Source organism: Schistocerca gregaria, chromosome 6 (assembly GCF_023897955.1).
Source record: "Schistocerca gregaria isolate iqSchGreg1 chromosome 6, iqSchGreg1.2, whole genome shotgun sequence".
Classification (NCBI taxonomy): Eukaryota; Metazoa; Arthropoda; class Insecta; order Orthoptera; family Acrididae; genus Schistocerca; species Schistocerca gregaria.
Genome location: NC_064925.1, coordinates 201,157,399 through 201,445,756, shown reverse-complemented (window position 1 = coordinate 201,445,756; position 288,358 = coordinate 201,157,399). Strand labels below are relative to the sequence as shown.

At 42.3% G+C, this 288,358-nt stretch overlaps 1 pseudogene; it reads right to left on the bottom strand.

The window, feature by feature from the left end:
- Window positions 1-77,800: 77,800 nt before the first annotated feature.
- LOC126279299 (5S ribosomal RNA) lies at window positions 77,801-77,919 on the bottom strand (annotated as a pseudogene).
- Window positions 77,920-288,358: the final 210,439 nt, after the last annotated feature.

Below are 288,358 nucleotides of genomic sequence, written 5' to 3'. Positions count from 1 at the left end.
TCTGCCAACGGCCTTGTCAAAGAGGGCGGAGGAGAGGATAGAGGTGCAGGGCACCCTCTTGTCCTAGGGGTGAAAAATTGCCCCTAAAGGCGAAAGAATCAACAATGATCAACGACATGGAGATGCAAAAGGCAATGGAAACCACTGCATTAAAGACACGTAACGTGTATCCACAGGACTTGTGGCCTGTAGTTGAAGAAGTGTCCTAATGACGATCTCTCCATTGGCAAAAGATTCTGGAATAGTCCCTCATTCGGATCTCCGGGAGGGGACTGCCAAGGGGGAGGTTACCATGAGAAAAAGATTGAATAATCAACGAAAGGATAATGTTCTACGAGTCGGGGCGTAGAATGTCAGAAGCTTGAACGTAGTTGGGAAACTAGAAAATCTGAAAAGGGAAATGAAAAGACTCAATCTAGATATAGAAGGGGTCAGTGAAGTGGGAAACTAGAAAATCTGAAAAGGGAAATGAAAAGGCTCAATCTAGATATAAAAGGGGTCAGTGAAGGAAGACAAGGATTTCTGGTCAAATGAGTATCGGGTAATATCAACAGCAGCAGAAAATGGTATAACATGTGTAGGATACGTTATGAATAGGAAGGTAGGGCAGAGGGTGTGTTACTGTGAACAGTTCAGTGACCGGGTTGTTCTAATCAGAATCGACAGCAGACCAACACCGACAACGATACTTCAGTTATACATGCCGACGTCGCAAGCTGAAGATGAACAGATAGAGAAAGTGTATGAGGATATTGAAAGGGTAATGCAGTATGTAAAGGGGGACGAAAATCTAATAGTCATGGGCGACTGGAATGCAGTTGTAGGGGAAGGAGTAGAAGAAAAGGTTACAGGAGAATACGGGCTTGGGACAAGGAATGAAAGAGGAGAAAGACTAAATGAGTTCTGTAACAAGTTTCAGCTAGTAATAGCGAATACCCTGTTCAAGAATCACAAGAGGAGAAGGTATACTTGGAAAAGGCCGGGAGATACGGGAAGATTTCAATTAGATTACATCATGGTCAGACAGAGATTCCAAAATCAGATACTGGATTGTAAGGCGTACCCAGGAGCAGATAAAGACTCAGATCACAATATAGTAGTGATGAAGAGTAGGCTGAAGTTCAAGACATTAGTCAGGAAAAATCAATACGCAAAGAAGTGGGATACGGAAGTTCTAAGGAATGACGAGATACGTTTGAAGTTCTCTAACGCTATTGATACAGCAATAAGGATTAGCGCAGTAGGCAGCACAGTTGAAGAGGGATGGACATCTCTAAAAAGGGCCATCACAGAAGTTGGGAAGGAAAACATAGGTACCAAGAAGGTAGCTGCGAAGAAACTATGGGTAACAGAAGAAATACTTTAGTTGATTGATGAAAGGAGGAAGTACAAACATGTTCCGGGAAAATCAGGAATACAGAAATACAAGTCGCTGAGGAATGAAATAAATAGGAAGTGCAGGGAAGTTAAGACGAAATGGCTGCAGGAAAAATGTGAAGACATCGAAAAAGATATGATTGTCGGAAGGACAGACTCAGCATACAGGAAAGTCAAAACAACCTTTGGTGACATTAAAAGCAACGGTGGTAACATTAAGAGTGCAATGGGAATTACACTGTTAAATGCAGAGGAGAGAGCAGATAGGTGGAAAGAATACATTGAAAGCCTCTATGAGGGTGAAGATTTGTCTGATGCGATAGAAGAAGAAACAGGAGTCGATTTAGAAGAGATAGGGGATCCAGTATTGGAATCGGAATTTAAAAGAGCTTTGGAGGTCTTACGCTCAAATAAGGCAGAAGGGATAGATAACATTCCATCAGAATTTCTAAAATCATTAGGGGAAGTGGCAACAATACGACTTTCGGAAAAGCATCATCCACTCAATACCGAAGACGGCAAGAGCTGACAAGTGCGAGAATTATCGCACAATCAGCTTAACAGCTGATGCATCGAAGCTGCTTACAAGAATAACATACAGAAGAATGGAAAAGAAAATTTATAATGCGCTAGGTGACGATCAGTTTGGCTTTAGGAAAAGTAAAGGCACGAGAGAGGCAATTCTGACGTTACGGCTAATAATGGAAGCAAGGCTAAAGAAAAATCAAGACACGTTCATAGGATTTGTCGACCTGGAAAAAGCGTTCGACAATATAAAATGATGCAAGCTGTTCGAGATTCTGAAAGAAGTAGGGGTAAACTATAGGGAGAGACGGGTCATATACAATATGTACAACAACCAATAGGGAATAATAAGAGTGGACCATCAAGAACGAAGTACTCGTATTAAGAAGGGTGTAAGACAAGGCTGTAGCCTTTCGCCCCTACTCTTCAATCTGTACATCGAGGAAGCAATGATGGAAATAAAAGAAAGGTTCAGGAGTGGAATTAAAATACAAGGTGAAAGGATATCAATGATACGATTCGCTGATGACATTGCTATCGTGAGTGAAAGTGAAGAAGAATTAAATGATCTGCTGAACGGAATGAACAGTCTAATGAGTACACAGTATGGTTTGAGAGTAAATCGGAGAAAGACGAAGGTAATGAGAAGTAGTAGAAATGAGAACAGCGAGAAACTTAACATCAGGATTGATGGTCACGAAGTCAATGAAGTTAAGGAATTCTGCTACCTAGGCAGTAAAATAACCAATGACGGACGGAACAAGGAGGACATCAAAAGCAGACTCGCTATGGCAAAAAAGGCATTTCTGGCCAAGAGAAGTCTACTAATATCAATTACCGGCCTTAATTTGAGGAAGAAATTTCTGAGAATGTACGTCTGGAGTACAGCATTGTATGGTAGTGAAACATGGACTATGGGAAAACCGGAACAGAAGAGAATCGAAGCATTTGAGATGTGGTGCTATAGATGAATGTTGAAAATTAGGTGGACTGATAAGGTAAGGAATGAGGAGGTTCTACGCCGAATCGGAGAGGAATGTGAAAAACACTGATAAGGAGAAGGGACAGGATGATAGGACATCTGCTAAGACATGAGGGAATGACTTCCATGGTACTAGAGGGAGCTGTAGAGGGCAAAAACTGTAGAGGAAGATAGAGATTGGAATACGTCAAGCAAATAATTGAGGACGTAGGTTGCAAGTGCTACTCTGAGCTGAAGAGGTTAGCACATGAAAGGAATTCGTGGCGGGCCGCATCAAACCAGTCAGTAGACTGATGCAAAAAAAAAAAAAAAAAAAAAAAAAAAAAAAAAAAAAAAAAAAAAAAAAAACGGAATGTTCCGAAAATGGCAATGAAAACAAAATACTGTTGGCAAGTTGCTTCCGATGAGCAAGAAAACACGAAGTCTTGCTTAATTCTACTAATCTTTTCCCCACTCCATTTCGCTTGACGCGAAGAATTATTGCGTTTTCAGTTACTTCCATAAAAGACGACGATTTCACGTCTTTCGTGGAGCGATCGTGCAACGTGTCACATTTTTCCGACGTTACGGTCACCTCAGACGCTGCGAGCATAATATCAGTGCAATATTACAGCATCCTTAAAGCAAAGTGCACGAAGTAGTCCGGAATCTATCTTTCTTTCTTTCTGTCACTGGTGCCATGTCCCGCACTGACGCAGGTTCGGCATTGTTAGGAACGGATTTAGCAAGGTTAGGATGAAGGGGTGGCTGGATGCCCATCCTTTAGTCCAGTGGCGTGAATACGATGATTTGTGGCGAATTTTTCATTTACGACTTGGTAGCATGGTGCCCGGACGTTGGAGGGAAGAAAAGGCTGGTGGATGTGGCGCCAAGCCGTGGGCCACCGCGTGGACGGATGTCTCAGTTCGATATTGTTGCTGGATATGGAACGAAGGAGTGGGGTGTCAAGAATTTCCAGCAAGCTGCGCGTAAGGGAGGTGCCCCCGTGCCACTGCTTGTGCATGGTGGACATGTACAACGAAGCCGCGCGGAGTCGCACATTGACAAGGCCGAGGCTCCCCGCTCGCGGGGGAAGGGTGAGCGTGTCGTAGCGGACTTTAAAGAGCGTACCGGCCGTAAGGAAGTATCCAAAGGCAGCCTGGAGGCTGCGGGAGGACCTGTGCAATGTGGACCATTCTGGACGCCATATGTTGACTGAGGAGTTGGACACGTTGTAAAGAATCGAGTCGTCGGAGAAGATTTTTGTCGCACCCGTCGTGCGGATAGTTTGGAGTGCACGTCGAAAATTGATGGCAGCGGGGCGACGCACGGTGGAGGTGAAAATGATACCAAGGTATCGTAATTCTTGTACACACGGGAGAGGTGCTAAGTCGTCGTGTTAGAGGCCGCGTCCAATGGGCATCGCCGCGGATTTAGCCACATTCATGTTACTGCCCGCTGCAGTGCCGTACGTTGATATCAAATCAAGTACCGTCTGTGTTTCACTCCGTGAGCGGATCAAGAGGAGGAGGTCGTCCGCATACGCACGACATCAAAAACTGTGCTGTCGCAAAGTGAGAGCAGAAAGGTGGCTCGTCAGACTCCCGATGAGTGGCTCCAGGCTTAGAGTAGGGTCGAAAATGGGCAGCCTTGCCGTGCGGAACGCCGGATCGCCACTGGTCCCGCCACACGGCCATTAACCTGAATCAGCGATTCGGCGGTGCCGTACAGGCGGCGGATCACGTCGATAAAGGCTGGTGGAAAGCCCATGCTGTTCATCACTGAGAACAGAAAAGTATGCCGCACTTTGTCGAATGCGCTGTCAAAATCAATGGCAACTACTGCGGCGCGGAGTCTGCACGCCGCTGCCAGTGCAATTAAATCGCGACATTCTCCTGTGGCCGTTTGTATATTAACTGAGCCGCCCGGAGTTGTCTGTTCCGGGGATAGAATGCTAGGCAGGACCTTGCGGCATCGCGTTGCCAATAGGTATGCAAAAATTTTAGAATCTGCGTTAAGCAGAGTCAGGGGACGGTAATGTGCTATCGTCACACCTGGTGTCGGTTTGTCGATAGGTATAATAATTCCCGTGACGAAGGACGGCGGTACGGCGTTTCCCATCGTCAGCAGTTCATGAAACATCGTTGTCCACCGTGACGCCACTAGTGTGAAGAAGGTGCGATGAAATTCTATCGGCTACCCGACGACACCAGGTGACTTATTCAGAGCACCTTTTTTGATTGCATCGTGAATTTCTTCACGCGTAATGGGCTCCATCAGCTCGTCCGCTCCGTCGCTGGTGAGGGTGCGAGTTACGTGTGGTAACACAGATTCCTCAGCGTGGTTGTTGGTAGTCTCCTCCTAGTACATTGTGCGGTGGTGGTCGACAAAGGCACTGACGATTTCGGCCTGGCAAGTGACGTGCTGGCCGCGACAGGTGGTGATCTCTGTGATGAGTTGTTGTCGTCGATGTTACGTATCGGAGGCGATATGATGCATGGTCAGATGTTCTTGTTCCGCCGAATCTTGACATCGGGTTCCCACCAGAGCCCCCTGCAGTCTTCGGCGAGTCAAAGTTACAATTTGCGCCTTAATCCTGCTGCGTTCCCTCTAGGTGTCGGGGGTGGGCGGTTGGGCGTCCAGGTCGCGGAGAACGGCGTAGAAATAGTCGGTAGTGTGCCGGCGCCACATAGCAACTTCCTTTCCATACTGAATCAAAGTACGTCAAATGGCAGGTTTGGCACATTCTAGCCACCAGGTCAAGGTCGTGCAGTATTTAGGTAAGCGACGTTCAAAGGTGGCCCATGTCGCGGTAACACGTTGAAGACATTTGGGATCATGAAGATGGAAGGTGTTTAGCTTCCACGGTGCACGACTGCTCCAGACCACTTCCTTGGGGAAGAGAATGTTGCAGATGTAGGCACAGTGGTCGGAAAAGGCCAGGGGCCAAAGTTCTGCACCTTGGACTGCAGGTGTCAGTTCCCGAGAGACGTAAATTCTATCAAGGCGGCTCGCGGAGTGACTCGTCTGGTAAGTGTGTCCAGGTGCGTCGCCTTGCTGAACTTCCCAAGTGTCGCGGAGCAACAGATCTCGGACGACAAGACGCAGTTGTTGACAGGTGTTATAGTGGGGCACTTGATCTTTAGGGTGCAAGACACAATTAAAATCACCCCCAAGCAAGTAATGGTCGCAGCGTCCAAGAAACAAAGGAGCGATATCTTCTGAATAGAAGAGGGCCCTGTCGCGTCTGCGGGTGGAGCCTGACGGAGCGTAAATGTTGACGATACGCGTCCCCATGACGGTGACGGCCATGCCTCTGGCAGATGGAAGGTATGTGATATCGGCCACTGGAATGCCTTCTCTGGCGTAGATGTCTACGCCGCGTCCCAGGTGGTCACCAGGAGAAGTGTTATATCCCCCCTCGTCTGGAAGTGTGGCCAAGTGTACTTCCTGTAGTAGTGCGATATTGACGTCCGACGCCCATATCATATCTCGTAGCAGTTGAAGTTTCAATGGTGAGCTAATGGTGTTAGTGTTGATCGTCGCTATTCGGTAGGTTTGGAGCCGTACCCCGCCATGGAGGGGAACTCCACCGGCGGATGATGAAGAGGGGCGAGGCAACGGCGAGTCGTGCCGTACGCCACCTGACGGCGTTATCAGCGGCGTAACGATGCTTCCGTCTGGGGTAACTCCGTCCCCTACGTGTGGCCCGAGTCCTCATCGACGTCCTCACTCCACACTATTGAAGGGGTTGTTGTTGTGATGGTCGTACGTTCCACTTAGGTCGCAGGGGCGGAGGACGTCTCGGTGGCAGTCGCATCGGTGGAGTCCATTGGTTCTGGAGCACCTGAGCGAGGCAGTAGAGTAGGCATCGACACATCCAGAGTCGGCGTCATGTTGTCGTCATTCGTATAGTCGTGTAGGTTCTCCGAGGCCTCGTCGGGTCGGACGGCCTCTGGAGCATAAGGGGAGGTTATACGTCTCGTTCCGAGAGCGTACGGCGTCTCCTCTTGCGCATCTTAGGTGAACGTTGTTTGCGGGTTCGTCCCTCCGTGTCGGAAGACGGAAGGGAGTCGCGTCGCTCTGAGAGGAACGTCAAATGAAGGGGCGTCCATATGTTCAGGCGGGTGGGTGTCGGAAGTCGTCGCTGTTGGTAGTGGCGCCGGAGCAGCGTCAGGCTTTGAGCGCGACGTGTCGGCCCCGGCGGTATGCGTAGCAGCTGGAAGCGTCACCGGTACGTGGTCCAATGGGCGGTCCGGTGGGAGGAGAAGAGAGCGCCGATGCGTAGGTGAGCGGTAAAACTGTCGTCGGAGACGGAGGTGCCACGGTAGCGGCTGGCAATTGTGTGATTCGTCTCTGAAGACACTCAGATCTGAGGTGGCCTTCTTTGCCGCACCCGGAACATGTCTTGGGTTGGCCGTCGTATATGACAACCGCGCGACACCCGCTAATTTGCAGGTAAGATGGCACGTGGATGGCATGGTGATCTGCCGTACACCGTTAAGAACGGGGTACGTTTGGAATTGCGCCCAGCGTTCGGCAGTGTGGTCATGTACAGTGCCATAGTGGCGGAAAGCCGCGGTAACGTCTTCCGCCGGAAGCTCGAACGGGAGCTCGAAAACTCGTATGGTGCGCATTCCTAAGCTGGCATGGTCGACAGTGGCCGCTCCGACATTGCCGTCGGCGTGGCAAAAGCGTAAACCATGGTTGGTGTCACGAAGTATTCTTTCACATACCGCGTCATTGACGACTTTGACGTGCACAGTACTGCTTAATATGGACAAATGTAAGCCCAAGATGTCGGAAGCTGGGATCTTAGCAACTTCGCGTAGGAAGCGTTCCACTTCCAAGGCCTTTGGTCGTGTGTAGTCGTTGCAGAAGTTGAATCCTAAAGTTGATTTTCGAAAACGGTTGGCCATGGTTCTAGTGCACGTAAGCGACACGTAGGTGACGGCCGCTGAAATGTAAACAACAGCGAGCGCGCGCGCTCCGCAGGCGGAAACAACAACACGTGCGCACTGCACGGCGGCGAAAGCCGGACTGCCACTCAGCTATCGAGGCGGACTCCCAGATATGTGGCTGGCTCGAAGACTTCGTAAGTAATAGAAGCCAGTATGTTGTCCTCGATGGCTAGTGTTTGTCGGAGACTTGTGTAACATCAGGAGTGCACAGGGAAGTGTGATAGGAACGTTGCTATTTTCTATATGCATAAATGATCTGGCAGACGGTCTGGACAGTAATTTGCGGCTGTTCGCTGATGATACTGTGGTGCACAGGAAGGTGTCGAAGATAAGTAACTGTGGGTTGATAAAAGATGACCTAGACAAATTTTCTAGTTGATGTAATGGGTGACACTTGGCTCTTAATTTAGAAAAATGCAAGTTAACGCAGATGAGTAGGGAAAACAAACCGGTAAGGTTCGGATGCCGAATTAGTAGTGTCCTGCCTGACACAGTCACGCCGCTTAAATATCTGGGCGTAACGTTGCAAAGTGATACGAAATGGAACAAGCATTTGAGGTTTGAGGTAGGGGAGGTGAATGGCAGACTTTGGCTTATTAGGAGAATTTTAGGAAAGTATGGTTCATATGCAAAGGATACCGGGTATAGGACGTTAATACGGCTATTCTTGAGTACTGCTTGAGTGTTTGCAATCCGCACCACGTCGGATTAAAAGAAGATATGGAAGTAATTCAGAGGCGAGCTGCAAGATTTGCTACAGGTAGGTTCAGTCAGCATGCGAGTGTTACGGATGTGCTTCGGGAGCTCAAGTGGGAAGTTGACATTCATTTCGATTAACACTATGGATAAAGTTTAAAGAACCGGCATTTGTAGCTGACTGCAGAAAGATTTGGTTTTCACGACAGATACAAAACTAAAGTAACAACACCTTCAATACCATTCAGTCTAAATATGACTTCCTTCACAAAAAGAATTACAGTGTGACTCCTGGAGAGAAAATCATATTACACTGCGAAGAGTACACAGAGCTTCAGCAATATTCCGATACACCGGTTTAATCTGTTAGGAATGTGTTCTGTGATATGACTTTTTATCTGTTCGAAAGGAGACAAAATATCTCGGTCTGCCTGAAAATTGTACATATAGAGGGGCTTTTGTTGTTGTCTCCTATTGTTTCATGTTTATCACGGATCTAAATTGAAAGGTAGACAAGCACGAGTTAATATTCCATTTTCGCAATTGAACAGATATTGGGAACAATACAGTTAATTGATTTTCTAACAATAACAAAAGCGAGGGCCGTACTGCTGGTCGACAAGGGCAAAAAGCAGTCCCTGGTTCTGTTGTCTTGTTTGTTATTACTGTCTGTGGAAAACAGCTTTCACTTATGATGTTTTTCTTCACGTATTTGGTATTTCTGGTATCGTCAGTGAAACATTACTGTTAGGAAGATGCAGACAATGTTTGTGAATTTGTATTCTGACGTATAAAGAAATGTGTCGGTTTACGTCATTTCACGTCCAATGACATTTAGCAGAAAACCAATTAGGATTATTGTGTAAATAACTAGCTGTTTGCACAACAGTCAGGTGCTTGTCCACGCTTCTCCTTAAAAGTTTCGATATCTGCGAAGGAACATTCTGGTCAAACTATATTGTGTTGTCTGTAATTCTTTTACAGACTATCAGGTGTGTGCGATACAGAGTTTGCTTCGAGATTCTTGTCTCCATGATTCGAATAACTAGCTCTTTCCATTTGATGTTACTCCGTAATTTTTTTCTGTCCATATGTAGTGACGTATGTTCGTAAGAGTTCTGATTTTACCGGCTACTGATATGAGGAACTTAATTCCGAATGTCTGCATTTTTTGTGCAAAATGTCACAGTGTGATACGTAAACACGTCTGTGAGAGTGTATAGACCCTTCATAGCCCATTAGTAAGAAAGCCACACCAAGGCCTTCCAAGTTGCTGCTGTAGCCGGCAGAGGGTTGGGTCTACTGCTTCATCCCCTTCCATTAGCTGGAAGAAGCAGAAGCGGTATTTCTCTACAGAGCTGATCGTCTTCTCTGGTTATTTCTGATGATCCTACTGTTAAACAATTCATGTGAGCATTGGCTGTTAACATGTCAAATTTAGTGTGCTCACATAGACTGTGTGAGAAGAAAATGGAAAATGTGAACATACTATACAAACATCTGCAGCATGCATAACATTGAAATACATTATCAGACTTCGAAAGCCAGCTGTATGCTACGTACTAATACCTGAAAATCCTCTACTTAATAACGTTTTTCATTAAAGGTTCTCGTTCCTGTGTGAAGGCCCACTACATCAAATAACATGATCTGCATTGTGTATCACTGGTAATTTATTTCCGCTAACAAAACACATGGAAAGTGAACATGTAGAAACAACAGCACAAAAACGAGAAAAATGAAAAATAACCGTCTCAGATACAACACATGCACCTTTCCTTTGTATAAATAACATAATCCGCATAAAAAGAAACAGAAACCTGTGTGTTAGAAAATAAAGGCGCCAAAATTTCAGATTATGGTTGGACGAATAGAACAGCTATAAACTTAGGTCAGGCCTTGATCGTTTTTGGTATTTAGGCGCTGAAATTTTTTTATGTCTTAGTTGTTATGTAGTAAATAATTGTGAACCACTTGCTTGTTTAAAAATAATTGAAGGTGAGGATAATGAAGACTTTGAAAGGAATATTTATGTATATCGGACAAGGATAAACTGTTTGGATAAAAAATAGATGAAATCAAGGAGACATCTAAGGAACAAACGTCTGAATTGCAGCTTTTGTTTATGGATAGTGAACTCTTACTTTCTAAGGAATCAAGAAAGGTGAAACACTGAGTGTAGGTTGAACATCAAACTACATAGTGTACGTTATGCAAAACTATATCCTGTTCCTTTGGTTATAAGGAAAGCTGTAGCTCGGATCTTAATAGTATTGGGGAGCTTGGGTTAGTAGAACAATACTTACAACAACTCTTTAATATGTCAAAAAAAGATGAGGGAATCAGAGTTAGAAGACTTAACTCTATTACAGAAAGAGAATATGACAAATTTGAAAGTAATTGTAGGTTTCAGTCATGTAAAATACATGATCCGACTTAAACTACTTTTTTATTTGTTGGAAATTGCTGCTGAAGTTGTGTGATTTCTTTTGGATTGGATATATCAATGTCTATATTCGTTCATGCTTTGGATAGGGCCTAAGAAAAAATATAGGTACTAAAATATTGGTATACGCAGATGAAATATTACTTGCTGCTAAAAGTTACAATGAAAACTATGAGATATTGAGACAAATTTTACAGGTTCCATACAAAGAAGACAAGACCTTACATATGAAAAGAAATTATATTTTTGTGTTGATCATCAGTAAAATTAATAGGAAAGATGCAGAGAAACTGGAAGCCATAAACGAGTTCCATAATTCACATAATAGAAAACTGTTCTAGGTATTTCTTAGGTAATGTGGTTTCTACCAGAAATTTGTATCTAACCAGTCATTCAATAACGCCACTTTGAATGGACTGTTACAGGATGAAATATATGTTTGGACAGAGAAATGTCTAGTAGGACTCGAAGAGATGAAGTTAACACTAATCGAAAATAACACTCGATATCATTTACCTTCAGATAAATCTTTTTGCCTGGTGAAGGTTGCATTGTGAGCACTTTAAGGTCTCAATTGCTCCAGTTAGACAACAAGAGCACTGTGCGATCACTTTTTCCAGAAGCACCTTAAGAAAGTGTGAAACGAGTTGTAGCATATCAGAGAGGGACGTATTAGCTATTGTATGGGTATTCTCTAAGTTTTACAGCTATCAGTAGAAAACGCACACTTGTTCATAGTAGACGTACTCAGTTGATACTACATCCACAACAAACTGATTTCCAGATAAAATGTGTAACAGAAGAACAAAATATGGCGCCAGACACTTTTTCAACAGTACCAACTGCTACGAAAACACCTGGAGACTTGGAAAATACTATTAACTTACCCAAGAATCCATCTCTTTACATATGCAGTGTTCTGCTAAAATCGCAATGCTAAGAAAACAACCACATGTATAATGATTATATGGGGATCGCAACAATGCACGCCCAGAGGACGTAGAGGTGCAGGTTATCACTATATGTAGAACTTTGAGAAAGTTCGAATCATTGAGATGAGGGAGAAGGGAGCGTCGAACCAACATACCCCACCGACTGTTGGCTCCTGTGTGATGAATGCAGAACCAATGGTGACGAGATTGTCTCAGGACAACAGAATGGCAAGAATAGGCGTGGTCTTTCGAGTCAGATACCATGAGAATATCGCAGAATTTGACTTGCTCCAACAGACGGATGACAACAGCAGGAATTTGGGCAGAGGTTACAGGCAGAGAGCAACAACGAACCATCAAGAACAGACTATTAGGAGTCGGGTTGAGATCTCGAGCTGCCTTGCCCAATTTATCATTGATGCCATACCATAGACAGTAGAGACATAAGTGATACAGAGCTAGAATCAACTGGGACATTGAGTGGCAATCTTTGGCGTTCAGCGATGAGTCTTGTTTATATCTGTGGTGTTTAGATTGACGCCAGTGTGTCCCTACATGACCTGGTGAAAGATCACAAGAGACATGCCTCTCGAAACCCATGCCTGCCCACCTCCTCTAATCGTGAAAAAAGTATGATTTGGGTATTGTTGAAGGAATGCTGAATGATTGGCCGACGTGCCATGAATGATAAACCTTGTTGTCACAGCCTTAATCTCCAGTGTGAGGTGTGGCAGCGGTAAGTACAGTCACTGACGTCGCTCATTGCCAATGTGCTTGATTCTGGAGTCATAAGAATTGAATAATGAGAGAAAGAGGTTGGAACAGAACGTCTATGGGTGCAGTCGTTTATTTAAGGACGTCTGGTGAAAAGGACATGAAGATCAGAAGTACGGAAAATGAGATATTTCAATTGTAATTAAGCACTGAAATCAGAATTCATGCCAGCGAGCACAGGACGAAGGTAAACCATTGTCGCGAGGTGGGGCGACAGACCGCCCACGGGTGGCAAGTCATGATGGCGTTTGAAAATTTTCAGGAGACTATCAGAAGAATATGAAGGACTGAAACATAGAGTTAGACGCAATTTGCGGGGCATATACCTCTTGGCAACAAGCATTAGAACGAGTCCAAAGTCTGGATGACCAGAGAATGAAAAGGAGTCCACTCAAAAGGCACATTTTATGAAAGTAATGATGAAGGAAGAATTATTTCAGATAGCGTTGTGCAAGAGCTTTCACTGGAGGAACAAAAGTAGGGCATTACAATTTTAATGGAAAATTGTTAGTAAAGGTCCCCGAAGTCCAAAAGCTTATACGTGGGGGTGACAGACTATTGCTTAGGGGAGAACGCACCTGGGATTGGCTAAGGTGGGACGTATGTCAGAGTTACATCATAATTTTTGTATTTATTCATCTGATGCAAAGTATGAATATGTACTTTCACAATGGCAGTCCTTTTAATTGGTTCTTCAAAGCACATTTCGATGGTGACAGTATCTACAGACTTAGACGGAGACACGATTGATTGACTGAACAGAGCTTATGGCACATCATACGTCACCACCCAACCAAATGTCGGTAAGTTAGACGATGTTAATTATCTACTGTCGCTGATGACCGTGTGGTTGTGACCGTGAGGTTAGAGTGTCTTTGTGTCTAGGAGAAATCGTGTGGCTTATTGCCTGCAGATCTAAAACATTTTGGCACTTCTTCTCTAAGTCCAGTGTAGCAGAGCTTCACGGTGATTGTAATAATATGTAGTAGTAGCTAGTTCGATAGGGCGGCATCGTTATGTCACTCAGAATTAGTTTGAGTCGAGTAAGCTCCTTGTATACTGATGAGTGCTTTGAATAAAGGGTCACAATAATATACTTCATTTTATCAGATCACTTCGCTTTTTTCATTAATGGTGCACTGACCACTTCCAGAGAGTTTTTGTATTCATACAAAGTTCAAGCATGTTTCAAGTACCGGAGTGAAATCTAAGAACAACAGCATCATACGCACGAAGCGGCCGCGCGGGTTCAGGCTACATGTCAGGGATTGCGCAGCCCCTCCCGTAGGAGGTTCGAGTCCTCCCTCGGGTACGGGTGTGTTGTTGTTCTTCGCATCAGTTAGTTTAAGTAGTGCGTAAGTCTAGGGACCGATAGCCTCAGCAGTTTGGTCCCTTAGGAATTCACACACATTTGAACATTTTTTTGAACAGCATCTTAGTAAAGATGGTAGCTTAAAAGATTGAGTATGTGCGGCTGGACTTCAAGTACACAGCAACAGAAAGTAGGTCTATGTGGTAACTAAGCCACGCACCCCGTTACTCCTCCAATTACAGTGCCAGGTAATTTGTTATACATTACGTTGCAGAATAGAGTAACAACAGATCGCATTCTTTTGGTGTAAACCGACGCATGTAAAACGCTAGATTAATTTATCTGTGGGATGTTTTATTCGGAGTAGCATCAAACTGCTAAACTCTATTAAATATTCATAACTGAGGGGAAGTCAATCATGTTCCAAGTGTGCATATACTTGAATGTTATAAATCCCATATATATCGTTCAAATAGAAAGCCTGGCAAACCATAAATTGGCAATGACGCTCCAATGACAAAAATAGTGGGACTCAAAGATAGAATAGTAACACACGATTAATTTACACCCGTAGTGACGATAAACTCAATTCATTTAAATTTACTGACGAGGAGAGTAAAGCAGCAGTCACAAACCGATTTCCTAGAAGCTTCGCTCAGTGGAAGAGCCAAAACAAGCAGACACATCTCTCGGCTTGTCTACAGATACTCGACCATTTCTGATATAACGACGGTGATAGTTTTGAGGTGTTTTATGAGCCCTCGAGCGAGTAAGTGGTTCAGTCAAAGGGGCGCCACGGTGTCTGTTGTCGCGGCTTCACACTTTTGCGCCCCGTGTGCGAAACCCTATTAATGTTTTTATTTCTGTTTTTCGTTTCTCTACCCATGTCCGCAGAAGATTACTGCACGAATGCTTTCGAGTGTGAACTGAAATCTCGTTGTCCTTATTTTCTTACTAATAGTTAGTCTGGTAAATGAATAAAAAAAAGAAACAGTAAATGAACGAAAAAATCATTTTAAATTTATTTCGGTGAAATTACTGTAGTATATCTTGATTCGTAATCAGTTGCAAGCTCCATTTTTCGGAAAAGTGATCCGTTATGCATCGTTTGCCAGGAAATTATTGCCACTGCATGACATCTTCAGAAGTGTTTTTTCCCCGAGTGAGATTTATACGAAGAACTGTCGCTGTGGCAGACCTCCCTTTGTGCGATGTTCGTGGTGTTACGAATTTCTGTGTTTAGAATGTTTCTGCGATCGTTATAATCAAGGGAATGCACAAAATGATCCAGAAGAATAAACATAAAAATAAAATATAATAAATAAGAGGCGGTATAAGAATGAAATACAGGAATGTGAGAAATTAAAAAGATTGTAATCCCTGGAAACACCCCACACATACACTACTGGCCATTAAAATTGCAACACCAAGAGGAAATGCAGATGATAAACGGGTATTCATTGGACAAATATATTATACTAGAACTGACATATGACTACATTTTTACGCAATTTGGGTCCATAGATCCTGAGAAATAAGTACCCAGAACAACCACCTCTGGCCATAATAACGGCCTAGATATGCCTGGGCATTGAGTCAAACAGAGCTTGGATGGCGTGTACAGGTACAGCTGCCCATGCGGCTTCAACACGATACCACAGTTCATCAAGAGTAGTGACTGGCGTATTGTAACGAGCTAGTTGCTCGGCCACCAATGACCAGACGTTTTCAATTGGTGAGAGATCTGGAGAATGTGCTAGCCAAGTCAGCAGTCGAACATTTTCTGTATCCAGAAAGGCCCGTACAAGACCTGCAACATGTGGTCATGCATTATCCTATTGAAATGTAGGGTTTCGCAGGGATCGAATGAAGGGTAGAGCCACGGTCGTAACACATCAGAAATGTAACGTCCACTGTTAAAAGTGCCGTCAATGCGAAGAAGAGGTGACCGAGACGTGTAACCAATGGCAAACCATACCATCAGGCCGTGTGATACGCCAGTATGGCGATGACGAATACACGCTTCCAATGTGCTGTCACCACAATGTCGCCAAACACTGATGCGACCATCATGATGCTGTAAACAGAACCTGGATTCATACAATAAAATGTCGTTTAGCCATTCGGGTAACCAGGTTCGTCGTTGAGTACACCATCGAAAGTGCTCCTTTCTGTGATGCAGCGTCAACGGTAACCACAGCCATGGTCTCCGAGCTGATAGTCCATGCTGCTGCAAACGTCGTCGAACTGTTCGTGCAGATGGTTGTTGTCTTGAAAACGTCCCCATTTGTTGACTCAGGGATCGAGACGTGGCTGGACGATCCGTTACAGTCATGCGGATAAGATGCCTGTTATCTCGAGTCCTAGTGATACGAGGCCTTTGGGATCCAGCACAGCGATCCTTATTAGCCTCCTGAACCCACAAATTCCATATTCTGCTAACAGTCATAGGATCTCGACTAACGCGAGCAGCAAAGTCGCGGTACGATAAATCGCAATCGCGATAGGCTACAATCCGACCTTTATCAAAGTCGGAAATGTGATGGTACGCATTTCTCTTCCTTACACGAGGCATTACAATAACGTTTCACCAGGCAACGCTGGTCAACTGCTTATTGTGTATGAGAAATAGGTTGGAAACTTTCCTCATGTCAGAACGCTGTAGGTGTCGCCAGCTGCGCCAACCTTGTGTGAATGCGCACAGCATCTTCTTCCTGCCGGTTAAATTTCACGTCTGTAGCACGTCATCTTCGTGGTGTAGCAATTTTAATGGCCAGTAGTCTATATAATAAATGTATATGACCTATTGTGAAACTCAGTTGTAATTTTAGAATTGATACAGGGTGCGACAAATAAAGTGGCCCGGACAATGTGGTTATGATTGGACGTGAATGTGTGCCTATAGCCACACCCTCTGACGCATTTATCACCAGCAAAAAGTGGCATGGAACGCTTAGTCCGCAAATGACGTCAGACTTTGAATAAGTCAGAATCATTCCGAAACGTGCCCGCACACCAGAAAATGCGGCTGCAGTTCGCCGTAAAATGCCTCAGAGTTCTACCAAATCAACCCGACGCCTGTTGTAGCAAGAGACCGGCATGTCACGTAGATCATGCGGATGAATACACCACCTGGGCCTGCACATACATCCTATTCAGTGTCTGTCAAATGGTTCAAATGGCCCTGAACACTATGGGACTTAACATCTGAGGTCATCAGCCCCTAGACTTAGAACTACTTAAACTTAACGAATCTAAGGACAGCACACACATCCATGCCCGAGGCAGGATTCGCACCTGCGACCGTAGCAGCCGCGCGGTTCCGGACTGAAGCGCCTAGAACCGCTCTGCTACAGCGGCCGGACAGTGTCTGTCGTGCATGCATTAAATCAGCAGAAGCTCCTCACGGCCTCCCAGTTCTGTGGAGGCTGTTCACTGATATAACAATGAATGACTTGGACATGGATCTGCTCTTTATGTCTCATGAAGCCTGGTGTCACTTGAGTGGTTATGTCAACTCTCGGAATCACAGATTCTGCTCGGTGGAGAACCGCATAACTTTCACGGAAACCAATACATTATCAAAAGGTTGGGGTTGGATGTGCAGTGTCTGCACGTCGTATTATTGGACCCATCTTCTTTCATCACGCCCTGACTTCGGAGCGTTGCACTGCCAAATTTTGAAACCATTTGTGGCAGCATTAACGGGCGAGGAAAAGAGCTACAGTCACTTCCAGCAGGATGGAGTAACTGCCCATACAGCCGGCCGAACCTCGGAGCATAATTACACACTCTTCACGCCTGTCAGGGTTGTTAGCAGAGGTCAGTCCTGTCGCCACTCTAGATTTCTACCCAGGTCACCTGATCTGTTAGTGTGCGATTACTTTGTGAGGGGAGTCTTGAAGTCTAAGGCGTATCGTAACAACCATTATAGTCTTCAAGAACTGTAGCAGAACATTTCGAATGAGACTGCAGCAAAGCCAGCAGTCCAGCTACGATAAACCTTGAGCAATTTGCTAACCATGGTCCAAAAGTGCCCAGAGATAAATGGTGGTCACTTTCAACATCTCATAAATTTCGATAACATTCTCTTTGGAGTGTGCGACCTGATGCTATATTTAAGCTAAAATCAGCAGCAGAGATCTCGATAATATTTCTGTATTTACCGGTTTCGGCTTTTGTTAAAACCCTCTTCAGAACTTTTGACTCCCTATGGCTGGTGTTGGCGGCTCCTCGGTTTTCTCGTGATACTATGATCGTACAACCTAAACTTCAACATTGCTATAGTCAAGTCAGTACTGTATTTCATTTCTTCTGGTGGCTTTCTTTGTACCGTGGAACTCTTTTTCTCTGTTCCACTTTTATTTTCTCACCCTGTATAATGCCCGAACTTGACAAGAAACTTTCTTGTAGTAATCCTCCACCGACATGAGTAGATAAACGAAAAAAAATAAAATAAAATCAGTTATCGAGTTTCTAACACGGGATGCAAAAGTAAGAGACCACGACACTGGTTACTGTGCCGCGAGTTGGATTGAGCGTATCGACAGTTAAAAGACTTAACTACGTTGAAAAAACTAAACTACGTTGAAAACATTGACAGTTTTTCTCAGAAACGATCAAGTACCTACGGATAAGCCGAAAGACGTGTTCGTTTATTTTATCTCCTCTTTCACTCAGCAAAAGTTCTGGGTTGGGTGGCTGATTTGGGGAAGGGGACCAAACAGTGACGTTATCGGTCCCATCGCGTTAAGATAGGATGTGGAAGGAAGTCGGGCGTGCCCTTTGAAAGCAACCATCCCGGAGTTTGCCTGAATCGATTTAGGAAAACCACGGGAAACCTAAATCAGCATAACCGGACGCAGGTTTTAACCGTCGTCCTCCCTAATGCGAGTCCGGTGTGCTAACTACTGAGCCACCTCGCTCGATAAAGTGCAGCGAAATAGGGTTATGGCACCTGCCGTGTTTTCCTTGTGAGGTGACTCTCACTTTTTTGTGACTGGGAGCATAAGAGTCATAGTTCATAATTCCGCTTGTTGATGGCGATGGAAACTGTATTTGGCACGCAGTTTGAAAGTTCAAGAGTTTGTTGGAGAATACATCGGTAAAATTCACCACATGTGATGAAATTGAAGTACATCAATTTTATTGTGTACATAGTTCCGCATAGTCAGCGCGTACACAACTTTCCCACTAGAGCGCGGCCCGCTAAGCACAACAGCGCAGGCGCAGCACTCGTCCGTCTCCGCACTACGAGATGGCGCTGTCTTAGAGACGGACCAAATTCTACTTCCGCCGATCCGCGTATTAATATGTAACGCTGCCAATGAGATTGCTGCTAACGTAGAACCTTTTCTCCTCGCGGATCACACTCGCGCAGTGATATCTGAACGCTCGAGGTATTATAACGAGTGTACAGACCTCCGATTAGTCAGTCTGCATCATTCTGCATTAGTCTGCATTTGTCTGTACCAGCCTATAGTCAAGTTTCAGTCTGTATCTAATAAGATTACCATATTCCTGTACATAGCCATGAAGAGAAATGTATAGACACTTTTTCAGGTATCAGAGATATGCGAGAATAAGATTAACGTACCAAGGTCAAAGGAACTTCAGATTGTCAGTTGTAAACAGCATCCAGAATCAAGTTTTGGAATGTCTGTGCTATTTATTATTTTAATAAATGTGTGTGAAAATTAATCAAGTTCTGTTTAAAGTTGGTCACCGTCAATCTGCTACTCTAAGTGTGCAAGTGGCATTTCTATCGTCTGACCTAACGGCAGAAGATAAACACGCCACGATAATACCACGAGACATATTGCTGACACTAGACTACTTCGTTAGAGCGACAAGTCAAATAATCTGATGGTGTGAGTACTGAAGGTCTCACAGTACGCACACCACAATTTTACTGAGTGGAGTTACATACAAAAGAAGGAAAAAATACTTTTTAATGAAATAGTGTGAATTGCATCAGTACCAGATTACATCCCTTTTATAGCTCAGATTAGATGTGTCCAATGGCAAGAGAAGGAACCAGAACGTAGTGGCCTTCTAGCAGTAATTGAATAAAGCAGTTGCGGACGGAGGAGGTGTTCTGTATCTGCGCCGAAACAACACACCACCAGCAATGTCTTCCACCTTTGCCCTTGCTTCAGACCTGCCGAATGATGGCAGGAACAGTGTCTGGGAGATGTAAGGTCTGATGAGGGACAAAAGTGATATTTGGTGTTTCGTTCGTTGATAAAATCAGAGAGATGGCGCTTCCTCTCCGTTACAACTTTCTCGGAGTGGCCCGTCCCGGCTCCGGAAGAGCTGCGCCAACTCTGATGGAAATCGATAGCTCTCCGCTCACTCCACTCCGTTCCTTTCCTCCGGAGATGCGGCGCTGGCGGTCGTGGCGCCGATGCCTCCCGTGGTGCCCGGCATCTGTGCAGACGCTAACAGCCGCGTCTGTGCTGGGGGTCTCGCGAAGGGCCGCAATTACTACAGCCGGTGGAATTATGAGCGGTTTCGAGTTTATACATCATTATCACTAAATGTACAGTTTTCATAGGTGATGAGCTGAAGCGAAATATTACTCGGAGCTAATATGTGTAAAACTTTTAATCCCTTCAAAAATGTGCAAAATTTCTTATTGAGGCATTCACAAATTCGGAAAAAAGAGTGTTTCTTAACAGATTTAATTACATTTTCGCAATCCCCCAAAACAGTAATTAGATTTGTCAGCGGTACCCAAACTTTCTAAAACCAATATTCAAGATAGGTAGTAGGAGTAATCCACTAAATTACAGGCCCATATCGTTAACGTCGATATGCAGCAGGATTTTAGAACATATATTGTGTTCGATCGTAACGAATTACCTCGAAGAAAACGGTCTATTGACACACAGCCAACATGGGTTTAGAAAACGTCGTTCTTGTGAAACACAACTAGCTCTTTATCCACCTGAAGTGCTGAGTGCTACTGACAAGGGCTTTCAGATCGAATCCGTATTTTTGGATTTCCGGAAGGCTTTTGACACCGTACCACACAAGCGGCTCGTAGTGAAATTGCGTGCTTATGGAACATCGTCTCAGTGATATTACTGGATCTGTGATTTCCTGTCAGAGATGTCACAGTTCGTTGTAATTGACGGAAAGTCATCGAGTAAAACAGAAGTGATTTCAGGCTTTCCCCAAGGTAGTGTTATAGGCCCTTTGCTGTCCCTTATCTATGTAAACGATATGGGAAATAATCTGAGCAACCGTCTTCGGTTTTTTGCAGATGACGCTGTCGTCTATCTACTAATAAAGTCATCAAAATATCAAAACAAACTGCAAAACGATTTAGAAGAAATATCGAAATGGTGCGAAAAGTGGCGGTTGACCTTAAATAACGAAAAGTGTGAGGTCATCTACATGAGTGCTAAAAAGAACGCTTTAAACTTCGGTGACACGATAAATCAGTCTAATCTAAAAGGCGTAAATTAAACTAAATACCTAGGAATTACAATTACGAACAATTTAAATTGGAAGGAACACATAGAAAATGTTGTGGGGAAGGCTAACCAAAGGCTGCGTTTCATTGGTAAGACACAGAAAATGTAACAGACCTACTAGGGAGACCGCCTGCACTACGCCTGTCCGTTCTCCTTTAGAATACTGTTGCGCGGTGTGGGATCCTTACCGGATAGGACTGACTGAGTACATCGAAAAAGTTCAAAGAAAGGCAGCACGTTTTGTATTATCGCGAAATATGGGAGAGAGTGTCACAGAAATGATGGACATCATTAAAAGAAAGGCGTTTTTCGTTGCGACGGAATCTTCTCACGAAATTCCAATCACCAACTTTCTCCTCTGAATGTGGAAATATTTTGTTGACACCGAATTACATAGGGAGGAACGATCACAAGGATAAAATAAGGATCATCAGATCTCGTACGGAAAGATATAGGTGTTAATTCTTTCCGCGCGCTATACGAGATTGGAATAATAGAGAATTGTGAAGGTGGTTCGATGAACCCTCTGCCAGGCACTTAAATATGGTTTGCAGAGTATCCATGTAGATGAAGTGCAATCAGATATGAACTGGTTACAGTCCCCCCCCCCCTCGCCCCCCTACCCCATATAAACATTTATCTCCTAACTAGGTTTTCAAGACGAAAAGAATATCCTTTGATTACTCTTCTTTTCAAGATTACGAAAGATTAATGATATTTAGTTTTTATAGATGTTTTATTGAACCATGAATTAATAAAAAAGTGACACAGTTGATACTGCTTTTTTATAGAATGTTGAAGTAATTTTCAGTACATTGCAAGTGCTACCTAAAATACCTTCTCGAAAATGAAACCTAACTATCCCCATGGGGGGCAGGCGCGTATTACAAGTTCCTCTGGGCCACTCCTCTCCCTAGCGACACTTACTCCACCCTCATTTTCCACCCCAATTTTAAATCATCTAAGCTAAAATATGTGCATTGTGCTTGTTGTTTTAACTCGCTTTATTACACGACTCCTTGTTCTGAACTGGCTGCAAATGGGAAGCCATCACATTTCCAATGCAGTAATAATAAGGTTAGTTAATAATAATACTCTAAGACAAAAAAAGGACGCACCAAGGAAGAATTACCTGAATGAGACGGAAATCGGTAGATATGATGTACAAGTACAGATAAACATATGATTACAATTTCGGAAAAATTATATGATCTATTCAAGACAAAGAGCTTAATAAATTGCGCAAGTCAATAACAGGGTGGGCACGTCTGCCCCTTACGCAAGCAGTCATTCGGCTTGGCATTGATTGATAGAGTTATTGGGTGTACTCCTGTGAGATTCGTTCCAAATTATGTCCAATTGGCGCCTTAGATCGTCGAAATATCGAGCTAATTGGAGGGCCCTGTCCATAGTGCTCCAAGCGTTCTCAGTTGGGGAGAGATCCGGGGACCTTGCTGGCAATGGTTTGGCAAGCACGAAGAGAAGCAGTAGAAACTCTCGCCGTGCGCTGGATGGCATTATCTTGCTGAAATTTAAACCCAGGATGGCTTGCTATGAAGGGCAACACAACGGTGCAGAGTATGAGTGTCGCGAATGACGACGAAAGGGCCGTGCTACGGACAGAAGTGGTACCCCATATTATCACTCCTGGATGACGGGCCTTAATGTGGAGAGAGTCAGTTTGGTATCCCCCTCTGTCTTGGGCGTCTCCGGACAAGTCTTCGCTGGTCGTCGGGGCTTAGTGCGAAACGGGATATACACTCCTGGAAATGGAAAAAAGAACACATTGACACCGGTGTGTCAGACCCACCATACTTGCTCCGGACACTGCGAGAGGGCTGTACAAGCAATGATCACACGCACGGCATAGCGGACACACCAGGAACCGCGGTGTTGGCCGTCGAATGGCGCTAGCTGCGCAGCATTTGTGCACCGCCGCCGTCAGTGTCAGCCAGTTTGCCGTGGCATACGGAGCTCCATCGCAGTCTTTAACACTGGTAGCATGCCGCGACAGCGTGGACGTGAACCGTATGTGCAGTTGACGGACTTTGAGCGAGGGCGTATAGTGGGCATGCGGGAGGCCGGATGGACGTACCGCCGAATTGCCCAACACGTGGGGCGTGAGGTCTCCACAGTACATCGATGTTGTCGCCAGTGGTCGGCGGAAGGTGCACATGCCCGTCGACCTGGGACCGGACCGCAGCGACGCACGGATGCACGCCAAGACCGTAGGATCCTACGCAGTGCCGTAAGGGACCGCACCGCCACTTCCCAGAAAATTAGGGACACTGTTGCTCCTGGGGTATCGGCGAGGACCATTCGCAACCGTCTCCATGAAGCTGGGCTACGGTCCCGCAGGGTTAGGCCGTCTTCCGCTCACGCCCCAACATCGTGCAGCCCGCCTACAGTGGTGTCGCGACAGGCGTGAATGGAGGGACGAATGGAGACGTGTCGTCTTCAGCGATGAGAGTCGCTTCTGCCTTGGTGCCAATGATGGTCGTATGCGTGTTTGGCGCCGTGCAGGTGAGCGCCACAATCAGGACTGCATACGACCAAGGCACACAGGGCCAACACCCGGCATCATGGTGTGGGGAGCGATCTCCTACACTGGCCGTACACCTCTGGTGATCGTCGAGGGGACACTGAATAGTGCACGGTACATCCAAACCGTCATCGAAGCCATCGTTCTACCATTCCTAGACCGGCAAGGGAACTTGCTGTTCCAACAGGACAATGCACGTCCGCATGTATCCCGTGCCACCCAGCGTGCTCTAGAAGGTGTAAGTCAACTACCCTGGCCAGCAAGATCTCCGGATCTGTCCCCCATTGAGCATGTTTGGGACTGGATGAAGCGTCTTCTCACGCGGTCTGCACGTCCAGCAAGAACGCTGGTCCAACTGAGGCGCCAGGTGGAAATTATTTTTATCTTAGTCATATTATTATACTGATTATAGTATAAAAGAACTCCGTCTTCAGGCCACGAGTGGCCTATCGGGACCATCTGCCGCCGTGTCGTCGTCAGTGGAGGATGCGGATAGGAGGGGGTATGGGGTCAGCACACCACTCTCCCGGTCGTTATGACGCTATTCTTGACTGAAGACGCTACTATCGGTCGAGTAACTCCTCAATTGGCATCACGAGGCTGAGTGGCCCAAAAAATGGCAACAACGCATGGCGGCCTGGATGGTCACCCATCCAAGTGCCGACCACGTCCGACAGCGCTTCGGTGATTTCACGGGAACCGGTGTATCCACTGCGGCAAGGCCGTTGCCGATAGTAATATAACTAATAATAATATTTTTTATTACTATTCATCATAACAATAATAATACCGTGTAGGTACTACAGTGGTGTGCTAGCCATCACATCATTTTTGTTGTGTTGTCAATTAGTTTACTTATTGTTGTGAAGCGAATGATAAAACAATTTCTGGTCTATAACCCGCAGTAGGAATATTTGTCAGACATTTTAATATATGTTACGTATGCGTCTCAATTTTGCTGTGATAGGTGCCTGGTAGGAAATAGACAGTATGTGTTAGTGAATGTACCATGTTAGCAACTTATTGTTTGTACATTTATTTCACAAGCTGTCTTCACTACTTTGTATCACAAACTAGTGCTAGTACTCGAACGAACGATACAATTATTACTAACTCATGTAATCAGTATTACGGTATTACGACGCATTGACAATAGTAAGAATTTAAAAAGATCGTTACTATTGTTAACGTGTCTTAAGACTATAGTACTGATTGCATAAGGTAGTAATAATTGTATTCTTCTTTCGAGTACTAGCATTAGTACGTGGTACAAAGTAGTGCAGAACTAAGTTTCATGACTGAAACATAATTGAACCTTTTTGGTTTTACTTCACAGAAATTTTAATTTTGCCCCTTGCGAAATACTGATTTATGTAGAACAGGAGAAACCTAAATTGGTATGGTCTGATGTGGATTACTGTTCCACTTCCCCAGAATGCGATGTTGTTGTTTTCAAAAAATGATTAAAATGGCTCTGAGCACCATGGGACTTAACATTTGAGGTCATCAGTCTCCTAGAACCTAGAACTACTTAAACCTAACTAACCTAAGGACATCACACACATCCTTGCCCGAGGCAGGATTCGAACTTGCGACTGTAGCAGCAGCGCGATTCAGGACTCAAGCGCCTAGAACCGCTCGTCCACAGCTGCCGGATGATGTCGTTGTTTTCCTCACTAAGCCATCTATTTCGGTGGTTTTCAGATGTCTGAGTAGCACATACGGTTGTTCAGAGAGGAAGATAATAATACTCACAACTTGATCGAATGCCACAAAAATTCAATGGACTGTGATGTGAAAATTTCAATGGCAATCGAAAGTCATTGCCGCGATCGATCTGTCAATTATGGATGTAATTTTCCATAGCTGACTCCAACGGTGAACATTATTAATAGAATTTGTCGGTGGATAGTCACAGAGAAAATTGCAGGATCGACCGACAGCTGTATTGTTGAAGTGTAGGTATATGCGCTAACTTTAAAAACTGGTAGGCTGAGTTTTAAACTAACGGAATTCGGACACATTTTCAAAGATACTTTTCGTAAAACGGAAGAAAATAGAAGGCGGAAATTCTGAATTCGGTCTTCCGAAGATGTTTCACCTCGGAAGTACCTAACACAGCCCTTCCTTTCAGTCGTCGTACAAATGTCGAAATGGCAGATATTGAGATAACTACAATTGATTAGTAGTGTAAAGGCATCAGAACCAGATTAGATATCTGTAAGATTCTACAAAGATTATGTGAAAGCACTTGCTCCCTTTCTAGCGGCAGTTTATCGTAGATCGCTGGAACAACGAAGAGTACCTAGCTGCTGGAGAAAACCGCAGGGCCATAGTACAGATGCACACAATTACAGATCTAAATCGTTGACGTAAACCTGTTGTAGAATTTTTCGACATGTTTTATGCTCAATAATTATGAAGTTTTTGCAGAACGAAAATCTTCTCTGTAAAAATCAACATGGATTCCGCACACACATATCTTTCGAAACTCAGCTCGCTCTTTTCCTGCATGAGATCCATAGCAGTCGACAACAGCGCTCAGGTTGATGCCGAGTTCCTTTAGAGAGAGAAAAAAAAGACGAGCTTATCGAGCATCAGATCAGATTGGCAACTGGATTCTAGACTTCCTTGCAGGTAGAACTCAACAATTCAGGGTACAAAAGCGACAGATGTAAAGTGAATTTCCGGAGAACCCCAAGGAAGTGTGACAGGACCGTTACTGTTACAATGTATAAAAAAATGTAGTAGAAAGCATCGGATGATGCTTGAGACTGTTTGCAGATGATGCTGTTGTCAGTATGATATTAGCAACTCCAGAAGACGGTAGTGATTAGCAGAACTACCTGCAGAGGTCGTGCAGCTTCTACTAGTAGACACTGAACGTAAATAAATGTAACTTATTGTACATACACTGGAGAAGAAAGAAACTACCGTACAACTACTCTATCGATGAGAAACTTTTGGAACGGCATCTGCCGTAAAATATGTAGGAGTAACTATACAGTGCGATCATAAATGAAATGAACAGAAAAAACAAAATTCTAGGAAAAGCAGATGCCAGACTGAGATTCATAGGAGGAATCTTAAAGAAATGTAAGACATCCACGAAGGAGGTGACTTGTAAGGCGATCGTTCAACAGATTCTTGAGTATTGTTCATAAAAATATGATCCTTAGCAGGTGGGACTGATAGAAGGGATAGAGAAGATCCAACGGAAGAGAGTCGCGTTTCGTCAGGGCTCGATAGCGTCAGTCGGCGCGAGAGCGTTACGGAGATCAACGAACCCCACCAGACGTTACAAGAGAGGCGCTGTACATCACTGAGACATTTACCCCTGAAATTTGGAGGGAGCACTTTCCGGAAAGAGTCGGTCAATATATTACTTCTTCCCACATACATCTCGTCTGATGAGTACGACGAGAAGATCCAAGAAATTAAAGCCAATAGAGAGGCTTACCAACAATTATTCTTGGCTGGCTCGGAGCACTATGGGACTTAACATCTGAGGTCATCAGTCCCCTAGAACTTAGAACTACTTAAATCTAACAAACCTAAGGACATCACACACATCCATGCCCGAGGCAGGATTCGAACTTGCGACCGTAGCAGTCGCGCGATTCCTGACTGAAGAGTCTAGATTTGCTCGGCCACACCGGCCGGCACAATTATTCTTCCCACGCGCCATTCGCAATGGAGTGGAGTAGAGGGTAGGGGAATCAATTAGTAATAACAGAAATGTTCTCCGTCGCACACCGTTAGGTGGCTTGCGGAGTGTGGAGGTAATTGATAATACTGACCATTGATTTCTTTCTCATCCATGTTGAGGTAGAATTTTAAGCTGTACCTTCCGACCTGTTCAACGTTATGTTAGTCTACATTTCTGGATACAGGTTCCGAGTAAATGATAATCGAAAATTAATGTTCGCAAATTATTTGTGACTAAATGACTGACATTGTTGGAGTGCTGAAGCGTTTTACTGACAAGGTGCGGTTGGAGGTGATTCGCCTTCCAACTTTCTTTCTTATGACTGTTATTACTGTAATGTAACTTCGTAGAAGTCCAGTGAACTTGTGCTTCGTTTCTAATACGGCTGTTGATGGAACCTTGAACTCCTATTTTGGTTCTTCTTATACTGCCTGCGAACTTGTATGCCAAGAGTTACACTTTCTTTTACTTGCTTACTTCATCTGAGATTCTTTCTTATCACCATACTGTCTTACGTGCGTTTGAACGTTAATGAAGTTTATCATACAAATGACGCAGTTAATGGTTCGCGAGGGCAAACTGCATCGAAGTGGGGACGAGAGTTCCCTACACACCTGTGGCCATGTTTATGTTCATGTGACATCACGACGTCGCTTAAAACCAATATTTATTGATCGAATACATGTAATGCAGCCACTTTTTGTGATGGAGAAGTTCGCTGGCCTCCACAATCACCGCACATGACACCCTGTGATTTTTGGCGTGTATACTATAGCAAAATTAACACCAGTGACTTGAAAGACTCGGCAGCTGTGGAAGAGCGGTTCTAGGCGCTTCAGTCTGAAACCGCGCGACCGCTACGGTCGCAGGTTCGAATCCTGCCTCGGGCATGGATGTGTGTGACGTCCTAAGGTTAGTTAGGTTTGAGTAGTTCTAAGTTCTAGGGGACCGATAACCTCAGATGTTAAGTCCCATAGTGCTCAGAGCCATTTGAGCCATTTGAACTTGAAAGATCGATTACGAGAAGTGATATAAATCTCCTGTTAAATGTATGTCGGGCTTTGTTTACGTGCTATTATTAATCTTTAGTTTCTATGTGTTAGATATGATTGCGAACAAGTTGAGTCTGATACGTAAAATTATGGGAACCTTCATTTAAATGCGCATTTTATGACCAGGTACGTATGTACCATTTGCGTGGCACATAATTTTAATGAAGCATACTAAGACTATCAGAGGTCCATCAACGCTACTTTGAAATACATTTAATGTTGATTTTTTTCTCTCTCGAACATCCGCTGCCCGGTATAGCGTAATGGATTCCCAGAAAACGTGAACATTCCTACCTGCACAGCTCGGCGCGGGCGAACAGTGGGACTATGGAATGAAATTCAAGCGAGTCTAAAAAGAGGAAGGAGGCGCCGGCTGCTGCTGTTGCAGAAATCTCCTTCATGCGGACGGTGGTGTTTCGTCGCAGCTGCGAGACGCGAGTGGCGGTGTTGATTGTTTGCGCTCCTCTCCACGTCTTCCGCTAATGTAATGAGGCGCTCCGCTGGAAGCCGGTGCCGTTCAAAGACAACACCGCTGCGCATCGAATTCTCCTTTTGGACGGATGAGGGCTGGCGACTAAACAACTTGAAGGGACGGCAGGACTGCCTGCGCTCTGCAAAGAGGCGGCAGCCGGCACCCGGCACCGACGCAGAACCGGAAGGCGGAGCAGTAAAGAACGTCGCAGCTACAAAGCACTGGGCACGGGGTACCGGCATTCAGATCTTTCTTTTACTCGAGAGAGTCTTGTATAAATAGTCACTTTTATTATGTTAATTACACTAAGTACAACACTTTTAAAAACGTCATCATGACAAATCGTTTCAACAGCCCTCGTCTCCGCGCCCTTATTGATGTTTACTTCTCGGCGTTGTTATTACGCAGTACTGACAAGATCGACATTACCTATTTAGATCTACTTTGGTGGTATCAAATTTCACTCACTCTTCATGTTTTGTCCAATGATAGCAACTGTAGTGTCCTGCGGTCGGCAGGGAAGGACTAACGATCAAGTTTGAACACACTCTGTTTAACTAAAACGCCTTCTTGGCGTGCACTAATTTCCAAACACAAGAACAACAGAAATCCAACAGTTTCTGTGGTGAAAAAAACCATATAAGAGTACAAGACAATAGGAAAAAATAATTACCAAAACTCTACGCCACAAAATTACAAGTGGCGTTACGCCCAACAAGATACAACTTTCTACTGAAGGCTACGGCGAATGTCTACTAGGCTAGACCTGGTGTAGGTATCGGCAGGAGCTGTCATAGCTGCTGAGCTGACTCGGCTGTCGTGCTTATAACACCGATTCGGTGGAGTGCTACACGTAGTCACTTAGTTCCAGGTGGTAGATCTCTGGTACATGGCTTTTCACGAAGTAGTGCTGTGTTTATGCGGAAATTCTGTTGACGTTTACATCCAATGGCGTGTTCTTGAAGGAAGGTCGGCGGATCACCCAGCTTGTTTGTTGTGCGGGCCCTCTAACTGATAAGGGGCCACAACGACTGCACCTATGACTGCAGCTTTAATAAGGAATGCTAAGAAAGATAGGAAGATATTTTCGCTGTGCAAGAGTGACAGGATATAAATTCCAGACTATCTTGAGAGCTCGTTTCTCAGGATGGGGCAGGATAAGGTTATGATAGCAATGGGACTGTAATCAGTTGCTCTCGGCTGCACAGCAAATATGTAAACTTTATATAAGAAATTAAAATTTTAAAACAATCTCTTAAAAAGCACAATTGACTGTATGATGGCTGAAGGCCTTATCACCAAACAAATTCCACAATTTTTGGACCGAAGGCCACCAACAATAACCTCAAACCACAAATGCCTGAAGGCCTGAATTAGAAGAACAATTCCAAATAGCACATATTAACCAGAATGAGAGTTTTCACTCTGCAGCGGAGTGTGCGCTGATATGAAACTTCCTGGCAGATTAAAACTGTGTGCCCGACCGAGACTCGAACTCGGGACCTTTGCCTTTCGCGGGCAAGTGCTCTACCAACTGAGCTACCCAAGCACGACTCACGCCTCGTCCTCACAGCTTTACTTCTACCAGTATCTCGCCTCCTACCTTCCAAACTTTACAGAAGCTCTCCTGCAAACCTTGCAAAACTAGCACTCCTGAAAGAAAGGATATTGCGGAGACATGGCTTAGCCACAGCCTGGGGGATGTTTCCAGAATGGGATTTTTCACTCTGCAGCGGAGTGCAGACCACTTGCCCGCGAAAGGGTCCCGAGATCGAGTCTCGGTCCGGCACACAGTTTTAATCTGCCAGGAAGTTTCATATCAGCGCACACTCCGCTGCAGAGTGAAAATCTCATTCTGGAAACATCCCCCAGGCTGTGGCTAAGCCATGTCTCCGAAATATCTTTTCTTTCAGGAGTGCTAGTTTTGCAAGGTTTGCAGGAGAGCTTCTGTAAAGTTTGGAAGGTAGGAGGCGAGATACTCTTAGAAGTAAAACTGTGAGGACGGGGCGTGAGTCGTGCTTGGGTAGCTCAGTTGGTAGAGCATTTGCCCGCGATAGACAAAGGTCCCGAGTTCGAGTCTCTGTCCGGCACACAGTTTTAATCTGCCAGGAAGTAGCACATATTAAGATTGATTAGCGACTCCATGGAGTTCTGTGTGCGCAACGAACATGTATGTTAAATTTCAAATAACAAACGGCTGAAGCCCTGAATTAGACGATAGGAACCATTGCTCTTAAGACTAGTTTGATTAAAAAAACTTACTGTAACATGGCTGAAGTCCCGGGTTCGATCCCCGGCGGGGTCAGAGATTTTCTCTGCCTCGTGATGACTCGGTGTTGTGTGCTGTCCTTAGGTTAGTTAGGTTTAAGTAATTCTAAGTTCTAGAGAACTGATGACCATAGATGTTAAGTCCCATAGTGCTCAGAGCCATTTGAACCATATGAACCATGGCTGAAGGCCTTATCACCAAAGAAGTGTAATTATTGCTCGACTGAAGGCCACACCAACAATAATTAGAAAATTACAAATATCCTTAAAACAAACATCACACTCTAAGGAATCAGGACAAGCGGTTTTCAGCAAGTGTGCCAAGGGCCGGCCTGGAAAGGTAACTGAAACATAAGGTGACACAGGCAGCCAAGAGCTGTACTCACGTAACAGGATGGCAACACAAACTAGGGGCACCTTAAGCGCCGACCTACCGACTGACCAGACCGCCTAACGTCCGATCACCAGTGCAATGATGGAATGTTCTCAGGGAAGGGCAAAGAGACAGACAGCACCACCTCTTCAGAATACACCGAAGTCCGCAGGAAACACTAGAACCAAGGTAGACCTCGTAAAACAGAATGCACAGTACAATACAAGAGGCTGTCGAACTACACGATGTGTCGGACAGCATCAACACGCTGAGGATATGCTGCTGGAAAAGTACGCTAACCTCCAGGGCAGTTGTGTATTCAAATGGGTGTAAAACCTTACAGGACTTAACTGCTAAGGTCATCAGTCCTTAAGCTTACTCACTACTTAACCTAAATTATCCTAAGGACAAACTCACACACCCATGCCCGAAGGAGGACTGGAACCTCCGCTGGGATCAGCCACACAGTACAGGAGTGCAGCACCCTAGACCGCTCGGCTAATCCCGCGCTGCCCAGGCCAGGTAACTGAGGCGTTAGCGGTCACAAGGCAGAAAATACCGCTGGTTGCACTTCAGTAATAAGGATAATATTAAAATCAATGGTGAATAACAAATAGAGAAAGACGGCTGCAATATTTCACCACCTCGAAACAGCGTTTTGCTGCCAGGCTCAGCAGCCCTGGGAGCAGGAACCCACCGACCAAAGGCGAGTCTCGCAAGAGTCGAGGTTGCACTAGCAGTTCACTCTTCGCTCAACTTAAACGTCCAGGGTCCGGTGTCCAACGACGTCGCCGCTCTCGCAGCTACCCCTCCTCGATCCGGCAGTGGCAGCACGCCGTCAGCGGCCCCAGCTTGCCCGTCGCGCTGCACATACCTGCTCGCTGCTGCGCCTCTAATCGACCTGATGTCCGTTCGCAACTCCTCACCAAATCCAGTACGCAGACAGCATTAAAATAACTGCTCATTCAAACCACGAGACACACACGGATCCTGGAAAACAATTCCACCAACAACTCACAATACTAAAACCAGTCACTGTAAAACAAAACGGATGAATTATAAGTTGGCACAAATACAGAGAAGCCAGAAGCGGTCGTAAGACCAAATGCACGTCGTCCACTGCGACGACCGACCGAACGACCAACCAACGGTCGTCCCCGCTCAAGTCAGGCACCGGAAAGGTCCCAGTACAAATCATCTGCTGACCACTTATTGCCATAACGTCATCCGACGGGTGGAGACGCGCGCGCACACACACACACACACACACACACACACACACACACACACACACACACACACACAGGTGAAACATGTTTTTTGATCGCGTATGTCATTTATGGAAACCCAGAATCTACTCTGTAGGAATCAACATGGATTCCGGAAACAGCGATCGTGTGAGACCGAACTCGCTTTATTTGTTCGTGAGACCCATAAACTATGAGATACTATGAGATACAGGCTCCCAGGTAGATGCCATTTTCCTTCACTTCCGGAAGGCTTTCGATGCAGTTCCGCACTGTCGCCTGATAAACAGAGTAAGAGCCTACGGAATATCTGACCAGCTGTGTGGCTGGATTGAAGAGCTTTTAGCAAACAGAACCAGTATGTTGTTCTCAATGGAGAGACGTCTACAGACGTTAAAGTAACCTCTGGCGTACCACAGGGGAGTGTTATGGGACCATTGCTTTTCACAACACATACAAATGACCTAGTAGGTGGTGTCGGAAGTTCCATGCAGCTTTTCGCGAATGATGCTGTAGTATACAGAGAAGTTGCAGCATTAGAAAATTGCAGAGAAATGCAGGAAGATCTGCAGCGGATAGGCACTTGGTTCAGGGAGTGGCAACTGACTCTTAAAACAGACAAGTGTAATGAATTGCGAATACATAGAAAGAAGGATCCTTTATTGTATGATTATATGATAGCGGAACAAACTCTGGTAGCAGTTACTTCTGTAAATATCTGAGAGTATGCGCACGGGACGATTTGAAGTGGAATGATCATATAAAATTAATTGTTGGTAAGGCGGGTGCCAGGTTGAGATTCATTGGGAGAGTCCTTAGAAAATGTAATCCATCAACAAGGAGGTGCCTTTCAAAACACTCGTTCGGCCTATACTTGAGTATTGCCCACCAGTGTGGGATCCGTACCAGGTCGGGTTGACAGAGGATATAGAGAAGATCCAAAGAAGACCGGCGCGTTTCGTCACAGGGTTATTTGGTAACCATGATAGCGTTACGGAGACGTTTAGCAAACTCAAGTGGCAGACTTTGCAAGAGAGGCGCTCTGCATCGCGGTGTAGCTTGCTGTCAAGGTTTCGAGAGGGTGCGTTTCTGGATGAGGTATCGAATATATTGCTTCCTCTGCTTATACGTCCCGAGGAGATCACGAATGCAAAATTAGAGAGATTCGAGCGCTCACGGAAGGCTTTCCGGCAGTCGTTCTTCCCGCGAACCATACGCGAGTGGAGCAGGAAAGGGAGGTAATGACAGTGGCACGTAAAGTGCCCTTCGCCACACACTGTTGGGTGGCTTGCGGAGTATAAATGTAGATGTAGATGAAAGTTGCACTACTCCAATATCACGGCACGTTCAACTAAAACTCGCTGAATCCGGTCCTTGGCGTGGTCGTGCACTCTCGTGACCTCATCATTCCGTCGGGCAGTGAATGTGTGTCACCAACGGTCGCACGAGTTCTCGCTGTCCGGCCCTCACTGCTGCTCCGTCCCAACTCAACTCCCTCGACACACGACGACCCGGAAATACTAGAGGCAGCTCCAAAGATGGTACAGCAACACGCGCAACGATAAGCGCTGCTGCTGCCACTCACGGAGGGACAAGGCGAGCAAAGTCGTGGCGTCAGTGAACACACTAAGAAAACGAGACGCCACTATCACCACTACAAGATGCCAAGCTATGAATGGCATCAACGCGAGCCGCGTACGTCTCATATCTGGGTAGTCAGCATCAAACATTTATTGTTGAGGACAAGTATGTGGAGCACAAATCGAAAAAAAGGTCAAAAGCATCGTTCAGTGTTTTCAGTGAGGTCTTAAAGGGTGGGTAAGGTCCACCTTGCTGTAATAGCCGTTTTAGAAAACGGCTGAGTAAACAAGGCGGCCGCGGTGGCCGTGCGGTTCTGGCGCTGCAGTCCGGAACCGCGGGGCTGCTACGGTCGCAGGTTCGAATCCTGCTTCGGGCATGGGTGTGTGTCATGTCCTTAGGTTGGTTACGTTTCAGTAGTTCTAAGTTCTAGGGGACTTATGACCTAAGATGTTGAGTCCCATAGAGCTCAGAGCAATTTGAACCATTTTTGAGTAAACAAAAAGACATTCATCTCAAATTCAACAGAAATCAAAACTTAGCTGACAGACAGAGATGAAAGAAGCGAAAATGAGCAATGAGAGAAGTGTTCAATAACTTTGAAAGGGAAAGTTTGTGAACTGATCTGAGTAAAAAATCCTACGACCTTTTGGCCTTACCTGAAATCAGTAAGCTGATCGAACAATTCATTCACTCAGACACCACACCGGCACCGAAACGGAAGATAATGAAGAGAAATCTGAAATACCGAATATGGTCTCCCGAAAACGTTCCACCACGGAACACCGTAACACAGTGCCTCTTTTCAGTCATCATACAAACTTCGGAATGGCTGATTTTGGAATAATCGAACACGGAACAGAAAAATAACTTCAGTCGCTCAGCAGTGGAAATACATCAGGACTGTATGAGATACCTGTAAGATTCTACAAAGATTATGCAAAAGACTTGCTCCCCTTCTAGCACCAGTTTATCGTAGATCGCTGGAACAACGAAGGCTGCCTAGCGATTGGAAAAAAGCGGAGGTCATTCCCGTTTTCACGAAGGCCTGCAGGACAGATGCACTCAATTATAGCCCTAAATTGTTGACGTAAATCTGTTGCAGAATTATGGAACATATTTTGTGCTCAAGAAATGCGACATTTTTGGAGAACAAAATCTCCTCTATTAAAACCAATATGAATTCTGCAAACAGAGTCTTGCGAAACTTAGCTCGCTCCATTCCTCCATGCGATCCCACGCGCTGTAGACGACGGCACTCAGCTTGACTCTAGTAAGGCATCTGACACAGTCCTGCACTGGCGTTTAGTGAGAAAAGCACGAGATTATCGAGTATCGGACTTGATTTGCTATGGAATTCAAGACTCGGTTGCAGACAGAACGCAACAGGTTGCTCTTTACGGAAGAAAATCGACAGATGTAAAGGTAATATCCGAAGTACCCCAAGGAAGTGTGGAAGGACTCTTACAGTTTACAACAGGGCTGCACAACTCAAAAGTATTCTCGTGTCAATCAAAAAGTAGACACTAAAGGGGGGGCACAGTAAACTTCTTGATATTAGTATTTTGTACGTTTCTCATCCTTTGATTTACTCCTTTCTCTGCCTCGGGCATGGATGTGTGTGATGTCCTTAGGTTAGTTAGTTTTAATTACACTCCTGGAAATGGAAAAAAGAACACATTTACACCGGTGTGTCAGACCCACCATACTTGCTCCGGACACTGCGAGAGGGCTGTACAAGCAATGATCACACGCACGGCACAGCGGACACACCAGGAATCGCGGTGTTGGCCGTCGAATGGCGCTAGCTGCGCAGCATTTGTGCACCGCCGCCATCAGTGTCAGCCAGTTTGCCGTGGCATACGGAGCTCCATCGCAGTCTTTAACACTGGTAGCATGCCGCGACAGCGTGGACGTGAACCGTATGTGCAGTTGACGGACTTTGAGCGAGGGCGTATAGTGGGCATGCGGGAGGCCGGGTGGACGTACCGCCGAATTGCTCAACACGTGGGGCGTGAGGTCTCCACAGTACATCGATGTTGTCGCCAGTGGTCGGCGGAAGGTGCACGTGCCCGTCGACCTGGGACCGGACCGCAGCGACGCACGGATGCACGCCAAGACCGTAGGATCCTATGCAGTGCCGTAGGGGACCGCACCGCCACTTCCCAGCAAATTAGGGACACTGTTGCTCCTGGGGTATCGGCGAGGACCATTCGCAACCGTCTGCATGAAGCTGGGCTACGGTCCCGCACACCGTTAGGCCGTCTTCCGCTCACGCCCCAACATCGTGAAGCCTGCCTCCAGTGGTGTCGCGACAGGCGTGAATGGAGGGACTAATGGAGACGTGTCGTCTTCAGCGATGAGAGTCGCTTCTGCCTTGGTGCCAATGATGGTCGTATGCGTGTTTGGCGCCGTGCAGGTGAGCGCCACAATCAGGACTGCATACGACCGAGGCACACAGGGCCAACACCCGGCATCATGGTGTGGGGAGCGATCTCCTACACTGGCCGTACACCTCTGGTGGTCGTCGAGGGGACACTGAATAGTGCACGGTACATCCAAACCGTCATCGAACCCATCGTTCTACCATTCCTAGACCGGCAAGGGAACTTGCTGTTCCAACAGGACAATGCACGTCCGCATATATCCCGTGCCACCCAACGTGCTCTGGAAGGTGTAAGTCAACTATCCTGGCCAGCAAGATCTCCGGATCTGTCCCCCATTGAGCATGTTTGGGACTGGATGAAGCGTCGTCTCACGCTGTCTGGACGTCCAGCACGAACGCTGGTCCAACTGAGGCGCCAGGTGGAAATGGCATGGCAAGCCGTTCCACAGGACTACATCCAGCATCTCTACGATCGTCTCCATGGGAGAATAGGAGCCTGCATTGCTGCGAAAGGTGGATATACACTGTACTAGTGCCGACATTGTGCATGCTCTGTTGTCTGTGTCTATGTGCCTGTGGTTCTGTCAGTGTGATCATGTGATGCATCTGACCCCAGGAATGTGTCAATAAAGTTTCCCCTTCCTGGGACAATGAATTCACGGTGTTCTTATTTCAATTTCCAGGAGTGTAGTTCTAAGTTCTAGGCGACTCTGCTCATGTTACAAAATAGGAAGTAAACATCAAACTTTATGAAATTTGTAGCGAAGTAGAAATAAAAGAGATTTGGTTGAAGTAAAATGTTTGATATTACGGTCCATATTCATTTTATACTGAAACGCCAAAGAAACTGGTATAGGCATGCGTATTCAATACAGAGATATGTAAACAGGCAGAATACGGCGTTGCGTTCGGGTACGCCCATATAAGACAACGAAAGTCTGGTGCAGTTGTTAGATTGGTTGCTGCTCTTACAACGGCAGGGTATCAAGACTTAAGTGAGTCTGAACATGGTGTTATAGTCGGCGCACGAGAGATGGGACACAGTATCTCCGAGGTACGATGAAATGGGGATTTTCACGTACGATCATTTCATGAATGCACCGCGAAAATCAGGAATCCGGTAAAACATCAAATCTCCGACATCGCCGCAGCCGGAAAAAATCCTGCAGGAACGGGAACATCGAGGACTGAAGCGAATCGTTCAACGTGCAGAAGTGCATCCCTTGCGCGAATTGCTCCATAATTCAATGCTGGGTCATCAACAAGTGTCAGCGTGCGAACCATTCAACGAGAAATCCGTTTTGTGTCATTTGTGCCCTTGGTGACTGCACGACACAAAGCTTTACGCCTCTCCTGCGCCCGTAAATGCCGACAATGGACTGCCAATTCGACACCCCAGATGTCCAGAATTGATACAGAGTGCCTCCAGGAACACTCTTCTGAGTTTAAACGCTACGGCTGGCCACCAAACTCCCCATACATAAACATTATTGAGCATATGTGGCATACCTTCCAACGTGGTGTTACGGATTTATGGACAGTCCTGCAGGATTCATGGTGTCAGTTCCCTCCCGCAATACTTCAGAGATCAGTCAAGTCCATGCCACGTCGTGGTGTAGCACTTCTGGGTGCTGGCGGGTGCCCTACACGATATTAGGCAGGTGTACCAATTTCTTTGGCTCTTCAGGATATCTCTTCTTTGAGTGTTCTGACTGGTTTGATGCTGCCCGCCACGATTTCTCAACTTCTGCGAATCACTCCACCACGCTGTAGCACCTATATCCAACCCCCGCATTTACTTATTTGTATTATGGCCGCTGTCTTTCTCCCACTAACTTTGCCTTCTAGGGTTCTCCCCACTACTGTGCAAGCCATTTTCAGATGATTCAGTTGCTGAACAAAGGAAACTTGATGGTCATATCAAATAGAACTTTAAATTACCTCCAGTATGTTGGCATACAGCCGGTTGTAGGTATAAAACACCGTCAGAAATTGCATTAGACGCTTCCTCCGAAAATTATTTTGAACAATTAGTTCAGGAGCACAATGAAATGTAAATGGTTGTGAGAACATGCTTGATGGCTCAAATGGTTCAAATGGCTCTGAGCACTATGGGACTCAACTGCTGTGGTCATTAGTCCCCTAGAACTTAGAAATACTTAAACCTAACTAACCTAAAGACATCACATACATCCATGCCCGAGGCAGGATTCGAACCTGCGATCGTAGCAGTCGCACGGTTCCGGACTGCGCGCCTAGAACCGCGAGACCACCGCGGCCGGCAGAACATGCTTGACCTCTTAGCAATAAATAATAGGGAGCGTCATGATGGATACAAGGAGTAATGAACACAAGGTCATCGTAACGAGACTGACCACCGCAACGTTCAAATCCACCAAAAATAAACGCTATATCAGATAAAAATTTGGTTGATGCTTTCCTAAAAGACAGTCTCCACTCCTTCAAAACTAAACTAACTATGTAATTATAGACCATATGTGGCTTGAATTCAAAGAAATAATTTCGGTGGCAGTTGAGAAATATATACCATATAAATTAATAAGAGATGTCTTGATCCCCCACCTTACACAAAACAGATCAGAATACTGTTGCAGAAGCAACCAAAAAAACATGCCAATTTTAAAGGAACGCAAAATCCACAAGACTGATAAAGTTTTAGAAACACTCCAAATTTAGCAAAATCTTCTGTGCGAGATAGTTTTAATAGTTTCCACAACGAAATTCTTTCTCGAAGTCTGGTAGAAAATCCAAAGATATTCTGGTTGTATGTAGGGTACCCCAGCAGCAAGACGCATCAATATCTTCATTGCTCGATAGCAATGGTAATGTTACTGATGATAGTGAAGCTAAAGCAAAGTTACTAAACATGGTTTCGCGCAGAACTCTAATCAAGAACAGCTCCCAACACCAGTGACTTAGAAGTAGGTATTCTCTTTGTAGCGAAGCAGCTTAAATATATTAATGAACGCAAGTCTTCCAGTCCAGGCAGGGTACCAGTTAAGTTCGTTTCAGAGTATGCTGATACAGAGGTCCCATGCTTAAAATTATATACAATCGGTCACTAGATGAAACATCTGGAAGTTCACAGGTCACATTAAGAAAGGAAAAAGATGTAATCCGCTTAATTACAGGCATATATTACCAACGTCGATTTGCCGTAGGATTTTGGAACACATAATGTGTTATAGCATTATGAATAACCTCGAACACAACTGGCTCTTTATTCGCACTAAGTGATGAGTGACGGGATCGCAAATTTGTACTACATTTCTCGGTTTCCGAAAGGCTTTTGACACCGTTCCTTGCGAGCGAGTACTAGTCAAATTACGTGCCCTTGGAGCATATTTTCAGTTGTGTGATTGGGTTTATGACGTCCTGTCTGAAAGGCTACAGTGCACAGTAATCGACGAAATATCATCGAGTGAAACAGAAGTTATAACTGGCGTTCCCGACGGAAGCGTTATAGTCTCTCTACTATTCCTTCAATACATAATAAACGATTTAGTAGACAAACTGAGCCTTCTTAGATTGTTTGCAAATGATACTGTTTCTTACCATCTACTGAAGTCATCAGAAGATGAAAACCAATAATTGCAAAATGACTTAGACACGATATGTTTACAGTGCGAAAAGTGGCAATTGTCTCGCAACGATAAAAGTGTGAGATCATCCACATGAGCTCTATAAAGATCCATTATATTTCGGTTAGACGATAAATCACACATATGTAAAGTCTGTCAATTTAATTAAATAGTTAGAATTACAATCACAAACAACTTAAATTCGAATGATTACAATGTCGTGGGGAAGGCAAATAAAAGGCTGCATTTTATTGGTGCAGGAGATCTACTAAAGAGACTACATACACTAAGCTTGTTCGTCCTCAGCTAGAGTACTGCTGTGCCTTATGGGATCCGTACCAGATGAGATTGATGAAGGACATCGAAAAATTTCAAAGAAGGGCAGCTCGTTTTTTGTCATGGATTTGGCAAATCAGTTGCTGTGAAAGTGATCAAAACAAAGTCGTTTGTGGCGAGATCTTTTCACGAAATTTCAATCACCACCTTTCTCCTCTGAATGCCAATCTACTTAATTGTTGACAATCTACATAGGGAGAGATAATCGTCGTAATAAATAAGAGGAATCAGAGCTTGTGTGTGTCAGGTGACCATTTTTTCGGAACGTATATAGTATCATGATGCAAAAGCCCATTCAATTATAACAATTAATTGACACCGGGAAATGCGATATGTAACAATACTAGCTATTGTCAGTAGCTGCCTAATATAATTTGCTTTTCATTTGCTCTTTTATTCGAATCTGCATGCTTTATGTAAATGAGAGGAAGTTCAAAGCTGATTGGTATGAGGTAACAGTTCTGTGGAGTTACGTACTCCATCACCCTAGAAATAATTCTCGGAACGGAGTGCTATGGTGAGATCGAGCAGCAGTATGTCATAACTTCAAGCTTCATTTGGAAGACCTGCATTTAGATTCAAAGACAAGTTTGCTTTCAACTCCAAACACTTGTTTAACTCATTCCCTTCTGGAGCACTAGCTGTCTTTTCTACTAACATTACGGCAAGAACGATACAACTTCACAGCTATAATTGTTTCACTGACGCAATTATAAAAATCTTCCACAGACTCTTTTATCAGACGTGCTGAGGTTTTACTAGAACAATATCATCATTGGTGATGAAACGCTTTCTTTCACAGATTAAATCGAATTAATTGTGATTTTTGTTTCAGTTGACGGTCGTTTAATTCCTAATTCCTTACTTCGGATGGTGTTTGATTAACGTATGTGAGATACAGAGCCTATTTCGACACGTCCAACTTTGAGTTACACTAGTATAAGTTAAAGACAGATTTAAGTGTTCGAAAGAGAAATGGTAAATAAATAGTCCAAAGGTGGTTCGAAGAGCCCTCTGCCAGGAACTTAAGCGTGAATTGCACAGCAGTCTTGTAGATGTAAATGTCTTAACTTGTGTCCTATGACTACTGCTAGTTTATGTTTTCCCATATTAAGTTCCCCACCTAAACCACGGAGCACCTCCTTGTTTTTCATCTTTTCACTTAAATTGCAGCAACCTTCTGTAACACCACATGTCAGTCATTTAGATCCTCCTCTTTCCCTCTTTCCTTTCAGTCTAGTGTTCACTTTCATACGATGTTGTGTTCCAACGTTCATTCCCAGAAACTTTTTCCTGAACTTAAGCCGGGCGCTGTGGCCGAGCGGTTGTAGGCGCTTCAGTCCGGAACCGCGCGACCGCTACGGTCGCAGGTTCGACTCCTGCCTCGGGCATGGATGTGTGTGATGTCCTTAGGTTAGTTAGGTTTAAGTAGTTCTAAGTCTAGGGGACTGATGACCTCAAGATGTTAAGTCCCATAGTGCTCAGTGCAATTTGAACCATTTGAACCTTTTATTAACGCCTATGTTTGATTCTAATGGACACTTTTGCGAAGAGTGCTGTATTTACTGCTGCTAGTTTGCTTCGTTTGTCATGCGTTATTTTATTTCCAATTTAGCAACATTCGTCAATCTTTACTTAATCTACAACGTGCCCTTCAATTTTTGTTTATCGCTAAATTCATCTCTGTTGCTACTCATTCCCTTGAACAGATCTTGTAATTTTTCGTCATTTTGCTATGGATAGCATTGCCTTAGCTGTATTTTATCTGATTTTCACTATGCTTGTATCTATTTCCCAAGAATTTCAAACATCTTTTCTTACTTTATGTTACCAGACGCTTTTTCCAGATCGACAAATCCTGTGACGATGTCTTCATTTTTCGCTACTCTTACTTCCACGATCCAATACAATTCAGAATTATCCCTTTGGTGCCCTTACCTATCCTAAAGTTGACTGATCGCCATCCAGCGGATCCCTACATTTACTCTCCATTCCTCCACACTATTTGTGTCGGCAATTTGAACACATGAGCTGTTAAGTTGATTGTGCGTGAGTTCTCGTGTTTATTTGCATTAGCTATATTAGGAGTTCTATGAATGATGTTCTTCCGAAAGTCCGATAATTTGCATTCAGCGTCGAAGATTCTATACACTAACCAGAATTCTGCTTTTGCTGCCAAATCCGCCAATGATTTCATATCCTTCCATGACACTACATATCAAATTAATCTTTTTTCCGGTTTTACACTATCTAAGACACTCTTCCACACAATCTTATATTTTAGATGTACGTAATCTGAAATTTCTCTCTCAAATTAAGACCTGCGTTTGATACTAGTACACTTCTTTTGGATAGGAATGTTTTCTTTGCCTGTGTTACTTACTTCGTAAGTTCTGCTGGCTTCCTTCATTGTCACTCCAAATTCTGATACAAAGTTAGTCGTTAATCTAATTTTTACTGCTCTTTAATACTTTCGTCTCTTTTTGGGTTATTCTAAGTACTGTTCATTGGATTCAACAGGTACAAAAATGTAGCTTCACTTTCGTAGAAGATAGCAACATCATTGGGGTATGTTATCGTTGACCTCCTTTTACCCTGAATTTTAATATCTCTTCAGAGACTTTCTTTTATGTCCTTCTTTACTTCTTAGATATATGAGTACACGTTGAACAGTAACGGAAACTAAATGCATTCCTGTCTTGCACCCATTTTTAAGACTAGCAATTCTCTCCTGGTCTTCCATTGTTGCTGTTCCCTATTGTTTCTTGTACATTCTGCATACTATCCGTCCTTCCCTTTTGCGTATAGTTGCTTTTCTGAGAATTTCAAACACCTTGCACTATTTTACGTTATCGAACGCTTATTCTGGTTTGTCAGATCATATGAAAGTTGCCTGCATTATTAAGCGCAACCTGACAACTCTTATTGGTGCATTTACCTTTCTTAAAGCCAAACTGAAAGCTTCTAACAAATGATCAATCGTCTTATCCATATTTCCGTACTTTATTCTTATTAGCAACTTGGATGCTAATCTGATAAGCTGGTTGGAAAACAGGTCTCGTATTTATCTGCCTTTGGTATCTTCGGGAATGTGTGGATCATATTCTGTCGAAAAAGACTCATGCCGCGCGGGAATAGCGGTCTGAAGCGCTGCAGTTATGGACTGTGCGGCTGGTCCCGGCGGAGGTTAGAGTCCTCCCTCGAGCATGGGTGTGTGTGTTTGTCCTTAGGATAATTTAGATTAAGTTGTATGTAAGTTTAGGGACTGATGACCTTAGCAGTTAAGTCCCATAAGATTTCACCCATATTTGAACACTTTTTCTGAAGAATCATAGATTCTTCAGACGATTTGTCCTAATCATTTGACTGCCTCTTCTTCCAGAGATGTTAGAAAGTTTGAAGAAAGTTTATCTATGCTTCCTGGATTGTTGGATCGCAAGTCTTCTAAAACTCCTACAAACTCTGACAGATACTGAATCACATATGTGTTCCAAATCATTACCCCTTTGGGTTTCTATCAGCCAGCAGACAGTTCCTTCCCCTCAATTTATTCTTTCAAATTTTACGCTCTTTCACAGGCGTTTAACAGAGGAATATCACTCGCACTCTTAAAGTTGACACTTTCGCTTTTCATTACTCCGAAATCAATTTTATCTTTCATAAATCCTCCAGTGTTCATCTACTTTCCGTTTTCTTCACATTTTTCCTTCAACCATTTCATTTCAGTTTCCGCAAATTTCCTTTTGATTTCATTGCTAAGTGACTTATGTTGCTGTACTATTTTGCTTAACATTGTTGTATTTACTTCTTTAGTTCCTCTACTGAAATATTTCTCCTGTTGCCCATGATTTAATCGTTGTTACCTTGGTAGATATGTATGTGGAACTTATTCGTGTACCTTTTCAGACATATCCGTTCCTCCTCCTGAACTACCTACTGTGGTTTTCAGTATCTGAGCACCACAGCTTCATAGAACGAGGAACATATTTCATACCTGCGTACTCTTGACAATAAAATATATGGTTTGGGATTGTACACTCCTGGAAATAGAAAAAAGAACACATTGACACCGGTGTGTCAGACCCACCATACTTGCTCCGGATACTGCGAGAGGGCTGTACAAGCAGTGATCACACGCACGGCACAGCGGACACACCAGGAACCGCGGTGTTGGCCGTCGAATGGCGCTAGCTGCGAAGCATTTGTGCAGCGCCGCCGTCAGTGTCAGCCAGTTTGCCGTGGCATACGGAGCTCCATCGCAGTCTTTAACACTGGTAGCATGCCGCGACAGCGTGGACGTGAACCGTATGTGCAGTTGACGGACTTTGAGCGAGGGCGTATAGTGGGCATGCGGGAGGCCGGGTGGACGTACCGCCGAATTGCTCAACACGTGGGGCGTGGGGTCTCCACAGTACATCGATGTTGTCGCCAGTGGTCGGCGGAAGGTGCACGTGCCCGTCGACCTGGGACCGGACCGCAGCGACGCACGGATGCACGCCAAGACCGTAGGATCCTACGCAGTGCCGTAGGGGACCGCACCGCCACTTCCCAGCAAATTAGGGACACTGTTGCTCCTGGGGTATCGGCGAGGACCATTCACAACCGTCTCCATGAAGCTGGGCTACGGTCCCGCACACCGTTAGGCCGTCTTCCGCTCACGCCCCAACATCGTGCAGCCCGCCTCCAGTGGTTTCGCGACAAGCGTGAATGGAGGGACGAATGGAGACGTGTCGTCTTCAGCGATGAGAGTCGCTTCTGCCTTGGTGCCAATGATGGTCGTATGCGTGTTTGGCGCCGTGCAGGTGAGCGCCTCAATCAGGACTGCATACGACCGAGGCACACAGGGCCAACACCCGGCATCATGGTGTGGGGAGCGATCTCCTACACTGGCCGTACACCTCTGGTGAGCGTCGAGGGGACACTGAATAGTGCACGGTACATCCAAACCGTCATCGAACCCATCCTTCTACCATTCGTAGACCGACAAGGGAACTTGCTGTTCCAACAGGACAATGCACGTCCGCATGTATCCCGTGCCACCCAGCGTGCTCTAGAAGGTGTAAGTCAACTACCCTGGCCAGCAAGATCTCCGGAATTGTCCGCCGTTGAGCATGTTTGGGACTGGATGAAGCGTCGTCTCACGCGGTCTGCACGTCCAGCACGAACGCTGGTCCAACTGAGGCGCCAGGTGGAAATGGCATGGCAAGCCGTTCCACAGGACTACATCCAGCATCTCTACGATCGTCTCCATGGGAGAATAGCAGCCTGCATTGCTGCGAAAGGTGGATATACATTGTACTAGTGCCGACATTGTGCATGCTCTGTTGTCTGTGTCTATGTGCCTGTGGTTCTGTCAGTGGGATCATGTGATGTATCTGACCCCAGGAATGTGTCAATAAAGTTTCCCCTTCCTGGGACAATGAATTCACGGTGTTCTTATTTCAATTTCCAGGAGTGTATATCCCACCATGGTGTAATCCAGCTAGTATTTTTAACTGTCCAAATTAATTCTTTGTTCAAGAGCGCCTCTTGGTATTGTGATTTTCGAATAATGTATTGCTGACTTTGCACGTCATGTATGTTATTTTAATTCTCTAACAGCTTCATGAAGACAGATCGTCTACAGGTTCTGAGGTACGTGCCAGTTTGTTTTGTAAACGCTGTAGTTCCTTCAAGTGGGTGTTTAGCACGTTGTTCTAAATCTCGCGCGTACAATCTATCAGAGACTGTAGTGTTGTTTGGCGTACCCATGGTTCACGTTGTATCTTATAACGGCGGTTTTTGGTTTGTTAGCAGGTGTAGAGCGTTGAGAGCTTTGAATTAGATTCTGTGCGTATATTGCGCACGCTGTTTCAGCATCGTATGCCGGGCGAGCTGCCGTTATTAAATCGTTCACAATATTTGGTGTTTGTGTTCTGTGTGGTGTTAAGCATACACATCTAGGGTCGACAAGAGCCAGTATAAGAAATTTCTAATGAATCTAAGAAAGTGTAGACCTTGTTATCAATGATATTTTTGTTATTACTCAATTCAAAAACGCAATGCCTATATTGTAACAAACATGTCACAACAAAAGAAATTGTCTAGCACTATTGATTCTAATCTGGATCTCGTCATAATCAGGCTTCGTGAACGAATTTGACTGACCTCATTTTATTTGTTGGGTCCACTGACTTCGTTTCAATGAATTTAATTCAACTGACCCCAATTCAATTGGTAATTCGACAGCTACAAGCTTTAAATCTCAGTACCATGTCAGGCTACCCAAGTGAACATCAGTTTCACTTAACATGAACCGAGCGTGGCGGCGGAGTGGTTAGAACACTGGACTCGCATTTGGGAGGACGACTGTTCAACCCCGCGTCCGGCCATCATGATTTAGGTTTTCCATGATTTCCCTAAATAGCTTCAGGAAAATGCCGCGATGGTTCCTTTGAAATGGGCACGGCTGACTTTCCTCCCCATCCTTCCGTAATACGATGAGACCGATGACCTCTTTGTTTGGTCTCCTCCCCAAAACAACACAACCCAACCCCAAATTAACATGCGATCCGTCGAAGATTAATGAAAAATTAATATCCGTGTCAATTCGCGAGACCACGATCAAGTTCCTATTCCATTATTGTCCACTTGTCGAGTTATTGTTCTAAACGGGTTCTTGGTCCGTTACTTTGTTGGAGACGCGATCAAAAACTATGATCTCCACCCAGCACCAGTACCGTTCATTTGTTCACTTGACATTCTGATGATAGTCGTCTGCTTGCGGTTTCACCATGTCAAGCAATGCAAAGATTCTACATATTTAAGCTTTGAGAACAGTCTTACATTGTTGCTTCCCCTATCGGACTAATACTTTCCTTTACCCTTAGGGTCTCGTATGAGAAAGATTGAAAGGAAACGACGAGATTTGTCAACACATAATAGATACAAACTTTTACCAACATTCCATGACTTCATACTGGTCAGACAGAGTTTACTATCTATCAGATCAACAGGAAATACATTAATGTAGAACCTAATGCTTTTGCTATGCAATGCGTCTTGAAGCAGTTAACCCCGAGGTGGTCCATAACTCCACCCATGAATATAAAACGACTAAACAGATATTCCAGTGAATCTGTTTTCTTTCTTTTTCGTTTTGGGTCATCAGTCCTCCACTGCCGTGTCCTTGGCAGTCGCCTCCACCACGACCACCGTCTACGCATCGATAGGGCTAAGGGAAAGGAGTGCCGTGTACAGCTCGTGCCTAATAACCCAGGACACTCGCTACACAGTACTCCCCTGCAGGTTGCCGTCCCGGCAGAAGCGTGCAACTGGCGCAGCTCAACCACTGCAGTAACTCAGTAACTTCTGCAGTAACCAGGACGCTACGATCACCTTACGCAGCCGGCACCATCTCGCACCCGCTAACACACATGACACCGGCTACTTCCTGGTATCGATGCGCCGGGCAGCCTTTGTAGGAGCGCCGCACCCATCCCTCCATCCATCGGAGTGGCCGCGCGGTTAGAGGCGCCATGTCACGGACTGCTCGGCCCCTCCCGCCGGAGGTTCGAGTCCTCCTTCGGGCATGGGTGTGTGTGTGTTGTTCTTAGCATAGTTTAGTTTAAGTTGGTTTAAGTAGTGTGTAAGTCTAGGGACCGATGACCTCTGCAGTTTGGTCCCTTAAGAACTCACACACATTTGAATTTTTTCCCTTTTCTAGACAACGGGATCCGCGCCGATATTTATCCCTCCTACCAACTTTAACCCTTGCTCACCTATCCCACTCTGCATCAGGATCTCTCCTTTTCCCTCTCCATCCATCCCTATCCTTTTCCTCTCGTACCATTTGGACCACTACCACACCCACACACCATACTCCTCCTCACACTATGTCTTTTCCCAACATCTGTATTCCTACTATCTGTTGCACCTCCTACCTATCATTTCCATGGTTTGCCCACCTAAGACACCCCCTCTTTCTACGTACACCCCTCAGCCTCTGTGGAACATACTCTTTCATCCCACAATACTTTTTACCAGGTGCAGTTTCTTCAGTTGTTAAGTGAAAGTGCAGTGCTCTAGTGTTTTTCATAGAAGAATATCATCACAATACATTTTTCTTTTTTAAATTGTTTATATTTTTCGTCCTTTTAGCTGTCCCTCACTAATATTCTTAATTTAAGACGAAACTATTCCTCGATTCTTTTTCCTCTCATATTTGTTATACCTTTAAGTATGCTCTTGGCAGATGAGCGGAGTACTGTACCGTTGACAGCCCACCCCAGTCCACATGGGGCGAGCAGGATGAAATCATAACAAAGAAAAAAAAGTAAGACCACTGTCTGCAGTTCACTGACAATCTGACGTCGACCGTGAATCCAGGTCTGACACTGTGTCTAATTCCGAGTGAATGATGAGTCTCCGATACAGCACTACAGGACGCACACGACGTCAGAGCGACCGTCGCTTGTGACCGCGACTGATTCCGACTTTGCTGAGTAATCTGTGGTGTCATACTGTCTCCTTTCTATCGTACCTTCGTAGAACTGTATTCAATGAGTGACATTTCTCTAATTGATCAGGAGATCTCTCATGTCCCTTGCATTGAGAATCTATTTTCTGTTGTTCACGTTTTCTTGTTTGCTTTCTTGTAGAAGTTAATTTCTATTGTGAAATGCTAGTTGACATCTTCTTTCTCGCGTGCAGCATCCCCTATCGAGGTACTTTATCTACTATTTTCTCTCCTACCTCAATTTCGTCATTATTTTGTGTTGTATTACAATCTCTGCCTTCCCTCTGCCGTCTACGTCACCCCCCCCCCCCCTTCTCCCCCCTATTACCATGTAAGCTGTACCTCGATATGCCCTAGCATTCTGTCTCTTCTTCTGGTTGATTTTTAACACAGTTTCCTTTCCACGGCAGTTCTGTGAATTAACTTCCTCATTTCTAGTTTTTTAGTTTCAGTCGTGCCATGAATTACGGTTAGAGGGACATGTCCATCTTTGACATACCAGCTGGTTGCACAAAGGTCGCCAGAAGCGGAGAGTCGATCGGGAGCGCACCCACGCTGGAGCTGCGAGCAGCCTCAGCGGAGACCTGGGGAGTATGCAGTGAGCGAGCGAGGAAACACAGCAACAGGCGAGCGCCAGTCAGCTGGATAAGACGGAGCGGTAAGATTGCGCGGCCGGTAGTGGTCTGCTCTAGCAGCGACTTATCAACACGAGCATCAATTCCTGTTCCAGGAGAACAGATAGTGTCTGGCGTCTCGACTCCACTCAGATATTAGCTGTGGTGTGCGCTCTTGGAAGCGGGCAACAAGAAGAGCGTTGTGCCGGTCATGTTCGGTGAAAAACTTCTGTTGTACAGGCGCCTGTGTCGGGCTCTGTTTCAGCTTAAGTTGTACTAGTTATTGTACATGGTGTTTAAAAAAACACATATTCCATATTATATTACCAATACTATTGATTACTGCAGCACGGTTCGGTTATTAGAGGAACGAATACATTGTCTACACTCATCAGTTGTTCGTTGTCTTCTGGTTTGCTTCTCACACGTTGCAAAAGGGCTGCTCCAAAGCAGAAATAGTTTTTTGTTCTCTAGTATGCGAAGTGCAGGTCTGTGATTACAATGCAAAGACGTTTGAGGTACCGAACTAATTCTCCGAATGGATGGAACATTCGTAGATAGTATAGAGATTCTGTAAACACAGGGTGTGTATGTAAAGGAAAGAGTCGTGGTCGCCCTCTTGTTCCTGAGGAATATATCGCACGAATTCAAATCGCTTTCCGACGTAGCCCTACAAAATCAAGTCGTCATGCCAGTTGGGAGTTAGAACTGCCTGTAACAACGATTTGGCATGTTTTGAGACGTCGGTTGGTTATGAAGCCGCACAAGCTACAACTATTTTCGGCTCTACATCGTGACTACCAACGATAAAGTGTGGTGTTTACTGACGAGTTGCAGAATGTATTGACAATGATAACACTTTCACACAACGCATCGTATTCAGTGATGAAGCGACTTTTCACCTGAGTTGAAAACTTAAAAAAAAAAAGCAATGTTCGAATTTGGGGCCTACAAAAGTCACAGGCACACATTTAGCATGCACGAAATACGTAGAAAGTCAATGTGATTTTTTGCGGTATCCACTCATCTGCCTACTGCACATTCTTCTTTGATGGAAACATGGTTAACGGTGAGCAGTATCTTGCTTTGCTACAAAACTCGTTGTTTCCGAGGCTGAATGAGGACAACTTCATTTTTCAACAAGAAGGGGTACCCCATCATTTGAGTCTCCAAGTGCGCGAATATCTGAATGAAACTCCGCCGAGCCGTTCGATTGGTCGTTACACTGCCGGTGACTTAGTACTTCTCAGCTGACCTCCATTGGCACCGGATTCGACTTCCTGTGACTTCTTCCTGTGGGGCATTATTAAGCACAAAGTTTTATGCACCAACACTATCACAGAATCTAGAACAGTAGAAGAACCTGTGCTATAACATCAATGACAATGGACATGGTTACCCGTGTATGAAGAAATTCGAATATGAAAGTGACATTGTGGGTCTCGCTGGTGGTGGACATACTGAACACGCTGTGGTCGAGCGGTTCTAGGCGCTTCAGTCTGGAACCATGCGGCTGCTACGGTCGCAGGTTCGTATCCTGCAGCGGGCATGGATGTGTGTGATGTCCTTAGGTTAGTTAGGTTTAAGAAGTTCTAAGTCTAGGGGACCCATGACCTCAGATGTGAAGTCCTATAGTGCTTAGAGCTATTTGAACCATTAGAACATACTGAACATCTGTAATCTAATTTTGAGAGGGTCTTTAATATATGCCCCAAGTTTCATGCATGTATGTCTTATAGTTTAATAAATATATGCGTTCAAAATTCGTATATATATATATATATATATATATATATATATATATATATATATATATATATATATATATATATGTTTATTTATTTATTTATTTATTTGAGACAGCCTGTATTGTAATAAAGGCCGGGCCGCTGCAAGGGCTAGTGTTGTTAGCTGGAGTAACTGGCAGTTGGAGGGGATTAAAGGTGGCCCTTATATTATTGTCAGTTGTGCTTAACTGTTTTACCTTCCTGACTTCCTGATTCTGGTCTTTGTTGAATTACTGGTCTGATTTATTTTTACCTATGGCCATGATTGTATAGCCAGCTTCAGTCTGCCTCAATTATTTGTTTACTACATCTCATGTTCATTAGATACAAGCATACTAGTTTTAGAGCTTGGTGCTTCGGCTCTAGCTGGTTTAATTTTAGATTGCTTGTCATTCCTTCGAGCTGGTATGGTTATTGGTGTGGTTGTTTATTGTTATGTGCCCTCCTTGTTATTGGAAAGCTAAAATTATTTCGAAGGGCAGGAATTTTACCGTTTGGCATGTTATGCTAGATGTTAAGTTGATAAGTAATTTTAGACTGAGTGTATTCATTTTCCTTTTGTGTTAATCTTACTCATGCGATCTCATTTACTGAAGTGTTAATAAATGTGTTCAAAACTTATGAAGTATTCACGACCTCACAACCCAGCCACTTGCAACGCCCACCACATCCTGAGCCACACAGGCCGTTTCAGTTTCAGCACCTTCATCTTTCCTGAGTTTTCCACGGTCCAGGATTCTCGTTTCGAGATACATTATCAGTAATTTTTGTATTAAATAAAGGCTTGTAATTGAAAATAGTAGACTTCTTTTGGTGGATAGTGGCCTCTCTAACTGATAGGTGATGTGTCGTATGTCATCTATCGCACGTTAGTTTGCTTCCAAGGATGCAGAATTACCCCACCTCTCTGATGCCAAGTTTACCGCTTCTGCTGCTTCTTCATATTGTCGTCTTTATCTGGTTTACAGTCTCTTAAGATTCTGTGATCACTAGATTGGTCATCCCATTCGACAGATCCTGTACTTCTTCCTCAGTTTTACAGACGTCATCAACTCGTAACATCGTTGATACCCCTTGCCATGAATTTTATTCACACTTTTGAACTTTTCTTGGCTCTTCATTGCTTCTTCGGTACACAGGTCGAACAGTAGAGGAGAAAGTCTACATATCTCTGCGCCCCTTATACACTAGGCCTGAAATGTCATTGACTGGAGTAGAATTATCTTAAGTGATGAGTTCCATTCTAACAGAGTCCCGATCACCAGCGCAGACGTATCTGGAGACTCCCCGCATAGCATTGCCATACCAACCCACTGTCGCCTGTCATACAATACAACAATTATACACTCATACTCATAAATTAAGGATAATTGGAGAATGTGGTGCCACACAACGTGGCACTACACAAAACTGGCGCTAATAGCACAGGCACAGAGGGAACACACACGTCACAGATCTGTAAGTCCACAATATTGGTGATAAGTTGAGAAAACCGTTCCGAAACACATGTGCTACAAAACGCCACTGTTTCCATCGCATGTACCCCGACATCAATATCGGATATGATCACCATGCACACGTACACTGGCCGCACAACGGGTTACCATACTTTGGATCAGGTGATCGAGCAGCTGCTGGGGATAGTCTCCCATTCTTGCACCAGTGCCTGTCGGAGCTCCTGAAGTGTGTAGGGGCTTGACGACGTTCAGCCATACGTCGACCGAGGCATCCCAGACGTGCTGGATGTGGTTTAGGTCTGGAGAACAGGCAGGCCACTCCATTCACCTGATATCTTCTGTTTCAAGGTACTCGTAAATAATGGAAACGTGCGCTATCATCCATCAGGAGGAAGGTGGGACCAATGCACCCCTGTAAAGGCGGACATACTGGTGCAAAATGACGTCCCGATACACCTGACCTGTTACAGTTGGTCTGTCGAAGACATGCAGGGTTGTACGTGCACCAATCATAATCCTACCCACACCATCAAACCACGACCTCCATACAGGTCCCTTTTAAGGACATTAAGGGGTTGGTATCTGGTTCCTGGTTCACGCCAGAACTCGTACTCTGACATGCACCTACACACCTCTGCGTATGTGGACTGCTGCCAGCGCCACCGTGCGACGGCCGCAGGTCAAATGCACCTCGTGTTCATACTCCGAGTTGATTTAAACCCGCAAATCGCCCATCAGATCGTTGTCTCACCATGTACCCGCATTATCCTTAATTTATGAGCACGAGTGTAGTTTTCGTGTCTACTGACTGGTCTACAGAAACACAGGTTAGTTTTATCGTTTTGCTTGCACAAGTATTCACTTATTTCTTACATAACGTTAAAAATGGTTCAAATGGCTCTGAGCACTATGGAACTAAACTTCTGAGGTCATCAGTCCCCTAGAACTTAGAACTACTTAAACCTAACTAACCTAAGGACATCACACACATCCATGCCTGAGGCAGAATTCGAACCTGCCTCCGTAGCGGTCACGCGGTTCCAGACTGTAAATAACGTTAAATTAATAGTTTGCAACATCGCTGAGTTAGTCTTTTCATAAGTAGGAAATAAAATCATAAAAAAGTATAGCTATATTTTTTTTACTTAGGTGCAATATATGGGACCGGCCGGTGTGGTCGTGCGGTTCTAGGCGCTTCAGTCTGGAACCGCGTGACCGCTACAGTCGCAGGTTCGAATCCTGCCTCGGGCATGGATGTGTGTGATGTCCTTGGGTTTGTTAAGTTTAAGTAGTTCTAAGTTCTAGGGGACTGATGACCATAGCTGTTAAGTCCCATAGTGCTCAGAGCCATTTGAACCATTTGCAATATATGGTATTTTGTCCATACGATCTGATTAACTTAGAACTATAGCTAGAATTACGCTCAGGTCTCACTTTTATGTGCTGGACGTAGGGAAAAGATACGGACGTTCCATTCTTCCTTACGTTGACTCTGCCACCATTGTTATTCGCCGCAAAGTACTTCCTGCACATGCTCAGTACGATAGGCAGCGCTCATCCATCTGCAGCTGGGCATTCCTGTTTCCATTCAAGCACCTGAGGGTAACATTTCCTAGACCTTTCGTATATGGAAACCAATTTACCCACCACTGTTAAGTCGTTTCTATCTGGTCCCGGCGGTCATAGTTAAGTGGCACTCAGATAACGCCCTACAATCAGGAGTGTCGGTCTGAGGTGCCATTCTTTCATAGCAGGTTCAAAATGGCTCTGAGCACTATGGGACTTAACAGCTACGGTCATCAGTCCCCTAGGACGTAGAACTACTTAAACCTCACTAACCTAAGGACATCACACAACACCCAGCCATCACGAGGCAGAGAAAATCCCTGACCCCACTGGGAATCGAACCCGGGAACCCGGACGTGGGAAGGGAGAATGCCACCGCACGACCACGAGTTGCGGGCTTTTCATAGCAGGACCCCTTTGGTTGTCATTCGCAGCACCCTTACAACAAAGCGTTTCGTCGACGACATTCCATGCCCCGTTTGTTGCTGTCCATGGCAAAGCCATCTTGGGCATACATTTCAGCAACATAATGCCCCCGCGCACACTTCGATTCTACTGTTTGTCTTCCTTCTTGCCAAACCATAGCTTGGTACAATTGAAAACGTATGGAGTATTATGGGCACGGTAGCCAAACAGCTTGGGAATTTGACGATCTGACGCGCCAGTCAGGAGACCATCAAATAGCTCCATCAACCAATGCCAAGCCGAATAGCCACTTGTATAATGGCTGTTTAGGCTTTTTTATTGGTAACGCCGCTGCCACATAGCGCTCTGTATGAAAATCACTGGCTGTGCCTTGTGCAGTCTGTGGCTGGTTGGCATTGTTGTAATACTCGCCATTGTAGTGTTGGGCAGCTGGATGTGAACAGCGCCCAGCGTTGCACAGTTGGAGGTGAGCCGCCAGCAGTGGTGGACGTGGGGAGAGAGATGGCGGAGTTTTGAAATTTGTAAGAATTGGTGTCCCGAACTGATATATATTTTATGACTAGTAAGGTACATTGTTTGTTCTGTATTAAAATCTTTCATTTGCTAACTACGCCTATCAGTAGTTAGTGCCTTCAGTAGTTTGAATCTTTTATTTAGCTGGCAGTAGTGGCGCCCGCTGTATTGCAGTAGCTTGAGTAATGAAGATTTTTGTGAGGTAAGTGATTTGTGAAACGTATAGGTTAGTGTTAGTCAGGGCCATTCTTTCATAGGGATTTTTGAAAGTCAGATTGCGTTGCGCCAAAAATATTGTGTTTCAGTTTAAGCACAGTCTTGTATAATTTTTCTAAGGGGACGTTTCATATGGCGACCCTGCCAGGATACCTCACTGGAATCTTCTGATTTTTTTCTTGTAGTTTGTGTAGTTAGTGTAGCCTTTGTTTATTGCTAGCACGTAATCATAGAGAGAATTTCCTTTGTAGTTGCAGTCTTTCATTGTTGTACAGTAAAACAGTTGTGGCATGCATGTAGACTTGCACAAAGTATTTCGCAGCTTTGCTTGCAATTAACTAGATATTATTTTCAGTGCTATGTTAATGTGTTCTCTTATTATTGCTCTTCAAATTGTGCTTTTATGTGTTATCCTGTGAAATATTGTGACAATAATGGCGTGTGAAAAACGTAACACTAGGCTTCAAAGTAAACTGAGAAATAATAGTGACGACGAGCGTCGCTTAGCAGCACCACTGTGTAGTGAATTAACAGACATTTGAAGTAGTAATTTGGTAATTGTGCATAGGGAAATGGAGCGGGCGGCAAATAATGGTGTAGACAATGAAACAAGTAGTAAACAGGGAACAATTATCGATCGATCAGTCGGCAACAGCTCGCCTCAGGAATCCGAAATGACAGAACACAATATTGCAAATACTGTAGACTTAGGTTATGGGTCCTCACCGTTTTCTCAAATGAGTCAAGACACATTTTCTGCCTGTCAAAATGTAAATGTTGCCGGTGAAAATGCACTGCCAAAAGCATAGAAAAACAGATTCCAGACACTAATACATTATTATTGCAATTAATGCAACAAATGGAACAAAATCAGAAACAAATGGGACAAAATCTTCAAAAGTTAGACACAATGGAACAAAATCTTCAAAAGTTAGACACAATGGAAAAAAATCAGAGACAAACACAGCAACAGTTGGACACAATGGAACAAAATCTTCGGAAGTTAGACACCACACTTGAACACGTGAAGATTTAACTACTGAGTTACATAACATTGAATCGAAATGTCAAAAAATCTGTAATGACGTAAAAACACAAATTTGTGAGCATTTTCAACCTATTTTTTCGCGGCATGAAAACGCATTACAGAATCACGAAGCAGCCATAAAAGAACTGCAAACAATTGTTCATGAAAATCATGAGACCTTGCAAGCTAAAATTGACTCAGTTGCATCTACCGATTCGGTTACGCAACTTGCAAAAACTCAAGAAAACTTAAAGGACACAGTAGATACTCTGAAAATTGGTTCAGAAAGACACATGGAGGACATTAGTTCATTATCAGAGAAAGTAGTTGAACTTTCGGATCAGCTAAATAATTTATCTACAAAGGTAGATGATAATCTGAATGACACAAAACCGGTAGTCTTTAATGACACAGAAGAGTTCGAACAAATTAGGAAATTCAAACAAAATCAAAATCAAATTAATACGCGACACCAAAGAGAAATCCGAGAAGTACAAGATCAACTGACACAGGTAATACAAGAATTACGTATTTCAGAGGACTCTCGCACACCAATACGGGAAGAGGGACATAAAAATACGGAACCGCCACAAAATAATAACACAGGGCACTTTGGAGATTCTGAAAGAAATTGGCAGAGTACACCGAATTTTGAGATGGAACCGCCAAAACGACGTAACAATGACCGACATACAACCCGCCGACACGATGATTTTGACTATAAGCTGTTCATTACTACACGTAAATTCAAAATGTTCAGGAATTCTGGCAACGACATTCATCCACAAGCGTGGCTTCATCAATTCTCTCATTGTCCCCCACCCCCCCCCAACTGGTCATTAGAGCACAGATTAGAATTTATGTGTGACTATTTAGAGAATGAACCAGCTGTAAGAATGCGGTCGGTCATTCACGATTGCCACAGTGAAGGAGAATTTTATCACGCCTTCCTCTCAGCATATTGGTCTCAAGCCACACAAGACCGAGTAAAACATGGCATCATAATGATGAAAAATTTCGAACAATCTGAATTTTCAAGTCTTGTGAAATATTTTGAAGACATGTTACATAAGAATCAGTATCTTTCAAACCCATACAGCCCGTCAGAACTCATCCGCATTTGCTTAATCAAATTGCCTGAACATTTACGGCATATTATTTTGGCAGGCCATTGCAAAGACGACATTGAAGCTTTTCAGGGACTCTTACAAGAATTAGAAATTGACACTGACAATCGCGGAACGCGAAAACAGGAACACAACAATTACAGGTCACATCCATCGCAATTCCGCGATGAAAGAAATAATAACTGGACACGACAAGGCTATTCTCACAACACAAACCGTGACCAAAACAGACACCACCCATATGACAACCGTTGGCAGAGTAGTAATAATTACAGGGAAAGATCACCTCTCCGCAGTAGTGACTATCACAGAGACAATAAGAGAAACAGAAAATATGGGAGCCAAAATAATTATTATCAAGGGAGACAGAATAACTTAAGACGCAACGGTTACGATTCAGAGAGAAATTCTCCACCACGTGACCGACAAGAAAGAAACTATGGAAACTACCGACATGACGACAGACGATATGATCGTAACGACAGACCTGAATTGCAGCAGAACTGGCGGAATTCAAACAGAGCAGGGCCTTCTCGTCAAGGTGAATTTGTAGAAGTTAGGTCTCCAAATCCCACTAACGACCCACGCCAACAAACAGATAGCAGACAATGACTCGCACCGCAGGCAGCCACGTGCGCCGGCTGGCTCACAGAAAAATAACATAGGCGCTAACCTTGAGAAAAACTCCAGTATTCTTTACCGACGTTTACCGCATGATAATTGCGTTCAAGTTGAAACTCTGAGTACTATGAAGAGTAAAGGATTGTACTACATTTCACATGTAAAACCGTTTATTGAAAGATAATCTGCTTTTTAACTTTGTCTTTGCCATAAAACATTTCACTTCACATTTCTAGTATGCTTTGTCACACTGAGAAACTGTTAACATGCAACAATGTTTTGAAGTTAACTATACAGTCTAGAAACTAGGGAACATTTTTAAACGGAAATTACGAATGCATTGTTATAGTGGACAGACGACACATTGTTGTTATTTGTACATTCTTGCTTGTTAGTTGCACGATTACGTAACGACTATAAGGCTTACATAGTTAGAACATTTACCAGTACTGCTCATGAGATTTTAATGCAACATTTTGGTTTACTTGAAAAGACATTCTTTATTTGAAGTACTTTCTGTGAGATTAAAGATGACTTAGCGTTTGGTTTCTTTGATAGATACACGATTATATCACGACGCTACTAATGTGTGACACAATTTACATTGTGCTTTTGCGGTGTATCTGTTTTATATCTGCACAGTTTTTTTAAATTATTCTGGAAAGTAAAACATGTTTTAGTGGTAACTTTTGTGGTATAGCTACAATTAGACAGCCTTTTCCATAGCACAGCAATATGTTACAGCATAGTACTGTCTTCATCACTGCAATAAGCGTAATAACTAAGATATTTATACGCAAAGCAATTCACTTCCTTTATTACGAGGTAAGTACATTGACTTCAGCAGAACTTTGCTTACAGAGGACGATAACTACGACACTTCCACATAATTATCTTACAACAAGACGCACAGTTTATCGCTACAGTACACGTATTTGAGTGATTAATTTTGTACTTAAAACATTTATTTTTAAAGATATTTGAAGTACAATGATACAAAGGTTTTCTGTGATACATTTCATTCCATTGCTGTAATCTGTAACACCTGAGGATATAATCACATTAATCCTCAGGGGGGTACACGCTTACTTTGTGTATCATGTGTTTGGCAAGCACAAGGAGCCCTAGCTAATATGGTATTTGCTTATACAACTTTACACATCGGTACCATATTTCTCTAACACATAAATTACACAGCTATCTGATCATTTAACTGAAAGACAAAAATTTTTTTTATTACGTCAGTGACACATGTTTACGCAATCACACAGTTGGATAATTTCACACTTATGAAATTCTATTTTGTCTGTACTTTGTGAAATGTTCATATTTTTTCGGAACCATTGTGATACTATGAGAGCTTTGAATGATATATTTGGTATGGGATCACGATTTTTAAAGTACGTTTGAGGTAGATGACACTTTTGACATGAGCAGAGAATTTTTTTTTTTAGGCTTTGAAATTATTGCAGAAAGCTATGACATTTTTGAGATTTGACTGAGGTGTTATGATGTTATTATTACGACGACGATGTGAATTATGCTGTTGAGGTATGTTTAAGCTGATGCTATATGAGTTATTTGGTTATGCAACGTATCTGTTATGATGACATATTGAAGAAGTGTCGACGAATATACATATGTGTAATAAGGTAAGGAATAATGAGTAGTGGTTAGGGACTCTGGTTTGTGAAAAAGGATGTTGGAAACCGAGAATCGTACTTTAAGAGTTATAAAATGTGTGTATATGCGTGAATGTATCACTATGCTGTCGAAAATTTTTGAACACTATTATTTTTAAATGTTTTTATTTCTACAGATTTGTAACGCAAATTCTTGACCTGTGAATTTTTTTATATGAGACTGCCACTGTAGCGGAAACTGGTGTCGTAAATATTTCGGTAAGAAACTTAAGTGACCACCTGCACGTAATGCATCGTGGGCACGAAGCTGGGCGACAGCCACCAGGAAACAAGCCATTAGTGTGTGCCTTTCAGAGGCACAAGAAAAAAAAGGGAGGCCATTATCCTCGCTATTGAAATTCCTTTGCAGAAAGCGTCTCAAAAATGACACGCTCATTACTTGGAAAAGATACTTATTTACTTCTGCACACCTGATAATGACAAGCGTCTTTCTACGAGAGTTGAGAGAATTTGTACTAACTTATGAAATGTCACATGACTATTGAATGATATTTTTATGCTTTGCCTTTCATAGTTGCTTATTTCATTTGATATCTGGTTTCCAGCTGTGTTGCAGCATTGGTTTTATAAAATAAAATTAAATGCATTTGCTAATGTGAACACTTTCTGTCAACAGATCTATTAAATAATTATTTCATGATCCACATTCTTCGAAAAAGGAGCTCTTGGAATGGAAAGAGCAATAAGAAGCGACTAATAACAGTAACTGTATATATAATTTTCTTTTCAAGTACTTGGTAATTTATTGTAGCATTAGTTTTTGTGGTGCACCACTTTAATTGCATAGACATTAAGATTGTCCTTATCTGCATTGTTGTCTTTAGTGTACTATTTTTTCTGCTTGTGGGTTTGTCATGTTTAGGTATAAGTTATTACATTTATTGCTGCTTGCTTTGGTTACTTGCACTTTTTTGTCCTTGTTGTTTGTGTTAATTGTTTTGTGCTGCTGCATTGCGTCGTCCCTTAGTTTAGCATCTGAGCTCAGTAGACTTAACATAGCTTAAGAAGGGGTAGACTATATAAGAAACTAACTATGATGAATTGGAAGACAAGCATTGAGAACCTATAAGAAAATGGTTTGGCCGAAAAAAAGTAGTGTACAGTGGAGAAAAACTATTTTTGAAAGAGGATGTGTACAGAAGACAGAAAGCAGGTTTAGATAGGACTTTTTGGGAATAATGATGAACTAAGGCAGATCTCTATGCAAAATACTCCAGTAAAACAAGCCCTGTCCTTTCCTTTCGTATTATCCCTCTGTGTGTTTATGTACCCTTGTGTATTTGTCTTTTTCCTGTCTTTATGTGTTTAGCTAATAAGATTTATGTCGTAGAATTTTTCAAATACTATGTTATTTTCTTTGTAAATAGGTTCAGACATTATTTATTGTGTTTTGTTTTAATGCTCATGTGTGAAGTTAATGTTTCAAAAGTTATTCTGATCTTTTATGTATGTACTTATGTCGTAATTTTTGTAACACTGACGTATTTGCTATTTCGATTCTTTTGTAAAGCCTGTACTACTGCAAATGTTATCTGTATTGTTATGTTCTTTAATGATATATTTTTTACCTTTGTTATTGTATTCTTATGTTATAAAATTGTAATTGACACCAGTTCATCAAATTAAGTAACTTGTAAATTACATTTCACTGCACACGTTTCTGTTGGTCGTAGTATATGGACAATATGTGAGAAGTAGGGACTGATAGTGTTTGCACGTGTGTAAATAATTCAGTAAGGGACTGGATAACAGCATTGATGGTTGAAAGGACATTTCAAAAAATTTGTGAGTGCACAAGTGGTGGTTTATGGACTTGCTATATTCTCCGCAAGACTCTTCGATGGTGATTGTGCACCTGCACAGTCGCAACACATGGCTGCTAGCCATCTCTACAAGGACTGCAGTGGGTCTGCACCTCTGGTGGCCCACCAGTACCATAATCTCTACAAGGACTGAAGTGGGTCTACACCTTTGATGACTCACCAATACCATTATTTCTACAAGGACTGCACTGGGTCTGCACCTCTGGTGGCCCACCAATACCGTAATCTCTACCACGACTACAATGGGTCTACTCTGTGACGACCTACCTACCAATATTCTTTAAGACTTCGACTGACTCTGCTGTGGGTTTGCTCTGTTGTGGCCCATTACCTGTCTGCATGTCAAGAGTCAGCACTGTCTTTCGTTGGAAGGACAACACTACTTCTTCAAGACTGCTTAGAAATCCACTACTTCCAAGTGCAATTTCTTTTATTGCTCAGACTTTGAAAAAAACACTGAAATTTTACTTTGATGAATGATCAGGACTGTCTTTATGGACTGTGAGAAAATTTTAGCTTTCGACCAACATTGTATCGATAAGTGTGTGCATTTCATTTCTTTGTTATTGTAATTATGAAAAAAAAATTTCAAATCTGTATTGGCCACTGCCCAAAACAATTTGTAAATTTTTTTATGGGGAGCATGGGGGCTATGTAAGTAGGCTGTTTAGGTTTTTTTATTGATAACGCCGCCGCCACACAGCGCTCTGTATGAAAATCACTGGCTGTGCCATGTGCAGTCTGTGGCTGGTTGGCATTGTTGTAATACTCGCCATTGTAGTGTTGGGCGGCTGGATGTGAACAGCGCCTAGGGTTGCGCAGTTGGAGGTGAGCCGCCAGCAGTGGTGGACGTGGGGAGAGAGATGGCGGAGTTTTGCCCCCATGAACCATGGACCTTGCCGTTGGTGGGGAGGCTTGCGTGCCTCAGCGATACAGATGGCCGTACCGTAGGTGCAACCACAATGGAGGGGTATCTGTTGAGAGGCCAGACAAACGTGTGGTTCCTGAAGAGGGGCAGCAGCCTTTTCAGTAGTTGCAGGGGCAACAGTCTGGATGATTGACTGATCTGGCCTTGCAACATTAACCAAAACGGCCTTGCTGTGCTGGTACTGCGAACGGCTGAAAGCAAGGGGAAACTACAGCCGTAATTTTTCCCCAGGACATGCAGCTTTACTGTATGATTAAATGATGATGGCATCCTCTTCGGTAAAATATTCCGGAGGTAAAATAGTCCCCCATTCGGATCTCCGGGCGGGGACTACTCAGGAGGATGTCGTTATCAGGAGAAAGAAAACTGGCGTTCTACGGATCGGAGCGTGGAATGTCAGATCCCTTAATCGGGCAGGTAGGTTAGAAAATTTAAAAAGGGAAATGGATAGGTTAAAGTTAGATATAGTGGGAATTAGTGAAGTTCGGTGGCAGGAGGAACAAGACTTTTGGTCAGGTGAATACAGGGTTATAAATACAAAATCAAATAGGGGTAATGCAGGAGTAGGTTTAATAATGAATAGGAAAATAGGAATGCGGGTAAGCTACTACAAACAGCATAGTGAACGCATTATTGTGGCCAAGATAGATACGAAGCCCACACCTACTACAGTAGTACAAGTTTATATGCCAACTAGCTCTGCAGATGATGAAGAAATTGAAGAAAAGTACGATGAAATAAAAGAAATTGTTCAGATAGTGAAGGGAGACGAAAATTTAATAGTAATGGGTGACTGGAATTCGAGTGTAGGAAAAGGGAGAGAAGGAAACATAGTAGGTGAATATGGATTGGGGCTAAGAAATGAAAGAGGAAGTCGCCTAGTAGAATTTTGCACAGAGCACAACTTAATCATAGCTAACACTTGGTTTAAGAATCATGAAAGAAGGTTGTATACGTGGAAGAACCCTGGAGATACTAAAAGGTATCAAATAGATTATATAATGGTAAGACAGAGATTTAGGAATCAGGTTTTAAATTGTAAGACATTTCCAGGGGCAGATGTGGACTCGGACCACAATCTATTGGTTATGACCTGTAGATTAAAACTGAAGAAACTGCAAAAATGTGGGAAATTAAGGAGATGGGACCTGGATAAACTGAAAGAACCAGAGGTTGTACAGAGTTTCAGGGAGAGCATAAGGGGACAATTGACAGGAATAGGGGAAAGAAATACAGTAGAAGAAGAATGGGTAGCTCTGAGGGATGAAGTAGTGAAGGCAGCAGAGGATAAAGTAGGTAAAAAGACGAGGGCTGCTACAAATCCTTGGGTAACAGAAGAAATATTGAATTTAATTGAGGAAAGGAGAAAATATAAAAATGCAGTAAATGAAGCAGGCAAAAAGGAATACAGACGTCTCAAAAATGAGATCGACAGGAAGTGCAAAATGGCTAAACAGGGATGGCTAGAGGACAAATGTAAGGATGTAGAAGCTTATCTCACTAGGGGTAAGATAGATACTGCCTACAGGAAAATTAAAGAGACCTTTGGAGAGAAGAGAACCACATGTATGAATATCAAGAGCTCAGATGGCAATCCAGTTCTAAGCAAAGAAGGGAAGGCAGAAAGGTGGAAGGAGTATATAGAAGGTTTATACAAGGGTGATGTACCTGAGGACAATATTATGGAAATGGAAGAGGATGTAGATGAAGACGAAATGGGAGATACGATACTGCGTGAAGAGTTTGACAGAGCACTGAAAGACCTGAGTCGAAACAAGGCCACCGGAGTAGACAACATTCCATTAGAACTACTGACGGCCTTGGGAGAGCCAGTCATGACAAAACTCTACCAGCTGGTGAGCAAGATGTATGAGACAGGCGAAATACCCTCAGACTTCAAGAAGAATATAATAATTCCAATCCCAAAGAAAGCAGGTGCTGACAGATGTGAAAATTACCGAACTATCAGTTTAATAAGTCACAGCTGCAAAATACTAACGCGAATTCTTTACAGACGAATGGAAAAACTGGTAGATGCGGACCTCGGGGAGGATCAGTTTGGATTCCGTCGAAATGTTGGAACACGTGAGGCAATACTGACCTTACGACTTATCTTAGAAGAAAGATTACGAAAAGGCAAACCTACATTTCTAGAATTTGTAGACTTAGAGAAAGCTTTTGACAATGTTGACTGGAATACTCTTTTTCAAATTCTAAAGGTGGCAGGGGTAAAATACAGGGAGCGAAAGGCTATTTACAATTTGTACAGAAACCAGATGGCAGTCATAAAAGTCGAGGGGCATGAAAGGGAAGCAGTGGTTGGGAAAGGAGTGAGACAGGGTTGTAGCCTCTCCCCGATGTTATTCAATCTGTACATTGAGCAAGCAGTAAAGGAAACAAAAGAAAAATTTGGAGTAGTTATTAAAATTCATGGAGACGAAGTAAAAACTTTGAGGTTCGCCGATGACATTGTAATTCTGTCAGAGACGGCGAAGGACTTGGAAGAGCAGTTGAACGGAATGGACAGTGTCTTGAAAGGAGGATATAAGATGAACATCAACAAAAGCAAAACGAGGATAATGGAATGTAGTCAAATTAAATCGGTTGATGCTGAGGGAATTAGATTAGGAAATGAGACACTTAAAGTAGTAAAGGAGTTTTGCTATTTAGGAAGTAAAATAACTGATGATGGTCGAAGTAGAGAGGATATAAAAAGTAGACTGGCAATGGCAAGGAAAGCGTTTCTGAAGAAGAGAAATTTGTTAACATCGAATATAGATTTATGTATCAGGAAGTCGTTTCTGAAAGTACTTGTTTGGAGTGTAGCCATGTATGGAAGTGAAACATGGACGATAAATAGTTTGGACAAGAAGAGAATAGAAGCTTTCGAAATGTGGTGCTACAGAAGAATACTGAAGATAAGGTGTATAGATCACGTAACTAATGAGGAGGTATTGAATAGGATTGGGGAGACGAGAAGTTTGTGGCACAACTTGACTAGAAGAAGGGATCGGTTGGTAGGACATGTTTTGAGGCATCAAGGGATCACAAACTTAGCGTTGGAGGGCAGCGTAGAGGGTAAAAATCGTAGAGGGAGACCGAGAGATGAGTACACTAAGCAGATTCAAAAGGATGTAGGTTGCAGTAGGTACTGGGAGATGAAGCAGCTTGCACAGGATAGAGTAGCATGGAGAGCTGCATCAAACCAGTCTCAGGACTGAAGACCACAACAACAACAACAACAAGAATTGGTGTCACGAACTGATATATATATATTATGACTAGTAAGGTAAATACATTGTTTGTTCTGTATTAAAATCTTTCATTTGCTAACTACGCCTATCAGTAGTTAGTGCCTTCAGTAGTTTGAATCTTTTATTTAGCTGGCAGTAGTGGCGCTCGCTGTATTGCAGTAGCTTGAGTAATGAAGATTTTTGTGAGGTAAGTGATTTGTGAAACGTATAGGTTATTGTTAGTCAGGGCCATTCTTTCGTAGGGATTTTTGAAAGTCAGATTGCGTTGCGCCAAAAATATTGTGTTTCAGTTTAAGCACAGTCTTGTATAATTTTTCTAAGGGGACATTTCAAATGGCCAGAGGCGGACCAGTGCGTTATTGACTTACTCAACTTGTGAATCTCTTTCCTCTGGATAAATAATCAAATTTCTATGAAACTGTAATCATTTGTTTGTCTGTACGTGTATATCATATCTACCGATTTCCGTTCCATTCGGGTAATTTCTTCTTGAAGCTTTGGTTTTTTTGAATCCGAGCACTTCTCTCTCAGTCTTAAATCTTCGTTGTCGTCTCGATCCTCTGTATACAGCATAAACGTACATAATTTGCACTTTACCCCGCTGATAATACTTACGGGGTCGTTTCATAAGTCATGGCAGTTACGGTATATCCCGTGAATGAGTGGCATCACCGCAATCGAAGTAAATACATTTGAAAGCCCGCGGATGTCAGTAGTGGAATCAGTCGACAGATTGCGTTTACATGCGCGGATGGCTCGGTACCAGCGCCTGTAACATTCAGTGTGAGCTTGGCTGTGCTACAAGATGGATGTAAGCAGAGTGGAACAGCGAGAATACGTGAAAATTGCGTTTCATGCTGGCAGAAATTCTACTCAGTGTCGTACGGAGCTGCAAGCAGCTGTGGGTGATGGGACACCATTTACAAAGGTTATGCTGATTCTGGTATATGGAAGCCATGGTATGCAGGAGTGTAACCTTGTTAGAGACGGCCCGCACTGTCACTGCCCAATACTGCCGCAACTTTTTGCTGTACCATCTGCGATGTACACTCCGGCGAAAACGTCCTCCACTGCTCTATGTTGCAGTCATACTCCACGATAACTCTACAGTACACACTGCAGGCGTCATCAGTAATTGTGTATAGTGGTGGGAGGTGGGAAATCCTCCCTCACCCACCCTAATCACCAGACCTCACTCCATGCGACTTCCATCTTATTATACAGCTGAAGAAACTAATGGATGGGAGGCGCTTTGCAGGCAGGGCAGATATCCTTACGGCATTTCGGCGACAAGTGGCACACATTGATGCATGCCAACGGCATTCAACGCCTCCCCATCGTTGACAATGCTGTGTAGATGCAGTGCATGCAGTGGGGGACTATTTTTATGGGCAGTAGTCGATTTTGATTCATTTTTGTTGCATATGTACTCTTGCACATTAAATTTACGTACAGTTCCAAAGCTTGTGGCTCATTTAGAGCTTTGACGTGACTTTCCGTACCGGAAATCTATTTTATGTCGGTATTCAGGTACACACTGCATTACCAGTTAAATGCAGATCGTGAAATTCCCATGTTGTCGTATTATCAGAATGACTTACGGAATGACCATCGTAAATATGCTACTGTAGCGAAGCATTACCCTACGGTTGCCGTATTCTTCATTTACATAAGAACCATAATATGATGGAAATACAGTAGGTAAAATAAATGTAGGCGACTTTTAAATTTTGGTAACTATTACAGAAACCAACTGTGGTAAAATGAAAGACATAGACAGTTAAACATATAAAATTATTTAAGGGAAATATGTGAAGATGATACGCCTGGCGCTTTTATGGTGAATTTACTATCAAAAATAAAATATACGTAATACACTACCTTTATCAACCTATAAATTACCAATGAAAGATAAAATGTTCATGTGACCAAATAACTGTAAGGAACAAAAGACAGATCAATGATCAGCGCCCTATGTTGCTTTCGCTTCCAGGATATATGTAGGTGCGCAGCGATCTTACGAACTTAACCGCTAGAGGGCCTTTCGTACATCGTGATATGTCTTCTACAGAAAAGGTTTATACAACATCTTAACAATCAATAAATAAGATAATGTAGTCTGGCCGTACAATCCATGAATAGGTAGGATATAATCAGTTACAGGATTAGAGCGACGAACGAATGGAAGAAAGGCAAATGCATACTCTTTTCGATATAAATCAGCAACAAGGCTAGATATAACCCCCCCTTTTCGTTTTTCCTCTCCTTCCTCCTTGTTTTTTTGCCCTCCCCCAGGTCCCCCCCCCCCTCCCCCCGGTCCCCCCCCCCCCCAAATCTGCCTTTGGCTCGGGAGTGTCATATTTGTGCCGCCATTTTCGTGCAGTGTTTTACAGTGTGTGTTTTTCCAGTGAGTGTTCCGTATTGTGTCTTTAGGGAAGTGTGGCGAACAGCCATCATACTCTTCACTTAAAACTTCCGGGCTGATAGGCCGTGGTCGAAGTATACCTCGTCTGTACACTGACAGAGACCGCTGACAGTTGAAGAGGGTCGTAATGTGTAATAAGCAGACATCTATCCAGACCATCACACAGGAATTCTAAACTGCATCAGGATCCACTGCAAATACAATGACAGTTAGGAGGGAGGTGAGAAAACTTGGGTTTCATAGTCGAGTGGCTGCTCATTAGCCAAACATCACGCCGGTAAATTCCAAACGACGCCTCGCTTGATGTAAGGATCGCAAACATTGGACGATTGAACAGTGGTAAAACGTTGTGTAGAGTGTCGAATCACGGTACACAATGTGGCGATCCGATGGCAGGGTATGGGTACTCTTAACACCAGAAATAAGGGGCGATCAAAACGTTTCCGTTCTGAGGCCGTATAGTCCAGAACCCGTATGCCTATTTTGTGGGACCGAAGGCGCGATAGTCGCATGGGGAGAGATCAGCACTATAGTGCGGAAACTCGAGGCCGGCCGTGGTGGCCGTGCGGTTCTAGGCGCTTCAGTCCGGAACCACGCACGTTCGAATCCTGGCTCGGGCATGGATGTGTGTGATGTCCTTAGGTTAATTAGGTTTAAGTAGTTCTAAGTTCTAGGGGACTGATGACATCAGATGTTAAGTCCCATAGTGATCATAGCCATTTGAACCATTTTTTTTTTTTTTTTTGGTGTTTCCCACTTGTTGTTCTCCGTAATGGATAAGTCTGGCTTCCCAAATCTATCGGCGTCTTGTGTCGAATCGCGTCCCGCACCGAACTTTGCACAATGGTGGTTTCCGACAGACAGACGGTCCCATACACATCGTCCATTCTTCAATGGATGTCTACCGGTGTTTGTCCTATTTGGACGCAAAGAGTAACAGCGTCCGCATGTACCGCATTCTCGTCGGAAAGGTACGAATGGCACACTAATCTCTTTCTTACATGATGGTGCTTGTGTCCACACTGGAGTCACATTACGTTGCATACAGGGTGTTACAAAAAGGTATGGCCAAACGTTCAGGAAACATTCCTCACACACAAAGAAAGAAAATATATTATGTGGACATGTGTCCGGAAACGCTTACTTTCCATGTTAGAGCTCATTTTATTACTTCTCTTCAAATCACATTATCATGGAATGGAAACACACAGCAACAGAACGTACCAGCGTGGCTTCAAACACTTTGTTACAGGAAATGTTCAAAATGACCTCCGTTAGCGAGGATATATGCATCCATCCTACGTCCCATGGAATCCCTGATACGCTGATGCAGCCCTAGAGAATGGCGTATTGTGTCACAGCCGTCCACAATACGAGCACGAAGAGTCTCTACATTTGGTACCGGGGTTGCGTAGACAAGAGCTTTCAAATGCTCCCATAAATGAAAGTCAAGAGGGTTGAGGTTAGGAGAGCGTGGAGGCCATGGAATTGGTCCGCCTCTACCAATCCATTGATCACCGAATCTGTTGTTGAGAAGCGTACAAACACTTCGACTGAAATGTGCAGGAGCTCTATCGTGCATGAACCACATGTTGTGTCGTACTTGTAAAGGCACATGTTCTAGCAGCACAGGTAGAGTATCCCGTAAAAAATCATTATAACGTGCTCCATTGAGCGTAGGTGGACGAAACTAAAATGAGCTTATAACGATATGTTTACGTAATGTGTATACATAAACATACAGTTATAAATGTCTCCGTTCGTAGTCGCTAATTATAACAATATGTTTACTTTTGTGCTGCAACATGTATCTATAATCAGCGGTGGAAATATATTTGCGAACGCCGACCGTGTGCGGCTGCCTCTTGTTGGATCGTCTGATCAGTCGGAAGTTGCATTGCAGAGGAGAGTAAATGCCTATTCAAAATATAATTTGTTTTGGATAGCTCAACATGAATTTCCTAAGGGACTGTAGTTTATCATGCATTTACCAGTAGAATATGGGGCGGAGAAAATATTTCGCCGCATACAACTTCCGTCCGATTTCGACGAAAGAATTCGTGACTGTGAACTCTCTATTTGGCAGAAACATAAAGAAAATTAAATAACTTCATGAAGGAGTGAGACATACATTCTATATTAAATAATAGTCCATACACCAATTCCATTTAAATCTGAATTCATGGCAATTAATAGATGAACTTACACTAAAATGAAGAATTTTAACATGGATGCCGTTTTGACTGGCACTTCTCTTCTCGTAATGACAATAATTCCTTTGACGTTTTCACATACACGTCACACAATAAATTTACTGCTATGCAGTATTGCACTTTTAGTATTGCACTTTTACTTTACACTAAAATAATATTATTTTTAACGATAATAATAATACGGCGGCGAGGCATACGCGTTCGACATAAGTTACAAGAGAAGAATGAATAACTGTTCATCGAGAATATCTCGTACATAAAAAAAAAGAAAATGTGTAAAAGTGTTCTTCTTCTGTCCGTTTTTCGCGCCGCGGTTTTCAATGTCAATAACTCACTGAATCTCTGACGGCGCCTCGACAATAAACAAGTTACGTCACAGGTCGTTCACCTTTTACATTCTCGCAACATTATTTACTAACTGTAGCTGTTGCCGAGCGACTGCTCGATTAGTGAATGATTTAAAATGATAAGGCAATCACATAATGTTACAAGCTCTAACATGGAAATTAAGCGTTTCCGGACACATGTCCACATAACATATTTTCTTTCTTTGTGTGTGAGGAATGTTTCCTGAAAGTTTGGCCGTGCCTTTTTGTAACACCCTGTATAAGCTGCAGCAGTGCCCTCAAACGGAATGTTTTTGATCAGCCCTCATATTTATTCTGTCTCGATCACGCGGCGTACTTTGACGACATACTGTCTTTACTCGCCACTTTCATTTATTCCTTTCACCAAACCAAATTTATTTGGTGCATCTTTTAGAATCACACAGTCGTTCAGTTTTAGCTGTGCGCAATGTTTTTGGCTGGTGCGTTAAGTTCCTCTCGCCACTTTCATTGAGTTCTTCCTGCAACGTTGACTCCGGTTTAAAAGTCGACTCAATGCCATTCAAGCAGATATTTCAACATTAAGTAGCTGTTCTTGACTTGATTTCAGTCTTTTACAAAACTCGTCGGGACAGTTGTTGACAGTGCAGCCATTCGCGTCTGTTGAGTTTATATTTACGTATAAATTTCTTGAAATGTTCATACGAGTGCAATACGTACAATAGAAGAGAAGATATTCCATTGACTGGAAGATATTGGAAGCTATCCCAATGTTGCAGCAGCAGAAGTCTTCCTGATTACTTAAACCTGTTGTACTATGAGCAAGAAGTACTCCCTCGTTGCCCACCGTTTACCACACTGTATTGAAGCTATTCGTGCCCCTGGCACTCTATTGTACGACAAGTTACTGTTAATAACAAGATCTGTTGTTTGGAAATGGGTCTGTCAGCCCAAAACCGTAACCAGTGTAACAAAAATTGATATCAATGCAACTGAGGCGAACGAAATAAAAATTATCCAGCTTCCTTAGCACTGAACAGTTGCATTACGTGGCAGTACGCCTCGAATAAGCAAGAAGAAATATTGCTCACAGCCATTTTCATGCACCCTTCATTCCTTTTTCCTCTTAGTTTTATTTTTCATTTTCCACCATTTCAATCTGAAAAGAAGTAAGAAGAAAATGTAATTTAAAAATTCAAATTAATTCTGGCCGATATTGAAAGACAATCGGGTGGCCGGTACTACACGAAAAAAAGCAGTAAGATATATCATATTGTACGCTCTTTTATACGTTTGTCAGATAAATAGACAGTAGGTAACAGAAATATAACGAAATTAATCAAGTTCCTAAAAAACTGGTACCACAAACCTCAAAATATCTTCTGTGTGCTAAGAGCTACAGTAACATCATAAAGCCCTCACAGCGGACAGAGCGGTGAACGAGAAGTAAGATATCTGACTTCCGTGCACATGGATACACGTGCTTGCTTCTGCTTGCTGTACACTTCTGACATTTGGAGGCGAAATCACAGTAGTGGAAGGCACTGTAAGTCGCCCTATACTCCAAGACTCTCCCAAACACATTAGAAAACCAGAAGCACAAGGGATGACACTTAAAAATGTTCAGACAAGTTCTTTTGACGAAGAAGGCGCATCGATATATCACTCACACAGTGAGAGAACTCGGCTACGACAGAATAAATTCGCCGAGCTACGCATACCGTACGGGGAAAGCGTGGAGACGTCGCACGGCATTAAATATGAAATACAGCAATATTTTACAGAAGCCGTCCAGAGGAAAATCTCTGTAAAGAACTCGACTGCTTGTCTTCCGCTCGGCGTGCCACGCGTCCATACGGACACGGACAGAATCCTACTCAACGAACGTTTCGTTGACAACAACCTTCAAAACGCACTGAGCTCGAGTCCAAGATGAAAGCCACCCAGAGCTGACGACCTGCCAGTAGTATTCTGTCTAGGATTCCGGTACATCCTGAATGATACCTTTCAAGAGGTCACTTACGAAATCGCAAGCGCAACATACGTCCTAGCGCAGTTCCTCGAAGGTCGAATTATCCTAATCCCAAATAGTCAAAATAAGTACGAAGCTGAAAATCTTCAGGCATCACACCACTAAACTGCAGCTATAAAACTGTAACTCGATGCTTATCCGGATGCTTCAAGACAGTCATAAACAAAATTAACACTGCGAGCCAAATTTGTGCCGTACTACACATAGTAATCGACGCATTTCTGACGTACCGTGACGACATGAATATGCAACGGTCAGCCATACTTCCATAGCAACAATATCAATTAACATAAAAAAGGCATGCGAAAGAATCAGCCATGAATATATCATGACAATCATGGATGCTCTAGGATTTGAAAATAAATTTAGAGCTCCAGAGTTTAACCTGATGTCGAATTACAGTTTTCGAGTGGTCGTCAACGCTGAAGCAACAGATATATTTCGTATCAAATGCTTAGTAAAACAAGAACGCACTTGATTTATGCCACTATTCGTCATAATGTTCTGCCCATTACTACCCAAAAGCTCATCACCCTTCACTGGTCTGAGTGTGGGAAATTCAGGCCCAGTATGTAAACTGGCGTCCAAGGCTAGGTCAAACTACAGGAAGATTTAAACGTATACGAAAGAGCATTGGCTGCAGCGATAAACCCTACAAAAACTGTGCTCTTGTCCATAGGAGGAAATACAAGACAATTCCGGTGGCCTAGGTACGTAATAAAAGACAAAATCCTCGGAGTACATACCAATACCAGTGAAGGGAAGCTTACAACAGGCAAACTATACTACATCCTACCAGAGCTCTAACTAAAGCACACGCAACAAAGACTTGACGCTGACGGAGAAGATGAAATTAATTAACAGATATTTACCATTAGAATCTTGGTTTATTATCCACGCCATCACATTAATGCAGCCACTTGTCAAAACTCTGAGTAAACACAATTTTTCAGCCCGGACCGCTGGTGGACGGGCACGAATAGTGTCGGTGGGGTTCTGGGCAGTACCAGCAGGGATGTGGAACCTCGCCGACGCCACTGCCGTTTTTCGTTTGAGAATCAATGCCGCTAACAGCCCAATAGGAGTGGTCCCACAGTTTCTCCATTAGGTTTCAATCCGGGAAGTTTGGTGGTCAGGGAAGTGCGGTAAACTCATGCTTGTGCTCTTAGAACCACATAGGTACACTGAGAGCTGTGTGTCACGTACATTGTCCGACTGGTAGACACCGTTGTGAAGAGGAAAAACAAACTGCATGTAGGAGTGGACATTGTCCACGAGGAGAGATGAATACTTGTGTTGAACCACTGTGCCTTCCAGAATGTCGAGATCACCTAGGAAATGCTACAAAGACATTCCCGAGAACTTAATGCTCCCTCCTCCTCCCAAGCCCTTCCGAAGATTGTTGCGGCATGTTTGCTTTCAGACGTCTCGGGCAGTACATGACAACAGCCGTCTGTCCGATGGAGGGTAACTCGTGTTTCATCTGGAAAGGTTCCCGTCAGCACTCAGCGGCCGTCCAGTTGCGGCATTGGTTTGCAGCCTCTAACCTTCGTCGCCGACGAAAAGCTGTAAGCATGGGTGCATGACCTAGGTACATGTTGTAGAGGCCCATCTGTAGCAACGTTTGCTGCCGGTCTTTCAGAAGACACAGGTAGTCTCTGGGTCGCACTGGGCGGTCAGCTGCAAGTGTATTCGCCCGTATTCATCTCTGGAGCCATCGTTCGCACCTGTCATCTAAGGTCCATGGTGACCACAGCTGCTTCGACATAGCGCCGTTTTGCCAGACACGGGAGTTCCATAACCACTGAGACACGTGAAAAAGTTTACAATCGTAGTCGTTTCGAAAACGCTTCCATGCTTGTTCCGGAAAGCAGTAGTCTTGTCCTTTTGGACTTTAGGTAAATCGCTCCGTTTCCGCATTATAACAACGATGGAATGCTTCCGACTCCACAAGACACGCTTTATACAGAGTGTTACAAAAAGGTACGGCCAAACTTTCAGGAAACATTCCTCACACACAAAGAAAGAAAATATGTTATGTGGACATGTGTCCGGAAGCGCTTACTTTCCATTTAACAGCTCATTTTATTACTTCTCTTCAAATCACATTAATCATGGAATGGAAACAAGATGCAACAGAACGTACCAGCGTGACTTTAAACACTTTGTTACAGGAAATGTTCAAAATGTCCTCCGTTAGCGAGGATACATGCATCCATCCTCCGTCCCATGGAATCCCTGATGCGCTGATGCAGCCCTGGAGAATTGCGTATTGTGTCACAGCCGTCCGCAATACGAGCACGAGGAGTCTCTGCATTTGGTACCGGGGTTGCGTAGACAAGAGCTTTCAAATGCTCCCATAAATGAAAGTCAAGAGGGTTGAGGTTAGGAAAGCGTGGAGGCCATGGAATTGGTCCGCCTCTACCAATCCATTGGTCACCGAATCTGTTGTTGAGAAGCGTACGAGGCCAATCAGCTGCTGATAGTGCCTGCACACGCTGTACATGGTACGTAAACAACTGGTTCTCCCGTAGCACCCTCCATACAGTGACGTGGTCAACGTTACCTTGTACAGCAGCAACTTCTCTGACGCTGACGTTAGGGTTATCGTCAGCTGCACGAAGAATTGCCTCGTCCATTGCAGGTGTCCTTGTCGTTATAGGTCTTCCCCAGTCACGAGTCATAGGCTGGAATGTTCCGTGCTCCCTAAGACGACGATAAATTGCTTCGAACGTCTTCCTGTCGGGACACCTTCGTTCTGACAATCTGTCTCAACGCAAACGTACCGCGCCACGGCTATTGCCCAGTGCTAATTCATACATCAAATGGGCATCTGCCAACTCCGCATTTGTAAAAATTGCACTGACAGCAAAAACCACGTTCGTGATGAACACTAACCTGTGCATGCTACGTTCTGATGTGCCTGATGCTAGTACTGTAGAGCAATGAGTCGTATGTCAACACAAGCACCGAAGTCAACATTACCGACCTTCAATTGGACCAACTAGCGGTGAATCGAGGAAGTACAGTACATACTGACGAATCTACAATGAGCTCTAACATGGAAATTAAGCGTTTCCGGACACATGTCCACATAACATCTTTTCTTTATTTGTGTGTGAGGAATGTTTCCTGAAAGTTTGGCCGTACCTTTTTGTAACACCCTGTATACCCTTCACTGCTAGTACTGCGAGCCGCCGTCTGCGAGTGGTGATCGTGCGATGTCGCCGAATGTAGGTGGTGATCTCATTAATGTGACTGGACCGCATATAATACACGCGGAATCCTGGGTACTGTGGCGTGGAGACATAATTAAGGTTGCATATTCAATAAGCATTCTAAAACCAGAAGAAGGTGGCCATGGCCCAATCGATTTTACGAGTGTATCGAAGTGCAGTGCTCAGGTGATACACAAGACATCCAAAATCATAGAAAACAACCTGGCCAGTCGGACAGCAGTCTTATTCGGCAAGTGCAAACTAGAATCCTAAGCAGCGCCAATGAACCACAGAATGTTTACTCTAGGCTACATGCGATAATACTACTCGTAGCAGGGCTACACGACAAGAAGCATCCACATTCCTGGAGAGAAGAAATCAGATAAATCATATACTGAGAGGCAGTCCATCCAAGAATTATACTGAGTTAAAATTTCCACAATACCTGTGGAGCATCATACGACAAAAGGTCTCAGCGAGTTTTGTGACACCAGAAATCCATAGCACGTGGTAGTGTGTTGTTAACAGGACGGTACCGATCAACAAAGAACTAGCAGGCGTGTACCTGATCAGCACAGGCGGCTGGGACTCGTGCTGTGAACGATATAGTCTGGAGCACAAGATTCTGTGTTGAACGGTCACAAAAATTTGGAAAACTAGTAAACTAACATTCAGTCTAATAAACAGAACCGCGCTGAACTACTTCGCCGCAGCAACTGTCAAGCCGTTCCCTGTGTGACAAGAGCTGCCACAACATGGGTAGTCGGTCATACAGCGCATTACGCCTATCACAAGTGACTAAAAACGAACGAACACCGCCCGAACAGGCCCTGAAGGCCCAATGGTGCCGAGCGGCCGCCGTGTCATCCTCAGCGCATAGGGAGGGGCATGTGGTCATTCACATCGCTCTCCCGGCCGTTGTCACTACTTCTCACGCCGATACTCCTCAGTCAAGTAGCTCCTCAATTGGCTTCACAAGGGTTGAGTGCACCTCGCTTGCCAACAGCACTCTGCAGACCCGAACGGTGACCCATCCAAGTGCTAGCTAAGCCCGACAGCGCTTAACTTCGGTGATCTGACGGGAACCGGTGTTACCACTGCGGCAAGGCCATTGGCTTGTCACACTGAGAAATTACTATTTCTAACTTATCTATGGGACGAACAGCAGAAAACAAGGAAAACACTAAAATATGATGCCACTTTTTGTGAGTTTTTCAATCATTGCGCCTTTAAAGAATCTGTGGTGAATGTCAGCAATCAGACTGGTCAACAAACTGTTTAAAAACAACAGACGTGCGCCTATTAACATAAAGCGTTCCCCGCAACCGTCTTCTAACCAACCTGCGCCGGCCGCGGTGGCCGAGCGATTCTAGGCGCTTGAGTTTGGAACCGCACGACTGCTACGGTCGCAGGTTCGAATCGTGCCTCGGGCATGGATGTGTGTGATGTCCCTAGGTTAGTTAGGTTTAAGTAGTTCTAAATAATACGGGACTGAAGACGTCAGATGTTAAGTCCCATAGTGCTCAGAGCCATTTGAACCATTAACCAAACTTCTGAGGTCATCAGTTGTCTAGAACTTAGAACTAATTAAACCTAACTAACCTAAGGACATCACATACATCCATGCCCGAGGCAGGATTCGAACTTGCGACGTAGCGGTCGCTCGGTTCCAGACTATAGCGCCTAGAACCGCATGGCCACCCCGGCCGGCAAGATATCTGTATGGTGCGAAATGTGTCAATTCACAATGAATAACGAAAAGTGTGAAGTTACTCACATGAGTACTAAGAGAAATCAGCTAAATTTCGTTTACGCGATAAGTCACACTAATCTGATGGCTGTAAATTCAACTAAATATTTAGGGATTACAATTACAAATAACCTAAATTGGAACGATCGCATAGGTAATATTGTGGGTAGAGCAAACCAAAGACTGCGATTCATTGGCAGAACACTTAGAAGCTGCAACAGGTCTACTAAAGAGACTGCTTACACCACGCTTGTCCGCCCTATTGTGGAGTATTGCTGTGCGGTGTGGCATCCGCATCAGGTGGGACTGACGGATGACATCGAAAAGTACAAAGGAGGGCACCTCGTATTGTATTATCGCAAAATAGGGGGGTAGTGTCACAGACATGATACGGGAATTGGAGTGCTAATCATGCCCGCCATACTTGCTGACGATGGTCATATGGGATAGTGTAGAACCGCAATTTGCCACTAAACACAATGAGATGCCAATCAGCTGTTTCCACTGTACTGCTAATGGCAGCCTACGCATGGGATCGTGATAACAGGGTCTCTCTGTTGCTAGTCTCCAATAATGGCGTGGGACGAGACAGAATGTCGCAGGGAGTTTATTATGTTTTCTCGGATGGAAAGAGCAGGTGTGGAGATGTTACCACATGCTTGGTACAGGGTATGGAGATTCTCAATTGTCAGATGGCGATCATCGGAACTTTTACGACGAGTGTGCCTACCTTCATGTTCCCTTGTGTTCAAACATGGGGCCACTGTCGCAGCAGAGTGCCTAACAAATCTGGATATTGCACGATTCGACCAACCTGACAAGTGGTGACATACAGCGATGTCCCTTTCAGGTTCTGTCAGGCGCTGATAATGCAGCCTTAAACGAGTGCACAACGTCTCCATGTCCTCCACAGAGATATCACTCAGCAGTGTCATTGCTCACACTCCTAATATAACCTAACACGTCTGGTAACAACACTAAGCATAAACAACACAAAAGCACTTCTGGCGGCCGTTCCACCTGCCACAGCGAATTGCAACTAATCATTGACATATTCACCAGTGGTGTGTACATATACGAAATAAGAAGTTACACTGACATCCGACCATGTCTTCCGAGTACTTCACTTTTTTCGTTGGTTGAATACTTGGTGGTCCATTTATAGCGACCAGGCCAAATATCTCACGAAATAAGCGTCAAACGGAAAAACTACAAAGAACGAAACTCGTCTAGCTTGAAGGGGGGAAACCAGAGGGCACTATGGTTGGCCCGTTAGATGGCTCTGCCATAGGACAAACGGTGTCAACTGCGTTTTTAAAAAATAGAAACCCCATTTTTATTACATATTTGTATAGTATGTAAATAAATATGAATATTTCAGTTGGACCACTGTTTTTGCTTTGTGATAGATGGTGCTTTACTAGTCACAAACGTATGACTACGTGATATAACGTAACATTCCGCCAGTGCGGACGGTATTTGCTTCGTGATACATTACCCGTGTTAAAATGGACCGTTTACCAATTGCGGAAAATATCGATATCGTTTTGATGTATGGCTACTGTGATCAAAATGCCCATCGGGCGTGTGCTATGTATGCTGCTCGGTATCCTGGACGACATCATCCAAGTGTCCGGACCGTTCAACGGATAGTTACGTTATTTAAGGAAACAGGAAGTGTTCAGCCACATGTGAAACGTCATCCTCCACCTGCAACAAATGATGTTGCCCAAGTAGGTGTTTTAGCTGCTGTCGCGGCTAATCCGCACATCAGTAGCACACAAATTGCGCGAGAATCGGGAATCTCAAAAACGTTGGTGTTGAGAATGCTACATCAACATCGATTGCTCCCGTACAGTATTTCTATGCACCAGGAATAGCATGGCGACGACTTTGAACGCCGTGTAGAGTTCTGCCACTGGGCACAAGAGAAATTACGGGACGATACAGATTTTTTGCACGCGTTCTATTTAGCTACGAAGCGTCATTCACCAACAGCGGTAACGTAAACCGGCATAATATGCACTATTGGGCAACGGAAAATTCACGATGGCTGCGACAAGTGGAACATCAGCGACCTTGGCGGGTTAATGTATGGTGCGGCATTATGGAAGGAAGGATAACTGGCCCCCATTTTTCGATGGCAATCTAAATGGTGCAATGTATGCTGATTTCCTACGTAATGTTCTACCAATGCTACTAAAAGATGTTTCACTGCATGACAGAATGGCGATTTACTTCCAGTATGATGGATGTCCGGCAAATAGCTCTCGTGCGGTTGAAGCGGTATTAGATAGCATATTTCATGACAGGTGGACTGGTCGTCGAAGCACCATACCATGGCCCGCACATTCACTGGATCTGACGTCCCCGGATTTCTTGCTGTGGGGAAAGTTGAAGGATATTTACTATCGTGATCCACCGAGAACGCCTGACAACATGCGTCAGCGCATTGTCAATGCATGTGCGAACATTACGGAAGGTGAACTACTCGCTGTTGGGAGGAATGTCGCTACACGTATTGCCAAATGCATTGAGGTTGACGGACATCATTTTGAGCATTTATTGCATTAATGTGGTATTTACAAGTAATCACGCTGTAACTGCATGCCTTCTCAGAAATGGTAAGTTCACAAAGGTATATGTATCACATTGGAACAACCGAAATAAAATGTTCAAACGTTCCTATGTTCTGTATTATAATTTAAAAAACCTACCTGTTACCAACTGTTCGTCTAAAATTGTGAGCCATTTGTTTGTGACTATTACAGTGCCATCACAAAGCAAAAAAAAGTGGTCCAACTAAAACATTCATATTATTTACGTACTACACGAAGATATAATGAAAAATGGGGTTCCTATTTTTTAAAAACGCAGTTGATAACCGTTTGACCTATGGCAGCGCCATCTAGAGGGCCAATCATAGCGACATCTGGTTTCCCCGTTCAGGGTAGACAAGTTTCGTTGTTTATAGTTTTTTTCGTTTGACGCTTATTTAGTGAGATATTTGGCCCGGTCACGATCAATGGACCACTTTGTATATCGTAAATGCAATGAACAACTTTGTTTCTGCATGTTTATGGTTTTCAAGTACTTCACTCGATGCAAATTCTACTGACATATTTCTCTGTTTTTCGATATGTTTGTGTCAACATTACAAAATATTGTTCTTCGTAAATTTATTAAATATTAGTAACACTGGATTTACGTTGCGAGGGAGAATTAAAGCACTATTACTATCCTTTCATGAAACAAGGGTTTCAGGCATGTAGAATATTGAATGTTTTCTGTCGATATTTCACCAGCAGATATTTGAGTACAATTTTGTACTCCTACTTCTTTTCCCTTTTACTGAAAATTTATAGCTGAAAATATCTAGTTACATTATTTTTGCCAGGTTAATTTTTTTTGCAAAAAATGGATTCATTTCATTTAAATTGTTAATAACTGTTCATTTTTCTGTCGTGTCACACAAACTGTAGTCCGGTTTTAACTTTTTATTTATTATTAATTTTGACGGGATTGTGCTTGGATAAATGCTAGAGAGTGAATGAGCTTATTAAAAAAATTAAGTACTTTCTTAAATAAATAATATTTGTAAATACGTTACATTTGTTAGGGACGCTTGACAATGACTTTCGGTGTAACGTCTGTTCTGATTATTTTACTCTAACGTGGATATCTCTTCGAACCAAAAGTTCTTTTATCGGACTTCGAAAACATTTACTCACAGAAAAAATGGTCAGTGCGTTTAATGAACACGGAATCCTTCGCCACGTCAAAGCGCAGTATAGCTGAGGATGACTTTTGACATAAAATAAATAAGTGATATCACTATATTCGATTATCACATATAAGCAATAAATTTACAATCAGACTTACATTATATCTGTTGCTGTATGCAAAAATATACGAGTGCACCGAGTAAGATTGCGCTTCTACAAAATATAAATGATAATGTCGGTGTCCCGTATAAATCTGCAGCAGTCGCAGAAAAGTGTCCCTCTTCGTTCGCTTCCAAAACAAAAAGGTACTGTCCCCTTCAAAAAAGTAATTGAGGGACGTAATCCTACATTGTAACCTTCAGTCCATACAACCGTTCACTTAATTTTTAATTAATACTTTACTTTTTATTTATTATGTTTCAAATACTTCGTATGTAGATTCCGCTCTTACCGCAACAGTCAAAGCGTAAATATGAATGGCGAGAGTTCAAAAATTTTTCTGTGAGTTGTTTCCTGTTTAATCCCTCGTTTCGTTTCACGGTGGACCTGTTGGACTAAAAAGTTCTCACTTAGAAAGCCACGTCTGTCGATATGTGAATCCGAAGCTTTCAGTGGCTTTCATTATCATCGTCGTGAGTGATAACAAATTGAATGCCTTGGGACGATGGCTGTATATAGACATTGAGATTCAGCGGGAAGAATCTCGAAAATGGTAGGGATTAATTTGGTAATCAGAATATGTATGGAAACGAGGAGCCGGATGACAGCGCTATGTTTACGGGGAGTGTAGCATCTCTGCTCTCGCTGCCTCCACAATAAATCTGTTCTTCTTTGGAAACCGTTAATATGAGACAGAAACTTAAGCAGTGCGATGTAGTTGAACGGAAGGGCGGGGGGAGGGACGGGGGGAGGAGGAGTACACACAGAAAGGTCCATAAAAATGTAGACACTCTTTGATAGTCAATATTAATGCAACGAAATAACATTTTTGCACTGGGGGAAGATTGATTGAGATGTTCAAAGTGATCCCCTTCAGCAGCCAAACATCGTCGATTCTGCTGAACTGTTGACCGAACTATGGCTGACAGTGTTGCTAGTGTGATAGCCGCACAGGAAGCCAGCTACAACGAACGAGCTACGAGATAGCATTGAGGCGTCCTGTGCGGCTATCACTTCATTTTTTGAAGGTCCGCCTTAGGTAGAAGTCAAGAGGCTTAAAGTCTGGAGACCGTGGTGGGTACTCAACAGCTCCTCTTCGACCTCTCCTTCGTCCAGGTAGATTTTCATCCAAGTAGGCTCTGACATCTCTGCGGTAGTGAGGAGAAGGGCCATTTCGGATGTCAGGTAAAATCGATGTTTGCAGCATATGAAGATACACCTCACCAGTTACAGTTCTTTCAAAGAACGACAGACCACAGCACAAATTAACGGTGAGTAGTTTAACGCATTTGTCCTCGTGAACGTGAGGATTGTCAGGAGCCCAATATTCGCAATTGTGGCGGCTACAGTACTGTTCATTTCGTATTGCGGCTAGTCAGACCAGATAGCAATCACTACAAACCGTTCGTTCTCGTGAAGCATGCCTTCAAATCACTCGCAGTACTCTTGTCTTAGATCTGCCTCGTCCTCGTTCATAGCGTGCAGCGATCTTGGAATATACACTTTCCACTTTTCATCCTTCAGAATTCGTCGTACGATTGACCGGCCTACCCCTCTTTCACCAGCACCGTGCTTCTCAAATTTTTGAGGTGACCTAGTAAAATGTTGCAACACAGCAGTTCTGAAAGATTGACTTCTTGATATTTTTGGTCGGCCAGACAATTTACGCCATTGCCGTTGTCCCTTCATGTTTTCGTACCTGCAGTACTACTTCAATGCTGCCTTGCGTTGCTCAAACGGCCATCGTACTTCATTCATTGCTGCACTATCATCTGCTAGAAAACGCGCGCCGAGATCTGTTGAGAAAACAATGAACTAATCTACCGCTCAAACTTGCAACGGTATGTCATTTTGATCCACAGATACTAGCTATCAAATATTGCCTACATTTTTCTAGACGCCTCTGTTTTAAAAAAAAAAATGTTGTGTCTGAACAGAATTTATGACAAAGGAATGGAGGCTGGACTGGGGAATGGTGGGATGTAGAGTATTCTTTTCTAAATGAGTGATTGGGCGGGGGTGGGGGGGGAGGGGGAGGGGGAGTGTTTCTTGAAGCAAAAATGTCTAGTAAATATGGGCTCTAAAGTGCACACCTCAAGTGCTATGAGAACTTCTTCATTTTCGATACCATGAAACGAATTCTATATATGACGGTAGTGTCTGTTCCCGAAAGAACAGTTACCGTTTGATGACCATGCAGCTTTGCTAGAAATGAAATGACAATTAAATGGACACCCTAGCTGCAAACAGGCATTCATATACTTCATTGGGGACATGTTGAAAATGTGTGCCCCGACTGGGAGTCGAACCCGGGATCTCCTGCTTACATGGCAGACGCTCTATCCATCTGAATCACCGAGGACACAGAGGATAGTACGCACTATCCTCTGTGCCCTCCGTGGCTCAGATATTGGGTTGAAGGGGAGGACGGAGACCCCCCTCCCACCCCACCCCCCCAAAAAAAAATAAAAGAAAAAAAAAAGATGGATAGAGCGTCTGCCATGTAAGCAGAAGATCCCGGGTTCGAGTCCCGGTCGGGGCACATATTTTCAACATGCCCCCAATGATATTGGGAGCAGGCAGTGTGGACAAAAAAAAGTAGTAAATGGGTTCTAAAATGTATACCCTGCGGCTATGAGCACTTGTTCATTGGAAGAGGTATGTTTCGAAGTATCAAAGATGAAGAGCTCTTAACTCTTAAGGTCTGCGTTTTAGAGCCAATATCTACTAGACATTTTTGCTTCAAGTGATCGTTCCTGTAATATACCTGGATACTGACCGTTCCTCCTGGAACAACTAGCATAAGCGTACTATCTCTACTGGGGAGAACTACTTAAACAGTCAGACTTGCGTTGGGATCGTAGGGCTGACAATGCAGCATTACTTGTTCGAGCACGGGTGATTTTTATGTTTTTGATTTTTGTTTTATAAACTGTGCTTCATTTCAATCACGTGAAGGAAGTCAAAACACTTAGATGGTAAGAGGTATTAGTTACGATAGTAATGAACCAGTAAACCCAACCCATAATCTTTATACAAACATGAAAAAAGTTTTGCATCACCTCGGTTCCGAGAGTTTCGGAACCTTTACAGAAAATTGGAATAAAGATCCACTTAAACATCATTTGAGCAGCTTTTATTGCTCACACATTGCGTGTTGTACCACCATACAGCGAGACCTTCAGAGGTGGTGGTCTAGATTACTGTACACACCGGTACCTCTGATACCCAGGATCACGTCCTCTTGCATTGATACATGCCTGTATTCGTCATAGCATACTATCCACGAGCTCGTCAAGCTATTATTGGTACAGATTGTCCTATTCCTCAATGGCAGTTAGACTTAGATCCCTCAGAGTGGTTGGTGGGTCAGGTCGCCCATAAAGAGCCCTTTTCAATCGATCCCAGGCATGTTTGACAGGGTTCATGTCTGCAGAATACGCTGGCCACTCTATTCGAGCGATGTCATTATCCTGAATGAAGCCATTCACAAGATGAACAAGATGGGGGCGCGAATTGTGGTCCATGAAGGCAAATGCCTCGTCAATAATCTGCCGATATGGTTTCACTTTCGGTCGGAGGATGGTATTCACCTATCATACAGCCTTCCATGACCACTCGCGGCGTACGTTGCCCCACATAATGCCATCCCAAAACAGTAGGGAACTCCCACTTTGTTGCACTCGCTGGACAGTGCGTCTAAGGCGTTCAGCCTGACTGGGTTGCCTCCAAACGCGTCTCCGACGATTGTTTGGTTGAAGGCATATGCGACACTCATCGGTGAAGAGAACGTGATGCCAATCCTAAGCAGTCCATTCGGCATGTTGTTGGGCTCATCTGTACCGCACAGTGTGTTATCGTGGTTGTAAAAATGGACCTCGCCATGGACGTCGGGAGTGAAGTTGAGCATCAAGTGGTTCAAATGGCTCTGAGCACTATGGGACTTAACATTTATGGTCATCAGTCCCCCAGAACTTAGAACTACTTAAATCTAACTAACCTAAGGACATCACACAACACCCAGTCATCACGAGGCAGAGAAAGTCCCTGACCCCGCCCGGAATCGAACCCGGGAACCCGGGCGTGGGAAGCGAGAACGCTACCGCACAACCATGGGCTGCGGACAAGTTGTGCATCATTTAGCCTATTGCGCACTGTTTGAGTCGTGACAAAACGTCCAGAGGCTGCATGAAAAGCATTATTCAACATGGTGGCGTTGCTGTCAGCGTTTCTCCGAGCCATAATCCGTAAGTAGTGGTCATCCACTGTAGTAGTAGCCCTTAGGAGGCCTGAGCGAGGCATGTCATCGACAGTTCCTGTCTCTCTGTATATCCTCCACGTCCAAACAACATCGCTTTGGTTCACTCCGAGACGCCTGGGACTGTGTCTGTGATACAATATCCACAGTCAACGTCTATCTTCAAGAGTTCTGGGAACTCGGGTGATGCAAAACATTTTTTGATGTGTGTAGATTCAACCTCCCATATAAAAAACGGCTTCATACGTCTGATTACTTTACAAATAAGTTAGGCATTTGACGTTAAGCGAGAAAAATGTTTAGAAAAATTTAAAATTATGTTTAAAGCCTATTGTAAGTTATTAGCATGATCCGTTAAGAACTGCTTGGCTTTGCAGTTTAAGCGTTTCCTTTACTGACATCCTCTCAGCCAGCAACACAACGTACATGTGGGGCGACCAATACGTCATTAGGGCCGATAATCAATATTCCAAGAGCCTCTAGTTTATGAAGACCGTACGGTGTTGTTTTCAGAAAGTCCATTTTTTGTCAGAAATTTTTCTGTCAGAGCTTTCGACAGTTTATTTATTAGTGAATCCTTTGGGTTCACAGTCCATCTAAGTGGTACTCCACTGATATGAATCTACGGCTACTTATACTTTTACATTAGTTATTTGTTTATTCACTCTTAGATTATTTACAAAATGATATCAGACACTTTAAATTAATTGAAAAAGGAAGTACATAAAAAAATTAAATTCATGCATATTATCTCACGTAGACTACGTCTGGATCAATATGTATTATTAATTTTAATATACAGGGTACAGTGTATTTTGTACATATTTCCAAATTAGTGAACAATTAATCTAAAAATGCTTTTAAACTAACGATTTTTTAAAAGAGTGAGTCGGAATGTGGTGTGCCAGGTATCTAAACGTACTAGGCCGAGCGAGGTGGGACAGTTGTTAGCACACTGTGCTCGCCTTCGGGAGAATGACAGCTCAAACCCGCCTGAGGCCATTCTGATTTAGGTTTTCCGTGATTTCCCTAAATCGCTTCAGGCGAATGTCCGGGAAGGTTCCTTTAAAAGGACACGGCCGACGTCCTTCCCAATTCTTCCCCAACCCGGTGGGACCGATGACCTCGCTGTTTGCTCCCCTCCCTCAAATCAACCAATCTCAAAAGGGAACGTAAACACTCAGTCTACCAATCTACATAGAGTACAACGCTGGTGCACGCATATCACTCTAGTCATTGCCCCACTACATTCCACTTCATTCCACTGCACGGCACTGCACACACACACACACACACACACACACACACACACACACACACACACACACAGATACAGACACATTTTTGGCTGGCATTAGGGCCTTGACGGTACTTCTCTTGAGTTCTTCGTGTTGTCCCCTCAACTCGTCTGGAAAATTTGAGTCAACACCTCACGACAGTGAATGAGATGTTGAACTCAAGAATGTATAAAGAGGTTAAAATTATCCATCAAAGATCCTTGGTACAGGATTTGACAGTAAGATTGTGCGTGTTTGTTTTCTTGGGACCCTTACCGATGTGCAAGCTAGGAGGCAGAATCGGAATGTTATGGACTTATATTGAACCTTTCCAGGTTTCTTGTGTGTGGGACTGTTTAACAGATAAATTCCGTCCTAAAAATTGCAATTACATTTATTTTCTTGAAAAGGAACAGAAAGCTGATTATGAATTAGTACAAGAAACACCCATGTATATGAACGTAATCCAAATACGTAAATAGTCCTCATCTGATAGAGACGTTGGCAAGAACCTAGTACAAACGACGCTGCATGGAAACTAGTGTGCTTCTCTACTGTGAGAAGGAGGAACAAAGAGAACATGTGACACGTGTGATATGGACAAAAAATTTGGTAATCGGGTGCAGTTCCACGTTATCACCTAAGGAGGCGAAGTGGTTCTACGGATGCAACCGCTGAGATACCTCAATTCGAATTTTGGACGGCTGTAAAATCAAGTGAGACCCTACAGACATGAACGGCATATATTACCAATACTACGGTGCAAGGCGAAGTGTTGGTGACAGATACTTCTCGTAGAGGGATCTGCTTCTTGGAGATGGGCTCCGCCTTGGAGATCAATCAAAGCGCGACCACGAAAAAACTCTTAAGTCTTTGACCGAGTGACCTGACAAGTGAAACTGCGAAAGAAATTACTTTGCAGCAAGTGCAGCAAAGTAAGCGACCGACTCCTGTTGTGGCCAGAAACTTCCGCTGCACCCAGAGAGCGAACGCACCGGTGTTCCAGAACTAGACCAATTGCCGCCAATAAACAAAGCTTTCGCCAATTATAGGCTTACAACAAAATCGTACAGTTCCGTACTATGTCAACATAGGCGACATTACCATTCCTTCCCGCCAATTCCTGACGATGACTGAAAACGTGTGCTGACGTAACAGGCAAGCAACCTGTCACAGTCTCGTCCAGGACTTTGTGCAGGAAGCTTTTTGGTGATGGGCGCCAACGGAATATGATAATTGGGGTACTATGTGTGGTGCTGTGCTGGTGGCCTCCTGTGACGTTCGGTGACCATTTTTCCAAAAAGTCCCAAACACTAGCACAGCTGTGGCGCTCAGTTGGCATGTTCCTGCCCAAAACATGAGGCTTTTGTGAGACAACTGCACTCAGCCTTTGTAAAAATAGCGAGCGGGCGTCGCTCTGGCCCCTGAAACCCAACGTCTAAACAGAAAGCCGCTGGACAAGGGTTGGACCGGATATTCACCCTGCATTCTGACCATTGGCTGGTATTGTGACTGACCTCACAATCAAAGGTTCACGATCGTCGCCAACGTTAAATGAACAGAATTTTGAAAAAAAAAATGTCTATGGCGTGCCTGATTGATTCTTTTGTAATTTTTTAAATTTATTTATAGACGCAATCACATGTTTATGACACAGTCATAACCGGTTTCGGCCATATGACACCGCATGAACCCGTGTTCAGTGTATGCCGCCCGCCTTTAGAATCTGAAGATGGTCATTGTATGGCTGATACCGGTTATTACTGTGTCATAAACATGTGATTGCGCCTGTAAATAAACAAAAAAATTACAAATGAACAGAATTACGACCTACATGCATCCTGCATAGCACCCGATTACCTACTTCGCATGACAATGTAATACGGTAGCGAAATGACATTTATTTGCAAGAGTGTAAATTCAGTTTTTTAGCAATACAGGATAGTTAGTCTGATGGCCCTTGTGTTTGAAGAGGCCAAAGGGCCTACCATCTTGCAATATTCATTCAGTTGTGGGAACTTAATGTAGAATGAGAGTCGTTTACCATTAAATAATGTTAATTTTGTACCATCTCTTACTTTGTGTTACCTATATAATATTATACTTTGTAAGTACGAATTTTTAAAGAGATACGCTTAACTGACCTTCTGATTATTTGAATGTTAGTCATCTCTTTTGGATTTTAGTCACCAGTTTGTTGTATAATTTTATTGCCTAGTGGAAGATGTTGTGAATTGCTTTGTTTCAGTAAATGTAAATTTTGTCCGGCTGTTGTGCCATGATCATGGATGTGGCTGTTTGTGTGGTAATCGCTGAAGTTCTTCTTGAAGCGCATAAAAGATCGGTAGATGAACTCACATTGTGCAGTTGGGCTTCCTAGCTGTTTAAGAAGATCATTATAGGTAGCCACGTTACTATTTTTATTTATTATTCCAATGTCTCTTTTCTTTTGTTCGAAGACCGTGTCCATGATTAGTGTCTGGGAAACCTGAAAAGTTATTTGATAGTTAACGATAAAAGGAAAAATTTTGTGACTACCTGCTTAATAGGGTGTTGATCTACCCTAGAACTCAGTGCAGCAAAGATTTTTTGCGGTATATATTCGACAAGTTCTTGCTAGGTTTCCTGAGGTATTTGGCACCAGACTTCTACGGTCATGTTACGCAGTTCTCGTACATTACATCCTTGTGGTTTGTGAGGTGCAGGTATTTTCCATCAGGATAAGTTCAAGTGAATTTGGTAGCCAAGAAATCAACCTGAGTTCACTATCATGCTTCTCAAACCACTACTGCAATGTTGGCCTTGTGGCACAGCCAGCTATCCTGCTGGAAGATGTCATGCATGAAGGGAGGCAGATGGTCCGCAATAATGTTCACGTAGTTCATAGCTGTCGTGGTGTCTTCGATTAGTACCACAGATCCTACTGAGCTCCAGGTGAACATCCCTCATCCCCCTAGCATAATATGGCCTCTTTTGGCTTGAGTCTATGGCAAAATGCATGTTTAGAGGAGCTGTTCGCCTGGATGAATGTGTATTCGGACACGACCGTCGAACTGGCGTTGCAAGAAACGTGATTCCTTTATTTCCATTGTTCCACATTCCAATCTCGATGAAATCATAATGAGTAATGTCACTGGATGAATATGGGAACCCGTAGGTTCGTGTGCTGTTGAGCTCCATGTTTATCAATCTCTGCTGAACAGTGTGCTCCAAAACACTTACGCCACCACCAGAACTGCACTCTATCTAGACCGAGTCTTTGGCTTTCCATACTACTTCTGACATTCCATACTCTGGCTCATAGAATGTTGCATATCCTTTGGTTACGCAATTTTTTCTCTTGGTTACTTTGCTTTCTCATGATTGTTTTCTTTATATTTAGTGTAAATTTGTTGCCTGGTGTCCAATTATAAACGTTTTTTATGGCTTCATTATTTTCTCTACTACAAGTCCTGGTGTTTTATCTGTGGTCACAATGTTGCCGTAACCATCAAAAAGAATTTTATTTCATGTGTCTAATATGTCTGGAAAGTAACTCATGTATATCAGAAACAATGGTCCTAAGATACTGTCCTGAGGGACTTCTAAGTTCATGTACTCTGGGTGTATCAAAAAGTATCACCCGATTTGGTATGTCTATATTTCTGAAAAAACTCAAAAAGTTTTTTTCATACCTTTTAATAGGTGTTCAGTATGACCCACTCGAGATGCTCGGAGTATGTCAGTGCGCTATTCAGATTGTTCCCACACTTCAACGAGCTTGTCTTGGGTTACAGCTTCCACAGCTGCTGCTATGCGATATCTCAGTTCACTCGTTGTTGTTGGTAACGGAGGCATATAAACAGTCTTTTATAAACCCCCACAAGAAATAATCACATACAGTCAGGTCCGACGACCTAGCCAAGAACGTAATTACAGAACTCCACAGGTTGTTGTTTGTCACCATCAAGAAGAGCTTGCAGTAGCTGAATTTTGTATGTTTTCATGTGTAAACGTCGAAGCAACACACACCAGACGGACATCGGAGGCATATTAAGCTATCGAGCTGCACGGCAAAAGGATTTCTGCGGACTCCTCTTGAAAGTATGGCGGATGCGTTCGACGTCCGTGTCAGACACTCGGGGACCCTCCGGCGATTTGCTTTTACACAAACAACCTGTTCCTCTTTAATTGTTTTTAGCATCGTCTAAGGCTCTGTGCTGCTCGAAGTTTACGCTGCACAATTATTACTAACCCGTACTGCGCAAAACGTAGAACACAAAACGCTTTCTGTTGTCCTGACACCATTTTTACTAGAACTGAAGTGGGCGCACACTGCTGCTACCTATCGGAGACCATGTAAAACTCGAGAATTTGCTCTTTCCAACGTTTTTCACGCACATATTTCAAATAACACAATAGTTACGATATTTTTAAAATAGAATGATTCTTTTTGATACACCGTGTATTTAGGATCTGATGTGTTACCAACAATTTTGCTATATTTGAAGCCTGTGCCACATCTGACCTTTGTACCGTTGCATAAATCAGAACTAGACACTGATAATTTCTCTTGTTGCTAATGACTTTCGTGTTTGTAGTAGAATTGTATGGCCAACAGTATGTAAGGTCTTTGATATATCTGACGATACATCTGTGGCACAATCATAGTGGTCTAGTGCATCAAATATCTCTTTTGTAAAATTTGCAAGGCCTCATTCTATACCCTCATTCTGTACCGTTTTACCCAGAAACGAACTATGTTTCACTGGGGAGATTACATTACTCAAGTAATTCATTAGTCTCTTTTTCATGATGAATTCTGTTGTAAGAATGGTGGCAGCAAACAAATGTACAAGTTGGTTATCTCTATATTTTGTAGACGCCTAACACTTGTCTGTTTCAGGTGCCCCAGAAAGTTATCTGAGCTGAAAGTCATTTATTATGTCAGGTAATTGGGTCTGCATGGTGCTCAAGTAAAGAACACCGATTGGTACTTCATCCATGTCTAAGTGGGGGGCAACGACGGTGTAGTACTCTTCGTATAATGTTTTCCTGAAAAATAGATTTCGTTAATTTTTGTTGCAGTTTACCAGCTATAACGGCAAAATAATTCTTCACAAAATTGACGTTACTCTGTGGATCATTTATTGACATACCTGTATTTTTTTCTCTGTAAGTTACTGTGATTTTTTTCTGTTTACCTGTTTCTTGTTTTACGGCCCACCACACAGCTTTGCTTTTATTTTCAGCATTAAATATTATTTTGCTTTCCGCAAATTTTCTGCAGCGAGCAGCTGCTATCAGTAAATGTTCTTGTACGAGTATCTTCGATAACAGTTCGAGGCTTGTGGCTGAGTATTAGTTTCTCTTATTGAAATGAGATATTCCATATGAGAGCACATTCTTACAATTGCTTCTATCTACTTGTTTTTACTGGTAATTGCTTTTTACAACCTCTTCTCCTGACATTATTGCAAAAAGCGTTTTGAGATGGGCTGGTTGTAACAGTCAGACATATCACTCGAGAATTGCAGGTAGAGATGTACATCTCAGACACATGTCACGAATCTTCTTTCCACACACCTCTACTTGATTTTCTAGTACTTTGGAAGATATGAATCAAGCTGACTCAAACACAATATTTTAATCTTCACAAAATCCATAATGAATAGAAAAATCATAAAACCCTCTTTACTGATCTTACACAGATTCTTGTTTTGTGCCTCCTGCATTTCAGTCTTTGCACCCCTATGCTGCCACCACTGTAGATCTTATTGTGTAACTCCACTACTAGTTCCATTTACGAAAACCTCTAAACACAGTATTCAATAACGGTATATAGACTGATCAGCAGCTATTGAGAAATTTCTTTTCATAACCTCCTACATTAATTTAGATTTTGACAAAGGCCATAATGTTATGACTCAACACCCAAGAAAGAGCATGCCAGAAACGACGGAAATGATAGCTACTGGGCAAACACACACGAACCACTAGCTCAGTATTTCTGGGAACTGTCTCACGTATGTGTAGGCATCTGGTGCTTTACATAGCTCCTTATACAGCTGTGTTAATAGTATTTAAGACCTTTGATGCACTGTCTGGCCTGAACGAATACTGTATTGTTTGACTTAAACAATGTTCTGGATTTAACTGCCACAAATCTGTGGTAAACCTACACAATCCAAAGAATGCTTTCATTTGATTTTCATTATTGCATTCAGAAAAGTTTTTTTATGACTTCACTATCCTCTATTTTCTGTTTTAGTCCTGCAGCTAACGTAATTCGTCCTAAAGAATAGATATCCTTTCTCCTAAATTCAGAATTTTCAAAGTTTGTCCTGATACGGTCTCAAATGGTTCTAAAAATTTTTCTCGTAGCTGATTATGTTCACCTCAGTATTGTGATGCTATAAGGACGCATTGACGGCAACTTCTCTGCAAATGCTTTGCCTAACATGCAAGTAAATGTCGAAGTAGATATTTTTAAACTGATAACATTGATCTACGTAAATAAATGCTGAAAGCACTTGTAGAACCTAGTTCTTAGACCAATGTTCAACATCACGAGCATAATTAATTTTTTGTATTAATTCTGCTAGGATCTTAGGCTAATCTGCTGGTCTACAAAGATTTTATTAATTTCTTATGGATCTGAAGTAACTCATATTAGCCATACATTTTTGAAACGGTTACTATGGGCTAGAATAGTTACTTAGGATTATTCAACATTGTCTAACATTCTTCGAACTTCTTTGTAAGCTTCCGCTCTTTTTAAGCTGGGAATACGGCACAGTCTAATTTTAAATGCGGCATGAGGTACAAAACCAAACTCGTAAATTTTCGTCAGCCCTTGCTGACATGAGAACACTTTATTATATGTAGTTAGAACACACGTGAATTCTTTTTCTACTGAATGTTGTTGTTGAGGTCTTCAGTCCTGAGACTGGTTTGATGCAGCTCTCCATGGTACTCTATCCTAAGCAAGCTCCTTCATCTCCCAGTTTTACTACAACCTACATCCTTCTGAATCTACTTAGTGTATTCATCTCTTGGTCTCCCTCTACGATTTTTACCCTTCACGCTGCCCTCCAATACTAAATTTGTGATCGCTTGATGCCTCAGAACATGTCCTACCAACCGGTCCCTTCTTCTTGTCGAGTTGTGCCACAAACTCCTCTTCTCCCCAATTCTATTCAATACCTCCGCATTCGTTATGTGATCTATCCATCTAATCGTCAACATTCTTCTGTAGCAATACATTTCGAAAGCTTCTGTTCTCTTCTTGTCCAAACTATTTATCGTCCATGTTTCACTTCCATACATGGCTACACTCCATACAAATACTTTCAGAAAGTACATTCTTTGGCTTATTTTGCCCGTTGCACTTTGGATAGTTGCTTAAACTCTCCCCCCTCCCCCTTAATTGACAGAATGTTGATCATTAGCTACAACCCAACGAGAAAAATTCCGTAATAATCTTAATTATTAAATATCTATCTGTTTATCCCCTTAATGTACTTAACATTTCCTTTCCATTGTCATCAAGCTTACTGTTAGCAATGTCTGTTTTTACTTTATTATTAATTAGACAGTTAATGAACAGTATCAGTCATACACACACACGTGGCACAACTATTGCATTAATTGTGTGCCCTGTTTCTTGTACCATAAACTCTAACAAAACTTGTCAACAGTGAATTTCCCCCTTTGCGTCGATAACTCGAGGATTCTGTTGCCTTTTTTAATCATCTGATACAGGTTTGGACTGGTATTCTTGTTCCTGGTTCCAATTGTAAAACTGTTATCACTCTCAAGCTATTTATGCATATTTCAGGCACTGCATGATATGCTTCGGAAACATATTGTTCTTTTTCATTTTCCTCCACCAGTACCTTCTCGATTCTATCCTTATGTAAAGTTAGCAGAAAACGTATTTACTCACAAAATAATCCTGCCTTGGAATACTTTGTTCCTGCAATTACATTATTTAATTTGTACTGTTCATCTCATCAGCTTCGTGTAATGAACAATGCAGCTTTCCATTAAAGATTCTTGTACATTAGTTTTTTTGCTCTATATTCGTATCACTTATGGCGACGTCTCGGAAGTGTCTTTTTTTTTACTTCTGTAAGGAAAGGATCCATTAGAAATTCTGCAGTTCATGCCAACAAAACGTGTGTTCCACGGAGACAGACTGTACTCACAAGAAGTTATGTGATTCCTCCACTTCCAGGTTGAGTTAGTTCCAGTGTTTGTCGACTTGGCCGAATACACACAATGACATGACTACACAACAGAAGGGTCATATTAATCATCATCACAATCAATGTAATTACAGGCATCATCATCTCCATAAAAACTGGACTTCTTGTCAATCCTACTCTATTAGTTAACTTAACCACCAATCAGCTACCACTTCTTCCCTTTGGTCGATGTTGGAGGATTCCCTTTGGATAAGGATTGTCTCCAATCCGTTCGTTGTCGCTGTTGTCTTCAGTGCCTGGTCTCGTACAGTTCCTTTTAACAAGAGTCATGGTGCTTTCCTTCAGAATAAGGAAGAAACTTTTAATTTAATAAGAGACATGCCGCAGGCTGTATTAACACGAAGGACTGCTGTGACCTTTCGTGTCGGAGGCCACGTAGGCCACGAGTGAACGTGTTGGTGTGTGCAATAAATTCACGCAGCACTTTATTCTCTGACTACACGGTTAACTGCTTCTGTCCACAGAGCTAAAAGTGCTTTTAAGCAATTAACGATATACATTAGTTGGAAATTACTGAGGAATATCATCCAACCACTCTTTTTCACTAGGCTCTTGTTATTCTTTCTGTAAAGCAATGTAAACACATAGCCCACGCGCACCGTGCATTTGCTGTAATTAATTTGACGTTTTTTCCCCTCCACGAATTTATTCGCTGTCTGCCATGCCCGTCATTATTGTGTACGTAATTGATCTCGGAATAACCAGTATTAGTTTAAAATTTAATTAAAATGCAGATTATAACAGCAGCTTAATAGCTTAAGCCTGAGGCAGCTGTAGAGAACTACAGTTTCAACGTTAGTAATTAAGCTGTAAGGAACTGAAATGACAAATACGTGTCAGGATAACTATATTTGTTGAATTATTGGTGTTCAGTAGCATTTTTTGCGGCAGTATCGACGGAATGGAAAATCTGGACGTCGTAGCTTCATGATTATTGCACCGCATTGTTTGCTTTCTGCTAAAAATGCCGCGCCTGTTGCACATCCTCAATGAAATTTGTATTACGGAATTGTTGCCAAAATTAATTTGCGTCTACTGTTACGCCGAGCCTTACGGGCACTTACGCTGAGCTCATGCTTCAGCAAGACTCTGAAACGGTTTGTTAAAAGATGATCGAAATGATGAGTGGAACAGTATTTCTCACTGCGCCAATAGTGGATTCAGAAAATTAAACGAAACTTTTGGGTATGAGTGACATGTGTACAGCTTTCTTGTCGCATACATCTCGATATCTCAAATACGAACAGATTTATGCATAAACACATCATCATCACGCTCTTAGAACTCCAGATACTTCAGCTCATGTATCTAACTTGGACATACATCAAAAGAAGTTTTATATCCCCTGGTTTCCTAGGCTTCCAGAACCTGTCTAGAAAATTATAATAGAGATCAACATAAACATCATTCCCGCCCTTTTTATTGCTAATGAAAACCACACATTGCGTGCTGTAGCACCATACAGCGAGACCTTCAGATTTGGTGGTCCAGATTACTGTATACACTGGTACCTCTAATACCCAGTAGCACGTTATCTTACATTGATGCACGCCTGTATTCGTCGTGGCATACTACCCACAAGTTCATCAAGGTACTGTTGGTCAAGATTGTCCCAATCCTCAACAGGGATTCGACGCAGATCCCTCAGAGTCGTTGGTGGGTCACGTCGTCCATAAACCACTCTTTTAAGTCTATCCCAGGCATGTTCGATAACATTAATGTCTGGAGAATATGCTGCCCACTCTAATGAGCGAAGTCGTTACCCTGAAGGAAGTCATCCACAAAATGTGCACGATAGAGGCGCGAATTGTGGTCCATGAAGACGAATGTCTCGTCAGTGTGCTGCCGATATGGTTGTACTATCGGTCGGAGGTTGGATTTACCCGTATCGTACAGCCGTTTCGGCGCCTTCCATGGCTATCAGCGGCGTACGCCGGCCTCACATAATGCCACCCCAAAACAGCAGGGAATCTCCACCTTTCTGCACTCTCTGGTCAGTGTGTTTGAGGCATTCAGCCAGACCGGGTTGCCTCCAAAGACGTCTCCGACTATTGTCTGGTTGAAGGCACACGCGACACTCATCGGTGAAGAGAACGTGATGCCAATCCTGAGCGGTCCATTCGGCATGTTGTTGGGCCCGTCTGTACCGCGCTGCATGGAGTCATGGTTGCAAGGATGGACCTCGCCATGGACGTCGAGAGTGAAGTTGCACATCATGCAGCCTATTGCGCACAGTTTGAACCGTAACACGACGTCCTGTTGCTACACGAAAAGCGTGGTGGCGTTTCTGTCAGGGTTCCTCCGAGCAGTAATCCGTAGGTAACGGTCATCCACTGCAGTAGTAACTCTTGGGCGGACTGAGTGAGGCATGTTATCGACAGTTCCTGTCTGTCTGTATCTTCTTCATGTCCGAACAACATCGCTTTGTTTCACTCCGAGACGCCTGGACACTTCCCCTGTCGGGAACCATTTGACAGTCTTGGCACGGTTGAACTACAGACAACACGAGCCGTGTACCTCCTTCCTGGCGGAACGACTGGAACTGATCAGCTGTCGGACCCCCTTCGACTAATAGGAGCTGCTCATGCATGGTCTTGCGCGACTGCTACGGTCGCAGGTTCGAATTCTGCCTCGGGCATGGATGTGTGTGATGTCCTTAGGTTAGTTAGTTTTAAGTAGTTCTAAGTTCTAGGTGACTGATGACCACAGATGTTAAGTCCCATAGTGCTCAGAGCCATTTGAACCATTTTCATGCATGGTTGTTTACATCTTTGGGCGGGTTTAGTGACATCTCTGAACAGTCAAAGTTAGTGTGCCTGTGATACAACATCCACAGTCATCGTCTATCTTCAGGAGTTCTGGGGTGATGCAAAACTTTTTTTGATGAATGTACATTCAACTGAGCAATGCAATGGGGGACACACACGAAATATCATTATGCTTCCGCCAAGAGACGGCCATCAGCCCAGTATTCCACACCACGTATGCTATTGATACTCATTCTTCTCTATCAGCAGCTATTAAACTATTTGAGCGTGTACACGATAGATGCCGCTACTCAGCCACCTGTCTGCAGGATATTTGTAGTAGACTAGATCGTTCTGCCATACTCTGGCCCGTTCACTGATAAAAAATGAACTGAGATATAACCCCGCAATTCGCAACTGTTGGTGTTTATTCGTAAAAGTTTATCTTCGCGGATGAAGATAAAAAGCTAAACAATACAGTAACCTAGACTGTAATAACAGCCAGGACTGATTTACGACTCATCACTGTGATGGTATGTTCACATCAGATACCTTCTTCTGATGCTAAAACAAGCGATGTAGGTTGTTTGTGCATTGTCAAACATTAAGTGGGCGTACAACATGTCGTAGTACTCATCATGAAACGACCACTGATGGGACCTCAGTTAGATCGCGGTACGATCTTTGATCAAAGTGATACCAAGTTAGCATTCACCAAACCAGACAGAAAAGCGGATCCATTGAGCTGTAATCTGATCCTTTCTTGAAATCTCCGTATTCAGCGCCATATTATGTTTTGGAGCATCCAAAACCGAGAATCCACTATTCTTCAATAATTATCTGACTTCTTCGGTCCAATTATTGTTTCCTATTGAAAAAAAAAGAGCCTGCTAAATGGCAGCCAGTACTAAGCATGAAAGCTTCATTACTTTTGAGTCACTGGACGAACCAGCACCACGTTATTTGTCTTTCTTAGTTATTCACTTCTGCAATATTCATCAGTTTGCCAAATGTAACACACCACACCTGTTGTAACTAATCAGGCGAACTTCCCAGTTCCCGAGACTGTTTGGACTGAACAACATCTTATTCATATTTGACCAAGTTAAGGATATGTTCACGACAATCGTACAAATACAATGGCCATATACAATGAAAATATTCAATGTCAGGTCGAAAGTAGCTTATTTGCTATGTAGGGTGTTTGGGGTATAAGTGCAGGTATTTTTGTTGGTGATTCAGGACAGTGTACTGAACAACATTACATCGGTATTAACTTCATTTACAGACTTATAATTATAGCCATTAGGGGTAGTTTGTTTTTATGTTGGCCGGCCGAAGTGGCCGGGCGGTTCAAGGTGCTACAGTCTGGAACCGTGCGACCGCTACCGTCGCATGTTTGAATCCTGCCTTGGACATGGATGTGTGTGATGTCCTTAGGTTAGTTAGGTTTAAGTAGTTCTAACTTCTAGGGGACTGATGACCTCAGAGGTTAAGTCATCAAAATTGCGTCTGTAGTGGAGGTTCTTTCTTACTAGAGAGCTGTCATTGAGTTTGTTTTAGTGGAAAGCCAGAGCATCACAAATATTCATAGGTGCTTGCAGAATGTCTACGGACACCTGTCAGTCAAAAAAAGCACGGTGAGTCGTTGGGCGAGGCGTCTGTCATAATTGTAACAAGGTCTCGCAAACTTGTCCGTCCTCCGCATGCCGGTCGGCCGCATACAACTGTGACACCAACGTGTGGACACTTTCATTCGAGGTGATTGACGTATCACAAACACCTGGCAGCTCAACTGGACGTCTCTGTTGATAGTACTGATACACTCGTCTACCGGTTGGGGTACTCAAACGTGTGTGCCCACTTGGTTCCTGGTCGTCCAACATAGGACCATAAAGAGCAACGAAAGACCATTTGCGCGAAATTGCTTGTTTGTCACGAGGCTGATCATGACAATTTTTGGTTGAACGTCGTCACAGACGATGAAACATACGTTCCTAACTTCGAATCCTCATGGTGCAACGATAAACTCTGAGGTGTGTTGTGCTACCCTTAGGAAATTCAAGAAATATCTTTAAAAAGTGTTGCATTACATATTTAACGCCCTCGTACATGTAGCCTGCTGCTCCAGAGATTGTGTTTCACGGACTGAAAATTGCACTTGAAATTTTTTTAAGTAAGGCGAGGTTCTGCAGCTTTGAAGTCTAAGTGCTGGACATTGTTGTAGCCTTTTGTCACAAAGTTTGTTCTGCGAAAAGATTTACCAGATTGACTACCTGCATTAGCTTTGAGCGTGCTGTGAAATTCCAGCGAGAGAAGTTTTACACAGATGTTGTCTCAGTGTCGCTTATCTTTGAGCGTCCTTCCATCTAAACGGAGCTTAGAGTGGAGAGTAAAGTAGTTTCCATGTAGGAAAGGCTTGTACAAAGGTTCCTGCGGTGTGTGAATGGAAACAGGAATGTCCAGAAGATAGCTAAGTGATGCCTGTTGTAAAGTGGGGTGGTAGCAACATTCAGTAATATATTGCAGTCTCTATTTGACATTATGTTTACTGAAAAAGCCTCTATAACTGTCTGTGGTGACTTCAATATATACTTTATCAATGATTCTGCATCTAAGAAGCTGTTTCTTAAGGGACTGCACAGCTTTAACAGGGTTACTCTTATAAACAGCCGCCGGCCGGAGTGGCCGAGCGGTTCTAGGCGCTACAGTCTGGAACTGCGCGACCGATACGGTCGCAGGTTCGAATTCTGCATCGGGCATGGACGTGTGTGATGTCCTTAGGTTAGTTAGGTTTAAGTAGTTCTAAGTTCTAGGGGACTGATGACCTCAGAAGTTAAGTCCCATAGTGCTCAAAGCCTTACAAACAGCCCCACAAGAATAAAAAATAGAACAAGAAGTACTGGAGAAACATGCTTTCAAACGTATCATACAGAAAGAAATTTTTAATACTGACTTAGGGCTATCTGATCACAATGCTCTCCTCCTTACAGTTACAGCTATACCTGTAAAACAAAGATTTGTTTCAGTCATAGGGAAGAATTTTTTTTTACAAACTGTGTTTGTTATATTGTTAGTCTATGTAATGCATTCTGGTTAGAAGTTATTTCACTATCAGGTACTAACATTGCTTATGATGCTTTCTCTTCGATAATAACCTCCAATTCAGAAATGCGTTTCACTAAGAAGTTGACAGGAGTCTTTTCACATCGTATAACTAAATCTAGTTCCCAGATTAAGTCAGGCATTAAAATTTGCTGCATGACTTTAAAAACGCTCATTTCGCAAATGAACCAGTTTATAGAATACGTGAAGACTCATAAGAAAATATATCAACAGGTAATTGAATGGCAATGTTACTTAGTAATGATAATATAATATGAATATCAGACAACAAATCAAAATCTGCGAGGGGTATTGTAAAAAGTGGATCAGGAAAGATATATAAGGGCAGGAAATTACACTTACAAAAGCTGATGATTTCAATACATAAATGTTTACTTTACAAATGTTTGCCAAGTATTTAGCCAAAAATTCACAAGGCAGGGTAAACTTAGGCGTTTCACTACGTCATACAGCGTGACGTTAGTTGCAACTAGTTACCATGAAGTTGAAAGACGGTTAAAAGCCTCAAATGCGAAATACCAGTTGTGGATGATGCACCAGTCTCATTAGTAACTTTTACTACTTCATTAATCTCGAAGCCCTTGACTCACATCGTTAATTTATCATTAAGTTAGTGAGTGTTTGTCCAAAAGTTAAAAATATCGAAAATGTCACCTTATTCAAAAAGTGGAATAGGTGTAAAGTTGAATATTATCAACTCAACTTTCTCTAACGTACCTAATTGGGAGGTTAATGAAATAACGAATCATCAATTACCTAGACGATCACGGTATACTAAAAACTAAGTAGTATCGCTTTCGAAAAGATAAGATTACAGAATCAGCGATAAATGATTACAATGAAAAACCATTTAGAAACTTGAATAACAACAACAGTGTTGTAGGAGTTCATTTAGCTCTCTCTGAAGCTTTAGATACTATTAGTGATGAAATTATTTTAGATAAGTAGGAAAGAATGGGGATAAAAGGAATAAAAAACAAGTGATTCGATTCATACTTGCAAACTAGATCACAGGTTGTATAGCTCACATCACCTACTGCTAATCATCAAGTCAGATTAATATCTGATGCAACAAAATAGGAGTTCCCCAAGGTATTGTGCTAGGCTCCCTTCTGTTCTTTATTTATATAAATGACATACACACCTCAGAAACTGCAGCCAAGAAGATACTGTTTGCGTATGACACTATTGTAACAGTGAGTGATATTAAGGAATCTCTAGCCAATACAAATGATCAGATCCTCAAGTCCTTGCATTCATGGTTCAATGCCATTAGGCTGACACTTTATGTAAAGAAAACGAACCACATACAGTTTAAAAGATGAATCAAAACCAAGATCACCATCTGGTACCGGGGGGGGGGGGGGGGGGATGTTTAAGCGGGACTAAACAGCTAAGGTCATCAGTCCCTCTGGTACCGGGCGGAAATGAGTTATAAATGCTGGAATGAACAAAAGATTGAGGAATGTATGTTGACCAAGACTTAAACTGAAAAGACGTGTAACTAAACTCTACCAGGGATTGATTTCTGCATGTTTTGGTCTGAGAACTATTTCTAAAGTTTGCTCCTCTGATGGTGCTAGAATGGCTTATTTTGGTTACTTCCAGTCCCTTATAGCTTACAGAATAGTTTTCTGGGGTGAAGTTAATAGACGATTCAATGAAATTTTTACGTTACAGAAAAAGGCTACTTGAATCTCGTTAGATAGTTCTCCTAGGGTTCACAGTAAGCCCCTATTTAAAAAGTTATGTTTGGTTACTGTACTCTATTTGTACATATATAAATGTGTTTGTTGACAGGAGCCAGATTTGGTGACTCAGATTGCCACAGTTATACTACTCTATGCAGACCAATTTAGGACAATCTGTACTCAGCAACATGTAAGCCACTTTGATGTCAGTCTTTATAATGCAATGCCAACATACATAAAGAGGGTGGAGATGGAAACGGCTTTCAGAGAAAAGTTATAATTATTTCTTTTTGAGTAGTGTTTCTACAAAGTTAATGAGTATGTTAGCTTACAGGATTCCTATGCCGTCATTTATTTTTGAGTTCTATTCTGTTAAGTGATTTACCATCTATGTTGTGTTTGTATGTGTAACATGTTTCTGCCGTTGATTTTCTGTTTGCCCTGTTTCAGATGATATGTAATGCACCTCCTCTGAGAAGGGATCTTGTGCTATCCTAATTGTGATGGATATAGTGTTGGCAGATTTTTGTGTGTTGGTGTGTTATACTTTTCAGGAGTGTTATATAACTTGATCGTATGCTTTTATTTTTTCATAGGTGTTTTATATCAAAGTTTCATGATTTAGCTACATCATTGATTTATTTATCTTGTATGTTGTACATTTCAGCAGTATTATGTAATGTTTTCATGTGATTTTCTTTTTCAATAGTTTTTTATTGTCAACGTGACTTGTTCATTGATTTTATTCTTGTGAGTGTTGCAATCATGATTTAGACTAGGTATTAGTGATTCTCATTGCAGTACCAAGCGAAGCGGCTGTGCCAGTCTTACTTAATGCATCTTGCAAAAAGAATGCCCCATACCGCTGTATGATAGTGAACTGGACTCACATTATGAAAGAGTGTGGTTTTTTCCCTGTCTAGCCATCTTGCATGGTTTCCCAAAGATGCAAGCTGCTAAGATGAGTGCTGGAATGGTTCCTTTGATTAGGCCATAGCTGATTTCCTGCCATGTCCTCACATAATGGTATTCTAACTTGTTAGTGTTTTACATATGTGTATATTATTTCTGTAATGTATCTCACACGTCCGATACTGTTGTACTAAATGAGATATGGACGAATAAATAAATAAAATGATAATGCAAGTGGAAATACAATGCAGATGAGCTGGTCGTCTTGGTTTCAGTCTGGTAGACAACCAAATAGTCGAAAGTCACAAGTTTTGCGAGTCGAGCCTAGAGGTTTCTGCGACGGATTTTGTATTTTGAACTGTAAAGCTTTTGTCAGATGTCGTCATAAATGGAGTTAAGGTTGAATCAAACGAATATGGTACTTCATTTAGTGATACTTAGTAAAGATCTGTGTACGTTGGCTGGCAGCATGAAAGGATTTGTCTTTCATTAAAAATAATTTTTTTTCAGCCTACATTTTCGTCTGGTTGATCATTCAGTTGGTTCTGTCTACTAAAATTAATTGACTATGGCAGTTTACAAGTTCTGAAAATAAACTTCATGAGCTTTAATTTGGAAAAAGGGAACTGTTTCTCAACGGTTCTCATTCGGACCATATGCTACTATTTTGAAGCCAAAGGCATGATTTCAAACCGGATAGTGAGCTCAAGAACCGTGTCAATTCTGTAGAATTGAAGGAGACGTTTCGTCATTTTAAAAGAAAATCGCTTTGTGTTGCTCTAAGCCGTCGAGTCGAACCGGGCGCAGTCTTCCACGAAACACGATATTTCGACCATGTACCTTGGCTTCATCTTCAGGTGATAATTATAGAATGACCAAATCTTCCTCACATTACGTGGCCACACGCCGCGTAGAGTAGGGGGGGGGGGGGGGAGGGCGGGGAGCTGCGGTAGCAGACTGTGGGCTTCTCCCATTGGGCACTGAAGACACTCTCGGGCGACGTTGTGATTTCGGTTATCTGAGCACTGATTCCCAAGCTTTACTGAGAGTGAATCCACTGTCTCTGCTGATGAGGTCGTCGTCACTTGCGTTTCAACACCCTCCTTTACAGTCCCAAATTGACGAGGACTGTCGTAGCATTCTTATTTCACTGAGTCCTCAGTAAGTATGCAGCGACCCTTTGGTCCTGGCACCTGTTTCGACTGTCCGCACAGTCTGACCGGTGTATGTTTTACTGCCTTTGCTTGAAAGAGGGTAGACATCCGATTTATGGAGCCCAAAGCCATCTTTCACCGTACCTAACGCTGCATTCGTTTTCGGAGGTGGACGGAAAACGCATTTAACGTTACGTCGACTCGGGATTCTGCCGATTTTGCTCGATACTTGGCTGTCGTACGGCAGAACGCCTTTCTCTTTTCTTCCTCGTCGTGTTCTGCTTGCTGGACCTGTACCTTCTGTCTGAAAGCACGTCGGATTCGTTTCCTGCAGCATATGTTCTTGTTTAATAAGTCTTACATCCTTAAGGTGATTGAGTTCACTTCGTAGGCTTCTTCGTCCGATATTGCACGACCCATGTGGCCATGTGTACGTAGCACACTCTCACGCTGTGAAGGCTGACGGCAGTTGAAGGCATTAAAAATCAGTGCTTTTCTGAACACACTGCATCCCATTGCGGCGGCCACTTTCGATCCACTAAGATATTCAAGACGTGGTGTTCGCCATTCTCTTGCGCCTCCATAGTGATTTTGATGCTGGGGAGTAGAAGTCCTCATGCTACTGTAAGCCTAGTCTACGCAACGGAAGGAGGTCATTTACTTGACAAATGAACTTGCTCTCCCTGACTGATCATCTGCTCACAGCGACGCTGTTACTCTGTGAAATATCTCTCACTATGAATCCTACTACTATGCATCTTATGGGAAATAATACAGCAAAAACTCAAAGAGGTTTTCCTGAGAGGAGCTAGCTGGGGATCACAGCTGACTCTCTGAAGGATAAAATGTGATAAAAAGTGACCTGTCTCTTATTCTTTCGTAAAACCCTTGCAGACATTTTTGCGAAATCCTCTGATCACTAATACAAAAGGACATAGCATACTCGTATTTTACAATCAGGGTACTGGCGTCAAACTACCTGACACTCACAATAATGAGGTGAGCAAATTGATTTTATAAACTGACGATAGACTGTCTCTCACGTATTTTGTGCCTCCTGGAAAACGTGAGTGCCTGAAGAATGGAACAGAGTGTATCAGATTTAAATTTCGTATTTTTAACATTGAAAGTCTTTCATCAAAAAAACTACTTTCAGGTTATTCATTCTTAGGCTAGTTCTGAGTCCCAAATATGTTGCAAGGACCTTCTGTACCCGAGTTAGTCATTGATATGCTACAGTCTTCGGCTGGTAAAGTGAGAAACTTTGAAAATATAATAAAATAACTAGGGCCCGGATTTTAATTACTTAAAAAACAGTGAAGTATGCAAGCATTTATGACCTAAGACTTACATAAACATGACCTTAAAAAATAAAATATGACTTAATAGAAGTTAATTTAAAGCATTCTTGTTTACGTTTTCATTTACCATAAAGTAAGACAAAATTCACTTCTCAAAATATTGTAAGTATAGTTCTTTCTTTCTATAGGGTTTGTGGCTAATTTGCACCTATTTTTTGAGGATCTGAGTGTTTCATTTTCTAAACACAAAGTACAGTGGAAAGATCATCTATCAGAAGAGTAAAACATTGTTTTTATTCCTAGTATTTAAAGCGTTTCACATCAGTTAATACCGTATGTCAATCTTCGCCGGCCGTGGTGGTCTCGCGGTTCTAGGCGCGCAGTCCGGAACCGTGAGGGTGCTACGGTCGTAGGTTCGAATCCTGCCTATGGCATGGATGTGTGTGATGTCCTTAGGTTAGTTAGGTTTAAGTAGTTCTAAGTTCTAGGGGACTGATAACCACAGCTGTTAAGTCCCATAGTGCTCAGAGCCATTTGAACCATTTGAACCAATCTTCAGTATCTGCAAAGTTGCACTGGATCACAAGGTGCATTTTCAGGTTTTCCATTGTCAAAGATCTACGGTTGTCGCTGAGGATAGTTTTGTACCTGGAAAAGCTCCTCTCCACTTCACAAGACACCACTGCAGCGTATTTGAAGGCAGGCAGGTCACTGGAGTTCAGCTTTATTTCAGTATCTTCAAATGTTGCAGCATTCCCTGAAACACTGTCACTAATTTTGCACAGTTTACAATATCCAGGATTCCGTTGGAGAACACTTTGCAATTTGATTTTCAATTTGTCAGCCACATGACCAAGAGTTCGACCCTATTCGCTCTGTACATGTTGCACAATACTCAGGGCCTCACATATCTGCGTCCCAACAGTTTCCAGTCGTTTGATGGCTTTTGATATCACTGAAAACTTGACGTTGATGTATGCTACGTTTGAAGACAATGTATCAGTAAAAACGTCTTTCACAATTTTGATAGCACTTGATTCATCGCTATCAAGCTCACAGAAGATTGTCTTTATTTGGGTGTAGTTGGTACAGTAATACTCAGCGTCATTAAGCCAAGAAACCATCGTGTAAGAACAGGTTTAGGTTGGAGGGGCGTTGAAGGTGCTTGGTCCTTGAATTTCTGCACCCTTAGCGGACCCTTCACATAGATTTTCTTGCCACAGGAAATTAATTTGTCTACGTCAGGGTAATTTGATTGCACCTTTTCGGTAACTCTGTGCAACGCGTGTGCAAGGCAAGTGGCGTACACCATACTGGGGTAGAGAAACTGAAGCCCTTTGGCTGCTTTAATCATATATGAAGCACCATCTGTTAAAAGCAACAAAACGTTTTCTCTTTTCACACCATCCGGCCACAGTAGCTTCAGAGAGTTGTCAAACAAAATAGCAATCGTCGTATTGTTTACTCTATCGAGAGTTTCACACGGTAGTAGGAACATATCTCCAGGGCCGTCAACTTTTAGAACACCAACAACAACAGGTGCAATATATCGCCCGATAATATCCGTATTTCGTCTATCGACAGCCAGATCTTTTGATCAGCAATTGTATTTCGTATTTTGTTGAATACATCATTGTAGCATACAGATAAATAGTTCGTTCTCAGTGTAGTTTCATCTGGAACTGGATGTGTTGTGTACTTATCCAAAAACCGTCGGAAGTGTGGATTCTTCAGCTTTTCCAATGGGATGTTGCAGGACACCATCATCTCACACAAATCCTTGCATAATGATTGCACGGTTGACGACTGACCTGTCTGTTCAAATAACAGCGTTTGCCTGCTGTTATTTTCCGCACTTACTCATTTGCTGTGTTTAGCGGTATTACAGTGTTGTCGCACATTAAAGCGCTTTTCTGCAATTACTTTTAACTTCACATTGTTTAAAAAATAATATTTTCCAATCAGCACTAAAGAACTTCTCTCTAAATTTTCGAACATATCCTCGCAACTTCACGCTGTCGGAACACTTTGCTTTAGGCATGTTGAACAAGGCAATGGCTGTATTCAAACTGGTTACTGCGAACACCTGTGCGACTGCGATGATTATAACGGCAGAAGCCGCCTTTGTTGGCTCTGAGGGCGTATTGTCGACTCTGCGCAACAATGTTTTACGTTCGTGAAACGACTTTTGTGGTACAGTCCTGAGAAATAAAGCTGTGTACTAATTTAGCTGTTAATCTTTCATAATAGCTCGTTAAATATTGTCTCATAAGCAACATATTCACTTTCTTATTCGTGTGTCCCGTAAGATACGAGAAAAAGGGTACATGAATTTTTGGCAAAAGTTGACGGAAATATGACCTATTACTAAAATTTGATGATATATGACTTTATATGCACAATCAAAATACTTTTTTCGACACTAAAATGCCTAGGTTTGTGTACATATTGTTCTAAAATTCACCCTATAGTTCAGAAAAAAATGACTTGTCATTAAAATCCGGTCCCTAAAAATAAGCAATCAGAGGCCTGCACGGACTGAGTGTGTTAGCGTGGTCCATTGAATGGAGACGAAGGCATTCTATCATTCAGCGATACCATGTTTTGTGGAGACGCCTTTCTTTTTTCTGCTCCTTGACGCTAATCAAAGCTGGCATATAGACGACGTGTGTTTGAGGTGAGGTAGCGTTCACATGACCATTCTCATGCTTCAGATTACGAGGATTACCGTGAGACGATGGCGTGCTTGTGCTGCCTGACATAATATACATAATATGTTGTCTGCAATGCTTTCGCGTTATAGATGTGTTTTTATTCGTATTCAGACTTAGTTTCTGTTGTTCAGAGAGATGGGTTCCATGCTACCAAGCGTATAGGTATAGATGGGTATTTCAGTTGTCAAACTGTGAGATTAAAATGTTATTGTTGTACAGGGTGTCCGAAAAGTCTTACCGTGATTACATAAATCGATAACCCAGGCTAGAAGTAAGATACAAATATGAGACTGGTGTCTAATTGTTTACAAACTATCAAAGTTTTTTTCACACATCAGTAAACTTCAACATGAGCACCATTGGTAGCACGTAGCACATCTAGGCGATATTCAGTTTCCGTCCACACAAGAGCCAACATCACTGGAAGCATCGATTCAACGACTGTGGTCATCTATTGCCGCAGGGTTTCAAGATCTGGAACACGTGTTCGGCAGACCTAGTCTTGACATAACCCCATAGAAAGAAGTCTAATGGGATTATGTCAGGAGAGAGTGGAGGCCAAACCGTTGGCCCATCACGACCAATCCATTGCCCAGGAAAGGTCATATTGAGATAGGCACGGGCGTTCAAACCCCAATGAGGCGGTGCACCGTCTTCCTGAAACAAGACGTCGGGGTGATACTGAAGCAGCTTACGAACAGCATACAGTTGCAACATGTCCAGATACACTGCAGATGTGATGATAGCCTCAGCGAAGAAGAATGGCCCGATAATTTGATAGTGCAATAGCGTGCACCAAACATTCAACTTTGGACTGCCTCTGGTGCACTCCATGAAATCGCCAGGGGGCTGTGAACCCCAAATGCGCACATTATGGCGATTCACTAGTCCACTGACAAAAAAGCTCCCTCTGTCGGAAAAGGCAATTTGTCTCAGATAACCATCATCGTCCTCAATACGTGATAGCATTTCGACCGCAAAATCATATCGACCTGTAATGTCATTGGGCAACAAGGCCTGAACGATTTACACTCTGTATGCACGAAACAATAAACATTTGTGTAAAATGTCATGGAAAGAGCTTTTAGGCATCTGTAATTCACGTGAGGCCCCGCGCACCGATTTCTTCGGACTTCGCAGAAAAGACTGGCTTACAGCTTCCACCCTGTCTGTTGAGGTTCTTGGTCGACCAGACGTCGGAAGGTCAGCAACCGATCCTGTGTTCTTGAACCTCTCATACCAGGCTTTAATGCTCTTGACATCAGGTGGATTCCTTCCAAATAGTTTCTGGATGTGTCTCTGCACTGTGGTTGGTGATCGTGTCTCATGGTACCACAGGACACACTGTGCCTTCTCCCGATTGTTTAACATGCCTTCTTGGCACTGCACCTCATCCACTACTTACGTACTGCGAACCTAAAACAGAAAAAAAAACTTTGATAGTTGTAAACAATTCGACATAAGTTTCAAATCTGTATCTTACTTCTAGCCTGAGTTACCAATTTATGTAATCAGGGAAAGACTTTTCGGACACCCTGTATTTCTACAATAATATTTTTTATAATCTGACGCAAATGTTACCTAACTATGTATGTGACTGAAAATGCAGTTCTTAAAGTTCTTTAACTTCTGCGAAATCCTGTGATTCAACACGTGTGTGTGTGTGTGTGTGTGTGTGTGTGTGTGTGTGTATGCTCCATGTCTCTTCCTAAACCTGTGGATCGGTTTCAAACAGATTTGGTACACGTATCAGTTATTGTCAGGCAATCACTGCTGGGGTAAGAACTGATCTATCTATCATAGCTCAGGAAATACGATGTCATAAACAATGAGACGGGTGAAAAATTGCCGCAACATGCGTGACGTTTAAATGTATTACTTTTTTGCTACTAACTCTAGTCGCAACATACAACTTATTTCGCAGACATTATCCATATATGCCGCTAAAACAAACACATTATTGTATGAGGCATAGTTCAAGAGACATGACGTTATGAACACTGAGATGCCTGAAAAGAAAAAGTCGCGTCATGCATGAAGTTTAATGCATTTGAAGGGGAATATTGAGAAACCTCGCATGTCCAAAAAACTAAACTTTTCAGGAGATACAAAAAACATTCCAGCACTTAAAGTTATGCTGAAATTCCGTTTTACTTCTTACTTTTGTTAAAATGCCAATGCACTGTAGGCAATCTTGACACATTTTCTTGACATTAATTTAAAATTTATGTAATGGGCATGCGAGCATTCACAGTATTTTATGATAAATAAGCATCAGTCATTATTTAATTCACTCTTTATTGCTAATATGAACAAAATCAAACAAATTATTTCTATTTTCCATTCTCTTTCGCATTGTACACCATACAATGTTAATTCTTTCACACGTGTTGACCAATTTTACGCGTATATGTCAGAGTAGAAGTCTGGACGATTTCTTCATTTGTTAGAAATCGCTATGGGTCATGCATTTTCTTCTCATTTAGACGGGTCATTGCAAAAAAACATGACAACTATTTTTTGTCTCGAAACGGCAACGAATTACAAAATTTTGAAATATGCAAGTGGAGGGTTAGTTCATATGTAGGAAGATGTATGAACACACACATCACCATAAAGATATGTAGCACTGGAAAAAAGACGAAACAAGTTTTGTCGTTTCAAATGCTTTCTCCTATCAATTGCAAGAGTACAAAATAGTATAGGGCGGAAGGCAGACCTGTGACATCTTACAGGACTGCCTAGAAATATTCTTCCAACGAATTCATCACGCACTGCCAACGCTGAGGAAGGCACCGAATATCCGAGATCTCAACGAGAGTGAATCACCGGATCTCAGGTGGCGCTGCCGTGGCGATCTCTTCACCTGTTCGAAAGCATGTTCCACACAATGGCTGTTTCAATTCTTGTATGACGTGGAGTTTTAAGGAGACTCATGATGCCATGGAATGTGCTTAGTTTGTAATGCACCACTGTGTACTGTTGTAAATGACATTAAAACACGTTTGCTACAGTAAACTTTGTTCATCTTTTTCTCGTGCTGTATTTTTATGGCGGTGCGCTAGTTTGTGTGTGTGTGTGTGTGTGTGTGTGTGTGTGTGTGTGTGTGTGTGTGTGTGTGTGTGTGTGTTCATCCACCTCCCTACGTGTAATGTTTACATATGAACTAATCTTCCATTAGAATATTTCAGATTTTTTAAATTCGTTACGATTTGATTTTCAAGACAAAAAATAGTTGTCATGACTTTTGCAATGACCTTCGTGTAAGCAAATAATCGCGATAAACCTGCCTTAAAGGTCTTGGTGGGATTACAGATCGATCCACCAGCTGAAATGTGTGCTCTTCTGCTCCATCAATGAATGGCCTTATTTTAACAACGCCAAGACTTTCATAAGAACAGCAGGGCTGCACGAAATGTGTTACATAAAAGTACTGTTTGTTATTTCTTTGTATAGCCGTCTCATGAGTTTCAGCGGAAACAGCATTCTTTTAGTAGAAATTTGGCAACCATTCCTTAATATTTAACACCTCTTCTGCGTTTTGTATTATCACTTCAAAATTCATCTTTTTGTTGGGCTCTATTAATAACCATGCATATTTTTTTCAGCAAATATATCCCATCCATCTTTCGAATTGTTAATCGTACCATGCTGAAATCTCTGTCACACCGAAGGTGGGAGTGGCGCATCACTGGAATGTAATGGGTGATGAACTGAAATCTTCCCTGCGCCACAAGCATTAAGCAACATCTCACCATAGCATGGATTTTTTTTGGCCTCCACAAGAATCGCAGAACGAGTAAAAATGTTTAACATGTTGTCCAATTTCAATAAGGAAGGAGTAGACTTCATCAAGGCTTTTTCATGCCATTATTTCATGATTAGAGGTACAACCTGATTCTTCCTCCTCGTAAGTCACTCACATAGAAGACATTTACTGAGAGCTGACGTAAGTAAAAAATGTCTGTGTTGGTATCTGAGGCAACTACTGGTTCTGCGTAAAATGAAACGGGAAACTTGCGGTGGTAGACGTTCTTTCAGTTTTCTCTTTAAATACATGTAATTTCCTGAAGAATTTATCTCTGGTGTTGATGCCCCTTTAGCAGCATCATTCAAAGATGGGCTTCTGATTTTAACACCAAGCTCTTCACATGTGCAATATGTGTCCGCTTATGGTTGCCCAAATGTTAAAGTGTTCATGGAAAATTTTCAAATAAAATTGATAGTCAGCAGTGCTAGCAAGTTAACATTTTGAACAAGCCTATATGTTTTGTACATGTGGGGTTTCTCTACAGTTTAGGTGATACAGTGGCTGCATAACAACACAGAAAATGCCAGAGTACATGGGGTTTCTCTAGATCATGATCATCATATTTGTTTAGAGTACCAAATCATAGCTAAGTCAAGTTATGTCAATAAATAGACATGTGGAATATTATCTTTCAATTATTCTCTAAGACACTCCTCCAGTCCAATCAACTTCAGGAAGTCCCTGACAACTGGCAGCGCTTTTGTGACAGCTTTCAACTGCGAAACGCAAATGGCTGTAGGCAAAAACAACAGCTGCCTATAGAGAGAGGTACAAAGAAGAGTTGGCATAGAGACCTTTACAGAATCGCGTTTCAGACACGCGAAACAGCTGTATTTATACACTTATACATTATGCATACTTCTTTGTACGACTGTTCCATAATTTGAAAGGTGTTTTCACGAATACATGAAAATGAAATTTTATCGATATTTAACACTACAAACACACTTCATTTTCTGTTTCCGTTTCTAACAGAAAATTGACAAAATGAATAATGCGGGGTTTGTCATCTAGCATTAAATAAAATTGTTAAAGAAGAGCACAGTAAAGAATTTTTATCACTAAAATTCAACTAATTACCACTGAAAACAAGATGGTGGATATATTTGTCTACATCGGCTGCTGACATGGTGTGCCAAAGAACATGATGTGTGTACAGACGCGTTACGCTTCCGCAGTCACAATGATACTTCTGCGTAGTACAAATAATTTTATATAGTTAGACATTTAATAATTTGTTTGAAAGGTGCTAGTAATGACCAATGAAAAAATTTCTCTCTGTCAGTTAATTCTTTCTGGCTTTTCAGTTATAAGAGTTGTATGAAATTTTGGATGTATATTTGGTTTTTTAATTGTGGTTGATCCTTCTGCACACCTTCATCTACATGGATACTCTGCAAATCATATTTAAGTATCAGGCAGAGGGCTCATCGAAACACCTTCATAATAATTCTCTTTTATTCCAATCTCGTACAGCGCGCGGAAAAATCGAGCTGCTACATTGTTCTGTGCGAGCTCTAATTTCCCTTATTTAGTATGATGATCGTTTCTCTCTATGTAGGTCGGCGCCAACAAAATATTTCCGCTTTCGGAGGAGAAAGTAAGTGAATGAAATTTCGTGAGAAGATTCCGCCCCTAGGAAAAACGCCTTTGTTTTAATGATGTCTACCTCAAACCCTGTATCATTTCAGTGACGCTCTCTCTCCAGTTTCGCAATAATAAAAAACGTGCTGCCCTTCTTTGAACTCTGTGAATCGTATCTGGTAAGGATTCCTCACAGCGCAGCAGTATTCTAAAACAGGACGGACAAGCATAATGTAGCAGTCTGTTTAGTAGATCTCTTACATTTTTTAAGTGTCTTGTCAATAAAATGCAGTCTTTGGTTAGCCTTCCCCACAACATTTTCTACGTGCTCCTTCCGATTTAAGTTGTTCGTAATTGTAATCCCTAGGTATGTAGTTGAATTTACGGACTTTAGATTTGACTGATTTCTCGTGTAAGCGATGTCTAACGGATTCCTTTCAGCACGCATGTGGATGACTTCACACTTTTCATTTAGGGTCAACTGCCAATTTTCGCATCCTACAGATACCACTTCTAAATCGTTTTGCAATTTATTTTGATCTTCTGATGACTTTACTTGTCGATAAATGACAACATCATCTGTAAAAAACCCAGGATGCCTGCTCAGATTGTCTCCTAAATCGTTTATATAGATAAGGAACGGCAAAGGGCCTATAAAACTACCTTGGGAAACGCCAGAAATCACGTCTGTTTTACTCGATCACTTTCCGTCAGTTACTATGAACTGTGACCTCACTACCAGCCACCTGTGTGGTACAGTGTCAAAAGCATTCCGGAAATCTAGAAATACGGAATCAATTTGAAATCCCTCGTCAATAGCACTTAACACTTCGTGTGAATAACGATCTACTTATGTAGTCAGGTTTGTTATGTGGCTGTATATTTCTAATTCCTCTAACAAATTCATCGGTACTCCTTTTTCGGGAAAATGTTATATTTCTATGTTTCCTTCGATGTTTATGTCTGCGTTTCCTTGTTAGACCATGGGAGTAGCGAAAGTATTGAGATTCACGTCTGTCTAAAGAAAAGGCCATTTTTTTGAGCTAGGGTTTTTTGACATTTATGTGTACGAATGCCAAGAAATGACTGCTGAAGGTGACACATTTTGCACACATAATAATAGATTTAAAACATTTGTTCAAAGTGCAACCAAAACAACACAGTACGGTATCGGTACGTCAAAGTATTCATACAACACCAATTTTTTCTCCCCTTATGTATTTCTCTTTATACCTGTAGCAAGTGCAGTAATTCTCGGATGCTGGTATGAATAAACAAATGGTGGAAACGCAACACATATATGTAATACTAGATGTTTCGAACAAGCAAACAGAGCCATTCCGAGGTACATGACACTTGCTGTTTAATGTTGACAGCATGGACAGAACGCAGTGCTCTAAAGATATTTCTACTCTATGTTTCAAACCTAAGTTATTAAATATGTAACTGTATAAAATTATCTGTACTATGTAGAAGTAACTTTGAACTAACTCCGAAAGTGTAACGTATCTGTACACATGTCAACAGCTGATTTAACAAATGTATCCTCCATCCTATTTTTAGTTCAGTTCATGGATTAGTACGGATTGTAAAAGAAAATGAAACCTCTGTCTCATAATAAGTAAAGGAATGCTTCTCAGGAAGTAAGCACTATGTATAGTGCATATATACGTGTAAGTCTATGTAATCACAAAACCTTTGTTAAATTTTAGGACGCAAATGTAAAATGACAATATTTTTAAACTATACACCACAAAAACTTTGTGGTATTGATCTTAGTTGTCTTACTTCATTACAGTTCTCTCTATCTTAATATTAAAATTACAATGAACGGAAGTTTTTCTTTTGCAGAGGCCGCAACGCTCTTTTGCAATAGTCTGTGATACGTTATTCCTGTTTGCACGTTGTCGCACAATGTTCCATTGCGTAAGGTTAAATGCTCTCACGTTTCCAACAAAATTCAAAGTTTCCTTGCACACAGAGTAAAGCATGAAATTACAAATATTGGAAAACGGATGAAAGAAAAGTGGACAGCACACTGAATTCGTGACACCCCACTATTTAATATTGGTTAAAGTATTATGTCGTGTATATACCTTTGTTTTGCTCTGATTTTCATATATCGTAGATTTGTATATCACGCAATCGATCCTAGGATTTATTAAAGGAAAGCCAAAATGCACTCAGCAGACATATTTTGAATGTATTTCACGCCTTTGTAGCTGACGAGGGATGTATGCTGTTTACATGTTACGTTCGACGTGACTGTTATATTTCATGTTATTTTGAAGACAGAAATAAGACTTTTAGTATGAGGTCCACGTCCTCATTGCACGTGGTCTGTCTACAAGAGAGATCACACTTATACTCACAAATAGTGTTAAGAAACTTCGAGAAGTAATCATGATCTTGAAGTCATTATATTATTCATCCATGCCCCTTTTTCTTCCCATTGTAGAGTAAAAGCGTCTCCAACTATTTAATATGTTTACAAAACCGTAGGCAGGCGGCGTTAACCGTTATTTATTGGGTGAAAAAATGGTTCAAATGGCTCTGAGCACTATGGGACTCAACTGCTGTGGTCATTAGTCCCCTAGAACTTAGAACTACTTAAACCTAACTAACCTAAGGACATCACACACATCCATGCCCGAGGCAGGATTCGAACCTGCGACCGTAGCAGTCGCACAGTTCCGGACTGCGCGCCTAGAACCGTGAGACCACCGCGGCCGGCTATTGGGTGAAATTATTACATAAAAGAGAAACACATGCAGTCGGAGGCTTACAACATTTGAATCACATCCTTTTAGTAAGAGCGCTGATGACCTCGAAACAAACGGTAATACTCGAAAAATACGTCGTAAGATTTTTAAAAAATCAATATTTCTGAGACACACGATGTTGCTCCAACGACAAATTGGCATACTTTAAATCCCTCTTTTTCGACCAAGGTTTGCAACATATTTACCTTGGCTGTAAGGAAACTGCAGGGACTGGACATTATATCCCATATTTTAAGAGCTGGGAAACCCTCTGGCTAAATTTTACGTCTCTGGGATCTGCTTAAAAAGACTGAGTTATGAAACAGCCAACAAGGCCATTTGATCAGGGACAGGGGAATAATTTAAAAATTTGAAATAAATCGATGGCGACTATAGCGTTCTACGTCATTGAACTCTGCTGCAGATATGAAGCAGTAACTGTTAAAAAAATTACATTGTGTAAAGAAAACTTATATTAAACTGACACGTTCCACATCATTACGAAATGCCATATTCATGATTTCTGGGACAAGTATTAACTTAATTTAATGTAACATAACGTCTTGTGCATAGTCATACACTGTCAACGTCATGCAGTAAGATTTCCATTTGTTAAAAACGATCAAGTCAGTAGGAAAGTACAGTACATAATTTTTTATATGAAGGTATCATAGTACTCTGAGACTAAAGTACTTTTCGTTTGCTGTGAAGTTAAAGATTAAAGACAACACTACTAGCACGTCCTAACGCGAATCAGTTAACATGTCTATGTGCATTTCTAGCAAATTCTTAAGTACTATAAATATGAACCATAATTTCATAAGCACCTGTTGCTGTTTAATGTAGCTGTAGCCTGCACTATTGTAATTTTGATGCTTCTTTCAATGTTGTGTTGGCTCTTCATGTAACTCTCCCAATCTGCGTTGCATTATGACTACGCTTTCAAAGTGTTGCGCTAAAATATGCGTCTGTATTCTAAGACCTAGTAACAACATGCAAACAGATCTGACGTTCTTTCTGAATTTTTGTGAGGGTCACTACTTTGTATCAACATAATCTAGTGGCAAATTTATATTATTATATCCATGTTTCCTACATTGACAGTGTTTAACAACGCATGTGGAAGTCGACTAAAATGTTTATATCACATCTATAATCAAAAACAATGTTACTAACAAATTCATTATCTGCCGCATATGCTGGAACGTGTGAAATTAATACTTCCGTGAAATCTCAAATCTGATCGGAAAATATCACTAAAAAGCTTAAAAGTCAATGAAATATTAATTAAAGCAGAAATATGATTTTTTTATTATAGGTGGAAATGCTTTTACGTGGGTCGCAATGAGCCCAATTTTTCATCGCTTCCCATACACAGTGCAAAATCAGAAAAAAATTCAGTCATTTCTTTCGGTGAGCAATAAACCGTAATTTATAATACTTATGCATTATCTTAACAATTAAATAGTTGCCTGTTAATAACACCAAATTCAGTTTCACATCCTATCATTTCTACTCGCTCTTCTGTTAATAATCCAAATCATCTGTTTGGCATAGTTCCTGATTCCCTAAAAAAAGTCAAATAGAAAACTGCCTGCACCTCAAGATCTCAGCAAAAAGTGAACCATCTGTGGTAAGAAGTCTTCGTATTCATAACCCTGTATAGTTAGTGATATTCGTTCGATATCAACAACTTAAGTTCCACGAAACGTACCTTAACAGGATGAGCCAGAACGTGAGCTTTAAAACCCTTCAGCTTCCGGTGAAATTAGGCTACAGTATGACTGTCAATAAAGCACAAGGGAAAACGTCATTGTCGTGAAGTCAGCCTAAGAGAATCGTGTTTTTCTCACCAACAACTATACGCAGAGTGTTAGAGCTTTGGACAACCACGAAACTTCTTCGTCTTTGGAATGTGTAAGAATGTGTGTGATATAAGTTAGATGCTTCACAAATGAGATGATTAATTCCAATTTTGTGCAGTTCAGAAAAAAATCGAAAAAAGACCAAGCGAAGCGGGTCCTTTATAGCTAGTATATTATATACAATGTGGAAATCAGTCTTCTGTAGAAAATAAAAACGTCATGTATTGCTTATATTTTCCTATATATAAGTGAAGAAGCTTCAAAGAAATGCCGTGTGCATAGCGTATTATAAAAGCTTTTGTATTCTGGTATTTTCCTTCTTTTTTTACTGAAGGTAGAGATAATGAACAGCTCATAATACAAATAAACACACCAAGAGATAGAAAATGTCATCATATAAAGAAAGAGAAGGATTTTCCAGAATAATCATGATGATTTACTGACCTGGCCTTGTAACTTTAGAGAACATAGTTACGTAATGTTGAAAGAATTTTTCACAGGGCAGTGAGCGTTATGATAACACGTCGTTTAAGAATCATGAAAGAAAGATATATATGCGGAAGAGGCTTGGGAACATGGGAATATATTGTGCAAAGACAAAGATTCTGAAATAGGAATCTAAATGACAGAATATCTCCAAGAGGACAAGTAGGCTCTGACGAGAATTCGGTAGTTACGAGGAGCCCATTAAAGCTAAACGAATCTGAGGAAGGTAGGAAATAGAGATGATGGGACTGCGATAAACGGAAACAACCGGAGGTTAATTTTTGAGATGATACAATGCAGGCAACAGCCTAACAATTAGGTGAATAGACACCAGACAATAAATTTCACTGATGAAAGAAAAGAATCAGACAGAACACTGAAAAAGTAAGTCGAAAAGAGTCACCTAGTATATAACTAGCATGGTTATTAAAGTTCTTGGAGAACTAACCGTGACATAACTGCTCAATTTGGTGTGCAGATAACGCGAGGCGCGAGAAACGACCTGAGACTTCAAGGACAATGTAATATACCCAGTACCAAAGAAGGCAGTTGTGAGTATGAACGAACCATCATTTTGATAACCCATGCTTTCAAAATATTAAAACGCATTATCTAGAGAAGAATGAAAAAGTGGTAAAAGCTCACTTCTGGAAAGACCAGTCTGGGTTACGAAGAAATGTAGGAACTTGCATAGACTGATAAAAAATTGAAGAAAAGCAATTAAAAATAATCTGAAACTAATCAGGTTGCATATTTATATTTCACAAAAAATCTTTTGAGGGTGTTAGCTCATACAATTTTTGAAATTTCAAAGGGATAAAATATTTAGTGCTAGAAATTTCCAGAAAGTGTACGAAAACAAGGCTGCAGTTATGACTCGAGCACGAAAGGGACACAGTAAATTGAGAAGGGAGTGAGAGGGTGGGGGGGTTATAGCCCGTCCACCTGGGTATACAATCTGAGCATAGAGTAAGTAGTAGATGAACCAAAAAGAAGTTTGATAGAGGAATTAAAATGAAGGAAGAAGATACAAAAACTCGAAGATTTGCTGGTGAAGAAACAAAAACTGTAAGGTTTGGTAATGACATCGAATATGTGACAGAGACGTCCAAGAACTTGTAAGATCGGTTTCAAGGAATAGATAGTGTCTTGAAACGAGGAAGAGCACCATAAAGAGTAAAGTAACAAATTAAAAATTAGAAAATCTTGACACAAAAAACCTCATTAAACTAAAATGTACGTATTGCCCTTTTATGGTTGATATAAGAAATAGAATTCTGGCCAAGCGTCGTAGTGTCGGGGGTCCACTAAGTAAATTAAAAAAACAAAAAACATGTTACCAGTAGCCATCCTTTCTAGTACATCATACTTTCATTCTTACTTTTTACAAGCCTCTTGAGTTTGGTTTCATTTCTTCCAGGCCTGCTCGTACCGCATCCAAACTTCAAAATAGCTAGTGAAGTTGTAGTTACTTGTTATATAAAATACGAAAACCAATCCGACTTTAGTTAACCAAACATTGTTAACCTATTCATTTTATATCATATTTTTAGATAATTACCCATGATCATAGTTTCACTCATTCATCTGCCTTACGATATCTATATCCTGCAGTGGTTTAGTCATAAGGAACAAACTCACGCTTCATTGAACAGCGAGGGCGTGAGGTGACCAGGTGCGGCGACCAGAACGGGCAGTCGCGTGAGAGCAGGCGTCGCTGACGGTTGTGTCTGTATTGCGAAAGCTTCGGAGTAAATCAACTGAGACATAGACTCAACGATTAGATATTGTTGTTCTGATACTTAACTACGTTGCCTAGGTAGCTCACTTATATTTAAATGTTATATGTTATCTCATTTTAATATTATGAATATCACACAGCTACACTGCTCTTTAAATAGTTTTTATATTATAAATTACTATTAGCTCATTTCGACATAATGTCACAAGCAGGTTCTCTTACATGTAATTCTGTTGCTGCCATGTCCTGTACTCTTATAATTATTAGTTTCCCGCTAGATGTTGGAGACATATATGTGACTAGTCGGTTTTTATGTGTGCTGTTTTTCTCTTGACATCTTGGATGACAGTGCATCAAAAGAAAGAAAAATAGCATACATAAAAAGCCAGTAAAGTTAGATATATGTCCCCAACGTATGTTTAAGGAGAAAGAAATAATTGTACAAAAAAACAGGACTTGGTAGGAACGATAATACATGTAAGAGCACCTGATGATGGCAAGATGCCGAAATAAAAATCATTTAAAGTGCAGTGTAGCTGGTTGATATTCATAATAAGGAAGTCATTAAAGGGCATATTTTGCCCTTCGGGCCCCAAAGAACAGAAATTATCATTTTTAGATGTATCCTGTTTTTATTTTATTTACACGACGAGGATTGGATTAAAATATTACTACTTATATTAAAGGAGCAATACATACTAGTTTATTACTTTTTAGATGTTTTTCGTAGCTTCTTTTTAAATTTTTAATTTACGTTTCTTTCATGCTTATCAAAGTTTGTGTTTTACTGGCACAGGGCAGTATCGACACTGTCTCCCCACATTCATACGAATACTGTCCCTGACGAAAGAAGAAATTGTGATGCTGGATATTTTTCACTTATGTGATTTTTTAATTCTCATCTATATTAACTATGTTATGTATATGTTTAGGCAAGTTAGGTCACAAAAGCAATAAGTAGCCAGATAAATTGGAAGAAAGTGGGCTGCCATTGCTCTCTCTTGCAATAGTCTCCATCAACTAATAGAGCAAAATCATTTGATTTAGTACTGAATAAAAGAACTACAAAAAATTCTGCAAGAGCATATGTTTACCTTTTACAGTAGGGTCACAATCACCCTTTTGCTGCTTTTTAGGTACTAAAACCGGTCACTTCTAAAGTAAAAAATCATCATTGCTGGTCAACCATAAAATATAAAATACATTCTCGTGGATTTTTATTTAGATGGCTTTGAGCTCTACAATCTGATACTCGATAGCCTGACATAGCTCTAACGTATTTGCTACGGTAGCAGGTTCGAATCCTGCCTCGGGCATTGATGTGTGTGATGTCCTTAGGTTAGTTAGGTTTAAGTAGTTCTAAGTTCTAGGGGACTGATGACCACAGCAGTTGTGTCCCATAGTGCTCAGAGCCATTTGAACCATCTAATGTATTACGTAGCGTATATCAAGAGACCGCGCTCGCGGAAATTATTTTTACTTAGTTTAACTGATGAATCTTAAAAGCTGAAGAGATTTTCTTGGAACATAGCTAAGAACCAGCATATAAATAAAAAACACTGTTTTAAAATTGGACTTTTATTTTGGGAGCTACGATGGAAATGACCACAAGGCATTGTTGGCCTGGAGGTCCCATGCGGCCCCACAGACAGATACGCAGATAAACACGTTGAACTTGTAACATCCCTCAGTTCGCGTCAGGGGTTAAGAAGGAGGTGCTGTGGGATTACATTAGTCAATAACATACTAAAAGACGTAGATGAGCTTCCTGATTTGGCACCAAAATAACTGATGATGGCTGAAGTAGTGAGGATATACACTCCTGGAAATTGAAATAAGAACACCGTGAATTCATTGTCCCAGGAAGGGGAAACTTTATTGACACATTCCTGGGGTCAGATACATCACATGATCACACTGACAGAACCACAGGCACATAGACACAGGCAACAGAGCATGCACAATGTCGGCACTAGTACAGTGTATATCCACCTTTCGCAGCAATGCAGGCTGCTATTCTCCCATGGAGACGATCGTAGAGATGCTGGATGTAGTCCTGTGGAACGGCTTGCCATGCCATTTCCACCTGGCGCCTCAGTTGGACCAGCGTTCGTGCTGGACGTGCAGACCGCGTGAAACGACGCTTCATCCAGTCCCAAACATGCTCAATGGGGGACAGATCCGGAGATCTTGCTGGCCAGAGTAGTTGACTTACACCTTCTAGAGCACGTTGGGTGGCACGGGATACATGCGGACGTGCATTGTCCTGTTGGAACAGGAAGTTCCCTTGCCGGTCTAGGAATGGAAGAACGATGGGTTCGATGACAGTTTGGATGTACCGTGCACTGTTCAGTGTCCCCTCGACGATCACCAGAGGTGTATGGCCAGTGTAGGAGATCGCTCCCCACACCATAATGCCGGGTGTTGGCCCTGTGTGCCTCGGTCGTATGCAGTCCTGATTGTGGCGCGCACCTGCACGGCGCCAAACACGCATACGACCATTATTGGCACCAAGGCAGAAGCGACTCTCATCGCTGAAGACGACACGTCTCCATTCGTCCTTCCATTCACGCCTGTCGCGACACCACTGGAGGCGGGCTGCACGATGTTGGGGCGTGAGCGGAAGACGGCCTAACGGTGTGCGGGACCGTAGCCCAGCTTCATGGAGACGGTAGCGAATGGTCGTCGCCGATACCCCAGGAGCAACAGTGTCCCTAATTTGCTGGGAAGTGGCGGTGCGGTCCCCTACGGCACTGCGTAGGATCCTACGGTCTTGGCTTGCATCCGTGCGTCGCTGCGGTCCGGTCCCAGGTCGACGGGCACGTGCACCTTCCGCCGACCACTGGCGACAACATCGATGTACTGTGGAGACCTCACGCCCCACGTGTTGAGCAATTCGGCGGTACGTCCACCCGGCCTCCCGCATGCCCACTAAACGCCCTCGCTCAAAGTCCGTCAACTGCACATACGGTTCACGTCCACGCTGTCGCGGCATGCTACCAGTGTTAAAGACTGCGATGGAGCTCCGTACGCCACGGCAAACTGGCTGACACTGACGGCGGCGGTGCACTAATGTTGCGCAGCTAGCGCCATTCGACGGCCAACACCGCGGTTCCTGGTGTGTCCGCTGTTCCGTGCGTGTGATCATTGCTTGTACAGCCCTCTCGCAGTTTCCGGAGATAGTATGGTGGGTCTGACACATCAGTGTCAATGTGTTCTTTTTTTCCATTTCCAGGAGTGTAAAATGCAGACTGGCAATATCAAGAAATCAGTTCTGGAAAAGAGAAGTTTCTTACTGTTGATTAAACATTGTAAAAATTCTGTGCTCCCATCGCTGAAATGTAGTGCCAAACAAAGGAGTGAAGTTATTTGATACATTGGTGTCTCTGTTTACGTCTTATGTGATTCATATGACTGGTGTTAGCATTATAAATGATCTAACTCCTCACTGCAGTTTGTGGGAGAGAAAGGTATACAACCAAAATCAGTTAGAGATAACTTTCTGTTAGCTGCTTATCGTCTCACATCTTTGCAGACATCTCTAACCTCTTGAGCCCGAGCTCATTCAATAGAAACAACACTTTAAGCATTACCAAACGCTATAAAAACTAACGATTTTAAAAAGTAATATCTCAATGAACATTTAATTGAAGCAGAGACACAGTCATAAAAGTTTGGCGTCCAAAGTACAAGCTGAGACTTTACGAAGAGTTAAAAAGACATTTATGAAAATATTAGTCTGGACTATAGCCTTGTTGTTGTTGTTGTTGTGGTCTTCAGTCCTGAGACTGGTTTGATGCAGCTCTCCATGCTACTCTATCCTGTGCAAGCTTCTTCATCTCCCAGTACCTACTGCAACCTACATCCTTCTGAATCTGTTTAGTGTACTCATCTCTCGGTCTCCCTCTACGATTTTTACCCTCCACACTGCCCTCCAATGCTAAATTTGTGATCCCTTGATGCCTCAAAACATGTCCTACCAACCGATCCCTTCTTCTAGTCAAGTTGTGCCACAAACTTCTCTTCTCCCCAATCCTATTCAATACCTCCTCATTAGTTACGTGATCTATCCACCTTATCTTCAGTATTCTTCTGTAGCACCACATTTCGAAAGCTTCTATTCTCTTCTTGTCCAAACTAGTTATCGTCCATGTTTCACTTCCATACATGGCTACACTCCAAACAAATATTTTCAGAAATGACTTCCTGACACTTAAATCTATATTCGATGTTAACAAATTTCTCTTCTTCAGAAACGCTTTCCTTGCCATTGCCAGTCTACATTTTATATCATCTCTACTTCGACCATCATCAGTTATTTTACTTCCTAAGTAGCAAAACTCCTTTACTACTTTAAGTGTCTCATTTCCTAATCTAATTCCCTCAGCATCACCTGAATTAATTCGACTACATTCCATTATCCTCGTTTTGCTTTTGTTGACGTTCATCTTATATCCTCCTTTCAAGACACTGTCCATTCCGTTCAACTGCTCTTCCAAGTCCTTTGCCGTCTCTGACAGAATTACAATGTCATCGGCGAACCTCAAAGTTTTTACTTCGTCTCCATGAATTTTAATACCTACTCCAAATTTTTCTTTTGTTTCCTTTACTGCTTGCTCAATATACAGATTGAATAACATCGGGGAGAGGCTACAACCCTGTCTCACTCCTTTCCCAACCACTGCTTCCCTTTCATGCCCCTCGACTCTTATGACTGCCATCTGGTTTCTGTACAAATTGTAAATAGCCTTTCGCTCCCTGTATTTTACCCCTGCCACCTTTAGAATTTGAAAAAGAGTATTCTAGTCAACATTGTCAAAAGCTTTCTCTAAGTCTACAAATGCTAGAAACGTAGGTTTGCCTTTTCTTAATCTTTCTTCTAAGATAAGTCGTAAGGTCAGTATTGCCTCACGTGTTCCAACATTTCTACGGAATCCAAACTGATCCTCCCCGAGGTCCGCATCTACCAGTTTTTCCATTCGTCTGTAAAGAATTCGCGTTAGTATTTTGCAGCTGTGACTTATTAAACTGATAGTTCGGTAATTTTCACATCTGTCAGCACCTGCTTTCTTTGGGATTGGAATTATTATATTCTTCTTGAAGTCTGAGGGTATTTCGCCTGTCTCATACATCTTGCTCACCAGCTGGTAGAGTTTTGTCGTGACTGGTTGTCCCAAGGCCGTCCGTAGTTCTAATGGAATGTTGTCTACTCCGGGGGCCTTGTTTCGACTCAGGTCTTTCAGTGCTCTGTCAAACTCTTCACGCAGTATCGTATCACCCATTTCGTCTTCATCTACATCCTCTTCCATTTCCATAACATTGTCCTCAAGTACATCACCCTTGTATAAACCTTCTATATACTCCTTCCACCTTTCTGCCTTCCCTTCTTTGCTTAGAACTGGGTTGCCATCTGAGCTCTTGATATTCATACACGTGGTTCTCTTCTCTCCAAAGGTCTCTTTAATTTTCCTGTATGCAGTATCTATCTTACCCCTAGTGAGATAAGCTTCTACATCCTTACATTTGTCCTCTAGCCATCCCTGTTTAGCCATTTTGCACTTCCTGTCGATCTCATTTTTGAGACGTTTGTATTCCTTTTTGCCTGCTTCATTTACTGCATTTTTATATTTTCTCCTTTCATCAATTAAATTCAGTATTTCTTCTGTTACCCAAGGATTTCTAGCAGCCCTCATCTTTTTACCTACTTTATCCTCTGCTGCCTTCACTACTTCATCCCTCAGAGCTACCCATTCTTCTTCTACTGTATTTCTTTCCCCTATTCCTGTCAATTGTTCCCTTATGCTCTCCCTGAAACTCTGTACAACCTCTGGTTCTTTCAGTTTATCCAGGTCCCATCTCCTTAATTTCCCACATTTTTGCAGTTTCTTCAGTTTTAATCTACAGGTCATAACCAATAGATTGTGGTCAGAGTCCACATCTGCCCCTGGAAATGTCTTACAACTTAAAACCTGGTTCCTAAATCTCTGTCTTACCATTATATAATCTATCTGATACCTTTTAGTATCTCCAGGGTTCTTCCACGTATACAACCTTCTTTCATGATTCTTAAACCAAGTGTTACCTATGACTAAGTTGTGCTCTGTACAAAATTCTACTAGGCGGCTTCCTCTTTCATTTCTTAGCCCCAATCCATATTCACCTACTATGTTTCCTTCTCTCCCTTTTCCTACACTCGAATTCCAGTCACCCATTACTATTAAATTTTCGTCTCCCTTCACTATCTGAATAATTTCTTTTATTTCATCGTACATTTCTTCAATTTCTTCGTCATCTGCAGAGCTAGTTGGCATATAAACTTGTACTACTGTAGTAGGTGTGGGCTTCGTATCTATCTTGGCCACAATAATGCGTTCACTATGCTGTTTGTAGTAGCTTACCCGCATTCCTATTTTCCTATTCATTATTAAACCTACTCCTGCATTACCCCTATTTGATTTTGTGTTTATAACCCTGTAATCACCTGACCAGAAGTCTTGTTCCTCCTGCCACCGAACTTCACTAATTCCCACTATATCTAACTTTAACCTATCCATTTCCCTTTTTAAATTTTCTAACCTACCTGCCCGATTAAGGGATCTGACATTCCACGCTCCGATCCGTAGAACGCCAGTTTTCTTTCTCCTGATGACGACATCCTCCTGAGTAGTCCCCGCCCGGAGATCCGAATGGGGGACTATTTTACCTCCGGAATATTTTACCCAAGAGGATGCCATCATCATTTAATCATACAGTAAAGCTGCATGTCCTCGGGAAAAATTACGGCTGTAGTTTCCCCTTGCTTTCAGCCGTTCGCAGTACCAGCACAGCAACGCCGTTTTGGTTAATGTTGCAAGGCCAGATCAGTCAATCATCCAGACTGTTGCCCCCGCAACTACTGAAAAGGCTGCTGCCCCTCTTCAGGAACCACACGTTTGTCTGGCCTCTCAACAGATACCCCTCCGTTGTGGTTGCACCTACGGTACGGCCATCTGTATCGCTGAGGCACGCAAGCCTCCCCACCAACGGCAAGGTCCATGGTTCATGGGGGGGACTATAGCCTTAATGGTAGTGAAACGCAGGTAATATGCAGTGGAGACAAGAGGAGAAGAGAAGGCTTTGGGTGTGGTGTTACAGAAGAATGCTGATGAATGGATGGACCTCGGAGTAGGCGATGAAGATGTAGTACATCGATTTGTGGCGAAAAGAGCTTCGTGGCACCAAATGGCTAAATGAAGGGATAGACTGAGACGTCAAGAAGTAGTTAATTTGGTAATGAGGAGACCTGTGGGAAGTAAACACTGCAGAAGGAGGCCAAGACTTGTTTACCGAACCAGGATCAAGTAATGCAAGTTTCAGTAGTTACGCAGAGACGAAGAAATTCGCGCAGTGTAGACTAGGTGGAGAGCAGTATCAGCGTTCGGATTGAAGATAGCAACAAAACCCCTGTTATCCTGATTTTACCAAAAATCAGAACTGGAGAGACTAGTAGAGGTGTCAAAGGAAAACAGTGGGCGGAAGATAGGACCGATCAATGGTCCGTCCATTACACACTCCAGTAAGTTTTAATGTGGCGCTTGACGTGTTTTCTTCGGTATTTGAATAAAGAAGGAAATTTGTAAAATCCAACTTGTTAAATGAACTTAATTCTGTTCTCATTGAGCAATGGAAGAACGGTCGTAATTGATGGTGGCATGCGTTCTCTCTGGGGCATCAGTGCGCATTTAAAAAGACTGCGAGAGAATAATTTTGCACCACCACCAGTTTGGTGGGGCCTGTATCTGACAGACATGAGAACAGCAGATCCACAATTCGTAGAAGTAATTACCGCTGGCTCAAAATAACCGCAAGAGACTATTAAATGATTGGCAAATAATCTTAAAGGCAAGCTTTGCTTGGACAGGACAAAATCAGTGGCTGAACGAGAATTGCATTCGGTCATTGCGTCTCTCCGCTGTGATCTGTTGAGCTCGTAGTTCCAGTCAACTTATCTCAAACAAATACCATAAAAATAACATTCTTGTAACCTTAATAATCGCGGGGAGAACTGTTATTTATAAATCATAACAAGAATCTAAGACATTTTTAACACATTTAAATAGAAATTTATCTATTAATACCACAAAACACTTACAAAAAATACGTCTGCTCAGATTGATACAGACGAGAGAAGAAGGCCAAGTTTTCTGAGAAGAACTTCGCTCCTAGCTTTTTCTAAAATGTTTGAAATCAAAAATCTGCAAATCGTTTCAGCCACACGGGCATTTGTCTGACATCGTTGATCTGATTATGCAGTTCATTTAGTCTTTTCTGCACAATATTTCGTTTCATTACGTTTCATTACACTTTTTATAAACAACTCGAAATATTTGTTCAATTACAAGGCGCACATACGCTCAAGATAAAATATTTTCAAATAATTCACACACAAAGAGAACTGACGTTCCTTACGTAAAACTTCACTTCGCCAGGAGCAGGAGAGAGGAAAAGATATTGTATTGATTAGAAAATTTAAAAGAAATGGCGGGTGCTGTTCGGCGTAGTAAGTATGAAGAGCAGAAATGTCTAGCACAGGATAGGGAGTTGTAAGATTGTATCAGACCATTCGAAAGACTCAGGTGTATGTGTGTGTGTGTGTGTGTGTGTGTGTGAGAGAGAGAGAGAGAGAGAGAGAGAGAGAGAGAATGGCTCTGAGCACTATGGGACTTAACATCTGAGGTCATCAGTCTCCTAGAACATAGAACTACTTAAACCTAACTAACCTAAGGAAATCACAAACATCCATGATCGAGGCAGGATTCGAACCTGCGACCGTAGCAGTCGCGCGGTTCAAGACTGAAGCGCCTAGAACGCTCGGCCACCCGGGCACTAAATGTGCGTGATATAGATAGATAGATAAAGACAGAGAGAGAGAGAGAGAGAGAGAGAGAGAGAGAAAAAGAGAGAGGAAGGAAATAGCGTTAAACATAACAGGAAAACATACTGAAGAACTTTGTTAAAATGGTAAGTTACTTGTAAATGAACCAACACCACTAACTTTTCCCGAATTTTCTCAACTACCTAGCGGTTAAGTAATATACTTTTATTATACAAGAAGATCGCTTAAAGAAGGAAAGTTACGTAACAGCTAGAATATGAAGAAGATAAAGGTCAGTTTGTTACTTCACGGTAAACAAATAAACGAAACAAGATATTGCAGGCAGGGTGCGTCGTTAAATTTATGTAAGAGCTTGTCACGCGGCTTGGTGGCCTTTCTGATGCAAACACAGCAATTAAATTTCGGCTAGCGTTTTAAACAGCAACATTTCACTTTGCACTTTTAATAAGCGCATTTAAATGAATGTGCAGTGCATTATCTGCGCTGTGTGCCTAGTTAGCACATTTTTATTCAGGGAGGCCGGATGTTTTTCAGCGAGCGGCTGGTATATTTGAATAAACGCTCTGCGGCTCATCGTGGCTGTGCCGTCTTCATTAAAAACTCCGGGAAGGAGACATAATGAAAGTGTTCACGGAACAGCAGATGTGTGGAAACTTGGGCCGCGGCTACGTAAAAGCGCCTAAGGAGTAAAGTCTTTTATATGAGCAACCATTAACTTTTGTGTAGGGGAACTAAGGGTATAAGCTGTCTTCTCGCCGTGAAGTAATCTTTCATGTTGTCACCTGCCCACAATGCCGCAATATCTCCTCTGAACTCGTCTTCCCTAAGAGTTGACGTGTTTTGCCGTTGGCTGTAATTTAGCAAACAAAGAAAAGCTTTAACGGAGTTAGTAGGCATCTTACTACGGAAGAAACGCCGCCGCTATAAAAGCTGGTTCGTTAAAATATATACAGTGACTGAACATTGTGTAATGTAATATTTTCATTATGATTTAAGAGAAGGTAATTTGATCTTGATAAGTAGTCGCAAATGGATTCAGAGTTGTAGTTCTGGAGCGTTATACTGCACAGGAACGACAGGAAACCATAAAGTACAGGGAATCCAGAATATACAACAATAGGGGAGCACCTCCTGGAAAAGGCAGCTGAATATCTTGTATTGCCCACAATCTGTCTCTGTTGCACCTGGACAGCCAAATTATTACGTCGAGAACTATCATCAAATCTCTCGATTAACATTATAAAAGTGGCCAGGACGAGTGAATACTACTGGGCGTTGTAGTTGTACTTGAATTACGTAACCATTACGGCACCTCACCTCAACCTCTCGATACCAGCAATATCTACTATGTTTCTGTACAGTAGTTAACATATTTCTGAGATAACATTCAGATTTGATTTAATTAATGTAGAGGTACTTTGATACATCGATATGTTTATGTTGCAAATATATTATTGTTATGTGTATTCTTTCTTTTGTCACTATAATCTTTGACGTACTTGTAACTCTGATTTTTGGGCGCATAAGTGGTTATTAGAAAGTCAAGTCTTGGTCGTCATGTTGAAAAGACGCAAATTGTAGTCAGTTTATGAAATGTGAACTTTAACAGTGAGGAAGATATTTTCAAGTATGTTTTTTTTGTGAAGTGACGTGATATTGCAACAAAAGTAATAAAAAAGAAAAGTAACTAAAATTCGGAGTGCTAATTACTTTTTTACATCACCATTGTGCTAACTTTCAAAAGTTTAGTCTTCAAGAATGGTTTATGAAACACATCTATAAAACTTTTGAATATCGCAGAATAACACCTAGGCCTCTTTGCATCCGATCTTGGAATCATCACTACCTAGATTTTCGACGATTGAGCCATGAGTTCACAACGAGACCAGCGTGGGAAACACGAAAAGATGACTGCCTAGTTTATCCATTATTTCAAGAAATGACTTTATTAACTGTGCTCTAATGACACCTGCCACATAATATAACTTTGTTGTTGCCCGAAAATGCAATATTTAGCAGCGTGAGCAACACTGCAAATCATAATTAATTTTTGACTTTTGTTGTGCTTGGGTTGTTAGACCGTGAATGTATGCATGTAACCACACCATGTGTACGCCCGTCACGCGATTCACACCGGTTCAGAGCATACTACGGGCTGTGTCAACGCGAGAGCAGCAGTGCAAAGGGGGCGATGGCACTCACAGTGGAGCAGCAGGCGTTCGTTGTGGTATGTTACGCGACAACAAAGTCGTAGAAACGGTGTGGTCAGTTGTTTGCTGTCAGAGTGCCAGCAAAGAGTGCCATGCAACACTTAGTCCGGAAATGACGTCAGACAGGATCTGTTTTGAGCAAGTCAAAAAAACATTTTGAACCGGGCCCGCACACCAGAAAGTATAGCTGCAGTTCACCAGAAAATGCTGCAGAGTCCTACGAAATCAACCCGATGCCTGTCGCAAGACACCACTACATCACATCGACCATGCGATCGAATACTCCAACCTGACCTGCACAAGCATCCCTATCGAGTGTCTGTTATTTATGCATTAAAGGCACCAGATGGCCCTCGGTGCATCCAGTTTCCTGACTGGCTTTCCACTGAGATAACAATGAATAGTTTGGACATGGATCTGTTCTTTATGTCTGATGAAGCGTGAATCCACATATGTTCCACGAAGCACCATTGCGCGATCATATAGGTGGGGGTTTGGTGTAGCATTTGCACGCCGTATTATTGGTTCCATCTTCTTTCATCAGACGCTGACTTTGGGAAAAGACTTATAGTTGCTTCCAACAGAATGGAGCAATAACCCATACAGCCAGACGACGATTTCACATAACTAATGGGGAAGTATTGAATACGATTGGGGAGAAGAGAAGTTTGTGGTACAACTTGACTAGAAGAAGGGATCGGTTGGTAGGACATGTTCTGAGGCATCAAGGGATCACCAATTTAGCATTGGAGGGCAGCGTGGAGGGTACAAATCGTAGAGGGAGACCAAGAGATGAATACACTAAGCAGATTCAGAAGGATGTAGGTTGCGGTAGGTACTGGGAGATGAAGAAGCTTGCACAGGGTAGAGTAGCATGGAGAGTTGCATCAAACCAATCTCAGGACTGAAGACCACAACAACAATTCCCTCTTCCACCCCTGTAGCTTCATAAAGTTCTGACAGATGGTGGCGCGCTAAAAGTAGCCTTCAAAATACACTCATGCACATAAATTAAGGATAGTGCTGATGTATGGTGAAACAACGCTCTGGTGGGCGGTTTCCGGGTTTAAATCACCTCGGGGTATGACCATGCGGTGCTTCTGACCCGCGGTCGTCGCACGGTGGCGCTGGCAGCAGCCCACATAAGCAGAGGTGTGATGGTGCATGTCAGAGTACGGTGCAGCGAGTAAGTGTGCAGAAATTTTCAGGCGTGCTAGTGGTGACTGTGTGTTGAAAATGGCTCAAAGAACACACTTTGATGACGTAATGAGGGGTACAATACTAGGCCGACTAGAGGCTGGTCAAACATAGCAGGTCGTAGTACGGGCTCTCTGTCTGCCTAAAAGTGTGATCTCAAGATTATTGCAACGATTCCAGCAGACAGTTAACGTGTCCAGGCGCTATAGCACGGGACGTCTACAGTGCACAACACCAGAAGAAGACCGATATCTCACCATCATTGCCGGCAGACAGCCAAGGAGTACTGCAGGTAGCCCTGCTCGGGACCTTACTGCACCCACTGGAACACTTGTCTCCAGACATGTAGCATGCAGACGTCTGAACAGACATGGTTCATTCGCCCAGAGATCTGCAAGGTGCATTCCACTGACCCCTGGTCACTAGAGAGACCGTAAAGCCAGGTGTCAAGAACAGAGTATATGGTCATTGGAACAGTGGTCCCAGATTATATTCACTGACGAGTCCAGGTATAGTCTGAACAGTGAATCTCGCCGGGTTTTCATCTGGCGTGAACCAGGAACCAGATACCAACCCATTGTCCTTGAAAGGGACCTGTATGGAGGTCGTGGTTTGATGGTGTGGGGTGGGATTACGACTGGTGCACGTACACCCCTGCACGTCTTTGACAGAGGATCTGTGAGAGGTCAGGTGTATCGGGACGTCATTTTGCACCAGTACGTCCGCCTGCCCAGGGCTGCAGTAGATCCCACCTTCCTCCTGATGGATGCTAACGCACGGGCCCACCGAGCTGCCATCGTTGAGGAGTACCTCGAAACAGAAGATATCAGGCGAATCGAGCGGCCTGACTGTTCTCCAGACCTAAGCCTCATCTAGTACGTCTGGGATGCTCTCGGTCCAATGCTGCACGTCTTCACACCGCTAGACACTTCAGGAACTCTGACAGGCACTGGTGCAAGAATAGGAGGCGATACCCCAGCAGCTGTTCGACCACCTGATCCAGAGTATGCCAACCCGTTGTGCGGCCTGTGTACGTGTGCATGGTGATCATATCCCATATAGATGTCGGGGTACATGCGCAGGTAACAGTGGCGTTTTATAGCATATATGTTTCGCGGTGGTTTTCTCAACTTATCACGAATGCCGTGGACTTATGCTAATAGCGCCAGTTTCGTGTAGCGCCACGTTGTGTGGTACCACCTTCCGCAATTATCCTTAATTTATGAACATGGGTGTAGTATCGGCTCCTGCCTCGAGATGACTGTGTGTTTGTGCTGTCCTCATCATTTCATCATCATTCATGAAAGTGGCGAGACTGGGTTGAGCAAAGATTGGGAAATTGTACGGGCGGTGATAACCGCGCAGTTGAGCGCCCCGCAGTCCAAACCTCATCATCATCATCACCATCATCATGTAGTATATGCAACGGAGGCGCATTCCAAGCAGAGAGCTGTCATTGAGTTTCCTTTGGCGGAAGACTAGAGCATCACAATGGTCACAGGCGTTTGCAGAATGTCTACGGAGAACTGACGATGAACAAATGCACGATGAGACGTTGGGTGAGACTTCAGCCATATTCGCAATGAGGTCGCGTAAATCTCTCCGATCTTTCGCATGCTGGCCAGACGCACAAAGCTGTCACTGCTGCAACACTGCAGCTTGCGGGCACTATCATTCGAGGTGGCCGACGGATCACAATCAAACACCTCAGTGCACAACTGGACGTCTCTGTAGGTATTTAGGACACACTCGTCCTCCATTTAGGCTACTCAGAGGTCCTTATCTACCCCACAGTCCGATCTCTCACCTTATCTCACCTTATGACTCCCATCGTTTTGGGCGAATGAAGGAGAAACTGCACTAAAAGCAGTACGTGGATGATGGGGAGGTTATTGATGGAGCAAGACGTCGGCTCCCACGTCGAGCAGTGGTGTGGTTCTATGCAGGCATATAGGTCCTTCCAATAAGATGGAGTAAGGCCGCCACATTGAACTGGCATTATGTTGAAAAATAGGGTTTTGTAGCCAAAAGAGTGGGGAATAATATGTTGTATTGGAATCACGAATAAAACCAACATGCTTTTAGGAAAAAAATTTGTTGCATTACTTATTTAATGCCCCTTGTACCTGTAGATAACTAGTAAAAACATTCTTCCCATGCACTTAACGGTGGAATGAAACACGCATCAGTTGTAGTTTCGTGTCAGAGCAGGCTAGGAGCAAATCTAACAGGTAATCTGCAAAATACCGGCATGCTGAGGTCACTTCTAGCCTCTCCTCTGGGAAAACCCACAATGATACTAATCCCAATTCGTGCACTTTTCCAACTTAAAAATTCTGTGAAATCAAATCCAGGTTGGTGAAACTATACCACTAGGCGTGCCTATACTATGTACGGTCCATATTATTCGATACGTCACAGACGCTTAGTGCAGCGGACTATTAGCTTTCCAAATGGAAAATGTTACACTGTGAAGCACCAATTCAGTTCGATAACCACACAACGGGTATTAAATAATTAAACTTATATTCCATTATAACTGATTCTCATCACACCTTCAGTATGTGTGACACCTGCGGTCACGTTGTAGCGAGGAAATAAACAGCATTCAGATGTTATCTTCAGGAAATTCTTGCCATTATTGAAACACAGGCTTCATCAGTTCATGAATATTCCAGACTGGAGACTGACATAGAAGTATATGTCGTCTCCCACAAGTGTTCTATCGGTGACAATTCAATGCATTAGTCTCACCAGTGAAGGATACGTACATTTCTTGCGGCGGCGCGGTCTGTTTCTCTTTATACGCAATGTCCGCTTACCTCACAGTGATTTCTTATGCAGCATACACCTTTGCAGGAGCGTCAATCAGTGTTCGCTCGTCTAGAGAACTTCTAGCGGAAACTGGGCACACTAAGTTTATCAACACCATGCATAAAATTTTTTCTAGAACCAGGTCTGGCTAACTACTAGTGAGAGAAAAACTTCCGATCTATTGTCATTCCTTGGATATAACTGCACCACCAAGTTAGAATTCATTTGTAGTTTGGAATATAACTTTTAGGCGTAAGCACGATCAATCTCAGTTGCCAGCTTACTGTACGCGCCGTAATACACTCCTGGAAATGGAAAAAAGAACACATTGACACTGGTGTTTCAGACCCACCATACTTGCTCCAGACACTGCGAGAGGGCTGTACAAGCAATGATCACACGCACGGCACAGCGGACACACCAGGAACCGCGCTGTTGGCCGTCGAATGGCGCTAGCTGCGCAGCATTTGTGCACCGCCGCCGTCAGTGTCAGCCAGTTTGCCGTGGCATACGGAGCTCCATCGCAGTCTTTAACACTGGTAGCATGCCGCGACAGCGTGGACGTGAACCATATGTGCAGTTGACGGACTTTGAGCGATGGCGTATAGTGGGCATGCGGGAGGCCGTGTGGACGTACCGCCGAATTGCTCAACACGTGAGGCGTGAGGTCTCCACAGTACATCGATGTTGTCGCCAGTGGTCGGCGGAAGGTGCACGTGCCCGTCGACCTGGGACCGGACCGCAGCGACGCACGGATGCACGCCAAGACCGTAGGATCCTACGCAGTGCCGTAGGGGACCGCACCGCCACTTCCCAGCAAATTAGGGACACTGTTGCTCCTGGGGTATCGGCGAGGACCATTCGCAACCGTCTCCATGAAGCTGGGCTACGGTCCCGCACACCGTTAGGCCGTGTTCCGCTCACGCCCCAACATCGTGCAGCCCGCCTCCAGTGGTGTCGCGACAGGCGTGAATGGAGGGACGAATGGAGACGTGTCGTCTTCAGCGATGAGAGTCGCTTCTGCCTTGGTGCCAATGATGGTCGTATGCGTGTTTGGCGCCGTGCAGGTGAGCGTCACAATCAGGACTGCAAACGACCGAGGCACACAGGGCCAACAACTGGCATCATGGTGTGGGGAGCGATTTCCTACATTGGCCGTACACCTCTGGTGATCGTCGAGGGGACACTGAATAGTGCATGGTAAATCCAAACCGTCATCGAACCCATCGTTCTATCATTCCTAGACCGGCAAGGGAACTTGCTGTTCCAACAGGACAATGCTCGTCCGCATGTATTCCGTGCCACCCAACGTGCTCTAGAAGGTGTAAGTCAACTACCCTGGCCAGCAAGATCTCCGGATCTGTCCCCCATTGAGCATGTTTGGGACTGGATGAAGCGTCGTCTCACGCGGTCTGCACGTCCAGCACGAACGCTGGTCCAACTGAGGCGCCAGGTAGAAATGGCATGGCAAGCCGTTCCACAGGACTACATCCAGCATCTCTACGATCGTCTCCATGGGAGAATAGCAGCCTGCATTGCTGCGGAAGGTGGATATACACTGTACTAGTGCCGACATTGTGAATGCTCTGTTGCCTGTGTCTATGTGCCTGTGGTTCTGTCAGTGTGATCATGTGATGTATCTGACCCCAGGAATGTGTCAATAAATTTTCCCCTTCCTGGGACAATGAATTCACGGTGTTCTTATTTCAATTTCCAGGAGTGTATGTTACTGGGAAAACACACTCGGATCGTCTGTGGATTGAATGCTCGCCCAGTGTGATGCGAGTTGATCATTTTGAGCTATATTCTAGGTCTTGATCTGCACAGTGTGCCACTAGGATTTAAGTTATTCATAAATTTCACAGTCTCTACAGAAAATTTGCACATTCATATTTACTGTTCGTCTCTTAACAGTTTTTGAAACGCCATGATCTTTTTGCAGTTAAAATCGCTCAAAACTGAAACACATTTTTCAGAGATCATTGTTAACACGTCCGACCATCATGCTTTCTGAGTTCTAAACGTTTTTTCTACTCCAGAACGAAAATACCTCTAGCTTACGACGCGCGGGAGGATCCTCGTTCGTCTGATTGGTTGCGAGCCAGTGAGTTACCAGATCTAAATATCCTCATCCCACGTCTCTTACCTTGCGTATTATCCCATTATCAATATGTATTTAGAACAATTTAACAAATAATTAGTTTCAGGAAACCCATCAATAGCAGAATAGACCCTTCCCTACATAACTGAATTATCGTCCTCGTTTCCCCAGTACCATACACTGATCCGTATCATAAATTTCCCCCAATTTATATAACTCACCTAACCAATTAAGATACATGTTCCGCGCTAAGGCATACTCAGTTAATAAAACTGCAAATCTTCATATATCACATAGATCACACATATCCCTTCACACACCCCAACAATCAATCACATGAAGTTAGCAATATTTAACAGAAAATATATCGGCAGACGATGATAACTGTTTATGAAAAATTAAGCGGTTTACAGAAAACTGTTGTTCTCTGGTTACTGCAAAATAATTATTGACTGAAGCTTAGTTATTACGGTATGTAAATATATAGTTTTGTTCCACTTTTTATATAGCAAATGTTGCATTTAATTTTACAATAACATACGTATTATATCGCCGCCTGAAAGATAGTGAAAAGTCTCGGCCAGAGCCACAAATACAAGCATATGAATATACTGACTATCGTAACGTTTAGTTGGTAGTGAAGTACGGCGCTACGGAACACCGTCAAGGTGTTTATGATCTACAGTGTGGAATCTTCCGTTATCCTGTCTGAATGTGCCGTTTGGTACCATGGTTAATTCCAGCAGGATTTATCACAGTTTTCTGTTGTCACACATTGGTGAGCCTTCAGACACTATCAAAGTGTTACCAAATCAGTCCTCTTTCCATGTGCAGTTGCTACCCACACCATGATTCCAGGAGTTGGAGAGGCATCGGTCTCGGGAATCACTGCTTCCTTTGCCCTTTAAGGATGTAGTCTAGTGCACAAGTGGGCAACCGTCCGCTTGTGGGCCGGATCCGATCCGCGATTGGTTTCAATCCTACCCGAGGAAGAAGAGAGAGCGACCCGCTCCCGTTGTACTCCACCTGTGACGATTTTCGGATACTCGTCATTCTGTTTTTCGCGTTATTCTAGTTTAGTTTCTGTGTAACACAGCTAACATACGCTGTGTTCAAGCGATTTAGACTATTAAACTTTTTAAAATCAACGACTAAATTGTGGAGTAACACATGCCTACGCTGTTAGCCATTAAAAGTATCTTTGAACAGATACTTAAAATGCTTGTTAATAGTTTTTGTGGGTAGTTAACACACTAAATTTTAAACAGTCTAAAGACTTGCCCGTGGACAAACACTGCGAAGTTATTGCGACAGCTTGTCGACTGGGTTATTTCCGTCTTTTCCCTTGCTATACTTTCTCGTATTAAGATTAGTAAATAATTCTTCTCCAGATTTTATACAGGTTTATTTTTCCATGATGACAGTTCAAGATTGCTGGCATACCATGACTTTTGTAACGGAAGTTCTGAAGACAGCTATTGTAAAATCATAAATCAATAAAAAAGGTTCACAACGCGTAAATAAATGTATACATCTGAAGATAGCGTGAAATGAAGTGAATGTAACAATGTTCAAATGTGTGTGAAATTTTATGGGACTTAACTGCTAATGTCATCAGTCCCTAAGCTTACACACAACCTAAATTGTCCTAAGAACAAACACACACACACCCATACCCGAGAGGGGACTCGAACCTCCGCCGGCACCAGCGGCACAGTCCATGACTGCAGCGCCTGAGACCGCTCGGCTAATCCCGCGCGGTGAAGTGAATGTACTTTCAAAAACTGAAGCCTAGTTTGTTGATTAAAATTAAAATTGACTTTAGTAGCGCTGCTGTCACTTCACGTGATTAGCCGGCCTGCGAGCTTAAGTCAGTACGTGGGTCAGGTCTTTGGTTCACCAATTGTTGCCCATGCCTGGTCTAGGGGCACTTTGGTGCCGATATGAATACCACCAACAGAAGTAATACTCGTCGCTGAACACCAAAGAATGCCATTCAGTGTCATAGGTGGGTTCTACATCATGCGAGTCCATGTCTGTAGTCTGGTATCAGTAGCAAACAACACATGACAACTGGAGATCTCATCCCAGTTTCCGGTAATCTATTTCAGACTGTTTGTGATAATCTCTGCTCGGTTTTCAACTGTAGTCATCCTTGTATTGGTCGGAGCCAGTCGGCCATTCATAAGCTCTTCCTGTGGTGTAGTACTTCTGGAGGGACACCCTCCTTGACACATTGTCGTCCTGAGCTCATCACATCGCCACAGAATTCATTGCTCCACAGGCAACTGCCCGTGCAGCATGTCAGTGTGATGCTCAGTGTCCCTCATGCCAATGACCCGATCTTTCTTAAAGTCCAAACGGTATCGATAACCTTCCTGTACATGCCCTCCAGGTACGCTGGTTGCGATCTCCAGCTGAAAAGTTCTAGTAACCTTAGGCATACCAAATAGCCAACTCGTACTCACACCATATTTCATTTGTAGGAATGGCTTTTCTCCCGAGAAGCACTGAGAATAAGCTCACATAAAGATGGAATTTTAAAAAAACGTATGCTATAGGCGTGGAAATACTGGATGTATTTATACTTCAAACAGACCTGAGCACACATAGAATACACTTTCTCTCCCTCTGTCTTTCTGTGTTTCAGAGCGATGCTGAGAGAGTTAGTTTAGGAAATCAAACACTGCAAGAAATAGATGAATTTTGCTATTTGAGTAGCGAAATAATTGATGATGGTCGAACAGACAATAGCAAGGCAACAGCGCGAAAGATGTATGTGAAAGAGAGGAATTTATTAACCCCGAATATAAATTTAAGTGTCTGTAAGTCTGTCCTGATGACATTTGTCTGGGGTGTAGCCATGTAATTTTTTAACCCTCACTCACACATCCACTTTTCAACTTCCGACTTTGTTTTCTGGTATTTGTGAGATTGTTTTTACTTTCTTTGAGTACACATCCAATGTGACGACTGACGTATGCTGGCATAGGCACCATTTCACGAATGTTGTACACAGATATTGTAGTCCTATGTGGCTTTTATCTATGTCGGTAGTAAATGATTAGTCCTGCCCCATCCCCATATACTTCTTTATCGTTGTTACTTAATTTCTGTGTGTGTTGTGTTCTTATTTCTAATGAGAAAGATGTTGAATGTTGCTTATAGAGGGCGACTATTTTTTAAAAATGTGTGAAGCTTGTCATGGATGTAATTACTCTTATTTCATATTAGAACTAGAATTATGTCTGTAACCCGCTACGGAGTTCGAGATTTGTCGTGCTTAGCACTTGTTATGTGACTGATTCTCACATTTACAAATACATTGTGGCTCCAATCGATTGCTGTGCTACGTATTAGATTTTTGATATTTGATGTTAAGAAATCCAATTAGTCATTATTGGTTCGTAACCGGTATAAGAGCAGTCCGAACAGGGGCTGGAGTCGGGAGTGTTTGAATCAAGTCAAACGCTACATTCGTTTAAGAGAATACCGTGAGATTGTTATCAGCTTGTTTTAAAGATATTTACGCCGATCTGTGATAATTAATCTCACTTAGATTTTTTTTATTTTATTTTTTGTAGGTGACTTTATGCCAGAACAGTTACTGAACGAAGTGTAGCTTGAAAGCCACTTGTTTGTTGGTGGTCCGTATGTCTTTTACATTAGAGATTTTCCATTTTGTTGTGGGACATAAGTGACGTTATCACGTGAAATCTTTATTTGAATTTGAAGGTGGAGAAAGCACGCACTAAGGAAATAGTGCATCTGCGTTGTTTCATTAGTGGTTTTGAAGATGAAGCAAGAACTTGGGAAATAGTGACTACACTGTATTGTGTTAAAGCTTATTTTGTATCTTCAGCGTGATGTCGATGTATTTTAGTTAATTTTTGGAATGCTCTGACCAGGTACACGGAATGTGTTATCTTTGTAATTACTAGAACGGACGTCCTACGGTTGTATGTGATATATTGAGAACCAATCTAACTTGGTAGTAGACTAACACGCGCGATTTCGAATTTAGCAGCTTTCCCTATAAAACCCTGAACGACAAAGCAAGAACCATAGTTACTGAGGACGTGATAATTATCTCACCTATCGTGCGAGTGGTGTGTTTTTAATAATTTCAGTGATAGTGTGTCCGCGGAAAGTCAACGCCTGAAGTGGGCTTAATTTGTGTCTGTTTTAAAGTTGAAGCAGTTTAAAAGTAGCGCTGATACCCAGGAGGGGTTTGTTTGATTGACCAGCACTCGTAAAATCAAACCTGACTTGTATCTCCGCATGAAAGAAAACACGCTATAAAGACAGAACGGTTTCTGTTCAAAAACAAAAATAGTGTTCGGAGTCTCATTTGCCCCATACTTAATAGCCAAAGGTAATTTAATAGTAAAGTTCAGTTATATAGCAAACGAATAATTTCCAAATATCATAAAATGGTAAAAGATTAAACAAAGAAAAGCCTACAACGTTATAAAATCTAAGAAATTAATTTCTAAAAATTAGTAATATTAGTTCAGATTTGTTAATTTCCAAAGATAAGTTATTTTTTAAGTTAAACAGGAGAGAAATTATTTCCAAGATTTTATTTAAAGGGAAAGATGATTAATTCTTGAAAGAAAGATAATAAACTTATTTCTGAGGGTGTCAGAATTTTAAAGCGAATTTATTTGTTGGTACTGAAGTTATGCAACGATATCGTTGTAGCATGGTTGCTATAGAGCATAGATAACATAGATTGTGCATGACGCCATTTTCCTGAAACCAACATCTAAGAAACGTGACTCGTGGCACGAAGCCGAGCATTTCATTATGCATTTAAAGTGCACGATTTATGACATTTTTGTTACAGATCAAATGTGCTTTTTACTAGGTGCAGAAGTGAAGACCTTATTTTGTATCCTAAAGATTAGGTAAAGCGACGAAAATCTCAGTTTTGTAAGTGAATTAATTCAAAATATTTGCAGAGGTATTTCCATAAGTTGAAAGTTGGGATGGATCTTGGTCCCTGGATGTAAAACTTGGTGAATGACGAAGATTTTGGGACGTCATGGATTAAGCAAAGTCAGAAAACCTACGTGCTTATTTTGTGTAAATACCTGACATTTTGCACATTAACGAATTTCCTTTCTTACAAAAGCTTACAAAAGCATTACACACGTATTCTTGTGGAATCGTTAGAAAAATAATGCTGCGTTCCAAATTATTTTTTCTGCCACTCCTATGGAAGCGGCGAACTACAAGAATTCACATTGAAAAAAAAAGTATTCGCTAAAGAAGAGTCATTACAACGCCTGTTAAAAGAACTATCAACACGTTTCAGCTTGATCACATGTAGAAACGATAATCACTGCTTTATTATCATAAATTTCGGAGGAACTAGGGTAAAATATGTAAGAGTGGTACCCATTTCGTTGAACTGTCAAAATCATTGCTTGATTGCAGCCTGTAAATGAGAGAAACTGTAACTATCATCTCCATTTCACACGGCTCGTAATGACAGGAACTCGGTTTTCTGCCCCGAATCACGTGACTTAGATGTTGGTTTCAAGCGTTAACAGCCGGCCGCGGTGGTCTCGCGGTTCTAGGCGCGCAGTCCGGAACCGTGCGACTGCTACGGTCGCAGGTTCGAATCCTGCCTCGGGCATGGATGTGTGTGATGTCCTTAGGTTAGTTAGGTTTAAGTAGTTCTAAGTTCTAGGGGACTAATGACCACAGCAGTTGAGTCCCATAGTGCTCAGAGCCATTTGAACCATTTTCAAGCGTTAACACGGCAGAGATAGGGACATGCGTAGTCTGTATTATATATGGTCTGTTGTGGTTGCTACCATAGAGGTAAAAAAAGGAGGGCAGTGCTACGTCACAAATTTGAGGCCGATCCCTGCATCTCATTTAGCCCAACACATTAGGTTCACCGCGGTGATACTTCCCTGTGACGTCCCTCTGACGTGCTGGCCTTGGTTTCGGCAGTGTTGGTTGCTATGATTGCATGGAAACAGCCTGCGTTGTTTATGGGTATACTAATGGATCCGATGGTAATCTAAAATTTAAAGGAATTGTGTTTCATTCGTAAGTGGAGCAATTCAAACTATAATTTCTTTTGTATACATGAATTATTGTTGCAGTGTTTACTTTTGATGTAATGGTTTTATTTCTGTCACTTGACTTTAGATTTTCCTTAATTTACTCAGTGTCCGTTCTTTCTTGTCTTTCCTGTGTTTTTCATTGCCATCCAAGTCGTAAACGCTCCGACATCCGAGCCACACTGTATCAAAAGTCTCGTCCCCTCATAACACACGGCTACGTAGCCGCGCTGATTGTTAGGGCAGCATTTGATACCCTAAATTCCTCTCGCCAATAATTATTATTCATTGTTCACTGTTCTTCACCCTCTAAAAAAAGTTTCTGGCTAGTACAGCCGGAGACAGCAGCCATGTATGCGTGAGTTTTGTGTGTTTCTTTCTGAAGAAGGCTTTGGCTGAAGATTTACGTGAACACTATTTCCGTCGTGCCTTCCTTGTGCTCGGCGTATGAGTAGCAATGTATCCGTTTCACAGATTAGTTATTTGTGAAGTTTTTTGTAAATACTCCACTGCTCTTCAACAGGAAAATGCTGTACACAATTACAATACCGGAAAAAATGGTATCCTTTAGGCAACAATAAGGATGTCTGCAGCACAAACAGTGTTTTACAGTGCTGCAACCAAAACTTTTAATGACTGACCCTTTGATATAAAATGCTTGACGCCAGTGGCAGATTTAAAAGTTCTGCGCCTCTAGGCACAACATATTATACACCCTCCCCCCCCCCAAAAAAAGTAACAACTATTACCCTATCACTTCACAATTGCCATTTTGGGTGGGAGCGCTGTGAGCTGTTCCGTACTCTGCCATTCGTTGTTCTGAAGGACGCGTCAGTGGTCTAGTCGCGCTCAATCAAAATGTAATATGGTTCCAACACTGTACTTGGTGTACGGCAGCGGATAAAACAAACTTAAAACTGAGTTGTGTTAACACATTCTTCTGTCTAAAGACAACAGAAACGAAGAAAAGGAATATAACTTTTCTTTTATGGCCTAAAAATACAGTAGAGCGTGTAGGAGAGAATGGATTTTTGTAATACATTCACTTTTAATACGTTCTTTCACACTAAACCGTTGAAAATTAAAAATAAAGAAGTTTTGTTACGATCTAAAAATTGAAGCGAACGTGTCATACATTAGAAATTTATACGTACTTTAACAGAGATGTGTTCAAAGTTAAAATTAAACTATAGTTTTACGATATAATATCTTGAAATTGTAGCAGATGAAAAAAAAAATACTTGTGATCGTTTCTCCGCTTTGGTTACTGCTAATTACTTGACACCAGTGCCAATGTGTTTCATTTGTACACCACAGCTCTGAAGATGATCACTATGTGATTGAAAATCGATTTTGCTGTCAATAAACCATGAACATTACGGCCAACGCCGAGCTTCCTTCTAATTTCTAAATTTTTCCCTTCCAGTCAGAAAAACTTTTTCAGAGTTCGCTTCTTCGTCACCATGAAGTTTCCGTTTTCGTTATCTTTAAAAGGTGCATTCATAACCTATCAGTCACAATCTCCATGGATTTACCTTCACAACAGTCGAACATGCCACAAATAGATGCAATAAATCCTACAAGTGATTCATATAATTCATCCACTATTTTAGTATCTTTATTTACACTTAGCAATTTCAGATTTATGCTATTAAACCTCTGGAGTAGTTCTTCCAAACTGTCATCATGAATCTATTTCTGCTGAGTAGATTCAATAAAGATGAAGCCTCAATTCGCACAAGTGTTTTTTCAAACGTATTATTGGCAATATGTGTGGGGCCATTGATAATACCCTGCCAGTTTTCATATAGACTTACACACGCTTCCTCTCTTACTGACCAATGCATTTTTGATAAACTTTTTTCCGTATTGCTTCCTGGTTTCATGAAAAAAAAAGTTTATCCCAGCGCTGCGAAGAAGCAGAGAAAAAATTATGAAGGTTTTGCACTACATTGATAAATGAACATGCTTCCCGACAACAGCTTGCACTCTAAATTCATGGAATGTGCTTCACGAGGCACACAACACGCTTGCTGATTACGTTCTTTAATGCGTGCCTGCAAACCAGTGTAGGTTCCTGACACATTGCTTGGGTTGTTATATGACTGGCCTCTATAGTCAGTAATATCAACGGAATTTGTAGACAGGACTTTTAGTACGGCCTCAGATAAGTTTTCAGGCTTGTGTCCCGCATTTGATATAAACAGAAGGAAACGTTCAACAGGTTCACATATCTTAATATGAAAGATAATTGATCAATATGTCAAATATCAGCAAAGGAATCTACTATAACAATTTGTTTTATTTCACTTATGATAATTGTTTTATTCGTTCAAAAAGAAACTATATTATTTCATCAAAGATTGTTGAAGAAAGATAACTTGTCTGTTCCTGCCCTGGATTTCAATATCGTTCAATGTGTTCTGCGAGAAAAGGACCAAACTCCGCTAGAAGTTCGAGAGACATCATAAATTGACCATTATGCAATGAATGGAATCTTTCAACGTGTCCACGTAGGGAAAGTCCATGACTTGTTAGCTTCTTCACAACTGCAAACAGTACATTTTTTCTGTCTCAACATATGACTCGCAATGGTTATCTATTGTTCCAAGTGACTTTTTTCTCGTTAAGAGTGATAATTCAGAATTTTTGTGTTCAAGTAAATTCTCATGATCAGATAAAATATTAGAAATATTTTTCCAATCTGCAATATCATTAGTAGCAATCACGGTCTTACCTGCGAACAATTTACATGGTGCACAAAAAACAGCACTGGTGCTATAGGAGTATACTAGAAAATCACGCAAAGTTGATTCCCCATTTAAAAGTTTACGGTAAAATACAGTTTTGTTCAGATATCTGGTTTATCACCTACTGATCTTTTTGAATTAGAAAATTCAGCGTAACAGTTTTGATTAATGCCACGTTGATTGTTGTATCATTGACACACCATTCATTCTGCAGGATCATCACTAACGAGGTTATTTAGTTTTTGTAATGTCTGACTCGACACTTAGTTTTTCGTGAAACTCGAAATAAGGAACAACTTGCTTTTTTTAATTTTTAATTTTTGTTTCGTCTGTATTTACTTCTTTTAGAACAGCTGCAGTGCCAGAAATATCATCCATACTACTTGAACACGAAGTCGAACAAGCAACATTTTAATGAAAAATTTATCTACTCTGACAAGCGTTTTTAGAACATTGGCTTCTCGTTCTCGTCTTTCCTTTGATAATGTCCGAAATGCCGACCCACTTAATTTTGCATGTTTGCTTTTTTCTCTGTCGTTCATGTTAAGGCACTTACAAAATTGTCAACCAACAGTGAAAACAAAACAAAAATTTGTAAAAGGAAAGAAAGAAAGACTGCATCCAGTTCCAATCGTACTACACCGTACATGAACACAAAGCTTTTTACTTTAAACACGGCACACGAGCACAAAGATTTTTCCTTTAAACATGGAGCGATGAACTGACCAACTCGGATTACTCGACATAACTGTGCTATGAAAGAAAGACAATGCAGAATAATTTAATTTCATTGTTTCCTGTTTCTCTTTTGTCAGTGAACAGTAGAAGCACACTTTCCGGCTGGAATTGGTCTCGTAAAGAAAACGGGATAGTCCCTTTTTTGGATTCTGTTTCACGCGTACCGGAATTTTAGCTGCAACGCAGATATGATCTGAATATTTTTCACACTGTCTTTCTAATTTAAAAAGCAAGTAATTTTGGCAATTTCTTGCAGTGTGGTGTGCTGGATCGACTTTTATTCCACTTATTTTTGTACAATTTTAGCGGTTTCTGTGGAGAGAGAAGACAGAGTACAAAGTTTAAAGTAGTCTTGTTGGCAGTTGATGTGGTGTGCTGTCATTTGTGTGAACACTGCTTTTATGTCTACACTCTAATGCACCATTTGTTCCCATAAAAAAATAAGAATAACCTTTCCACGAGGGAAAAATCTTAGTTAAGAAGTTTAATATAAAATGTGCAATGCCATGTACTATTCGATTGCACAGAGTGGGAACTTGATATAGTGCAGGTTGCAGCACAATAAATGAGACAAACGAAAGTTGGTTTCTTCTTCTTTTTTCGCCAAAAAAGTAAGTAAGTGAACAAATAAATAAAATTTTTATACTATTGCGAGGTGTATTTCACACTGAATCAGATATTCTGCTTATGCTCTTTTCTTATAAACACTTTATTATAGATTGTCGTCCTGACAGCTTACTTCACAACATTCTGAACCATCATGAAGATGATACAAGACAGAAACACAATGTTAAATTTCCATTCAGTCACCAAGTAAGCTATGTATGTTTCCAAGTTTTTACTGTCAAATTTCGTTCATAAGACTTATTTAAACTAGCAAGTTGTTTAACAATATTAAAAATTTTTGTCGTTTGTAAGCGCAGTTATTTTAAAATGTAAAAGTTTAAAATGAGTACAGATCAAAAAATGCCGCTCCCCTTACGCTGCCAACCCGAGGGACGTGCCTGGTGGGCCTATATGTAAATCCGCCACTGCCTGACACACAGCAGAGAAAAATTTGAAATTAAGCTGAAAACTTTTATTTTTGATAATTCCTCCTACTCCACAGAAGATTTTCTAGTATTGTAATGCTTAAATGGTGAGGAGTATGAATTACTAACGTCTTTCTGACTGTAATTAAAAACCTAAAAGCTAATAAATGATCAGCGTGGAGGCATATTCACAAAAAAATAGACGTCAGTACGTAATGAGTCGTTCTATATCATTACAATTTATCGTGCAGTTGATACATGAAACTAAATAACTAACTACTGGTACATCACAAAGCATGTTAGAAACTTACATACTCTGTAACCCTCAACATGAAATGAAAAAGTAAAATCAAGCAGATGATCAAAAAAGAAGTACACTCCAGCTGTGCTATGTTTTCCTATTCCTGAATATCTGACAGAAAAGGCAGGCCTGCATCTTACTCAGGTTAGGCTATCATTACTAAAAAGTTACTCACATACATGTTAAAGCAAAATATCCATTTCAAGGGGTCTTAAACGTTTGAGACCGTTCCCTTAACCACATTTACAGCATTTCACAATGCTGGAAGATGTTTAAAAATTAGTATCGGTTTTTACCCTGTAAAGTGCTGTTATTGGCTCCACACTGAATGACGCATCATAGGTAAGATTTCGAAGTGAGCAGATGGGTACATTACAGTGAGACTAACGCAATGACAATCTAAAAATGCAGATCTCTATTTTGCATCGAGGTATACCACTATGCGGTTCTGGTTCCTTGAAATTTCAACGATCATTCACTTTTTTCACATGCTCAAGACACGATAGCATGCCTTACTTCTTCCCTCATTACATACGTTTATGAGCTAGCAAAGAACACGTAGGAAAGTTTTTTGCAAATGTGAACACTAAAAAAAGTTGTGCATTCTAGCTCAAAGCTTAAAACGTAGCAAACAAAAAGTAGTACCGATACAAATGAGCAAACAAACATTATTTTCTGAGTTCCACTTCCATTTTTGTAGATACAAATACAGTGAAAGCAGAATAAAAGTAATAAAAATGGATTAAGAAAGTATGCTTTTCACATCACTTCCTTCCGTTTCTGATTATCTGAAATATAACAGCAAAAACACATTAACGACGCCAAATGTGTCGTACTGCTAGAAAAAATATGCATTCAAGAACAGAAAAACGTTCGAAGTTGCCTATGTTATTCATAATAACCATAATTTTTAATATTTAAACTATTGTTGCACTCACATGGCGAAAATAATGAAAAAGAAGCAATCTTAAGAAGTAGCAGTAGTCTGCTAATGTTTTGGCTAGTTAAAATGGCGGCAGCCCCACCTATTCTGGCTTCAAAACAACGTACAGCGTAAATCTTTAGTTCATAGAACACAGATAACATAGACTGCACGTGACGTCATTATACTGAAATGAACATCACGTGACTTGGGACAGGAGACCAGGTTTGTGTTATTCTGTGAGGCGGAGTTGAAAGTTACAATTTTTCTCATTATAGTGGAAATCAAGAATTGATTTCAACAAGAAAAAAATTTCCTAATTGTTATTACACATGCAATTGTGCAGTTGATCTGATTTCTCCGAAATTCCTAATATTAATGCGATGGTGATCGCTTTTACGTGTTGCCAGATGAAACTTACTGACCTTTAAGTATTCAATCAACAAAATTACAGTTCTTCAGTGAATACTTGTTTATGTAGCACTGTTAGCCTTTTAGACCACCGCTTCTACAGAAGTGGGATACAAAATATCAGTTTGGCAGGCAAGAATACTTTTCTGACGATTCCTCAACAAAACCTGTGATATGTTTTATTATGCTTTTTATGCAAAATAAGCGTTTATATTTTATGACTTTTATCACATAGTGAAGCCGGTCTGTAAAGCAAGTTACAGATTGCGAGTTTGCATTAAAAGAATCCTCTGAATGAATTTAATGGTTCACTGAACAATGACAGATTTTATACGTATAATTAACAGTCTATATTCATTCTTAGCTGTGTATGAAGTTGTCAGAAACAGATATCCACAACGAAGGGCTTTCATACTGGCATATAAACTCACTCAAGACCTGCTGGAAGTGTTTTGTAATGTTGTGATAAGTCGTGCAGGAGCAGAGTATCAATCGAGCAATCTGAAACTGCTTCCAAGACATTTTTGGTACACGTTCAGATTGGTACGTCCACTAGTGCTGATTGCTCTGCCATTGTAGTAAATAACAACCATGATTACATACCCCATCAAGTTTCTTACACTTCGTATTTGGCTAGGAAACTGGACAAAATACTGGAGTGCCACATTTGGCAAATTCCACCATGTTCTAAAATATCTAGTTCCGCTATCTTTAACAGAAAAAACAGACGTGGTTTTCTATTATATCCAGTTATCATGTTTATCTATCTAAAATAGTCCAGAAAGTATTAGACCAACGTGAATTCTAATGTGAAAACCCCTTTCAAGAAATTAGCTACCTCAGCTTTGCAGAACATAAGAATGATGTTTTTCTTCCGCGGAATAAACAGGTTTCAAACAGTTCTCTCCTTGATAATCACATTCATCAACTGAAAAAAAGCTGTACTCATTGAGTATTGTAAAATAAGGCCATATGATGCAGTGAGACTGCACAGCAAGAAGCAACACCTTGCCCTAATTAGAAGTGTTCACACAAATATAATACTTCGTTTAATAATCACTAATTTTGTGGTTCTTTTAAAACTAGACTTACATACATATGTGGAGGCACCTGCAGCCGCAGAAGTCAAGTCACCTAAAATTGAAGTGAAGTTTTTGTGTTTGTGTGTGCGAAATAAATTAATGAATTTGCATCCCATTCTGTGAACATTCCCTGTATTTTTCTTAAACTCTGTTGCTGACGAGTAAGAAGTTAATGCCTTATATTTGTTTCAGTGTGTAACTCAGAATATCAGTTTCAAAATTTCTTGCCTTAAAACTGTGTTATCATATTATTTTTTAAGATAACTGAACTATGTTTTTTCTTCTACTCTCTCATACAGAGTTTCCACTGCAGCAACAACTGAATTACATAACGTTGATTCTTAAAGATCTGTGTTAAGTGAAACAGTGAAATTTCTGCAGTACAAATATGTAAATTTTGCATAAGTTCTGTTTTGTGATAGAGTAAGTGCTTATACTACTACATCAGTACTTTCATTTTTGTCTTGTGTTAATTGCTGATTTTAGAATTCAACTTTCTGGCACCAGGTGGGGAAGTGAAAATATTGCCATCCGAATCGCACTCCCGTCTCCCCCCCCCCACACATCCCTGACACATTACCAGAACATCTGCAAACCTTAAGACACACAATATAGACTATTGCAGATCCTAAAGAAGTTATAAAACTGATAAAGACCCTATTAAAATATACTGTTTATCTTATTTGTCTGAGAAAGGATTTTATCTATAAGAAATATACAATAGTGTTAAGACAAAGACAGTCGTCGTATCAAGCTTAATTAATGTCTGAATAAAGTGTTTGGGGTGTACATTGCTGTTCATGTAAGCGATGGTTCTTTTTTATGGTGGAGCGGGTGCTGGTTGGCATTAGTGTTGGCAGACTTTCAAATCCTCTGGGACAGGGTACTTTAGTAATGAATTGTTTGAACATGTGTAGTAAATAGCGTCCAATCATCAGAAGTGAGCAGCAAGATTATTGTGTAAAGCAGATAAAACATATTGTAGAGAATGGTTTTTAAGGCTCTTGGAATTCTTACTCCCCAATACCAGTACTCGTTAATGGCTTTTCTTGTCGACAACAACGAATTTCAGCTGAACTGTGATGTACTTAACACAATACAAGACAATCGAAGTAATTTTCATGTGCACTTTGCGTTCTTGCCCATTGCTTCTAGAGGAGTAATGGTTCTGCTGCAAAGGCATGGTATTCAGCAAGCTCCCATCTAACATAAAGTAAGAAATGGGGGATTTCTAACAATTTAAAACAAAACTATTCATAAACTTACATGGTACACACGAATGTCTGTGGTAAACCTATTAAATAGTAATGCACAGCAAGAAAGACTCAGTTTTGAGATATAAATAACTATTTTGTTTCAATAACTTGAGTGTAATCAAATTAATATTAAGCTACCAGTGGGAAGCAAACAGGAAGCATTATGTGTAACTGTGGATGCATAATCTTTTTGAAAGTAGCAAGTTTCTTTTTACTTTGATTAGTAAGCTGCTGTAGGTATGTAGTATGGAGGTAGGTACTTTAATGTTAATCAGATAGTCTACAATTTGCTTATTATTATTGTAGATCTTGACTCATTCCACATCCCTGTGGATTCTCCTTCAACAGTCTGATTTCATTGCAGACCAAATTTTGCGCTTTGTGTTAACAGCATAATTAATGACCTTAATATATGCCCAAAGAAGTCTTCTTTTGACCTGAGACACTTCACAAATGGATGAAAATCTCAAGATGCAAAACTTGATGAATGACTAAAATTTTAAGACGACGTGTTCTTAATATCTACCACACTACACAATTTTTTTCAGCGTTTTGTAATATAATATGCTTCCTGTTTCGATGTCAATTCGGTATCTGTACCGGATTAACAAAAAGTCAGAAAATATATGCGCTTATTTTGTGTAAGTACCTGAAGTAACAGTAGCACTGTAGTTCACTGAATTGTCAAAATCACTACTTGATTTCAGTTATAAATGGGAAAAACTGTAACTGTCATCTCCAGTTCACAAAGTGCGTTAAAACAGGGACTAGGCTTTCTGCCCAAGTCACAGCAGAGACAGGGACAAGCGCAATCTATATTATATATGTTTGGTTTATGCTGTAGTGTCACCTCCATCCATGGGTTGCTACGTACAGATGTTATCTCTGATTAATAATGTCAGTTAAACATAATAGTAAATCACATCTCTGATAGAACGACTTAAAATAAATATTATCTAAAAGTGCAGACAAGCACCTTGCAACTAAATGTTCCTACGTAATTTCTGGAAGATTTTATTTTGTTGCTGTGAGTGGCGAGGTTGAGTATTTGATTTTCTGACCAACGTATACTGTTGTGCATAGCATTTACCATTGGAGCTGAGATCATCTCTGATGATAATTATTCGTTCTGCAGAGGACAAGAGGTTATTTTTAGGAAATATGGTGCGAAATTGTGATTCAGTGTGTTTCAGTGCACGATGCGCCAGCTTCACGGCAGACGGCGGACGAAGGCTGGCCGGCGCGTTATGCAGGTGACACAGTTTCGCAACGAGCGTCGGTATGTGTGTACGTTCGTGGCATCCATCATCAGGCAGACAGCAGCGTTAGCAGAATTACGCAGGCGCGGGCTGCGTGTGGCGCGATTGCGTTAGCCAACTCATCGAGAACATTCTAATAAACACGGCGCCACGTAACCAGCGGATTCAGCAGCGATCTGCAATATGTAAGGGCACCAGAGGTGGGCGTCGGCATCGGTTCGACCGATTGGGAGTTCGGTTGCTGTTACGTCATGGTCATCAATGACGCTGTCCCCGAGGACCGGCCGACGGAGGGCGTTGCTCGCTACTGCACTGGCGACTCCCGGCATCGTCACGAGCCGCAGGATCTGCAGGAGGCGAGCTAGGCCAGGCCTCGTCCTGCTAGCCTTCTACTGTCTGCGCAGGCGCTGTTCCCCAGGCTGTGCGCATCAGCACGTCTCCACCACGACACGTGCGATGGGGCTGAGCTAGCGGAAAATGTATTGGAAGAACCAACGATAAAGAGGAAGATTGCTAAAAACAGTCACCTTGTTCTACCCAGCCACGCCCTACAGCCCCGACCATGTCACCTGCTCCAGTCATCCTATTACGGTACGAACCTTGTAGATCTTTTGATAATCAGATACCATGTTGATATCATTATTATCATATTTTGGTGGCTACCAGTAGCCTGTCAAATCACAAATAGCATGTGTATGAGTTCTGTAGTGCACATCGTCATCTTAGTGGTAGATAGTGTGGGCAGTCATACTAAATGTGGTTTTTTTAGGACATGAGTGAATGACTTTAAGTCCATTTTGAAATTTATAAAATGACAACAAATGAGGGAGTGAGTATGTTTCAACATGTGGAAGGCCACTTCCAACTGGTGTACAAATAAGGTAAAGAATGTATGATATAGATAACAGAATGTTGTAGCTGAAACGCGACAGGAAACTGAGCGTAATATCGGGCAGCAGGGGTCTGGAGACTGCCTCGGTGCTGGCGACCGTCGCGGCCGCGCCGTCCTGCGTACAGTAAAACGCGGGCCGGCCGCAGATTTATTAGGCCAGCTGGTAGGCGACCGGCGAAGTTATAATGACACGTTCGCCAACTTGTTAGGTGCGGACTTGGCTTTATGAGCGCCGGAATAAGCCGGCCCTCCCGCTACGCCGCGCCATATACCGACCCAGACCGCGGCAGCGAGTCTCTGAAGGGTCTCCCCAAAGGTAGAGAGGGCAGGGACGGAACCTGCGCACTCGTGTGAGCGCGGCCGAAGAGCGGACGCGGAGGAAACACGTGATACCGCCCGAGATCAAAGAGCGACGTATGACAGGAGGAAATAAGCTGCAAAAGGGCCAAGATTTCATTTCATCCCGTACAGTTGCGCACGTCCTCCCTACGACGTCATATTGCCCTTTTGCATTTGGAGGCGATCACCGAAATTGTGTGTGTTTGTGTGTGTGTGTGTGTGTGTGTGTGTGTGTGTGTGTTGCCTGTGCGCGCACTTGTGTGTTTTACGGCGCTTCCTTATGTACAGCCGTGGACAAAACGAGCGAGACATCTCGCCTTTTCGTTATGCTGATCCGGACAGCTTTAAAGTCTGCTACACAACATAACAGGCAAGGCGACGAAGTGCTACCAACATACTACGTACAGGCGTGAAACTGAAAAACTATCCGAACTTTGTCAGACAGTTTTCAGTCACGTGTAAGTCTATATTAATGCTGGTTAGTGTGTTAAATAACACGTAAATATGAGATATAAATGAAAGAAAAAAACGCTAATTAGTATGAACTGTACTAATAAAAATGAATTTCTTACACCACCAAGGGCCGACCGAAGTGGCCGAGCCGTTCTAGGCACTTCAGTCTGGAACGGCGTGACCGCTACGGTCGCAGGTTGGAATCCTGCCTCTGGCATGGATGTGTGTGATGGCCTTAGGTTAGTTAGGTTTAAGTAGTTGTAAGTTCTATGGAACTCATGACCTCAGATGTTAAGTCCCATAATGCTCAGAGCCATTTGAACCATTACACCACCAAGGGACCGTATACCGCAGGAAGTGCGATACATTTCCGCTTATTATGTCTACCTGTATTCGAGGTAAATGGGTTTTAAGGGTTGGGTAGACAGATAGACGGTCAAGAAAGTGAGACTAGTAGGGTTCCATTTTTACCGAGTTAGGTGACAAAATCCTAACAACGAAAATACACTCCTGGAAATGGAAAAAAGAACACATTGACACCGGTGTGTCAGACTCACCATACTTGCTCCGCACACTGCCAGAGGGCTGTACAAGCAATGATCACACGCACGGCACAGCGGACACACCAGGAACCGCGGTGTTGGCCATCGAATGGCGCTAGCTGCGCAGCATTTGTGCACCGCCGCCGTCAGTGTCAGCCAGTTTGCCGTGGCATACGGAGCTCCATCGCAGTCTTTAACACTGGTAGCATGCCGCGACAGCGTGGACGTGAACCGTATGTGCAGTTGACGGACTTTGAGCGAGGGCGTATAGTGGGCATGCGGGAGGCCGGGTGGACGTACCGCCGAATTGGTCAACACGTGGGGCGTGAGGTCTCCACAGTACATCGATGTAGTCGCCAGTGGTCGGCGGAAGGTGCACGTGACCATCGACCTGGGACCGGACCCCAGCGACGTACGGATTCACGTCAAGACCGTAGGATCCTACGCAGTGCTATAGGGGACCGCACGCCACTTCCCAGCAAATTAGGGACACTGTTTCTCCTGGGGTATCGGCGAGGACCATTCGCAACCGTCTCCATGAAGCTGGGGTACGGTCCCGCACACCGTTAGGCCGTCTACCGCTCACGCCCCAACATCGTGCAGCCCGCCTCCAGTGGTGTCGCGACAGGCGTGAATGGAGGGACGAATGGAGACGTGTCGTCTTCAGCGATGAGAGTCGCTTCTGCCTTGCTGCCAATGATGGTCGTATGCGTGTTTGGCGCCGTGCAGGTGAGCGCCACAATCAGGACTGAATACGACCGAGGCACACAGGGCCAACACCCGGCATCATGGTGTGGGGAGCGATCTCCTACACTGGCCGTACACCTCTGGTGATCGTCGAGGGGACACTGAATAGTGCACGGTACATCCAAACCGTCATCGAACCCATCGTTCTACCATTCCTAGACCGGCAAGGGAACTTGCTGTTCCAACAGGACAATGCAGGTCCGTATGTATCCTTTGCCACCCAACGTGCTCTAGGAGGTGTAAATCAACTACCCTGGCCATGAAGATCTCCGGATCTGTCCCCCATTGAGCATGTTTGGGACTGGATAAAGCGTCGTTTCACGCGGTCTGCACGTCCAGCACGAACGCTGGTCCAACTGAGGCGCCTGGTGGAAATGGCATGGCAAGCCGTTCCACAGGACTACATCCAGCATCTCTACGATCGTCTCCATGGCATAATAGCAGCCTGCATTGCTGCGAAAGGTGGATATACACTGTACTAGTGCCGACATTGTGCATTCTTTGTTGCCTGTGGTTCTGTCAGTGTGATCATGTGATGTATCTGACCCCAGGTATGTGTCAATAAAGTTTCCCCTTCCTGGGACAATGAATTCACGGTGTTCTTATTTCAATTTCCAGGAGTGTAGCTACAACAGTTACTGGAGATGAGGGCCACATAAATAATTCCCCCTACTCTTTATTCGAAATGTTTTAGTTGCAGTCGATACATCAGCATATTAATCGTAGCTACGCTTTCGATCCAAATCACATTTACAGGAATGCAAATAAAATACGTTTGCCTACACACGTGGTAATTCAGATCCCAGTATTAATGCAAACGCCTTTTACCAGTGTGAGCATTCCCATTGCTAGCTAGCTTAAGAAACACCTCGGCTAATGAACGTTTTCTGGCTGTGGCGAGTCTAATGGAGAATTCGAAACATTGCACAATACTTTTGGAACTATGTAGCCGTTTATTTCCTGGGGTGGTGCAGAATTATCTTACTAAATTTACTCGCTAATAACAGTATTTTGTTATTTCGACGAACATCCCGAATGATTGTCACATACGCGGTGACATAAAGATAGAAAATTCATGTTTTTGACTCCAGAAAGCTCTATGCAACAGATACTGCAGATTATTTTGAAATTTTCAGTGCGAAATTGCTGGCTTATTCATGTGTGGGGTAATAATAGAGGGCTGTTTACCTTGGTTGTCTGGTTTGTTTTCGGTTCTAATCTCGATGGAGGCAGATAGACTATCAGTAAAGCAATTGTAATAAATTCTCGTGCCTCCCTCCCCCAATACGTTTTATTGCTACCTTTATTATGTACCGGCGCCCTGTGGATGTTTATATTAAAATCTTGTAGATTTCATACTTGTTACTGCCTACTTTTTCCTCTTCTGTCAATAAATGAATTGACTTAACTGTTGCAATGAATGATTTTAACTGAATTTCGTTATGAATCTTCACGCATTGCTAAATTTGCAAACTTTCATGGTAGGTCAGCAACAGTAATCCAGTATGACTGGTCTGAACGTTGACATAGACCGTTTTGCGGCCGAATGCGGATAATATTTTGCTAATTCGCAACCATCTGGGGTACTTTGTATTACTAAAACAATTATGTTATCTCGATAAGCTGAAATTAGTTTTTATTAGTACAGTTCATACTAATTACCGTTTCTTCTTTCATTTATATCTCACATTTACGTGTTGTGTTTAACACACTAATCAGCATTAATATAGTCTTACACATGATTGCTAACAGTCTGACAAGGTTCAGATGGTGTTTCAGTTTCACGCCTGTGCATAGTATGTTGGTAGCACTTCGTCGCCTTGCCTGTTATGCTGTGTAGCAGACTTTAGAGCTGTGCGGATCAGCATAACGAAAAGGCGAGGGGTCTCGCTCGTTTTGTCCACGACTGTACATGTCGATGTAATAGCGGCCTTGACCTCAAGTGATAATGTTCGGAATAAAATACAAATCTTCATATGAAATTCTGCTTGGATGAACCACCGCTGTTACACTTTCCTGTCAGACGAGGCTTAAAAGTCCAGTCCATTTTCCAGTCAGAAAACAATATGGAGTTGAATTCATGCACTGCCATCCTATAGGGAGGTCTGTGACCTCTTCAGTAGCACAGGAAACTCTTTGGCTGTGATAATTCAGTATCTCTGCCACAGAGGACAGAGAAGAAAAGAACGACAGACTGTCGTACCGCTGTGTGACTGTGTCTATGTTTTTCATTTTGTCAAAAGAATTTACGAACCTTGCTGATTCGATACGATATTATTAGGAGTATCTTTATTTTTACAGTCTGATTTGTTTTAGTTGCTGTAAACTGATGTTACTACTTCAATACGTAAATACAAATTTGTTAAATCTTTCGTGGCCATTTGTTGACAAATTGCCTGGAGGCATTTTCCTGAAGTTTCGCCTGCACGAGTGTCTGGCACAGTCAAAGCTTCAGCCTCCATCGCTATTGATGGACGAGTCGAGGTACGGCCGCCGATTATACACTGAAGCGCCAAAGAAGCTGGTACGCATGCGCGTATTCAAAAACAGGGATTTGTAAACTGTCAGAATACGGCGCTGTGGCCGCCAGCACCTACATAAGACAACAAGTATCTGGTGCACTTGTTAGATCGGTTGATGCTGCTACAATGGCGGGTTATCAAGATTTAAGTGAATTTCAAGGTAGTTTTACAGTTGGTGCATGAGCGATGGGACACAACATCTCCGACGTAGCGATGAAGTGGGGATCATCCCGTACGACCGTTTTACGAGTGTGCAGTGAATATCAGGAATGAGGAAAAACATCAAATTTCCGACATCGCTGCTGCCGGAAAAAGATCTTGAAAGAACGGGACCAACGACGACTGAAGAGAATCGTTCAGCGTGACAGAAGCACAACTCTTCAGCAAATGTCTGCAGATTTCAATGATGAGCCATCAGCAAGTGTCAGCGTGCGAACAATTCAACGAAACGTCATCGATAAGGGCTTTCGGAGCCGAAGGCCCACTCGCGTACTCTTGATGACTACACGACACAAAGCTTTACGCCTCGCTGGGTCCGTCAGCACCGACACTGTGAAACCTAAAACATCCTCTTAGAAAAATTAGTGAATTACTGTGCCGATAAACCGCTTACGTTATTTGATTTTCAAACAGCTGAGCAAAACCGAACGTAGACATTTCTCTCTTTACTTATTCTGATCAACACTAAACTGACACACAGTATTTTTAGCGCAACGCAATCTGACTTTCAATAATCTCTACAAAAGAATGACCCTGACTACCAATAACCTATACCTTTCATGTATCACTTATCTCACAAAAATCTTCGTTAGTCGAACTACTGCAATACAGCTAGGGCCAATACTGCCAGCTAAATAAAAGATACAAACTACTGAAGTCACTAACTACTGATAGGCATACTAAGCAAACGAAAGATTTTGACAGAGAACAAACAATATATTTACCTTAATAGTGTTCAAAAGTCATAATATATAATAAATCAGTTCATGACATCCAGTCTTACAAGTTGACTATTTCTGATGGACACACGTACAGATCATCCGCTCTCAAAACTCTGCCATCTCTCTCCCCACATCCAACTGCCCAACACTACAATAGCGAATATTACAACAATGCCAACCAGCCACCAACTGCACACAGCACAGCCAGTGATTTTCATACAGAGCGCTACGTGGCGTTACCAATATAAAAACCTAAACAACCTACTTAGAATTGCACTATTGGTGTCTGGAAACATATCGTCTGGTCGGGTGAGTCTCGTTTCTAATTGTATCGAGCGTATGGATTTGTACTGGTACAGAGACAATATCATGAATCCATGGACCCTGCATGTCAGAAGGGGACTGTTCAAGTTTGTGGAGGCTCTGTAATGGTGGGTCGTGTGCAGTTGGAGTCATATGAAACTCTGATACGTCTAGATACGACTTTGACAGGTGACACGTAAGGATCCTGTCTGATCACTTCCATGCATTCATGTCCATTGTGCATTCAGACACACCTGGACAATTCCTGTAGGGCAATGCGACAACCCACACATTCAGAATTGCTACAGAGTGGCTCCAGGAACACTCATCTGAGTTTAAACACTCCCGCTGGCCGCCAAATGGCCTACACATGAACGTTATTGAGCATATCTGGGATACCATGCAACGTGGTGTCCACAAGAGATCTCCAACCCTTCGTACTCTTATGGATTTCATGGTGTCAGATCCCCCCTCCAGCCCTACTTCAGACATTAGTCGAGTCCATGTCGCATCGTGTTGCGGCACTTCTGAGCTCGCTGGAGACCTACACGATATTAGGCAGGTGTACGGGTTTCTTTGACTCTTCGGTGTATGTTCCTGGTGCGCCAACGTTCAAGGGCTTTTCCTTGAGCAGAAAAGAGTTTCCCTCCAATAGTTTCTTGAAGGTTGCCATTGCACCATATGATTATTAAAAACTTGTCTGACAGTGTGGCACTATAACAAAAACGTGGCAACACTATCAGAAATAACAACTAACATTTGTGGAAAGTACTTTATAAAATGGCACTTTGACATAATTTGATGCATGGCACTTGATGACTTAAAACTAATACAATGAAATCTAAATAACTTTGTCTGTTGGCAGTCAATGATTTTGAAATTATATCTAACAGGCAGCAGTTAGAGTTGACGGTAAATTGAGTTCATGGTTCAGAGTAGTTTCAGGGGTAAGACGCGGCTGCAACGTGTCGCCACTGTTGTTCATTTTATTTATGGATCATTTGTTGAAAACAATAGACTGGCTGGGTGAGATTAAGATATGTGAACACAAAATAAGCAGTCTTGCATATGCGGATGACTTACTTGTGATGGCAGATTCGATTGAAAGTTTGCAAAGTAATATTTCAGAGCTAGATCAGAAATGTAAGGACTTTCCAAAAAGAAAGTAATGTCAGTGCGAAAGAGATATAAACGGATTGAGTGCCAAATAAGAAGAACAAAGTTAGAACAGGTGGACAGTTTCAAGTACTTAGGATGCATATTCTCACAGGATGGCAACATAGTGAAAGAACTGGAAGCGAGGTGTAGCAAAGCTAATGCAGTGAGTGCTCAGCTACGATCTACTCTCTTCTGCGAGAAGGAAGTCAGTACCAAGACTAAGTTACCTGTGCACTGTTCAATCTTTCGACCAACTTTGTCGTATGGGAGCGAAATCTGGGTGGATTCAGGGTACTTTATCAATAAGGTTGAGGTTACGGATATGAAAGTAGCTAGGATGATTGCAGGTACTAGTAGATGGGAACAATGGCAGGAGAGTGTCCACAATGAGGAAATCGAAGAAAAACTGGGAATGAACTCTATAGATGTAGGAGTCAGGGCGAATAGGCTTAGATGATGGGGTCATGTTACACGATTGGGAGAAGCAAGGTTACCCAAGAGACTCATGGGTTCAGCAGTAGAGGGTAGGAGGAGTCGGGGCAGACCAAGGAGAAGGTACCTGGATTCGGTTAAGAATGATTTTGAAGTAATAGGCTTAACATCAGAAGAGGCACCAATATTAGCACGGAATAGGGGATCATGGAGGAATTTTATAAGGGGTCTATGCTCCAGACTGAACGCTGAAAGGCATTATCAGTCTTAAATGATGATGATGATGATGATGATCTGAGTGTAATATTGTAGAAACTCTCTTAGTGGTCAAAGTTATCTGCAAACAGTGACTACTACGTCGGAAGGCAGTCTTCGCAACTCTATACCGAGCTGAGTGCAGATACTGAACTGAATTGCCTAGATGTTGGTGTGGAAATATGTGTGTGTCTGTGGTGCATAGTGCTTTGATCCTGACAGTGGAAGGCGTTTCGAGCTTGCGGTACAAGGCGGGAAGAATGCAGTCAGCAGTTCGTGGCGCCCCGTATAGCGCAGTCCAGCTTACAGGCTGACGCTTCACATGCGCGGTAGGAAGTTGCACGGGAGCAGGAAGACATCTGGGTTTGTCAGCGTCAACGTCAAGGTGCTGCATAGTCCTGGGAGAAGCGAGGGAAGTGGTTGTGCCTGTGTTTTGGCAGCCTCTTGCGGTATTCAACGGAACGACATTACTCGATCTCATTGTAGAAATATTTTAAGACAGTTAACTCTGCGTACTTCTTTGACGAAATAACTAGGGGCTGACATCGTAGACACAGGAAATGAGGAAAAGTAGGCGACAAATAGAACAACATTATGATTACGACAGTAGATCTGCTTTGGCAGTAATACCGCGGACATGTTAGTTATCAGTACATAAACTGATGAGAGTATTTATCTCGAGACACGTTGTTACGCTTTAGCAGAAGAGAAATACGTTTGAATATTACATCTACATCTACATCTACATCCATACTCCGCAAGCCACCTGACGGTGTGTGGCGGAGGGTACCTTGAGTACCTCTATCGGTTCTCCCTTCTATTCCAGTCTCGTATTGTACGTGGAAAGAAGGATTGTCGGTATGCTTCTGTGTGGGCTCTAATCTCTCTGATTTTATCCTCATGGTCTCTTCGTGAGATATACGTAGGAGGGAGCAATATACTGCTTGACTCTTCGGTGAAGGTATGTTGTCGAAACTTTAACGAAAGCCCGTACCGAACTACTGAGCGTCTCTCCTGCAGAGTCTTCCACTGGAGTTTATCTATCATCTCCGTAACGCTTTCGCGATTACTAAATGATCCTGTAACGAAGCGCCCTGCTCTCCGTTGGATCTTCTCTATCTCTTCTATCAACCCTATCTGGTGCGGATCCCACACTGCTGAGCAGTATTCAAGCAGTGGGCGAACAAGCGTAATGTAACTACTTCCTTTGTTGTCGAATTGCATTTCCTTAGGATTCTTCCAATGAATCTCAGTCTGGCATCTGCTTTACCGACGATCAGCTTTATATGATCATTCCATTTTAAATCACTCCTAATGCGTACTCCCAGATAATTTATGGAATTAACTGCTTCCAGTTGCTGACCTGCTATTTTGTAGCTAAATGATAAGGGGCCTATCTTTCTATGTATTCGTATCACATTACACTTGTCTACATTGAGATTCAATTACCATTCCGTGCACAATGCGTCAATTCGCTGCAGATCCTCCTGCATTTCAGTACAATTTTCCATTGTTGCAACCTCTCGATACACCACAGCATCATCTGCAAAAAGCCTCAGTGAACTTCCGATGTCATCCACCAGGTCATTTATGTATATTGTGAATAGCAACGGTCCTATGACACTCCCCTGCGGCACACTTGAAATCACTCTTACTTCGGAAGACTTCTCTCCATTGAGAATGACATGCTGCGTTCTGTTATCTAGGAACTCCTCAATCCAATCACACAATTGATCTGATAGTCCGTATGCTCTTACTTTGTTCATTAAACCACTGTGGGGAACTGTGTAAAACGCCTTGCGGAAGTCAAGAAACACGGTATCTACCTGTGAACCCGTGTCTAAGGCCCTGAGTCTCGTGGACGAATAGCGCGAGCTGGGTTTAACAAGACCGTCTTTTTCGAAACCTATGCTGATTCCTACAGAGTACATTTCTAGTCTCCAGAAAAGACATTATACTCGAACATAATACGTGTTCCAAAATTCTACAACTGATCGACGTTAGAGATATAGGTCTATAGTCCTGCACATCAGTTCGACGTCCCTTATTGAAAACGGGGATGACCTGTGCCCTTTTCCAATCCTTTGGAACGCTTCGCTCTTCTTGAGACGTACGGTACACCGCTGCAGGAAGGGGGGCAAGTTCCTTCGCGTACTCTGTGTAAAATCGAACTGGTATCACATCAGGACCAGCGGCCTTTCCTCTTTTGAGCGATTTTAATTGTTTCTCTATCCCTCTGTCGTCTATTTCGATATCTACCATTTTGTCAAATGTGCGACAATCTAGAGAAGGAAGCACAATGCAGTCTTCCTCTGTGAAACAGCTTTGGAAGAAGACATTTAGTATTTCGGCCTTTAGTCTGTCATCCTCTGTTTCAGTACCATTTTGGTCACAGAGTATCTGGACATTTTGTTTTGATCCACCTACCGCTTTGACATAGGACCAAAATTTCTTAGGAATATTAGCAGTTATTAATGTTAATCTATTTGAATTTTGTACTGGGAAACATTTTCGAAAGAAGCCGCGGTCTTCAAGACAGCCAAGAAAACATAAAAAATGCCCCCTCCCCGCATACCGCCCCCCTCCCCGCTAACCAGCCACCAAGCTCACATCACACCGGTCAGGTTATTTAGTTTGTTATTCATGAAAGTACCCACTAATACTGTACAAAAATTTGCAGCTACACGAATTATTTCCCTTACTTTTCCTTCGTTAAAAGGACTATTTGGGCTCTCTTGTGGGAGAAAATTCTATAACGTGGCACAGAATGGTGTCACACATTGTGAAGAAACTGATACAACACCATTTTGAGTGAATCAGAAATTACATTACCCGTACAGCGTATTATACTTATTCAGAGTAGAAAAGTTTCAGTTTTTATATACGGCCACTACCTGCACTCATACTCTGGATAACGTGGTTTTATTTAATTTTATTGAGCTGTTAAAATATTCGTGGTTCATGGTGTGGGTTCCTGTAGTCATGTCCCAGTTCATGAACTACGGGCAACGTATGAGTGGCCAAGTAAATGGTCCCGACAGTCGGGATACCAGTTACTTTGGAATAAGGCTGGGCATCTCGGACATATTCTGAGTCGTGGTCACCTTTGTGCTCATACGGCAAAGACTACCAAATCCACCGGTTAGTCCCTCAACCGTTAGGGGTAAAAATCAATGGGACTCGGGGCAAGTAAGGCTAGCAACCTGCTTCCCCGATACTTTAAATATGATGCTGGCAACAATCAGAGCAAAATGCCTCGGACCTTTGGAGGTGACGGAGTCCCACCTCTAACTGACAAACCAGGGTCTCTTAAGACATGACTTGGCAAACAAACGGTAATGATATGGGGAGCTATTAAAATCAATGGGGGCTACTCTGGGAAGAAGGTAGAGCTGTTAGGGGCTGCAAGTAAGATGGGTCTGGACGTTTTAGCTGTTAGTGATATTCGGGTAAGGGGTGAGAAAGAAGAGGAAGTGGCAGAATACAAGGTCTATTTGCCAGGAGTCAAACCAGGAATAGCACAATGGTGTGTAGGGCTTTACATCAGGAAAGAAATGGAACCCAGCGTAGTTGCAGTAAGGTATGTAAACGAACGACTGATGTGGATAGACTTGACAGTGTCTAGCAAGAAAATTAGGATTGTGTTAGTATATTCGCATTGTGAAGGGACATATCAAGACAAGATGGATAGTTTTTATGAGGCATTCAGTGATGTAGTTGTTAAAGGACAAGGACAGTGTTCTGCTCATGGGTGATTTTATTGCCAGGATTGGAAATCGAACAGAAGGGTATGAAAAGGTTATGGGTAAATTTGGAGAGGATATGGAGGCCAACAGGAACGGGAAACAACTCTTGGATTCCTGTGCCAGTATGGGCTTAGTAATCACAAACTCCTTTTTGAAACATCAGAACATTCACCGGTATACTTAGGAAGGCAGGGGAACCAGATCTGTCATTGACTATATAATAACAGATCAGGAATTCAGGAAGGCTGTGAGGGACACACGTGTATTCAGGGGATTATTTGATGACACTGATCATTATTTAATCTGCAGTGAAATTGGGATTGTGAGGCCGAAAGTGCAGGAGGTCAGGTCCATATGTAGGAGGATAAGAGTGGAGAAACTTGAGGATAAGGAAATCAGGCACAAGTACAAAACAGCGATCTCAGAAAGGTACCAGTTAGTTGAATGTAGTGAATTACAGTCATTGGAAAAGGAATGGACAAGGTACAGGGACACAGTACTAGAAGTGGCTAAAGATTGTGTTGGAACAGTAGTGTGTAAAAGTAGGATGTAGCAAACATCGTGGTGGAATGACACAGCCAAGGCAGCCTGTAAAAGGAAAAAGAAGGCGTATCAAAAATGGCTACATACTAGAACTCAGGTAGACAGAGAAAGTTATGTTGAAGAAAGAAACAAAGCCAAACAGATAATTGCAGCATCCGAGAAGAAATCTTGGGAAGACTTTGAAAACAGGTTGGAGACCATGGGTCAAGCCGCTGGAAAACCATTCTGGAGTGTAATTAGCAGTCTTCGAAAGGGAGGTAAGAAGGAAATGACAAGTATTTTGGACAGGTCAGGAAAACTGCTGGTGAATCCTGTGGATGCCTTGGGCAGATGGAGAGAATATTTTGAAGAGTTGCTCAATGTAGGCGAAAATACGATCAGCAATGTTTCAAATTTCGGGGTAGAATGGGATAGGAATGATGATGGAAATAGGATCACATTTGAGGAAGTGGAGAAAATGGTCTATAGATTGCAGTGCAATAAAGCATCTGGGGTGGATGAAATTAAGTCGGAACTCATCAAATACAGTGGAACGTCAGGTCTTAAATGGCTACACAGGATAATTGAAATGGCCTGGGAGTCGGGACAGGTTCAATCAGACTGGACAAAAGCAGTAATCACACCAATCTTTAAACATGGAAACAGAAAAGATTGTAACAACTACAGAGGTATCTTTTTAATCAGCGTTGTGGGTAAAATCTTCTCAGGTATTGTTGAAAGAAAGTTCGAGTATTAGTTGAGGACCAATTAGATGAAAATCAGTGTGGGTTTAGGCCTCTTAGAGGTTGTCAGGACCAGATCTTTAGCTTACGGCAAATAAAGGAGAAGTGTTATGAGTGGAACAGGGAATTCTATCTATGCTTTATAGATCTAGAAAAGGCATATGACCGGATTCCCAGGAGGAAGTTATTGTCTGTTCTACGAAATTATGGAATAGGAGGCAAACTTTTGCAAGCAATTAAAGGTCTTTACATGGATATTCAGGCAGCAGTTAGAGTTGACGGTAAATTAAGTTCATGGATCAGAGTAGTTTCAGGGGTAAGACAAGGCTGCAACCTGTCTCCACTGTTGTTCACATTATTTATGGATAATATGTTGAAAACAATAGACTGGCTGGGTGAGATCAAGATATGTGAACACAAAATAAGTAAATATGTGGATGACTTAGTTGTGATGGCAGATTCGATTGAAAGTTTGCAAAGTAATATTTCAGAGCTACATCGGAAATGTAAGGACTATGGTATGAAGATTAGCATCTCCAAAACGAAAGTAATGTCAGTGGGAAAGAATATAAACGGATTGATTGCCAAATAGGAGGAACAAAGTTAGAACAGGAGGACAGTTTCAAGTACTTAGGATGCATATTCTCACAGGATGGCAACATAGTGAAAGAACTGGAATCGAGGTGTAGCAATCAGCTACGACCTACTCTCTTCTGCAAGAAGAAAATCAGTACTAAGACTAAGTTAGCTGTGCACCGTTCAACCTTTCGACCAACTTTGTTGTATGGGAGCGAAAGCTGGGTGGATTCAGGTTACCTTATCAACAAGGTTGAGGTTACGGATATGAAAGTAGCTAGGATGATTGCAGGTACTAGTAGATGGGAACAATGTCAGGAGGGTGTCCACAATGAGGAAATCAAAGAAAAACTGGGAATGAACTCTATAGATGTAGCAGTCAGGATGAACAGGCATAGATGGTGGGGTCATGTTACACGCATGGGAGAAGCAAGGTTACCCGAGAGACTCATGGGTTCAGCAGTAGAGGGTAGGAGGAGTCGGGGCAGACCAAGGAGAAGGTACCTGGATTCGGTTAAGAAAGATTTTGAAGTAATAGGTTTAACATCAGAAGAGGCACCAATGTTAGCACTGAATAGGGGATCATGGAGGAATTTTATAAGGGGGCCATGCTCCAGACTGAACGCTGAAAGGCATAATCAGTCTTAAATGATGATGATGATGATGATGATGATGTTAAAATATTCACGAAATTATGTAATTATAAAACATTTCATCTTCGTCACTTCTTGAACAAGTGTTAGCACACTTCACAGATTCTGTGAATAAGAATCTTTTGTTGCGATTAATGTATCCTATCTGATATCGATGAAAACATATTAGCATTTTCGAATCAGTCCAATTTTATTGCAATTGTATTTTATTGTACTTTACAGCTCACACAACATTTAACTTTACAGTGTAGATATATTCTTAAAATTATTATCAATTGTAAGCCATTACCTTAGAAGAATGCTTCTTAGGTCAATAAATCCATCAAATTAACAAAGTTTTAATTTTATTTTCGTAGAATACATGAAACCAAAAAAGTGACAATGTGTGGTGTTTTGCTGTAGAACTTATGTAAGGCACGTGGTTGCAGCAACGTCGAGTCAGTTTCTATAGGTTATTCTTGAGCAGTTTTCGTGTAACACACTCTGTATCAGTGTTAGGCATGAATATACCACTTATTTTAAAATCAAATTATTTACAATGCTCACACCTTCTTTCAACATGCGGTATGAATTTCAGGTAAATTACATCGACGAGTTTTATTTTGGTCATCAGTCTACTGACTGGTTTGATGCGGCCCACCACGAACTCCTTTCCTGTGCCAACCTCTTCATCTCAGAGTAGCACTTGCAACCTACGTCCTCAATTATTTGCTTGACGTATTCCAATCTCTGTCTTCCTCTACAGTTTTTGCCCTCTACAGCTTCCTCTAGTACCATGGAAGTGATTCCCTCATATCTTAGCAGATGTCCTATCATCCTGTCCCTTTTCCTTATCAGTGTTTTCCACATATTCCTTTCCTCTCCGATTCTGCGTAGAACCTCCTCATTCCTTACCTTATCAGTCCACCTAATTTTCAACATTCGTCTATAGCACCACATCTCAAATGCTTCGATTCTCTTCTGTTCCGGTTTTCCCACAGTCCATGTTTCACTAACATACAATGCTGTACTCCAGACGTACATCCTCAGAAATTTCTTCCTCAAATTAAGGCCGGTATTTGATATTAGTAGACTTCTCTTGGCCAGAAATGCCTTTTTTGCCATAGCGAGACTGCTTTTGATGTCCTCCATGCTCCGTCCGTCATTGGTTATTTTACTGCCTAGGTAGCGGAATTCCTCAACTTCATTGACTTCGTGACCATCAATCCTGATGTTAAGTTTCTCGCTGTTCTCATTTCTACTACTTCTCATTACTTTCGTCTTTCTCCGATTTACTCTCAAACCATACTGTGTACTCATTAGACTGTTCATTCCGTTCAGCAGATCATTTAATTCTTCTTCACTTTCACTCAGGATAACAATGTCATCAGCGAATCGTATCATTGATATCCTTTCACCTTGTATTTTAATTCCACTCCTGAAGCTTTCTTTTATTTCCATCATTGCTTCCTCGATGTACAGATTGAAGAGTAGGGGCGAAAGGCTACAGCCTTGTCTTACACCCATCTTAATACGAGCAATTCGTTCTTGATCGTCCACTCCTATTATTCCCTCTTGGTTGTTGTACATATTGTATATGACCCGTCTCTCCCTAAAGCTTAGCCTTACTTTTTTCAGTATCTTGAACAGCTTGCACCATTTTATATTGTCGAACGGTTTTTCCAGGTCGACAAATCCTATGAACGTGTCTTGATTTTTCTTTAGCCTTGCTTCCATTATTAGCCGTAAAGTCAGAATTGCCTCTCTCGTGCCTTTACTTTTCCTAAAGCCAAACTGATCGTCACCTAGCGCATTCTCAATTTTCTTTCCCATTCTTCTGTATATTATTCTTGTAAGCAGCTTCAATGCAAGAGCTGTTAAGCTGATTGTGCGATAATTCTCGCACTTGTCAGCTCTTGCCGTCTTCGGAATTGTGCGGATGATGCTTTTCCGAAAGTCAGATGGTATGTCGCCAGACTCATATATTCTACACACCAACGGGAATAGTCGTTTTGTTGCCACTTCCCCTAATGATTTTAGAAATTCTGATGTAATGTTATTTATCCCTTCTGCTTCATTTGAGCGTAAGTCCTCCAAAGCTCTTTTAAATTTCGATTCTAATACTGGATCCCCTATCTCTTCTAAATCGACTCCTGTTTCTTCTTCTATCACATCAGACAAATCTTCACCCTCATAGAGGCTTTCAATGTATTCTTTCCACCTATCTGCTCTCTCCTCTGCATTTAACAGTGGAATTCCCGTTGACTCTTAATGTTACCACCGTTGCTTTTAATGTCACCATAGGTTTGTTTTGACATTCCTATATGCTGAGTCTGTCCTTCCGACAATCATATCTTTTTCGATGTCTTCAAATTTTTCCTGCAGCCATTTCGTCTTAGCTTCCCTGTACTTCCTATTTATTTCATTCCTCAGCGACTTGTATTTCTGTATTCCTGATTTTCCCGGAACATGTTTGTACTTCCTCCTTTCATCAATCAACTGAAGTATTTCTTCTGTTACCCATGGTTTCTTCGCAGCTACCTTCTTTGTACCTATGTTTTCCTTCCCAAATTCTGTGATGGCCCTTTTTAGAGACATCCATTCCTCTTCAACTGTGTTGCCTACTGAGCTATTCCTTATTGCTGTATCTATAGCGTTAGAGAACTTCAAACGTATCTCGTCATTCCTTAGAACTTCCGTATCCCACTTCTTTGCGTATTGACTCTTCTTGACTAAAGTCTTGAACTTCAGCCTACTCTTCATCACTACTATATTGTGATCTGAGTCTATATCTGCTCCTGGGTACGCCTTACAATCCAATATCTGATTTCGGAATCTCTGCCTGACCATGATGTAATCTAATTGAAATCTTCCCGTATCTCCCGGCCTTTTCCAAGTATACCTCCTCCTCTTGTGATTCTTGAACAGGGTATACGCTATTACTAGCTGAAACTTGTTATAGAACTCAATTAGTCTTTCTCCTCTTTCATTCCTTGCCCCAAGCCCGTATTCTCCTGTAACCTTTTCTTCTACTCCTTCCCCTACAACTGCATTCCAGTCGCCCATGACTATTAGATTTTCGTCCCCCTTTACATACTGCATTACCCTTTCAATATTCTCATACACTTTCTCTATCTGTTCATCTTGAGCTTGCGACGTCGGCATGTATACCTGTACTATCGTTGTCGGTGTTGGTCTGCTGTCGATTCTGATTAGAACAATCCGGTCACTGAACTGTTCACAGTAACACACCCTCTGCCCTATCTTGCTATTCATAACGAATCCTACTCCTGTTATACCATTTTCTGCTGCTGTTGATATTACCCGTTACTCATCTGACCAGAAATCCTTGTCTTCCTTCCACTTCACTTCACTAACCCCTACTATCTAGATTGAGCCTTTGCATTTCCCTTTTCAGATTTTCTAGTTTCCCTACCACGTTCAAGCTTCTGACATTCCACGCCCCGACTCGTAGAACGTTATCCTTTAGTTGATTATTCAATCTTTTTCTCATGGTAACCTCCCTCTTGGCGATCCGAATGGGGGACTATTCCGGAATCTTTTGCCAATGGAGAGATCATCATGACACTTCTGCAACTACAGGCCACATGTCCTGTGGATACACGTTACTTGTCTTTAATGCAGTGGTTTCCATTGCCTTCTGCATCCTCATGTCGTTGATCATTGCTGATTCTTCCGCCTTTAGGGGCAATTTCCCACCCCTAGGATAGGAGAGTGCCCTGAACCTTCTTATGCCGGAAGTCTTCGGCCGCCAATGCTGATTATTTATTAAAATTTAGGCAGTGGCGGGGATCGAACCCAGGACCGAAGACGTTTTTGATTATTAACCAAAGACGGTATCCCTAGACCACGGGTGCAAACGAGTATGAAATTATTTATTCACTACGTTGAACTCGCCAGAGGAGCAACAGCAGATTTCAAGATAAGTAAATGTCATTACTAAAGTCACATTCCAACTTTCAGGAGAAACAATCGTCGCGTAACATTTGCTATGTATCACGGAAACAATGCAGACAGTAAAGTAAAGAATAAGGCGACAGAAAAGCACAAAATCTGTTACTATTACGTACGTGACTGAGTGCTTTGAATATTAACAAGTTGCCATGTAAGTTGACGAATCCAGTCTCTTTCTTCCACATATGTGTAATATTTAGCATACTTAGGATTTTAGAACTCTACATTCGGCACAAGCACTTCAAGATTGACTTCATTATCCCACTGACGAAGTGGTTATCATTGATTAAGGCACAAGTACGTGGCCACGACAAGCCAATTTTCACCAGAAAGACTCTCATTTAAAAGGGTCTCAAGATGTGTAACGTAAAGTAAAAAGAGGGCAATGTTTCTAGATTACGAAAAAGTTTGCTTTTTGTAAATTAGGAGTACGTTTTCGTCACTCCGCTCCCTTGACGTGTATAAATAAAAACGTGTATATTACATTCTGTTCGTACTTCATGTTCAATTGAATGACGTTATCTCAACGACTCCTGGGAGATTGACTTTCTTAAACAACACATATAATAAGAAATGATAATATTGACAGCTTCATATGACGGAAGAGCGCCGTACGAAACTCACATTGGCATCCCGAATGCATATTTTTGCACTGCCCTCATTTAAACTGGAGCCTCCATAGGGAATCAGATTTGGAACTTCTCCATATACTGTCCTGATATTTACGTTGAGTTATATCACAGCACAAATGTAAGATATAGCATCTAAATTATTGCAATGGGCCGATTACGACATCCATAAGAAAAAATTGACACAAACATAATTACTGTTAAATACTTTTGATTTACAACATTACTCTTGGGACATGCGATGTGTTATAATTACTGTGCACCCGTATTTGATTTATTTCCTTATTTATTTTGTAACAGATATGTATTAGTTTGTTGCGGAGCCGTATCGCCGCGTCTTTCTGTCAGTTCAATGTTTTTGAAAGGCATGTAGTGTAGGTTAAATGATATACGTGTTCATTGAATGCTTCTAATATCCAGGAATTTGTATGTAATCCTCTGCTACAGTTTCTCCGATATTTCCGTATCAGATGCAGGATGCACAGTTCTTTACATTCACGTGAAAATATCTGGTGTCACTAAAATTGCATCCTTGTTTCCTGTCTCCTCTCCACTCGTATGACATAATAAATGAATAATATTGTAAATCAGATGTCCACTATCAAGTTTCCTTTCTTTCCTTTTAATTTTTATCACATTTTGATTTCTTCTGTGAATAATGGATTCTCTTTTTACGAGATAATACAGTACCTTGCAATAACTACTGTCATAAAAATATCTTTCACCCTTTGTTTCGTCCGCTATACCATTCAGTATCCATGGTGGTTGTATACAGGATGGTTACAAATAAACTTATACTTCTTGAGCCAATGTGGACGGAAAAATATTTGCCTTATGGGTAGTCAACTTTATAGGAATAATGTTCAGACTGTGCGCTGCTGGATTTACGTTGTTAGTAGTTTTAGTGTCATGACTTGATGTCAGGCGCCGGTACTCGTACGGCGATGTAGGGTTCAAACACAAGCATTAATGTGCGTTACATTTTCAGACAGCCAGCTAGGTTCTGGATAAGCTGAGCACGGCTTTCTTTACTCGTAAAGCTGTTGTATCGAAACAACAACAACAGTGCTCCTGCTCTTCACGTGTGTCGACGCATTAAAGGAATACGAAGAGGCCTTCTTTCCTCGCCGTGGTTGAAGAACAAGATTCGTAACTTCAAATTAACCATCGATTTGGGAATTACTCCTCGGAGAGGCCGACGGGCAGCTGCGTCGCAAAATTGTTGAAGTACTTACTATTGGTACGCCTCAGAACAGCTATGTGCGATCTCCAAGCCGTGCACTAACTGTGTCACGACATCTGAACATTACATGGTCCACAGTTGTTTCGGGCAGCAGTAGGGTAATCTATAGTGTGGTTCTGGGCTGTCGTGGATGCAGAGGGTCGTTACATTGAGCAACGTTTGTAGCCTGGAACATGAACATGGTACACAAATAAGAAATGTTACCGTCTCACGTGGATGTTAAGACAGTTCCTTTCAATGGTTTATTCGTTATTTCTCTTCCCCATGCCCTTACAAATGCTTCCACAAAGTTCCGTTATCGTAAGATCATTTGTTTGTCTTGCTGGGCCTTTCAAGTAGCGAAAGTTTAATTGAAAATAACCTGTATTTGGCATATTGGTACAAATCGGTTACAGAGTTCGTTCCAGGATCAGCCATAGATGTGAAGGAAGCTTCACGGTGATGATACATCTTTCCCACTGTCAGATACAGGCTGAAAGGCGTTCTGCATAACCCTGTGGTTTACTCTCAAAATTCCTTAAGCACACGCTCCTAGAAGGATCAGTCAGCATACTGTTACCCCCTGCGTGTACCTCCCGAAAAGCACATGAACGTAAAATTATAGAGATTCGAGCTCACACGGAAGCTTACCAAGGTTTCTTCCCACGAACCGGTCATGGCTGCAATAGAAAAGAAGGGAAGTGAAAACGGCTCTGAGCACTATGGGGCTCAACTGCTGTGGTCATTAGTCCCCTAGAACTTAGAACCACTTAAACCTAACTAACCTAAGGACATCACACACATCCATGCCCGAGGCAGGATTCGAACCTGCAACCGTAGCAGTCGTACGGTTCCGGACTGCGCGCCTAGAACCACTAGACCACCGCGGCCGGCGGGGGAAGTGACAATTGTACACAAAATACCCCCTGCCACACATCGTAAGGTGCCTTGTGGAGCATAGATGTACTCGTAGAATCACAGATGTTTCGCGATATTTAGCGATGGCCCTGCCGGCGCTGAGTTTATAGTGGTAGAACTTCGTGGCTGAAGGGAGGTAGGACGTCAAACGGGCCGACTTGGAGCAGGAGAGGCATCACAGCACATTTTAATTTCCAGTGTCTATATTTTTACAAATAAACTCATGAAGCTTTGTCAGCATCACCAGGAAGAATTCAGGATTCACACTCATTGCAGTGGAAGTTCGAAAACATAACAAAATAATTTTTTTTACGTGCGAAATGTCATCATTTTCTCACTTACTAATGGCTGGATTTGTTGCTATAGGTACACTTTTCTTCATAAGTTAGAGAGATTCTTCGATGAAATTTGCGCAGCACACATACCATACTCACAGGTGTATGAAACTCTAGAATTTATTTACTTTATGAAAAAACTAATGAACTGCTATATTTTAAACTTCATGATTAGAAAAAACACATTTTTTATAGTTAATTACCTCAATTTTTACCACAGTTTTTAATAGATTTGGAAAATTCTAGATGGTGGTGGTTAGTGTTTAACGTCCCGTCGACAACGAGGTCATTAGAGACGGAGCGCAAGCTCGGGTTAGGGAAGGATTGGGAAGGAAATCGGCCGTGCCCTTTCAGAGGAACCATCCCGGCATTTGCCTGAAACGATTTAGGGAAATCACGGAAAACCTAAATCAGGATGGCTGGAGACGGGATTGAACCGTCGTCCTCTCGAATGCGAGTCTAGTGTGCTAACCACTGTGTCACCTCGCTCGGTGAAAATTCTAGAGTTTCATACACCTTTCAGTATGGTTTGTATGCTGTGTAAAATTCATCGAAGAATCTCTCTTATGAAGAAATGTGTACCTATAGCAACAAATGCTGCCATTAGTAAGTGAAAAAATGATGAAATTTCACACGTAAAAAAAAATTACTTCGTTGTGTTTTAGAACTTCCACTGCTATGAGTGTAAATTCTAAATCCTTCCTGGTCATGCTGACAAAGTTTTATGAATTTATTTGTGAAAGTATAGACAGTGGAAATTGAAATGTCCTGTGGTGCCCCTCCTGCTCCAAGTCGGCACGTTTGACGTCCTACCCCCCTTAATGCTTTTGTCTGGAATCTATTTTCGCAGGGCTCGAAGTGAAGCGATAATAACAGCCGGGCAAAAGAACTAAGAAGAATGTACCTGTTGAAATAACTAACTAATTTCGGGCTAAATAACAAGTAAAGTTTCGCAATAGTAAAACCGTGTCTGTCGCACTAAACGCGAGACTGTTTCATCAACTTACACTGCAATAAGAGCATCTACTCATCTCTGCATACAATAAACATTTCTATACGCCTGCTGCAAACCTCTATTCATGTAATTTTGAATAATGATTTTCGCCGAAGCTGCCAGCAAATGCAAGAGTACGATACAGTAGTTACGTAGGCATCTGTTGAACCGAACTGTGTGCCTAAATCAGGGTGCACACTGCATCCTGTAACTGCAGGGAATTCGAAGTGATGAGAGTTACTCAAATTAAACAGTTTATTATTTCGCATGTAACAAGTCTATAGGCCCTCAACAACTTCTCTCATAGTCCAAAATTACTTATCCTACTCAGTTTCGTAAGTCAGTTTCTTTCATCTAGTTCACGTTAAGAATATTTCAGTTACTTAGTTACTTCACCCAAAACTATTCGCGACTTGTTCCTACACACCAGTTACTTAATAAGTCACATACTAAGAAATTAGTTTGATATTTGCTACAAATAGCTGCCATGCACACATCACTCTGCAATCTTCAAACTACTCATATCCTATGATTCTTCACAATTTGCTTCACAAAATCATTTAGTGCAACTATGCAATCAGTATCACGGTTCAGACGCATCTCCTTATCAATTTCAAACTAAGTCATGCTTATAAATTAAAGATAATATTGATACATGGTGAAACAACGCTGTGGTGGGCAGTTTGAGGGTTTAAACAACCTCGGGGTATGACCATGCGGTGCATTTGACGTGAGGTCGTCGCACGGTGGCGCTGGCAACAGTCCACATAAGCAGAGGTGTGTTGGTGCATGTCAGAGCACGGTGCAGCGAGTAAGTATGCAGACATTTTCAGAATTGCTAATGGTGACTGTGTGCTGAAAATGGCTCAAAGAACACATATTGATGACGTTATGAGAAGTAGAATACTAGGGTGACTGGAGGCTGGTCAAACGTAGCAGGTCGTAGCACGGTCCCTCCGTTGTGCCGCAAAGTGTGATCTCAAGATTATGGCAACGATTCCCAGCAGACAGGAAACGTGTCCAGGCGTTATAGTAAGGGACGTCCACAGTGCACAACACCACAAGAAGACCGATATCTCACCATCAGTGCCGGCAGACGGCCAAGGGATACTGTAGGTAGCCCTGCTCGGGACCTTACTGCAGTTACTGGAACAGTTGTCTCCAGACACACAGTCTACAGACGTCTGAACAGACATGGTTTATTAGCCTGGAGACCTGCAAGGCGCATTCCACTGACCCCTGGTTACTAGAGAGCCCGTAAAACCAGGTATCAAGAACAGAGTATATGGTCATTGGAACAGTGGTCCCAGATTATGTTCACGGACGAGTCCAGGTATAGTCTGAACAGTGATTCTCGCCGGATTTTCATATGGAGTGAACTGGGAACCAGACACTAACCCCTTAATGTTCTTGAAAGGGACCTGTATGGAGGTCGTGGTTTGATGGTGTGGGGTGGGGTTAGGATTGGTGCACGTAAACCCCTGCAGGTCTTAGCCAGAGGAACTGTAACAGGTCAGGTGTATCGGGACGTCATTTTTCACCAGTATCCGCCTATTCAGAGGTGCAGTGGGTCCCACCTTTCTGTTGATGGATGATCAAGTACGGCCCCATCGAGCTGCCATCGTGGAGGAGTACCTTGAAACAGAAGATATCGGGCGAATAGAGTGGCCTGCCTGTTCTCCAAACCTAAATCCCATCGAGCACGTCTGGGATGGTCTCGTTCGACGTATCGCTGCACGACTGCAAACCTCCAGGACACTCCAGGAGCTTCCACAGGCACTGGTGCAAGAATGGGAGGCGATACCCCAGGAGCTGTTCGACCACCTGATCGAGAGTATACCAACCCGTTGTGCGGCCTGTGTACATGTGCATGGTGATCATATCCCATACTGATGTCGGCGTACATGCGCAGGAAGCAGTGGCGCTTTGTAGCACATGTGTTTCGGGAAGGTTTTCTCAACTTATCACCAATACCATGCACTTACAGAACTGTGTCGCGTGTGTTCCCTATGTGACTATGCATTAGCGCCAGTTTTGTGTAGTGCCACGTTGTGTGGCATCACAAAAATGGCTCTGAGCACTATGGGACTTAACTTATGAGGTCATCAGTCCCCTAGAAGTTATAACTACTTAAACCTCGTTAACCTAAGGACATCACACACATCCATGCCAGAAGCAGGATTCGAAGCAGCAACCGTAGCGCAGTTCCAGACTCTAGCGCCTAGAACCGCTCGGCCACCCCGGCCGGCGTGGCATCACATTCTGCAATTATCCTTAATTTATGAGCATGAGTGTACTTCAAAATTAATCTTTTTTCTCCACTTCTGGTCCGCAGGTCGATTATCATCCTTAACCAACGAATTACTCCAAACTCACATACGTGCACATAGTCTGCCTTGGATTCCCTGGCTGTTGACACAAGACTTTAAATTACAGAATCTTCTAGAACATCAGCGATATCGCAGACAGGTTCATCCTCAGTCGGCTCGTTGACGTTTAAAGTTAGGTTTCGCCTTTTGTTTCCCCAGCTGACGAAATTTCCTTGCGTTGGTGGTGCCCTACAACCAAAACAAGATGTGAGACAACGTCTTTTTAACTGTAATTTTGCCTCACAACTATTTTAAGTGATGTAAACAAATTATTATTATTAAAGGGAAGATGTTTCGATTACTTACGATGAAGAATCCGCGCCATTATGTTCCAAATAGTAATGGATCGGATTCTGCATCGTAAGTAACCGAAACATCTTACCTATAATAATAATGATTTCTTTACATCACTTAAAATCGTTGTGAGGTACGATGCATTAGGATGGATAGCAATAGTGGTCTGTAAGTAGTCTCCTTTGTATACTTTTCCATGTTCATAAATGTGTTGGACCCAGGTATTTGTATGGGATGATCAATTCCAGTTTTGACTAATTGCTACTGTAGTCATAAGATACCAGGTAAATTAGTTTTATGAAATTCAGAATTTTAAGTTTCTAAACATTCATAGGGAGTTGCCAATCCTCAAACCACTTTTAAATATTACGTATGGATATCCGAATGAATAGTTCTGCCGCGTTTTTCAGACATATTTAATTATAAATAGTCATACCATCTGCAAAAAGTCCGAGGTGTCTCCTAATATTATCTGCAAGATACGCAATTTGAACAGGAAGGGCCTACCGCACACTTCCCTTGTTATTTGACTACTGGTCAGCGTTGAGATCTCCATCTCGACGAGGAAATGGCAGCTTGACAACCAAACAAATGCAAGTAAGGTATTAATTGTTGAAGACAGAGTATTTCCTGTTGCACACTTGAAATATATGAGAATTCTGTAATTAACTAAAACGTTTACGTTCCAAATTCCAGGAGAGGGTAAATTTACGGATCGCACCTCCGGACTTCTTCCCCCTTGCAGCTGCTTCACATATTTTCAGCGATCCCTAACATACGGTAGTTTGGTGCTTCAGACTTAGTCTGTGACGTGTTTTCACGGGGACATCTGAAGAGCGTTGTATACCAGACTAGATCGACAACGCTATCTCAGCTCAGTACAAAAACTGAAACACAATGCATGGGGCAAAATGGATAGCATTTGGCTGATGTGATTTTTGCAGAATTATGACCAAAGCAAATTTCCAGTCTTGTGCAACATATTTTGAACATAGAATAAAGTTCTGTAATGCAACTTTACTTTTTTCTAGTTATTTATAATTAATTTTCCCGCTTATTTGCGCCACCCTATATTCCAGCAACCCAAGTCCAGAGTTGAGGATCTGTCTGCGGGTAGTTTTACCAAGGGCAAACACTTTTGAATGAGATGGTATGGCTTGATGCGGTGAAGCGGCATATAGGGTGGTTGCTCCCACTTCGGCCTGTATGGTGGGCTGCTCCGAGAGGCAGTTGTGGGGGTAATTGATTCTGTTGTATAATTAGCGAGTATTTGTGCTCCACATGTGCATGCGGTCTCATGTCGAAGGATGGCCAGCTCTGACCATTGCACAGCAGCATCACTTTTAGCCAGAGAGCAACGGTTTTCTGGCGTCCTTACTGGAGATATCTTGTGCGAGTGATTGGCTTTGCCAAAATCAAGGCAAACTATTTGGTTCTCTCTGTATTTATTTAACACTTGAAACGTCCCCTCTGTAAAATTTTTACACGACTGTGCTTAAACTGACACACAATAGTTTTTAGCGCAACGCAATCTGACTTTCAATAATCGCTACAAGAGAATGGCCCTGACTAACAGTAACCTATATGTTTCACAAATCACTTACCTCACAAAAATCTTCGTTACTCGAACTACTGCAATACAGCGAGTGCCACTACTGCCAGCTAACTAAAAGATTCAAACTACGGAAGTCACTAACTACTGATAGGCACAGTTAGCAAATGAAAGATTTTAATAGAGAACAAACAATGTATTTACCTTTATAGTCATAATATATATATATCGGTTCATGACACCAATTCTTACAAATTTCAAAACTCCGCCATCTCTCTCCCCACGTCCACCACTGCTGGTGGCTCACCTCCAACTGCGCAACGCTACGCGCCGCTAACAGCCAACAGCCCAACACTACAATAGCGAATATTACAACAATGCCACCCAGCCACAGAATGCGCACAGCACAGCCAGTGATTTTTATACAGAGCGCTACGTGGCGTTACCAATATTAAAACCTAAACCACCTACTTACAATGCCCCCATGCTCCCCACAAAAAAATTTACAAATTGTTTTGGGCAGTGTCCAATACAGATTTGACAAATTTTTTCATAATTACAATAACAAAGAAATGAAATGCACACACTTATCGATACAATGTTGGTCAAAAGCTAAAATTTTCTCACAGTCCATAAAGACAGTCCTGATCATTCATCACAGTAAAACTGCAGTGTTTTTCTCAAAGTCTGAGCAATAAAAGAAATTGCACTTGGAAGTAGTGGATTTCTAAGCACTCTTGAAGAAGTAGTGTTGTCCTTCGAACGGAAAGACTGTGCTGACTCTTGACATGCAGACAGGTAATGGGCCACAACAGAGCAAACCCACAGCAGAGTCAGTCGAAGTTGAAGACTATTGGTAGGTAGGTCATCACAGAGCAGACCCATTGTAGTCCTGGTAGAGATTAGGGTATTGGTGGCCCACCAAAGATGCAGAACCACTGCAGTCCTTGTAGAAATAATGGTATTGGTGGGCCATCAAAGATGCAGACCCACTGTAGTCCTTGTAGAGATGGCCAGCAGCCATCTGTTGCGAGTGCGCAGGTGCACAATCACCATCGAAGAGTCTTGCAGAGAATACAGCAAGTCCATAAACCACCACTTGTGCACTCACAATTTTTTATACGTCCTTAGAACCAGCAATGCTTTTATCCAGTCCCTTGCTGAATTATTAACACACGTGGAAACACTATCAGTCCCTACTTCTCACATATTGTCCATATACTATGACCAACAGAAACGTGTGCAGTGAAATGTAATTTACAAGTTACTTAATTTGATGAACTGGTGTCAATTACAATTTTATAACATAAGAATACAATAACAAAGGTACAAAATATATCATTGAAGAACATAATAGTACAGATAACATTTGCAGTAATACAGGCTTTACAAAAGAATCAAAATAACATATACATCAGTGTTACAGGAATTGTGACAGGAGCACATACATAAAAAATCAGAATAAATTTCGAAACATCAACTTCACACATGAGCATTAAAACGAAACACAATAAGTAATGTCTGAACATATTTACAAAGAAAATAACATAGTATTTGAAAAATTCTACAACATAAATCTTATTAGCTAAACACATAAAGACAGGAAAAAGACAAATACACAAGGGTGCATAAACACATAGAGGGATAATACGAAAGGAAAGGACAGGGTTTGTTTTACTGCAGTATTTTGCATAGAGATCTCCCTTAGTTCATCATTATTCCCAAAAAGTCCTATCTACACCTGCTTTCTGTATTCTGTTCACATCCTCTTTCAAAAATAGTTTTTCTCCACTGTACACTACTTTTTTGGCCAAACCATTTTCTTATAGCTTCTCAATGCTTTTCTTCCAATTCATCATAGTTAGTTTCTTATATAGTCTACCCCCTCTTAAGCTAACTTAAATCTACTGAGCTCAGATGCTACACTAAGGGATGAGGCAATGCAGCAGCACAAAACAATTAACACAAACAGCAATGATAAAAAAAATGGAAATTGGCAAAAAGAGGCAGCAATATTACAACTAATATAAGGCAATACGCAGCAAACAAGAAAAAATAAATCCGTAGTAAAACTGGCTTAACAGAGTAATACAAAGTCAAATTCAGTAACATTGTGCCTGGTAAACAGCAGCAGCAAATGCAATAGCTTATAACTAAACATGACAAAGCTGAAGCAGAAAGAATATTACAGTAAAGACAACAATGCAGAAAAGGGAAATGTCTATTCACATATTAATACCTATGTCATTAAAGTGGTGCACCACAAGAAGTTATCCTACCATAAAAATTACCAAGTACTTGAAAAGAAAATTATGTATGCAGTTCCTGTGAAGGGAAGTCTTTTTGTGCTCCTTCGTTTTTTTAGGTACATCATAAAGTTATTATTTACTGCATCTGTAGGCATAAAATAACTATATTAGTACATCTATTAAATTGTATTTTAACCAATGCTGCAGTGCAGATAGAAACTAGATATTAAACAAAATGAGTAAATAAATATATAAAGCAATCCATATGGCATTTCTCTCAACTAGCAAGACAATAGCCATGTAATGTTTCTCATCATTTCATTAGGCATTTTAGTAAATATCATACATTAAGAGCTCCACAGTATAATCATATGTTTTCAAGTTTGAGCGTGTCGTATTTGCGATGCTTTCTACAAAGGAATGAATGTCAATAGCGAGGATAATGGCCTCTTTTTTTTTTACCTATGTCTCTGAAAGGCACACACTAATGGCTTTTTTTTTTGCAAGGTGGTTGTCGCGCAGCTGGGTGCCCACGACGCATTACGTGCAGGTGGTCACTTAACTGTCTTATCGAAATATTTACGACACCAGTTTCCGCTACAGTGGCAGTCTCATATAAAAAAATTCACAGTTCAAGAATTTGCGTTACACATCAGTAGAAACAAAATTCTATTGATATAACAGTGTCCAAAAATTTTCATCGGCATTGTAATACATTCACGCATTTACATACATTTCATAACTCTTAAAGTACGATTCTTGGTTTCCAACAACCTTTTTCACAAACCAGAGTCCCTAACCTCTAGTCATTATTTCTTACCTTATTCGTCGACACTTCTTCAATATTCCATCATAACAGATAAGTAGCATAATCAAATAACTCATATAGCATCAGCTTATTGACCATAAACATACCGCAACAGCGTAATACACATCGTCATCATAACATCATAAAACCTCAGCCAAATCTCAAAATCGTCGTAGCTTCTTCCAATAATTTCAAAACCTAAAAAAAAATTCTCTGCTCATGTCAAAAGTGTCATATACCTCAACCGTACTTTAAAAATCATGACCTCATACCCAATTATGTCATTCAAAGCTCTCATAGTATCACAATGGTTCCGAAAATGTATGAACAGTTCACAAAGTACAGACAAAATACAATTTCGTAAGTGTGAAGTTATCCAACTGTGTAATTACGTAAACATCTGTCACTGATGTAGTATAATAAATGTTTGTTTCTCTCAGTTAAATGATCAGATAGCTGTGTAATTTATGTGTTAGAGAGATATGGTACCGATGTGTAAAGTTGTATAAGCAAATACCATATTAGCTAGGGCTTCTTGTGCTTGCCAAACACATGGTACACAAAGTAAGCGTGTACCCCCCTGAGGATTAATGTAATTATATCCTCAGATGTTACAGATTACAGCAATGGAATGAAATGTATCACGGAAAACCTTTGTATCATTGTATTTCAAATATCTTTAAAAATAAATGTTTTAAGTACAACATTAGCCACTCAAATACGCGTACTGCAGCGCTAAACTGTGCGTCGTGTTGTAAGATAATCTCTGTGGAAGTGTCGTAGTTATCGTCCTTCGAAAGCTAAGTTCTGCAGAAGTCAATGTACTTACCTCATGATAAACGAAAGTGAAATGCTTTGCGTATAGATATCGTAGTTACTACGCTTATTGCTGTGATGAAGTAAGTACTGTACTGTAACGTATTGTTGTGCTACAGAAAAGGCTGTCTCATTGTAGCTATACCACAAAGTTACTACTAAAACATGTTTTACTTTCCAGAATAATACAGAAAAACTGTGCAGATATAAAACAGATACAGTGCAACAGCAACATTGTAAATTGTCACTCATTAGTAGCGTCGTGATAAAATCGTGTAGCTGTCACATAAACTAACCACTGAGTCATCTGGTATCTCAGAGAAAGTACTTTAAATCCAGAATTTATTTTCAAGTAAACCAAAATGTTGCATTAAAATCTCATTAGCAGTACTGGTAACTGTTCTAAGTATGTCAGCCTTATAGTCGTTACGTAATCGTGCAACTAACAAGCAAGAATGTACACGCACAATAACACTGTGACGCCTGTTCACTATAACAATGCATTCGTAATTTCTGTTAAAATAAGTTCTCTTGGTTCTTGACTGGGTATTTAACTTCAAACATTGTTGCATGTTGACAGTTTCTCAGTGTGACAAATTGTACTAGCAGCGTGAAGTGAAAAATTTTATGGCAAAGACTAAGTTAAAAAGCAGATTATCATTCAATAAAGGGTTTTACATGTGAAATGTGGTGTAAACCTTTACTCTTCCTAGTACGCAGAGTTTCAACTTGAACGCAATTATCATGCGGTATACGTCGGTAAAGAATACTGGAGTTTTTCTCAAGGTTATTTTTCTCTGAGCCAGCCGGCGTACGCGGCTGCCTGCGGTGCGAGTCATTGTCTGTTTCGTTGTTGGCGCCCGTCGTTATTAGGATTAGGAGACCTAACTTCTACAAATTCACCTTGCGGAGAGGGCCCTGCTCTGTTTGAATCCCGCCAGTTCTGATGCAATTCAGGTCTGTCGTTACGATCATATCGTATATCGTCATGCCGGTAATTTCTGTAATTAATTTCTTGTCTGTCACGTGGTGGAGAATTTCTCCCTAAATCGTAACTGCGCGCTGGACCGTTGCGTCTGAAGTTATTCCGTCTCCCTTGATAATAATTATTTTGGTTTCCATATTGTCTGTTTCTCTGATTGTCTCTGTGATAGTCATTACTACGGAAATGCGATCTTTCTCTGTAACTATTATTACTCCGCCAGTGGTTGTCATATGGGTGGTGTCTGTTTTGGTCACGATTTGCGTTATAAGAATAGACTTGTCGTGCCCAGTTATTGTTTCTGTCGTCACGGAATTGTGACGGATGTGAACTGTAGTGATTGTTTTCCTGTTTTCGCATCCCGCGACTGTCTGTGTCAATTTCTAATTCTTGTAAGAGTCCCTGAAAAGCTTCAGTGCCGTCTTTGCGACGCCCTGCCAAAATAATATTCCTTAAATGTTCAGGCAATTTCATTATGCAAATGCGGATGAGTTCTGAAGGGCTATATGGGTTTGAAAGATATTGGTTCCTATGCAACATGTCTTCAAAATATTTGACAAGACTGGAAAATTCAGATTGTTCAAAGTGTTTCATCATCATTATGCTATGTTTTACTCGGTCTTGTGTAGCTTGAGACTAATATGCTGAGAGGAAAGCATGATAAAATTCTCCTTCACTGTGACAATCGTGAATGACCGATCGCATTCTTACAGCTGGTTCATTCTCCAAGTAGCCACACATAAATTCTAATCTGTGTTCTAATGACCAGTTGGGAGGAAAACAATGAGAGAATTGATGAAGCCACGCTTGTGGATGAATGTCGTTGCCAGAATTCTTAAATGTTTTGAATTTACGTGTAGTAATGAACAGCTTATAGTCAAAATCATCATGTCGGCGAGTTGCATGTCTGTCATTGTTACGTCGTTTCGGCGGTTCCATCTCAAAATTCGGTGTACCTTGCCAATTTCTTTCATAATTTCCGAAGTGCCCTGTGTTATTATTTTGTGGCTGTTCCGTATTTTTATGTCCCTCTTCCCATATTGGAGCGCGAGTGTCCTCTGAAATACGTAATTGTTGTATTACCTTTGTCAGCTGATCTTGTACTTCCCGGATTTCTCTTTGGTGTTGCGTACTAATTTGATTCAGACTTTGTTTGAATTTCCTAATTTGTTCGCACTCTTCTGTGTCATTAAAGATTACCGGTTTTGTGTCATTCAGATTATCATCTACCTTCGTAGATAAATTAGTGAACTGATCCGAAAGTTAGGCTACTTTCTCCGATAGTGAACACATTTCCTCAGTGTGTTTTTCTGAACCAAGTTTCAGAGTGTCTATTTGTGTTGAAATCGAATTTACTGTGTCCTTTAAGTTTTCCTGAGTTCTTGCAAGTTGCGTAACCGAATCGGTGGACGCAACTGAGTCCATTTTAGCTTGCAAGGTGTCGTGATTTTCACGAACAACAGTTTGCAGTTCTTTTATGGCTGCTTCGTGATTCTGTAATGCGTTTTCATGCCGCGAAAAAATAGGTTGAAAATCCTCCCAAATTAGTGTTTTTACGTCATTACAGATTTTTTGACATTTCGATTCAATGTTATGTAACTCAGTAGTTAAATCTTCACGTGTTTGATCAAGTGTGGTTTCTAACTTCCGAAGATTTTGTTCCATTGTGTCTAACTTTTGAAGATTATGTTCCATTGTGTCTAACTTTTGAAGATTATGTTCCATTGTGTCCAACTGTTGCTGTGTTTGTCTCTGATTTTGTTCCATTGTGTCTAACTTTTGAAGCTTTTGTCACATTTGTTGCATTAATTGTAATAACAGTGCACTGGTGTCTGAAACATGTTCCTTAGTGCTATTCGGCAATGCATTTGAACCGGCAATATTCACAGTTTGAAAAACAGAAAATGTGTCTTGACTTATTTGAGAAACCGGTGAGGACGCAAAACCTGAATCTACAGTATTTGCAAGAATGTGTCCTGTCATTTCGGAATCCTGAGGCGAGCTGTTGCCAACCGATCGATCGATAATGCTTCCCTATTCACTAATTGTTTCACTGTCTACACCATTGTTTGCAGCCCTCTCCATTTCTCTATGTACAGTTACCAAATTACTACTTTGAACATTAGTTAATTTATTACATGGTGGCGCTAACACACTGCTTTCGTCTTCACTGTCATTTATCAGTTTACTTTGTAGCCTAGTATTACGTTTTTCACACGACATTATAGTCACAATATTTCACACGACAACACAGAAAATCACAATTTGAAGAGCAGAATAAGAAAACACATTAACATAGCACTCAAAATAATAACTAGTTAATTGCAAGCGCAGCTGCGAAATACTTCATGCAAAACTACATGCATGCCAAAACTGTTTTACTGTACAAAAATGAAAGACTGCAACTACAAAGGAAATTCTCTCTATGATTACGCCCTAGCAATAAACAAAAGCTACACTAATTACACAAACTACAAGAAAAAAATCAGAAGATTCCAGTGAGGTATCCTCGGCTAAGGGTCGACATATGAAATGTCCCCTTTGTAAAATTTATACACGACTGTGCTTAAACTGACACACAATAGTTTTTAGCGCAACGCAATCTGACTTTCAATAATCGCTACAAGAGAATGGCCCTGACTAACAGTAACCTATATGTTTCACAAATCACTTACCTCACAAAAATCTTCATTACTCGAACTACTGCAATACAGCGAGTGCCACTACTGCCAGCTAACTAAAAGATTCAAACTACGGAAGTCACTAACTACTGATAGGCACAGTTAGCAAATGAAAGATTTTAATAGAGAACAAACAATGTATTTACCTTTATAGTCATAATATATATATCGGTTCATGACACCAATTCTTACAAATTTCAAAACTCCGCCATCTCTCTCCCTACGTCCACCACTGCTGGTGGATCACCTCCAACTGCGCAACGCTACGCGCCGCTAACAGCCAACAGCCCAACACTACAATAGCGAATATTACAACAATGCCACCCAGCCACAGAATGCGCACAGCACAGCCAGTGATTTTTATACAGAGCGCTACGTGGCGTTACCAATATTAAAACCTAAACAGCCTACTTACACACTGCATGTAATGTCATAATGGGACACCACACGGTTTTCACTGCCATGTACCGTGTATACTGTCCATTGACATTAATGTGACCACCTGCTAAAAGCCTGAACAATCGACCACCTTTTGCACCGCGTGACCCTGCGAGACATGCAGGAAGAGAGTCAGTGAGAGTCTGGAAGGGACCGATAGGAACGTGGAGCAATGCCGATTCCAGTGACTTGGCTATGGTTCTCGGTTGAGGGTCCATAGCGCAAACAGCCCGATCGCGGTGGGCCCACAGATCCCCAGCTGGGTTTTAACTCCAGGGAATTTCGTGGCCAGGGGAGAATGGTAAACTTATCCTGGTGCTCTTCGAATCACACGCACACTGCAAGGTGTGTGAAATGTTGCATTGTCCCACTGGTAGAGGCCATCCTTCTGAAGAAAAACAAATTGCAGGTAATGGTGGATATCGTCCCAAGGATAGTTGCGTACTGGTGTTGATCCATTGTGCCCTCCAAAATGACGAGATCACCCAGGAAATGCAACGAAAACGTTCCCCAGGCCATGACGCCCCCTCCTGCGGCTTGGACCTCTCTTTCACCCCTGTCATTTATGATCCGAGATGCAGCACAGTTGTCTCAAAGCCGGTTCAGAATAGCGCCATCTCACCATCCATGGCATACTTTAACCACAGCGAAACGTAGACAATTTACAAACAGCCGTTTGGCAGACGCCTCGACCCTTGGCCCGAAACCCAATGGTCATGTAATTTTGGACGTCATGTAAGTCGCTCCGTTTCCGCATTGCAACAACAACTGAACTGTTTCCACTTCGCCACCGACACGCATCATATCCTCCACTGATAGTACTGCCACCTACCTCTGTTATCTTGCTGGAGATATCTTGTGCGAGTGATCGGCTTTGCCAAAATGACTTGGAACATAGGCGATGAGCACATTATTGTGTCTGGACTGTTTATTTACCATGAAATTATAGGTAAATCAAGACCCTAAGCTGTCGACAGGTGTTGATATACATCAACGGGGACAGCTGAAAATGTGTACTCTGAACGGGCTCGAACCCTGTATCTCCTGATTACATGGCAGACGCTCTATCCATCTGAGCCACCGAGGGCACAGAGGGTAGTACGGATGCTGGTATTTATTCCTTGCACACTCCCTGTGAGACCCACTTTCCTAACTTAATGTCCACACTCTACATTCTTGGTGCTCCTGCCCATTACACTCATTACTCGCGGCAGACAATCTCACCGAGTCCCATAAGAGTTCGGGCAATGCGTATGCATCCAGCACAGAAGAAGAAGGCCAATGGCCGGTTAGCCTTAACTATATGAAGATGGTATCAGTTCTTTCAGACATCTTCATATAGTTTATTTACCAGTCTGATTACCATGTCAACCAGTCTGGACGAACTGCAAAGCTGGGTGACGGTACAAACAGAAAACGAGTGGGATGTTAGAGACTGTATGAGGCGTGTTCAAATGCTTCAAATGGCTCTTCATCTACATCTACATCTACATGACTACTCTGCAATTCACATTTAAGTGCTTGGCACAGGGTTCATCGAACCACAATCATACTATCTCTCTACCATTCCACTCCCTAATAGCGCGCGGGAAAAACGAACATCTAAACCTTTCTGTTCGAGCTCTGATTTCTCGTATTTTATTTTGATGATTATTCCTACCTATGTAGGTTGAGCTCAAAAAATATTTTCGCATTCGGAAGAGAAAGTTGGTGACTGAAATTTCGTAAAAAGATCCCGCCGCGACGAAAAACGTCTTTGCTTTAATGACTTCCATCCCAATTCGCGTATCATATCTGCCACACTCTCTCCCATATTACGTGATAATACAAAACGAGCTGCCATTTTTTGCACCCTTTCGATGTCCTCCGTCAGTCCCACCTGGTAAGGATCCCACACCGCGCAGCAGTATTCTAACAGAGGACGAACGAGTGTAGTGTAAGCTGTCTCTTTAGTGGACTTGTTGCATCTTCTAAGTGTCCTGCCAATGAAACGCAACCTTTGGCTCGCCTTCCCTACAATATTATCTATGTTGTCTTTCCAACTGAAGTTGTTCGTAATTTTAACACCCAGGTACTTAGTTGAATTCCAGACTGAAGTGCCTAGAACGGCTCGGCCACTTCGGCCGGGCGAGGCGTGTTAAGTGGCGGAAAAATTATATTATTCGACGACCTAGAACGAACGAAAGGGTAAATTGTACCTAGCACACACCTGCAGCGGAATATTAGAGACATACCAACAACAATTCTATGAAATGTGTGCAGGACAATTATAAATTCCATAAACATGTTTTTAACAAATCAGTGTAAGTGAATGGTTAAACGTAAGATACAGTACGTGAAAGGCAAACTTCCAAAGAGGTTTTTGAATGTGGTGCCTGAAAGTTAATTTTGAAAGCCGTTAAAAGGTGTGTCATCGATAATGGTTGCTGAACATGGCTGCCAACCAGGCAGAGAAAGTATTTTGTGTGCTACAATTTGCTCGTTACAAGCGGCAGTGAGCGTTCCAAGAGGTTTCCGCATCGAGTTTCACAAGACACAACAAATTTACATGAGCACAACGAAGTGGTACAAGAAATTCGAGGACGATGGTAGTTTTTGCGATGCAAAATATTCGGACTGGCCGGCGTGTCAGAACAGGAAGCGAACAGTGTGAGGGACGTGATGTTAGGAAGTCCTACAAAGTCCACCTATCGAGCTACTGCAGCACTAAACGCCACTCAGCGAATAGTGTGGAAAGAATGAAGCCAAATCGTAGGTACTGCAAGCCATAAGCAATGGCGACAAATTACGCGGTGTGCATTTCTGCTTTGAGATGCAGAAACATATAAAACCGACGACATCCCAAGCAAATTAATCTTCAGTGACGAAGCCACTTTTCATCTTTCGGGAAAGGTCAACCCGCACAACACACGCATATGAGGGATAGAGAATCCACATGCAACTATCGAACTCGTCTGGGATTTCAAGGTTTACTAGTTTTTGGCCGCATCTAATAAGACAAGTTTATGGACTCTTCTTGTTTGCTGAGAGAACTGTCAATGGTATCACGTATCTTGATATGCTTACATGTGGCTCCTGTCACGACCCGAAACTAATGGCAGGGATTTCATCTCTCAACAAGGTGGCGCCATACGACATTTCCGAATTTGTGTACGATTATCTGAATCAGATGGTCGCCGAACCTAACGCCTTACTAGCTTTTCTTTGCGGCTACAATAAGGATGGGCAGAACATCGATGACTTGCGGCACCGAATCGCAGCAGCTGTTCTTACGGTCACTCATAGTGTGCTGAGTCGACTATAGGCAGAAATTGGCTACCGATTAGATGCGCGCTGTTGACGAAGGGCTGACACACTGAAGTTTCTAAACACTGTAACAAAACTTTGACAGTCTGTCTTTCATATACTCTATCATTTACGTTGGTCCCAGTCATTTATCTGCACCGAGTTTTTGAAATGTCTCATGGGCTTTATAACTATCCTGCAAATATACTGATCGAAGCTTAGCACAAACCCAGAGTCGGCTTCAAAACAGAAAAGATAACTTTGACCAATGTTATAGGGATAGCGTCTTCGGCTAGTTATCAAAATGTAATGGGTTCAAGTTTCAGTTCCAGCCACTCCTTAAGCTACAAATAAAAAATCGTCAGCAATGGCGGCCTGACACTTCCAGCATAATAAGTCACCCTCGTTATGCCAACGGCCTTGTAAGAGATGACAGGGGGGGAGAGAGACAGCTTCAGGGTACTCTGTTCCTCTTGTGCTGGAAAACGTTCCCTAAAAACAGGGAACGAGGATGCAGGAAACAACTGCAGGCAATGCATTTAAGTAACTTAAAGCGCTCATAAATACTTGCCGACGTTGCAAGCAAACGACGAAGGGACAGAGAAAATGTATGAGGATATTGAATTTGTAATTCAATACGTGAAAATCTAATAGTCATGAGGGATTGGAATGAGGATGAAGAGAAAGAATAAGGGTTAAGGAAGACTACAGGGTTAGTAGCAGGCAGGAGAGAGGAAAAAGAGTAATTGAGATCTGCAATAAAGTTTAGCCAGTAATAGGGAATAATCTGTTCAAGAGTCACGAGAGGAGAAGCTATACACGGAAAAGGCCGGGAGATACGGGAAGTTTCCAGTTAGGTCACATAATCATCAGGTAGAGTTACCAAATCAGATATAGGATTTTGAGGCGTATCCAGGAGCAGACATTGACAGATCAAAATTCAGTAACGGTGAATAGTAAGCTGAAGTTTAAGAGACTAGCTGGGGAGGGTCAGTGTGCAAGAAAGTGGGATACGGAAGTACAAGGGAAGGAAGGCAAATGCTTGAAGTTCTCTGTGGATATAGATACAGCGATAATGAACGCCTCAGTAATAAGTTCAGTTGATAAAGAATGGACTATCGAAAAAGAGGAATCACAGAAGTTGTAAAGAAAAACTGTAGGTACAAGGAAGGCAACTGCGAAGGTTCAAAAATGGCTCTGAGCACTATGGGACTTAACGTCAATGGTCATCAGTCCCCTAGAACTTAGAACTACTTAAACCTAACTAACCTAAGGACATCACACAACACCCAGCCATCACGAGGCAGAGAAAATCCCTGACCCCGCCGGGAATCGAACCCGGGAACCCAGGTGTGGGGAGCGAGAACGCTACCGCACGACCACGAGATGCGGGCTAACTGCGAAGAAACCATGCGTAACGGAAGAAATACTTTAGATGATCCGTGCACGAAAGAAGTAAAAAAAAAAAAGAAAATGTTCAGGGAAACATTGGAATACAGAAATGAGAGGTGCGTTAAATACGCAATGCAACAAATTTTTTCTTCTGCCAATTTCGTTTGAAAAAATGCGGAATTCGTTGATGAACATCTCGGTATATTCCCACCTCAGCCCCTAAAGTTTCATGAAGTTCTAACCGGAAGCAAAACGGGAACCCATGAAGTCACTCCACTTCCGAAGAAAATGTTCAAAGCCACACCTTCAGTCAGTAAACTTATGGTAATGGTTGAAATGGCTCTGAGCACTATGGGACTTAACATTTGTGGTCATCAGTCCCCTAGAACTTAGAACTACTTAAACCTAACTAACCTAAGGACATCACACACATCCATGCCCGAGGCAGGATTCGAACCTGCGACCGTAGCAGTCACGCGGTTCCGGACTGAGCGCCTTAACCGCGAGACCACCGTGGCCGGCTATGGTGATGGTCTTCTGGGATTCTGAAAGGGTTATTCTGTTTGATGTCCTCCCTCATGGCACATCGATCAATTATGAAGTGTATCGCGCTACCCCCAGTAAAATGAGGAAACAACTTCAGCGTATTCGCCGCCTCAAAATGCAGATGAACTTCTCCATTTCAATGACAATGCAAACCCTGACACAAATCTGCGCAACTAAGAGGAGCCCACGTAACTTTAATGGACTGTTCTTCCTCACCCGCGTCCGTGTCCGCGTCGGCTAGCACAGTGGTACTATGACTCCATAGTTAAATTTTTTTTAAAAGTCGTTGTATTTGTATTAGAATGTTGAAGTATCGATATATTGTGCTGAAGATGTAATGTAAGTGGAATCTGAATGAGAAAGTAGTATATTTTTTGAATACATTCTTTGAACATAGAGACAGAAATTACGAAAGAGTTAATAATGAATGGAACTAAAAATGTTGTAATACGTTGTAATAGTTGTGCTGACTGTAGCAACCTCAGGCTTATTTAAAATGTAATTCATTTAAACAAACTAAAAGTAAACAAATACGAAATCCATTTTGGACATTACATGGTCAGTTGTGTGGAAGACCTTGGTGAGAGCTGCCCCAAGGGGAAAAAGATGCGGAAACCAGTTAGTTGTGGTGGAGCCTTCACAGTGTGTATGTCGTGCTGCGTCATGTCAGCCGATGTATGGCTCAGATAGCGCTAATAATGTGCAAAAACTGCTACTAATATTCGTGCGAGAGTGGATTTTATATCCTAAAGTCGGCCCCAGCATTTTAAGTTTGGAAAGCTGAGTAGCCGACTGTTTCGTATGATAGAATCCAGCCAACGCATCCTCAAGTAAAGATGGCTACCTCAGATTGCTTGGCTATCATATATTAATTCCATCACTGGAGACGTGAAGAGCCAATCGAAATTGTTCTGCAGGAAGCACAGTTCGATCACCGAAAGCTGCTCAAGGTAAGAAACATTTAATTAACATTCACATCTCATAGTGTATGCAGCGTGTTACAGTTATAGCTTTTGTCTGAAACGAAATAGATCTTTGTTAAACGCTTTTCTGAGAACATTTAACCCCAAGTTATCATCATTTCCAAGTTTCCTTGTCATTTTCGTATAAAAGTCATTTGTGTGTTAAAGTAAATTTGTTTGTTTCAAAAAGACATGCAAAACGCACAATAATTGAAATCTGCCATGTTATGACTGCGTCACACTTCTTAAGAAAACAGTTTTTAAAAAGTGTTGATTGATTATAGTGTGCGTAAGATTCTATGGTCGCATTGTGAAAGTCGCTTAAGCTCAAATTTGCTGTTTCAAATCTAAATTTGCTTTACTTAAAAAGTGTCTACTTTTCGTAAATTATGCTGAAAATAAAGATGGCTACCCCACTTTGGCCACAGATGTTCTCAGTTTGCTACCATATTGTTTCAGAGAAAATTCACTTTAATTACAAGTAATTAAAGCCATTTAAGGTACTGCAAAAAGTCATATTAACTGAAAGAAAGATTCAGAATTGCTCCTTCAGACAATTTTTTAGAAATAGTTTTCTTTCAGTGCGTCATAGTAAGGGTAAGCTTTCGGTCTAATGTGGTGTGCTACGGCGGTGTGGATGGATCCGATGCCAGGTAGGCTATACTGTATGTGAAATTTGTGAGCCCCTTCATCCACACTGCGTTTTGGGAAGAAGCCCAAGGTAAAAATAGCCTTGTACTCAAAATTCCATTAGGTAAGACAGATAAAAAGTTCGTTAGTTCTTGTGGTTTAATTTCAATAATACATTAATAGTAACACACAATGTAAAATCCTTACTCGAGTGAATAAGTTAGCGACAGTATTTTATGCTTGAGAAGCGAACAGCTGCGAGGTCACATGTAGACTCGGCGGGTTCAGTTACTATGTGCACATAAAGACCCTCCCAGTAATGGGCATAAGGTCGTTACATTGAACGGGGATTATATTGCAAAATAGGGTTTCACAGCCAAAACAGTTGGGAATAATGAGGTGAACTGACTCCTAAGTAAAACCAATCTACTTACATAAAAGAAGTGTTGCATTACTTATTGAATGCCCTGATACAAGTACTTTAGAAATGGAATAAATAGGAAATACAGGAAAGATAAGGCGAAATGGCTGCATGAAAAGTGTGAAGAAAACGAAAAAGAAACGGTTGTCAGTTGCAGCACCTTAGAATGTACATATATCAAAACAACCTACCATGAAATTAGAAACAAGGGCAGTAGTATTAAGAGTTCAATCTGAATTCCACTGAGACATGCACAGGAGAGAACAGAAGTAGCAGAGAAACAGCGGCATCACCATACATCGTTGGTTGCTTCCATTCTGGGGCAGCCTGCATTCTGGGTCAAAGCTATTGTTCTTTTTTGACTGATTAGTCCTTAATCTATTGTTCTTCTATGTAGATTATGACTCCCTGGGGATAAACCAATCGTTCTGAGAAACCCCTAACCCCCTCATCCCCCTCCTATCCCCCTCCCCCAAATCTCTGGGAACTCTCCTCGCCAAATCAGCACACTATATCAATTTCATTGACTAATCAATTAAATGTATCAGTTAATTAGCCACTCTCTGGGAAATCCCCCAGTTTTCCCCCTCCCCCTCCCCTTCACCAGTGAATTGGTGGAAAAAGACTCAGGGTATTGGACATTTACAGGAAATCAATTGCAGTGTATGGAATATTGTTTAAACAATTTGGTGCAAACAAGAGCAACATGTCAAATATTGTTTATTTTAATAATTACAGGATACAAGATAGTGTATGGAAAATAGTTTATTTCTTTATTTAAAGAATTTGGAATGAAATCGATTGTAGTCTATGGAATATTGTTTAAACAATTTCTGCTAGACTAGGCAATGTGTGGAATAATGTTGATTTAGACAATTTATAGGATACAAGACAGTTAATATATTCATTTAAAGAATTAGTTGGGAAATTGGCTGCAGTGTATGGAATACTGTCTATTCAAACAATTTACATGATACAAAGTGGGGTTTGGAATATAGTACATTTAAAAAACTTGTGAGGAAATATATTGGAATTTGTGGAATTTCGGAACTTTTTCATTCCAATCATGTACAGAAACACGTAGTTACACTGCCATAAATCACTAAAACATATCTGAAATACATTCTCGTGTCTCGCCATCTGCACAAGCTGGCTCGAGTCGGGGTGCAGACATGGAAGCACCAGCGGGCTCACCACACTGCTATCGGCTGTCGGCTGCCGCATTGCTCAATGAGACACTGAACTAATTCCTGTAACAAAACGCAGATCCTGTTGAGGTCCACCGCCATCTGAAGTGGTCATGTCCTGTGTCTGCATGTGTGAACCAACCTGTTTGATACCAGTGCATGTAAGACTTCTTCTCTTGAAAGCAAATGCCTGACTCGGAATCGATCCAGGAATAATGCTGAGGTCAACAAACAATTAACTTCTGGTCACATGATAGTGATTAGGGGATATAGGACAGATGCGATAGCTATTTCACACACACGAAGTCACAAAACTTGTGACATCCTGACTCGAAATACACTTTAAAAATATCAGAACTAAATGTTGTACACAAACAGGGAGAGAGAGAGAGAGAGAGAGAGAGAGAGAGAGAGAGAGAGAGAGAGAGAGAAAGAGAGATAGTTTGCTTTGCAGATGACATACGAACTAGTATGAGTTATTTAAAGAATTACACTTTTTTATTCTACCATAGACTCTAAACCGCCCCACCCCAGTCATCCTGGCGCACCTTCGTCATGGTACACTTGCCATTGAAAATAAACTACCGTATTTCAGGAGTTATCAAATTTGGCGTTAGGTAATGTGCAGAACGTTTTCAAAGACACATATATCGTGAAGATGCCATAAAACTCTTCAAATGTTGCTTCAGAAAATGTGCCACAGTAAATAGTAATTAAATCGTTAATGTAGATGTTTAAACAATTTGCTTTAGACACATACCGTCATTGCACAGAAGTTTGCTTGCATAAACAATAGTGTTGTATTTTTGACCAGAAATTTCATTAAATAATCCAAACCTATTATTATTTCACGTCACGACCAGAAATTGTGATGTTTAAAGTGATAGTTGCAATTTTAGATTTGACATGAATTTACACCATGACAGTTTTGGAATTTCTGAACAGTGCAAGTCTGCTAAGTGTATTTTTTAAAAAACATTATAGAATTCCTAAGGTGGCTACTTTTCTCAGTTACACCAAGATGAAGAAGGAGGGAGGATAGGGTGTATCGTGTGATAAGAACAGTAACAAGAACAACAAATACCACTGCTGTGTATTGAGAAACATGATCCATTAACGGATAGATGTCTGTGATTGCTGAAAACACTAGTACATCCCACGTCCTCACTTTCCAGATGGCCACACACAGGACACATGGGCACCACTGCCATTGTGCAAAGACAGGAGAGACCATAGGGGTAAACACAGCCCATGGCCATATCTGTGGAGCCACATGTCAGGCAGAAAGAGAGAACCACCTGCCCTGGAGGATCTCCAAGAAAAGCGGAGTGGTAGGAATTAGAATGCCATCAATACTCCCAGTGCCAACATCTTCAACGTTCAAACTCAATACCTTTATTTTCTACAGAGTGTTCTCACAACACTCATTTTCGCTTCTATCGCCACTCACCCAGCACACTGGTCACTTTGCTAGCTCTCTCACTGTCGCAGGTGAAAGCAGATGGGTCGGTATTTTTTTTGTACCTAACCGCCTGTCACAGGCTGAGCTAATCTGTTACTCCCAGTCACTGAGTTCTCGTCACCACCCCTGCCCCCAAGTCGTGGTGTATTGCAAAACAAACAGCTGCGGCATGGATATAAACAGTAATTCTAACCAACAACACCTCGACAGACACCCCAGTTTAAAAAATCCACTTAACCCAAACCAAGTCAGCGATGTAGTTCACTACACACCTTGAATATCTCATGTGAAATGCGAATTTCTCCCTTTTATACAAGTTAGTTTCGAAGACAGAAGAAATTGCGGCATACATGCATAGTCACATCTCTAAAGTATCGTTGCTTGTTGTAAAAGTCCTGTAACAGTATGGCATAGGCTACGTTTCCTCTAAGTATTTTCTCATGTTGCTGTTGTGGTCTCCAGTCCCGAGACTGGTTTGATGCAGCTCTCCATGCTACTCTATCCTGTGCAAGCTTCCTCATCTCCCAGTACCTACTGCAACCTACATCCTTCTGAACCTGCTTAGTGTATTCATCTCTTGGTCTCCCTCTACGATTTTTACCCTCCACGCTGCCCTCCAATACTAATTTGGTGATCCCTTGATGCCTCAGAACATGTCCTACCAACCGATCCCTTCTTCTGGTCAAGTTGTGCCACAAACTTCTCCCCAATCCTATTCAATACTTCCTCATTAGTTACGTGATCTACCCATCTAATCTTCAGGATTCTTCTGTAGCACCACATTTCGAAAGCTTCTATTCTCTTCTTGTCCAAACTATTTATCGTCCATGTTTCACTTCCATAAATGGCTACACTCCATACAAATACTTTCAGAAATGACTTCCTGACACTTAAATCTATACTCGATGTTAACAAACTTCTCTTCTTCAGAAAGGCTTTCCTTGCCATTCCCAGTCTATATCTTATATCCTCTCTACTTAGACCATCATCAGTTATTTTGCTCCCCAAATAGCAAAACTCATTTACTACTTTAAGCGCCTCATTTCCTAATCTAATTCCCGCAGCATCACCCGATTTAATTCGACTACATTCCATTATCCTCGTTTTGATTTGACACCTTCAGAATTTGAAAGAGAGTATTCAAGTCAACATTGTCAGAAGCTTTCTCTAAGTCTACAAATGCCAGAAACGTAGGTTTGCCTTTCCTTAATTTATTTTCTAAGATAAGTTGTAGGGTCAGTATTGCCTCAAGTGTTCCAACATTTCTACGGAATCCAGACTTATCAGCCCGGAGGTCGGCTTCTACCAGTTTTTCCATTCATCTGTAAAGAATTCGTGTTAGTATTTTGCAGCCGTGGCTTATTGAACTGATAGTTCGGTAATTTTCACATCTGTCAACACCTGCTTTCTTTGGGATTGGAATTATTATATTCTTCTTGAAGTCTGAGGGTATTTCGCCTATCTCATACATCTTGCTCACTAGATGGTAGAGTTTTGTTAGGCCTGGCTCTCCCAAGGCTGTCAGTAGTTTTAATGGAATGTTGTCTACTTCTGGGGCCTTGTTTCGACTCAGGTCTTTCAGTGCTCTGTAAAACTCTTCACGCAGTATCATATCTCCTATTTCATCTTCATCTCCATTCCCTTCCATTTCTATAATATTGTCCTCAAGAACATCGCCCTTGTATAGACCCTCTATACTCCTTCCACCTTTCTGCTTTCCCTTCTTTGGTTAGAACTGGGTTTCCATCAAAATTCTTGATATTCATGCAAGTGGTTCTCTTTTCTCCAAATGTCTATTTAATTTTCCTGTAGGCAGTATCTATCTTACCCCTAGTGATATGCGCCTCTACATCCTAACATTTGTCCTCTACCCATCCCTGCTTAGCCATTTTGCACTTTCTGTCGATCTCATTTTTGAGACGTTTGTATTCCTATTTGCGTGCTCCATTTACTGCGTTTTTATATTTTCTCTCTTCATAAATTAAATTCAGTATCTCTTCTGTTACCCAAGGATTTCTACTAGCTCTCATCTTTCTACCGACTTGATCCTGTGTTACCTTCACTATTTCATCTGTCAATGCTACCCATTCTTCTTCTACTGTATTTCTTTCCCCCATGCTTGTCAATCGTTCCTTAATGCTCTCTCTGAAGCTCTCTACAACCTCTGGTTATTTTAGTTTATTCAGGTCCCATCTCCTCAAATTCCCACCTTTTTGCAGTTTCTTCAGTTTTAATGTACAGTTCATAACCAATAGATTGTGGTCAGAGTCCACATCTGCCATGCAAATGCCTTACAATTTAAAACCTGGTTCCTGAATATCTGTCTTACCATTATATAATCTATCTGAGACCTTCCATTATCTCCAGGCTTCTTCCATGTATACAACCTTCTTTTATGATTAAGTTATGCTCTGTGCAAAATTCTACCAGGCGGCTTCCTTTTTCATTCCTTAATCCCATTGAATATTCATCTACTACGTTTCCTTCTCTTCCTTTTTCTACTATCAAGTTCCAGTCAGCTATGACAATTAAATTTTCGTCACCCTTCACTATTTGAATAATTTTTTTTTATCTCACCATACATTTCATCAATCTCTTCGTCATCTGCGGCGCTAGTTGACATAAGGTAGAAAAAATATGTTATACTCATCTTAAAATCTGTTACATCATGCATCACAGGACTAGAATATTAAACCCATGTTTGGCGCATGTCAGAGTGCTAAGATCTACCTGTGTCACAAGATGGCTTCTCACTTTCGAACTCGCCTAAAGTAATCAAATGCCTCGCGACAGATGATGTTTCTTAAGGTAACAGAACAGTGAATTTGTGAATATCAGGTTTATAGTACGTATCATTTCATAAATTCGGTAATACATCTGATTTTATTATGATGGTAGTCTCTCGCTGTGTAGGTGGGAGACTGAAATTTCGTTAAAAGATATTTCCACGACAAGAAAAACGCCTGATTACCGCTCCAATTGAAAAATAATATCCATGGTATCCAAGCCATCAATTCCACCTGACAGGCAGCGTATTATTGATATCAAATTGATAGGCTAATTCATTAAATTGGTAATGAGAGTCACTCTGCATGGTGAGTATTTTTTTTCAATATTCTGATTACACTTACCGGGTTGCTCAAATGGAAATCACTGGGGAGAAGATGATGTTCTTTTCGAGGAACGCTGCTAAGAACCGACATTTGAAGTTGACCGCAGGAGGATTCTAAAGCCGGAAACATACATTTTGCATAAGAAGTGTGCTATCAAAAACATGACCAGAATGACTATGTTACTGTCACCCTGTGTAAAAAGCAGTCATGGTTCTACAGGCACACACAAGAGTGACTGATAGTGTTATGCTTTCTGGTAAAAATGCTGTCTGCCATTTGGAATCAGGTCTATTAATTCAAGCACATATTTGTGTTGGATCCTGTAGAGATGTCTTTTAATAATTACAATCACTCCCATATCTCAAAACGATTAACTTTTTCGAAAGTGTCTGCTGAGGGTCCCGTACAGCAAAACTCCAGCATACTTTTAGACAGTTCCTCTGCATATTGCAACTGTTCCTCAGGCTCTGCCTCACCCTCCCTGCAGTTTTGTTCAAGTTATCATTCCAGTTGGATCTGAATGGAAGTGAGAGAGCGCTATATCTATGACCTGCAACCTGTGGAGAAACAGGGTGAGCTGAGTCAATGCAATAGTTCCATGTTTTGAACACTCGTTGGAAATGGAGACATGTCATAGCTGCACCAACTATGTACAATGTGTGAGGCCAGCGCCAAATGAAGCTTTCTCTGGGAACACAAGATATTAGGAAAGACAGTGCAAGCAGTTGTGGTGGTGTTTCATATTGGGAAAATTAGGAAGACTCCACATCACACAGGAACTGGAAGAAGGATAAGGATTTTGCTGCTGCACTGTGGTGCATATCTAAACTACATACAGGTACAGCAGTCCAAAGCAGATATGCATCTCTGAAGGTGCATTCAGATCTGTCACTCAAATGTTCTGCCGCTCCTCGTTATTTTATACCAGCCAATAGAGAAAAACTGTAAATTATTCAAACTCCACTAACGTCACCCAGTAGAGAACTCGATAAGACATTACTGTGTCTTTGTCTTCTGACATATCGAAAACAAATGCCGTCTGCATGATGGCATCGAGCAGATGTGGCGATCCCATTAAATACACAGGTATTGGTCCACTGGAGCAAATGTCCTGTGATCGAAGTGTCTACCACAAAAAATTCAAATGGTTCAAATGGCTCTGAGCACTACGGGACTTAACATCTGTGGTTATCAGTCCCCTAGAACTTAGAACTACTTAAACCTAACTAACCTAAGGACATCACACACATCCATGCCCGAGGCAGGATTCGAACCTGCGACGGTAGCAGTCGCGCGGTTCCGGACTGAGCGCCTTAACCGCGAGACCACCGCGGCCGGCGAAGTGTCTACCACAGACCAGGGTAAAGTTTCGTCACCTGTACTGCATAAGGACCATATCCCACAACCTATCAGTTGCAGGAGAGTGTCCCTGTGTTGTTCTTTCATAAGGAGGTTGATGCTTTGTTTTTTCTTCTGCTGTAATACATCCAAGCAGTATATGACTACAGCTTTGTACAATGCCATCATTTTGTTTTCTTCCACCATGACTTTTAGATCTGTGTCAGGTGCTAAACCAACATTAACATGTCTTGATCCATAGGCGCTTTTTGAAAGCTGGGCATCACATGGTGTAAACTATAATGCTCCCACAACACAGAGGATGGTTGAAGTAAAAGACAGAGGTAGTGTTTATTATTGACAAAAATGTGGAAGACATCAAGGCATATGGAAACAGGAACAACAAGAAGCACTGCGGCAACTCACTCGGTCCTCGAACTAGAAAAACGTTTGTTCCACTCTTTACATAAGTTTAGTTCGACTCGTTCTGCTATAGCTTGTCCAGTGGGGGAAGATTACTCGTCTTCTAACAGGGCAGGAGTGGCAGCAGAAGATGGCTGAAAGGTAAGAGGAATACAAGAATAGGTGACAAAACAATACCGTGACGCCACAGCATCAACAATCCGGGGGAACTGATTTAAATGCAAAAGTTACGTCCGCAAGTGGACGAGAATAAAACTGCGATTGACATAAAAAGACAGGGAAAGGTGTAAAGATGCTTTTTGTCAAGGTCCGTCAGTGGTTAGTTTTTTAATAATTTCGTTTCAGTGATGTCATTATGTATTATTATCAGCAGTTTTTGAATCCTCTGTAGCACCTCACCTCAAATATGGTGTTACACACAAAAGTTGAAAATTAGGTAGACTGATAATATAAGGAATGAGGAGGTACTATGCAGAATCGGAGAGGAAAGGAACATGTAGAAAACACTGACAAGGAGAAGGGTCAGGATGATAGGACATCTCCTAAGACATCAGAGAATGACTTCCTGGTACAAGAGGGACTGGTAGACGACAGAAACTGTAGAGGGAAACAGAGACGGAAATACATCCAGCAAATCAGAGGTTCCCAACAAATTTTCTCGAGGACTCCCTCATCGAGCATGATTGTCACATCGCAGTGTTAAGTACCTAAAAAAGCCAAATTAAGAGTCTTTTTATACGTTTTCTATATTTGGTACTAAGAAAAAACATTGACATATTCATTATTGAAGAAATATTGAGCTTAAAACTTTTTCAATTTATACATCATTGTTATTGTTAAAATTTTGATTTTTGCTCAAAATCTTTGTTTTTAAATCTGGGTGTTTGGTATAACAAACTCTTTAAAAAAATAAATTTGAGTATGAACTGAAAATGACAGGAAAAAATTAAAACTGAGTGTATTGGTCTTTCAAGTGTGCTACACTTGAGATTGCATTGAGTGGACATGTGTGAAAATAAGAAAACACTAATATCATACAAGGTACTAATTATTTGAAAAAAATACAGTTACAACAGGGTATTCCATAAGTATACAGTTAGCTTTAATTTTCAGATGAATTCAATCTGACCTTTAAGGCCATTATTTCTGAAATATTAGGTTCCAGACTTGAAACTTTTACTTTGAAATCCGACCGCATGTCGAGCCGATTCCTATATTTGTTTTTCATGAAATACATGGAAGAAAATTCTTGCTGACATCGATATGTGGATGCAAATGGAAGTATCTTTTCCACTGTCTTATCTCCAAGTTTCTTGTAGTTCTTGCGTGCTGATGCCCAGAAGTCTGTGATTTTATCATCGTTCCACAGCTCGACAGATCCACAAGTTGATCTTGATCTTCATCAGTGAGGCCTTGGATTTAGTCTGTTTCTTCACAGCTCAAGGGATTTCGAATCCATCTGTCCTTCAGGGAAATACTCTCTAAAAGTGGTGGCTAGGCTACATAGATCGGCTACATTGATCTTGTTCTGGTCAGGCAAACTCTCCTCTGATGACTCCAATAATTATTTTAAAGTATAGAAGTTAATTAGTGACTCGTTTTCTGTCCTTGATGTCCAGATCTGACACTTTTTGACGATAGGACTAATCTTAACCTCAACTTTGAACATGCTTACAATTTTTACTTGTAAACTCAAGTTTAACACATTCAAGTGTTCAAACACATCAGCCAAGTACGCAACTGAGCAAAGCCAAAAGAAGTTAGTGAGAAAATCAGCGTACCTTGTGTCAAGAAAGAAGACACGAACCTTGTCTCTAAGTTCAGAACATCTTGACAAGATCCTACCTCGAGAAAGCTGTCTTACTTCCGTATGAATAACAAGTTTATCGTGCTCACTGCAGATCCCTTTACACAACAAAGAATATATTCGGGATTGCAGACGTCGAGTTTTAATGTATTTGATGATTTGAACTACTTCGTTAAGTATCGTTTGCAAAGGCTCAGGCAATCTCTTGGCTACTAAGGCTTCACGATGGATATAACAGTGAGTCATTTTCACCTCAGGGGCTACTGCTTTGCTACGAGCTAGAAGTCCTGTTTTTTTCCAGCCACTGACTTTGCTCCATCCGTCAACAAGCCTACACATTTTTTCCAGATGACATCGTGTCAATTTAGATAATTATTCAATGCAGTAAAAATATCGTCTACTGTTGTATGCAGTAGTTCGCAGGAAAAAAGAAATCTTCAAACATTATAGCTTTTTTATGATATGTCTCTACTTTCATTCAATTGTAGACTGTACATGTCACTCATGCAAAGTCTAGCTAGCAATGTTTCTTCGATATTAATTACAATATCAGTAAGTCGTCTTTGAACAGTATTATTTGAGTGCGGGACAGTTCCTATTACCTTAGCAGCTGCATCACCTAACATTCTCTTGCAAAGTATTATTGCTGGTGGCAGTATAAGTTCCTTAACAAGGATTGCATTTTCATACACATTTTCACCACAGTGTTTGGTAGTTGTTTTACGAGATGTTTTCAATTCTCCCAATTTATTTTTGAAAAAATCTAATGACTTACTGTTGTACTCTAGGTGCTTTGTTTCAAGATGGCGCGGGAGTTTTGCTGGTTTCATACATTCATTAGAAAGGTTTTCATAGCAAATTACACATTGAGGTTTAGGCAGTTGCCCAGGTCCAGTGAACGTAAAACTGATTTCCATGTAATCAGAGTTACACTTTCTAATTTTTCCAGTAAGCTTAACACTGATCCTGGAAGGGTAAGGTTCAACGGACGCCAACGATTTAGGTTCCAATGGACACTGACAACTTCGGTTCGAGATTCACTGCTTGCTTGAACATCAAATGCATTACCTTCCTCTTCATATATAGATCTTTCTCGTTTTAACGAACCACTTTTTAACCAATGCTCCATTTTTAACTACGCGAACTGTAGCTTCTGCGAGAAACAACGCTTTAAAAACACTACTGTTTTAATACAGAATATTGAATATGTAAACAACACGGTCTGTGAAAGCACTGGCAATAAATTAACAATGGCCGATTGTCGTCTGAAATGCGAGTTTCAGTGTAAAGTGACTGTCAGTTGTCAGCTGCAAAGAGGCAGTGCGCGCAGTCTGACGGCATACAGCAGAACTATTTGTATCTATCTAATTCTAGTTTTGCGCTAGAGTGTGCTAGTGCCAGTTGGCTCTAGAAAGACGCTAGACGCAGAAGTTAGCGTTCGCTAAAGCTCTGCTCATGCAGGAAGCGTCCAAAACAAAACAAAAATCTGTTATCATACGAAATATATTTAATATATTTTTTATTCTAATAGCATCTTGCGGACCCCTCTGGCATTGCTCGTGGACCCCTGGTGGTCCGCGGACCACCTGTTGGGAACCACTGCAGCATATAATTGAGGACGTAGGTTGCAGCTCCTACTCTGAGATGAAGAAGTTAGCACAGGAGAGAAATACGTGGCAGGCAGTATGTAACAAATCAGAAGACTGATGACACAAAATAAATTATGGACCGCTTACTTGAGATTTATGCTAATAAGAGTCTACAAATGTTACGATCTTACGTAAAGATATACTGGTAATTCTTTTTGTGCAAATAATTTGAATAAGAATATCTGGCCGTTTTAAAGAAAATTAGAGAGGTATGTTTCAAAACCTATCAAACAGCAGCACATGCACACTATAAAGGAGTCTGAGATGATAAAAGGAGTAAAACCTAGACTGGATTCTTTCAAACGTGTTTCGAAAGAGGCGGTCTCAACAGTTTCGGCCATTTTCCTTCAGGCCCAGACACTTCCGAGTCCCACCTGCGTGACTGTACAAGGTAAGGTTCAAGTAATAAAGGGCCCTTATGTTTCCGCTGAAGCGCCCATCAAATTTTCATTTCCTCTCAGTCCGTGTCGCCTGCAGGATACCAGGTTTGCATTTCTTTTGGTTTGAATGAGAATAAAAGGTTTCTCTGACAATACTATGATTGCTGTTACGGAGCTCTCCTTATGTCTTATTCTTATCGTCTTGCGAAATCTAACTCTTTATTTAAGGACTCTCTTTGAGCAATAGGGCTTAATTAAAAGTTTGTGACAGATTTTTAAAGTTTGTTCACAGTTGAAATTTCTTGAGGAAGGCCACACAACTGTCGCTCTATCCTGACACTGTTATGATAACTTTTTGACGGAAATACAGGCAGGAATAAGTTTGGCGAATTGGATTAGTGTCCGTAACATAATCTGCGTTCTGGTGAGGAATGAAATTGGCTGTTTAACATTTGGTAATAGTGTGAGTACAGTGGAGATTGATTCGACTGCTCGATCAAGAATGCGCGAAGTCTGGCTCAGTACATTGCTGTTCAAAGTTGAAAATAGGGAAACCAAATGTGGATCTTTAAGAAAACTTGCATTGAAATTAGCACTGTCTATTAACTGTTTCCTGTTGCATGACAGATAGCTTAATAAGGAATCCAAATTCCTCATAAACAGTTGAAAATTTCCCAGTAGGGATCAATATACAGTTACAATTAAACGTCAAATATTTCTCAGTAGTAATTCACAAGCACACGCATCTATGTGTTGATCTTTACAAAATCTACCTGCCTCAATGGTTTTGAACTTGTGTTCTGTCGTACTATATGTAAGAACTCCTCTTTTTTCCGTATGGTGAGATGCTAACGTGTAATGTTTTACATGTAACTTCTCTTTATTCTCGGAAACAAAAAGAAATCAGGACTGTACGGTAGCCGAGGCCGCGTTTCACCCCTATTTCCGGTGGGGAACTCTTGCATGTCGAGGGAAGTGTTGTTTCGGCACATTGTCTTAATGCAAAGTCAAATCTTAGTGACGCCTTTCCAGACGTGTTTCACCCTATCCAGCAAATGGGTGGGAGCTTGAGTGTAAAACTGACCATTAAATGTTGGTTATTGAGGCGCATATTCACTGTGACTCACGGCTTTGGAGGAAAAGAAGATGGCTTTGGATTTGCTCGGATGAGTCTTCTTCAAGAGTGATAAATTTTTCGTGTGTCACTCCCAGTTTCGTCTTTCTGATTCAGGATTGCAGAGGTATGTGATAACATCTCAAAAAATCGCCACTGAGGACTCATAGTACATAAAACAAACTGTAACGTGTATGACATTAAAATAGCCTGGGGTCGTTACTTAATTTAAATTAGGTCTACTGTGTGGCTTCCACGTAGTGTCCTATGGTGGCTTTATTTTTGTAAATTGCATGCATTTCCAGTGGCAATTTTGGGACGAGAGGTATTTTCCCTGGCCACGCTTGAAATTTGGGGTTCTTTGGAGCCACAGTATTGGATACTATTCCACCTACGATATATGTTTGCCTACTAGTCGTTTAGACATGGACATGACGTCCTATTAATGTTAGGTAGGCTATTTTTAATCATTGTACCCTAATTTTCACTTCTAATTTTAATTTTTTAAATTTTTCAATTGTTTAAAGGAATGGATTACAACCATTGTTTTACTTTATGTTTCAGATACACCTTAAGATAGGACTAAGTGTAGCAACTTATAGAGACTTCTGTCGTGTTAAGATTTCGGTTAATGAAAGCATTGTACAACTGTTGCGCAATTGTTAACCATGAACAATTTCCAACTCAATTACTGCCGCAGGAAAATCCACAAACTTTGATTTTTATAAATCAAATCCTACTTAAAATTTGTTTTCATGAGTGCATCAGTGGCTTCAGAAGTGTCTATCATCAACACCGAAAAGTAAATCAGTTGTGAGGCAGTAACTTAAGGTTTCTCAGTACAATGAAGTAAACACATGTTAACCTCAATAAACCTGTAGGATGAGATTTTCACTCTGCAACGGAGTGTGCGCTGATATGCAACTTCCTGGCAGATTAAAACTGTGTGCCGGACCGGGACTCGAACTCGGGACCTTTGCCTTTCGTGGGGAAGTGCTCTACCATCTGAGCCACCCAAGCAAAGTTTCAAACCTCCAGGAATTTAGATCTTTTACCGACGTTTATATTCACCACGATTATCACAGTAAAAGATGGTAGCATTTATGTTGTACGCCACCTGGTCAACATAGGTTGTGGTGGCAAATTTAAATCTGGCTGTATATCTCTAAATCGGCAATACGAGCATGTTAATTCAAGAATATCTATCATTAAAACAGGAAAAAACGTCAACATATTATTTAATTAATGCTGTCAAAATTATTATACATGTATATCTTATGCATCTACTTGGTGCAAGCTATCAGCGTATTCAAATCATCGTATTTTAGACGTACTGTTTCAGCTGTTCGTTATAGCGTGTTGGCTAAACATGTAACGTGCTTTACAATAGGATACAAGGTTCCCACTGGGCTCTCGGCCTTCATCATATTCACATCAAAAAAGTTTTGCATCACCTCGGTTCCGAGATTTCCGGAACCTGTAGACAATATTGGAATAGAGATCAACATAATCCGTAGGTAGCGGTCATTCACTGCAGTAGTAGCCCTTGGGCGGCATGAGCGAGGCATGTCATCGGCAGTTCCTCTTCTACATGTCCCGACAACATCGCTTTGGTTCACTCCGGGACGCCTGGACACTTCCCTTGTTGAGAGCCCTTCCTGGCACACAGTAACAATGCGGACACGATCGAACCGCTGTATTGACCGTCTAGGCATGGCTGAACTACAGACAACACGAGCCGTGTAGCTCCTTCCTCGTGGAAAGACTGAAACTGATCAGCTGTCGGACCCGCTCCGTCTAATAGGGGCTGCTCATACGTGGTTGTTTACATCTTTGGGCGATTTGGTGACATCTCTGAACAGTCAAAGGGACTGTGTCTGTGATACAATATCTACAGCCAATTTCTGTCTGCAGGAGTTCTGGGAACCTGGGTGATGCGAAACTTTTTTTGATGTGTGTATATTATTTACAAGTGTGGTGTCTGTGTGCACTGCGAAGAAGCTGAGAGCAATGAGGATAATGGAGAGCTGACGCTACATGTGTACTGTGTAATAGTTTGAGAATTTGTGTTGGAGGAAAGCGTGCTCGGACAGCTGATACAGTTAAGTCGATCGATCGTATAAAGTGGTAAATCCGTGCCCCGGCACGATCCAGCACAAATTTTCACTTGTCCCCATTGGACTTATTTCAGTGCCCGCTTTTGGGTGAGGACTGAATTTCTAAAACATCATACTATCTGAATGTAAATCTTTCTTCCATCTTCTACTACCACATCTATAGCACGAGACCACCGGACTTGCAGATAATCCGCATGAGAGCCCACAAACAGATCTGGTGAGCGTATTACTGAGTTCCCCGCAGAAATGCCTGTATGATTTAATGGCCTTGGAGTTCCCGCCAGGAACATCTCTGCTAATTGATGCACGCTTAGAGTTTTATAGATATCCTGCTGTTTGCTGGTAACATAAGGCACAGAAGTAAATATTCAGTGAAGATTTTGAGACAACAGATTATTTCGCCCGGGACAACGGGCGGGGCGGTGTGGCGCGGGTCCAGAAACAGATGTCGGTTGGAGCTCTCAGTATGACCAGCAGACGAGATATCAGTATCTCCCATTGGCGAAATAAAAGGACCATCGATTAAGCTTGCCATTTACTGCAAATGGCTTTCCCCAGACGATGGTCATTGTAAGTTCGTAGGTGGCGTAAACGTTCGCGATGGAGGAAACTCAGAGGTTGCGAATAGTTTCACCGTCACCGCGTAAGTAAAATCAGTGCTAACAAAGATATAGAATAGGCAATGGCACCTCATGAAAGATACGAGACACGAAGCACGTCTATTTGTCCGCTGTGGAAAATGATCTGGAAACCCTATTTGAATCGTAGAATTTAATCTCAGTAATTAACTTTTCAATACGGGTCGTTAAAAACAGTAGTTCCCTAATTGATGATGTTTCCTCTGATGACTCTCAAAGCAGGAAAATAAGTGCATTCCCAGTAAGAAATGCTCTCCCTGATCATGATGCACAGTTACGGTAAATAAGATGGTGCCTCGCTGTATTGATATTTCTCAGTGAATATCAATCAGAAGTAAAATAACTGATGATGGTCGAAGTAGAGAGGATATAAAATGTAGACTGGCAATGGCAAGGAAAGCGTTTCTGAAGAAGAGAAATTTGTTAACATCGAATATAGATTTATGTATCAGGAAGTCGTTTCTGAAAGTATTTGTTTGGAGTGTAGCCATGTATGGAAGTGAAACATGGACGATAACTAGTTTGGACAAGAAGAGAATAGAAGCTTTCGAAATGTGGTGCTACAGAAGAATACTGAAGATAAGGTGGATAGATCACGTAACTAATGAGGAGGTATTGAATAGGATTGGGGAGAAGAGAAGTTTGTGGCACAACTTGACTAGAAGAAGGGATCGGTTGGTAGGACATGTTTTGAGGCATCAAGGGATCACAAATTTAGCATTGGAGGGCAGCGTGGAGGGTAAAAATCGTAGAGGGAGACCGAGAGATGAGTACACTAAGCAGATTCAGAAGGATGTAGGTTGCAGTAGGTACTGGGAGATGAAGCAGCTTGCACAGGATAGAATAGCATGGAGAGCTGCATCAAACCAGTCTCAGGACTGAAGACAACAACAACAACATCAATCAGAATAACTAATGACTGCAGAACAATAGTTTTTAAGAATATTTTACAAGACATGACCTGGGATGAAATTTATAATGAACCAAATGACGACATGAAATTTAATCTACCCACAAATAATTCACATCATTGTTTGAAAATAACTTTTTGCATAGGCTAATCAGAAAGGACATTAAACAGCCCTGTAAAAAACATGGATCACAAGAAGCATTAAAGTATCTTCTAAAAGGAAAGGGGAAACGTATCTGTTGGCAAGAACTATTAAAGATCCTGCAGGAGCTGTACGCTACAAGACCTACTCGAAATTATTAAGGAAAGCTATTAAAAATAGAGGCACGTGCACAGTATGACACAAATCAGTAATTCTTCGACAACAGACGTAAGACTGTGTGGAATGTAGTGAAACAAGAGACAGAACAACAGGCCAAAGGATAAGATATCATCACTACTGTGTTAAATGGAATGGCCATAAACGATGAGTCACAGGTACGAGATGTGTTTAAGGACCATTTCTTAAATATAGTACAAAGCAGTATGTTGAAAAATCAACTCTCACAAAATTCAGTCATTTGAATGTACCATCAAATTCTCCCTCTGAAATTAAGAAAATTACATATTCGGTAAAAAAAAAAGAATCGTTCTGGATTTGATGGTGTTTCCAACAGAGCACTGAAGATCTATTGTCATATAATAAGCCCTGTTTTGCCTGAAATACGTAATGCATCGCTAAGTCAAGGCATTTTTCCAAAGAGATTGAAATATATCCGCTGCAAGGAAGGTGATAGGGGAAATGTCAATAACTACCGACCTGCTTCACTACTGACATAAATTACCAAAATTGAGAAGGTGATCTGTTCTATATTAGTATCCCCCTTGAGTAACAATAACAGTCTCAGAAATGGCTCTGAGCACTATGGGACTTAACATCTAAGGTCATCAGTTCCCTAGCACTTAGAACTACTTAAACCTAACTAACCTAAGGACATCACACACATCCATGCCCGAGGCAGGATTCAAACCTACGACCGCAACAGTCGCTCAGTTTCGGGCTGAAGCGCCTAGAACCGCTCAGTCACCGCGGCAGGCTTCTCAGAAATGACGTTTTCGCTTTCAGAAGAATTGCTCTACTGAGAATGCTATTTACATGTCCGCTTACCAAATTCCGCAACTACTTAATAACAAAACAGTGTCGCTTGGTATTCTCCGTGACCTGTCTGTCCCGGCTGAGGTTCGAGTCCTCCCTCGGGCATGGATGTGTGTGTTTGTCCTTAGTCTAATTCAGGTTGAGTGGTGTGTAAGTTTAGGGACTGATGACATTAGCAGTTAAGTCCCATAGTATTTCACACATTTAACCTGTGTGAGGTATCAGACTGTTTGGATTACAAAATTTTCCTAGATAAACTGAGTTTTTGTGGAATTGATACAGGCAACCAATGGATAATATGACATCTAATGAAACTTATGCAGGAAGCTGTACTTACGAGGGAATGGTCAGACTCGTCATGCCGAAACATGTATTACTTTTTTTAGCACTGTTATTTAAATGTGCAAAAGGTCCGTATGCAAAATTGTAGCTGCTGATATGAGCTGGAAGTCACCTAAAAAAAAAAAATCACGAAAATGGCTGTGTTTGCTGCTTGGCGCTTGCAGTGACGGCTGGCCACCCCTGGAAATGGCGAGTCGCGAGCGTTGTGCGCATGTTCGGGAAGTGCGGCCGTCTTATCGCGGCGTTCACTGAAGAGGAATGTCGCTGCACGGTTTTGGTGGAAAGGGAAAACGAATATTCGTTTCTGTGGCATGCACCTCCTTTTAATTTCTGGTACGTATTTCGAAACATACCGTCCTCAAACTGGTTAGAGATGTAAAAGATATTCTGTACCTGATTCATCTATACTCCGCAAGCCACATTACGGTGAACATTCGATCTCCCCTCACAGGTGATGGCGAACCATGTAAATGTTTTGCTGCTTGCCATGGAGATATACTACAGACGCCAAATGAAGCAATCAAAAGAAAACACGCTTGAAGACTATGTATTGTGCGACATGGTTGTTGAACTTCTAGACGAGCATGCAAATGGCGCAGACATGTGGCTAGAAACAACTGAAACACTCGATATTGCAGACTGTGAATCTGAAGAGGCGAAGACACCGACGAAAGGTGCACTCAAGAAGACTCTTCGAGTGATAGTGCCACGTACCATCATCAATTATCTCCGAAAGCAACACTAGAAAATACAATTACCTTATCAGACAAAGAAAAAGCGGTGACTTAAGAGTCGACTGAAAATTGGGACGGAGATAAATGCGCGACTTTTTGAGCTATTTACCGATGACAGACAACAGTCATTTAGTGTCAGCGATACAACTTTGAGTGATTAATGTTAGAGATTGCTAACGCGATAAGCGCTAAAAAATTTACAGCTTATCAAAGTTGGATTAGTCGCTTCAAAAGATCACATAAAATTGTGGCAAGAAAAGTAACAAAATTTGTATCGAGAAACAGGTCGGAAAATGAAGTGACACAAATCGAAATTATAGAAGCTTTTTTTACGAATGCAAAAAATAAGATCGCTAGTTTTAGTACGTGTACAATGCAGATCAGTCAGGTTTTCAAAAAGATATGCGTGCGGAAAGAACACTGTCATTCAAAGGGGAAAAACATATTGAGGCGATTGCGAAGTCCACGACTGCTCTCACCCATTCATACACTATAAAGCCCATAATTAGTCTGGATGGTTCATTCCTGCCTAAACTATATGTGTCTTCAAGAACCAACTGGACGTTTTGGACCACGTGTCAAAAGAACAATGTTCTACGCAAACAATCTTGTGGTAGACGCATCGAAGTCTGGAAAAATGGGAAATAAAAACGTTACACTTTTCATGCGTCATGTTTTTCTTCCGTTCTGCGGGAACAAATCTCTTCTCGTACTAGATTCGTGGTCAGGTCATAAAAGGTCAGATTCACTAAAAGCTGTATTTCGAGCCCACCCTGACAAAGCAGTAGAGATACTTCAGATTCCACCCGCCACGACGAACGTAATTCAACCTTTAGACAGAGAATTTTTCCTCCAGTGGAAGGCATTTTACAGAAAACTAACAGAGAAAATTATTGTGTGCGGATCACTGCAATTGCCTGTCTATCACCGTGACAATATTCTCAAGCTGCAGTCAGTAGTACATTATCAGTTTTCCTCCCCACTGTTACTAAATTTGATTAAACATGCGTGGCACTCCTTGAAATATACTGATAGTAAGTCTGATTCATTCCTAACACTGGCCCAGTTTTGTCTGTGGACATCTAACAACGTCTGTGATTCGCAGGGCTGTCATATGTCGTCTTTGCTTGCATGTTCTTGGTGCACAAAAAACCTGTTTTGAAAATTGTATCAATATTTCGCATTTTTGCGGTAATTGCAAGAAATAAAATTTGGACGTGTTCTAAACCGTATAATTATTTTTGTCTATTTCACAGCTAATTGGAAAGAATGTTGTGGATAACATATCAGTCATATTTGTCAACGAATGTTTAATAATCATACGATCGCTTTCACTGGGGGAATCATCAGCTCTCTCACTCCTGTGGCAGGAGAGCGGCGCGTAGCTAACGCCACCTTGTCCCTAGATGGCGTTGGTATAGCGTAGCGAGAGAGCTCAGGGTTCTGCAAGAGGCAGTTATAAGCGCGGAAACAATGCGACAGTAATGTCTTACTTCATAAAATTGTTTACAGACTTCCAGGTCATGTCAGCAGCTAAAATTCTGCATACAGACTTCTTGCAGTGTTAACTCACAGTGGTAAAAAAAGCAACACAGGTTTCAACATGACAAGTCTGACCATTCCCTTGTTAGTAACTAATGTAATGAGGAGATGTTCTGCTGACTGGCGAGAAATCATGTATGGGGTTCTCCAAGGCTCCTCATATATATAAACGATCTTACATCTAATATAAAACAAGCAGTAGTAATTCTTTTAACGGATGAGACTAGTAGTGAAATCAATCCAAGCAACAGAAGAAATGGCAAACAATGTACTTCAAAGTGTCACTGATTTACTACGAATGGTGTCACCCTCAATTTTAAAAAGACACAACATTTTCAGTTTTGCATATCTAGAGTTGATACACACATGGTGAGGGTAAAAAGTCCAAAATCTTTAATTGTCCAAGTTGACGAGGATTTAAACTAGAAAAAGCACGTTTTGGAACACCTAAGACAACTTTGTTCAGCCGAATTTGCTCTTAGAATCGATGGAAATCTTGGAGAGAGACAAATCAATAACTTGACAAGCTTTGCATATTTTCGTTCTAATAATATCATGTAGAATAATGTTCTGAGTAACTCATCTTTCAGAAAGAAAATCTTCATTGCTCATAAACTTGCTTTAAGAATAATATAGGTGCTCCACCACGATCGTCTTGTAGACATCTGTTTAAGCAGTTCAGCAGTCTGACTACTGCTCCACGGTATATTTATTCCCTCTTTAACTCTGTTGCGGATAACTTGCTATAGTTCAAGAGAAACAATGATATACACAATTACAATATCAGAAGGAAAAAAGACATTCAGTACTCCACATTAAGGTTGTCCTTAGCACAAAAAAGGTGCATAATGCTTCAACTAAACTTATTGATCGTTTACTAAGTAATACGAGTACAAATTGTCTGATAGACAGCAAAAGTAAAATTTTAAAACGAGCTGAAAAATTTTCTCCTAGGTAATTCATTCTATCTGTAGAATAATTTATAGTGTTGTTACGTGTGAAAGGTAGGAATTACTGTCTCATATCTGCATATTTCTTATTAAAAAGTACTTATAACTGTTCAGCATGTCGCCATATTTACAAATTTGTGATTTGAATGTGGGATGACTTGTTCCTCATCATTAAGATTTATCGTACAAAAAATCCATGGAACGTGAAACTACTTAAAAAAAAACTAATCAAAAATCATCTACATCTACATCCGTACTCCGCAAGCCACCTGACGGTGTGTGGCGGAGGGTACCCTGAGTACCTCTATCGGTTCTCCCTTCTATTCCAGTCTCGTATTGTACGTGGAAAGAAGGATTGTCGGTATGCTTCTGTGTGGGCTCTAATCTCTCTGATTTTATCCTCATGGTCTCTTCGCGAGATATACGTAGGAGGGAGCAATATACTGCTTGACTCTTCGGTGAAGGTATGTTCTCGAAACTTCCCCAAAAGCCCGTACCGAGCTAGTGAGCGTCTCTCCTGCAGAGTCTTCCACTGGAGTTTATCTATCATCTCCGTAACGCTTTCGCAATTACTAAATGATCCTGTAACGAAGCGCGCTGCTCTCCGTTGGATCTTCTCTATCTGTTCTATCAACCCTACCTGGTGCGGATCCCACACTGCTGAGCAGTATTCAAGCATTGGGCGAACAAGCGTACTGTAACCTACTTCCTTTGTTGTCGGATTGCATTTCCTTAGGATTCTTCCAATGAATCTCAGTCTGGCATCTGCTTTACCGACGATCAACTTTATATGATCATTCCATTTTAAATCACTCCTAATGCGTACTCCCAGATAATTTATGGAATTAACTGCTTCCAGTTGCTGACCTGCTATTTTGTAGCTAAATGATAAGGGACCTATCTTTATATGTATTCGCATCACATTACACTTCGCTACATTGAGATTCAATTGCCATTCCGTGCACCATGCGTCAATTCGCTGCAGATCCTCTTGCATTTCAGTACAATTTTCCATTGTTGCAACCTCTCGATACACCACAGCATCATCTGCAAAAAGCCTCAGTGAACTTCCGATGTCATCCACCAGGTCATTTATGTATATTGTGAATAGCAACGGTCCTATGGCACTCCCCTGCGGCACACCTGAAATCACTCTTACTTCGGAAGACTTCTCTCCATTGAGAATGACGTGCTGCGTTCTGTTATCTAGGAACCCCTCAATCCAATCACACAATTGATCTGATAGTCCGTATGCTCTTACTTTGTTCATTAAACGACTGTGGGGAACTGTGTCAAACGCCTTGCGGAAGTCAAGAAACACGGCATCTACCTGTGAACCCGTGTCTAAGGCCCTCTGAGTCTCGTGGACGAATAGCGCGAGCTGGGTTTCACACGATCGTCTTTTTCGAAACCCATGCTGATTCCACAGAGTAGATTTCTAGTCTCCAGAAAAGACATTATACTCGAACATAATACGTGTTCCAAAATTCTACAACTGATCGACGTTAGAGATATAGGTATATAGTTCTGCACATTTGTTCGACGTCCCTTCTTGAGAACGGGGATGACCTGTGCCCTTTTCCAATCCTTTGGAACGCTTCGCTCTTCTAGAGACCTACGGTACACCGCTGCAAGAAGGGGGGCAAGTTCCTTCGCGTACTCTGTGTAAAATCGAACTGGTATCCCATCAGGACCAGCGGCCTTTCCTCTTTTGAGCGATTTTAATTGTTTCTCTATCCATCACGGATCTGCTGGCGAGGGCAAAAGAGATTTTGATGCAAAGCCTTCAGGAGGTTTCCAATGACATCTTCCAGAGGTGGCAGAGATGCGTTAATGAGAAAGGAATGTACTTCCAAGATTTATAAGGTTTACGTTGAAAAACAATAAATTCAATTAAAAATTATGCGTGAAACTTTTGGTATGGACCCTGTTTACCTCGTTAGAACACGTACGAGTAATTGTGCCAGAGCTCACAATATACAAAAAAAGTGCTACCACTTAGATTTATTTCGGGACGCACTCTTAACCACTTGAACGACGTTCATCGTCCATGCCACGCACCCTGTACGATCCACATACTCTGTGCGCCCTCTTAACGGAGTCAGCGAAGCGTTGAACCAGATTTCACGCAGGGCTGCCCGAGCGTTAACAGAGAACAGCGAAACGGAGGAGTCCGTTCACTACTTCGCGAGTTAACTTCACTTTCACCTGTGGCGCATGCTCGATTCCGTTTTGTTGCACAAATACGAGTCCGCTAAAGAAGCCATTAACGTCACTTCGCCTACCGGTGCGGTCCTGCTATTTCAGTGCTTTTACCTTGTCCGACAATTTCTTTTCCACCATTCTCGCTCTTTTCGTTTTCTTTCTGTTTCTCTTCCTCTGTTCCTCTGTGTACCTGTGCCCAACCTCCCGTATATGTCATATACATTTTCGAACCTGCGCGCGGGCGTACACAACACACATACGCACACACACACACACTCACACACACAAACATACACACACTCTCTCAAACACGTTTACGCTCCGGGCGAATGGCGCCGAGTGAATGTCCATGTAGGCGCACTGCTTTGTGTCAAAAAGAGGCCATTAATACAGCCGTTCTTTGTCGCCTGTCCCGCTTTATGTGCCCCTGTCTCCACGCCGTCGAGAAACTAGTGGAGTGGGAGCGGGTTGGCGCGACGGTGCACAATATTTCCGCCCCCTCTTTTTTTTTTTGACTCCTAGGCCATAACGCGGTCGTCTACGTAATTTAGAGCTGTTTTTGCAGGACTTTGCGTACGAGCTCGAAGCGAAGTGGAGAGGAGGGAAACCAGCCAGCGAGCCCAGTCTGGGGGCGACCCGACCCGCGGGTCGTCCAACAGGGGCAATGTGCGTGACGACAAGTGTTTTGTGCGGACGCACGCTGCGGCTCGCTTTTCCTCCTTTCCGTTCCGTGACGGCTCGCAGAAGGCAATGAATATTTAACCGTGGGAGAGCAAAGTCGAGTGGCTTACGACTCCGGGGGCGCGTGCCTCGTGCCGCGCTGCGAATAAGATACTGCCCAGGCCTGAAATGGAACCGAGCTGTGTTGCGGTCGGAAAAACTCGCCCTTGATGTTCCGCCGAGAAGGGCCCGTCGCTGAATTATGCTCATACTGCTGGCAATTTTGTAGGACCTGCAAACTGTGCGGGCTACAGATCCAAAGACTGGCAGTTTAATTCCTGAAGATCGTGGTTCTGTCATATGACAGTACCAATTTTTTTTTTTTGACTCATCAGTCTTTTGACTGGATTGACGCTGCCCGTTACGTATTCCTCCCATGTACCAACCTTGTGGTGTGCGCACTGTAAGACCTCCAGTACACACACCATCAGGTTATTTGACTTGTCGCTCTAACGAAATAGGCGAGTGTCAGCAATATGTCTGGTGGTCTTATCGTGCCGCGTTTATCTTCTGCCGTTAGGTCAGACGATAGAAATGCCACTTACACGCTTAGAGTAGCAGATTGACGGTGACCAACTTTAAACAGAACTTGATTAATTTTCACACACATTTATTAAAATAATAACAAGCATAAAAATTACTTAACTTGGTTCTGGATGCTATTTTCAATCGACAATCTGAAGTTCCTTTGGTATTGGTACGTTAATCTTATTCTCACACATACACTCCTGGAAATGGAAAAAAGAACACATTGACAACGGTGTGTCAGACCCACCATACTAGCTCCGGACACTGCGAGAGGGCTGTACAAGCAATGATCACACGCACGGCACAGCGGACACACCAGGGACCGCGGTGTTCGCCGTCGAATGGCGCTAGCTGCGCAGCATTTGTGCACCGCCGCCGTCAGTGTCAGCCAGTTTGCCGTGGCATACGGAGCTCCATCGCAGTCTTTAACATTGGTAGCATGCCGCGACAGCGTGGACGTGAACCGTATGTGCAGTTGACGGACTTTGAGCGAGGGCGTATAGTGGGCATGTGGGAGGCCGGGTGGACGTACCGCCGAATTGCTCAACACGCGGGGCGTGAGGTCTCCACAGTACATCGATGTTGTCGCCAGTGGTCGGCGGAAGGTGCACGTGCCCGTCGACCTGGGACCGGACCGCAGCGACGCACGGATGCACGTCAAGACCGTAGGACACTACGCAGTGCCGTAGGGGACCGCACCGCCACTTCCCAGCAAATTAGGGACACTGTTGCTCCTGGGGTATCGGCGAGGACCATTCGCAACCGTCTCCATGAAGCTGGGCTACGATCCCGCACACCGTTAGGCCGTCTTCCGCTCACGCCCCAACATCGTGCAGCCCGCCTCCAGTGGTGTCGCGACAGGCGTGAATGGAGGGAGACGTGTCGTCTTCAGCGATGAGAGTCGCTTCTGCCTTGGTGCCAATGATGGTCGTATGCGTGTCTGGCGCCGTGCAGGTGAGTGCCACAATCAGGACTGCATACGACCGAGGCACACAGGGCCAACACCTACACTGGCCGTACACCTCTGGTGATCGTCGAGGGGACACTGAATAGTGCACGGTACATCCAAACGGTCATCGAACCCATCGTTCTACCATTCCTAGACCGGCAAGGGAACTTGCTGTTCCAACAGGACAATGCACATCCGCATGTATCCCGTATCACCCAACGTGCTCTAGAAGGTGTAAGTCAACTACCCTGGCAGGCAAGATCTCCGGATCTGTCCCCCATTGAGCATGTTTGGGACTGGATGAAGCGTCGTCTCACGCTGTCTGCACGTCCAGCACGAACGCTGGTCCAACTGAGGCGCCAGGTGGAAATGGCATGGCAAGCCGTTCCACAGGACTACATTCAGCATCTCTTCGATCGTCTCCAAGGGAGAATAGCAGCCTGCATTGCTGCGGAAGGTGGATATACACTGTACTAGTGCCGTCATTGTGCATGCTCTGTTGCCTGTGTCTATGTGCCTGTGGTTCTGTCAGTGTGATCATGTGATGTATCTGACCCCAGGAATGTGTCAATAAAGTTTCCCCTTCCTGGGACAATGAATTCACGATGTTCTTATTTCAATTTCCAGGAGTGTATCTGTGATACTTGGCAAAAGTGTCTATACATTTATCTTCATGGCTATGTACAGGAATATGGTAATCTTATTAGGCGCAGACTGAAACTTGACTATAGACTGGTACAGACAAATGTAGAACTCGTACAGACTTGCAGACAAATGCAGGCTGGTATAGACTGGTGCAGAGAAATGCCGACTGACGCATCGGAGGTCTGTACACTCGTTATAATACCTCGCGCATTCATGTATCACTGCGCGAGTGTGATCCGCGAGGAGAAAAGGTTATACGTTAGCAGCAATCTCATTGACTGCGTTACATATTAATATGCAGATCGGCGGAAGCAGAATTTGGTCCGTTTCTATGGCAGCGCCATCTCGTAGTGCGGAGACGGACGAGTGCTGCGCCTGCGCTGTTGTGCTTAGCGGGGCGCGGTCTAGTGTACGCGCTGACTACGCGGAACTATGTTCACAACAAACCTCACAAAGCAGGACTTGCAACCTACGTCCTCAATTATTTCATGGATGTGTCGTAGTCTTGTATTCCTCGATAGCTTTTACCTGCTACAGTGCCCTCTACTATCGAAGTTATTCCTTGATGTCTTAACAGATGTCCTACCAGCCTATCCCTTCTTCTTGTCAGCATTTTCCATGTATTCTTTTCCTCGGCGATTCTTCGGAGAACTTCCTCATTCCTTACGTTATCAGACCCTCTAATTTTCAATATTGTTCTGTAACACCACATCTCAAACGTTTCGATTCTCTTCTTTTCCGGTTTTCCCACAGTTCATGTTTCACTATCATACAGTGCTATGCATTCCTAAAAATTTCGTACTCAAATTTAGGCCTATGTTTGAGACGTGTGGACTACTTTTGGCCAGGAATGCCCATTTTGTCGTTGCTACTCTGCTCCTTTTTACATCCTTCCTCTGTCCGTCAAAGGTTATTTTGCTGCCTAGGTAGCATACTTCCTTGTCTACTTCATGTCACGAATTCTGATGTTAATTTCCTCGCCGTTCTCATTTGTGCTGCTTCTCCTTACTTCCGTCTTTCTTCGATTTTCTCTCAATTCATATTCTATCCACAGTACGTACGTTTGCACAGTGTGTCATATGTCCTTTAGCTTCTACTGCCTGGCATCAGGTAACCGCCGTCAGGCTAAATAATGTTGCACCTGCAATAGAATCACACAGTGAAACTAAAACCAAATGGGACATTGTTGCTAAAGTAAAACAAGAGCACATAATGACAAAAAGAACAGGATCGCCACTGAATAGAAACTGGAATGAGATATCACAACACTGCAGTTACATCTAATAACTCTCACTGTGCAATTGTGCACACTTTTGAGCAACTACCCCTAAATCCACCTTGTGGGAAAGTAAATGTCGTCGTATTACAATAACGGCGCTGGTGTGGCGAGTAAAGCACTGATTTTTCCCATTCCATTGCCAAGCTCCGAAAGAGCGTAGTGTGCTGTGAGCCGCTAACAAAGAGACTACACAATATACTTATGTAAAATTAAACGTTTAAATACTACTTCAATACCTGGTCAGATTTCGTAAGATTATGAAAAGGTGAAACAGGGTGAATACAACATGATCCACTACATAGTTAGTTTAAAATTTTAAGACGCACGTAGGATTAAGCGTAGAATGCTCTACTTTTGGAATTAGATGCAGTTTATCATAATAACAGGTGGTAAAAGTTTCCATGAAGCCACCTCTTTTACTTTTTGAGTTATAATACTTTTTTCGAAATTTCAGAAGCATGTAATATTTGAGTTAAAGAGTTTTAGTTCTGGAACTAGGTTCAGTTTATTAAAAGAACATGTCGTAGAAATTTTCATGACGCTACCTCATCTACTTTTCACTTATTAGGAAAATATAATTTTCGTACCTAAATTTTGTAAAACGAGTTACAAAATTTGTTATTAAGCTACAAAGCCAAGGTGACACTACTACAATAATTACATATAATAATGTTGGTGTATAATAATGATGGTGTACCACGTTTCAGGATAATATTGTAATTTTGAACAGATACAGAAATTAAAACAGACAGTTCAGAGGCCGCCTTCTACCCTCCATGCCGTTTGAAAATTTACAGAGTTCAAAATGAAGAGTCATCGGGCTAAGGATTTATACAACATAAATAAAGTACAGTTTGACCCTGAGAAAATCTGGAATCGTTTTAGACTTAAACTAACAACTATATAAATAATTTTGTAGTCATAAAGGTGCTGATTGATGCTGCTGCCAAAGCAGGAAGCAGTTTCGGAGGAAGCTCTTCCTTTGCCGTCCCCATCGACCATATACAAAGAAGGTGTCTGCACATGGGAGATTATTCCATCATTGTCAGTTTGTTCCTTGTCAGAATATACTGATCCGTTTTACTTATCGTTATGGTTCCTGACTTTTCTGCATAATTCTTAGAGAGCTGCAAAATTTTATTTCAGTTTCGGCTGGCTGAATTCTGGATTTGTGGACCGAAGATTATTTAACAGCAAGGTCTGCATCGTTTAAAAGTCTCTTCGGGTTTGCTGCTAAATGATTCAATATTTCGGAGATGCAACTGTTCGCCATCTTCAGGAGAACGCTGCTTCTGCTGCTGAGTTCCGCAGAAAACTGATTCAGCTGGTTCAGTTCTCAGCGGGACCCAGCAGCAAAAGCAGCGTTCTCCTGAAGACGGCGAACATTTGGATCACCGAAATATTGAATGGAGCTGATTTTAGCATCCGGCAGCAAACCCGAGGAGACTTTCAAAACTTATTACGCCGGGTAAGCCTACGGAGTCTCCATAGCTTTCTGGAAGGTTGCGCAACTAGTTTTCAGGCTGTTGTAAAAGGCTGTGGCATGTAAACACAGCAGAAGGCAGTCAAACATCTCAACTTGTAAACTAAATACGGAAGCGTATTAAATTTACCCGCCGCCCCACACTGTGGAAGATTAAAGACCAGAAGAGTAATTTTTTTTTGTCATAAATTTTCCACCTGGTTTGATGAAGCCCACTACTAATTACTACCCTCTGGCAACCGCTTCATCTCGGAGTGGCATTTGCGCACTACGTTCTCAGTCATTTCTTTGATGCATTCCAATATCCGTCTTCCCTCTCAGTTTTCACCCACTACAGCTTCTTATTATTCCATGTAAGATGTTCCCTGTTTTGTTAACACGTGTCCTTTCATACTGTCTCTTCTTCTTGTCATCGTTTTCCACATGTTCCTTTCAGCGCCGATTCTGTGGACACCTTTTTCATTCCTTTTGTAGCTCCGCCTAATTTTCAACATTTTTCTGTAACACCGTATGTCAGACGCTTCGATACTCTATTTTTCCTTTTCCCCACAGTCAATGGTTCTCTGCCACACAAAGGTGTGCCCCAAACGTACATTCCCAGGAATTCTTTCCTCAAATTAAGGGTCATGCTTGATTTTGGTTGTTTTGGCCAGGAATGCTCTCTTTGCCCATGATATCGTCCACTTTATATCCTCCGTGCTAAGTCTGAACCCTGTTATTTTTACTCCCAAGGTAGCAGAATTTCACCACTTCGTCTACTTCTTGGTTACCAGTTTTGATCTTAAATTAGTCTCTAATCTCATTTCTGTTACTTTTCATTAGTTTGGTCTTTCTTCGGTTTCCTCTCAATCAACAGTCAGTTCTCTCTCTCTCTCTCTCTCTCGCTCTCTCTCTCTCTCTCTCTCTCTCTCTCTCTCTCTCTCGCTCTCCCTCCCTCTCATTTACAGACACACAAACATACACAAACACACACTCACACACTAACACTCTTCGCATCCAGAAATCTGGCCCAGAGTTTTCTTCAATAAAAGACACACTCTGGCAGATGTACATTATCTGATCAAAAGTATCCGTACACCTGGCTGAAAATGACTTGCAATTTCGTGGCGCCCTCCATAGGTAATGCTGGAATTCAATATGGTGTTGGCCCTCCCCCTAGCCTTGATGACAGCTTCCACTTTCACAGGCATACGTTCAATCAGGTGCTGGAAGTTTTCTTGGGGAATGGCAGCCCGTTCTTCACGGAGTACTGCACTGAGCAGAGGTATCGATGTCGGTCGGTGAGGCCTGGCATGAAGTCGGCGTTCCAGAACATCCTAAAGATGTTCTATAGGATTCAGCTCAGGACTCTGCAGGCCAGTGCATTAGAGCGATGTTATTGTCGTGTAACCACTCAGCCACAGGCCGTGCATTATGAAAAGGTCCTCGATCATGTTGAAAGATGCAATCGCCATCCCCGAATTGCTCTTCAACAGTGGGAAGCAAAAGGGTGCTTAAACATCAATATAGGCCTGTGCTGTGATAGTGCCACGCAAAACAGCAAGGGGTCCAAGCCCCCTCCATGAAAAAACCACTCTTCAGTCGTCCAATGTTAACGCTCTTACACCAATCGAGGCGTCGTTTGGCATTTACCGGCTTGATGTGTGGCTTATGGGCAGCCGCACGACCCTGAAATCAAAGTTTTCTCACCTCCCGCCTAACTGTCATAGTACTTGCAGTACGTAGTTTGCAATTCCTGTGTGATGGTCTGGATAGATGTCTGCCTGTTACGTATTACGATCCTCTTCAACTGTCGGCGGTCTCTGTCAGTGTACAGACGAGGTCGGCCTGTACTCTTTTGTGCTGTACGTGTTCCTTCACGTTTCCACTTCACTATCACCTCAGAAACGGTGGACCTAGCGATGCTTAGGGTGGCAATCTCGCGGACAGACGTATGACACAAGTGACACCCAATCTCCTGACCACTTTCGAAGTCCGTGAGTTCCGCGGAACGCCCCATTCTGCTCTCTCACGATGTCTAATGATTACTGAGGTCACCGATATGGAGTACCTGGCAGTAGGTGGCAGCTCAATGCACCTAATATGAAAAACGTATGTTTTGGTGAGTTTCGGGATAGTTTTGATCACATTGTGTAGTACCATAAGCGGGGTCCGTAACAACACTTAACCTTCTCATCGAGGACGTAGTTTCCAACTACTGATGCTTGTGCTCCAATACGCTTGAGTTTTTTGAATTGACGTAGATTAATCGATGAAATTGTGTGAGTCAGTTATTCCTTTAGCTGCTGCAAGCGAACGAGTTCATACCCCTGTTCCTGTTTCCAACCCCACGATGAACAAATGAAGGTACAAAAGGTACTTCAATTTATGACGCATCTGAACGCTGTGAAAAAAAGTAACAGAAGTTCGCACTTGTTAAAAGTTGAAAAATCCCAGTGTATATCGAACAGTGAAGTAACGGAAGTTCGCGAAAGCACATTGTAGACACAACTATCTTCAAATCTGGTACTTAATTGTAGCAAAGAGTAGCAAATTAATTTGAAGTTGTTGTAATACAACGCAATAAGTGGACCAGAAATGACAACTACCGTTAGACTGCTCAGGTTGTCAGAAGTCGGACCGTAGCGACAGTCAACGCAGTGTGTGCCCACTTGTACCTACACGCACCGATCACAGCTAGGGCAGTGACGCTCACGTTCCGACCGAAAAGCTATATGTTAGTGAAGTGGATCCCACATTATTACATTTATAAATATCTTCCCAAGAAATTACATTAGGTATTTCGAAAACACTCTTGGGGCGCCATTCAGAACTCTGATCGGAACTGTTATCAGAACTCTAGAGCTATTCCGTAAATTTTCGATACTGAAAATTGGCTCTTCATTACTGGAATTATCTTTTATCTGTTCATAAATGTATCATTAAGGTTTTCCGGAGAACATGTGGAGAGCTCTTCAGAACTGTGATCACAGTTTTATTTTCGCAAATCGGCAAATAATTTTTTCAGCATTGAAGTTTTTTCCGATTATTAATATTTTTTCGTGAAATTCTCCATAATCAATAAATTCAGTGCAGAGAACTCTAGAACTATAGTATATCTGCAAGGGACCCAGAAAAAATGTACTTCACGGCTAGTCAGAAATGTGATTATAATTTTTTTTGTCGTCAGATTCTACAGAACAATTCAAAATTTGTTCAGAGAACTCTACAGCTGTAGCATCTTCGTAAAGAACTCTAAAAATGTATGCTTCTCAAAAATCGTTTGCCAACTTCACAGCTATTCAGTTACTATGGTTCGTGATCGTAGTCCTTGTTCGTTACATTCTGCAGAATAATTAAAATTTTTTACAGAAAACTTTAGAACTAATGCATACATATCAAGAACTCTAAAAAAATGTTTATTTCTCGAAAGTCTGGTGCCAGCTTCATATGCCTGTGGAAGCGGGTCCATTATTATTGCAATTATCTTATAAACTGTTATCTGCACACAAAAATGTCGTTAGGGTTTTCTGTACAACTCTTCGGGAGCTATTGAAAATTGTGGTTATTAATATTTTTCGCAAATCTATAAATTAATTTCTTGTTAAAGATTAATTGTTTTCTTCGCGAAATTCTGTAGAACTATTTAAATTTTGCACAGACAACTCTAGAACTATGGCACACCTATCAAGAACTCTGAACAAAAATATATATTTCTCGGAAGTCGGGTGCCGACTTCATATTACTCTCACTCGGTACAAACTAGCTCTTCTCACGGCATTAAGTTGTCTTATTTTTGTCCACATTAAGGATGATGGGTATATGTTAGAGACTATGCCAGTTCTCGTATGTAATCCAGTGCTATACGATCATGCCAGTACATCTACTCTAAGGAAAAATAATTCATTTATTGTGGCAAAAGCCTGTTTCAGTAACTTCTCCATTTTTTCACTTCTGTTGACAGACTCTTCATTTTGAAATCATGTATAAGGAAAGTAATATATTCTCCTTTTCGGTGCATTTTCCTTACCAGATGTCTTAACGCTGTAGTAAGCGGCATTGCCTCTCCAGCCTAATGAGTTCCATCGCGTATTGTATGCTCATTTGTCGCAGCTCTGTTCCGTTATGATCTGTATTCTATTGCTTACTTCTCTGTAGTTGGTGTTTGTTTCCTGTACTAACTGGCTCTGAACCTCGTAATGTTTTTGACGCAGATCCATATCCTTCGTTGGCGAATCTTCTTTCGCTTCTGTAGGTATCGCAGTATTTTGCTCAGGTACTGTGCTATCGCATTCTACATACAATTGTCCAAAATCCTTCTAGTCTGTTTCATATATCACTTTTAGATTAACCTGTGAACTTGCTTTTCTGAAATTAACTTCTCTGTACTGAAGTTTGGTCAAAAATTTCTTTCCTTCTTTTCGAAAGTAATTGGATCTCTACTTCTCTCTTTGTAGCTTGTTCTCTTCTATAGTACTTAATGCACACTTTTTTCCATAAATCCCTCTGTCGGCATCACTCCTCTACCTCTGTGGTGATTAATGTTTTTTTACATAGCAGACACTCGATAGCGTCATTAGAGACCTCATTAATTTCTAGTATTTTGAGATGCCTATCCATAATTCGATCTTAAAATTTGCCTTCTCAGGAGGTTTAGACACGTGTGAGATTCATATTTGTTCCCCGTGCACTTTTTACCCCTAAATCTGCATTGTACATACTGCCACTTGTTTGATTTTATAACACCCTTTTCTCACGTGGCCTTCTTCCCCACAGTGTCTGTGTATTAATACTTGTTTATCACAATGTTTTTTGCCAGATGACCATGAACTTGGCTTGACTGCACCACCTCTCTACAAGGAATTCTTTTACTGAAATCGAAAAAATATACTTTTTACTGCTTCATGAGAGTTGCTCTGATCTCAGCACTCATGTTAATAACCTGATGGACCTCTTTTCTTCAATTGGCCCTCTCCTGAATCGCACTGTAAAGCCGCTTTCGAGGCATTCTTTGGTCAGTCAGTCTTGACGGCTCTGTATATGTATTGTGTCTTTTATTGTCTTTGCATCGCCGGCCGGAGTGGCCGTGCGGTTCTAGGTGCTACTGTCTGGAGCCGAGCGACCGCTACGGTCGCAGGTTCGAATTCTGCCTCGGGCATGGATGTGCGTGATATCCTTAGGTTAGTTGGGTTTAATTAGTTCTAAGTTCTAGGCGACTGATGACCTCAGAAGTTAAGTCGCATAGTGCTCAGAGCCATTTGAACCATTTTGAACACATTTGTCTTTGCATTCGTGTTGTCTGGGGTATAGTATAGTATCATTATAGGTATCCTTTTCTTATGTTATTGACACATTAGTGTTTCTTGCACTTGCTTGTTGTTCGTTGTCTTTTCCGTGTCACGTTGTGTTGCAGGTTGCTACATTATCGGTTTGCTTGATCTCTTTTGCATATGTTTTCTCTACTTCTTTTTGTGAATTATCTCTATAATTGTCATACTCATTTTGCAGTTGTTCCAACGTTCCAAATAATTGCAATAAATGATGTAGCATCGTCATAAATTGCATTGAGAAGTACATTTTTTTTATTGATGGTGAATAATTTCACCATCGGTGCTGTAAGTGTGAGAAATACAGGTGATAGTCCACGTACAGAATCTGCTCCTGAAGCAATGAAAGCGGAAACGGCAGATTTAAGAACAGTAAAATGCGAGTCCGCCTTTCGTGAGATCTAGTGGCCAGTTTCTACATCACTTACAGGTAATGTACAGTACGACAGACAGCGTACGAGGATTGACGCGCTATGTCTTGTAGGAACCAGTAAACCTTTAGCCAGAGGGCTATATGATGGATTATAGTTTTCTTATTTATACGGAAGTTAAAGACACTGACTAGCAAGTGGAGGCCACGACGCTGAGCTTACGGTGTTACTTCCAGTCCATTCTAACATTCTGCGTGGTGTCTGTTGTTCTATGTCGTGTCTCCCTACCACTTTCGCGCAACGACGCTCTGAGCGTGTTTTTTAGGGAATTGACTAGTTTGAACCTGGGACCTGTTGCTGGTAAGGAGACGCCAGACCACACATGACATGTAGAGTTCAGAAGAGTTCAGTGAGACTAGCGATGATATAACCAAATACTTAATGATTTCAGCGTCAGCTCCACAGCACACCCTGTAAAAGAATCTTAATACTAACTAAATTTAGTGGAAGGGGTTCAAGGGTTCCCTACTTTAAGTTGTCTGGTAAAATAACGTCGAAAAAGCAGTTAAGTTTACCATTGGAAATTTTATTCTACTCACTAAACATTGTTTATAAATTGCACTATTGATAAAAGGAAATGTTTTAATACAAGATGATAAAAAACCAACTGCGTTCAACAAAAATGTGAACGAATATTCCCTGAATGGGTTTCCAAGTTCTACAGTGGATCGAAGGATGACCTATGCCATATCACATCTATAATCTAGATTTCACAGAAAAGAAAACTATCAAAATGGACTACAGTGACCCTCAATTATCTTTAATTACTTATCTACCTTGTCGTAAATTACAGTGGCTGACGTGGCTTCTCAATAAATATATAACAGAAAAATCATCGCGTTTCAGATTTTAACTTACATAGTAAATGTGAATACCATGAGCTTCAATTGACGATCGACATTAGCATTACGTAAAAAGGGGATGTAACAGATGAGACTTCTGCAGTTCTGAGTGAAGCCTTATGCGCTCAAAAATGCAGCATCGCGTGCCTTCATTACCTTGTAGGAGGCGGCGGCCGGCGCAGCTCCATACAGCTCGCCGTCTCCGAAGAAACTCCTTTCTAACTTCTCCTTACTACAATTTACCTAAGTTGGTTTAAAAAAAAAACTATCTGGCTGTGTTTTCATCTGACCAATCAGGGTTATCGTAAGATCTATACTGTTCTTCTGGAGGGCTCTAGCTTTTACCATGGGCTGGGGGGTGCTCCTGGTGGTTAGCTGGAAACGTGGGCGTCCGTGCCTTATCGTAGGGCCTTCTAGCTTAACACGGTTCTGGTCTCGGCTTCTGTTCTCGTTTCTCCCCTCGGAACTGCGTCTGTCTCACGGTGGGAAGGTATGACATGCATTTAGGCACTCTTGTGTTAGTCTGTGGTATTCCATATGCCCACTCGTTACTCGTATTACTTTGGTTAATTTAATGTCACGATTTATTCGGAGCTATGTGACATACTACTGGATTTGCTTATCATGTCAGGGTTTTCATGGAAGGTGTTGGATTTGCCTGACACCTTACACCATGTACACTTTTAATAGACTACTAGGACAACATAATCTGCAAGTAGAAAAGCGTACTACTCAGACAATTTCGAGAAAATCGGACAAGTTTTACGCTCCAGAGATGCATGTGGTTAGCATTAAAGGGAGTATGCCTGGCAAGTGAGCGGCTAGGACGTCTTGTTTGCGTCCCGTCCGCAAAGTTGCGAGCGTGTGTTTTTTCCCCGCCGAAAATAGTACTCACGTCCGTTGTCACTGAGCCACCACGGCTCGTTTCTACAGAAAATCCATCAAGATCAGTCCCAGGCCGATCTCGAAATCCAACTCTTTATCCGTGACGAGGTCCAAATAGAACCTCAGTAGATAGTCGGCATCCACCAATCCATCAGAAGTAGCGTCGTCTATGGGAGATGGTCAAAGACGTGAGACGTAACGCTGTTGAGAGTACTCTGATAACTACATCGAGGTGCTTATCTTTGACCATAGAGGATTAGATTTGCGCGCACTACGTGTCTTCCGAATTTCGTTCGAAGTGTCGCCAGACGTAGTCGCCGTTGCTTTCCAGTAGTATGTCTAAGAGAGTTCTCGACCAAAGAGCATATCCGAGTGAAATTTCCAGGATGTTGACCAAGAATCCAATTTCGCAGTTCCCCCAAACAAAAGAAAATATCATTTCCCTGTAAATTGTACATAAATACAATGGAAAAAAATCGAGAACAAAGTTGAGCTATCAAAAAACTTAAGAAATTATAGCAATAGAAATCTTAATTTAATTGATAGAAAAATGTAAAATTTTTAAAAATCTCATTTGCCTATATCGAAAAACCAAATTCTCATAAATTGTGACGTGGGCGCTGATGCAGGCCCTCACTACTGCGGACGGCCGTCGCCTCACCACACAACGCGATATTGTGCAGCCGCGCCACTCTACTCTGCTCAATGACGACGGGATTACGGCACCCTTCCACAGTTATCGTCGCCGTAAGTGGAGCGTCGAACAAGAGTCCCGGCACCAGCGAACTCCCTGTGGATGTTTGTAGAAGTTTTAGGTATTTACTGTCTCCCATGCTGAGGGAAATCCCTCAGAGGCTTATGTCCCCTGTGATGCCGCTCCTCGTAGCCTTCACTGAACGAGTAATTGTACCAGTCCACAAACCGACATGTGGAGCTCCAGTACATGATTACCAACTGCTGACACTCCTTAACTGCGACATGAAGTTATTCAGCAGAGTGATAGGGACCTGTATACGGCCGATCCTGCCTCATCGCATCTCACCAAATCAGGCTTCCCTAGGGGCATCAATAACATCCACAAAGCACTGTGTCGATACCGTAACAATAGCCCTAGTGAGGTCACGCCGCATCGCGGGAGCCCTGTTATCAGTAGGTTTGGCCGAACCTTTGATCGGGTAGGTCACGTGTACCTTACGTCCATTCTCCAACACGTGCCGTACTTACAGCAATTTACGGACGTCGTACTCTCTCAGGTGCTTGTCAACAGGCATTTCAAGCACTCTCTACCGATTTCCAGATCGGTGCCGCCTGCCGAGCTTACTTTATGTCCTGCCACTGGAACCACTTCTTTGCAGCTTCTTTGCAGCTTCCGTCAATGTATCGCCGGACAGACGAGTTGGCCCCAGGGTGCGTCAACCCCTTACGGCTAAGTGGTGCTGTCAAATGGCTCGGAATAGACTTTCACTATGACATACCGTACACTGCGGCCTTAACAGCCACCGTTTGTAACTACAAATTCGGGTTAAGATCGCCAACCTTCGTCTGCGGAAGCTCCACATTCTTCAAAGGACACTCTTTGTCAATATTTACCTAGCACCACGCATTTCACACATTGCGCATGTACTTCTAATACCGACACTGTTAGCTCGACGCATATTAGCGGCATCTGGGGCCTATGTCAGACATGCTCTCCAAAATTAATTATGCGTCCCTGACCCTTCCCTCGGATAGGATAGGTTTTGGCCTAGTCAACTTCCACGACAGAGCGATGGCCCTGTTTGTCAGCTCGCACATCAAGCTGTGGGGCCACTACCCAGTTTGTTTGAGAGATTTGCTGCTGGAGTCCCTGGCCCCGTCCTCATTTACACCCCACTGAGGACGCAATACATACTCCCGATACTTCGGCCACTTTTACTTCGAGCACAGTTATGTCCACATCGAATTATCAACAACGAAACAGGGCAGCACGGAAATACACCGCGTTCTACAACAGAGTCATCCGCCCAACGTCGTGGGGGCCAAGGACTCTCATGTGTGGAGGACGCTTACACTGGACACAGACCACCGACCAACATGGTATGTCACACTCAACGGTAAACAGGTCACCCTATCGAGCAAACACAAGATACACTTGGCGGACTCGTCTCTACGGACGGAATGCGGAATACCAGGCACGGACGATCACCGTTCCAAATGTGGCATAGCAAAAATATGGCGTTGGTGCGAAACATTTTGTCGGTCTTTCTACGAGTGATCAGGAACACATTGCACCTGGGTTTCTACTATTTCCGGATGAACTGTATTTTCCGCGCCCCAAAACAACGCAGTCACGTGGGTCCATGGTCACACGGTGAACTATTCATTTCACGATGGACTAAAGGTGTGTTGAACTTGTGGCACTAACCACAAGAAGATCATTGTAAGATTGTACGGAACTCAAAGTACTCTCAGTATAATTACTTAAGGAGTGCTCTACGGTTCTCGCCACGCAGCTGGATCATTAACAGGTAGGAGAAGATACCTATTGACTGAAATGACGAGAACACGAACGATTATCGGTGTAAAAAGAGCAGCTATATCTACATCTACATCCACATACGTACTCCGCAAGCCACCGTGCGGTTAATGGCGAAGGGTACCCTTCACCACAACTAGTTGTTTCCTTCCCTGCTCCAGTCTCAGACAGAGCAAGGGAAAAACCACTATATAGATGCCTCCGTATGAGAACTAATTTCTCGCATCTTATCTTCTTGGTCCCTACGTGAAATGATCGTGTGATCGTTGTGCAGCCAGCTTCAGATGCCTGTTCTCTATACTTTTTCAGTAGTGTTCTTCGAAGTGTATGTCTTCTTCCCTCCAGGGATTCCCACTTGAGCTCTCGATACAGGTCCTTAACATTTGCATGCTGTTCAAACCTACCGCTAACAAGCCTAGCGGTTGACCTCTGAGTTGCTTCAATGTCTTCTTTCAATCCGACCTAGTGCGGATCCCAAACATTCTAGCAGTACTCAAAAACAGGTCTCACAAGCGTCCTATATGCGATCTCCTTTACAGGTGAACTACACTTTCCTAAACTTCTCCGAAGAAAGGGAAGCCGACCGTTCGCCTTCCCTACCACAATGCTCACACGCTCGTTCTATTTCATATCTCTTCACAACATTACACCCAGATATTTAAACGGCGCGACTGTGTCAAGCAGAACACTGCTGATACTGTATCCGAACGTTACGGATTTGTTTTTCCTATTCATCCACAATAATTTAGATTTTTCTACATTAAGAGCAGGCTGCCATTCATCACACCAACTAGACATTTTGTCTAGGTCAGCTTGTATCAACCTACTGTCACATATCTACGATACCTTCCTGAGCACTAAGGAATCATCAGAGAACAACCGTAGATTGCTCTCCACCCCGTCTGTCATATCATTTATGTTTATAGAAAATACCAAACGTCCTACCACACTTGCGTGGGCCACTCCTGACGATACGCCTGTCTCCGATGAATGCTCGCCATCGAGAACGACAGACTGGGCTATATTACTTAAGAAGTCTTCGAGCCAGTCACATACATGGGAGACTATTCAGTACTCACGTACCTTCGCTAACAGTCTGCAGAGGGATACTTGCTTTTCGGAAATTTAGAAATACGGAATCTGCTTGTTGGCCTTCATCCATAGTTTGCAGTACGTTATGTGCGAAAAGAGGAAGCTGGATTTCACATTAGCCATGGTTTATAAAGCTGTGCTGAATCGTGGACATGAGCTTTTCGGTCTCTAGGAAGTTTATTGTATTCGAATTCAGAATATGCGCTAGAATTCGGCAAACCGTTGTTATGGATATTGGTCTGTAATTTTGCGAGTCCGTTCTTTTACCCTTGTTATATACATGACTCACCTTTGCTTTTTTCCAGTCGCGTGGCACTTCTTGCTGGTCGAGAGATTCTCTATGAATGCAAACTAACTAAGCGGCCAATGACCGAATTGAGATTCCATCTGGACCTGGCGACTTATTTGTTTTCAACTCTTTCAGTTGTTTCTCTTCGCCAGGAACGCTTATTACCATGTCATCCATACGGGACTATCTGCCGTGGTCAAACGAGGCTACGTTTGTACGCTTTTCCTGTGTAAACGGTTTCTTAGACGTGAAACTAAAAACTTCGAACTTCCTTTTGATTTCTTCTATTACCAAACCAGATTGGTCAACGAGTGACTGGACGGAAGCCTTAGACCCGCTTAACGATTTTACTTAGGACCAGAATTTTTTCGTGTTCTCCGCCAGATCTTTAGCCAAGGTATGACAGTGGTAGCTGTTGTATGCTACGCGCATAGATCTCACAGACACACGAATCTCTAATAAGCTTATTCTGTCGTCATTTTGGCGTCCTCTTTTGAAGGGAGAGTACAACAACCTTTGCTTCCCCAGCGTGTTCCGGGTTTCGTTATTAAACCACGGTGGGTCTTTCCTATCATTCATCCATTTACTAGGCACTTATTTATCCATTGTACGATTTAAAATTTGTTAAAACTTTGCCCGTAATTCCTCTATGTCCATAATCCTGGAACTCAACGACTGCAGTTCATTGTCTATGTGAGATGCTAACAACTACTTACCACATTTTTCTAGCAGTAACATTCTTCTACCACCGTTGACTGATTTATTAACTTTTGTAACCATAGTCGCTTGATGAAATCATGGTCACTAATCCCCATCTCTATACTGACGCCATCGATAAGATCCGGCCTCTTTGTAGCTACAAGGTCCAAGTTACTTCCATTTAGTGTGGGATGCCGAACTAGCTGCTGAAGAAAGTTTTCGGAAGACGTGTTCAAGACTGTGTCTCTACCCCCTCCAACGAATTCATACACACCGCAGTCTACATTCGGAAGGTTAAAGTCACCACCAACTAGTATTGCGTGACAGGTGTATTTACGCACAACTGATCATAGAACTGTCACAGCGGAGTCGGGTCGTCGGTAAAAACATCCACCAGTTAACTTGGTTTCACCTTGACCTGTTATGCTCGACCAGATAACTTCACTAACCTCTCAATTTCAATTTCAGTAGAGACAATATCTTTGCCAACTGCAATGATCCTACGGCCTCTAATCTGTCTTTCTGATAAACATTCCAAGACTCGCTAAATATCTCAGAACATTTTACTTCTGGTTCTAGCCATCTCTCAGTTCCAAGGATAATTAGAGGTTGACAACTTTTCTGGAGGGCAGTAATCTCGGGAAGACATACCTGGATGGTGAAGCGTAAGGAGAGCATCTGCACGCCCTTCTGCGTCGTGTGCGAAGCTCATTTTCTGTTTCCCCATGTATATTGCCTCGGCCTAAGAAAGCCTCGGGATTATCTGTTTTATTCTCTTTTGCTTGGTTTGTATTAAAAAAGTAAAAAAAACAAAAGTGGTCCCGCCACTGATTTCTGCTCACCGTTCCTAATCCCTTGACAGCGAGGGGGACGCTATGGCTAGGTCTCGGGTTACGACCCCTGCTCACTCTGCCCTTCCCTCTGCTTCCCTTCCCAACTTTCCTGCTCTCTGCTCCCTCCCCACACTCCTGGCCTTCCCCTTCAGGTCCTCCTACCTGAAAAAATAAATAAACAGGATTTTACTTTTAATGTTTGCTCACGCTTATCTTTCTTTAAAAGAATTATATTTTTTCAACAGCAGTTATATTATTTCGTCTATATTACATGAGAACGATAAGGTTATTAGCAGACACTTATAGCATAAATTTTTACTGAACTTCCAGTGTTATATGGTCTTTTTCTACTTTTTACTATCACAATTAATATTATGTTTATAGCTACTGACAAGTAAACGACCAAATGCATGAAGTTTTCCTGAAAATGCGTCTCGTGCTTTCCGAAATCCCTTGTATCTGCAATAAGGCAAGTACTGGGGACTGCTTTGTACACGGACACTTTGATCTCCAGACACAGGTTTCAAGGACGAAGCACAGACTTGGGAAGATCAAGTCAAACACCGGTATATAAAGACGTAAATAACTTGATGTAGTAAGAATATGTTACCGTCGCAAGTAAATGTGATAAAAAGTGGGATCAGGCGAGAAGCGGCATAGATCTCTCATTGAAATGAAACCAACAAATAAACGGGTGTGAAATAGTTTCAACAAAGAAATTAAAGAGTCAAAAATTCCAAAATGGAACGCAATAGTCATAACATGTGGTACTTGTGTAGAACAAATGTGAAGTACGTATGTCTGGAGGTCATTAGAATACAGGGAATAGATACGTCAGTGACCGGACGGACAATTCACTATTTTGTAAACAATATGTATAATACGGGGCACGCATGAGATTTGCATACGGCTCTCTCCGTTTGTAGTCCAACACCGCGGCTACACAACTCGCTGAATGTTGCACATCTCCATCTTGGACCGTGCACTGTTTCGATTTCTCTTCTTTTTTCACAGATCAGTACACCTTCTAACTGTTTTCATTTTTGATATGTGATCAGTTTTTGACATGCTATCAACTGGGCCATCTTACCACTAAATCTCTTGGGGATGTGATGGGGAGTTTTCCTTGTCAGTGGCGATTGGAAAACTGCGCCTAGCGTCACGAACGCGACACATACAATCAAGCAAAGATACGCGGGGTTTCGTTGTAGGAATTGTTGAAAACCGTTTATTCCAACATTCAGAACTTTGTGCAGTCCATCTCACCCGTATTTTCAGTGACGCCTCTGGGAGACGTTGAACAGTGGTAGAAATGAAGACACTAATCTTTCGTCCAGTTACACGGTCCAGACACATTAACGTGATCACCTCCTCAGTTGGACGTCAACTTGCAATAACCACTCCCCGCCGACAGGTGGCACCACTAGCAGTGGATGGTATATAAGCGTGTTAGGGGAACACTGACAATAATGCAGTCCTTGTCGTAAAGGGGAAATGGAGAGACTCATCTAATGTCCAAAAGAACATGATCACTGGCTTGTGGGCCAAGGGTATAAACAGTTCAGCAACGGGTAAGTTTGGTAACCGTTAGTATATTGCTATGGCTAAACTATACCGTGCAAACCGAAATGGCATTATCCAAAATCGGCGGCGAGGCAACTGTCTAGCATCACGGACCATAGAAGACAGGGCTGAACGACGACTGCGGAGATTAGTGCGGGTGAATAAACGTGGAACTACTGAGCAACTGACCACCCAAATGAATCAAGCGGATATCTGTAGCCACTGAGTGGCTAAAGGTGACCTTTACACCTACATATACATGGATACTCTGCAAATCACATTTAAGTGCCTGGCAGAGGGTCCATCGAACCACCTTCACAATTCTTTATTATCCCAATCTCGTACAGCGCGCAGAAAGAATGAACACCTATCTTTGCATACGATCTCTGACATCCCTTACTTTATCGTGGTGATCGTTCCTCCCAATGTAGGTCGGTGTCAACAGAATATTTTCGCATTAGGAGGAGAAAGTTGGTGATTGGAATTTCGTTAGAAGATTCCGTCGCAACGAAAAACGTCTTCGTCTTAATGATTTCCAGCCCAAATCCTGTATCATTTCTGTGACACTCTCTCCCATATTTCCTCGATAATACGAAACGTGCTGCCTTTTTTGATCTTTTTCGATGTAATCCGTCAGTCTTATCTGGTAAGGATCCCACACCGCGCAGCAGTATTCTAAAAGAGGACGGACAAGCGTAGTGTAGGCAGTCTCCTTAGCAGGTCTGTTACATTTCTAAGTGTCTAACGCAGGTTTTGGTTATCCTTCCCCGCAACATTTTCTATGTGTTCCTTCCAATTTAAGGGGAGCCGGAGGTGGTCAAATCCAAAAAATTATCTTTTTTTTTGCTACCGAAAATTAATTGGAACATAATTCTTGAATGTAAACTTTGAATTATTGTTCTACTCGCCCTAGAAATGGAATTATTACCATTTTTCTCCACGACTGCAGAGGAAATGGGCGGCCGTTGAATGCATCTAACACCCTCTCGTGACTTCCTGGCGAACTGCTTGGGATTTTCTCGGCCTCTTACGCACACAGCGAGTGTGCAAGGGTTGTAGTTGAAAAGTTGGAATGCATTGGGCATGTGCAAAAGCGTAAGGGTGCACTGATTCGATGGCTCATACAAACTTTGGGTTCAAGTAAGCTCAGTTATGGAAAGACAATAGCAGGGAGACCCAGGCTTACTGATGAGGTGATGGAACGTCTACAGAGATACTATGGGTATGCTATAAGGCAAAATACTAGTAATGTTAGTGACATGCGAAAAGCAGTGTGGGCATTGTTCCTTCATACTGCCTCTTCCAATGTATACCCTCAACACAGCCTGTGCCCAAAAGATTCCTGGTTCAAATATAATGCAAAAAAGGACTATGATCACAAACTTGGTTTGCCAGCAGCTGTGATAAATGCAATAAAACCAATTTTTCATGACTTGGCACAGCCAGAATTGTTACACAAATGTCTACACGGAAAGACGCAGAATCCTAATGAGAGCGTAAATAATTTGATTTGGAAAGCGATTCCTAAAAGGGTGTTTGTAAGCATAAAAACACTGCACTTTGGCATTTATGATGCAATAGCAACCTACAACCAAGGGAACAGTGTGAAGTGTGTAGTTCTGAAGGCATTAGGATTTACAGCTGGGGTGAACACTGTACGAGCACTAAGAAATATTGAGGAGCAGGAAGAAGAGAAAGGTATATGAAGTATGATGTAACAACAGGCCAGAAAAGAAGACAGAAGAGGAAGCTTTTGGAGGATGAAGAAGAAGACCCTGATAATCCATACTATAGTGCAGGAATGTATTGAGAAACTTTGATATCCATTTCCCGTAAATTAGAATTTTTCGAATATAAGAAACATTTTCTCAAAATCTACTCAAGCTAGAGAGATTAGTGGTCAAACTTACATTGTAACACAGCCATTTGGCAATATGTTCAGTAGTTTCATTTCAGTTTAATTATAAACCAATTATTTGGAAATAAATTTGGGTCATTAATAAAAAAAATAATTGGAAGGAAACTAGAAAAGATACTCCAAAATCCTTCTGTCATAACTGCAATACTAAACCACTCTATATGTAAAAAAAAATCAAATTTTTCTGTTTGGTAGTTTATTCATAAATGTTCCTCAAACTTAGTGGTTTTATCATGAGCAGCATAGGCACCTCCGGCTCCCCTTAAGTTGTTCGTAATTGTAATACCTAGGTATTTAGTTCAATTTACAGCGTTTAGATTATACTGATTTATCGTATAACCGAAGTTTAACGAGTTCCTTTTATCACTTATGTGGATGGCCTCTCACTTTTCGTTATTTAGGGTCAACTGCCACAATTCGCACCTTTCCGATATTTCTTCTAAATCGTTTTGCAGTTTGTTTTGATCCTCTGATGACTTTATTGGTCGATAAACGACAACGTCATCTGGAAACAACCGAAGACGACTGCTCTGAGGATTTCCCAAATCGTTTATATAGATAATGAGCAGCAAAGGGCCTATAACACTACCTTGGGAAACGCCAGAAGTCACTTCTGTTTTACTCGATGACTTTCCGTCAGTTACTACGAACTGTGACCTCTCTGACAGGAAATCACAAATCCAGTTACGTAACTGAGACGATATTCCATAAGCACGCAATTTCGCTACGAGACGCTTGTGTGGTACAGTGTCAAAAACCTTCCGGAAATGCAGAAATAAGCAATCGATTTAGAGATGAATCACATTTTATGATCCATCTGACAGGTTGCCGTTGGCGTGTACAACGTCAGAAGTCCGAAACACCCCGCAATAATCGTCGGAAGGGTGCATGGCGGAGGGGCGAGCGTTATGGTCTGGGAATGTTGTAGTGGAATTCCCTGAGTGGTCTCGTCATTCTGGAATTCACAATGGATCAACACAAATATGTACCTGTCCTTGGGGGCCATGTCGTCCCGTACACCCATTTTATTTTTCCTAGGCACGATGGCGTCTACCAGCAGGGCAACGCAACTTGTCACGATGCTCAGATACACTACTGGCCATTAAAATTGCTACACCACGAAGATGACGTGCTACAGACGCGAAATTTAACCGTCAGGAAGAAGATGCTGTGATATGCAAATGATTAGCTTTTCAGAGCATTCACACAAGGTTGCCGCCGGTGGCGACACCTACAACGTGCTGACATGAGGAAATTTTCCAACCGATTTCTCATACACAAACAGCAGTTGACCGGCATTGTCTGGTGAAACGTTGTTGTGATGCCTCGTGTAAGGAGGAGAAAAGCGTACCATCACGTTGAAGCCTATGGTGACATTCCAGCTCGCGTTGGTCGGGATCCAATGACTGTTAGCAGAATATGGAATCGTTGGGTTCAGGAGGGTAATACGGAACGCCGTGCCGGACCCCAACGGCCTCGTATCACTGGCAGTCGAGATGGCAGGCATCTTATCGGCATGGCTGTAACGGATCGTGCAGCCACGTCTCGATCCCTGAGTCAACAGATGGCGACGTTTGCAAGACAACAACCATCTGCACGAACGGTTCGATGACGTTTGCAGCAGCATATACTATCAGCTCGGAGACAATGGCTGCCGCTACCCTTGACGCTGCATTACAGACAGGAGCGCCTGCGATGGTGTACTCAACGACGAACCTGGGTGCACGAATGGCAAAACGTCATTTTTTCGGATGAATCCAGGTTCTGTTTACAGCATCATGATGGTCGCATCCGTGTTTGGCGACATCGCGGTGAACGCACATTGGAAGCGTATTTTCGTCATCGCCATACTGGCATATCACCCGGCGTGATTGTATGGGGTGCCTTTGGTTACACGTCTCGGTAGGCTCTTGTTCGTATTGACGGCACTTTGAACAGTGGGCGTTACATTTCAAATGTTTTACTACCCGTGGCTCTACCCTTTATTCGATCCTTGTGAAACCCTACATTTCAGCAGGATAATGCACGACCGCATTTGCAAGTGCTGTACGTGTCCTTCTGGATACAGAAAATGTTCGACTGCTGCCCTGGGCAGCACGTTCTCCAGGTCTCTCATCAATTGAAAACACCTGGTCAATGGTGGCCGAGCAACTGGCTCGTCACAATACGCCAGTCACTACTCTTGATGAACTGTGGTATTGTGTTGAAGCTGCATGGGCAGCTGTACCTGTACACGCCATCCAAGCTGTGTTTGACTCAATGCCCAGGCGTATCAAGGCCGTTGTAACGGCCAGAGGTGGCTGTTCTGGGTACTGATTTCTCAGGATATATGCACCCAAATTGCGTGAAAATGTAATCACATGTCAGTTCTAGTATAATATATTTGTCAAATGAATACCCATTTATCATCTGGATTTCTTCTTGGTGTAGCAATTTTAATGGCCAGTAGTGTAGTACGTGCGTAGTTCTAAGAACACCAGGATGAGTTTAGCATATTTCTCTGGCCAACAAACCATCCAGATTTAAATGCAATCGAGAATCTGTGGGAGCACGTCTGTCGGGCTGTATGCGCCATGAGTTCGCAGTGGAGAACTCTAGCGCAGCTGGTCACAACACCGGAGTCGGTATGGCTCCACATCTCCATCGGTTTCTTCCAGAACCTCATTGACTTCCTTCCCGTACGTCTCGCAGTGGTTTGCGATGCAAACTGTCTTTACTCAGACTTTGGACTGGTGGTCACATTAATGTGACTGGATGTGCACGTTACTAGTCTGTTTGCCTGCCACGGTGTGTCAAAAAGCTTCTTTCGATAACTATGAAATACTTGGAGAGTCCACTTTTCGTGGTGTATTCTGTCAGGCTGGTCACAGCAAATTTTCCTCTGTGTTCTTCAAAGCACTTGTCTGATTAGCACTCAGAACAGATCAGTTCGGTACTCACTCGATAAGTGACGAAGATGAGCAAAAAAATGCTGAGTGCCAGTGACGTTTGCAAACGATGGCGATGCCCTGTTTATTTGGGTATAATCCGCGTCCGCCAGGGTGCTTTATCTCCCGTTTCATCGTGACTGACTGAGCACCCGCACTATGGCGCTGCAAGCCGTTTCCGATGTTTTCGGTTCGTCCATTTCAGCGCCGGGAGAAAGCAATTTACAGTGTTTGCGTTTAATTAGTGGTCCAGTGTTTAACTTCCTGGGCGCCGCGGCGCTTCCTCAGCTGCACCTTCCTCTTGCCCACTCTTCCCGCCCCGTCCCTCGACCCAACCGGCGGCACCTCGCCACCTCCCGTATCCAGCCAGAGAGCCGCCTCCCCCGAGTGTATTTGCACTTTTCGCGGCGGCTTGCCTGCGCGCTCCAGTACGCACCGGAGCGCGGATTGTGGCTGCGGCGCGGCGGACGCAGTCTAGACGCTCGGTGCACAGTCAGCGCCCGGCTGGAGGGCGCTCTTTCCGACTACAGTGTGGAAACGCTGTATCGTGCCTAATAATACTCTCTCCTCAGCTCTCCAAAAGTGGCTGAATGAAGGCTTCGAGTTTAAGTCGCGTCGATGTCATGATCATTACAGATCACGTGCTCAGTTCAACAAAAATGGAGAAGGAGCCTCCATCTTCTTCAACGAATCACAAGCGGTTTCTGATCTAACTGCACGCTTATCGATTATCGTCTTAGTTGTGCGTCTGGTTTAGCCACTCTCTTTAATAAAGGTCACAGTTCGTATAAATGACGGAAAATTACCCAATAAAACTGAAATATTTGGGATTCCCTAAAGAAGTCTTACAGGTCCTCTGCTGTTCTTATTCTGCAGCGTGGGGGGAGAATTAACTCCCTACTGAAAATTATTTATAACATTTTTAATACTTGACTAATTGTCATTGAACAAAAAACATATTCTTCTTTACAATGTCAGACTTTATTGCAATACTTATTTATGTCATTGTGGATATCAGTGGCGGACCATGGTGTACCGTCTAACCTTGCGTGAACGGGCTCAGCTGGCATCCCGGTAATAAGTATGACGATCCGTGGTACAAGTACAGAGACGGTGACGAATATGAAGCGAACTCGTGCATCGATAGACGCAAAATCCTTAGGGAATTTCCGCTCGAAGTTAATGGAGACAGGTTCTATAACAGATATTACGAAGAGCGAACAAAAATTTTATTAAGACAGTAATGTCCACTGGTGAGGCGCATTTCCTGTTGAATGGTTGCGTAAACGAGCAAAATTGCAGAGTTTGAGGCACGGATAGCCTCGAATAATTATGGAGAATCTATTACACCCACAACGCACTGTATGACTGTGTGGTGTGGCGTTTGGGCTAGGGCGTAATTGGATCGTACTTCCTCGAAGATGGTGTCGGAAATTCGTATCCCAATATATTTAGAGAGGTGTCGTAGTTTGAACTGGGTCGTGTGATTGTTGAATAGGTTTGATTTCAACGGATAATTTCTCGGCAGAGTGAAGTAAATCGACTACCAGAAGTTCTTGCCTTGACGCCATGTGATTTTCTTCCGGCAGAGGTGTTTGAAATCTCGTTTGTATGTCAACAAACCAAGACAGTTTCCAGAGCTCAAAATTCAGCGTGTTACTTCACAACGAGAGGTGCAAATATAATTAAATGTTACGGAAAATTTCAACCAAAGAACGAAAATGTGTCTACAGACGCGTCGAGAGCACTTGTGTAGCATCACATTCCACACATGATCACTGCAATAATATGTAAACCACTTAATTCCATCTCTGAATTTGTCTGTTATTATGTAATGAAAAGTTGCTTTCTGTTTGGATTCAACAAAATACCTCGGAATACACTCACAAAAGTCTTAAATTACAACCTTCACATAGGGAATGGTATGGGGAACATTAACTAAAGAATTACTTTCAGAATATCATGTTTCTTAACTTTATTAGGAAGGAAATCCCTTAATTGTCTTCCAGCAGTCTTAAAAACTTCGCCAGTATCACTCCAATTTCTGTGGTAGCATTTACTAATTTGCACACCACCGCTCAAAACATTAGATAAACCCGATTTAGTATTATATTACTATCACGTTAAGCCTCTTCTCTGAAATATACTTCCCCGGTTGTTCAGGAAGTATAGAATAAAACAGATGTTTTGTAATGTTAACTATGTATTGTACTGCGAGGCTCTCTGCAACTATCGCGAACAGAAATTCGACCAACGACCAGTCTGCGATACATCATTGACACACTCAGTAATTATTTGATAGTAGACCAACAAAATACTTTTTCGTGTGCTTTTTATTTTGACACTGTCCTTTCAAATAGATACGAGAGAATTGTATCAGTGATTTATTTAATTCTCTGATCGTATTATGAATGTCATTGGGCTTTAATTTACTTCGAATATTATTATCTGTGATTGCTGTTTCGCCGACTCTTTCAATGGCTATCGCTGAGTAAGTGTGATAATTTGTAAACACTAATACCTTCAGAAAAATATTATTTTTTGTTTTCTTTTCTTTTTATCTCTGCCTGCTTTTTTTTCTAAATGGATTAGCGTTATAGAAATGTTGATTTATTTAGGAAAACTAAACTATGAAGTCGGAAATCTGAAATTTATTTTTGAAACCTCCACATCAAATGTAATTTATTTAAAACCAGCCAATTACATATGATTCATCGTTGCGCACAACTGACCGTGCCTCCCAAACCTATTACTGAACAGGCGTGTTAACCAACAAGTAAAAAAAAGTAGATAATAATTTGTCACCATAATATTGACCCTAAATAAAACAGCATTTATCAGAGCTATGCCATTACAGGCTTTGGCGTCTGCTCTACAATACTTTACACCAGTTTTTAGACTCGTATGGACACTTTGTAAATGGCTACTAACACTGCTCGTCACGCGGGTTAATGTTTTCTTTAGGTCCAGTATTAACCAACCGACTTGCTTAACAGTGAGCTAACAATGCGGTACCACGAAGCCAAATTGTTCCAGTATGGCTTACGAAGTGCTTGCCTTCTAAATGCAGCACAACAAGTCGCCCTTCGATCTCACTGCTACCGTATACCACAATCACCAAAAAATCGAAACAGCTCTCCTTACGAGTGTGTTCGCAACAGGGCACTAGGTTTTAAAACTGGAACAGAAACGGAAACCTTGCCGACTTAAAATAACTACCAACCAAACTTCTCGCACCACCTCCGGTTGCTCGTGATAAAACAGCTTTTCTTCCAGCAGCTCTCCAAAGCTGCACAAGATCTAACCCTGAATGTGCTCCCTTTATAATGTACTTCCTCGCACAAGTTATACTTTGGAGCCACTGTAAGACTTAACAGAACTCACTGTTTGTAGTGACTGAACCACGAATAAAATCAACAATTCAGCGCTCAGTTTGAACTTCCTGGAACTGTACCTCTACAAACCGACCTCGTACAGATCAATACGTACTCACGGAGCTCTTTATAGTCGTCTCTGTTCCCAATTACACTGCCATCAAAGTTAATAATAAGATGTTGGGACCATTAATAAGAATAAATGAATATAGGCCACTTTTAAAAATGCACAGATTATTAAATTTAGTCCCCGCGATGTAGAATAGCAGCTCGTACCCGTTGTCTTCTCTGCGTCTTCGGCGTTCGTAATGTTATTATGCGAGCATCTCAGACCGCACCAGAAATCACAGTTTCTTGTTTCTCTCTCTACAACAATACACATTCTACACGTGTAACATCATGGTGCACTCTGCTATGACATCCATACTTTCTGGATTGATAACTGACTGTAATTCTATCATAATGAATAGAGGCGACACATAATCCGTAACGTACCGTGAAAAATTTTTTTTGGAACGCGTACCACGATTTGGGAAACACATTGTGAAGGATAATAGTCAAACAGCCTCCGTATAAAGAGATAGGTCAGGCCAGCAGGGGCAACAAGCAGTCTTGCATTATCTTGTTGAAATTTGGTGTCAGACTCTGAAGATAGGTCTCAGAGATCGGCATTAATAAGTTGGAAATGTGGCTCCTGCTCTTCAAATTACGGCTAGGTGTTACGTTTTTGAGAATCTGATGTTCGTTGCACTCCGTCCTCTTGGTTTTAGAATTTTAATGGCTTGCGGTCTACTTTATTTATAAGACGGAGAAACTCTTCAGTACATTGACGAAGTGTCTGTTAATTTGTTCCAAACAAATTTGAAAATACGATACAAATGTGCTAAGTGTGCATTGCCTTCAGTTGAGACGAGAGAGTATTTACCTCTTCATTTCATCTTCACTTACAACGTTACGTCGGTTTCGTTTTGAGTGCCTTAGATACAGAATAAAATTCATCAAAGATATGAAACAAGCACTTCGATATATAAGAATGGTTTAAAGTCGTTAATAATCGACGAATTGTCTTATTCAACTTGTCGAATATATTGTTTCGATATTTGGGCTGTTGTTTGATCCGTTGAAACGCAGTGTGAAGCCCACTGCGGTACAGGTGAGCTCCCAAACAGTTTCAGCAGCGTATACGCCATGATAGCTTCCAAATAATTTATTTATATAAAGGAAAGTATCGTCGTTGAGTAATCATGAAAATGAGTAGCAGCTCTGTTGGAATCTATGTACAGCCCCATCCAAATTAATATGATCACTTAAGAAAATTATAGAAATTGCGTAATATTACATAATTTCAACGAGAAAAATATTTTTAGGAATACTGTAGGTACTATTAGGACCAGTTGCATTCTTGCAGTTTCATTAAACAATTGATTTTAGTTTTGTTGAAATGTTGGCATCATTTGTGTTAATAGAAGAAAAGACATGTATCCAGTGTTTTACGAGAATATCGTCACCATAACTATCGAAAATAAAATAGTAAATTGGTTAGAGTAAATATTTTTATTCCAAGTGTGTATGAGAAATTATTTTGTTCATTTTTTACGAGCAGGATTGCAAATTACTATTTAACAAATCTAATATAATATCTTAATAGTTTCAGATTTGACGTCAGTTGAAGATCTTTCACCAACAAAAAAGGGAGTTGTTAAAGACCTCTTTACTGAAGCCAATTATCTACAACTTGAAGTAGCACAAAAATTTCCAAAACTTCACTAGCTGATTTTAATAATAAGTCGCGCAGCAGTTAATCATTGAGATCAAATTAAAAGGATGCATGTGCAAGATAAAAAAAGCTACCTCCTTATGTCATGCGCCAGTTGTAAACAACGGTCTCGAAAGATATGACAGTGTCAGAAAGAAATATGATATTGGAGTGGCTTCCACTTGTACCAGAAAAATTCGTAGAAGACTGACAGACTTGGACTGCAGAAGTTGCAGACCTGTTTGCAAACCCAGACTAAACGCCTGGTAGATGAAACAATGATATGATTGGTCTAAGAAAGACAGGCACTTCACTATGGATAACTGGGGATCTTTGTCTTATAAAGGATATTCCATTTTCATTTTTCACAATAACAGTTTGTTTTTATAGGTATGATTCAGTAATGAAAGTACCGTTTTTGCCAAAGCCACCATGTACCATAGGCAACGGCCTTGCCACAGTGGATTCACCGGTTCCCTTGAGATCACCGAAGTTAAGCGTGGCCGGCACTTGGATGGGTGACCATCCGGCCGCCATGCTCTGTTGCCATTTTTCGGGGTGCACTCAGCATCGTGATGCCAATTGAGGAGCTACTCGGCCGAATAGCAGCGGCTCCTGTCAAAGAAAACCATCATAGCGACCGGGAGAGCGGTGTGCTGACCACACGCCCCTGCTATCCGCATCCTCATCTGAGGATGATACTGCGGTCGGATGGTCCCGATGGGCCGCTTGCGGCCTGAAGACGGTGTGCTGCTACTACTACCATGTACCATAATCGTACTCAATAAACTGATTCCCAGCTACAAATGGGAGGACGCATACGGTTAAAGTCAACGACAACGATTGCCATATGTAACAACTAAAACACCACATTAATTTCTTATTGTGGTGGATTTTTAATATGTAATTGGGAATCCTGTTCAGTACTTTCTGAGCAGAGGCTCAGGCGGAGATAGTGTCGCGCCATTAGGGGGCCGAAATCTTTTTTAAAAAGACAGGCAGCACTACGATGAGAGGAGAAGAAGCAGCCACGGCTAGTGTATTTCATGCTGGCCTGCCTACGCCAGATAGGCACCGCTCGTGTTTGCGTCCTAAATGACGGAAAGGTACTGTGTAATGAAGGACTGTTTTTAACGTAACTTGTCCACTGGCGATAAGGAGGTGCGTCGCAAGCTAACACTGCCTGGGCATGCCGTATCATAATGCTCTGTGCCCTGTAGGAAGTCTGTATTCTGGAAACTGCGGGGCACAGAATGGCTCGAAGGCAAGATCTGTAAAGTGAAGTGAGATGAGACTATTTGACTCTTTTGTGCTTGAGAGTCCGGTGCCCACAACCATAAGACTGGCGCAAAGCTAACTGAACTGTTGTTGACCCTGTCAAGAAACAGTAAGAGTAGTTACCATTGGTATTACAAATAAATTTTGGAGTGAATGACTAGGATTCGAGTTTATGTATGTGGAGAGGGCTTTACTGGCTGAAATGTGAAATAGAATAGGTAATGGGAATCAGAGAGGGCCTGTTTCTGAGCTCCAGCACTGAAAACCTCCATGATTCGTTAATTATATTAAAATTCAGTGTGGAGGGAAGACTGATGCCTTATTAGAACGTGACTGATTGGACAACACTTGGAAGGATCACTGTAATTGGTGATCGAAAACATGAATAAGGCGCATACTCAGAAAATAAGCGCTAAAATTTAGCTTCTTACTGGGAGTGCATTGTAGAACGACTTCCATCAGACACTCGCCAGGATATGTTTCAGCCGAGAAAGGCACTACGATTCCGGGCTCTGAAGGACAGGGAGATCTGGTGCAGACCAGATGACTCAGCGCTTTGCAATCGCCCCTGCAGCCATTTATGGGCACCAATATGCTAAATATGGTGAGCAACGCACTGTTCACAAACCATTTTGTAGGAAGCACGCAAAGACTTCAGATGAATATTAAGATTTTCACACTTTTAATTCAAGGACATTTATCACCAATTGCTAGCTGAACATGCGTCCAAATGAGGTGGTGGGTGCATTCCTGAATCGCCCGGCACTTCTTTCCTTCCTCTTTGACTAACAATTGGAAATCACTGTGAAACTTCCGCTAACTTAGACGTTTCCCGAAATGTTGCGTTTACTTCATGCTTTCTAACAGATCACGACAAGGGGAATAATTTACTACAAACTATGATACCTAACTTAATTCCATCAAAATATCACACTATAAACAATTAATGTGTATGTTTGCTAAAGTCTCGTAATATTTAGCAGTGTTTAGCAGAAGCGAAGAACGAGTCAGGTAAATGATTCAGAATGATATTCACACTAATTAGATTATTAATTACTTCGTTTATAACATTCACAACCCTCTCACAACACGTACTTAAATTCGATAACAGAAGTGGGTAGAGATATTCCGTTACTCACGAAATACCTAATTCCGTTCTGCGAATATTCTAGCAAGGAATTATTATTCACTGTTTCACGTTTATTCATAGAAACACTTAAAAGGACACTCATATTAATGTAATGTTTTTCAAATTCGATATTACGCAAAATTTAAACAAAAATAGTAAATGAAAAGAGCGATTTACTTTGAATGCCATTTTATAAACCTACGTAAATTTCATGACACAGCTATGTTAATCCGCAACAATGTATTTGATTTAAAATGTAATAGCACAGATAAAGACAGGAACTGCAATTTTAATTATCTGATGACTCCAGAATGACAATTTACATTAAAATCTCTGGAGAGTTTATAGGTAGCAGTACCAACGGTTGTCGAGAAACCAGTTGGATTCAGTTTTGTGTTATCTACACATTGTCACAGCTGATATATGCTAATTTGTGCTTTTGTGAAGAGCTGGACCGGAAGCTGAGGCTGCAGGGGACATCAAGCTTCCGGTTCCACCCAGTTCCATCGGTAGTACGAGAGGAGACGGAAGAGGCGGAGGATCCGTTTCCACGAGGTCGTCCCGCGGTGTCATGATGACACCCTGTGGCGGCTGATGTTACCATGCTGTCCTCGGTATCCGTGAATCTGGGGTAAGAGACACAGAAGTATCACCGTGCATATGACAGTGGTGAAGTTGATTATGACGTCGGCGCTGCAATCCGTCTGGACCTGAAAGAAGATACAAGCAAGCGTCAAGACGACGGACGACCTCGCCTCACGCCCACCGCCTGTTTCCGTTGAAAACCCTATAAAAGACAATATCATGCGAGGCGAAGTGATACTTGCGGCCTTCCTTCAGCGCAGGATGTTGAGGAGGGGGCAGCAGGTGGAGCAGTGTCCGATGGCGGCAGCCGTGAAGCAATTCCGCCAGCGATGGTCCATCTCGTGGGTGCGAACGATAGGAGGAGAGAAACAGTTGCAATACTTGATCCCTGGTGTGTGCGGAGCGAAGTTTGGCCATCTGCTGCTTGAAGGTTCTGACAAAACGTTCCGCTTCGCCGTTTGACTCTGGATGGAACGGTGCACTAGTTAGATGCTGTATGCCATTCCGTTCACAGGATGTTTCAAATTCATTTGACGTGAACTGAGGGCCGTTGCCTGACACTATGACTTCAGGTAAGCCTTGAGGGAAAAAATAGAGGACTTTACCTGAATTGTGGTACGTGACGTTGTCGAGTTCATTGGCACAGCAAAAGGAAAGTTGCCAAACGAGTCAACCACAGTAAACCAACGAGTGTTCCAAAAGGTCCTGAAAAGTCTATGTGCACACGTTGCTATGGCGATTGCGACCAAGGTCAAGCAGAGAATTTTTGTGTCGCACGGGACTGATTTTCCGCACACGCGTGACTCTTTGATGTCATCTGCTCTATTTGGGTGTTCATACCCTGCCAAGTACAGTGTCGACGCACTAACTGTTTCGTACGAACAATCTCCCAGTCTCCTTGATATAGTAACTGCAACACTTCTTTTTGCAAATCTTTAGGGGTCAACACACGTGACTGTACACTGTCATTTTAAACAAGAATCACTCCTTTCCGTATGGTGAGGCTATGAGGACGTGCAAAGTATCGGCGCACTTCAGAGTTCTTTATGCTATACAAGGAACGAAGCCAAGATGTGCGAATGTATGTTAGCAAAGTGTTCAAATCTGAATCAGCTTTCGTAGTCTTTGCAGTTTTCCTACAGCTTGGCGGAAAAGATTGAAGCAATTCAGAATCCTGAGCATCGATGTGATAACAAGAAGCAGCAGAAGCTTCGAAGTGTGTACAAGGACCTGTCGGAAGCCGTGAAAGTGAGTCCGCATCACCATGTTGAGTTGCCGGACTATACACAATCTCTTACTGCTACTGAGACAACAATAAAGCCCATCAGATCACCAGATCTGTGTGAAAGCGCTGCACAGATTTCGTAAGAGGAAGCGTCAACTTGCAAAACAACTGTTTTGTTAGGATCAAGTTGAACTAAGCATCGATCATTGCGCAATGCATCTTTAAGTTTTTGAAAAGCTACTTGGTACTCATTGTAAACAAAGGGGACATTCTTGCGACGCAAGCGATGCAATACACCTCTGATTTGTGCAGCTCATGGTAAGAACCAAATATAATTGTTGATTTTCCCCAAGACTGACTGCAATTCTATGACATTGCGAGGAACTGGCAAATCGCGTATGGCTAACAAATGCGACAGAAGAGGATGTACATGTGGACTGTTTATGACATGACCAAGATACTGCAACTCAGGTTTTAAAAAAAATCACACTTGTACAGTCTACACTTCAGTCCTGCATCATATAACATACGAAACAAAGCACGCAGATTTGCAGTTTCATCTGCAGGTGTACCACATGCTTTGACTATATCGTCCAAAAAGTTTGGACAGTTTGGCACTTTGAGCAGTCAGCTGTTCCAAATACCATAGGAAAATGGCGGGCGTGGAAGTACTGCCAAAAGGCAAACGCAAATATTTAAACAAGCCCAAATGAATATTTACTACACACACATATTGATATTCTTCACCGAGCGATATTGGAAGATATGCGTCACACAAATCAATTTTTGAAAAGTAGCGACCATCGTCTAATCTGTCCATGAGATCCTCTGGGTGTGGCAATGGATAAGTATTAATCACTGTTTGTTGATTGACTGTAGACGTGAAGTCAATACAGAAGCGAATGTGACCTGAAGATTTGGGGAGAAAAACCAGTGGACTTGTCCATTGACTAGCTTGTATAAGCGCAATACCTGTAGTACCTTGCAGTTCTTTGAGTTCAACAGTGACTTTGTCCCGCAATGCAATGGGAACAGTTCTGGGCCGACAAAATTTCGGCTGAGCATTGTCTTTCAGAGTAATATGGGCAACAAAATAGTTAGCCTCGCCTTAACCTTCAGAAAAGAGTTTTGGGGGCTCTTTTTGCAAGCTAGTTATACTGTCTTTTGCTTGGAATGCAGATACTGACAACACATTGTCCTGAATGTTAAAACCAAACAAATCAAATGAATCAAGACCAAATATGTTCTCGTAATCACGTGATTGTAGCACAGTAAAAGTCACTGTTCAAGTATACGTGCGGTACACGGCAGGCAAAGTACATTTTCTGAGAGTGGGATTGTCTTGTCCATTAGACGCCATCAGTTGCGTTCTAGTTTTAGACAGGCATGGGGAGCCTAACATTTCATATATTTCGACGATTTAGCAATGTGACAGAGGCACCTGTGTCCAACTGAAATTTCACAAGTTTCCCACAGAGACGCAAATCAATAATACGTTTGTTGGACTGGCATATCACTGAAGAAATTCCTCGCATGCCAGTTTTGCGAATGCCTCTCACCGACTTTTAATGTACTGCATTAATGACATGGGCCTTGTGATTAGATTTTAGTGGGTGGGATTCATTATGATGCTTGTATCATTTCAGACATACGGATTTTACATGTCCTTTCTTGCCTCAAGTATAACACTGAGCTTGTCCAGAGGGGCAGTCTTAGCATTTGTGCTGTGAATAACGCTAAGGGGCAATCTGTTCACCTAAGCGAACTGTTTACGTGGTATGGCAAGCACAAGCTGCTGCTGCTGCTGCTGAATGGGCCAGATGTAGACAAGGGACTCAACCAAACAAATTTCTGGCTGCTCAGTTTTATCGGCCGACAGGGCACCTGAATCATATTGGTCTAGTATTTGCCCTACCTGCTGAAGTGATGGATCGGACTGTTTCAAAATCTGTTCTTTGAGTTCACACATGATCACATCGTGCTACATAAGCACCACAAGCACATTTGAATTTTCATAACCTGGACATTTTTTACAAGTAAAGAATTTATACGTAGCTTCTACCACATTCAATAATTAGTCATAATAGTTAGTTAGTTGACCTACAACCTGATCATACGGAGTGGCGTTAGGATATACTTTCTCAATAACTCTGAACTCTGCACTTCCTACCGTGGACAAGAAATAGGTTAGTTTCACAGTACCTGGTACGTTTTGAGCAATGACATGGGCTTGAAACTGTTGCAAGCACTCAAGCCATTCCTCTTCTTGTTGCTGAAACTGGTGAAAAGGTGGTATAGCTACTGTAGATGTTGCTCATTCTGTTGGGTGCACAGTGTTGGTCAGTAGTTGCTGCACTGTGTTGAGCAATGTGGATGTTGGCTGGGTCTGGAACTGGAAAATCTGTATTAGCTTTGTTGCATCTAACGCTGGCAGCTGTGGAGCCTTAGCAGGGGATGGGATAGGCGTGGTGGGCTTGTTGGAAGAGACAAATGAAAGAAACAGACAAGGCAAGCAAGAGAGTAAACACAAACGCAAAAAAATCTGAAATGGCCACCTGAAAATACTGATTAGCAAAAACATGAGAAGAGACTCTTAAATCTAGTAAACGCCCCTGCAAAGAAAAGACAAGAGAGACGCAGTAAAAAACAAAAGAAAATTCCATGACCGCGAGGCGCGGGGGGTTTTCTTTGAATCCCCGTCGTCAAATGTCGTATCCTGTCCACTAATATAGGGTGCCTAGGAAACTGTTTTCTTGGATAGCTAGACAACAAATAGCTAGACAACAATTTAAGTAAATCTTATTAATGGAGTTTATTGCAGTAACTTTGCGAGGTGTCGCAAGCAATTGGCGAAATGCAAATAATCAATGTACTTTCAATGCAAGCAAAACACATCAGTTCATAAGTTACGGCCAAAGCGTTTGGATGACGGCTCGTCTTCTATTGCGGCCGCGGGTAGGCAGAGCTGCTCCTACGGGGTGTTTCAAAAATGACCAGTATATTTGAAACGGCAATACAAACTAAACGAGCAGCGATAGAAATACACCGTTTCTTGCAATATGCTTGGGACAACAGTACATTTTCAGGCAGACAAACTTTCGAAATTACAGTAGTTACAATTGTCAACAACAGATGGCGCTGCGGTCTGGGAAACTCTATAGTACGATATTTTCCACATATCCACCATGCGTAGCAATAATATGGCGTAGTCTCTGAATGAAATTACCCGAAACCTTTGACAACGTGTCTGGCGGAATGGCTTCACATGCAGATGAGATGTACTGCTTCAGCTGTTCAATTGTTTCTGGATTCTGGCGGTACACCTGGTCTTTCAAGTGTCCCCACAGAAAGAAGTCACAGGGGTTCATGTATGGCGAATAGGGAGGCCAATCCACGCCGCCTCCTGTATGTTTCGGATATCCCAAAGCAATCACACGATCATCGAAATATTCATTCAGGAAATTAAAGACGTCGGCCGTGCGATGTGGCCGGACACCATGTTGCATAAACCACGAGGTGTTCGCAGTGTCGTCTAAGGCAGTTTGTACCGCCACAAATACACGAAGAATGTCCAGATAGCGTGATGCAGTAATCGTTTCGGATCTGAAAAATGGGCCAATGATTCCTTTGGAGGAAATGGCGGCCCAGACCAGTACTTTTTGAGGATGCAGGGACGATGGGACTGCAACATGGGGCTTTTCGGTTCCCCATATGCGCCAGTTCTGTTTATTGACGAAGCCGTCCAGGTAAAAATAAGCTTCGTCTGTAAACCAAATGCTGCCCACATGCATATCGCTGTCATCAATCCTGTGCACTATATCGTTAGCGAATGTCTCTTGTGCAGCAATGGTAGCGGCGCTGAGGGGTTGCCGAGTTCGAATTTTGTATGGATAGAGGTGTAAACTCTGGCGCATGAGACGATACGTGGACGTTGGCGTCATTTGGACCGCAGCTGCAACACAGGGAACGGAAACCCGAGGCCGCTGTTGGATCACCTGCTGCATTAGCTGCGCGGTGCCCTCTGTGGTTGCCGTACGCGGTCGCCCTACCTTTCCAGCACGTTCATCCGTCACGTTCCCAGTCCGTTGAAATTTTTCAAACAGATCCTTTATTGTATCGCTTTTCGGTCCTTTGGTTACATTAAACCTCCGTTGAAAACTTCGTCTTGTTGCAACAACACTGTGTTCTAGGCGGTGGAATTCCAACACCAGAAAAATCCTCTGTTCTAACGAATAAACCATGTTGTCCACAGCACACTTGCACGTTGTGAACAGCACACGCTTACAGCAGAAAGACGACGTACAGAATGGCGCACCCACAGACTGCGTTGTCTTCTATAACTTTCACATCACTTGCAGCGCCATCTGTTGTTGAAAATTGTTTCTACTGTAATTTCGAAAGTCCGCCTGAAAATGTACTGTTGTCCCAAGCATATTGCAACAAACGGTGTACTTCTATCGCTGCTCGTTTAGTTTTTATTGCCGTTTCAAATATACCGGTCATTTTTGAAACACCCTGTATATTCTCTTCGTATAGCGGCCGCTCCTATCGTGATGTTGTCCTGTTCAGCTGACGTCGTCTCACAGCCATCTCTGCTGTAACGTTCCAGGCCGACGTGCCTGTGCTTGATGTTACTCCGCAACAGTTATAAACGTATATTTTGACTTTTAAGTAAAGTTAAGAATCGAATTTGTCCTTCATAAAATGTTACTTGACTTTCATCCCAGCACATGTGGAAACATTCATTTATTTGATTACCACACTACAAATATTTTGTCGAATGTATTTCAAATGAGCCTTTTTATCCCTGATCGCGTATCGCGTCTTAGAATAAAGCGTAAGCGATATATCAGTTTCGTAAGAATAAGATGAAACGAGAAAAACTAACTAACCAAAGCATATTAAACTAGGTGTCGTTGCGTTCACGTGAATAAATTCCATGTCTACGTACATGTCGCCCAAACCACTGTGAACTGTATGGCGGAGGGTATATACTAGTAAATTAAGTATAGGTACGCCTTTTTGTAGGTACACAACTATCGTTTTGCTGTAATACCCAAAAATGTGGGGGCAAATATGTTACATTGGAGTTCGTTCTTATTTAAATTACATATATATTTTACCTATTATTTTATTTTGTATGTGTCCTGTGGTCGCCAACCGAAATCAGACACAGGTCTAAATTAGTACAGCATACCATCTGCAAGCATGAGGGACGCTAGAATATCGTCTGCATCGCATATTTGTTTATAATTCAAACTTTAAACTATTTATTCCCGTAACAATCGTTGCAGATGCTCGTTTTTGGCATTGCCATTGCTGTATGTGCCTTATATTGAGCTGTACCTGATCCGATTTTGTGTGCGAAACGCATTCTTGTAGTTTTTGAATAGTTGGAATGATCGGTGGACATCGGTGAAATTTTTTGTGCTTGAGATGGTTCGTTAATCATGGATTATGTTTTCTATTTTCACAGTGTTTAACTCATGTTTTCATTTGCTCATACATGAACAATGTGTTTTGGTATGTTGCTGTGGTTTGGGCACATGTTTCACTGTACAATGTAGTTTCTGATTCGCTTCAGACTGTCGTTTGTTTCACAGTTTTATGTTGGTTTGACGTCTGCGAACTTTTAAATTTGTTGCTTTTGTTTTCATTCCGTTTGTGTGGTATATCTTTGTGTGTGTGTGTGTGTGTGTGTGTGTGTGTGTGTGTGTGTGTGTGTGTGTGTGCGTATGTGTGTGTGTATGTGCGTGTGTGTGTGAGTGTGAGTGGATGTGTATGTGTGTGTGTTTTGTTTTGTTTTGTTTTGTGTTGCCTGGTAGTTCGTTTAGCGTGTTGAGTAGTATTTTATTTTTGGGTGGGTATACTGTTTCACCATTGATGACTGCTTTACCCAATATGACAGCACATCGGATGGGATAATTTTCTTCTGTTGCTAAAAATGGTGTAGATAATTGTTGTATTTTGGGATCTGGAGATCTTTTCTACGACACGGAGTGGTGGTTGTTTTTAGTGTGCTGCTGTCCAAATATAAAATGTCTGCTGTCACGTTTCAGTGCTCTTAAATGTTCTGAGTATCTTGTCCTGAAATTTCTGCATGTATCTCCGATGTAGGCAATATCAAATCACAGTCTTTGCAGGTTAGCTGATATATACGTGATTTTTTGAGTTTATCTTTGGTGCTGACTGGAATTTTTAATCTTCTCTCTCTCTCTTAATGTTTCCTAGTCTGTGTGTAGTTTAGTTGTCAAATGTTAGACTGTGACATGTTTTCTTGTTGTTTGTGGTTTTCTTCATCTTATGTACTCTGTCTGTTCTCCTTTGTGTGAGTTTTACTAGTGTGTTGTCTTGTGATACTGTTGTGTTTTCGATGTCAGTTTTGTTTTAATTTTATGGATCAATTTGTGAATAATGTTTATTCTGTAACCACTTTCTGTGGCAATCCGTGTAATTATTTTTAGATCTTGGACTGGAATTATATTTAATCTGTGTAGGAGGTATCCGAGGCTGCTCTTTTTGTGCGCTGACTGGTAAATAATTTTACTGGATGGTACAGATTTTCTTTATATTGAGAACTGGTGTTGGTGGTTTTGTTTTCTGTTGTGATGCCTAAGAAATCTATTTTTTTCTTTTTCAGTTACAAGGGTGATGAGTATTTTTAGATGAGCATTACTGATGCCTCTGTGTAACCATAGTAGCCTGTTACTTTTTTTTTTTTAGAACGAAATATAAGGCTCTCTTACTGTTCAATTAGCCTATGGAATGACTGCCTAAATGCGTCTCCGTGTGGAGTAATGAATCTAATTTTACCTTCACGGTCATCTCTAGGTTCTTCCTTTGATACTGTTCTTGATGTTTTTGTGAGCATGCTTCTCGCAACAGTTTGCGTCTATCTTCAAAAGTCAATAATTTAGTTTTTTCAGTTTTCTGCAATGATCTTCCGCGACTCAGGCAAACATATGACCTTCTCTGTATAAGTTCAATACCCTTTATTAGTCCTATTTGATATGGGACCCACACACTTGAGCAATGGTCTAAGATGGAACGTGCAACTGTTTTGCAATCAGTATGTAGTCTCTTTTATAAAATTCCAGCATATTCCAGTAGACTGCCAATTACCTACGTCTGTCAACTGCTTTACCTACGACTGATCCCATCTCATCGTTCCATGTCATATCCCTACAAACCGTTACATCGAGTATTGGTATGAGCTGAGTGACTCTAAGTGAATCACTAATATTTTGCTCAAAGGCTACTATGTTCTTAGTATTGTGTTTTGTTTTGTGCATAATTTTAAATTTCTGCACATGTAAAGCAACTGGTTAGTCTTCGTGCTACTCTGAAATCTTATCCACATCTGATAAATATGGATTCTGATACTTTCAGGCAATATTTCAGTAGAGATAACTACGTTACACGATTACTGCATCATAGTGACAAGACTGATTGTGGAGATATTACCAACAGACTTCACTAGACCCCTGAACAAGTGAAAGCTCGAGAATTAGACTCAAACATAATGGCGACCCTGCATTTATCTATTTATTAGTTGCTGTATTTTCAAAAATATTGTGGAGCATTCAAGATGCCAAGATGCCAAGACACGTTGTGTTGACTGCACTGAGAATTCGCTAGATAACGGGGCGATGAAAAGACGAGGAGAGTACAAGATTTCCCGAGCTGTGACGTAAATTTCACGAGCCATTAGAATCTTGCTAAGACACAACATTATACAGAACTGCTCACTTACTGGCGTCAAATTTGAGCAGGTCCTTAGTCATCCCAAATACACTCCTGGAAATGGAAAAAAGAACACATTGACACCGGTGTGTCAGACCCACCATACTTGCTCCGGACACTGCGAGAGGGCTGTACAAGCAATGATCACACGCACCGCACAGCGCATACACCAGGAACCGCGGTGTTGGCCGTCGAATGGCGCTAGCTGCGCAGCATTTGTGCACCGCCGCCGTCAGTGTCAGCCAGTTTGCCGTGTCATGCGGAGCTCAATCGCAGTCTTTAACACTGGTAGCATGCCGCGGCAGCGTGGACGTGAACCGTATGTGCAGTTGACGGACTTTGAGCGAGGGCGTATAGTGGGCATGCGGGAGGCCGGGTGGACGTACCGCCGATTTGGTCAACACGTGAGCCGTGAGGTCTCCACAGTACATCGATGTTGTCGCCAGTGGTCGGCGGAAGGTGCACGTGCCCGTCGACCTGGGACCGGACCGCAGCGACGCACGGATGCACGTCAAGACCGTAGGATCCTACGCAGTGCCCTAGGGGACCGCACCGCCACTTCACAGCAAATTAGGGACACTGTTGCTCCTGGGGTATCGGCGAGGACCATTCGCAACCGTCTCCATGAAGCTGGGCTACGGTCCCGCACACCGTTAGGCCGTCTTCCGCTCACGCCCCAACATCGTGCAGCCCGCCTCCAGTGGTGTCGCGACAGGCGTGAATGGAGGGACGAATGGAGACGTGTCGTCTTCAGCGATGAGAGTCGCTTCTGCCTTGGTGCCAATAATGGTCGTATGCGTGTTTGGCGCCGTGCAGGTGAGCGCCACAATCAGGACTGCATACGACCGAGGCACACAGGGCCAACACCCGGCATCATGGTGTGGGGAGCGATCTCCTACACTGGCCGTACACCTCTGGTGATCGTCGAGGGGACACTGAATAGTGCGCGGTACATCCAAACCGTCATCGAAGCCATCGTTCTACCATTCCTAGACCGGCAAGGGAACTTGCTGTTCCAACAGGACAACGCACGTCCGCATGTATCCCGTGCCACCCAACGTGCTCTAGAAGGTGTACGTCAACTACCCTGGCCAGCAAGATCTCCGGATCTGTCCCCCATTGTGCATGTTTGGGACTGGATGAAGCGTCGTCTCACGCGGTCTGCACGTCCAGCACGAACGCTGGTCCAACTGAGGCGCCAGGTAGAAATGGCATGGCAAGCCGTTCCACAGGACTACATCCAGCATTTCTACGATCGTCTCCATGGGAGAATAGCAGCCTGCATTGCTGTGAAAGGTGGATATACACTGTACTAGTGCCGACATTGTGCATGCTCTGTTGCCTGTGTCTATGTGCCTGTGGTTCTGTGAGTGTGATCATGTGATGTATCTGACCCCAGGAATGTGTCAATAAAGTTTCCCCTTCCTGGGACAATGAATTCACGGTGTTCTTATTTCAATTTCCAGAAGTGTATTTGCTTCCACCTTGAGGATGAATGGTATCGCTGCCCTCTAGGAAGCGGGCGCGTTGTGCCATCGGGGCTGATAGCCTCAGATGTTAAGTCCCATATTACTTAGAGCCATTTGAACCATTTTTGTTGTTGTGCCATCGACAGTTAAAGTTGGTAAGTGGGCCGGCTCAGAGACAGTTATGTCGGCGCGGTCTGGCTTGTGCCTTGGCTCAAGTGTTAGCTAGGCTTGAATGCTTTCGTTTTGTGTGAATGAGATCTTACTACGCTCGTTGTGATGTGGGGCCTTTGTTGAGGCACGGTGTGCCGTGTATCCATTGCCACATTAAACTTCAGATAGGGCCGGTCGGTATAGCCTCGATATGTGGTGGCGTTGACGGTCCAGAATAAACGGAGTTTGGTGGACTGAATTTGTCTAAATGGAGACGTCAGCTGAATCGTGTCTTCACAGTTGCGGCGCCACATTGGATGGCTTACTGGCTCTTGGAAGCTACTTGTGGAGCCCCAACAAGGCTGCATGTTGAAAACGGTGATTATCGACCACTATACTGTAAATGATCTCTTGCTTTCCACGTGAGATAACTGGTAGAAAGTGGTGCTCCCCCTAAACCTCGTCATTGTTATGATCCAATTGTAATGAGCTATTAGGAACGGGCTTACGTGTAATGTTGAGGCACTTTGCTGTTCTAGCTGTGCAGCATTACCACTTTTCAAAAAAATAGTTTTGCTCTTCATTTTGAAATAGTAAAGCAGCAGTGCCAAGCCCCGTGCACCTTTGTCTGTTATTCATTATCTGGCTCGTTTAATTCACAACTGTGCCTACTCGAGCGGCCAACAGTTAGAGCAGCTATTTAAAATTTTATAAGTCAGCCATTAATTTTAATTGCTGTAGTCGTTGGCTTGATTTAAATTTTCATTTGTTTTCTCGGAATTTGTTTTCAACTAGTTCAAATCTTTGCACGTTTAGGCAGTCCGTGTGTTTTATCACGTTTAGGTCTTTTTAATTATTTATCCATTTGTTGGTTGAAAGTCACATATAGCTCCGATCTTGAGTGGGATTTCTTTTAAACGGGTGTTTTATATTAAAATAATGAGCGTATGGCATTGGTGGCCGGGAGACCCCTCGTGGGGCGGTTCCACCGCCTCTCCCTAAGTTCTTTAACGCCACTACGGCGACTTGCGAGTGAATGAGGATGAAATGATGATGAAAGATGCACAACATCCAGGAAGAGAAAATCCCCGACCCCGCCAGGAATCGAACCCGGGACCCCTCGCGCGGAAAGCGAGAATGCTACCGCGAGACCACGAGCCTCGGACAATGGTGTTTTATATTAACTCAGCGGTTTACAGAAATATTTCATGTCTGACAGTTTTTTCATTTTACGTCCGTTTTAGAAACTCCTGTTGATACTGTTGTAAACCGTGTATGAAGCTGGTCTCCGGTGGACAGCACTGGAGTTCAGTGAGGGCCTGTACCTGTTGACTTCCACAGCTGGAATCAGTTGTTGAACACTGTGTTCTAATGATATGATTTTCTGAGTTTCCATTTCTAATTAATTCTGTGAATGATTTATGTAATGAATTCTTATTTCAATGTTCATTTCCTCAGTGTAGTCTGTTTAAGCACCTTAGTCTACCGAGCCTAGCTTTTATTTCTGTAGTCCTTCCTAATTCTGTGTGTTCTATTCATGTGTTTCCACTTTGCATTAGATAATTTTGTTGTGCTTGCGATTAATAAAAATAAGTAATCTAAGTAATGTAATCAAAGCACGAAGTAATGGGGTTCTAAGGCTTAAAGTAAATCGACCTCAGCTCAAAACTTATACAGAGCCACAGCATTTGGGGACAGGAAGATTTTCTGTGCGAGATGCGCTTCTCAACAAAGAACGTGACTACTGCAGTGATTTTAACTTGTTTTGGGTCAGGGTGTTTTGTCCGCTCCGGAAGTGGTAGGTCCCTAGTCTTGCTATACGTGCTGCCCTGAGCGTAAGAAGTGTCCGCTGCTGCCCCCTCGTTCTTCCGCTCCTCACTCGCAGGCTGACCCTCTAGAGAGCACTCCCTCGGTAGTTCCCCAGCAGACTCCACGCGCGACACGAGGAGATTACGAGCCGGATTTTGTCGCTGCGTTGTGAGCTGCGACTGTCGCCGCTCCACGCCGGTTCCAGCTAAAAGCCTGAGGGGTCGCCACTGTCACGCCACTACAGGGGTCTGTCACACCAAGTGTCGCGGAAAATACTCCGCCAGCGGAGTTCAGAGCGGCACGAGAGCAGTTCAGAGTGGCGCGGCACAAACGCCTCGTGATCGTCCCAGCTTTCCGTACATAAAGCCACGTTCACACATGCAACAAAAGTGTGTCCACAGCTGGTGGCATAGTGAAATTGCAATGCAGTTGTATGTGTGAACTCCTAGTTTTTATTGTGCCACTTAAGAGAAGCAATTTTTGTCATGCCACACGAAGTTCAACTTGGTTGTATTTAGTTGTGCCACTTTCCTTCCACCACTGCTCTCTGGTGGCAGAATTTCGAAACACAAGAGTTCTGCTGGAGTAATCATAGAGTAATTGCTGCTGTACTTCACTTGATTTCAGTGTGGTTTCTCTGTATTGCTGAAAAACGTGAAAACATCGGTCGGCAGATACAGTTTCGCAGCTTCTGAAACTACAAGAACAGCTACCTATGTTTGACTTTCTTCAACGTATATGTAAGTGTGTGTGTGTGTGTGTGTGTGTGTGTGTGTGTGTGTGCGTGTGTGCGTGTGTGAGTGCAATATTTGCAAAGCAATGACTTTTCCCACAATCTTAAAAATGTTTGGATGAATAAATAAAAAAAACTTAGCATATGTAACCAGAAAAGTGAGTCTTATGAACCTCGTGATTTGAGAGACCAAGTACTGCATAAATTGTGGATAATATGTAGCAAATAGCTCCAGAGTGTGATGTGGCAGCTGTTAAACTAAAACTTTGTTGTTAAGAGTGCCTGTATCAATGAATACGGTAGGATTCTAAAATCTTGGAAGAGTGGCGTATCTGCAGAAGATTTTTAATGCCAACTGTTGGCTTTTTGCCATTGTAGAAAGTATTTTTGTCTTCGAGTGTTATTTCTTTTATAGATGTGTTTGTGATCCCTGATTTATCTCTGTGCGAAATCTGTTTTCGGAACCGACACTTGGGTTTCGTGTTCCTTGTATTTAACTCTTGTCACAACTGTAATACCATAGCCAGCACTATAACATTCATACTCGCACATATGATTTCAATTTGCGCCATACTGAATGCTGCACAGCTACGTAGGATTTGTGACGTCCTGTGTGAAGTGTCGCCCACGATGTCGTAGGACCGTTGCTATTCACAATATACATAAATGACCTTGTGGATGACATCGGAAGTTCACTGAGGCTTTTTGCGGATGATGCTGCGGTATATCGAGAGGTTGTAACAATGGAAAATTGTACTGAAATGCAGGAGGATCTGCAGCGAATTGACGCATGGTGCAGGGAATGACAATTGAATCTCAATGTAGACAAGTGTAATGTGCTGCGAATACATAGAAAGAAAGATCCCATATCATTTAGCTATAATATAGCAGGTCAGCAACTGGAAGCAGTTAATTCCATAAATTATCTGGGAGTTTGTATTAGGAGTGATTTAAAATGGAATGATCATATAAAGTTGATTGTCGGTAAAGCAGATGCCAGACTGAGATTCATTGGAAGAATTCTAAGGAGATGCAATCCGAAAGCAAAGGAAGTAGGTTACAGTACGCTTGTTCGCCCACTGATTGAATACTGCTCAGCAGTATGGGATCTGTACCAGATAGGGTTGCCAGAAGAGATAGAGAGGATCCAACGGCGAGCAGCACGCTTCGTTACAGGATCATTTAGTAATCGCCAAAGCGTTACGGAGATGATAGATAGGCTCCAGTGGAAGACCCTGCAGGAGAGACGCTCAGCGGCTCGGTAGGGGCTTTTGTTGAAATTTCGAGAACATACCTTCACCGAGGAGTCAAGCAGTATATTGCTCCCTCCTACGTATATCTCGCGAAGAGACCATGAGGATAAAATCAGAGAGATTAGAGCCCACACAGAGGCATACCGACAATCCTTCTTTCCACGAACAATACGAGACTGGAATAGAAGAGAGAACCGATAGAGGTACTCAAGGTACCCTCCGCCACACAACGTCAGGTGGCTTGCGGAGTATTAGGTGGATGTAGATGTAGACGTCACTACGGAAAGCCACAAGCTGTGGCGCCACGTTCGTTGCATGTGTGAAACCAGCTTGATGAACATTTTTCTAGATACGCTTTGAAGGGTTAGCCGTAACTCGGAGGGACGGATCTGTGACCATAATGTCCCTGCTGGGAGAATGTACACTGCTGCCGACTCAAGCGCGTGTTCATCTGACTACTTGAGACAAGTGAGTCTACTATAGCGCCTACATCTACATGACTACTCTGCAATTCACATTTAAGTGCTTGGCAGAGGGTTCATCGAACCACAATCATACTATCTCTCTACTATTCCACTCCCGAACAGCGAGCGGGAAAAACGAACACCTAAACCTTTCTGTTCGAGCTCTGATTTCTCTTATTTTATTTTGATGATCATTCCTACCTATGTAGGTTGGGCTCAACAAAATATTTTCGCATTCGGAAGAGAAAGTTGGTGACTGAAATTTCGTAAAAAGGTCTCGCCGCGACGAAAAACGTCTATGCTGTAATGACTTCCATCCCAACTCGTGTATCATATCTGCCACACTCTCTCCCCTATAACGCGATAATACAAAACGAGCTGCCCTTCTTTGCACCCTCTCGATGTCCTCCGTCAATCCTACCTGGTAAGGATCCCACACCGCGCAGCAATATTCTAACAGAGGACGAACGAATGTAGTGTAAGCTGTCTCTTTAGTGGACTTGTTGCATCTTCTAAGTGTCCTGCCAATGAAACGCAACCTTTGGCTCGCCTTCCCGACAATATTATCTATGTGGTCCTTCCAACTGAAGTTGTTTGTAATTTTAACACCCAGGTACTTAGTTGAATTGACAGCCTTGAGAATTGTACTATTTATCGAGTAATCGAATTCCAACGGATTTCTTTTGGAACTCATGTGGATCATCTCACACTTTTCGTTATTTAGCGTCAACTGCCACCTGACACACCATACAGCAATCTTTTCTAAATCGCTTTGCAGCTGATACTGGTCTTCGGATGACCTTACTAGACGGTAAATTACAGCATCATCTGCGAACAACCTAAGAGAACTGCTCAGATTGTCACCCAGGTCATTTATATAGATCAGGAACAGTAGAGGTCCCAGGACGCTTCCCTGGGGAACACCTGATATCACTTCAGTTTTACTTGATGATTTGCCGTCTATTACTACGAACTGCGACCTTCCTGACAGGAAATCACGAATCCAGTCGCACAACTGAGACGATACCCCATAGCTCCGCAGCTTGATTAGAAGTCGCTTGTGAGGAACGGTGTCAAAAGCTTTCCGGAAATCTAGAAATACGGAATCAACTTGAGATCCCCTGTCGATAGCGGCCATTACTTCGTGCGAATAAAGAGCTAGCTGCGTTGCACAAGAGCGATGTTTTCTGAAGCCATGCTGATTACGTGTCAATAGATCGTTCCCTTCGAGGTGATTCATAATGTTTGAATACAGTATATGCTCCAAAACCCTACTGCAAACCGACGTCAATGATATAGGTCTGTAGTTAAATGGATTACTCCTACTACCCTTCTTGAACACTGGTGCGACCTGCGCAATTTTCCAATCTGTAGGTACAGATCTATCGGTGAGCGAGCGGTTGTATATGAGTGCTAAGTAGGGAGCTATAGTATCAGCGTAATCTGAAAGGAACCTAATCGGTATACAATCTGGACCTGAAGACTTGCCCGTATCAAGCGATTTGAGTTGCTTCGCAACCCCTAAGGTATCTACTTCTAAGAAACTCATGCTAGCAGATGTTCGTGTTTCAAATTCTGGAATATTCCATTCGTCTTCCCTGGTGAAGGAATTTCGGAAAACTGCGTTCAATAACTCCGCTTTAGCGGCGCAGTCGTCGATAACAGTACCATCGGCACTGCGCAGCGAAGGTATTGACTGCGTCTTGACGCTTGTGTACTTTACATACGACCAGAATTTCTTCGGATTTTCTACCAAATTTCGAGACAATGTTTCGTTGTGGAACCTATTAAAGGCATCTCGCATCGAAGTACGTGCCAAATTTCGCGCGTCTGTAAATTTTAGCCCATCTTCAGGATTTCGCGTTCTTCTGAACTTCGCATGCTTTTTCCGTTGCCTCTGCAACAGCGTTCGGACCTTTTTTGTGTACCACGGGGGATCCGTTCCATCTCTTACCAATTTATGAGGTATGAATATCTCAATTGCTGTTGCTACTATATCTTTGAATTTGAGCCACATCTCGTCTACATTCGCATAGTCAGTTCGGAAGGAATGGAAATTGTCTTTTAGGAAGGCTTCTAGTGGCACTTTATCCGCTTTTTTAAATAAAATTATTTTGCGTTTGTTTCTGATGGATTTGGAAGAAATGGTATTGAGCCTAGCTACAATGACCTTGTGATCACTAATCCCTGTATCAGTCATGATGCTCTCTATCAGCTCTGGATTGTTTGTGGCCAAGAGGTCAAGTGTGTTTTCGCAACCATTTACAATTCGCGTGGGTTCGTGGACTAACTGCTCTAAATAATTTTCGGAGAATGCATTTAGGACAATCTCGGAAGACGTTTTGTGCCTACCACCGGTTTTGAACAAGTATTTTTGCCAACATACCGAGGGTAGGTTGAAGTCCCCACCAACTATAACCGTATGAGTGGGGTATTTATTTGTTACGAGACTCAAACTTTCTCTGAACTGTTCCGCAACTGTATCATCGGAGTCTGGAGGTCGGTAGAAGGAGCCAATTATTAACTTAATTCGGCTGTTAAGTATAACCTCCACCCACACCAATTCGCACAGAGTATCTACTTCGACTTCACTACAAGATAAACCACTACTGACAGACACCAACACTCCACCACCAATTCTGCCTAATCTATCTTTCCTGAACACCGTCTGAGACTTCGTAAAAATTTCTGCAGAACTTATTTCAGGCTTTAGCCAGCTTTCTGTACCTATAACGATATCAGCTTCTGTGCTTTCTATTAGCGCTTGAAGCTCAGGGACTTTTCCAGCGCAACTACAACAGTTTACAACTCTGTCGTTTTACTCCTCTACTAACTCTCGTTCGTTTCGCGTGGTCACTTTTGTTCACATGTCAGCGCCAAAATTATGTGTTTTGTGATAGCTGTCTGCTGAGCAATGTGGCATCTGAACAGCGAAAGTGAAGCTGTAAGGGACTTTCTCTTTTAAGAAAAAATGGGAACATGATAACAAAATGTAGGAACAAGTAATGATAATCGGGTTTATTAATGACAAAAGCAGAATTCACCGTGGAAGTTCTTGTCAAAGATGATGCGGTAAATTCTTTACGCTCCTGGGAAGTGGAAGAATAGGAAAAGTATCCTCCAAACTTTTCAGAACTATTAATTTTCTCGAGAAAATATTTACTTGCAAATACGTCAAAAAATATTTAGAATGCAGTAAACAGCACCTTTTTCCTTTTTCCTTTGTGTCTCCTTTTCTTGTCTAGAGACCAACAAAAACGAAAATTACTTTTCTCGCCCAGTCTATTTACATTCTTATTTACGCTTAGTGCAAATCGTAAATACCTTTTTCCTTACGGCGATTTCGTGTCTGTTGTAGGGAAAGATAGTAGGAAAAAAGTACCAGGATTTTGTGTAACTCTTCAGTGTGCCACGAAAACAAAGCAAATGACACAATGAAGATTAAAGAGGCTCAAAAGCACAAAATCCATTTCCACAATAGGAGTGAGGTCGGCCATAATAGCTTTTGAAATTACCAGACGCCATCATAGTTTACTTTTTTCTGCTCATGCTCAGTGAGCAGCATACTCGGAAATTTAGTACTACATTCTCGGCACAATCTGTACATCATTGACATCATAGACAAACTCAAGTCGTTGTTGGTTGCTGATTTATAGGCAGGTACAAAAGGTGCGCACACTTCGAGTAATTGATTTTGACCAGAAAGGATCTCGTGTATAATGGCCTTTTGAGCGCAATAGCAGAAAGGACAGCAACTACCGAAATTTTATTTATTGTGCGTGCACAGTGCGCATATAGTGCGTTTACAGTGTGTATACAGTGCAACACTGACGTTACAACTTATCTTAGAACGTAGGTTAATTACAGACACCCAGAATGCCGTGGCCAGAGAAGCGAAGATGGAAGGGAACACATGGGGAGAGGGGTAATGGTGGGGGCTGGAGGCAGGCGATGTAGGGGAAATGCCGAGCGTTGGAGGGGAAGTGCCATTGTAAATTGAATCCTACACTCACACTTTTTGTAAATACTAAGCGGGGCCCCTCTGCACCCATATTTGCTTGGTGACCGACCGAAAGCGGACAAACACTGCCGGCGTCCATTTCAGAGCGAACGATGAACCCATCCAGCGCTTACGTTGAAAACTGGTCACTGCGCATCAGCCACTGTATCCTGTGCAGACTCGCCATTCGCGAGCTGCTCCTGCTGTTTAGGATTAAGAAGAAGGTCGCAACTACGATGGTTGCAACTGTGCTGTCGCTACGTTTGGACCGCCAGATACCAGTGCTGTAAATTGACGTACAGTGTGGTAAACTCTATTGTCCGACCCCTATAACTCTGATTCGTGACCCATGGCTAGCTTCTTTTGTTATAGTGAGTCAAGTTAATTCATTTCTGCACTCTCTTAAGGGACTAGTCTCAACAGGCTGGTCAGATACTGTGTGAAATGCTTGTAGATATGTTACAGAGCAGGTTGTACTAAGACACAAACGTTAGGAAAAAAATTCGATACGTTGCTCCGTTTCCGAGTTATTTAGCGTTGAATTTAGCTAATCGGTGCGTCGCGCGCTCACACTCAAGCGGCCTGCCAGGTGCGGTGTCGCCCTACACGTGCTTTGTTTGGTTAGCTGTAACCTTAACTTGCTCCCACGATGACCTGATTGGCTGACTTCAGTGCCAAATAACTCGTAAACGTAGCAACGTATCGCATTTTTTTCTTAATATTTATGTCTCAGTACAATCTGCGCTACAACATCACGACAAGCGTTTCTGACATTTTCTGACCACCCTGTATACTGAAGACATAGTTTGTGTGGAATTTTGATCTTTTTACCTGTTATACAGCAAGTGCTTTGCTAGTCCCGTGGCTGCGTCATTGTGAGTGACTGTTTAAGAAACGCGTGTAGAGTCATCTCTCATTTCCATTTCCATTTCTAAACATGTGTGTTTCCAGACTAAACTGACTTTCTTTGGTCTGTAGCTTCCTCGCTGTCCCTCATTGTTAATCAGGTCTTTAGTGGGCAACGAAACACCTGTTGTAAGGAACGAAGTCCGACCTCTGGAGTAGAACATTAACAGGTGAGTAAATTGGTAGGGTATAATGATAGTTGATATATCTTCAAAGGGCGTTTGTTCCATCTTTCGGTAATGTATTTGTTCAGACTCTTAAGAGGCCAGAGAAATCCCAGCCACAGCTGGAGATATTCACCCAACAACCGTGCTGCAGAAGACCAAGAACGGAAAGCAGTGACTGAGATGGAGTTGTAGCTTATCCCTGATGTTATTCAGTCTACACACTGAGCCATCAGTAAAGGAATTCTAGGGGGAATTCGGAAAGATAATTGAAATTCAGGGAGACCGAAGTGAAACTTTACGCCTTGCAGATGACACTGTAATTCTACCAGTGATGGCGAAGCTATTGAAAGAGCTGTTTTATAGAATGGACACTGTTCGGAATGATCTCAACTACAATAGGGGTTAATGAAAAGTATTCTGATTGAGTCAGGCGAGGCGGAGGGAGAGGGAATTATATTTGGAAATGATACAAAAAATAGTGGATGGGTTTTGCAATTTGGACAACAAAACAACTGACGATGACCAAAGTAAAGGATGTAAAATACAGACGCGAAACAGTAAGAATTTGTTGACAAGTAATGCGAATTTAAATGGTATGAACTCTTTTCTGAAGGTGTTCCTTGGTGTGTAGTCTTCTAATGAAGTGAAACGTGGGCAATAAGCAATTCACGCAAGAATTGAATAGAAACTTTTGGAATGTGGTGCTACAGAAGAGTGCTGGCGTTAGCTCGGGTAAGATAAAAAATAAATGTGAAACGTGGATAAAAAAGAAATGTATGGGATAACTTGACTGAAAGAAGGGCTCGGTTGATAAGTCACTTCCTAAGGCACCAAGACTCGCCACTTTGGTATTGAACAGAAGTGCGGGGAGGTGGGGTAAAAATTGTAGACAGAGACCATTGCCTGAAGACAATAAACTGATTCAAATGGGCGTATACTGCAGTAGCTATGCAGAGCTGTTGAGTCTTGGGCAGGACGGACTAGCGTAGAGAGCTGCATCAGGTAAGTCTTCAGACTGAAGATTAAAGCAACAAGACGTATTTTACAAAGATTACACGATTAAATGTGTTGGTGGCTTGGCAGCATACAGCATGCGTCTTTTAGTACACAGAGCTGTCACCTCTAACAGGAATAGCCGCCACACATCTGCATGCAATCATTGTGAAGAACTGGCTGTTCCGTGAATGGCAGATCACCCGCCACCGAAAACACAAAACCTCGGCTCAACTGCATCATCAGAGATATCAAGGCGGCCATAAAGACAGTCCAGTACCCGTAAGCTCACTGACATTAAATAAAATGCGAGGGTTGATGAAATCATTGTTAAGAAATGTGTAATATAAAACCAAGTCGCATGCAGTGCGGTTACGCTGCCATTTGCACTCAGCGCGTTCGCAATTTTCCCTTTTCCTCCTTCTTGCGTACGGACATGCAAGAGAGAATTTCTGTGAATGGCGCGGAGGTAAACTTTTTGTGGGTTTTACGACCTACACACCCTTCCTCGATCTTACCGACGTTCAATTTGCTTTTCAATGCCTTTCATTCAGCAATGCGTGCAATATAATTTACGGAATCAAAATCCAAGTATTTATGAGTTGCCAGTCACTAGTACTAATTCTATTTCTTTACCCAGTGCTGATTAATTTATTCCAGTTTATGTTGACTATTTCTTACACGTTTTATACGTACATGTTCTGGGACAGTCAAGTAATAATGTCACAAAGCCTACACATATACTAGACTCAAATACTAGTGTTTTAACAATGTAATTTTTACAGTTCTATTCCCTACTGCTCCTGTTACTGCACGCCTTTGCAGATGTGCCAATAACCTGCTCCTTTCACGGGAAGATCTTCTCGTTGACTAGTTTGCTTGTGCGCTATTTCTAATGGATCTTCGTACTGTACTTTATCTGCCAATATAATTTTTAACATCGTTCTGCTGTACCACATTCCAGCTCTTTGCAGTTTATCTTCGTCCAGTTCCCCATAATCAATGCTTTCTCCTACACAACGTTGTTTGTGTGTTATTTCTGAAACAAAATTTTTAATTTCATGCCATTTTTCTGCCAGCACACTCTTTTTGATTGAGAAAACTGTTTTCACAAGACTGTAAATGTACCTGACACTTTTGTTTAAAACATGTTGCGTAGTCTGGCTTCCCACGCATGATGTTTCTTTCCCTTCCACTCCTCCTATGTCCTATGCAATTTTGAGTTTTATTTTATTTCATTACATTCAGCACTACTCATAATCACTTTCGACTTTACTTTGTTTATCCCTAACGTACATACAGGCGTAGTCACTTTATGTGTTTTTCCTGTTAGCAGTTCTCAGGTAATTTCCTTATTTTATGTTATAAAGTCTTTTGCGTTTTGGAAGATTTATAGTATAATCAATCGCCCTCCATCCCTACCCCTACCTTCAGTCTCATTTTGCTTCTGTTTCGTAATTTTCTTTTCCTTACTTCATTACTTTTGCAAAACGCAACTTAAACGTTGGCCGTGTAAAATTGCAGTCCTGACGAATACCGTTCTTCACAGAATATTCTCTCTTTTTATTTAATTTCACTATTACTATTTACAAATGGTGACTGTAAAATGCCAACAGCGTTACCGCAGTGGTAACATCGGTTCCTGTCAGAACACCGAAATTAATCGGTATTGGGTTTGGCTAGCACTTGGATGGGTCAACGCTCAGGTCTGCCGAGTGCTGTTGGGAAGCGGGGTGCACTCCGCGCTTGTGAGATCAATTGAGGAGCTACTTGAGTGAGAAGTAGTGGCAAGGGTGACGAAAACTGACAACGGCCGGGAGTGCTGTGTGCTGACCACATACCCCCCGTACTCGAATCCAGTGACTCCTAATGGCTAAGGATGACACGGCGGCCGGTCCGTACTGTTGGGCTTTCGAGGCCTGTTCGGCAGTGTTTCTTTGTTTTGACTTTAAAGTATTAATCTGTCTATACTCCAACTCCGTTCAGCTAACATCTCATTCACATGTGTTCTCTGTAGCCACATAGGGTTTGGAGATCTTATGATTAGTATTTTGTACTCCTTCCTTTACTAAATACTACGATTTGTCTGGCTTGGATAATAACAATGTTTCTATCACAGTAGTAATTAGTAGGATTGTTGAGAAGCTTATTTTTGAATTCTTCTACAAAGAGGTTGGCACTTCCCAAATTTAAACAGTTTCCTGAGGCTCCTTGAAGTCACTGGTGTCATAATGTATCTTTTGATAGTTAATAAGGAAAAGATGGTAATACACGCTAGTGTTTGTGTAAACAGCAACACGAAGAAGGAATGGACTGAGCGCAGAATGTGAAGGGTAACGAAATCATATTAAGTGATTACGATTGCAAAGAGATGGCTTAAACGTAGGCCTAATTGCGCCATCTCCTGCATGATCATACAGGGTGTTTCAAAAATGACCGGTATATTTGAAACGGCAATACAAACTAAACGAGCAGCGACAGAAATACACCGTTTCTTGCAATATGCTTGGGACAACAGTACATTTTCAGGCAGACAAACTTTCGAAATTACAGTAGTTACAATTGTCAACAACAGATGGCGCTAAGGTCTGGGAAACTCTATAGTACGATATTTTCCACATATCCACCATGGGTAGCAATAATATGGCGTAGTCTCTGAATGAAATTACCCGAAACCGAATGGCTTCACATGCAGATGAGATGTACTGCTTCAGCTGTTCAATTGTTTCTGGATTCTGACGGTACACCTGGTCTTTCAAGTGTCCCCACAGAAAGAAGTCACAGGGGTTCATGTCTGGCGAATAGGGAGGCCAATCCACGCCGCCTCCTGTATGTTTCGGATAGCCCAAAGCAATCACACGATCATCGAAATATTCATTCAGGAAATTAAAGATGTCGGCCGTGCGATGTGGCCGGGCACCATCTTGCATAAACCACGAGGTGTTCGCAGTGTCGTCTAAGGCAGTTTGTACCGCCACAAATTCACGAAGAATATCCAGATAGCGTGATGCAGTAATCGTTTCGGATCTGAAAAATGGGCCAATGATTCCTTTGGAAGAAATGGCGGCCCAGACCAGTACTTTTTGAGGATGGAGGGACGATGGGACTGCAACATGGGGCTTTTCGGTTCCCCATATGCGCCAGTTCTGTTTATTGACGAAGCCGTCCAGGTAAAAGCTTCGTCAGTAAACCAAATGCTGCCCAGAAGCATATCGCCGTCATCAATCCTGTGCACTATATCGTTAGCGAATGTCTCTCGTGCACCAATGGTAGCGGCGCTGAGGGGTTGCCGAGTTTGAATTTTGTATGGATAGAGGTGTAAACTCTGGCGCATGAGACGATACGTGGACGTTGGCGTCATTTGGACCGCAGCTGCAACAGGCGAACGGAAACCCGAGGCCACTGTTGGATCACCTGCTGCACTAGCTGCGCGTTGCCCTCTGTGGTTACCGTACGCGGTCTCCCTACCTTCCCAGCACGTTCGTCCGTCACGTTCCCAGTCCGTTGAAATTTTTCAAACAGATCCTTTATTGTATCGCTTTTCGGTCCTTTGGTTACATTAAACCTCCGTTGAAAACTTTGTCTTGTTGCAACAACACTGTGTTCTAGGCGGTGGAATTCCAACACCAGAAAAATCCTCTGTTCTAACGAATAAACCATGTTGTCCACAGCACACTTGCACGTTGTGAACAGCACACGCTTACAGCAGAAAGACGACGTACAGAATGGCGCACCCACAGACTGCGTTGTCTTCTATATCTTTCACATCACTTGCAGAGCCATCTGTTGTTGAAAATTGTAACTATTTTAATTTCGAAAGTTTGTCCGCCTGAAAATGCACTGTTGTCCCAAGCATATTGCAACAAACGGTGTATTTCTATCGCTGCTCGTTTAGTTTTTATTGCCGTTTCAAATGTACCGGTCATTTTTGAAACACCCTGTACAAGCCAGTGTTACGCCATGGTCAGTCGGTGCAGAGTGGTCAAATGAAGTGGGAAAAGGCAAACACATGGCGGTATGTCTCGTCGAAGGTAAAGAATGCAATATAATCATGTGGCTGAGTTTGAACAGGGCAGAACGCTTAGTCTCCGGGAAATGGGTTGTCATACCTTGATATTGCGACTTATATTGGAAACACTGCTGTGACAGTGAGGCGTATGTGGAACTAATGGACTGAAGAGTGTCTCACACGGCGACGAACATGTACTCGACTCACAGTGTGACGACAGCTTGGGATGACCGCCATTTTTGTTGGCATGGCCGTGACCAATAGAGCAGCTCAGTCCACAGCGTTGGCTCGACATTGAACACTGCAACGGCTGTGGACATGTCTACGTCGGTGGCTCGACGTCTGTCTTCTGAAGGCTGGACTGGTGACTCGCATGCCATAGCATCAACTTCCATCGATCAGAAAACCACCAACGTTTCAGACTGAAATGTGCTCACGAATGCTGTCACTAGGATGTTGAGTGGTAAAATAAAGTGTTTCCGGACGAATCTTACTTCATCTTGCCTACAGTGATGAACGTTGTAAGAGGTCCATAACTAAGGAATTTATTACTAGCGCACTCGAGCAGATATAACTTCGAGGAACGTTCACTTGCTGCCTGCGATATGTGCGCTACAATAGAATCGCAGACCAGAAAGCAGTGTCGGCAGCAGTAGTAGTAATAGTTCGCAATCAGGCGGTTAGGTCGGGTCGCTCTTAGAGAGCAGTTGTCCAGTTGTATAGCTCACAAAGAACACTTGTCTCCTGTATGGAATTACCAAGGCCAGTCGTGGAGAACGATGGTGGTGCCTGAGCTATGTAGGTAAAAGCAAAAATTATCATTATTTATTGCCACGCGCATATGTAATTTGCACCAACTCATTTTTTACTATTGTTATATCGAAGTTATATGTAAATAATTATCAAATAATTTTTCAATAATAATTTTTCTTATAAAGATAACTTTTTGCACTCATTCATCTGAATTTAAAGTTTTTACTAATTTCTCCTATCCATAGACATGCCAATTATCGTAAAGGAAAATCAGTTGTCATTTTATACATAACAAAATCTAGTTGCCAGCATTGTTCTGTGCTGTGCCAGAAAAAATGTCTTACGGGAGGAGGTATATACGCGCTATCCGGCGACATAATTGAGGTAAGACTCTTCAGTTTATTCAGAATGACTTTTCAGGGCCATGACGCAGCATTGCTGAGTCTAGATTTTCCAGTTTAGATTCACAGTCAGTTAATTATTGAAAGGTGATATATGTGTCACATTTTCATTGGGAGGCTAGCCACAATTTTATTGGGAGGTTAGTCACAATTTTATTGGGAGGTTACGGAATTTAACTGTTGGGAGGTTACAACGTGTACGTTAGACGCTACCGTGGAGAACGCAGTCGCGCAGACAGCACTGTTGACTCACATGCTGTGGACAAATGACGTGTGATTATTTGGGATGCTATTATCTATAACGTGTCATGTCGTCCCCCACGTACTGAGGGGAATTTGAACAGCAACCACTACATGTAGGAGGTTTTAGAGTCCAAGGCTGCTCCTGATACTACAATTAATGGGGACAACAGCCTGCCACATGTGATGAGGAATGTGCAAGTCCTCTTCAGAGAGCGACGGGTACCATTGCTTCCCTAGCCCACACGTTCACCCATCGTGGGGCCCACGAACACGTGTCAGGTATACACCGTCCCGTCACATTAATGTGACCACCTGTCAAAAGCCTGAATAACCACACTTTGCGGCGTATACCGATGCGAGACGAGCAGAAAGGGAGCCAATGAGTTTCTGGAAGGTACGGACAGGGACGTCGAGCCCTGCCGATGCCCGTCTCATAGCCAGCTGTGCCAGGTTTCTCAGTTTAGGAACCATGGCGCGAACAACTCGATCAATGTGGTCCCACAGATTCTCGATTGGGCTTAAATCTGGGGAGTTTGGTGACCAGAGGAGCCTGTAAACTCATACTGTTGCTCTTCGAAGCATGCACATACAGTGCGAGCTGTGTGAGACGTTACATTGTCCTGCTGGTTGATGCCACCATGTCGAGGGAAAATAAACTCCGTGTAGGGATTAACATGGTCCCCAAGGATGGATAGATACGTATTTTGATCCATTGTGCCTTCCAGAATCATTAGAGTTCCCAGACCATAACGCTCCCTCCTCTTGCCATTTTGCTTCCAGACGTTTCACGCCACACATGTCAACGCCTATCTGTCTGATGGAGCATAAATGTGATTCACGTGAAAAGGCCACCTGCCACCACTCAGGGTACGTCCATTTGAGCTATTGACGTGCAAATTCCAGCCTTCGCCGGCGATGGACAGCTGTCAGCTACAGTACATGGACTAGGCGTCCGCTGCGGAGGCTGCACTATGGAGGAACAATCCTTCGGTATCGGCGTAATAACCGAAGACTGAAAACCCTAAGTCGCCAGGTGACTACAGGCCGATCAGCATACTACCTGCAATATTTAAAGCCCTAGAATACATCCTCCATGAACAGCTGACATTACCTCAAAACTCATAACATCCATGACAAATATCAGTCAGGATTTCGAAAGCACCGTAGTTACAGCAACTGCATTAATCAAAGTATCTGATAACATTAAACATGCTATGGACAAACGTGAAGCTACCATCCTAACACTGCTTGACTTTCGCAAGGTTTTTGATACAGTTGACTTTGATATGTTACTAATTAAAATGAAACAGCTGAATTTCTCAAACAGCGCAATACAATGGTTCGACAGCTACCTCAAAAACAGAAGTCAACAAGTCATTTGTGGGTCGGAAAAGTCATCATGGAAAAGGTGCGCTATGGAGTTCCCCAAGGCTCCGTCCTTGGTCCATTACTCTTCTCACTGTACATTAATGACATTTCTTCAGTGATTCACTCCTGCAACTACCATCTATATGCCAACGACATCTAACTGTACATAGGTGCAAGCTCCAAGAACATTGCTGACGCAGTAGGGAGTATGAACGCAGATCTTTGCTGTGTTTCTCGATGTGCACAGAACCTGCGACTGAAACTAAACCCCAAGAAATCCCAGGTCATACTTATATCTCATCCAAAGTTAATCAGCCGGTACTTTCGTGAAACAGTCCCTCAAATACTCCTCAATGGTACCTGGTACCCAACTACCATACCAAAAAACAGTAAAAGCCCTTAGAATAATCTTGGATGCACACCTAAACTGGGAAGAACAAACAGTCACAGCTTGCCGGAAATCGCTCTCCTCCCCACATGCAATTCAAAAATTTAGAAAAATATTTCCAACCCATGCTAAACAAAAATTAGTCCAAACACTAGTCTTGCCTAATCTTTACTACTGTGATGTAGTTCAACACGACACAAATAATGAAAATTCGAGATGCCTCGAGCTAGTGATGAATGCTTGCGTTAGATAAGTGTGCAATATAAGGTTGTATGATCATATCAGTCCTTCATACTCCCAGCTAGGTTGGATACGCCCACATAAGGCACGCGGTCTCCACACGATGTGTTTACTTCATCGATTTCTTAGCCACTGGTGCCCCCAATACTTATCTTCTCACATTAAACACCTATCATCATTCCACAACCGTACTGTATAAAATGTTATATGTCCATAATGTTCTGTAGAAACTGAAATTTGTTCAATCTGAGAATGTCTGGTTAGGTGTAAGAGAGGGCCTGAAGGCCCTAATCTTGCCAGGTAAAATAAATGCATAAATAAATAAATAAATAAATATTGAGGCATCCTTGGGCTGATTTGTAAGAAGAGCGTTCTAACGATGGTTGGCGCTTCCTACACTGCCTCACGTAAACGGAACAAGGTAGAAATTTGCTTAAAACTGTAGTTACTTACACAAAATACGTATCAGAATACGTTGCTCCTTAGTGCCATACCAGGGACTTACAGTTACTGGACACGACAAAGCAATAAATGTGTGCTAAAGCCCTGATTATTCGTTGAAGGTTACTGTGTTCCAGCTCAAGATCATTTCATTAGCAAGTTATTAACGTCGTAGGCACAATTCGTTACGTCAACGCATCCGAACTGATAGTGATAAAAAAATCCAGTGTTCCAGCAAACTTTGTACGCGTGAAATCTTGAGTGGAGGATAAATCCTGATATTACAATTTCACTCCAGCGTTACAGAGTCTAACTAGATGATGTCACTTTACTAGCGTGTAGACGCTTCCAAAAGTGTATTTAACTGAGCCTACTACTTTGTAGATCATGGCTGCCGTTGAAAGTTCTACTGTCGCATTGAGTAATTACTGAAATCTAATAATTAATTCGGAATCTCAGTGTAACTCCTTCAAATCAAGTATGTTAACAACAAATAAACATTCATACAGAAATGATAATCCGGAAATACTTCTATATACGCAGTGAATTCATTTATATCCTCGCTCTTAACATTAACGTGAGATGAAATCTAATCATATTCCATTTAAAAAATGGCTCTGAGCACTATGAGCCTTAACGTCTGAGGTCATCAGTCCCCTAGAACTTAGAACTACTTAAACCTCACACACAACCATGCCCGAGACAGGATTTGAACCTGCGACCGTAGCGATCGCGCGGTTCCAGACTGCAGCGTCTAGAACCGCTCGGACACCCCGGCCGGCCATATTCCATTTAAGTACACAGTTAAAAATTGCCTTTTGACTGCCATGCTACTTTATTACCTGATATATCTAGCAGATAAATCATTATTTAAAATACGTAACTTGTATCCACAGGACATGTGGCCTGTAGTTGAAGAAGTGTCCTGATCTCTCCATTGGCAAAAGATTCCGGAATAGTCCCCCATTCGGATCTCCGGTAGGGGACTGCCAAGGGGGAGGTTACTATGAGAAAAAGATTGAATAATCAATGAAAGGATAATGTTCTACGAGTCAGGGCGTGGAATGTCAGAAGCTTGAACGTGGTAGGGAAACTAGAAAGTCTGAAAAGGGCAATGCAAAGGCTCAATCTAGATATAGTAGGGGTTAGTGAAGTGAAGTGGAAGGAAGACAAGGATTTCTGGTCAGATGAGTATCGGGTAATATCAAAAGCAGCAGAAAATAGTATAACAGGTGTAGGATTCGTTATGAATAGGAAGGTAGGGCAGAGTGTGTGTCTGCGGTGAACAGTTCAGTGACCGGGTTGTTCTAATCAGAATCGACAGCAGACCAACACCGACAATGATAGTTCAGGTATACATGCCGACGCCGCAAGCTGAAGATGAACAGATAGAGAAAGTGTATGAGGATATTGAAAGGGTAATGCAGTATGTAAAGGGGGACGAAAATCCAATAGTCATGGGCGACTGGAATGCAGTTGTAGAGGAAGGAGTAGAAGAAAAGGTTACAGGAGAATATGGGCTTGGGACAAGGAATGAAAGAGGAGAAAGACTAATTGAGTTCTGTAACAAGTTTCAGCTAGTAATAGCGAAGACCCTGTTCAAGAATCACAAGAGGAGGTGGTATACTTGGAAAAGGATGGGAGATACGGGAAGATTTCAATTAGATTACATCATGGTCAGACAGAGATTCCGAAATCAGATATTGGATTGTAAGGCGTACCCAGGAGCAGATATAGACTCAGATCACAATATAGTAGTGATGAAGAGTAGGCTGAAGTTCAAGACTTTAGTCAGGAAGAGTCAATACGCGAAGAAGTGGGATACGGAAGTTCTAAGGAATGACGAGATACGTTTGAAGTTCTCTAACGCTATAGATACAGCAATAAGGAATAGCGCAGAAGGCAACACAGTTAAAGAAGAATGGACGTCTCTAAAAAGGGCCATCACAGAATTTGGGAAGGAAAACATAGGTACAAAGAAGGTAGCTGCGAAGAAACCATGGGTAACAGAAGAAATACTTCAGTTGATTGATGAAAGGAGGAAGTACAAACATGTTCCGGGAAAATCAGGAATACAGAAATAAAAGGCGCTGACGAATGAAACAAAAAGGAAGTGCAGGGAAGCTAAGACGAAATGGCTGCAGGAAAAATGTGAAAACATCGAAAAAGATATGATTGTCGGAAGGACAGACTCAGCACACAGGAAAGAATACATTGAAAGCCTCTATGAGGGTGAAGATTTGTCTGATGTGATAGAAGAAGAAACAGGAGTCGATTTAGAAGAGATTGGGGACCCAGTATTAGAATCGGAATTTAAAAGAGCTTTGGAGGACTTACGGTCAAATAAGGCAGAAGGGATAGATAACATTCCATCAGAATTTCTAAAATCATTAGGGGAAGTGGCAACAAAACGACTATTCACGTTGGTGTGTAGAATATATGAGTCTGGTGACATACCATCTGACTTTCGGAAAAGCATCATCCACACAATTCCGAAGACGGCAAGAGCTGACAAGTGCGAGAATTATCGCAGCTTAACAGCTCATGCATCGAAGCTGCTTACAAGAATAATATACAGAAGAATGGAACAGAAAATTGAGAATGCGCTAGGTGACGATCAGTTTGGCTTTAGGAAAAGTAAAGGCACGAGAGAGGCAATTCTGACGTTACGGCTAATAATGGAAGCAAGGCTAAAGAAAAATCAAGACATGTTCATAGGATTTGTCGACCTGGAAAAAGCGTTCGACAATATAAAATGGTGCAAGCTGTTCGAGATTCTGAAAAAAGTAGGGGTAAGCTATAGGGAGAGACGGGTCATATACAATATGTACAACAACCAAGAGGGAATAATAAGAGTGGACCATCAAGAACGAAGTGCTCGTATTAAGAAGGGTGTAAGACAAGGCTGTAGCCTTTCGCCCCTACTCTTCAATCTGTACATCGAGGAAGCAATGATGGAATTAAAATACAATGATACGATTCGCTGATGACATTGCTGTCCTAAGTGAAAGTGAAGAAGAATTAAATGATCTGCTGAAAGGAATGAACAGTCTAATGAGTACACAGTATGGTTTGAGAGTAAATCGGAGAAAGACGAAGGTAATGAGAAGTAGTAGAAATGAGAACAGCGAGAAACTTAACATCAGGATTGATGGTCACGAAGTCAATGAAGTTAAGGAATTCTGCTACCTAGGCAGTGAAATAACCAATGACGGACGGAGCAAGGAGGATATCAAAAGCAGACTCGCTATGGCAAGAAAGGCATTTCTGGCCAAGAGAAGTCTACTAATATCAAATACCGGCCTTAATTTGAGGAAGAAATTTCTGAGGATGTACGTCTGGAGTACAGCATTGTATGGTAGTGAAACATGGACTGTGGGAAAACCGGAACAGAAGAGAATTGAAGCATTTGAGATGTGGTGCCATAGACGAATGTTGAAAATTAGGTGGACTGATAAGGTAAGGAATGAGGAGGTTCTACGCAGAATCGGGGAGGAAAGGAATATGTGGAAAACACTGATAAGGAGAAGGGACAGGATGATAGGACATCTGCTAAGACATGAGGGAATGACTTCCATGGTACTAGAGGGAGCTGTAGAGGGCAAAAACTATAGAGGAAGACAGAGATTGGAATATGTCAAGCAAATAATTGAGGAGGTAGGTTGCAAGTGCTACTCTGAGATGAAGAGGTTACCACAGGAAAGGAATTTGTGGCGGGACGCATCAAACCAGTCAGTAGAATGATGAAAATAAAAACTGTAGTTAATGACTGAATATTTACCGTTATGTATTCCAAGAATTTTAAAATCCAGAGATGTACCAGATCGCTCAGAAGGCGATAAAATAGTCTCACAGCAAATTATTTCTATTTTGTTTCTTTCTTTCCCGTACTGAAATCAATATCTTTGATACGTGGTTATTTCGTTCATTTATCTTTCAAGTAACCGTTCAATATTATTATCTTTTTTTATTTAGTATGCTTCAGTGAGGACGACTGATTAGAATATTTTGTAATCTTCTTACTCAAGAACAATTTGTTACTATTACTGATTAACTACAACCTCTCCTACGTTTCGTGCCTTCGTTTCGTGCCTTCGCACAGGTAAATGTTAACGTGAAAAAAGTCTCCGACTGATCATTCACTAAAATTTACTTTAGTTATACTTTTTGTAATTTTCATTCAAATAATTCTTTTGGTTTCTTGAATTGGATAATATCTTTCACTTCCTTTCTTTCCTATTACAGGGTAAATAATAGTCGGGATGTTATTTCAGTTTAACATACGTCAACTTTATTTCTGCTTTAACACATGGAAGCAGTCGATGACAGTGAAAAAGTGAGCAAAAAATTTTAAGCCCCAAGCAATCGGTCGGATATTTTTTTTTTAAAGTGAGTGAGAGAGGGAGAGGGAGAGCGAGCGATTTAGCGAGAGAGAGAGAGAGAGAGAGAGAGAGAGAGAGAGAGAGAGAGAGAGAGAGAGGGAACCTACTTGGTACCAGCATCTCATGCCTCAAAATTTAAACGAATCGAAGCAAAATCATGCCTTCTCAGATTTTGGCTGATCGCAACCCCCTCTCTGCTCCTAGTTTAAAGTTAAACGTAAACAATATAGTAATAAAGCCTTGACTTTAATATATAATCGGTTCCAATTAATTTTACTCAACTTCCTAGGCAATATCTTGGTACAAAGTGCACAAATGAAGAACCAACAAATCAGTACGTCTATTAATTCGTTAGTGCTAGCAAAAAATTAGCCTCGCTTCCAGGTTACTGATACTCAGTGCGAAATTAAATAAACAGTAATATTTATAATGCGCCACACTAATACCTCATTGTGTATGTAATTACACAAGTTTCTGCGTTGAACATTCAATTCAAACAGAGCGTACCAAATTCCTACACCAAACAACAGTTATGTTATGTTGGCAGATGAGCCAACGCCGTGTTACCAGTGGAGGCCGAATTGCACGCGTTTTAGCTCACGCAGGCTGGCGTGAGGAGGGAAGGACTATACTGACGTGAGGTCTGGAACGTGACAAGGAATTAGAAATCAGAAGGCGGACGTAATTACTTTGATATTTATCTTTAATCCATTAATGATGAACGTCGCTCTTGATGGTACATGATTCACAATATTATCTGTTCTTATAGTAACTGAGTATGGCGCCTTGCTAGGTCGTAGCAAACGACATAGCTGAAGGCTATGCTAAACTGTCGTCTGTAGTTAGTTAACCATCGTAGCAAAGTCGGCTTTCCAACTGGAGCGAGTGCTGGGGAGTCTTTCTAGACTAGACCTGCCGTGTAGCGGCGCTCGGTCTGCAATCACTGATAGTGGCGACACGCGGGTCCGACGTATACTAACGGACCATGACCGATTTAAAGGCTACCACCTAGCAAGTGTGGTGTCTGGCGGTGGCACCACATTCGTCCCCCGCAAATCGGCGGACGGTTGTGTTATAGGGCCTCCGCCCGCCGTGGGGAGGACCCCATGTTGACGTATGCGACGAGGTGGGGAGTCTAACAACAGGGGAGGCTGTGCCACCCGCACCCTGTGTATAGTTTGAACTTCCACTCTTATCAAAATTTATACCACCTAAGTTCACCAACCCCGATTAAACAGTCTCTACAAAGAGGCTTCTCCCTTCCTACGACACTGTACGCAATCACCGTAGAACCATTACCATTAAACCTGCATCACAGGCTACAAGGTTTAGTTACAAGGTTTACAGATGTTTGGTACAAAGACCGTGTGTCACGCTTATGCTGATGATATTAGTATGATACTTAATACGACATCTGAAACTGAAACCGTTCAAGAAATAATTCATGTTTACGTTACTTCTACTGGAGCCAAGATCGGTAAACATAAATCGAAGATTTTACCCATCGGAACCCAAATTGAGAACATAAAAATAACATGGCTACAAACAGCCGAGTGGACGGACCACTTAGGTATTATTTTAATGCCTTAATCACTATAGGTGACAGTTGCCAACTAGGACCATAAACTCAATATATTTAGGGCTACTCTCCATGAACGGAAAACTAGAACGTTAAACCGTATACAGAGAGCCGTAAGCAATATATT